Source organism: Pristiophorus japonicus, chromosome 7 (genome assembly GCF_044704955.1).
Source record: "Pristiophorus japonicus isolate sPriJap1 chromosome 7, sPriJap1.hap1, whole genome shotgun sequence".
Classification (NCBI taxonomy): Eukaryota; Metazoa; Chordata; class Chondrichthyes; family Pristiophoridae; genus Pristiophorus; species Pristiophorus japonicus.
Genome location: NC_091983.1, coordinates 1,587,682 through 1,831,474, shown reverse-complemented (window position 1 = coordinate 1,831,474; position 243,793 = coordinate 1,587,682). Strand labels below are relative to the sequence as shown.

The 243,793-nt window shown below is 45.0% G+C and overlaps 2 protein-coding genes across 6 annotated transcripts in view; both read left to right on the top strand.

Annotated features, from left to right (window-relative positions):
* The first annotated feature begins 844 nt into the window (after window positions 1-844).
* On the top strand, window positions 845-172,117 carry egln1a (egl-9 family hypoxia-inducible factor 1a). Of its 2 annotated transcripts, XM_070884671.1 has the most exons (5): window positions 846-1,981; window positions 63,397-63,516; window positions 128,683-128,819; window positions 145,841-145,908; window positions 170,517-172,117. In XM_070884671.1, exons 1-5 carry the CDS (start codon window positions 1,286-1,288, stop codon window positions 170,576-170,578), a joined length of 1,083 nt encoding a protein of 360 aa, XP_070740772.1. In that variant the 5' UTR covers window positions 846-1,285; the 3' UTR covers window positions 170,579-172,117. The 2 variants fall into 2 exon arrangements, with proteins under 2 accessions (XP_070740774.1, XP_070740772.1); XM_070884673.1 differs by lacking the exons at window positions 128,683-128,819; window positions 145,841-145,908; window positions 170,517-172,117 and adding an exon at window positions 71,189-71,287 and having other exon boundaries at window positions 845-1,981.
* Window positions 172,118-187,553: 15,436 nt separating this feature from the next.
* Window positions 187,554-243,793, top strand: part of ero1b (endoplasmic reticulum oxidoreductase 1 beta) — a 112,588-nt gene continuing 56,348 nt past the window's right edge. For 2 of the 4 annotated variants that reach the window (XM_070884668.1, XM_070884667.1), the window contains exons 1-6: window positions 187,554-187,791; window positions 230,007-230,126; window positions 231,118-231,201; window positions 232,311-232,352; window positions 234,889-234,971; window positions 242,367-242,440. In XM_070884668.1, coding sequence (XP_070740769.1) covers window positions 187,630-187,791; window positions 230,007-230,126; window positions 231,118-231,201; window positions 232,311-232,352; window positions 234,889-234,971; window positions 242,367-242,440 — 565 coding nt within the window. In that variant the 5' untranslated portion in view covers window positions 187,554-187,629. Of the gene's footprint in view, window positions 187,792-207,920; window positions 208,390-215,090; window positions 215,278-230,006; window positions 230,127-231,117; window positions 231,202-232,310; window positions 232,353-234,888; window positions 234,972-242,366; window positions 242,441-243,793 lie in introns of those variants that run through there. The other 2 variants (XM_070884669.1, XM_070884670.1) reach the window with 2 other exon arrangements.

The window sequence follows — 243,793 nt, the reverse complement described above, 5'->3', positions numbered from 1 at the left end:
AATATGTAGTTTATTTTCTATTTTTTATTGTGATTTGGGTGTTTGGGTGGGGGGGGTTCACATTCATAGTAATAGGAGTTCCGGACTTATGGAACTCCTATTACTGTGACTGAGAATCTATGCTACACCTGATTGGATGCTGTCTCCAGCTCCCGGCCTGCGCACGTTCTCACGTGCACTCGCTGCAACACGCAGTCACAAGAGGCTTCAGGCTCGGAAGTTCCAACGGACGCAGCAGCAACTGGTAAATGCGCATCTTTTTTCTATTTTTCTGTCGTTTGCCCGCGGGAAGAGCGCGACCGGAATTTCAGGGCCGATGTCTCCGTAAGATCCTATAGATCCCCTGGGAGGACAGGCGCACCAACATCAGTGTCCTCATCCAGGCCAACATCCCCAGCACTGAAGCACTGACCACACTCGATCAGCTCCGCTGGGCAGGGTCACATTGTTCGCATGCCAGACACGAGACTCCCAAAGCAAGCGCTCTACGCGGAGCTCCTTCACGGCAAACGAGCCAAAGGCGGGCAGAGGAAACGTTACAAGGACACCCTCAAAGCCTCCCTGATAAAGTGCAACATCCCCACCGACACCTGGCCAAAGACCGCCCTAAGGAGGGCGCTGAGCACCTCGAGTCTCGTCGCCGAGAGCGTGCAGAAATCAAGCGCAGACAGCGGAAGGAGCATGCGGCAAAACAGTCCCACCCACCCTGCCCCACCTGTGACAGGGACTGTGGCTCTCGTATTGGACTGTTCAGTCACCAAAGAACTCACTTCAGGAGTAGGAGCAAGTCTTCCTCGATTCCGTGGGACTGCCTATGATGACTTGGAGGCTGGCTCCGCCCGCCGGATGTCTTGAGGCGAACGAGGGAAGGCACAAAGGGGAGGGTAGGAGAGCGAGAGAAAGGGAAGGCGCTGCCGTCCTCTTGCTTCCTTCAGCCGATCAGCGGGTGTGGGTTTGAGGTCGCCCCGCAAAAGGCCGGTGGGGGCGTCACACGTTAAAACAAGGGACGGGCGAAGGAGATACAGTATTGCCCTCTGCCCGCCCGGTCGAGCTGGCAAGCACGCACCGTGCGCGCGAGGCGATGGCGGTTAGAATTTGAAAGCTGCTCGCGGCCAAGGCGGGCACAGCACAGCGGCGCGCGACTGGCAGCGCGCTCTAGGCTCGAACCGGCCGTGCGAGCGCGAGCGGGAGAGAGGGGGAAAAGAGCGTCGGGCTTATTCCTGTCAGAGGGGAGGTCCCATCCGTCGGTGCTGCGTTTGCCTTCCCTCCCCTCCCCTCCCCAGACATGGCCAGCGAGAGTAGCCGCACGCCCGAACCTCGGCCGCCGCTGCCGCCACCACCACCCGTCGAGCAGGATCAGAGCTGTGGCCTGTGCGGCAAAATGGAGAAACTGCTGCTGTGCGGGCGATGCAAGCGGTCGTTCTACTGCAGCAAAGAGCATCAGAAACAGGACTGGAAGAAGCACAAGCAGGTCTGCAGCGCTTCGACCACCAGCAACCACCGCCACCCGCCGCCGCCGCCGCCGCCGCCCCCGGCAACCGTCAACGGGCAGCAGGCGGAGAAGAGTGAGGAGACGGCGGCAGCCCATCTGCCACCCGGCGCTGGCATCAGCAGTCGGAGTCACCGGGGGCCGCACGGACTGAGCGGCGGCGGCAGCTCCCAGAAACTGGTGCTGGAGTACATCGTGCCGTGCATGAGCAAGCACGGCATCTGCGTGGTGGACAACTTCCTGGGAGAGGAGACGGGTGACAGCGTGCAGAGGGAGGTGAAGGAACTGTACCGGAGCGGCCGCTTCACCGACGGCCAGGTGGTCAACCAGAAAGGGGACTCGTCCAGAGACATCCGGGGAGACCAGATCACCTGGATGGACGGCAAGGAGCCCGGCTGCACGCAGATCGGCATCTTAATGAACAACATGGACGATCTGATCAGGCATTGCAACGGGAAACTGGGCAACTATAATATTAACGGCAGGACGAAAGTGAGTACATACTTGGATGTTAACTAATGTATCTCACAGTAACGTTCTGATGAAAGATCATTGACCTGAAACGTTAACTCTGTTTCTATCCCCACAGATGCTGCCTGACCTGCTGAGTATTTCCAGCATTTTCTGTTTTTATTTCAGATTTCCAGCCACAGTAACGCGTTTTCCTTCATTTGCTTAAATTTATTTTCAGCATGTGTATATTTTTTTATAAACCAATTCTGCATAAATTTAGCATACGTGGGTTAAGGCAATTTAGACAAATTGATGCATTAGAAGAAATCTGAAATTACAAGTACTAGCCTAATTCCGATGTATCCTGGGCAGAGCCTCCTTAAAAACATTGATTTGCACAGCTATCCCTCCGTGTACTAAATATATTTAAATTCAGAGGTTACTGCCGAAGTACGTTAGAAGCAGGAACATCTAACCTTATTTTTAAAATTTCTGATGAATTTCTTCACTGTAACAAACACAATATTTAGCGTAATTCAACTCTCATCAAAAACGAAATTATGCAGCAGAAATAGGGGTTCAAACAGTTATTGACATGTTTTTGGTGTTGGTATTTTATTAGTTCCATATCCAGACAGCTTTGTGTTGACTGCCTCAAAACACTTAAAATAAATGTAATTACCGCAGAGGTTTGAGGAACAATTTTTTAAGGAGTTTCTGATCCCATACCCTCTCCATCACAAAGACTGCCAACTTCTACCACCTTAACATTGTTCATTTCCGTTTCTGCTGCTGAAGCTGTCATCCATGCCTTTGTTACCTTCAGAGTTGACTATTCCAGTGCTCTCTGGCCAGCTTCCCATTTTCCACCCTCTAGAAACTTCGATGCATCCAAAACTCTGCCCATATCCTATCCTGCACATGTTCTGCTTACCTATCACCTCTCAATGTCTCAATTTTATAATTCTCATCCTTGTGTTTAAATTCCTTAATTCCCTTGCTCCTCCATATCTCAAACACCCTCCAGTCCTACAACCCCTTCCCCCTCTCTGACTCGCCTCATTGTTTATTCACCCCATGTCTCTGTGAAGTGCTTTGGGTGTTTTTCTACTTTAAAAGTTCCATATAAATGCATATTGTTGTCTTTAATAGATATCTGCTGATTTCCATACTGTAATATTTAGGCTTTTTTGTGCTCTTTTCTCCTCTCTCCCTGTAAATCTAGTATTGTGTTGAGACACATGGAAATTAATTGCTGACCCCCAAACTTATGATTTTACATGGGGGCATCTCAAAAATTCTTGCTCTCCCATTGATAATTTTTGATGGTGGGTGATCAACATTTCCTTTAATTTTTTTTGTCTGTTTCCAATTGGATCTTAATTCTACTTTGAAATGAACCACACGTGCTTCCAAAGATTATCACAATAAGTTTGAGAAGAAAGCTTCCATAAGCATTTAGAAAATATGTTGCGCACTGCACCTGCCACAGATCATCATTGGAATTGCTTTCCAGTAACTCCAGCATGTTGTGTCACAAAAAATTGCTGTTTTTTTCTCTCAATTCCTCACATGGTGAATTTCCAATTTCTGCTGCCTCTGGGAGGAAGAGGAGGGTCAGGTGCCCCCCAGATAGGGAAACGAAGCAAGCCATTGGAGCCTATGCTTTGAGCCTCACCAGCTAATAAGAGTGCTGTGTTTTTTTTTCTTTCTTGAATGATTCATGGTTCTTTGGGAGTTGCACAGGGAGGGACCATTTTAAAATGAGGTGGAAGAACACTTGGATTGCCAATTTAGTTCAAGAAACAAACCCATAGGTAGATTAGAATTTTTAAGGGGAGATATATTCTCTGCATTGTAACATAATTGTAAATGCTGGAAAGGAGATATCTGTGTTTGTACCTTTGTCACACTTGTTACCACACTTTGTTAGGCAGCCTGAGAACAAACATTTTGTGCATGGTATGGTGGGTTATGTTCCTTATTTAAGGGGCGACTGAAAAATAACAATTTGTATTTTAGTGCACAACAAAAATGTCTGAAGGGACGATTTTTCTGGTTTAAATCTAAAGTCATCATCATCATAGGCAGTCCCTCGAAATCGAGGAAGATTTTCCTCCACTCTAAAAGTGAGTTCTCGGGTGACTGTCCAATACGGGAATTACAGACTCTGTCACAGGTGGGACAGACAGTGGTTGAAGGAAAAGGTGGGTGGGGCGTCTCGTTTGCCACACGCTCCTTTGTCTGCGCTTGCTTTCTGCATGCTCTCGGCGACGAGACTCGAGGTGCTCAGCGCCCTCCCGTGCTGAGCACCTAAACCTAAAGTGTTATTCTATTGAACACCTTATCTAAGAAATGTATATACTTTATATTACAAGATAACTTGCTCTGGAGGTTGATTCATTTTAATATTCAATATTTAACATCTTTTCAAAGAACTCCAAATTATATGGCATCCTTTCAGTACAAAATGTACTTTTGCAGTATCTGAGGCAGTTGATACATCTAAATAATCCTCTAACTTGTCAGCTGGCCAGCACACATTGACCTGGTCATGCAGATCCTTATTGCATTCCATTGAATGTAGTGTCATGATAAGAATATAAATGTTATTATATTCTTCAGTTCAACTAGCTTGTAAACTGTTACAGATAAATAGTACAAACGCAAAATACTACAGATGCTGGAATCTGAAATCAAAACAGAAAATACTGGAAATCTCAGCGGGTCAGGCAGCATCTGTGGAGAGAAACAGTTAACATTTCAGGTCGATGACCCTTCGTCAGAACTAGCAAAAGTTTGAAACAGATAAATAGTTGATGTTTGCTCATGTTAACACGTGCAAAACTTGGAGCAGATATTTAACTGAGCCAAGTTCCTGCTCATTGACTGTCGGTATGCTGCCTGACATATTTAACTGAGTATAACATTTCTCAGTTAAATATCTGCTCAATGACTGTTGCTCTGCTGTCTGACAACAAGTCACGGACATTCCAGAACTCCCTTCACTTTATCGTTGGCAAAACCAAATCCTATTCAGTTCTTGCCAGATCTTTGCAATGCAGCCCCCTTTACCGGCTGCTCATTCAGACTGAACCCAACAGTGTCTAGCTTTGGTGGCCTGTTTGAGACTAAGCTGAGTTTCAAACCTTCCCTCAATTTCCAGGGTGGAGGACAAAAGAAAAAGCAACAAAAATCCTGGAAGATTGCTAAGGTATTGAAAGCAAAGAAGTTACAGTACAGAAGATGACCATTCAGCCCATTATGTCAATGCTTGCTCGAGGATGACTTGCTTCCACATTAAAAATGAATGTTAAGTCTGATGCGAGAACTACAGTCTCTATCGTAGGTTGGACAGATGGTGGTTGAAAGAACTTTGGTTGAAGTGCCGGTTTGTTGAAGTGCTTGGGTTGTCATGCACTCCTTCCGCCGTTTGCGTTTGGTCTCCGCTTGCTCCCGGCAAAGAGTCTCGGTGTTCGGTGCCTTCCTGAATTATTCTCTTCCACTTTGAGCGATCTTGCACCAGCGATTCCAAGGTGTTGGTGGGGATGTTGAACTTCTTCAAGAGTGTGTCCTTGGAAGCGTTTCCTCTGCCCATCTGGGGCTCATTTGTCATGTCGGGGCTATGAGTAGATCGCTTGCTTTGGGAGTCGTGTATCATCCCAGTCAGTGGATTTAACTGTTCTGGTTTCAGTATAAACAAGTTGTTACAGAATTTTGTGCGTAATCATTTGAGGCAATAATTGGGATGAGACTGATCTGTAGTAGTGCGTCTGTCCTCCCAGGGGATTTGCAGGATCTTGCGGAGTCATCGCTGGTGGTATTTCTCCAGCGACTTGAGGTGTCTACTGTACATGGTCCATGTCTCTGAGCCATACAAGAGGGCGGGTATTACTATGGCCCTGTAGACCATGAGCTTGGTGACAGTTTTGAGGGACTGATCTTCAAACACTCTTTTCCTCAGGCGGCCGAAGGCTGCACTGGCGCACTGGAGGCGGTGTTGGATCTCATCATCAATGCTTGCTTTTGTTGATAGGAGGCTCCCGAGATAGAGGAAGTGGTCCGCGTTGTCCAGGGCCACGCCGTGGATCTTGATGTTTCGGGGGCAGTGCTGTGCGGCGAGGACAGGCTGGTGTAGGACCTTTGTCTTACTAATGTTTAGCGTAAGGCCCATGCTTTCATACGCCTCGGTAAATACGTCGACTATGTCCTGGAGTTCAGCCTCTGTGTGTGCACAGACGCAGGCGTCGTCCGCGTACTGTAGCTCGATGACAGAGGTTGGAGTGGTCTTGGACCTGGCCTGGAGACGGCTATGGTTGAACAGCTTCCCACTGGTTCTGTAGTTTAACTTCACTCCAGCAGGGAGCTTATCAACTGAAGTGGAGCATGGCAGCGAGGAAGACTGAGAAGAGGGTTGGGGCGAAGATGCAGCCTTGCTTGACCCCGGTCCGGTCATGAATTGGGTCTGTGATGGATCTGTTGGTAAGGATCACGGCTTGCATGTCATCGTGGAGCAGGCGGAGTATGGTGACGTACTTTTGGAGGCATCCGAAACGGAGGAGGACGCTCCATAGACCCTCACGGTTGACAGAGTCAAAGGCCTTTGTAAGGTCGAAGAAGGCCATGTTTAAGGGCTGGCGCTGTTCCCTGCATTTTTCCTGCAGCTGTCGCACTGCAAAAATCATGTCCGTTGTGCCCCGGAGGGGCCGAAATCTGTACTGCGACTCTGGGAGGAGCTCCTTGGCCACGGGGAGAAGACGATCCCCAGCATTGAAGCACTGACCACACTTGATCAGCTCCGCTGGGCAGGCCACATAGTTCGCATGCCAGACACGAGACTCCCAAAGCAAGCGCTCTACTCGGAACTCGTCCACGGCAAATGAGCCAAAAGCGGGCAGAGAAAACGTTACAAGGACACCCTCAAAGCCTGCCTGATAAAGTGCGACATCCCCACTGACACCTGGGAGCCCTTGGCCATAGACCGCCCTAGCGGGAGGAAGTGCATTCGGGAGGGCGCTGAGCTCCTCGAGTATCGTCGCCGAGAACATGCAGAAATCAAGCGCAGGCAGCGGAAGGAGCGTGCGGCAAACCAGGCTCCCTGCCCACCCTTTCCCTCAACGACTATCTGTCCCACCTGTGACAGAAACTGTGGTTCTCGTATTGGACTGTACAGCCACCTAAGAACTCATGCTAAGAGTGGAATCAAGTCTTCCTCGATCTCGAGGGACTGCCTATGATGATGATGATGAGTAGTGCACCTGAAGTTCCAACATTCTGGTCTAGTCACTGCAATGTTGATTTTGAGTTTGGCAGTACTATGTGGTGGGGCCTTTGTTTTGCGGATGTTTAGTTTAATGCCCATGCTCTCATATGTTAGGTGAACGTGTTGACGATGGTTTCGAGTTCGTCCTCCGAGTGAGCGCAGGCGCAAGCATCATCAACATATTGTAATTCAATGACAGAGGATGGCACGACCTTGGATCTGGTTGAAGGCGACGGAGGTTGAACAGTTTTCCGTTCTATAGATTATCTCTGCTCCAATGGGAAGCTTTCTGACGGTGAGATGGAGCATTGCAGCAAGGAAGATCGAGAAGAGCGTTGGTGCAATGACACAGCCTTGCTTCATCCCGGTTCATACGTGAATTGGATCTGTGATGGATCCGTTGGTCAGAATCATGACTTGCATGTCATCATGAAGCTAGCAGAGGACGGTGATATTTTTGAGGACAAACTAATTAAGAATTTTAAGAGTACGCTCCATAATCCCTCACCATGTCAAAGGCCTTTGGCAGGTCAAAGAAGGTCATGTACAGAGGTTGGTGGTGTTCCCTGCATTTCTCTTGAATTTGTTGCGCGGTGAAGATCATATCCATTGTACCCCATACTGGGCGGAATCCACATTGAGACTCTGGGAGGAGCACTTCTGCCACGGAGAAGACGGTTGAGGAGGATTCTTGCGATAACTTTCCCTGTGGTAGGCAGCAGGGAAATTCCTCTATAATTACCGCAATCGGACTTATCCCCTTTCTTGAAGATGGTCATGATTACGGCATCTCTGAGATCCTCTGGCCTGCTCTCCTCCTTCCAAATAAGAGAAATGATCTCATGTATTTGCGCCAATAGTGCTTCTCCGCCATGTTTTAGTGCTTCGGCTGGTATTCCATCTGCTCCTGAGGCCTTGTTGTTCTTCAGTTGTCGAATGGCCTTTTCAACCTCATGCAGGGTTGAGGTTCTACTGAGCTGGCGGTGCGTAGCATGCTGTGGGATGGAGTTGAGTACACTTGCGTCGATCTTCAAAATCACATATAGTGCAGATATGGTAATATTTCAATGCTTTGGACTGAAGTCACTTCAGGAGCCAGATTCTTAGCTGGAATGATACAGAGGCACAATAGTGTTAACTGGAATGTCCACTTCCAGGTTAATCTTTCTTTGTCAGCATGCATGAAAGCTTGCAATAATTTGTGAATACACAAACATTTTGCCACTTCAACGCCCTTCGGAGAAAATAGCATAAATAGTGCTCCTCCACTGACAAAATGGTGGGGTTTTCAAATGATTGGGCAGAATATCACAGCTGGTGGGTACATACGTGGACCATCCCAGCCAGTGGATTTAAGTGTTCTGGTTTCAGTATAAACAAGTTGTTATAGAATTTTGTGCATAATCATTTGAGGCATTGAGGTGATGAGACTGATCTGTAATAGTGCACCTGAAGTTCCAACATTCTGGTCTAGTCACTGCAATGTTGTAAAACTACATATTGTTTTAAAGTTGTATTGCTTAATTGGAGATTAGTAACATTTCTGGCATTGGATTCTACCAACAATATACTATGCAAAAATATTTAATTTAAAACCATTTTTGTCCAGCTTTTGCTACTCTTGGAATGTAAATCTTGGAGCGCTGAGCAAACCATAACCAAAATCAATAATATTTTTGCAAAGTATTTGGAAGGTTGATTATTTATTTATTTTGTCTATTTTGGGAGGAGTAAAATATATTTGGTAAAGTGGGTCCTTTTACATGTGTTAATTAAATCAATCTCTTATCTCTGCCACTTGTTAACGTGTTAAGTACAATGAGATTGGCTAGTCTTATTCCAGTTCCCAATTGGCCAGGCCCCACACAATAATAGCAACTAAAATTTGCCACTCCTCCACAGAAGAACAATTGATGTAAAAAAAGGATATGTCACGCTGTGGCAGTTAGGAATACTTTTTGAGGTTGAGGTTAATGCATATTGTTAGGGGCAGAAAGAGCTTTATTGAAAACATTCCGACATTTGACTCATGTTGACCTGAGACTGCTGAATACTGGCAATCACAAAAGCAGAAAATTGCTTAATTCCCCAGAACTGATACAGTTCACCCTGATGAGTGCATGTTCAACAAAAGCACGCTAATTACATCCGTCTGTGTTGTGGGTTTAGTAAGATGGATAACTTTGTGTATTGAACTTCTATTTTGTAGTCAGCAGTTAAACTATGTTTTCTCCATGCATAGTCAATTTTCTGTTTCCTTGAGTCCATTGTAAGAATTACGCACCAATGTGAAAGTAATGATTTTGAGAGAAAGACATGTAGAGTAGATTTCTAGAATTAAAAAAAAAACTTTGGTTGTTCAGAATAGGGGACAAATTTGTGTCTGTAGTTCCCTATTTGATAGAAAGAAGAAAATAACTTGCTTTTATGTAGCAGTTCATGAATTACTTTTGAAGTGTAGTGATTTTTGTGATGTATGCAAATATGGCTGCTGTTTTGCGCACCGAAAGGCTCCACAAACAGCAAAGTAATAATTGACCAGATAGTCAGTTTTTATTGATGTTGGTGTGGGATAAATGTAAACTTCCCAGCTCTTCTTTGAGTAGATGGGATTAATAGCAGATGGGGCTTCAACTGAATCAGTTCCTATGGAGTGAAGGGTAGCCAATGTAACCCCACTTTTTAAAAAAGGAGGGAGAGCGAAAACAGGGTATTACATCGGTAGTGGGTAAAATTATGGAATCAATTATTAAGGATATCATAGCAGCGCATTTGGAAAGAGGTGACATGATAGGTCCAAGTCAGCATGGATTTGTGAAAGGGAAATCATGCTTGACAAATCTTCTGGAATTTTTTGAGGATGTTTCCAGTAGAGTGGGCAAGGGAGAACCAGTTGATGTGGTGTATTTGGACTTTCAGAAGGCTTTCGACAAGGTCCCACGCAAGAGATTAATGTGCAAAGTTAAAGCACATGGGATTGGGGGTAGTGTGCTGACGTGGATTGAGAACTGGTTGGCAGATAGGATGCAAAGAGTAGGAGTAAAATGGGTACTTTTCAGAATGGCAGGCAGTGACTAGTGGGGTACTGCAAGGTTCTGTGCTGGGGCCCCAGCTGTTCACATTGTACATTAATGATTTAGACGAGGGGATTAAATGTAGTATCTCCAAATTTGCGGATGACACTAAGTTGGGTGGCAGTGTGAGCTGCGAGGAAGATGCTATGAGGCTGCAGAGTGACTTGGATGGGTTAGGTGAGTGGGCAAATGCATGGCAGATGAAGTATATTGTGGATAAATGTGAGATTATCCACTTTGGTGGTAAAAACAGAGACAGACAGACTATTATCTGAGTGGTGACAGATTAGGAAAAGGGGAGGTGCAATGAGACCTGGGTGTCATGGTATATCAGTCATTGAAGGTTGGCATGCAGGTACAGCAGGCGGTTAAGAAAGCAAATGGCATGTTGGCCTTCATAGCGAGGGGATTTGAGTACAGGGGCAGGGAGGTGTTACTACAGTTGTACAGGGCCTTGGTGAGGCCACACCTGGAGTATTGTGTACAGTTTTGGTCTCCTAACTTGAGGAAGGACATTCTTGCTATTGAGGGAGTGCAGCGAAGGTTCACCAGACTGATTCCCGGGATGGCGGGACTGACCTATCAAGAAAGACTGGATCAACTGGGCTTGTATTCACTGGAGTTCAAAAGAATGAGAGGGGATCTCAGAGAAACGTTTAAAATTCTGACGGGTTTAGACAGGTTAGATGCAGGAAGAATGTTCCCAACGTTGGGGAAGTCCAGAACCAGGGGTCACAGTCTAGGGATAAGGGGTAAGCCATTTAGGACCGAGATGAGGACCCAGAGAGTGGTGAACCTGTGGAATTCTCTACCACAGAAAGTTGTTGAGGTCAATTCACTAAATATATTCAAAAAGGAGTTAGATGTAGTCCTTACTACTAGGGGGATCAAGGGGTATGGCGAGAAAGCAGGAATGGGGTACTGAAGTTGCATGTTCAGCCATGAACTCATTGAATGGCGGTGCAGGCTCGAAGGGCCGAATGGCCTACTCCTGCACCTATTTTCTATGTTTCTGTGTTTGCGTCTCATTTGAAAGATGAGGTTCTCCATACTGCATTGAAGTGCGAGCCAGATTATGGGTTCCAGTCTCTAAAGTTTGGACTTGAAACTGACCTCTTACTTGAAGGTGGGAGTGCTACCACTGAGCCAATATATCATAGTCCCATGTGACAACTTATGCTTGGAACTCACCAATTTATTTATTACTCTACGTGCATTTGTTATCCAGAGGTAATCCAGAGATTATTACCTTTGCGGTCCTGCTTTTTAATCTCCTCCTGAGCTCCTGAAACTCCGTGACTGCATTCCAAATCGATTTTGGATAGTCTCGTATTTACTCCTTGTCTGATCCTTCCTATTTCTGAATTGTTCTTTACTCTAGTGCTATTTGGATCTCGCAGTCCTCTGTGCACTTTGTTTTCGTCTTCTCTGATGTTTCATCCTGGTACGCAGCCCCCTGCCAAATTATTTTAAACCCTTTCCTACAACACTAATTGTCCTTCCAGTGAGGACATTTGTGCCAGCTCTGTTGAGTTGCAACCAGCCCACCTTGGACAGGCCCCTCCTACCCTAGAACTGGTCTCAATTCCCCAAGAATCTGAAGTTCTCCCTCCTGTACCATGCCTCAAGCCACGTATTTACCCATTTTATCCTACTATTCCTATACTCACCAACGCGTGGCACTGGGAGTTATCCAGAGATTGTTACCTTTGCGGTCCTGCTTTTTAATCTCCTCCTGAGCTCCTGAAACTCCGTGACTGTGGGATCTCAACCCTTTTCCTTCCTATGTCATTGGCTCCCACATGGACCACAACTTCTGGCTGTTTGAGCTATATAATTCAGAATATTATAGGTGAGTAATCATAAAGTTTACAACACAAAAGGAGGCCATTCAGCCCATTGTGTTTGCGCCGGCCGAAAAAGAGCCACCCAGCCTAATCTCACTTTCCAGCTCTCGGTCCGTAGCCTTGTAGGTTATGGTACTTCAAGTTCTTTTTAAATGTAATAAGGATTTCTGCTTTTATCACCCTTTCAGGCAGTGAGGTTCAGACTCCCACCACTCTCTGGGTGATTTTTTTTCCCCCCTCAATTCCCCTCTGACCCTTCTACCAATTACTTTAAATTTATGCCCCCTGGTTATTGGCCTCGCTATTAAGGGAAATAGGTCCTTTCTAACCACCCTATCTAGGCTCCTCAATTTTATTATTTTATTATTTAACATTTCTTTGAATTTTACGTTCCTCTGGGACCACCAGGTACTTTTGTAGATTTTTTTCGGGTTGGAGGCGTTCGTACGATGGAAGCCTTCGACGCAATTTTCCCCCCCATTAAAAAAATCTTGCATCTGTGAGCATTTCCTGTCAACTTCTACCATTTATAAATTCCTGCGTCTACATTAAATTTTTATATTCTGTCTTTACTTATATTCCATTAAAATTTCCACGTCTACATTTATTACTGCAATTACACACTCCTGCTTGTGACTGTGCTGCATTGTCAGCGCTGGTTGGAGAATGTAACTACAGCATGACAAGTTCACATAGGCAATAAGTTCTGACGAAGGGTCATCGACCTGAAATGTTAACTCTGTTTCTCTGTACAGATGCTGCCTGACCTGCTGTGTATTTCCAGCATTTTCTGTTTTTATTTTGGACAATAAGTTATTGCAGGAAGCAAATGTTCCTGTGCCTAGCATGAACTATTTTTATACATCCAAAACCACAACAGGACACTTTTTCTACTGTTTTAATCAGAAAATAAACGTGACTTTTTAAAATAAATGAGAAAGTAAGTCAAAAATGCGAAGAATTTTTGTCTTAGTGCTGCTAATCACGATGCTGAGAATGACGTGAGTATCACGTGTAGTGAGTTGGTCTTACTGCAGGAGAAGGGTCCACAGCCAGCGAGAGAATGGAAGACCAGCAGGAAGAGTAGTGCAAGGAAGGTAGTGCAGGGGTCCCCTGTGGTCATCCCCCTGCAAAACAGATACACCGCTTTGAGTACTGTTGAGGGGGATGACTCATCAGGGGAGGGCAGCAGCAGCCAAGTTCATGGCACCGTGGCTGGCTCTGTTGCACAGGAGGGCAGGAAAAAGAGTGGAAGAGCGATAGTGATAGGGGATTCAATTGTAAGGGGAATAGATAGGCGTTTCTGCGGCCGCAACCGAGACTCCAGGATGGTATGTTGCCTCCCTGGTGCAAGGGTCAAGGATGTCACGGAGCGGGTGGAGGACATTCTAAAAAGGGAGGGAGAACAGCCAGTTGTCGTGGTGCACGTTGGTACCAATGACATAGGTAAAAAAAGGGATGAGTTCCTACGAAATGAATTTAAGGAGCTAGGAGCTAAATTAAAAAGTAGGACCTCAAAAGTAGTAATCTCGGGATTGCTACCAGTGCCACGTGCTAGTCAGAGTAGGAATCGCAGGATAGCTCAGATGAATACGTGGCTTGAGCAATGGTGCAGCAGGGAGGGATTCAAATTCCTGGGGCATTGGAAACCGGTTCTGGGGGAGGTGGGACCAGTACAAACCGGACGGTCTGCACCTGGGCAGAATCGGAACCAATGTCCTCGGGGGAGTGTTTGCTAGTGCTGTTGGGGAGGAGTTAAACTAATATGGCAGGGGGATGGGAACCAATGCAGGGAGATAGAGGGAAACAAAAAGGAGGCAAAAACAAAAGACAGAAAGGAGATGAGGAAAAGTGGAGGGCAGAGAAACCCAAGGCAAAGAACAAAAAGGGCCATTGTACAGCAAAATTCTAAAAGGACAGAGGGTGTTAAAAAAACAAGCCTAAAGGCTTTGTGTCTTAATGCAAGGAGTATCCGCAATAAGGTGGATGAATTAACTGTGCAAATAGATGTTAACAAATATGATGTGATTGGGATTACGGAGACGTGGCTCCAGGATGAGCAGGGCTGGGAACTCAACATCCAGGGGTATTCAACATTCAGGAAGGATAGAATAAAAGGAAAAGGAGGTGGGGTAGCATTGCTGGTTAAGGAGGAGATTAAGGCAATAGTTAGGAAGGACATCAGCTTGGATGATGTGGAATCTATATGGGTAGAGCTGCAGAACACCAAAGGGCAAAAAACGTTAGTGGGAGTTGTGTACAGACCTCCAAACAGTAGTAGTGATGTTGGGGAGGGCATCAAACAGGAAATTAGGGGTGCGTGCAATAAAGGTGCAGCAGTTATAATGGGTGACTTTAATATGCACATAGATTGGGCTAACCAAACTGGAAGCAATACGGTGGAGGAGGATTTTCTGGAGTGCATAAGGAATGGTTTTTTAGACCAATATGTCGAGGAACCAACTAGGGGGGAGGCCATCTTAGACTGGGTGTTATGTAATGAGAAAGGATTAATTAGCAATCTCGTTGTGCGAGGCCCCTTGGGGAAGAGTGACCATAATATGGTGGAATTCTGCATTAGGATGGAGAATGAAACAGTTAATTCAGAGACCATGGTCCAGAACTTAAAGAAGGCTAACTTTGAAGGTATGAGGCGTGAATTGGCTGAGATGGATTGGCGAATGATACTTAAGGGGTTGACTGTGGATGGGCAATGGCAGACATTTAGAGACCGCATGGATGAACTACAACAATTGTACATTCCTGTCTGGCATAGAAATAAAAAAGGGAAGGTGGCTCAACCGTGGCTATCAAGGGAAATCAGGGATAGTATTAAAGCCAAGGAAGTGGCATACAAATTGGCCAGAAATAGCAGCGAACCTGGGGACTGGGAGAAATTTAGAACTCAGCAGAGGAGGACAAAGGGTTTGATTAGGGCAGGGAAAATGGAGTATGAGAAGAAGCTTGCAGGGAACATTAAGACGGATTGCAAAAGTTTCTATAGATATGTAAAGAGAAAAAGGTTAGTAAAGACAAATGTAGGTCCCCTGCAGTCAGAATCAGGGGAAGTCATAACGGGGAACAAAGAAATGGCGGACCAATTGAACAAGTACTTTGGTTCGGTATTCACGAAGGAGGACACGAACAACCTTCCGGTTATAAAAGGGGTCGGGGGGTCTAGTAAGGAGGAGGAACTGAGGGAAATCCTTATTAGCCGGGAAATTGTGTTGGGGAAATTGATGGGATTGAAGGCCGATAAATCCCCAGGGCCTGATGGACTGCATCCCAGAGTACTTAAGGAGGTGGCCTTGGAAATAGTGGATGCGTTGACAGTCATTTTCCAACATTCCATTGACTCTGGATCAGTTCCTATGGAGTGGAGGGTAGCCAATGTAACCCCACTTTTTAAAAAAGGAGGGAGAGAGAAAACAGGGAATTATAGACCGGTCAGCCTGACATCGGTAGTGGGTAAAATGATGGAATCAATTATTAAGGATGTCATAGCAGTGCATTTGGAAAGAGGTGACATGATAGGTCCAAGTCAGCTTGGATTTGTGAAAGGGAAATCATGCTTGACAAATCTTCTGGAATTTTTTGAGGATGTTTCCAGTAGAGTGGACAAGGGAGAACCAGTTGATGTGGTATATTTGGACTTTCAGAAGGCGTTCGACAAGGTCCCACACAAGAGATTGATGTGCAAAGTTAGAGCACATGGGATTGGGGGTAGTGTACTGACATGGATTGAGAACTGGTTGTCAGACAGGAAGCAAAGAGTAGGAGTAAATGGGTACTTTTCAGAATGGCAGGCAGTGACTAGTGGGGTACCGCAAGGTTCTGTGCTGGGGCCCCAGCTGTTTACACTGTACATTAATGATTTAGATGAGGGGATTAAATGTAGTATCTCCAAATTTGCGGATGACACTAAGTTGGGTGGCAGTGTGAGCTGCGAGGAGGATGCTGTGAGGCTGCAGAGCGACTTGGATAGGTTAGGTGAGTGGGCAAATGCATGGCAGATGAAATATAATGTGGATAAATGTGAGGTTATCCACTTTGGTGGTAAAAACAGAGAGACAGACTATTATCTGAATGGTGACAGATTAGGAAAAGGGGAGGTGCAAAGAGACCTGGGTGTCATGGTACATCAGTCATTGAAGGTTGGCATGCAGGTGCAGCAGGCGGTTAAGAAAGCAAATGGCATGTTGGCCTTCATAGCAAGGGGATTTGAGTACAGGGGCAGGGAGGTGTTGCTACAGTTGTACAGGGCATTGGTGAGGCCACACCTGGAGTATTGTGTACAGTTTTGGTCTCCTAACCTGAGGAAGGACATTCTTGCTATTGAGGGAGTGCAGCGAAGGTTCACCAGACTGATTCCCGGGATGGCGGGACTGACCTATCAAGAAAGACTGGATCAACTGGGCTTGTATTCACTGGAGTTCAGAAGAATGAGAGGGGACCTCATAGAAACATATAAAATTCTGACGGGGTTAGACAGGTTAGATGCAGGAAGAATGTTCCCAATGTTGGGGAAGTCCAGAACCAGGGGTCACAGTCTAAGGATAAGGGGTAAGCCATTTAGGACCGAGATGCGGAGGAACTTCTTCACCCAGAGAGTGGTGAACCTGTGGAATTCTCTACCACAGAAAGTTGTTGAGGCCAATTCACTAAATATATTCAAAAAGGAGTTAGATGAGGTCCTTACTGCTAGGGGGATCAAGGGGTATGGCGAGAAAGCAGGAATGGGGTACTGAAGTTGAATGTTCAGCCATGAACTCATTGAATGGCGGTGCAGGCTAGAAGGGCCGAATGGCCTACTCCTGCACCTATTTTCTATGTTTCTATGTTTCTATGTTTAATCTGAGTGTTGATTCCACCAAGGATTTGATTTTGCACATTTTAATAAGTTTGAGAGGCTAGTTTGAACAACTTTATTAATTTATCAAGAAATATGAATATAATCAATCCCAGTGAGCTTACAAGCAGGCAAACTGTAGTATGCCCGAAGTCTTCAATCCAAATTGTTCACAACCCAGGAATGCCCTGACCTTTACCTCAAGAGTAAATACCTCAACAGGTTTTTCTCAGTGTTTTTCCATTACCTCTAAGCTTTCCTATCTCCTGTTAATTGTGTTAGCTTGTTAGAATCATACATTGTTAACTTAAAAAAACCTAGAAAATGCTGGAAACACTCAGCAGGTCAGCCAGCATCTAAGAAGAGAGAAACCATTAACGTTTCAGGTTGTTGACCTTTCGTCAGAGAAACAGAGTTAACTTAATCTAGTCCCTTTTCTATTGTTTTCTATCTATTGTTACTCCATCTAGTGTGTCTCAGAGACTCGAGACTCTCAGATATGCCGAGAGCATGCAGAAATCAAGCGGAAAGAGCATACGACAAATCTGTCCCACCCTCTCTTACACTCAACGACTATCTGTCCCACCTGTGACAGGGACTGTGGCTCTCGTATTGGGCTGTTCAGCCACCTAAGGACTCATTTTAAAAGTGGAAGCAAGTCTTCCTCGATTCCGAGGGACTGCCTATGATGATGATGATGATGATGAGTGCGTCTCAGTGGACTTTACTTCTGCTTCCTATTTTATCTCATCCAGTCTGACTGATTTGTTCAAAGTTGTCTCTCAACAATTCGTTATGTGAATGTATCCGTCTGCACTTAGGCTAACTTCTTTTATCCGTAATGTTTATTGTAAATGTACATCACATAACCCATGCGTTTGGGAGTTATCCAATTTCTTCACCATGCTAGAATGAGTGGAAAAACCTCCAAAAGTTATTTTAAGATCTGTTTAAGGCTAATTATTAGAAACTTGTGCAGAATTACTTGGGGACCGATATAAATAAAAAGCTATTCTTGAACTCTTGATCAGAACTGGTGTTGTTCGAACAAAAAAATCAGTTTATTACCATGCTGAGTGATGAGAGTATGGTATGAAGGATTTTTCACCCACATAACATGTGTGCAGTAGCTACACCACAGAACTGGTGGTTGTTTTAGCTGTCCAGTTTTTGCTAAGAATTGAATATTTTCAATTTGCTTTCATTTTCCTTTTCTGCACAATAAAAGAATGACAGATTGTAAGATATATTTAAAGGGAATGAATTTTGGCTTGCATATACATGTTCAAAGTGTGTGTGTTTATGCTTCATTTATCGCTTTTGAGCCCTACCTCTGTGTGCGCCTCGTGTATGTCACTTCTCTTGAGTATGCTCTTAATTGAGGAAGTAGATGATGACTATCTACTTAACTCACTGATTGAGTTCCAGAGGATACTGTGGCTACGACCTGGCAGAACTTCCAGGCTTTTGTACTCTATGCCTCGCTTTGCAACTTCCTCCAGTGTGCCTGTATCAGTACCACCAGTGTCCTTTGTTCAAATGGCTGGGTGATTATTGTATTCGGAGGCAGTCACTTGGGCACTCCTATATGATGACCGTACTGCTGCTGATATAAGTGGCAGCCACTGCTCTTGTGCTTCACAGTTGCTGCAGTAAACAGTGAAGGAGATAGTAATGCACTTCAAGACATAGACAGGCTAATGGAATGGGTGGACACATGACAGTTTAAATTCAACGCAGGGAAGTGTGAGGTGATAGAAACATAGAAAATAGGTGCAGGAGTAGGCCATTCGGCCCTTCGATCCTGCACCACCATTCGATAAGATTATGGCTGATCATTCCCTCAGTACCCCTTTCCTGCTTTCTCTTCATACCCCTTGATCCCTTTAGCCGTAAGGGCCATATCTAACTCCTTCTTGAATATATTCAATGACCTGGCATCAACAACTCTCTGCGGCAGGGAAATCCACAGGTCAACAACTCTCTGAGTGAAGAAGTTTCTCCCCATCTCAGTCCCAAATTGCCTACCCCTTATCCTAAGACTGTGTCCCTTGGTTCTGGACTCCCCCAACATCGGGAACAATCTACCCGCATCTAAGCTATCCCGTCCTGTCAGAATCTTGTATGTTTCTATGAGATCCCCTCTCATCCTTCTAAACTCCAATGTATAAAGGCCCAGTTGATCCAGTCTCTCCTCATATGTCAGTCCGGCCATCCCAGGAATCAGTCTGGTGAACCTTTGCTGCACTCCCTCAATAGCAAGAACGTCCTTCCTCAGATTAGGAGACCAAAATTGAACACAATATTCCAGGTGAGGCCTCACCAAGGCCCTGTACAACTGCATTAAGACCTCCCTGCTCCGATACTCAAATCCCCGAGCTATGAAGGCCACATACCATTTGCCTTCTTTACTGCCTGCTGCACCTGTATGCCAACTTTCAATGACTGATGAACCATGAACCCAGGTCTCGTTGCATCTCCCCTTTTCGTAATCTGCCACCATTCAGATAATCTGTCTTCGCGTTTTTGCCCCCAAAGTGTATAACCTCACGTTTATCCACATTATACTGCATCTACCATGCATTTGCCCACTCACCTTACCTGTCTTAGTCACCCTGCAGCCTCTTAGCGTCCCCCTCACAGCTCACACCGCCACCCAGTTTAGTGTCATCTGCAAACTTGGAGATATTACACTCAATTCCTTCATCCAAATCATTGATGTAAATTGTAAAGAGCTGGGGTCCCAGCACTGAGCCCTGCGGCACTCCACTAGTCACTGCCTGACATTCTGAAAAGGACCCGTTTATCCCGACTCTCTGCTTTCTGTCTACCAACCAGTTCTCTAACCACGTCAGTATATTACCCCCAATACCATGTGCTTTGATTTTGCACACCAATCTCTTGTGTAGGACCTTGTCAAAATCCTTTTGAAAGTCAAAATACACCACATCCACTGGTTCTCCCTTGTCCACTCTACTAGTTACATCCTCAAAAAATTCCAGAAGATTTGTCGAGCATGATTTCCACTTCATAAATCCATGTTGACTTGGACCGATCTTGTCACTGCTTTCCAAATGCTCTGCTATTTCATCCTTAATAATTGATTCCAACATTTTCCCCACCACTGATGTCAGGTTAACCGGTCTATAATTACCCGCTTTCTCGCTCCCTCATTTTTAAAAAAGTGGTGTTACATTAGCTACCCTCTAGTCCATAGGAACTGATCCCGAGTCGATAGACTATTGGAAAATGATCACCAAGGCATTCACTATTTCTAGGGCCACTTCCTTAAGTACTCTGGGATGCAGACTATCAGGCCCTGGGGATTTATCGGCCTTCAATCCCATCAATTTCCCGAACATAATTTCCCGCCGAATAAGGATATCCTTCAGTTGCTCCTTCTCACTAGACCCTCGGTCCATTAGTACTTTCGGAAGATTATTTGTGTCTTCCTTCGTGAAGACAGAACCAAAGTATTTGTTCAATTGGTCTGCCATTTCTTTGTTCCCCATTATAAATTCACCTGAATCCGACTGCAAGGGACCTACGTTTGTCTTCACTAATCTTTTTCTCTTCGCATATCTATAGAAGCTTTTGCAGTCAGTTTTTATGTTCCCAGCAAGCTCCTCGTACTCTATTTTCCCCCTGTTAATTAAACCCTTTGTCCTCCTCTGCTGAATTCTAAATTTCTCCCAGTCCTCAGGTTTGCTGCTTTTTTCTGGCCAATTTATATGCCTCTTCCTTGGATTTAACACCATCCTTAATTTCCCTTGTTAGCCACGGTTGAGCCACCTTCCCCGTTTTATTTTTACTCCAGACAGGGATGTACAATTGCTGAAGTTCATCTACGTGATCTTTAAATGTTTGCCATTGCCTATCCACCGTCAACCCTTTAAGTATCATTTGCCAGTCTACTCTAGCCAATTCACGCCTCAAATCATCGAAGTTACCTTTCCTTAAGTTCAGGACCCTAGTTTCTGAATTAACTGTGTCACTCTCCATCCTAATAAAGAATTCTACCATGTTATGGTTACTCTTCCCCAAGGGGCCTTAAACAACAAGATTGCTATTAGTCCTTTCTCATTACACATCACCCAGTCTAGGATAGCCAGCTCTCTGATTGGTTCCTCGACATATTGGTCAAGAAAACCATCTCTAATACACTCCAGGAAATCCTCTTCCACTGCATTTCTACCAACTTGATTAGCTCAATCAATATGTAGATTAAAGTCACCCATGATAACTGCTGTACCTTTATTGCATGCATCCCTAATTTCTTGTTTGATGCTATCCCCAACCTTACTACTACTGTTTGGTGGTCTGTACACAACTCCCACTTGCGGTTTCTGCCCCTTGGTATTCTGCAGTGCACCCATACCGATTCCACATCATCCAAGCTAATGTCCTTTCTTACTATTGCATTAATTTCCTCTTTAACCAGCAGTGCCACCCCAACTCCTTTTCCTTTCTGTCTATCCTTCCTAAATGTTGAATACCCCTGGTTGTTGAGTTCCCAGCCTTGGTCACCCTGGAGCCATGTCTCCGTGATGCCAATTACATCATACCCGTTAACTGCTATCTGCGCAGTTAATTCGCCCACCTTATTCCGAATACTCCTCGCATTGAGGCACGGAGCCTTCAGGCTTGTTTTTCTAATACACTTGGCCCCTTTAGAATTTTGCTGTAATGTGGCCCATTTTGCTTTTTGCCTTGGGTTTCACTGACCTCCACTTTTACTTTTCTTCTTTCTATCTTTTGCTTCTGCCCCATTCTACTTCCCTCTGTGTCCCTGCATAGATTCCCATCCCCCTGCTGTATTATTTAACTCCTCCCCAACAGTACTAGCAAACATTCCCCCGAGGACATTGGTTCCGGTCCTGCCCAGGTGCAGACCGTTCGGTTTGTACTGGTCCCACCTCCCCCAGAACCGGTTCCAATGTCCCAGGAATTTGAATCCCTCCCTGCTGCACCACTCCTCAAGCCACGTATTCATCTGAGCTATCCTGTGATTCCTACTCTGACTAGCACGTGGCACTGGTAGCAGTCCTAAGATTACTACTTTTGAGGTCCTACTTTTTAATTTAGCTCCTAGCTCCCTAAATTCATCTTGTAGGACCTCATCCCTTTTTTTAGCTATATCTTTGGTACCTATATGCACAACGACAACTGGCTGTTCACCCTCCCTTTTCAGAATGCCCTGCACCCGCTCCGAGAGATTCTTGACCTTTGCACCAGGGAGGCAACATACCATCCTGGAGTCTCGGTTGCGGCCGAAGAAACGTCTATCTATTCCCCTTACAATTGAATCCCCTATCACTATAGCTCTCCCTCTCTTTTTCCTGCCCTCCTGTGCAGCAGAGCCACCCACAGTGCCATGAACTTGCCTGCTACTGTCCTCCCCTGGTGAGTCATCCTCCTCAACAGTACCCAAAGCGGTGTATCTGTTTTGCAGGGGGATGACCGCAGGGGACCCCTGCACTACCTTCCTTCCACTGCTCTTCCTGTTGGTCATCCATTCCCTATCTGCCTGAGTAACCTTTTCCTGTGGTAAGACCAACTCACTAAACGTTCTATTCACATCATTCTCAGCATCGTGCATGCTCCACACTGAATCCACCCGCAGCTCCAGTGCCGCAATTCGGTCCGTCAGGAGCTGCAGCCAGATACACTTCCCGCACACGTAGTCGTCGGGGACACTGGAAGTGTCCCTGACTTCCCACATAGTACAGGAAACATAGAAAATAGGTGTTGGAGTAGACCATTCGGCCCTTCGAGCCTGCACCGCCATTCAATGAGCTCATGGCTGAACATGTAACTTCAGTACCACATTCCTGCTTTCTCGTCAAACCCCTTGATCCCCCGAGTAGTAAGGACTTCATCTAACTCCTTTTTAAATATATTTAGTGAATTGACCTCAACAACTTCCTGTGGTAGAGAATTCCACAGGTTCACCACTCTCTGGGTAAAGAAGTTTCTCCTCATCTCGGTCCTAAATGGCTTACCCCTTATCATACTTAGACTGTGACCCCTGGTTCTGGACTTCCCCAACATTGGAAACATTCTTCCTGCATCTAACCCGTCTAAACCCCTCAAAATTTTCAACGTTTCTATGAGATCCCCTCTCATTCTTCTGAATTCCAGTGAATACAAGCCCAGTTGATCCAGTCTTTCTTGATATGTCAGTCCCGCCATCCCGGGAATCAGATTGGTGAACCTTCGCTGCACTCCCTTAATAGCAAGAATGTCCTTCCTCATGTTAGGAGACCAAAACTGTATACAGTACTCCAGGTGTGGCCTCACCAAGGCCCTGTACAACTGTAGTAACACCTCCCTGCCCCTGTACTCAAATCCCCTCTGAAGGCCAACATACCATTTGCTTTCTTAACTGCCTGCTGTACCTTCAATGACTGATGTACCATGACACCCAGGTCTCGTTGCACCTCCCCTTTTCCTAATCTGTCACCATTCAGATAATAGTCTGTCTCTCTGTTTTTACCACCAAAGTGGATAACCTCACATTTATCCACATTATACTTCATCTGCCATGCATTTGGCCACTCACCTAACCTATCCAAGTCACTCTGCAGCCTCATAGCATCCTCCTCGCAGCTCACACTGCCACCCAACTTAGTGTCATCCGCAAATTTGGAGATACTACATTTAATCCCCTCGTCTAAATCATTAACGAACAATGTAAACAGCTGGGGCCCCAGCACAGAACCTTGCGGTACCCCACTAGTCACTGCCTGCCACTCTGAAAAGTACCCATTTACTCCTACTCTTTGCACCCTGTCTGCCAACCAGTTCTCAATCCACGTCAGCACACTACCCCCAGTCCCATGTGCTTTAACTTTGCACATTAATCTCTTGTGTGGGACCTTGTCGAAAGCCTTCTGAAAGTCGAAATACACCACATCAACTGGTTCTCCCTTGTCCATTCTACTGGAAACATCCTCAAAAAATTCCAAAAAATTTGTCAAGCATGATTTCCCTTTCACAAATCCGTGCTGACTTGGACCTATCATGTTACCTCTTTCCAAATGCGCTGCTGTGACATCCTTAATAATTGATTCCATCCTTTTACCCACTACTGATGTCAGGCTGACCGGTCTATAATTCCCTGTTTTCTCTCCCTCCTTTTTTAAAAAGTGGGGTTACATTGGCTACCCTCCACTCCATAGGAACTGATCCAGAGTCAAGGGAATGTTGGAAAATGACTGTCAATGCATCCACTATTTCCAAGGCCACTTCCTTAAGTAGATGGGATGCAGACCATCAGGCCCTGGGGATTTATCGGCCTTCAATTCCATCAATTTCCCCAACACAATTTCCCAACTAATAAGGATTTCCCTCAGTTCCTCCATCTTACTGGACCCTCTGACCCCTTTTATATCCGAAGGTTGTTTGTGTCCTCCTTAGTGAAAACCGAACCAAAGTACTTGTTCAATTGGTCTGCCATTTCTTTGTTCCCAGTTATGACTTCCCCTGATTCCGACTGCAGGGGACCTACGTTTGTCTTTACTAACCTTTTTCTCTTTACATATCTATAGAAGCTTTTGCAGTCCATTTTAATGTTCCCTGCAAGCTTCCTTTCGTACTCTATTTTCCCTGCCCTAATCAAACCCTTTGTCCTCCTCTGCTGAGTTCTAAATTTCTCCCAGTCCCCGGGTTCGCTGCTATTTCTGGCCAATTTGTATGCCACTTCTTTGGCTTTAATACTATCCCTGATTTCCCTTGATAGCCACGGTTGAGCCACCTTCCCTTTTTAATTTTTACGCCAGACAGGGATGTACAATTGTTGTAGTTCATCCATGCGGTCTCTAAATGTCTGCCATTGCCCATCCACTGTCAACCCCTTAAGCATCATTCGCCAATCTATCCTAGCCAATTCACGCCTCATACCTTCAAAGTTACCCTTCTTTAAATTCTGGACCATGGTCTCTGCATTAACTGTTTCATTCTCCATCCTAATGTAGAATTCCACCATATTATGGTCACTCTTCCCCAAGGGGCCTCGCACAACGAGGTTGCTAATTAGTCCTCATTACACGACACCCAGTCTAAGATGGCCTCCCCCCAAGTTGGTTCCTCGACATATTGGTCTCGAAAACCATCCCTTATGCACTCCAGGAAATCCTCCTCCACCGTATTGTTTCCAGTTTGGTTAGCCCAATCTAAATGCATATTAAAGTCACCATAACTGCTGCACCTTTATTGCATGCACCCCTAATTTCCTGTTTGATGCCCTCCCCAACATCACTACTACTGTTTGGAGGTATGTACACAACTCCCACTAGCGTTTTCTGCCCCTTGGTATTCCATAGCTCCACCCATACTGATTCCACAGCATCCAAGCTAATGTCTTTCCTGACAATTGCATTAATTTCCTCTTTAACCAGCAACGCCACCCCGCCTCCTTTTCCTTTCTGTCTATCCTTCCTAAATGTTGAATACCCTTGGATGTTGAGCTCCCAGCCTTGGTCACCCTGGAGTCATGTCTCCGTGATGCCAACCATATCGTATCCGTTAACTGCTATCTGCACAGTTAATTCGTCCATCTTATTCCGAATACTCCTCGCATTGAGGCACAGAGCCTTCAGGCTTGCCTTTTTAACACACTTAGACCCTTTAGAATTTTGCTGCAAAGTGGCCCTTTTTGTTTTTTACCTTGGGTTTCTCTGCCCTTCACTTTTACTCATCTCCTTTCTGTCTTTTGCTTCTGTCTCCATTTTGTTTTCCTCTGTCTCCCTGCATTGGTTCCCATCCCCCTTCCATATTAGTGTAACTCCTCCCCAACAGCACTAGCAAACACTCCCCCTAGGACATTGGTTCCGGTCCTGCCCAGGTGCAGACTGTCCGGTTTGTACTGGTCCCACCTCCCCCAGAACCGGTCCAATGCCCCAGGAATTTGAATCCCTCCCTGCTGCACCACTGCTTTAGCCACGTATTCATCTGAGCTATCCTGCGATTCCTACTCTGACTGACTAGCACGTGGCACTGGTAGCAATCCCGAGATTACTACTTTTGAGGTCCTACTTTCTAATTTAGCTCCTAGCTCCTTAAATTTGTCTCGTAGGACCTCATCCCGTTTTTTACCTATATCGCTGGTACCAATGTGCACCATGACAACTGACTGTTCACCCTCCCTTTTCAGAATGTCCTGCACCCGTTCCGAGACATTCTTGACCCTTGCACCAGGGAGGCAACATACAATCCTGGAGTCTCGGTTGTGGCCGCAGAAACGCCTAGCTATTCCCCTTACAATTGAATCCCCTATTACTATCGCTCTCCCACTCTTTTTCCTGCCCTCCTGTGCAGCAGAGCCAGCCATGGTGCCATGAAGTTGGCTGCTGCTGCTCCCCCCTGATAAGTCATCCCCCTCAACAGTACTCAAAGTGGTGTATCTGTTTTGCAGGGGGATGACCGCAGGGGATCCCTGCACTACCTTCCTTGCACTGCTCTTCCTGTTGGTCTTCCATTCCCTATCTGGCTGTGGACCCTTTACCTGCGGTAAGACCAACTCACTAAATGTGCTATTCACGTCATTCTCAGCATCGTGGATGCTCCAGAGTGAATCCACCTTCAGTTCCAATTCCGTAACGCGGTCTGTCAGGAGCTGGAGGCGGACACACATCCCGCACACGTAGTCGTCAGGGACACCAGAGGCGTCCCTGATTTCCCACATAGTACAGGAGGAGCATAAACGTGTCCGAGCTCTCCTGCCATGACTTAACCCTTAGATGAACTTAAATTGGCAACAACAGTGCTAAAAGTTACTCACTGATATAGAAGAGAAAAAAGAAAAACTACTTGCCAATCACTTACCCCCTTGGCTGTGACGTCACCTTTCTATTTCTTTCTACTTCTTTTTTGCCTTCTCCCTGTAGCTGCACAAGCTGGGCCTTTATTGGCCTCTCGCCAATCCCTGGACTCGCGTCTCTCTGATGCACCTCCTGACGCCTCTCGTGGCCTTTATAGGCCTCTCGCCGAACTCACGGACTCCCAACTCAGCGACGCACCTCCCGACCTCGCGGCCTTTATAGGCCTCTCCTGCAGGAGCAGCATAACACGTGTCCGAACTGTCCTGTCATGACTTAACCCCTCGATAAACTTAAATTGGCAACAACAATGCTTAAAGTTACTTACTGATAAAAAAATCTCCAGCCAATCACTTACCCCCTTGGCTGTGATGTCACCTTTCGACTTCTTTTTTGCCTTCTCACCCTGCAGCTGCACCAGCTGGCCTTTATCGGCCTCCCCCACGCTGCTGCTCCGCCTCCCCGACTGCCACCGATTCCTGGACTTCCGCTGGGCCTTTATAGGTCTCACCCACGCTGCTGCTCCGTTCTCCGACTGCCGCCGATCCCCAGACTCCCGCTGGGCCTTTATAGGCCTCACCCACCTATTTTGTAGGATAAATGTGGAAGACCATACAAACTAAATGGTACAATTTTAAAGGGGATGCAATAACAAAGGGTGCTTGTACACAAATCTTTGAAAGTGGCTAGAATGGTTAACAAAGCAGTTAATAAAGCATATGGAATCCGAGGCTTTATACATAGAGGCATAGAGTACAAGAGCCAGGTAGTTATGCTAAATCTATATCAAACACTAGTTTGGCTCCAGCTGGAGCATTGTGACAATTCTGGGGACCACACTTTAGAAAGAACATGAAGGCTTTGGAGAGGTACAGAAGAGATTTGCTAAAATGGTTCTAGGGATCAGAGAATATAGATGCATGGATAGACTAGACAAACTGGGGTTGTTCTCATTGGAACAGAGAAGGCCAAGAGGAGATTTAACAGAGGTGTTTAAAATCATGAAGAATTTAGATAGAGTAAGTAAAGAGAAACTTTTTCCAGTGGCTGAAGGATCGATAACGGGAGAGCACAAATTTAAGGTGATTGGCAAAAGAACCAGAGGCGACATAAAGAAAAACTTTTTTATGCAACGAGTGGTTAAGATTTGGAATAAAATGCCTGATAAGATAAGAACATAAATTGGTGAGCTTCAAGCACAAGTTGCCACATGGGACTTTGATATATTGGCAATAACAGAGACCTAGCTCAAAGATCAAGAGGATTGGGAACTTAATAGTCCTGGCTGCAGGGTATTCAGCAAAGATAGGGGAAAGAAAAATGGAGGGGGGAGTGGCAGTATTGATCAAAGAAACCATTACTGCACTGAAGCGAGACGATGTAGTTGAGGGGTCAAAGACTGAATCTATTTGGTTAGAATTAAGGAACAATAGAGGAACTATTACATTACTGGGTGTATATTATGGACCACCAAATAGTGGGAAGGAGGTAGAGGAGCAAATTTGCAGGCAAATTACAGAATGATGCAAGAACTACAGAGATAAATGGAGGGCTTCAATTATCCTAATTATAGACTGGTATAGTGATAGTGAAAAGGAGGAGGAATTCCTGAAATGTGTACAAAAAAACTTTCTTGATTGTGTTTCCAGCCCAACGAAAAAGGAAAGCAGAGCTAGATCTATTTCTGGGGAATGAAGTGGTGCAAGTGGAGCATGCTTCAGTGGAAAAGCATTTGGGCAACAGTGATCATAATATCAGATTTAGAATAGTTACGGAAAAGAACAAAGAATAATCGAGCGTAAAAATACTTAACTGGAGGGGAGCTAACATCAATGAGTTGAGAAGGGATCTGGCCCAGGTGAATTGGAATCAAAAATTGATGGGCAAAACAGTAATTGAACAATGGGACCTTCAAAGAGAAGATGGTTCAGATAAGAACATAAGAAATAGGAGCAGGAGTAGACCATTTGGTCCCTCGAGCCTGCTCCGCCATTCAATAAGATCATGAATGATCCGTTCCAAGTTTGCGGATGACACTAAGCTGGGTGGCGGACGCGAAGAGGCTGCAGGGTGACTTAGACAGGTTAGGTGAGTGGGCAAATGCATGGCAGATGCAGTATAATGTGGATAAATGTGAGGTTATCCACTTTGGTGGCAAAAACAGGAAGGCAGAATATTATCTGAATGGAGGCAGATTAGGAAAAGGGGAGGTGCAACGAAACCTGGGTGTCATGGTACATCAGTCATTGAAAGTTGGCATGCAGGTACAGCAGGCAGTGAAGAAGGCAAATGGTATGTTGGCTTTCATAGCTAGGGGATTTGAGTGTAGGAGCAGGGAGGTCTTACTGCAGTTGTACAGGGCCTTGATGAGGCCTCACCTGGAATATTGTGTTCAGTTTTGGTCTCCTAATCTGAGGAAGGACATTCTTGCTATTGAGGGAGTACAACGAAAGTTCACCAGACCGATTCCCGGGATGGCAGGACTGACATATGAGGAGAGACTGGATCGAGTGGGCCTGTATTCACTGGAGTTTAGAAGGATGAGAAGGGATCTCATAGAAATATATAAAATTCTGACGGAACTGGACAGGTTAGATGCTGGAAGAATGTTCCCAATGTTGGGGAAGTCCAGAACCAGGGGACACAGTCTAAGGATAAGGGGTAAGCCATTTAGGACTGAGATAAGGAGAAACTTCTTCACTGAGAGTTGTTAACCTGTGGAATTCCCTACCGCAGAGAGTTGCTGATGCCAGTTCATTGGATATATTCAAGAGGGAGTTAGATATGGTCCTTACGGCTAAAGGGATCAAGGGGTATGGAGAGAAAGCAGGAAAGGGGTACTGAGGTGAATGATCAGCCATGATCTTATTTGAATGGTGGTGCAGGCTCGAAGGGCCGAATGGCCTACTTCTGCACCTATTTTCTATGTTTCTATCATGGACTGAGCTCCACTTCCCTGCCCGCTCCCCCATAACCCTTTACTCCCTTATCACTTAAAAATATTCAGTGACCCAGCCGCCACAGCTCTCTGGGGCAGCGAATTCCATAGATTTACAACCCTCTGAGAGAAGAAATTTCTCCTCATTTCAGTTTTAAATGGGCGGCCCCTTATTCTAAGACTATGTCCCCTAGTTTTAGTTTCCCCTGTGAGTGGAAATATTCTCTCTGCGTCCACCTTGTCGAGCACCCTCATTATCTTCTGAGTTTCAATAAGATTGCCTCTCATTCTTCTGAACTCCAATGTGTGTAGGCCCAACCTACTCAACCTGTCTTCATAAGTCAACCCCTTCATCTCTGGGATCAACCTAGTGAACCTTCTCTGAACAGCCTCCAATGCAAGTATATCCTTCCTTAAATACGGAGACAAAACTATACGCAGTACTCTAGGTGTGGCCTCACCAATACCCTGTACAGTTGTAGCAGGACTTCTCTGCTTTTATACTCTCTACCCCTTGCAATAAAGGCCAACATTCCATTGGCCTTCCTGATTACTTGCTGTACCTGCATATTAACTTTTTGTGTTTCGCGCACAAGGACCCCCAAGTCTCTGTACTGTAGCACGTTGCAATTTTTCTCCATTTAAATTATAATTAAAAAAAAATTATTTCTGCCAAAGTGGATAACCTCACATTTCCCACATTATATTCCATCTGCCAAATTTTTGCCCATTCACTTAGCCTGTCTATATCCCTTTGCAGATTTTTTGTGTCCTCATAATTTTCCTCACAAGGATGGTGGATACAGATTCACTATTGGCCTTCAAAAGGGAATTAGGTAAATACTTGAAGGAAACAAAACTGCAAGGATGTGGGGAAAGAGTGGGGGAGTGAGACTAACTGGATTGCTCTTCGAAGGAGCCAGCGCAAACTCGATGGACTGAATGGTCTCCTTCTGTGCTGTACTATTGTATGGTTCTACGTGATCACCAGGCACACCTCTCTCAGCATGTAGCAGTGAACAGTTGTGCTTTGAATCATTCCTTCATAGTTGTCTATATCTATTTTCCAGTTGTCTATATCTATTTTCCAATTGTCTTGAAACCTGTCATCATTGCTTGTTGCAACCTCCTCATACCATCTTCCAAAGGCAAGTCTACCAAGCCAAGTGCCCGCTTGGGTGTCCTCTTACAGGAAAAACAGAAAGTTAGCATGCAGGTACAGCAAGCAATTAGGAAGGCAAAATGCATATTAGCCTTTATTGCAAGGGGGTTGGTGTACAAGAGTAAGGAAGTCTTACTACAATTGTACAGGGCTTTGGTGAAACCATACTTGGAGTATTGTGCACAGTTTTAGTCTCCTTATCTGAAGAAAGAAAGAAAGACTTGCATTTATATAGCGCCTTTCACGACCATCGGAAATCTCAATGCATTTTACAGTCAATTAAGTACTTTTGGAATGTAGTCACTGTTGAAATGTGGGGAGGATATACTTGCCTTGGAGGCGGTGCAATGAAGGTTCACTAGATTAATCCCTGGGATGAAAGGGTTGGTCTATGAGAGATTGAAGTTTAGAAGAATGAGAAATAATTTCTTTAACATATACAAGATTCTAAAGGGGGTTGACAGGATTGATGCTGAGAGATTGTTTCCCCTGGCTGGAGAGTCTAGAACTAGGGCATAGTCTCAAGATAAGTGGTTGGCCATTTAAGACTGAGATGAGGAGGAATTTCTTCACTCAGAGTTGTGAATCTTTGGAATTCTCTACCCCAAAGGAATATGGATGCTGAGTCCTTGAAATCCAAGGCTGAGGTAGATGGATTTTTGGACTCCTGGGGAATTAAGGGATATGGGGATTGGGAGGGAAAGTGGAGCTGAGGTCGAAGATCAGCCATGATCGTATTGAATGGCGGAGCAGGCTCGAAGGACCGTGTTGCCTCGTCCTGCTCCTATTTTTTTATGTTCTTATGCTTGCTCAAGATGGTGTATGTATTGTAACACACTCCACTGGAAAGCAGATCTATTGAGGTCTGTTCCTCTTGATTAAAAGTTGCTTAATTTGAATTATCTGATATATCATTTTTTAGCTGTTATTTCATTCACATTATTGGTTAATTCAAATTTCTTCAGCATTAAAAAATTACATATACAGACTAAGAAAGAAAGAACAACGTGCATTTCTATAGCGCCTTTGACGACCACCGGACGTCTCAAAGCACTTTACAGCCAATTAAGTACTTTTTGGAATGTCGTCACTTGTAATGTGGGAAATGTGGCAGCTAATTTGCACACAGCAAACTCCCACAAACAGCAATGTGATAATGACCAGATAATCTGTTTTAGTGATGATGATTGAGGGATAAATATTGGCTAGGGCACCGGGGAGAACTCCTCTGCTCTTCTTCAAGATAGTACCATGTGATCTTTTACGTCCACCTGAGAGGGCAGACGGGGCCTCGGTTTAATGTCTCATCCGAAAGACGGCACCTCCGACAGTGCAGCGCTCCCTCAGCACTGCACTGGAGTGTTAGCCTAGATTTTAAGTCCCTTGGGTGGGACTTGAACCTACAACCTTCTGATTCAGGCGAGTGTGCTACACACTGAACTATATATATTTGATGACTTGGCTAGCGCAGGTAGCACCCCTTCGCTTTGTCCTACAGCTGTTCCCCATCTCTACTCCCACCTCTTACTAACTCTTCACAGTGCCCTTTGTGCATCCACATCACTGTTAGCTGTGAGGTGTGCGCATTGTTCTGCTCACTGATCCTCTCTGGTTGTGTGCTGCATATCACTTGACCCTCCTTGCTATATGAAGAGATCTGAGCTGGAATGTTAAGTATGTAATCTGACTTGTCCATTTGGGTATTATATTTTCATTGTGTGAATTATTAATCACTTGTGCACATTCACTGTGTACATTGATGTAACATCTAGTTCAGATTGTAGAATATATGATTTAATATGGTACTTATCCAATTGGTCTGTGCATGGATCTAACATCTTCAGGATATTGCCTTAAGAACCTCCCTTCCTATTGAACAGTTCTTATTTCCCATGACGTAATTGGTTTTTCCTGGGAGGGTTCACCACCTGTTCAGCTCCTTGCCTCTTACTACCTATGAGTTTTTGCCTTTGAGTATAAAAGCAGTGTGGATTTAAACCAGGTTATTAGCCACATTGAAAATCATTTGTTTCCCTGTGTGAATGGAAGCCTTTTTTGCTTATTTCCAGCAGCTACTAATATCCTTCCACATATGTTCCTTATCTCCATATTAGGACCAGTTGATTTGGCCCTTGTACATTAATTAAACCAGTGATGCTGGTCAAGCTGCAGCATCTTGTGGCAAATCCTCAATTTTCAAATTACAGTGCAACCTCCCCAGTAACTTTTTGCCTTGCTCGTACTTGGTGTTTTAAATTACCAGTATTATGCTCTTCTCTGCCTACCTAACAATGAAGGAAGTTTCCAACTGGTTACAGTGACTCCTGCATTTAGTCGGCACCCAGTGTCACTGTTTAAAATTAGAGGCCAAATTTAAATACCAGTGAGCAGAGTGGAGCTGCGCGTATGTTTGTCTGTAAGTCCAGCTATTCGAGTTACCAATTCGTCATACAGCCTCAACACATGCTTCGATCTGTTTTGATCAGGACTTCAATTCAGATACTAATATTAAGCCTGTAAGACCAAGTGATTACTATAATTAACTGAAAATTGACTTCACTGTTAAACAGACAAAAAGAGACACAACAGTGGCACTTTAAAAGTGCTCCTGGTAAAAATTAAAGTGCTGTTGACCCCACAAGAAAAACAGCATGTTCCCCCACCATGCATTCAGATCCAGTATGCTCACTGTTACTATTTAAAGTCTGAATTCAAGTGCTGATAAGCTGAGCAGATCTAATCACATGTTGAGCAATTTTTGTCATTGGTTCTGCAACTACCCTGAAAATTTTGATGTGCTAAATCAATTACCCTAACATACTACTTTTCTTTTTTGTGCATATATCTTTAATAGCTACCACTGCATTTCATTGCCATATATATTTTGAATTTCTTTCTGTTCGCTACTTTTACAGCAATTGTTTTGTCTTCAATTCCCTGTCCAGGTCGTGAAACGTCTTCCTGATCTCTTCCCAGATGCTCATAATAATTCAGCTTGTGATTCTCTTTGTCTCTGTCTGGTTCATGCTTGGAGGCTGGTCTGTGATGGCACCATTTTGTCCCACTGATCTAATTATTTCTATGCACTTCTCTGAAGGCATGATTGCTTAATGGGTACAATTCCAAAAATGCCTGTTGCCTTCTGCTATCTTGCCCATGTGAACATCAATGCATATGAGTTTTGGCACGCTATTTGGTTGGTGGGGGCTGGGCGGGTTCTATGGTCTATTCTCATTAGAGGTCTGTCTGCTCGTCAGATGTATGTTCATTCTCCCTCTGCTTGCAGTGTGTATGGGGGCGGGGGGGGGGGGGGGGGTAGGTAGGGGGGCGGGGTTGGGTTATGTGTGTATGTGGGTCCGGGCCATCAAATTCCCAAAAGCAAGCTGGCCACTCATCAACTGGGACTGACAGTTATTTTTTCCAAGATTTACTTTTTTGGCCATTATTACAGGTGGGCTTTAATACCAAACACATTTAGGGTAGTACCTAGATAGGTACTTCAGTAGGCTACATGGGTACTTCAGTGGCCTACATGGTTTTCCTTACCCATGACTTTATCTTCAGTTTTTAATCCAAAATTAGGATATTGTCACCAAAGGGAATCCTTCCTGGGCACCAGTCGAGGGGTCACTGTCAACTGATATTTGTTGTTGGTTTTGGGTGGCTTAAGCATTCTCAGGGACAGATAGTCTTTTAGTCACCCTGTAGTTTGAGAAGCAGTGGTTCTGCACATGGGTCCTCTTCCTCATTATTATTGTGCTTTGTTAGTCACCATGTTGCTGTATACCATTGAACACCGGGGAAGCTTCTCCTGCTGCCATGTTAGCCATGACCTAGTGGTAACACTCTTTCCTCTGAATCAGAAAATTGAGAGTTCAAGCCCCTATCTAGGCTGACACACCAGGGCAGTACTAAGGGAGTGCTGCACTGTCAGAGGTGTTGTCTCTCAGATGAGACGTTGAACTGATGCCCCGTCGCCTCGTCTCCCCGCTCAGGTGGACGTCAAAGATCCCATGGCGATATTGAGAAGTCGAGCAGGGGACTTCTCCTCTTGATATTTATCCCTCAACCAGCATCACTAAAACAGATTATCTAGTCATTTCATCATCATAGGCAGTCCCTCAGAATTGAGGAAGACTTGCTTCCACTCTTAAAATGCGTCCTTAGGTGGCTGAACAGTCCAATACGAGAGTCACAGCCCCTGTGACAGGTGGGACAGATAGTTGTTGAGGGAAGGGGTGGGTGGGACAGATTTGCCACACGCTTTTTCCGCTGCCTGCGCTTGATTTCTGCACGCTCTCAGCGATGAGACTCGAGGTGCTCAGCGCCCTCCCGGATGTACTTCCTCCACCTAGGGCGGTCTTTGGCCAGGGACTCCCAGGTGTCATTTATCACATTGCTGTATGTGGGATCTTGCTGTGCGCAAATTAGCTGTAGCGTTTCATAGAATCATCGAATGGTTGCAGCACGGAAGAAGACCCGTCGAGCCCGTGCCGGCTCTCTGAAAGAGCACTTCAGCTAGTCCCACCCTTTCCCCGTAGGCCTGTAAATTTTTTTCTTTCAAGTACAGTGATTGAGTCTGCCTCCACCACCCTTTCAGGCCGTGCCAATGTGAACAGTTTCTCTCTATCTACCCTGTCCAGACCCCTCATGATTTTGAACACCTCTATCAAATCACCGCTTAATCTTTTCTGCTCCACAGAGAACAACCCCAGCTTCTCCAGTCTATCCACATAACTAAAGTCCCTCATCCCTGGAATAATTCCCGTAAATCTTTTCTGCCCCCTCTCTAAGGACTTCATTTTTCCTAAAGTGCGGTGCCCAGAATTGAACACAGTACTCCAGTTGAGGCAGAACCAGTGATTTATACAAGTACATCATAATTTCTATGCTTTTGCACTTTATACCTCTATTTATGAAGCCCAGGATCCCATAAGCTTTTTTAACTGCTTTCTCAAACTGCCCTGCCATCTTCAACGATTTGTACATATATACCCCCAGGTCGCTCTGTTCATGCACCCCCTTTAGGATTGTACCCGTTAGTTTATATTTCTTCTCTTCATTCTACCAAAATGTATCACTTTTATACTTTTCTGTGTTAGATTTCATCTGCCACGTATCCGCCCATTCCACCAGCCTGTCTATGTCCTCTTGAAGACTTGAGGAGTGGTGCAAGAGGGAGGGATTCAAATTCCTGGGAGATTGGAACCGGTTCTGGGGGAAGTGGGACCAGTTCAAACCAGTCAGTCTGCACTTGGGCAGGACTGGAACCAATGTCCTAGGGGGAGTGTTTGCTAGTGCTGTTGTAAGGGGTTAAACTAATATGGCAGGGGGATGGGAACCTATGCAGGGAGACAGACGGAAATAAAATGGGGGCAGAAGCAAAAGATAGAAAGGAGAATAGTAAAAGTGGAGGGCGGAGAAACCCAAGGCAAAAAGCAAAAAGCAAAAAGGGCCACATTACAGCAAAATTCTAAAGGGGCAAAGTGTATTAAAAAGACAAGCCTGAAGGCTCTGTGCCGCAATTCGAGGAGTATTCGTAATAAGGTGGACGAATTAACTGCTCAGGCAACTATTAACGATTACGATATAATTGGGATTACGGAGACATGGCTCCAGGGTGACCAAGGCTGAGAACTCAACATCCAGGGGTATTCAATATTCAGGAAGGATAGACAGAAAGGAAAAGGAGGTGGGGTAGCGCTGCTGGTTAAAGAGGAAATTAGCACAATAGTAAGAAAGGACATTAGCTTGGATGATGTGGAATCTGTGGGGCCAAGTTTCGGCCTGAGTTGCTCCTGTTTTTTTGGAGCAACTGGTTTAGAATGGAGTATCTTATAAATTGCAATTCTTGGCATTTAGTTCTAGTCAGTTAGAACAGTTTCATTTTGGAACAGAATTTTTTTTTCAAAAGGGGGTCTGTCCGGCCACTTACGCCTGTTTTCAAAGTTTAGGCAGTGAAAACTTACTCCAAACTAACTTAGAATGGAGTAAGTGAAGATTTTTGTACGCTCGAAAAAAACCTTGCCTACACTTAGAAAATGAGGCGTAGGTTACAAATTAGGCATAGGGAACGAGGGGGGGGGATGGGGTGGAGAGAGGGGGGGAAGGGAAGTAATTAAATTCTACAATCATTCAGCAGTCATACTTATACAAATAAAGATCCAACCTGAATAAAAATTTATAAGCAAAGAAGAGATTAAACAATGCATGTTCCTACCTGTGTGAAACAGCAGCAGCCTTCGAGCTGCTGTGCTTCGGTCTGGCCTTCCATGTTGGAGACAGGCAGGGATGATGTCAGTGTCTCTACGGCAGCCCAACAGCGGCAGCAAGCAGCCTTCGAGCTGCGGTGCTTCAGGCAGGCCTTCCTTTCATCAGTGGCTGGCCGGCAACCGAAGAAACAACACGCACGCAACCTTCGAGCTGCGAAGGGGGTTGAGGCCATTTAGCTATGCGATAGGGGCGGCTTCAGTGGCTGGCCGGCAGCCGAAGAAACAACACGCAGCCCTCAAGCTGCGAAGGGGGTTGAGGCCATTCGGCCACGCAATAGGGGCAGCGTCCATGGCTGGCCGGCAGCCGAAGAAACAACACGCAGCCTTCAAGCTGCGAAGGGGGTTGAGGCCATTCGGCCACGCGATAGGGGCGGCGTCAATGGCTGGCCGGCAGCCGAAGATACAGTAAGCAGCCTTCAAGCTGTGAGGGGACTGAGGCCATTTGGCCATGGGATAGGGAGAGGCAGCCACATAGACAGTTCTAAACTTAAATTTGCAGAATGGGTGCTGCATTGTCAACACCACGTATTATGCAATGGTTCGCCATCAATTCACTGCATAGGAGAGAATTGATTAGAGTTCACCGCACCAGGAACGTCATAGCCCGTAGGTTGATGGGCAGGAGATCTTACCCACATCGACAATATCGAGACAGGCGCTCGTACCTGGACATGAGCGAGGCTGATTGTGTCAAAAGGCTGCGTTTCCGCAGAGAAGTTGTCACTGAGATCTGTGATATGCTAAGAGCAGATTTGCAGCCCATAAGCAGAACGCCAACTGCCCTGTCTGTTGCAGTGAAGGTAACAGCTGCACTTTCTTTCTATGCCTCGGGATCGTTTCAGGCTACAACTGGAGATGTGTGTGCCATCTCTCAACGTGCAATACATGGCTGCATTTACCAGGTCATGGCTGCACTGTATGCGCGAAGGAATGACTTCATCAATTTCCCAATGACCGCACAAGCGATCCATGGGAGGGCTGTGGGCTTCTTCAGGATTGCAGGCTTCCCAAAGGTACAGGGCTGCATTGATTGTACCCACATAGCCTTGCGAGCACCTGTGGAAGATTCTGAGCAGTACCGAAATAGGAAAGGTTTCCACTCTATCAATGTGCAGCTCGTGTGTGACGACAAGCAGCGCATCATGTCAGTCGATGCGAGATACCCACGATGCGTTCATCCTACGCGACAGCGTTATATCTGACATGTTTGAGCAGCAGCCACAAGGGCAGACTGGGAGACAAAGGGTACGGCCTGACCACCTGGCTCATGACGCCCCTACGCGTGACATGGACAGAAGCTGACCGTCAATACAACATGGCGCACATTGCGACGCGCAGCATCATTGAGAGGACCATTGGCATATTGAAACAGCGATTCCGATGCCTGGACCATTCTGGAGGACAGTTGCTATACTCTCCTCAGATTGTCGGTCACTTCACTGTTGTGTGCTGCATGCTTCATAACTTGGCCATCATGAGGCAGCAGGAGCTGGTAGTGGAACCAGAAGTCCTATGTGAGGGTCCAGTGCATGATAAGATTATGGAACAGCATGATGTGGATGATGACAACGATCAGGAAAGCATGCAAGTGCCTGATGCCGGAGCACGAGGTCTGAGGAGGGCCGTCCATCGTGCCCCTTTAACGATTGCTCGAACCTTGCGCCAGCAGCTCATCCGTGAACGCTTCAACTACTGATGCCTGAGGGCTCTGCGACCACTGTTGCGCATGGACATGTTTATTCTTTGCAGTTGTTCCTACGTTGTGTTGTGTTAATGGAACATGAAACAGTTTTAATGAAAAAATATTTTATTGAAAAGTTAACGTCACTGGAATAAAATATTTGTTGTATCAAACTATACTTTTTAATATGACTCTTGAAGATCACTTATAAACTTGTAAAGTTACAAAAGTTACAAAACAATCTCAATGTGAAAAATCTTACACTCTTAAACTAAATCTTAAACTTCAAGATCACTTTTTAGATGCAAAATTAAATAAGTTACAGAATGTGAGAGCGTTTACACTATAAGATCACTTGAAAACCCTGAGATCACATAAGTTGTAAAGTTACAAAACTTACAAAACAGTTTCAGTGTGAAAAATCTTACACTCTGAAGAGCACTTAAACTTCAGGATCACTTTTTAGGTGCAAAATTAAATAAGATACAAAATGTGAGAGCATTTACACTATAAGATCACTTAAAAACCATAAGATCACTTATAAGTTGTAAAGTTACAAAACTTACAAAACAATTTCAATTTGAAAAACGCTACTACAGCTACATCAAGAACAAGAACAAAAGCAGCAAAGAAAGGCTGCAACCATGTCTCATCCATATCTCAGTAAATGTTCACTTCTTCATGGGAGTGTCATTTGATTGGCCGGGCTGTGTGCCCTTATTGCAGCAGCTACCTCAACCAGGCCCTCCCTGATGGCCTGTGCCGTCATTTGCATGCCCTCCCTGACGGCCTGTGCCGTCGATTGCACTTCCTCGGACATTCCCTCCCTAAGTTCCCGTGTCATTACTGCTATTTCTCCCGTCAGGACCGTCAACTCTTCACCCACTGCACTGACGCCACCGATGAGTGATCAGGTAAGCTCATTGGTCTCCATACCCAATGCCACAACCTGAGCCGCATCTGTTGCACGCTGCCTGAGTCTGCCTCGTGGCACCACTACACTGGGAGGCGCGGGCTCGGACGCTGGGACGCTCGGTGTTGCAAGCGGCACCACTACACAGGGAGGCGCGAGCTGGGACTGTGAGACGCTCTGTGTTCCAGACGGCAGAACTAGAGGGAGAGGCTCGGATTGGGATGGTGGGACGCTTGGTGTTCTAGACGACAGCACTCGAGTGCGATCCGTGGGCTGGGATAGTGGGTGAATGGGTGTAAACTGCTCCATGATATCAGCAGCAGCACTGGGACCCGCAGCGTCGAATCAAAACCATGGAAGGTAGAACCAAGGGTTGAAACTCTGATGCCCTTTGATGGGGGCTCATAAATATTAATTTGGAAGCTCTCCCCTGCAGACATTTCAGTCATCGCTGCCATCATCCAGTCTGGTATGTCCGCATCTGGTTGTACTGGTTCTTGTTCTGTACCCTCAGGATCCTCAGGGTTGGCAGCAGCAGCATCATCATCATCATCATCATGTTCTGCAAAATACATCAGAACAGTCAAATGTTTAACAGCAAGGGAGGGGGCCGGATGGGTGGCATGAGTACTCTCACACATAGCAGGTTGATTTAAAGGGCCACAATGCATTTTCAGGACTTGCCCTCTTCCTCAGGTGCGGGCCCAGCTTGTGCTGTACTGATTGCTTTTCTCCATGTACGACTCATCATAGCAGATACCCTTTGTTCCAAGGGTGTCAGTGGATGCAGATTGGGCGTGCCTCCTCCTGTCTGAGTTGCCTCCCTTTTGTTGTGGGCCAATTTCTTCTGCAAAGAGTAAAATATAACTTTTTACAGAGTGTGTCAGTCTGCAAGGTGAGACATACAGATAGCCAGGTTACAATTATGATTAAATTAAAAATGGAAAATATTACTTACACTAACTACTTGACCAAGGTTGTGCCATTTCTTTTTACACTGGCTTCCAGATCTCATGGTATGCACCACTGCACAGTAATCTTCTGCAACTTGGTTCCAGCATTTCTTCTTTTCTTTTGGTGGCACTTTTATGCGAGCTCTGTTGCTGGTATCTAGCTCCTGCCATCTCTGCTCAATTACGTTGACTAATATCTCCACTTCCTCATGCAAGAAATTCTTTGTTCTTGGTGGACGTTGATCCATTGCAAAGTTGAATTGGCACTTTTATTTCTCAAAACACACAGTCCTTAATTTGCATGCACCAATGCAGCACCTGTTCTGCAAGTGTGAAAAGCTGCACTCACTGATTTCAGCAGGTGATTTATTCAACAGTGCTGCTAAAAGCACTCCTTCACACACAAAAATATCACTAAAATTAAATCACAAGCCTTTCCAGGGGTCCACGAGACAAATCTTCACTTTTCCTCCAGTCCCTTTAAAAATGGCCGAGTGCCAATGTTTGTTTCACACTGCGCGTGCGCTTACGCTCCAACACGCATGCGCAGGGTTGCCGGCACGACGTTGCCTTATTTGAATTAGGCCCGCCCCCCACTGCTTACAGAATCGGCGCGAGTGTCTGGCTCCGCCCCCCCCGCTGTGATCTGCGCGCCGTGCCAAGCTGGTTTAGAGCTCCGAGGAGCCGGAGAATCTGGCAGTTTTTTTTCCTGCGCATTTTTGAGCGCGAAGAACGGGCATCCAGCTCGGGGCTGCGCCGTTCTAGGCGCGGCCCGAAACTTCGGCCCTGTATGGGTAGAGCTGCGGAATACCAAAGGGCAGAAAAAGCTAGAGGGAGTTGTGTACAGACCACCAAACAGTAGTAGTGAGGTTGGGGATGGCATCAAACAAGAAATTAGGGATGCGTCCAATAAAGGTACAGCAATTATCGTGGGCGACTTTAATCTACATATAGATTGGGCTAACCAAGCTGGTAGCAATGCAGTGCAGGAGGATTTCCTGGAGTGTATTGGGGATGGCTTTCTAGACCAATATTGTCGAAGAACCAACTAGAGAGCTGGCCATCCTAGACTGAGTGTTGTGTATTGAGAGAGGACTAATTAGCAATCTTGTTGTGCGAGGCCCCCTTGGGGAAGAGTGATCATAATATGGTAAAATTCTATATTAAGCTGGAGAATGACAGTGTTAATTCAGAGACTAGGATCCTGAACTTAAGGAATGAGATGTGAATTGGCTAGGATAGACTGGCAAATGATACTTAAAGGGTTGACAGTGGATAGGCAATGGCAGACATTTATAGGTTACATGGATGAACTTCAACAATTGTACATCACTGTCTGGAGTAAAAAATAAAAAGGGGAAGGTAGCACAACCGTGGCTAACAAGGGAAATTAAGGATAGTGTTAAATTCAAGGAATAGGCATATAAATTGGCCGGAAAAAACAGCAAACCCGAGGACTGGGAGAAATTTAGAATTCAGCAGAGGAGGACTAAAGGTCTAATTAGGAGGGGGAAAATAAAGTATGAGAGGAAGCTTGCTGGGAACATACAAACTGACTGCAAAAGCTTCTATAGATATGTGAAGAGAAAAAGACCAACGTAGGTCCTTTGCAGTCAGAATCAGGTAAATTTATAATGGGGAACAAAGAAATAGCAGATTAATTGAACAAATACTTTGGATCTGTCTTCACTAAGGAAGACACAAATAACCTTCCGGAAATACTAGGGGTTCGAGGGTCTAGCGAAAAGGAAGAACTGAAGGAAATCCTTATTAGTGAGGAAATTGTGTTCGGGAAATTGATGGGATTGAAGGCCGATAAATCCCCAGGGCCTGATAGGCTGCATCCCAGAGTACTTAAGGAAGTGGCCCTAGAAATAGTGGATGCATTGGTGATCATTTTCCAACATTCTATTGATTCTGGATCAGTTCCTATGGACTGGAGGGTAGCTAATGTAACACCATTTTTTACAAAGGATGGGGAGAGAAATCACGGAATTATTGACTGGTTAGCCTGACATCGGTGGTGGGGAAAATATTGGAATCAATTATAAAAGATGAAATAGCAGCGCATTTGGAAAGCAGTGACAGGATCGGTCCAAGTCAGCATGGATTTATGAAAGGGAAATCATGCTTGACAAATCTTCTAGAATTTTTTGAGGATATAACTAGTAGAGAGTGGACAGGGGAGAACCAGTGGATGTGGTGTATTTGGACTTTCAAAAGGATTTTGACAAGATCCCACACAAGAGATTTGTGTGCAAATTCAAAGCACATGGTATTGGGGGTAATATACTGATGTGGATAGAGAACTGGTTGGCAGAAATGAAGCAGAGTCGGAATAAACGGATCCTTTTCAGAATGGCAGGCAATGACTGGTGGGGTGCCGCAGGGTTCAGTGCTGGGACCCCAGCTATTTACAATATACATCAATGATTTAGATGAAGGAATTGAATGTAATATCTCCAAATTTGCAGATGACACTAAGCTGGATGGCGGTGTGAATTGTGAGGAGGATGCTAAGAGGCTACAGGGTGACTTGGACAGGTTAGGTGAATGGGCAAATGCATGGCAGATGATAAATAATGTGGATAAATGTGAGGTTATCCACTTTGGTGGCAAAAACAGGAAGACAGAATATTATCTGAATGGTGACAGATGAGTAAAAGCGGAGGTGCAACGAGACCCGAGTGTCATGGTACATCAGTCGTTGATGTTTGGCATGCAGGTACAGCAGGCGGTGAAGAAGGCAAATGGCATGTTGGCCTTCATAGCTAGAGGATTTGAATATAGGAGCAGGGAGGTCTTACTGCAGTTGTACAGAGCCTTGGTGAAGCCACACCTGGAATATTGTTTTCAATTTTGGTCTCCTAATCTGAGGAAGGACGTTCTTGCTATTGAGGGAGTACAGCGAAGGTTCACCAGGTTGATTCCTGGTATGACATATGAGAAGAGACTGGATCAACTGAGCTTGTATCCACTGGAGTTTAGAAGAACGAGAGGGGAGCTCATAAAAACATATAAAATTCTGACGGGATTGGACAGGTTAGTTGCAGGAAGAATGTTCCCATTGTTGGGGAAGTCCAGAACCAGGGGACATAGTCGAAGGATAAGGGGTAAGCCATTTAGGATCGAGATAAGTAGAAACTTCTTCACACTGAGTGGTTAACCTGTGGAATTTTCTACCGCAGAAAGTTGTTGAGGCCAGTTCGTTAGATATATTCAAAAGGGTGCTAGATATTGCCCTTACGGCCAAAGAGATCAAGGGGTATGGAGAGAAAGCAGGAAAGGGGTACTGAGGTTGAATGATCAGCCATTATCTTATTGAATGATGGTGCAGACTCGAAGGGCCGAATGGCCTGCTCCTACACCTAATTTCTATGTTTCTATGTTTCACTATTCTCCTCAGTGTTCACGATACTTCCAAGTTTTGTTTCATCTGCAAAGTTTGAAATTGTGCCCTGTACACCCACATCCAAGTCATTAATATATGTCAAGAAAAGCAGTGGTCCCAGAACCGACCCCTGGAGTTCCTCCTGGTGGGCCTCCAGTCCGAAAAACAACCGTTCACCACTACTCTGTTTCCTATTATTACAACAGTACTTCATTGACGATAAAGTGATTTGGGATGTCCTGAGGTTGTGAAAAGCGATATATAAATGCAAGTCTTTCTTGTACTTGTTATCCTGAATTTAGGCCAATCCCTGTGCAACCTTCTTTCAGTTCAGTCTGAGGAAGTTGCCCCACAGACCACTCCACCTCTGGAAGATAATTGGAAGTCTGAATTTGAACAGGTGGAGGGGAGGATGATGGTAACTTGCAGCCCTTTGCTAACCATCCACAAAATAAGTTGGTACAGCTATTTGATGTGTTCAACATTAGGGTGACTGAGTCTGAACCTCTTAGCTCAGATGTCCCTTTACCAGGAGTTGAATCGTTGCTCAAACGTCACTGGCCTAGATTTTCCTGCAATGGTGAGATCGGCAATAGGCACTGTAAATTTCGCTGTCTAGCGTGCCCGTTTCGCAATTAATAACAAACTAATTCTGCTGTTTTTTAAATTGGCATCTGCTGCAGCGAGCATAGCAGTGAATCAGAAGCAGCACAGCCAATGGCCAGTGAATGATGGCCGCTTTAGTCACTTTCAAATACTGTTTAAAAAGCATATGGGATCCTTGTCTTTTATTAATGGAGGAATAGAGTACAAAAGCAAGGAAGTCATGCTAAACCTTTATAAAACACTGGTTAGGCCCCAGCTGGAGTATTGTGTTCAATTCTGGGCACCACACTTTAGGAAAGATGTCAAGGCCTTGAGAAGCTGCAGAAGACAGTTATAGAATGGTACTAGGGCTGAGGGACTTCAGTTATGTGGAGAGACTGGAGAAGCTGCAGGTTGTTCTCCTTGGAGCAGAGAAGGTTGAGAAGATTTGATAGAGTTGTTCAAAATCATGAATAGTTTTGATAGAGTAAATCACGAGAAAATTAGAAATTATTTCCAGTTTTAGAAGAGTTGGTAACCAAAGAACACAGATTGTCTATCTTGAGCAAACTAGACGCAGAGCAAATCTTGTTCCAATTCGGTGCTGGAGCTGAATAAAAGAAAGTGTTAATCCGTACATTAGCTGGGATAGTGTGTAGTGGTTTATTATACACTCATCATGATTTTAAGAGACTGAAATTAAGTTAATGAAAGGTGAAATTTTCTATAGCTGTTACTGTGTTCATCCACTTACTGACTATATAAAAAACACAGCTTAATGATTAGTTTCTGGCTTCATCTCCTAAGGTGTTAGTCCACCTTTTGTAAGGTTGGTGAAACATGTTTGAGGGCAAGTGAGAGTTTGTGTAACTAGTTACCGAGGGGTTCCATTGTTACGCCCGGAGTAATGCAATCATACAGTTAGATATTGGGCAGTGTAGGCAAACTCCTGATTGTAAGGGATGCAAAGTTTATTTTTATTTTATGGGGTTACAACGTCTAAGGTGACTCCTAAGCTGCACAACCGAACAATGTCTTTTTAAAAAAAAAACTTTTCTCTTCTTACTCCTCCTTTCCTGAAAGCTGTGATTATTGCTGAGATATGGTTCCATCCTCCAGAACTTGCCCTGACGAACTTTCTGCACGCACAACCCTAAATAATGAATGTCAGCAGATTGTTCAAATATTGGGAGTGCCACAGCTTTATTTGATTCTGCATTTACCTGAAGTGCACATGCATGCACTTGCAGCCAACCAAATACTGAAGCCAATTTTAGCAGCTCTCCACTACTGCCCAAAAACTAGCATTTATAGTGTCTCCAACATTAATATGGGTAAATGTTGCAATTAATTTGAACACAGTAAGGTTCCACAGATAATAAATGAGTTGGTCTGTTTTTTTTTAAATGTTGTTAATTGAGTGAGGAATATCGTCCAGGACACCAGGACAGATCCTGCTCTGTAAATTATACATTGAAATCTTTTGTGTACCTTATCTGGGTTTCAGTTTAACGTATTATCTGAAAAATACTTACAGATTCTCCGGCTCCCTGCAGGTCCTCTGGAGCTGGGCGCGGTGCAGCACGAGCTGTGGGGTGCGGAGCCAGGTCCCTGCGCTGAAAACAGTGCCGGGACCTCTGCACAGGCGCGCTACAGTGGGCGCGCATGTGCAGTAGCTCCAGGCGCCCAAAACTGTGTGGGAGCAGCCCAAAGCAAACAGCCCCTAGCCCTGGCCGAATGGCCTCACTGGGGCGGCGTGGATCAGACTGCACCTCCCACGCCCAGCTCCTGCTTCCTCCCTTCAGCTTGCTCTCTCCTCTCTCAAACACCCCCCCCTTCCCCACCCCACCCGAACCGAACCGGACCCGACTCGACTCCCCCTTCCCCCACCCCTGGACTCGACTCCCGCTCCCCCGACCCAACTCCCCCTCCTCCGCCCACCCTCCGACCCGACCCAGCCCAACCCAACCCGACTCCTGCTCCCCCCCCGGACCCGACCCGACTCCTGCTCCCCACCGACCCGACCCGACTCGACTCCCGTTCTCGCACCCAGACCTAACCCGACCCGACTCCCCCCCCTTGCCCCCGGACCCGACCCGACCCGACTCCTGCTCCCTCCCGCCCCCGGACCGGACCCGACTCCCGCTCCCCCCCCTCCCGCCCCGGGACCCAACCCGACCCCGGATCCGATCCGACCCCCGGCCACCTACCTTTAACTCCGGTGCTGGGGCAAGGACCTGCCCGAAGTCTTGGGCCCGCGGCTGGACCCGGCCCGTTCAGCCCCTCCCTCTCCTCTCCCCCTTCCTCCCCCTCCCTCCTTCCTCCCCCTCCCCCTCCCTCCCTCCTTCCTCCCCCTCCCTCCCTCCTTCCTCTTCCTCCCCTCCCTCCTTCCTCCCCCTCCCCTCCCTCCCTCCTTCCGCCCCCTTCCTCCCTCTCCCTCCCTCCTTCCTTCCTCCCCCCTCCTTCCTTCCTCCCCCCTCCCTCCTTCCTCCCCCCTCCCTCCTTCCTCCCCCTCCTTCGTCCCCCCTCCTTCCTCCCCCTCCCTCCCTCCTTCCTCCCCCTCCCTCCCTCCTTCCTCCCCCTCCCTCCCTCCTTCCTCCCCCTCCCTCCCTCCTTCCTCCCTCTCTCTCCCTCCTTCCTCCCCCTCCCTCCTCCCCCTCCCTCCCTCCCATCTCCCTCCCTTCTCCCTCCCCCTCCCCCTCCCTCCCTTCTCCCTCCCCCTCCCTCCCTTCTCCCTCCCCTCCATCCCTTCTCTCTCCCTCCCTTCTCCCTCCCTTCCCTCCCTCCCTTCTCCCTCCCTTCCCTCCCTCCCTTCTCCCTCTTCCCTCCCTCCCTTCTCCCTCTTCCCCCCCACCCTTCTCCCTCTCACCCTCCCTTCTCCCTCTCCCCCTCCCCCCCTCCCTTCTCCCTCTCTCCCCTCCCTTCTCCCCCTACCCCCTCCCTTCTCCCTCTCCCCCGGCTCCCTTCTCCCTCTCCCCCCTCTCCCTTCTCCCTCTCCCCCCCCTCCCTTCTCCCTCTCCCCACCCCTCCCTTCTCCCTCTCCCCACCCCTCCCTTCTCCCTCTCCCCACCCCTCCCTTCTCCCTCTTCCCCCCCTCCCTTCTCCCTCTTCCCCCCCTCCCTTTTCCCTCTCCCCCCATCCCTTCTCCCTCTCCCCCTCTCTTCTCCCTCTCCCCCTCCCCCCTCCCTTCTCCCCCCCCCTCCTTTCTCCCTCTCCCCATCTCCCTCCCTCCTTTCTCTCCCTCCCTCCCTTCTCTCCCTCCCTCCCTTCTCTCCCTCCCTTCTCTCCCTCCCTTATCTCCCTCCCTTCTCTCCCTCCCTTCTCTCCCTCCCTTCTCTCCCTCCCTTCTCTCCCTCCCTTCTCTCCCTCCCTTCTCTCCCTCCCTCCCTTCTCCCTCCCTCCCTCCCTTCTCCCCCCTCTCTCCCTCCCTTCTCCCCCCCTCCCTCCCTCCCTTCCCTCCCTCCTTCCTTCTCCCCCTCCCCCCTCCCTCCCTTCTCTCCCTCCCCCCTCCCTCCCTTCTCTCCCTCCCCCTCCCTCCCTTCTCTCCCTCCCCCCTCCCTCCCTTCTCTCCCTCCCCCCTCCCTCCCTTCTCTCCCTCCCCCCTCCCTCCCTTCTCTCCCTCCCCCCTCCCTCCCTTCTCTCCCTCCCCCCTCCCTCCCTTCTCTCCCTCCCTTCTCTCCCTCCCCCCTCCCTCCCTTCTCTCCCTCGCCACTTCTCTCTCCCCCTCCCTCCCTCCCTTCTCCCCCTCCCTCCCTCCCTCCCTCCCGCCTCCCCCTCCCTCCCTCTTTCCTCCCTCACTCTTTCCTCCCTCCCTTCTCCCCCTCCCTTCTCCCTCCCTCTCTCTCCCCTCGCTGTCAGAAACACGGACACTGACAGACAGAGAGTGAGAGAGACACACACAGACAGACAGAGAGATAGAGACACCGACAGAGACAGGGTGGGGGGGGGGGGGGGGCGTCCCAGCACGCTGTTGGAGGGCTCCTGGTGCTGCAGTCGATAAGTAGAAAATGTTTTATTTATTGATTTTTAAATATTTTTTATTTTTTATTAATTCTTTTTGATTGATTTATTGGTTGATTTATTGATGTATTCATCATTTTTTATTGATGATGGCTCTTTATTTGTAAAACTGAAGTGTTTAATGTTTGTAAACTTCCCTTTAAACCCCCCCCCCACCCCCCATTCCCTACGCCTGATTTGTAACCTACGCCTGATTTTCTAAGTGTAGGCAAGGTTTTTCTGAGTGTACAAAAATCTACACTTACTCCATTCTAAGTTAGTTTGGAGTAAGTTTTCACTGCCTAAACTTTCAAAACAGGCGTAAGTGGCCGGACACGCCCCCTTTTGGGAAAAAAATCTGTTCCAAACTGAAACTGTTCTAACTGACTAGAACTGGAGCAAACTAAATGCCGAGAATAGCAATTTCTAAGATACTCCATTCTAAACCAATTGCTCCAAAAAAACAGGAGCAACTCAGGCTGAAACTTGGCCCCACTGTCTTTGACAATACATGACTCACTCAGAACTCCACTGGAGTGTCAGGCTATATTATGACACTTAGCTTAGGTCGTCTACCTCAGTACAGACTTGGAATCAAACCTGGGACCTTCATAGTCTGCATGGCTAAGTACCACACCAAGCAGTTCATTTTTGACTGAACTACCTGGGGAGGAAGTTAGAACTTTCAAAATGTGAAAATTGCTGCTTTCAAAGAAGATGATCTTCTCGAGTGGAACTAAAGTTGGAGGGTTTTCTTTTACTGTATTAATTATACATTTAAATGGTCAAAATAAATTAGATATTCAAAGAAGGAAACTGCAGAATCCGAAACGGATATTAAAATTGAGTTATTTTCTAAAGACATTCTGTACACTTGCAGAATTTATGGAATTTGGAGGGAGTCATTAATATATTCTCCAATAACCTAAAACGATTTGAGATTTTTCCATAGACTTGTCAAAGAGAGTTTGACTTGAGCATAAGATGGAACATAAGGAATTCCCTTCAGTGTTTCTCTTTTTTAGATTTGTCTGTCATTGCTCACATCTTCATAAAAGCTCAATAATTTTGTAACGTTATGTATACCCTTAGGTTCACTTATTTGTTGAATTATTTGAATTGCCACTTATGTCTGTAAGCAAACCCATCTAGTGCCTTTGTCCCTTTAACTGGGAATCCTTTAACCTCTAATTTTACAGATACGTATTATCAATTCTTCTTTCTTTTTAAAAGGCATGCACAAACCTTTAACTTTTAGTCCTGAGTGTAACTGCTGAGTAGTCATATTGTCTTGTTTCTGCATCATTCAAATTTAGTGGAAATACTGTTTGTGGGCTAATGTGAATATTTCATGTGAAAGTTCTTGGGATACTGCCAGTTAATCATGGGTACATTTTTATAAGTCAACCCTGGCAAAAATCTGCTATACCTTCAAGTGCGTGTTTGGAGTGACCTGTTGTAGAACAAACATCTGTGTATGTTTCATGTGAATTTTAAACAATTTATAGGACATTAACAAATTTTGCAACTGTGAATATTTACCAACAAGGAAAGTGAAGGTTATTGTGGTTCACAATTAAAAAAAGACTTACATCCTTTCATGACCTTGAGCATTCCAAAGCACCTTACAGCTAATGAAATATTTTTAAAGTGTAACTACTGTTGTAATGTAGGAAAGGCAGCCGCCTATTTGTGCACAGCAAGCTCCCACAAACAACAATAAGATAATGACTGGATAATCTGTTTTTAGCAATGTTGGTTGTGAGATAAATATTGGCCAGCACTCCCATGCTCTTCTTTGAAGTAGTACTGTGGGATGTTTTATGCCCACCTGAGAGGGTAGACGGGGCAGGGCCTCTGTTTAACATTTCATCAGAAAGCTTCATTCATGCCGTACTCCCTCGGTACTGTACTGAAGTGACAGCCTAGATTATGTGGTTAAGTCTCTGGTATGGGGCTTGAACCCACAACTTTCTGACTGGGAGGCAAGGGTGCGACCAACTAAGCCACAGCCAATCCCAATGCAAAATACAACAGGTTAGACATTATAGGCATGAGGAAACTTTAGTTTTAACTTAATTCTAACCATTGGATAGCTTATGCCGTCTTCAAGTGGGTTGAATACTTGTGGTTTGTTAGTTTTAGTCGCTGCTGGTACATACTGTATAGATTGAGATAGTTTAATATCCCAGTTACATGTGCTCTGTTTGACATGGTCCAGTCTTTTGCACGACACTACAATGCTGCTGATGTTGCAGAATTGATAGTTTGACATTGATAGCAAGGTTTCCTGGATGGAGAGTATCCTGCTGGTACAGTTTCTGGTGGTCCTGCATCTCCACATTACGTTTTTGGCCAGTCAGAAGTCATGAGAGCTTCTTTTTCCAATGGAGTGTCTTTAGAATACACTGTTTGCTCCCTGTCATTGATATCAGGCAGACTTTTCAGGTGGTATAATAAACAGATTTTGGTAAGCTTATTTTATTTCAGAATAAACTGGGGGAATACTTAGAATAAAAATTACCCCTCACATTCCCCATTAAATGTAAAGTTTGAAAAGAAACACTCAAGCAGTCAATTATACTCCTATTCTAAAATAAATAACTATTCAGTTAGCTCCTTTGATGATGATGTATCCCATGCCAACATGCCAACAATCGACACATCCAAGTTTGGATTGACATGTGGCAAGTAACATTTGCTCCATATAAGTGCTGGGTAATGGCCATATCCAACAAGAAAATAGTCATCTACTTCCCCTGACCTTCAACAGCAGCAAGATCACTGAATTGCCCCACCACCATCATCATTGTGAAGGTTAACTGGACTATCCTGTTACTATCCAATAACTGGACTAAGTCGGTGGAGAAATACCACCAACGATGTCTCCGCAAGATCCTACAAATCCTCTGGGAGGACAGACGCACCAACATTAGCATCCTCGACCAGGCCAACACCCCTAGCATTGAAGCACTGACCACACTTGCTGAGCTCTGCTGGGCAGGCCACATTGTCCACATGCCAGACACGAGATTCCCAAAGCAAGCGCTCTACTTGGAACTCCTACACGGTAAACGAGCCAAAGGTGGGCAGAGGAAACATTACAAGGACACCCTCCAAGCCTTCCTGATAAAGTGTAATATCCCCACCAACACCTGGGAGTCCCTGGCCAAAGACCGCCCTAAGTGGAGGGCGCTGAGCACCTCGAGTCTCATCGCCGAGAGCATGCAGAAATCAAATGCAGGCAGCGGAAACATAAAAACATAGAAAATAGGTGCAGGAGTAGGCCATTCGGCCTTTCGAGCCTGCAACGCCATTCAATAAGATCATGGCTGATCATTCCTTCAGTACCCCTTTCCTGCTTTCTCTTCATACTCCTTGATCCCCTTAACCGTAAGGGCCATATCTAACTCCCTCTTGAATATATCCAGTGAGCTGGCATCATCAACTCTCTGCGGCAGGGAATTCCACAGGTTACCAACTCTCTGAGTGAAGAAATTTCTCCTCATCTCAGTCCTAAATGGCCTACCCCTTATCCTAAGATTATGTCCCTTGGTTCTGGACTTCCCCAACATCGGGAGCATTCTTCCCACATCTATCCTGTCCAGTCCCGTCAGAATCTTATACGTTTCTATGAGATCCCCTCTCATCCTTCTAAACTCCAGTGAATAAAGGCCTAGTTAATCCAGTCTCTCCTCATATGACAGCCCAGCCATCCCTGGAATCAGTCTGGTGAACCTTCGCTGCACTTCCTCAATAGCAAGAACGTCCTTCCTCAGATTAGGAGACCAAAACTGAACACAATATTCCAGGTGAGGTCTCACTAAGGCCCTGTACAGCTGCATTAAGACCTCCCTGCTTCTATATTCAAATCCCCTAGCTATGAAGGCCAACATATCATTTGCCTTCTTTACCGCCTGCTGTACCTGCGTGCCCACTTTCAGTGACTGATGAACCATGACACCCAGGTCTCGTTGCACCTCCCCTTTTTCTAGTCTGCCGCCATTCAGATAATATTCTGCCTTCGTGTTTTTGCCCCCAAAATGGATAATCTCACATTTATCCACATTATACTGCATCTGCCATGTATTTGCCCACTCACCTAACCTGTCCAAGTCACCCTGCAGCCTCTTAACATCCTCCTCATAGCTCACACCGCTACCCAGTTTAGTGTCATCCGCAAACTTGGAGATATTACACTCTATTCCTTCATCTAAATCATTATTGTACATTGTAAAGAGCTGGGGTCCCAGCACTGAGCCCTGTGGCACTCCACTAGCCACTGCCTGCCATTCTGAAAAGGACCCGTTTATTCCCACTCTCTGCTTCCTGTCTGCCAACCAGTTCCCTATCCACGCAGTATATTACCCCCAATACCATGCGCTTTGAGTTTGCACACCAATCTGTCCCACCCTTCCTTACCTCAACGACTATCTGTCCCACCTGTGTCAGGGACTGTGGCTCTCGTATTGGATTGTTCAGCCACCTAAGGACTCATTTTAAGAGTGGAAGCAAGTTTTCCTCGATTCCGAGGGACTGCCAATGATGATGATGAACTGGATTATCCATATCATCATTGCAGCTACAAAAACAGATCAGAGCTGGGATACTTTGCAATGAGTCGATCATTTCTAACCCCATAAAGATTTACATGGCTTAAGTCAGGAGTGTGATGGAAACATCGCCCTTGCCTGGATGGGTACAGCTGCAACAACACTCATGAGCTCGAACCCAATCCAGTACAGAGTCATTCGCTTAATCAGCACTTCTACTACTGAACTCAACATACACTGCTGCTGCACTGTGGCTAACTCTCTGCAGTCATGGCCTTTCTCCTTTCACTCTTCTGCAGGTTTCAGCAAGTATCTCCTCCATATTATTCTGAAGAATAAAATTTACCCCTCAATTCTTGTCATGTTTTCGGATTTTCTCAGCTTCTTTATAATTGGCTACTCCCAGAAGTGAAGCTCTTGTCCCCTACAATCAGGAACATTTTCTACACAATATCTGTGTAAATGATAGCAACATCCAGTGATCATAACAGATACACAGATTACTGGAATGTATACCGGCATCGTCATGTGATTTTTCTCTTCAAAAATGAACTGAATACGCACTCTTCCAGACACCGGCTTTGAACTAACATGTGGCTCTATTTAAATGAAACCGATTAATAAACTGTATGATGAAATATACACTTCTCTACTGTCCTTGATGCGTAAAATAATAAAGACTAAACATAAACTTTAAAATATAGACTGATTCCTTACCCTGTCGAACATGTTACTAGTAGAAAACTAGCTTAGCTGTTCTGCTGGCCTGTAACTTTAGGCTCCTGGCTGCAAGACTGAAAAACTGAAGGCAGACTGTTGAATTGCATGTCACCTGATCTAATCTATAATTCATCAAGTTGTCTTTCAAAATTTACACAGCTATCAATCAAAGCCATTACCCCCAGGTAGGGGACTGATTCTTTGATTTATGCCAAGGTGTTATAAGAACATAAGAAATAGGAACAGGAGTAGGCCATACTCGAGCCTGCTCGCTATTCAATAAGATGATGGCTGATCTGATCATGGACTCATCTCCACTTCCCTGCCCGCTCTCCATAACCCCTTATCCCCTTATTGTTTACGAAACTGTCTACTTCTGTCTTAAATTTATTCAATGTCCCAGCTTCCACAGTTCTCCGAGGCAGCAAATTCCACAGATTTACATGAGAGATGAAATTTCTCCTCATCTCTATTTTAAATCGGCGGCCGCTTATTCTAAGATTGTGCCCTCTAGTTCTAGTCTCCCCCATCAGTGGAAACATCCTCTCTGCATCCACCTTGTAAAGCCCCCTCATAATCTTATACGTTTCAATAAGATCACCTCTCATTCTTCTGAATTCCAATGAGTGGAGGTCCAACTTACTCAATCTTTCCTCATAAGTCAACCCCCTCATCCTCGGAATCAACCTAGTGAACCTTCTCTGAACTGCCTCCAAAGCAAGTATATCCTTTCGGAAATATGGAAACCAAAACTGCACGCATTATTCCAGGTGTGGCCTCACCAATACCTTATATAGCTGTAGTAAGACTTCCCTGCTTTTATACTCCAGCCCCTTTGCAATAAAGGCCAAGATATCATTGGCCTTCCTGATCACTTGCTGTACCTGCATACTATCCTTTTGTGTTTCATGCACAAGTAGCCCCAGGTCCCGTTGTACTGTGGCACTTTGCAATCTTTCACCATTTAAATAATAACTTGCTCTTTGATTTTTTTTCTGCCAAAGTGCATGACCTCCATCTGCCAAATTTTTGCCCACTCACTTAGCCTGTTTATGTCCTTTTGCAGATTTTTTGTGTCTTCACACATTGCTTTTCCTCCCATCTTTGTATCGTCAGCAAACTTAGCTATGTTACACTCAGTTCCTTCTTCCATGTTGTTAATATAGATTGTAAATAGTTGGGGTCCCAGCACTGATCCCTACGGCATCCCACTAGTTACTGGTTGCCAACCAGAGAATGAACCATTTATCCCGACTCTCTGTTTTCTGTTAGTTAGCCAATCCTCTATCCATACCCCAAACCCGTGAACTTTTATCTTGTGCAGTAACCTTTTGGTTCCACTATAGTGAAATAAAAGGCAGTCACCGACTGCACCTCCTAATTATTGCATTAAATTAAACAAACATTCATCAATATTAAGTGTCTAGCCAATTGTTTTAACAGTGGTAAAAATGATTTGTGTTGAATGTAATGGCCCTGGGTTGATTAAATAGTTAACACTTTGAATGAACTTTTGGGTTTGCTGCATAAATGTCCACTTTATGGGGCTCTCTTCAGCCAACTTGTCTGTTCTGAGCTGATGGCATTTCAGTTGAAATACATACAGTTTTCTATATTCTTGGGTATTCAAAATCCAAGTTAACAATTTGACACCAACAAATAATGCATTTTTGTCGCAAGCCCTTTACCCATTAATGCTGTCTCATTTTGCAATGGTGGTGTGATTTCAGTAGACACTTCTCTCTGCCCTTATCTATTTAATACATATTATTATGGTCACTCCTCTGAACTTCACTATCTTGTTCCTTCTATGCTCCAAATATACTGACTTAACTCATTCTTTCCCGGTGCCTCAAAATTCCAGTCGTTTTTGAAACTTGCCATTTCTTAATCGTTGCTCCCTGATAATCTTGATTTTCTTCCTAGTTTGATGCTGTCCTGTACTGTGGGTTTTGGTACTTGCCTTGGCACGTCGTCTTTATTTCTCAATTTTAAAAAAGTGCGACTCTTTTTAATCAACCTGTTTGAGCAGTGCAGGGAAAGACTCAACACATATTTAAAAATTTAGTTCCAGGAATATAGGCGTAGTTGGCAAGGCCAGCATTTATTGCCCATCCCTAATTGTCCTTGAGAAGGTGGGGATGAGTCACCTTTTTGAACCGCTGCAGTCCATGTGGTGAAGATACTCCCACAGTGCTGGGAGGGAGTTCCAGGATTTTGACCCAGCGACGATAAAGGAGAAGTGATATATTTCCAAGTCAGGATAGTGTGTGACTTGGAGGTGGTGATATTCCCATGCGCCTGCTGCCCTTGTAATAGAGTCGTGGGTTTGGGAGGTGATGCCTTGCTGCTACCGTTCTCTTCTGCAAACCTGGAGAAGGATGGCAAAGTTCCATCTCCAGGGGAAATCGAAAAGAAGACACAAAAAGATTAAGAGGGTTTACTATTGTGTGGCTAGCTACATCTTATTTCAAATGTGTTACTTTGCAAGTAAAATCAAAATAGTAATTTACTTATACTTTCAATTCCAAATCCAGCGGTTTTCTGTAATATTTTCCTTCCCAAGCTGTTAAGGTTTTGCATTTTTGCTTAGAATAATTAATGCTGGTAAAACTGAGCATTTTAGCAGGGTAACTTATTAGTGATCCCCAAAATATTTCAACTGTGTATATAGAAGCAAAGAATAAAGTGCAAAATTGTAGTCGGCCATCGGCTTAATTCCCTGGTCATTTTGTGCTTTTTGGAACTGAAGGAAATGGAAAAACAAAAAAAAGTTAATATATTCAGGCTTGACTACAAAACAGACTTTCTTTTAATGTTTTGAGCAAGTTATTTCAAATTTACTTTGTTTTAAAATGGTTAATGGTTGAAAATATTATTTCAATGCACCATTTTGGTTCTTGACACAGTAACTTTGCACGCATGACTTCCTGGACTAAATAATAGTTGTGACTTATCCATACAATATTGTGGGGTTTTTTGTTGCACAGATTGAAAAATGTAGTCGTGAAACATTCCACAATCATTTTCTGAAAAAAGCTAGTGCAGATCCTGATGACTTTAATTCCAACAATTTAGCAGAGTTGTGCTGGCGTTTTTAACCCCACGTTCGTAATACTGAATGACATTCCACTGTTTTTGTTTTGACGCAGAGTGGTATCTCTATCTATATGAAGTCACGGATCTGTCTCGATGAATTGTGGCATTTGTAGTCCAGTGATTTCTTTTGAAGGCAATGAGGGTTTTTCTTTTTTGTGCTATACCTGTACACGTTTGAAGTGATTTCAAAATCATGCATCTTAAATTTAGTATGTTGTTCTGAGACTGTCACATCGAAACCCAGTAAGAATGTAGCTTGCTAAGCTAAACTCTCTCTGACATTGACTGATGTGTTTACTCATCCTTGAGTTTTCCTCTCAGTGCCCGGCATAGTTGTAGATCAGCAGCAAGCTGCCTCACGAACTGCACGTAGCAAGATCATTAAGAACAGTGCCTGTCTGGCACAAATCCAATACCAGGAAGTTCACGGAGTTCATCTTATTCTGGGGTGGCGGCTATATTCATATACAATAGTGTGCGAGAAGAGGAAAACAGAACAACTGTTGCAAAAATAGCATTAATTCAATAAGATACTGCTGATTTTTTGACACAGTTTGAGGTTTTGCAATGCTAACGTCGAGTTTGTGTGCCATATGGGACAGATGTCACTTGCATTTTTCACTGTCATTTCTTTCCCCTCCCTCCATCTCCACCCCACAAAATTGTTTTTATCTGTATTTGCCGACTCTTGCATTTGTCCACTGATAAGGGAAACAGTAAGCTGTGGAAAGCTCGTTTTAGCAGCGCAGAGCTTTACTAGTTTTTAGTCACTCCTGTGACCAATTCCTGTGACCAAGCATTAGTAATTTGTATTTTGTAATAAATTGTGCAGTACACCATTTAATGTTGTTTGATATGTTTTCTAAGGTTTGTTTTCTGGCATGTGTTGTTGTATTGTTTTGCGTTAACTGTAAAGTAAATAATTCATCTCCAGTGTTTTAAGCACAGCGGGATATATTTTTGTCTTCACCGCCTGGTTGGTAATCTGGTGGAGCCTATCATCTGCCTGTTGTCGAGCTGCCCAATTTTTGTACCATTTGAAATTGCACTGAATTTACTGTTTAGCAGAACATAAATGGGGAGTCTTGTATGATTCAAATTGCTTTGAAAAATGGTTAAGAATCAAACTTTGTGCAAAAGTATTCCCTGTGGAATAAACTAAGTGGTGGAGTGTATTTGACCTTTTTGAAGACCTGTCCAAATAAAAATATGTATTTTTATTAATATCCCGTCAGAGGTTTCCCATTGGAATATATATCTTGTCATTGTTGCTAAAGTCACTGTGGCCATCGCACATGTTGCTATTTGTCTCATGATGGGAAGTTATGTGGTATCTCCACAAAGACAGGATATTTCCATCATGTGGGTTGGGGCTTGGCCCATTAATATCATGTACTTTCTCTAAAAGGCTTAATTCTGTATCTTATCAGCAGTAGATCTTTTCCATATCATTGTGCAATAGCCCTCCTACTTGCTGTGAAAACCGAGGACAAAGAGACACAAGGACAGTCTGTTAGCCGGATAGGTCTGCAAATGAAGTTTGGCCTGTGATTGAGAGACTTGCAGGGTCAGAAGGCTGACTAGGAAAAGGGGGCACTGGTTGACTTAACATTAGTGTTCAGCATATTAAACCGTGTGCCTATCTGGATTATCCACTCCTCTGATTATGAATTACTTCTCTATTAAACCATTGATGACCAATTGTTCAGTTCCTATGCCCTTGTTCTCTTATTTCTCCCAGAACCACTTTTGCTTCCCTAACCTTCCTCTTTAAAAGCCAACTTCTTTTCTCTCGGACTGCCTTCAGTCTGTGTGTGCATGTATCTCTCTCTCTCTCTCACTCTCTCTGACTCTCTCCTCCCTTTCTCTTCTGTATCTCTGTCTCTCTCTTAATTCAAATATCTGAATTAATTAGTTTGATATGAGTTTCTGTGTAAGGCTGGATATGCAGCTGTTATAATAATAAAGTTGACTATTAAATCATAAATTTACAACTCCACTGTTCAACTAAGTAAATTTTACATTTGGCTGTCCCCTTTTTGTATATTATGACAGTCCTGTAAAACATATGTTTACTATACATTTTACTCTGAAATCACCTAGTTGACCACCATTGTTGTATTCCTTGTTTCAGTGCACTTCATTCCTATTTGACTTTGCCATCATGAAAACATCATGTGCGTTGCTATATGGGCATTAAACCGTTTCCTCCTCCCTCTCCCTCCTTGAATTTCGCCATCCCTATAAAGTGAAGGTTTTGTTTTTGCTACACCTTTCTCTTGGCTGTTTCTTATTGCTTTTTGAAATGACAAATAAAAACGGGAAAGAAGGTTGGAAATCAAAACAAAAATAAAAGCAAAACACAAACTAGATAGAACAGTGAGACTGAAAATCCATTTTTATAAGGGCACTCCACTTCAAGGGTGGCAAAGTATCTTGAAACACTAAGGTACAGTACTTGAATCTATGCCTGTGATTCCCCCAAAGTGTTTTTCCACTCAGCTATGCAATTGTGGTGAATTAGCAAGTGAAGGTGGGCATTCCCAACAAAGAGGATGAGAAAGCCATAGGGACATGAAATTAACGGGGTGGTTGGACCTTAGACAGCCAGTTAGTGGTATTGGCTCATGTCTGGAAGCTGGTCTTAAACTCATCTGGTCAGTTGAGAAATACGTATGGAAAAAGCAAGATTAAAAAATAACTTCAAAAACTCTTCTCCTTGCTTAGAAAAAGGGGCAGATAGGGAATTCCACTTCATTGACAAAATCTTGAGACCATCTTAAAAGTACAATATAGAAAATTCTTGGAGGTACGCAAAGTTGGATATATTTAGTTACAATTTCTCTCCAATCCTCCCTTCCAGTGAAGGACACCAATTTAACTTAAAAGTCCATTGAACTTGTTCAATATTTTGTTGCATCATTAAAATGAAGTAATACTCACAATTTTCAACAATTTACAATATTTGTGATTTTTGTAGGTGACCTGAACTCCCAAGCCTTATCGCTAGCTAATTTTTGTTTTTAAGATTACAGCACCAATGTGAAGTGCAAGGCTCATAGGGCAAGGTTAAAAAATATATAAGAAAAGACTGGTTAAATCAGGAAGTTATAATTTGGTAATACCGTGGTTGTGGTTTAAAAGCCTGAAGAGGAAGGAAAGCTTTGGAGATATCCAAGGCGATGAGAAATTATTCATCAAAATGTTGAAGTGTACCAGAAGTGTGTAATTGGCAGTAAGCTCACAGTGCTGAAAACACTATCCCCATAGCCCAGCAAAGTTTTCCCCTTCAAATAATTTATTGAATTCCCTTTTGAAAGTTATTATTGAATCTGCTTCCCCCCACTCTTTTTCAGCCAGTGCCTTCCAGATAATAACAACTCACGGCGAAAATTTGTTCCCCCTCATCTGGTTCTTTTGCCAATGACCTTAAATCTGTGTCATAAGAACATAAGAACATAAGAATTAGGAACAGGAGTAGGCCATCTAGCCCCTCGAGCCTGCTCCGCCATTCAATAAGATCATGGCTGATCTGGTCGTGGACTCAGCTCCACTTACCCGCCCTCTCCCTGTAACCCTTAATTCCCTTATTGCTTAAAAATCTATCTATCTTTGACTTGAAAACATTCAATGAGCCAGCCTCAACTGCTTCCATGGGCAGAGAATTCCACAGATTCACAACCCTCTGGGAGAAGAAATTCTTTCTCAACTCGGTTTTAAATTGGCTCCTCCGTATTTTGAGGCTGTGCCCCCTAGTTCTAGTCTTCCCCACCAATGGAAACAACCTCTCTGCCTCTATCTTGTCTATCCCTTTCATGATTTTAAATGTTTCTATAAGATCACCCCTCATCCTTCTGAACTCCAAGGAGTAAAGACCCAGTCTACTCAATCTATCATCATAAGGTAACCCCCTATTTCTCGAATCAGCCTAGTGAATCGTCTCTGTACCCCTTCCAAAGCTAGTATATCCTTCCTTAAGTAAGGTGACCAAAACTGCACGCAGTACTCCAGGTGCGGCCTTACCAATACCTTATACAGTTGCAGCAACACCTCCCTGCTTTTGTACTCTATCCCTTTTGCAATGAAGGCCAACATTCCATTTGCCTTCCTGATTACCTGCTGCACCTGCAAACTAGCCTCCACACTAGTCTGAAAACGCCCGATCTCGTCTGATTTTGGAAGCTAAGCAGAGTCAGGCCTGGTTAGTACTTGGATGGGAGACTGCCTGGAAATACCAGGTGCAGTAGCGGATTAATGTTTTATGTTTTCAGATATCTCCAAAAAGAGTTTCATGCACAAGGATCCCCAGGTCCCTCTGCATCACAGCATGTTGTAATTTCTCCCCATTCAAATAATATTCCCTTTTACTGTTTTTTTTTCCCAAGGTGGATGACCTCACACTTTCCGACATTGTATTCCATCTGCCAAACCTTAGCCCATTCGCTTAACCTATCCAAATCTCCTTGAAGCCTCTCTGAGTCCTCTACACAACCCGCTTTCCCACTAATCTTAGTGTCATCTGCAAATTTTGTTGCACTACACTCTGTCCCCTCTTCTAGGTCATCTATGTATATTGTAAACAGTTGTGGTCCCAGTACTGATCCCTGTGGCACACCACTAACCACTGATTTCCAACCGGAAAAGGACCCATTTATCCCGACTCTCTGCTTTCTGTTCGCCAGCCAATTCTCTATCCATGCTAATACATTTCCTCTGACTCCGCGTACCTTTATCTTCTGCAGTAACCTTTTGTGTGGCACCTTATCGAATGCCTTTTGGAAATCTAAATACACCACATCCATCGGTACACCTCTATCCACCATGCTCGTTATATCCTCAAAGAATTCCAGTAAGTTAGTTAAACATGATTTCCCTTTCATGAATCCATGCTGCGTCTGCTTGATTGCACTATTCCTATCCAGATGTCCCGCTATTTCTTCCTTAATGATAGTTTCAAGCATTTTCCCCACTACAGATGTTAAACTAACCGGTCTACAGTAACCTGCCCCCTTTTTTAAACAGAGGCGTTACATTAGCTGCTCTCCAATCCGCTGGTACCTCCCCAGAGTCCAGAGACTTTTGGTAGATTATAACGAATGCATCTGCTATAACTTCCGCCATCTCTTTTAATACCCTGGGATGCATTTCATCAGGACCAGGGGACTTGTCTACCTTCAGTCCCATTAGTCTGTCTAGCACTGGTGTCCTCTGGTTACTGTACCTTCTGCCACTGGAAACAGTTTCTCTTTATTTACTCTATTTAAACCTTTCATGATTTTGAACGCCATTACTGGAGTTTAGAAGGATGAGAGGGGATATCATAGAAACATATAAAAATCTGACGGGACTTGACAGGTTAGATTCAGGAAGAATGTTCCCGATGTTGGGGAAGTCCAGAACCAGGGGGCACAGTTTAAGCATAAGGGGTAAGCCATTCAGGACTGAGATGAGGAGAAACTTCTTCACTCAGAGTTGTTAACCTGTGGAATTCTCTACCGCAGAGAGTTGTTGATGCCAGTTCATTGGATATATTCAAGAGGGAGTTAGATATGGCCCTTACGGCTAAAGGGATCAAGGGGTATGGAGAGAAAATAGGAAAGGGGTACTGAGGTGAACGATCTTATTGAATGGTGGTGCAGGCTCGAAGGGCCGACTGGCCTACTCCTGCACCTATTTTCTATGTTTCTATTATTAAATCTTCCCTTAACTTTCTCTGCTCTAAGGAGAACAGCCCCAGTTTCTCTAATCTCTTCATGTAACTGAAGTCTTCTAACCCTGGCACAATTCTAGTACATCTCTTCTGCACCCTCTCCAAGGCCTTGAAATCCTTTCTAAAGTGTGTAGTGCATAATTGGCTACATTACTCTAGCTGGGGCCTAACCAGTGTTTAATAAAGGTTTAGTATAACTTCCTTACTTTTGTACTCTTGAGTCCCTATTTAGAAAGTCAATGATCCCATATGCTTTTTAACAGCCATCTCACCTTGTCCTGCACCCCCTTTAAAATTGTACAATTTAGCTTAACTATTCAAAGTTGGGTCATTCTATACCTTCTCAAAACAATTTGAGCTATTATAAGAAGATCACTCTTGTGCTATCGAAGGGTCCAGGTGTTTCATTCACATAACAGAGGGCTTAGTGAAAGCAAACATTGGTAGACCACTGCTCACACATCAAAAGGTAGGCATTCACTACAGGGTGGTAACTGTGATCGATAACTCGATGGACCAAACCCTCATCTCATACACTGACAATAAGAAAGTATGGAACAGGAAAAGTCTTCAGCTCCAGTTCAAAGTGTGACTGTTTTCTTTACATTTTTGTTTACTGATTTACAGGCAATGGTGGCATGTTACCCGGGCAATGGAACAGGATATGTACGTCATGTTGATAACCCTAATGGAGATGGACGATGTGTCACATGTATATATTATCTAAATAAAAACTGGGATGCACAGGTATGTAACATTCATTATTTGCAGAAGTATTGCTGAGATTTTTTTTTAATGGGGCAATAGGGTGGAAATAACACACGCAAATTTAATAGAGGTGCAGTAATAGAAAAATTCTGATGTAGGTTTTGGTTTGCCTTATGAGAATGGAACTAATATTTGTGATTAATTGTAAAAGGAGACTCAGCAGATAACAGGCAAATGATGCATGACACATTTGAGAACCAAGTGACTTGAATTGTAGTAATTTCTCTTGATGGGCTGACCATATCCTTTTTTGGACAGATTTATAGTTAATGAAAGGGATTCTGAAATATAGTGCTGCAGATGTTCTGAACTCCTCGAATGACACAATGGGAATTTCAATCACTGTATGCAACACTAAAACAACTGTGCATGTGCAGGAATCTTGCATGCAGTTAATTCAAAAGTTACATCTTCCATTTTCATTATATCAAACCATGGAACTTTCCTGATTAGGGGAAAGTGTGTATAGGCCAGGAGTGTGAAAAACTGTGTGGGCCATTTGGGGACCTGAATTAACATGGACAAATCAATAGGGGAGTTCCTGTTGTCTGATTCAAAAATATGCTGCTATAATTTCAGTTTAAGGTGCTGGAGGGAATGGGGAAATAGTGCAAGTGCTGTAGATACAGATAGAAAGGAAGTTGATCCCCAAGCATGTTGTCAAAATTCTGATGTGGGTTTTGGTTTGCCTTATGAGAATGGTACTAATATTTGTGATTAATTGTAAAATGTTGTCAAACAGTTTGGGATTATATGCTATAGCCCTACATAGCAACACAGGTGTTGTGCATGCCATTCTGAATTCAGGGAGGATTGACCTGAGTGAATAAAGCAGATAATTGTGAAAAATAAGAGATGGATAAATATATGGTAGCATAAAAGCAGATCTAATGTGCTCGCACATCCTCATTGCATGAAAAGTTTATATGATTGAAAGCACTGTGTTGGGCATGGCAACACCAATACTCCTGCAGGTGATTCATGATGCATTCGCGTGGTTGATGATTGTAGAGAAAAAAGCAGAGAAAGTGTACATTAGTTGTGAGAATGCTGCAATCGTCAGATATTTACAGGAAGAAGTAATTGATAAAGTTGAGAAAATCAACAAGGTATTAAATTAGATACAGACCCCTATCAAATAATGACAGGAATCGGTCAGTGGAACTATGGCGGGAATGAGCAAAGGTTACTATCAAAAGAAAAGCTCTCCAGCACTGGGTGAGTGCACATGAGCCTCGCCTACAGTGAAAGTGCAATGTAGTACCAGAAACAGAAAAGGTATTGTACATTTTGCAGGGTGGACAAAAGAAGGTAATAGCATTTAAATGGATGACACTGCAAAAATTTGAAATAGAAATTACATAAGAAGGAGTGACATTGGGTATAGGCAGAAAAGTATATAAAGTTAGGGAGGATTTTTTTCTGCTCAGAGAACCAAATGTATTGGTAGTGTACAGAATGATTATGGCATCACAATTGCTTGCGCTCGTGAAGCTGAAAATGACAATTAAAACTTGGATGGGATTGAGACGGCGGGGTGGGAAGTGAAGGTGGATATGCCATAAATAAATAAAATAATCGAGTGTGCTTTTTTATCCTATTAACTCTACTTTGAGAGAGATAATTACTATCACTGATCCTGTGGCTTTTAAAGCTGGATAGTTATACAAATTGTATTTGTATAATTGAATGGCTCCATCGCCTCAGCAGTCATGGTGGGTTATTGGTTAGTATTTTTTTTACTGGGCTTGCACTTTTCTTAGTTCCTCTGTGGCAGTCTCGGTTTATATTCTGTATGAAGTGTGCCAGTTGATACTTCCTTTGACAGCATTGTTTCAGTTGAAATGAAACTCTCATCATCATCATAGGCAGCCCCTCGGAATCGAGGAATATTTGCTTCCACTCCTAAAGTGAGTTCTTTGGTGGCTGAACAGTCCAATACGGGAGCCACAGACCCTGTCACAGGTGGGACAGACATTCGTCGGGGGAAGGGGGGGTGGTGGGACTGATTTACCACGCGCTCCTTCCGCTGCCTGCGCCTGACCTCTTCACGCTCGTGGCGTTGAGATTCGGAGAGCTCAACGCCCTCCTGGATGCACTTTCTCCATCTAGGGCGGTTTTCGGCCAGGGACTCCCAGGTGTCAGTGGTAATGTCGCACTTCACCAGGGAGGCTTTGAGGGTGTCCTTGTAACGTTTCCGCTGCCCACCTTTGGCTCATTTGCCATGAAAGAGCTCCGCATAGAGCAATTGCTTAGGGAGTCTCGTGCCTGGCATGCGAACTATGTGGCCTGCCCAGCGAAGCTGATCGAATGTGGTCAGTGCTTCAATGCTGGGGATGTTGGCCTGGGCGTGGACACTGATGTTGGTGTGCCTGTCCTCCCAGGGGATTTGCAGGATCTTGCGGAGGCATCGTTGGTGATATATCTCCAGCGACTTGAGGTGTCTTCTGTATATCGTCCATGCCTCTGATCCATACAGGAGGGCGGGTAATACTACAGCCCTGTAGACCATGAGCTTGGTGGTAGATTTGAGGGCCTGGTCATCGAACACTCTTTTCCTTAGGCGACCGAAGGCTGCACTGGCGCACTGAAGGCGATGTTGAATCTCCGCATCAAGTCTGTCTTCATTGATAAGAGGCTCCCGAGGTATGGGAAGTGGTCCACGTTGCCGAGGGCCGCGCCATGAATCTTGATGACTGGGGGGCAGTGCTGTGCGGCGAGGACAGGCTGGTGGAGGACTTTTGTCTTATGGATGTTAAGCGTAAAGCCCATGTTTTCATATGCCTCGGTGAATACATCGACTATATCCTGGAGTTCAGCCTCAGAATGTGCGCAGACGCAGGCGTCGTCCTCTACCTAGTCACCTTGCAGATGACATCAATTGTAATAGTTGCCAATTCTGCCAATCTGCTTTCCAGCATGATGCCTACCAAAGGTACTTGTGCTGACTTTTCACATCAAGTAACTTAACATTTATTGATTGTTACAAACTCTCTGAGTTCATTATGTGCATTTGACACAATGAAAAGTGATCCTGGAGAAAAGAATGGTGTCCTGGAATCACCACAGGCTCGCGTTGAATCCAGTTAGCATTTGAAGCACAAAGCAGTTCAAGCCAGACGGAGAACTGAATTTAGGTATTTGGTACTTCACATGTACTAACTTGAGATGCATTATAAATTAGCTTGTAGGTAATGGTGTTAGGTCCTCCAAGGCTCTCACAACTTCCTGAAGCTGTCACTAAAATTCTGGCATAGTGTACCTGTTTTTGGCGTTTCTCAGGATTTGTTTCCCACCTTCAATATAGAATGGTTCTGGTCAGTTTTCCTTGACACTGACTAGGGCATACAGACTACACAAAGTATAGGTTACTTGTTCATGGCAAAAAAAACATGATCTGCTGAGACCCCACTTCAGCTCTGTAAGCGGGGCACCTGGTTTGGGAGTCATCTTTTGTTGAGGTCCATTAACTTGCTATATTTTAACGTAGCATTCTAATAATAGCCTGCAGTTCCAAAAAAGCACGTACCTGCTGCTTTGTCGTAATTTTGTGTCTTTGTGTCGTATCTTTGTGAGATGGCATCCACTTTTGCCTGATCAGATTTCTGTTTTGCCCCCTTAAAACACTAAAATGCAGCAGCTCAATGCAACTATTCGTAGCCTTTATTGCTTACCCTGTTGTAACTGGGCCAATAGAATTGTGACATGGATACTGTAGTATTCCCATGTCTGATTTTTCTTTTTAAATGAAAAGGTAACATCGTCTATGCCTTGCCTAATCCCAAGGCTCCAGCAGAACAGAATATGCATTGTCTCTGATTTGTCATTGTCTGAGGTTGAACCAAACTGTTCTGAACCTTGGTGTCCTATTTGACCCTGAGCTGAACTTCCAACTACACATCTGCTCCATCACCAAGACCACCTACTTTCACCTCTGTAACATTACCTGTCTCCGACCCTGCCGTGGCTCATCTGCTGAAACCCTCATCTATGCCGTTGTTACGTTTAGACTATTACAATAGTCCAACAGCTGACTTCCCATCTTCCAGTTGAGGCCATGATCAGATCAGCCATGATCTTATTGAATGACGGAGCAGGCTCGAGGGGCCAAATGGCCTATTCCTGCTCCAATTTCTTATGTTCTTGTGTTTCTCTGTTAACCCTCTGTAAAATTGAATTCATCCAAAACTGTGCTGCCCTAACTCGCACCAGGTTCTCTTCACCCATCCTCCCTGTGCTCATTGACCTACGTTGCTTCCTGTTCTGGCAATGCCTCGATTTTAAAATTCTCATCCTTGTTTTCAAATCCCTCCATGGCCAAGTCCCTCCCTAACTCCAGCCCTACACCCACCCAAGATCTCTGCGCTCCTCCAATTCTGGCCTCTTGCGCATCCCCGATTTTAATTGCTCCACCATTGCCGGCTATACTTTCAGCTGCCTGGGACCTAGGCTCTGGAAATCCCTTCCTAAGCCTCTCCACCTCATTTTTCCTTCTTTAAGACACTCCATAGTTCCTACATCTTCAACCTAGATTTTGGTCATCTGTCCTAATATCTCCTTATGTGGCTCGGTGACATATTTTGTTTGAAAATGCTCTTGTGAAGCGCCTTGGCACTATGTTAAAGGCGCTATATAAATGCAAGTTGTTGTTGTTGTGGCTGAAGCATTTTTCATCCCGAAGGTCATGCTGTTAATTTATAATCACGCACTTAGGGCTGAATAATTTGGAATGTACTTGGATCCTCAAATGTACTGCTCACATCCTTTGGTCAGGTTGAAATATGTTCTCCAGTTTCATAAGGAGCTCCTCTGCCGAATGCATAGTGTACCCAACAATTTCCATTGACTTAGAATTTCCTGTGATCAACGCAAGACAAAAATTAAAGGTGAGCAGTTTCTAAAGTGAGAGTTTTCCCCACAAACACCTCTATCCACCATGCTCGTTATATCCTCAAAGAATTCCAGTAAATTAGTTAAACATGATTTCCCCTTCATGAATCCATGCTGCGTCTGCTTGATTGCACTATTCCTATCTAGATGTCCCGCTATTTCTTCCTTAATGATAGTTTCAAGCATTTTCCCCACTACAGATGTTAAACTAACCGGTCTACAGTAACCTGCCCCCTTTTTTAAACAGAGGCGTTACATTAGCTGCTTTCCAATCCGCTGGTACCTCCCCAGAGTCCAGAGAATTTTGGTAGATTATAACGAATGCATCTGCTATAACTTCCGCCATCTCTTTTAATACCCTGGGATGCATTTCATCAGGACCAGGGGACTTGTCTACCTTGAGTCCCAGTAGCCTGTCCAGCACTACACCCCTAGTGATAGTGATTGTCTCAAGGTCCTCCCTTCCCACATTCCGGTGACCAGCAATTTTTGGCATGGTTTTTGTGTCTTCCACTGTGAAGACCGAAGCAAAATAATTGTTTAAGGTCTCAGCCATGTGGAGGTTGGGAGGCAGGCCAGAAGCACATTGGAATACTTGAGCCTAGAGGTTACAACGGTATGGATGACTGTTTCAGCAGCAGATGGGCTGAGGCAGATGACTACATGGAGGTTGAAGCAGATGGTATTTGTGATGGAGGACCTATGGGGAGGAGTCGAGAGAGGTGGTGGAGAGGTAGAGCAGGGTGCCATCTCCCATGTCTGTAGATAATGTTGTCATGGGATAACATGTCGATGAGGGAGAAGAGTAGGCCAAGGATAGAGTCTTTGGAGGATTTCTGAGTTCATAAGATGGAAAGGGAACCATTCCAAGACTGTTCTGAAGCAATGTTCTGGTTATGATTGGGAAGATGAGAGTGGTGCCAAGCATAGGCAGATGTACGGAGATGAATAACAGTGATGAAAACATTGGCGGAGGATAGTGTGGTCAAATGTGCCAAAAGCTGCAAAGAGATCGAAGAGGGATAATGCACCACAGTCACAGTCACAGAAGATGTAATTTGTGACATTGGCTAGGGCCGTTTCAATGCTTTGATAGGGACAAAAACCAGGTCGTTGAGTTCAAACATGGAGTTGCAACAACATGTTCAAGGATTTTGGAGAGGAAAGGTAGGTTGGAGATAAAAGATTCAGTGGTAGGTTTTGTGAGGAGGGGGGATGGTGACCAGGTACATTAGCGTAGTGGTTATGTTACTAGACTAGTAATCCAGAGGCCTGGACAAGTAATCTAGAGAATATAAATTCAAATCCTACCATGGAAGTTTGAGAATTTGAATTCAGTCTGAAGTAAAAAGCTGGTATCTGTAAACGTGTCCATGAAGCTGTCGGATTGCCATTAAAAACCCAATTGATTCATTAATGTGTCTTTAGGAAACCTGCCGTCATTACCTGATTTGCCCTATGTGTGACTCCAGCCCCACAAAAAAATGGTTGACTCTGAAGTGTCCCAGCAAGCCACTCAGTTGTATCAAATCGCTACAGTTTTGTGGCTGCACCATCACGACTGCAGCAGTTCAACAAGCAGGCCAACCAGGGAGGGGTAAAAAATGTTGGCCTTACCGGCAACACCCACATGAGAATGAAAAAAAATAATGATACATAAACAGAAAATGCTAGAAATACTCAGCAGGTCGGGTAGCATCTGCGGAGAGAGAAACAGAGTTACATTTTGTATTAAAGAAATAATGATGGTGATTTTAAAAGGAAGGAGGTTAGTACCTGAAGAGAGGAAACCATTTGCATTGTTTGCGAGCATGGGGCCCAGGAAGAGAAGTTGGATTGTCAGCTGTTTAATGGGAATTCGGTCAAGGAAGCAGGAGGTGGGTCTCATTGACAGCAAGATCTTGGAGAGAGCATCAAGGAACATGGGAAAGAAACCAGAGAAACGTGGGTTCAGGGTTAGGGCAGTGAAGGGGGGGACGACGGGACTCTGCAAGAGTTTGGCTTGATGAGAGGGAGTGAAGCAACAGAGGCAGCTGAACAAATGGTCTTGAACTTAGTGACTGACAAATCCATGAGCTCCTTCCACTTGTTGGGGCAGGGGGAAAGGGTTTGAGAAGATGGTTGGAATTGGAGAAAAGAAGCCGGGGAGTAGTGGGTGGTTTTGTTATCGGAGAATGAGGCCCGATGGCAAGTGGTCGAGCCAGATGTATGGTTAAAACCAGTGGTACAGTCTGTACCACTTGGACTTGAGAGCAAAGCTGGGGGCTATGCAAGGAGGGATGACCAGCATGAAACAGAGTAAAGTCATTTTTCTACCTTTAAAAATATTGCATTAATAGAATCATTTAATTGTGATTGTGCTTGCAGGGGTCAGAGAATTGAGGCTGCAACATTGTAGTTCGATCTTGGACCTGTACATCTTTACAGCGCAGCTTCCCAGTTTGGATTGTGGAATCTATGTTATCATATCTCTCAAACATCTTAAATACTCTACAACGATTAATTACTTTGAAGTGTAGTGACTTTTATATGAATGACATTGGCAGCCACCTTCTGCAAAGCAAGATCCAACAAACAATGAGGTGAAGGATTAATAGATTTTAATTTGATGGTGGTTTAGAGGGGAATATTGGTCAAGGCATTGGGAGACCTTTCTAATCTATTTCAAATAATGATATGGGATTTCTAACAACAACACAGCTGGACATCTAGGTTCCAAAGGACAGTATCTCTAACAATGTAACACTCCATTATTTTACAGGTTATACCTCTCCAGTCCGGGACTCTGATCTGGTACCACCCATGGTCTGGCATCAGCCCCGTGCCTGGAGCGTGAGCGATGGAGGGTCTGGGGGCGGCAGCGGTGGGTCCAGGGGCGGGGGCGGCGGCGGCGGGAAGACATGACCTTTTTAAAAAAAAAAACAGCAAACCAGCACACAGAGAGAGAGAGAGAGAGAGAGAGAGAGACCCGAGTTTCGCAGCCGGAGCGTGGCGGAGGCGTTCAAGAGCCCGGGTGCCATCTTCAGATACCGGCAAGCCTAGACTCGGCGTCACCTCCCGTGGTTCGGCAAATTCTCTGTTCCGGCATTGGTCAGGTCCCGAGGGTCTAGGACTGGAGAGGTCCAACATGTACTGTCATGTCGTCTTGATTTTGGGAGCTCTAAATTTCTTTTCGTTTTTGATTCTAAAATAAAAACTGAAAAGCATTAAAAAAAAAGCAAGGTTTTAAAATCGACAGCAAAAACTGAATTTAATCATTATTCATATGTGAATCACACAGTTGGCAGTTGTTCAAATATTTTAGATTATTTCTTTTATGCTGAGATTCTGAAGTCACTTGCCATCATCCACACCATCTCTGTTCAATGGCAGTAGCACCATCTGGCACCTACTGTTCTGCATCTTTGTCCATGAATTTAATGCTCTTACCTGTTTTAATGGGAGACTTGCATCACTAAAATACAATAGCCAATGACTGGAAGTTCAAGACATTTTTACTCAATGATACCTATTTGATTGATAAGAATAGCCCATATCTTTTATTTTTGAAAGATTTCTCTGTTTACCTGCATAGTTGAAATCACTGAAGTTTCAATATTGAGTTAAAGTTCAACTATTTTCTTAAATTATTAGTATTAATTTTTGAAGAACTCTTCAAAATCAAGAACATATTTTCCCTTTTTTATGGAAAATAAAACCATCAACATTTAAATGGAGCGAACACTTAAGAAGAGAAAGGAATTTTATTTTTATGGCAGATGACTGAAGAACTTGTAAGTGAATGGTGTGCATTATAAGTGGAAATAAAAACTTGTATACATTATTATCTTACATATGTTGTATGTGTCTAGCAGGTATACAGTTCTTAAAAGTTAATTCGATAGGGAGTGAAACAAAAACTTAACTTATGTAGTCCAGGATACTTCAATAGCAGAGTGTATATTAATCGTGGTTATGCCAATATGAGATGGCTGGAAAATATTTGATACACAGTGGATTGTGTGGGAGATGACGCTTAGTATTCAGAAGAAGGTTTATACAATGTACAGAGCATGATGGAGCATAGGAACATAGAAACAGGAGTAGACCATTTAGCCCCTCGAGCCTGGTTGATCTGCGACCTAACACCATGTATCCACCATTAGCCCATATCCCTTAATATCTTTAATTAACAAAAAGCTATCAATCTCCGACTTAAAATTAACAATTGATATAGAATCAATTGCTGTTTGTGGAAGACAGTTCCAAACTTCTACCACCCTTTGTGTGTAGAAGTGTTTCCTAATTTCACTCCTGAAGGGTCTGACTCTAATTTTTAGACTATGCCCCCAGTCCCAGAAATAGTTTCTATTTCAGTGGAAATAGTTACTCTCTATCTACCTGTCTGTTCCCCTTAATATCTTGAAAACTTCAATCAGATCACCCCTTAACCTTCTAAATTCTAGGGAATACAACCCTAATTTGTGTAATCTTTCCTCATAACTGAACTCTTGAAGTCCGGGTATAATTCTGGTAAATTTACACTGCACTCCCTCTAAGGCCAATATATCCTTCCTAAGGTGTGGTACCCAGAACTGCTCACATTACTCCAGGTGTGGTCTAACCAGGGTTTTGTATAGCGGCAGCATAACTTCTACCCCCTTGTATTTTAGTCCTCTAATTATAAAGGCCAGCATTCCATTAACCGTTTTTGATTATTTTCTGTACCTGTTCGTGATATTTTAATGATTTATATAACTAGACCCCCCCCAAGTCTCTTTGGACCTCCACTGTTTTTAGCTTTTCACCATTTAGAAAGTACCCTGTTCTATCCTTTTTAGATCCAAAGTGGCTGACCTCACATTTGTCTACATTGAAATCCATTTGCCACAGTTTTGTCTATTCACTTAATCTGTTGATATCCCGGTGTAATTTTATGCTTTCAACCACACTGCCTATAATGTCGCCTATCTTTGTGTCATCGTTAAATTTGGATATATGGCTTTCTATACCATTATCTAAGTCGTTAATCGATACTGTGAATAGTTGAGGCCCCAACACACATCCCTGTGAAACACCACTAGTCACGTCCTGCCAATTTGAGTGCCTACTGTCGAAATCTCGACTCTCAATTTAACTGAAAAAAGTGAAACTCAGACATAAACAGCTTGGTAGATGTCCCTTTAATAGATTTACTTGCATACAAGGAAAAGTCCTGTTAAGTCAAAAGCTCCGCAAAGACTTCTACAAAAACACACTATCTTTATACAGAAGAACAAACAAAGAAATTATGGTTCCATCACGTGTATCAGTTCTACCCTTGCGGTCAGCAAATACAGATAAGGAGTTCTTCAATCACTTAATGAATATTACATCCTTAATTTCCTACTTATCTATACAGCTTTTATCTAATACTTCTAAGATTTTGCACAGCGACAGTTATTTAGCAGGGAGTATAATCCTAAAACAAAGGGGCGTTCTTTCTGTTAGGGAGGGTACGCTCAAGGTTCCCTCACTCACACAGATGGCTCCCAAGCTTCTAAATTAATTGGCTATCAGTCAAGGTTAACATGTTTATACAGAGGCAGGCTGTCTGCTGTAGGGACTTCTGGGAGAACTGAGACTCCATTTTGTTTTATTACAAAAGGGTACATTTAACAGAAAATGTAACTTAGAAAGTAAATTTCCACACTACCCATTATCCATATTGCCTGTCTCCTGCCACTCAGCCAATTTCCTAACCAGGTCAATAATTTGCCCTCAATTCTGTGGGCTTCTACCTTAGTTAACAGTCTCTTATGTGGAACTTTATCAAATGCCTTCTAAGAGTCCATAGACATACCCCATCCACTTCTTTATTCAAAAAAATCAATCAGGTTTGTCAGGCATGACCTACTTTTCACACATCCATCTGGCTCTCTGATCAACTGAAAATGTTTGAGGTGTTCAGTCACCCTATACTTAATTAATAGACTCTAGCAATTTCCCGACAACAGATGTTAGGCTAACATAGAAACATAGAAACATAGAAAATAGGTGCAGGAGCAGGCCATTCAGCCCTTCTAGCCTGCACCGCCATTCAATGAGTTCATGGCTGAACATGCAACTTCAGTACCCCCTTCCTGCTTTCTCGCCATAACCCTTGATCCCCCGAGTAGTAAGGACTTCATCTAACTCCCTTTTGAATATATTTAGTGAATTGGCCTCAACTACTTTCTGTGGTAGAGAATTCCACAGGTTCACCACTCTCTGGGTGAAGAAGTTTCTCCTCATCTCGGTCCTAAATGGCTTACCCCTTATCCTCAGACTGTGACCCCTGGTTCTGGACTTCCCCAACATTGGGAACATTCTTTCTGCATCTAACCTGTCTAAACCCGTCAGAATTTTAAACGTTTCTATGAGGTCCCCTCTCATTCTTCTGAACTCCAGTGAATACAATCCCAATTGATCCAATCTTTCTTGATAGGTCAGTCCCGCCATCCCGGGAATCAGTCTGGTGAACCTTCGCTGCACTCCCTCAATAGCAAGAATGTCCTTCCTCAAGTTAGGAGACCAAAACTGTACACAATACTCCAGGTGTGGCCTCACCAAGGCCCTGTACAACTGTAGCAACACCTCCCTGCCCCTGTATTCAAATCCCCTCGCTATGAAGGCCAACATGCCATTTGCTTTCTTAACCGCCTGCTGTACCTGCATGCCAACCTTCAATGACTGATGTACCATGACACCCAGGTCTCGTTGCACCTTCCCTTTTCCTAATCTGTCACCATTCAGATAATAGTCTGTCTCTCTGTTTTTACCACCAAAGTGGATAACCTCACATTTATCCACATTATACTTCATCTGCCATGCATTTGCCCACTCACCTAACCTATCCAAGTCACTCTGCAGCCGAATAGCATCCTCCTCGCAGCTCACACTGCCACCCAACTTAGTATCATCCGCAAATTTGGAGATACTGCATTTAATCCCCTCGTCTAAATCATTAATGTACAATGTAAACAGCTGGGGCCCCAGCACAGAACCTTGCGGCACTCCACTAGTCACTGCCTGCCATTCTGAAAAGTACCCGTTTACTCCTACTCTTTGCTTCCTGTCTGACAACCAGTTCTCAATCCACGTCAGCACACTACCCCCAATCCCATGTGCTTTAACTTTGCACATTAATCTCTTGTGTGGGACCTTGTCGAAAGCCTTCTGAAAGTCCAAATATACCACATCAACTGGTTCTCCCTTGTCCACTTTACTGGAAACATCCTCAAAAAATTCCAGAAGATTTGTCAAGCATGATTTCCCTTTCACAAATCCATGCTGACTTGGACCTATCATGTCACCATTTTCCAGATGCACTGCTATGACATCCTTAATAATTGATTCCATCACTTTACCCACTACTGAGGTCAGGCTGACCGGTCTATAATTCCCTGTTTTCTCTCTCCCTCCTTTTTTAAAAGTGGGGTTACATTGGCTACCCTCCACTCCATAGGAACTGATCCAGAGTCAATGGAATGTTGGAAACTGATCTATAATTCCCGTGTTTCCCTCTCGCCATTCTTAGATAGCGGAGTGACCTGTGCAATTTTCCAATCTAAAATAACGATTCCTGAATCGAGAGAACTTTGGAAGATTATTGTTGGGGCATCTGCAATGTGCTCACCGACTTCCTTTAAGACCCTGGGATGGAAATCATCTGGTCCAGGGAATTTGTCACTCTTTAGTGCCCTTATTTTCTTCATTATTGTTATTTTACTTACATTAATTCTATTAAGTCCCTGTCCCGATTCAATATTAGTTTCTTTGGGATTTCTGGCATGCTATCCTCTTCCTCTGCAGTTCTGGTCACCACATTACAGGAAAGATATGATTGCACTGGAAAGGGTGCAGAGGAGATTTACAAGAATGTTGCCTGGACTGGAGAATTTTGGTTATGAGGAAAGATTGGAGACCCAGGTCTGTTTTCTTTGGAACAGAGGAGACTAAGGGGAGACCAGATTGAGGTGTATAAAATTGAGGGGCCTGGATAGAGTGGATAGGAAGGACCTGTTTCCCTTGGCAGAGGGGTCAACAACCAGGGGGAATAGATCTAAAGTACAGGTAATTGGGGGGAGGTGTAGAGGAGATACGAGGGGAAATTTCTTCACCCAGAGGATGGTGGGGGTCTGGAACTCACTGCCTGAAAGGGTGGTAGAGCCAGAAAGCCTCACCACATTTAAAATACTTGGATGTGCACTTGAAGTGCCGTAACCTACAGGGTTACAGACCAAGAGCTGGAAAGTGGGATTCGGCTGGATAGCCAAATGGCCTCCTTCCGTGCTGTAAATTTCTATGATTCTATGAAGTATTGACATAAAGTAATTATTCAACATGTCTGCCATTTCCTTTATTATCATTATTACCGCTTTCAGTTTTTAAGGAGCCAGCATTGCTCTTGACTACCCTCTTTTTCCCAATATAATTGTAAAAATTCTTTATGTTGATTTTGATATCCCTTACAAATTTCCTTCCATACTACCTTTTGTAGCTCTGTTTTTTGACCCTTTGCTGTTCTTTGTATCTTTCCCATCTGCCAGGATCTATGCTATTTTTTGCATATTTGTATGCTTTTTCTTTTAGTTTTATGCAGTCCCTTCTTTAGTCATCCATGGCTGTTTTCTTTGGCAAGTAGAGTTCTTGCACCTCGGGTATAAACTAGTTCTATATCACCTTAAATTCTTTTTTGGACCTCTCCCACTGATCTACTGTCGTTTTACCTATTAACAGATTTGTCCAGTTTACTGTGGACAGTCTCTGTCTCATCCCGTTGAAGTTGGCCTTGCCCAAATCTAGAATCTTAGCTATTCTCCCTTTCAAATGCTATATTGAACTCGATCATGTTATGATTGCTATTGGATAAATGTTCACGCACAGTTAATTAAATCTGGCTCATTACTCATTCCTAAATCTAAAATGGTATCATCATAGGCAGCCCCTCGGAATCAAGGAAGACTTACTTCCACTCTTAAAATGAGTCCTTAGATGGCTGAACAGTCCAATACGAGAGCCACAGTTCCTGTCACAGGTGGGACAAATAGTCATTGAGGGAGAGGGTGGGTGGAACAGGTTTGCCGCCTGCTCTTTCTGCTGCATGCGCTTGATTTCTGCACGCTCTCGGCGATGAGACTCTAGGTGCTCAGCGCCCTCCCGGATGCACTTCCTCCACTTCGGGCGGTCTTTGGCCAGGGATTCCCAGGTGTCAGTGGGGATGTTGCACTTTTTCAGGGAGGCTTTGAGAGTGTCCCTGTAACATTCCTCTGCCCACCTTTGGCTCGTTTGCCTTGAAGGAGTTCCGAGTAGAGTACTTGCTTTGGGAGTCTCGTGTCTGGCATGCGAACGATGTGGTCTGCCCAGCCGGCCCCCTTGTTGCCTCTACGACATATTGTTGTAGGAAACTATCCCTGATACACGCAAAAAATTCACTACCTTTCTAACAGGTGCTAGTCTGCTTATCCCAATCTATATGAAAGTTAACATCCCCCACTAAAACCACTCTGCCTTTGCTACATGCTTGTCTAATCTCTGCATTTATTCCCACTACAATCTTAAATCCTTTCCTATTTCTCAAGTCTACCTATAAAGTGTCCACTGCCTGTTTACCTCTTGTTATAACCTCACTTATCATTGAAGTGATTTCATCCTTAATCACGAAGGCTACTCTTCCCCCTCTGCCATTTTCCCAATCTTTCCTAAAGACCTTATAACCTGGTATATTTAGTTCCCAGTCCTGACCGTCTTGCAGCAATGTCACAGTAATGGCTACCATGTCATACTCTCCAATTTGAATTTGCACCTGCAGTTCATTCAATTTATTCCTTTTGTATTTGTATAAAGAATGCTTATTTGGACCACACGCCTGTCCCTCAGCTCTAATGTTTTACTCACTTGTTTCTTATTTCTCTCTCCTGATTTTATCAATTTATATCTTAAAGTTTTCCCTTTACATGTAGTGTGTAAAACACAGTTTCTGACTGTTACTCTAGTCTCTTCCCTTTCATTTAATTTTGAGCTACTATTTGTACTACAATTTCCACCTGAGCTCAACCCCACCCCCCCAATTTGGAAATTGTAGCATAAATAGTAGTTCAAAATCTTGAAAGTAGTTCAAATGGATGAATCTTAGCTGGAGAAACCGTCCTGTATAAATGAAGGGGAGTTGATGCTGGATTTCTTCAAAGAAGTAAACATTTCTATTACAAAAGAAAAATACTGCGGATGCTAGAACATGAAATAAAATCAGAAAATAATGGAAATACTCAGCAGGTCAGGCAACATCTGTGGAGAGGCAAAGAGTTAATGTTTCAGTTCGCTGACCCTTCGTCAGAACAGGAAAAATGTTAGAGATCTAACAGGTTTTTAAGCAAGTTTAGGGGCAGGGAAAGGGTGGCGGGGAGGAAAGAAAAAAGAGATGGTCTGTGATAGATTGGAAGGCAGAAGAGATTAAGGGACAAAAGGGATGATGGTGCAAGGCAAAAGAAGATGGGAATGGGACAAGTTAAGAAACAAAAGATGAGTCTAGCTAGGGTGTAAATGGAGATGGCAGAATCATTAACATCTGTCATGGGAAAGAGAAAAAAATAGAAAAAAGAACAATATTGGGGCAGAGGTTATGGTTTGAAATTGTTGAACTCGTGTTGAGTCCTGTAGGCTGTAAAGTACCGAAACGAAAGATGAGGTGCTGTTCCTCGAGCTTGCATTGAGCTTCATTGGAATATGAAGCTGGAGAGATTAGAGTGAAAGTGGAGCGGAGAATTAAAGTGACAGGCGACCGGAAGCTCAGGCACAGGGTTACGGATTGAATGGAGGTGCTCTGCAGAGTGGTCACCCACTCTGCGTTTGGTCTCCCCAATGTAGAGGAGACCACATAGTGAGTAGCGAATACAGTATACTAAATTGAAAGAAGTACAAGTAAATCGCTGTTTCACCTGGAAGGAGTGTTTGGGGCCCTGGATGATGGGAAGGGAGGAGGTAAAAGAGCAGGTGTTGCAATTCCTGTGCTTGCACGGAAAGGTGTCGTGGTAAGACAAGAGGGTGCTGGGGTTGATTGAGGAGTGGACCAGGCTGGGAGGGAGGGGTCCCTTCGGAATGCTGAAAGTGGAGGGGAGGGGAAGATGTATGGGATCAGGCTGGAAGTGGCTGAAATGGTGGAGGATGATCCGTTAAATGTGGAGGCTGATGGGGTGAAAGGTGAGGGTAAGGGGAACCCTATTGTGGTTCTGGGAGAGAGGGGAAGGAGTGAGATCAGAAGTACGGGAATTAGAATGGACATGGTTGAGGGCCATGTCAACCACGGTAAAGGGGAATCCTCGGTTGAGGAAAAAGGAAGACATATCGGAAGTACTAGTATGGAAGGTGGCATTGTCAGAACAGATGCGACGGAGACAGATAAACTGGGAGAATAGAATGGAGTCCTTACAGGAAGCGGGGTGGGAGGAAGTGTTGTCGAGCTAGCTGTGGGAGTCAGTGGACCATGTGAAGGTGAGGGGAGGGTGGAAATTGGAAGCAAATAGCTTTACAGCCTTCTGGATTCAGCATCGAGTTAAACAATTTCAAATCATACCCTCTACCCCTATATTTTTCTTTCTTTTTTTTTCTCTTTCCCGTGGCAGATGTTAATGATTTTGCCATCTCCACTTACACCCTAGCTAGACTCATCTTTTGTTTCTTAACTTGTCCCATTCCCATCTCCTTTTGCCTTCACCATCATCACTTTTATCTCTTAATCTCTTATGCGTCCACCCTATCACAGACCTTCCCTTTTGGTCTTTCCTCCCCTCCATCCATTCCCTAGCCCTACACTTGCTTAAAAACCTGTTACAGCTCTAACTTTTTCCTGTTCTGATGAAGGATCATTGACCTGAAACATTAACTCTTTGGGCCCAAGTTTCCACATGATTTGCGCCTGATTTTTAGGAGCAACTGGTGGAGAACGGACTATCTTAGAATTTGCAATTCTCCACATTTTCTTTTCTGCAGTTCTAGTCAGGTAGAACAGTTCTACTTTGGAACAGAATTTTTTCTTCAAAAGGGGGCGTGTCCGGCCACTGACGCCTGATTTGAAAGTTTCCACAGTGAAAATGTACTCCAAACTAAAGTAGAATGGAGCAAGTGAAGATTTTTGTAGAACTGAAAAAACCTGTTCTACACATTAAAAAATCAGGCGCAGGTTACAAATCAGGCGTCCAGAACGAGGTGGGGGGGAGGGGGGGGAAGGGAACTCATTAAATTCTACAATAAATCCTTATTTATACTTATACAAATAAATCCAACCTGAATAAACATTTATAAGCAAAGAAAAGATTAAATAAACCATCTTCCTACCTGTGTGAAAGTGCTTCAGCCAGGAAGAATGGTACAGCAAGCCTCACAAAACGAGGGAGCCGACCGAACGCGGGCCGGGGGGGAGGATGAGGGAGCTGACCGAACGCGGGCCGGGGGGGAGAGGAGGGAACCGACCGAACGCGGGCCGGGGGGTGGGGGAGGAGGAGGAGGAGGAGGAGGAGGAGGGAGCCGACCGAACGCGGGCCGGGGGGGAGGATGAGGGAGCCGACCGAACGCGGGCCGGGGGGGAGAGGAGGGAACCGACCGAACGCGGGCCGGGGGGTGGGGGAGGAGGAGGAGGAGGAGGAGGGAGCCGACCGAACGCGGGCCGGGGGGGGGGAGGAAGGAGCCGACCGAACGTGGGCCGGGGGGTGGGGGAGGAGGAGGAGGAGGGAGCCGACTGAATGCGGGCCGGGAGGAGGGAGCCGACCGAACGGGGAGGGGAGAGCCGACGAACGCGGGGGGGGGGAGGGAAGGAAGCCGACGAACGCGGGGGGGGGGAGGGAAGGAAGCCGACGAACGCGGGGGGGGGGGGGAGGGAAGGGAGCCGACGAACGCGGGGGGGGGGGGAGGGAAGGGAGCCGACGAACGCGGGAGGGAGAGAGCCGACTGAGCGCGGGCGGGCGGGAGGGGAGGGAAGGGAGCCGACCGAACGCGGGCGGGAGGGAGGGAGCCGACCGAACGCGGGGGTCGGGGGGGAGCCGACCGAACACGGGGGGGGGGGGGGAGAGAGAGGGAGGGAGCCGACCAAACGCGGGAGGGAGGGAGCCGACCGAACGCGGGGGGGTGGGGGAAGGGAATGGAGCCGTTCCAGACGGCTGGCGGGAAAGAGGGGGAGGTCGTCAGCAAACGGCTGCCTCAACTTTCTGAGGCTTCCTGCACCCTTCTCACTGCTACAAGAAGCCTCTGTGCTGATGGCAATGTACTTTTATTAAAAAATTTTCAAAAACTAAACAGCTACAAAGAACTACAAAAATGGCCGAGTGCCAATGTTTTTTTCACACTGAGCATGCGCGAACGCTCCAACGCGCACGTGCAGCGTTGCCGGCAGGAAAAAAACTAATTTAAATAGTACCCGCCCCCTCCCACTTACAAAATCGGCGCGAATGTAGGCTCCGCCCCCCTGGGCGCTGCGCCAAACAGACAAGGAGCTGCAGGGCGCTCCAGAATCGCTCGTTTTTTTTCCGGCGCCGTTTTAGGCGTGAAAAATGGGCGCCCAGCTCGGAGGGGCGCCCGTTTTTTATCATGTGGAAACTTGGGCCCTTTGTCTCTCCACAGATGCTGCCTGACCTGCTGAGTATTGCCAGCATTTTCTGCTTTTATTAAAGATTTCTATTGATAGTTTGAAAAAGAAAAGTCTCCCGTTTTCGATAATATAACTGCCGAGTTGTTGCAGGTGCGTAAAGAACATACTGTTCAAGTAATGCAACAGCTGTTTAACAAAAATCGTGAAGGGGGCAAAAGATGAAAACTGGGGAAAGGCAATAATAACACCGATCTTCAAATAAGGACACCAGAGCGAATGGAGCAATTACAGAGGAATCTGCTCACTGAGTATATCCGGGAAAATATTTTCTAAGGCATTGCAGAGGAGAATGAAAAGATACTAAAAGTGATACTGCATGAAGAACATGATGGTTTTAGAGCAAAGCCAAGCACAATAGATGAAACATATTTTGGAGAAATTTATACAACCGTTGTTACAACAACTTCATAGATTTTATGCAGACCTTTGACAGAGTGTGGCGAGAATCTGGCATGCCGTGAGGATGTATGGTATTCCTGAGAAACTTCAGACTGATAGAAAAACCTGTAACAAGTCCTTGAGCGCTATTAGTGGATAGGAAACTGATAGAATGTTTTAGATCAACATTTGGGGTGAGACAAGGATGCACATTGTCGCTTAATTTATTTAATGGAAGCAGTAATGAATCTTGCACTAAAGTCGATTTGCAGAGGCTAACTTAAAAGGTGTATGTGGAGAACAGATCGTTTGGATTACAGATTAACACAAGGAAAACAAAAATGTCATTTGGGAAGCAGCAAAATGATGTGCATATTACAGGGTGGAAAAATTTACATGCCTTGGTGAGCTAGTGTCAGAAAATGGGAGTTGTGAAGAAGACATCATAAGAAGGATTGAACTGTTTTTGGAAGATTAAGCAGGATATGGAATTTGGTAAAATGCAAGGTTAGAGTTATCCTCCTAGATCGGAGTGCTGGAATGTGAGAAAAGTTGATGGGTAAAACCAAGAGATGAGAGGAATGCTGGGAGTATCAAGGATGATACAAAAAGGAAAAACACATATACAGAAGATCTAAGAAAGATGATTGATGCTTTTAAGAATAGAAACAGCTGGAATAGCTTTCCTGGCCCTCCACACAGGTACATGGAACAAGAGGCTGCGGAAGATGAAGGAAGCTCTGGATAGTCAATGTCAACAGTGACTTGTCACTGAAAAGTATACAGATGACTACAGCGGCCCAGAGCCAAGGGCAACGGAGTGAATTAATTTGGCTCATCGTCACTGCTGAGCTGACTGGGTATTTAGTAGTAGTATTCAGAAGAACAACACGTTTTGTGCTTTTAATTTGAAGATTGGCATTAAACAGTTTATTTTTAAAAAAAGCTCCTGAATTCTGATTCCTAACTCAGTGGAGGTCATTTTAATCTTTGGCGATGATGTAAAATGGTCGATATCAGATTGGCTGACCATTATACATCTCTCTTCAATTCAAATCGGAGAGGTGTGTAAAGGGTGGGCGATCCGACATCAAAAAGCTGTTCAAAAAGCATCCTCACCACAAAACCTTCCCTACCAGCTCAGAGCTATGGAAAAAAGTTGATTAAGAAATATAGGCTTTAATAAAACAATCTCAAAATTCAATTCTTCCATTGCTGAATTATCTGTGATGATTTACTGATAATCTGATAGAAAGCAAATCAGCAGCCTTTTGAGCTGTATAATGTCACACCAAGAATCACAGTATTGAGATATATCCAAATTGAGGCAGATTTACGGGAAGCTGTATAAAGAAGGTTAGAAGGCGCAAACCTTTTAACATCATTAAATTTTTTATACTAATGCTCTTAATTTGCAACTGACAAATGTATAAGTATGGCCATTCAAAAAATTCAGGATAATGTGTTGAATTAATCCATCATATAAAACTGCACAATTTGCAGCGTCTGATAGTTCAGTCATACGGTTTTCATTGGATGAGTGCCTTGGGAATCGGCTTGCATTAGTATTCTTTGTTGTAACAATATTCGGCTTTCAACAACCAATATTTATAGAGGGTTATGCTCGGCACTCCAACTATATCTACCATCTTGAGAATGGTAAGCGGCCTAGAACAATGGATGTGCTTATATTTTTTTAATCTTTTTTATTTTGAAGAGAAGCTTTTCATATCGAATATGAGGGATAATTTTCTTCATCAAGCTAGTGATAGAGTATTGAGACTAAGATTGTAAAACTGAACAGTGCTGTCACAAGACTTGTTTAACATATTCATCCCGCTCATAAGACATATGCATTTTGTGTAATGGTTTAATTAATTACTTCAAATTCTTACAACATGATTGATGGATCTATAACTACTAATGCAGGTTGAACCTCCCTTATCCGGCACCCTCGGGACCTGGCCTGTTCCGAATTAGGGATTTTGCCGGATGAGGGGAGGCCACGTGTTTGGGTGTACTGTGCCTTTAAGCGCTGCTGCTGGGCTGGGCTGGGGTGCTGCTGCAGTCAGTGTGTGTGCGATCCGATCGACTGACTTCCAGCCAATCAGCCAGTCAGTGTGCAGGGGGCTGAGAAGAGTCGATGGGCCCCAAAGAGTAGGCGAGCCGGCGGGCCAAGAAGAGTTGGCCTGGCTCCCCGGAGGGAGCGCTGTGAGGAGAAGCGACCGGCCTGAGGACTGTGGCTGCAGGAGTTCCAGCAGGGCGATTAGGAGGAGGAAACTGATCGAGGAGAAAGATTATATTGGGGAGTAGGATTTTGATCGGCCACGTTCTGCGCATGTGCCACCCGGTGGCCGGGAATGGTGCCGGACGAGGGCTGGTACCGGATAAGGAAGTCCCGGATAAGAGAGGTTCAACCTGTAATACTTTATGCTACTGCCTATGGCTCAAATATATTTGGGCACAGCCAAGCTTGGAAAGACAAAAATAATCTATAATCATACTTTTGAGTACTTTAAGCACATGGATAATCGTTTGAAAATTTCAACCATGCATCATCAAGCTACTGAAATTTTAGAGAGATCATTGCAGAATTGAGTTTCAATGCCACCTGCTGTGCATTGTTGGTACAGATAGATGCACTTAAGTGATATTATCTGTAAATCTTCCAATTCCTTTACTGTTGGTTTCAAATTCTCAATGCATTTCCTATAATTTTGAAATCATTGCCTCCCTAGAAATGGTGAAATAAAATTACATATATGCAATTAGAGACAGTGCAGAGATTTATGAGAATTATACTGAGGGTGCGGGACTTGTGTTATATGGAGAGACTGGAGAAGCTTGGATTGTTCTCCTTCGAGCAGAGAAGATTAAGGGGAGACTTAAGGACGCGTTTATTTATACTGTAAAAATGGCTGCCCTTTGTATCCGGTCCCCTTGGAGCATCAGCCTCACCCTGAAGTTTCTCTAGAATGTGTAACTGAAACCGCCCAGCCCAAGTTCTCACTGACTTCAGAAATTGTAACTCGATCCACTTTGACTTCCAAAAGCCACAGAGGATAGATCTCCCCAGAAGCCACCAAGTGCCAGCCGAAGTCCCTTAACCCAGCGCAAATACTGCCTCCTCCAGCCAAAGTCCCTTGCCCCGCCCCCCAGCGCCAGTGCCTCCTTACCCCAGCGCAAGTGCTGCCTCCTCCAGTTGAACTCCCGTACCCCAGCGCAAGTAGTGTTCCCCCACCACCCACACCATAGATGGGGCGTGGTGTACGGATTGTTAACCGATTTATTGGGTATGAAGTGAATAGTGACAGCGTCGTGGCTTCTGGATTTCATCCACTTCAACAATGTCCCTTGTAGGGATCCCCCCCAGACTTTCTCTCTCTTTCTCCTTCTCCTCCTCCTCCCACCCCCACCCCCACTTCCCCAGGCTCTCTTCCCCCACCCCCACAGGCTCTCGCTTCTCTTCCCCCCCCGGGCCCCTCCCCCCCCCCCCGCCCCCCCGAGGCTCTCTCTCTCTCTCTCTCTCGCTCCCACCCCCCCAGGCTCTCTTCCCCTCCCCTTCCCCCCCCCCCCATCTCTCCTGGCGGGTCAGAGCTGCTCGGTCGGGGGCTCAGTGGGCAACGTGGTCTGAATGATTCCGGTTTGGGCCTGCACTTCCGGTCCAGCCCTTCTGGTTCGGGTGGGAGGCACCAGGGGCAGGGACTCGATCGGGCGGGAGGATCAAGGGCGGGGACTCCACAGCAAAAGCACAGTACAAATAGTCACTTTGGAGATTTAATAGGTGTTCAAAATTATGAAGGGTTTTGATAGAGTAAACGAGAAATGTTTTCCACTCGAGGACACAGATTTAAGATAATTGGCAAGAAAACCCAGAGGCGAGATGAGGAATAATTTATGTAGCGAGTTGTCACAATCTGGAATGCACTGCCTGAAAGGGCGGTGAAAGCAGATTCACTTATAACTTTCAAAAGGAAATTGGATATATACATGAAAAAGGAAAAATTTGCAGTGCTATGGGGAAAGGTCAGGGGATGAGTGGGACAAATTGGATAGCTGTTTCAAAGAGCCAGCACAGACACAATGGGATAAATAGCTTCCTTCTGTGCTGTATGATTCTATGAATTGGTAGATTTGCGTGAAATGAACCTTTTTATCTCGCCCCTCAACTGTCCTCTCATTAGAGCATCTAGCTGTTTCTTAAATGAGTCTGCTCAAGAAAGGAAAAAAGGATAAGCCAGAAAATTACAAGCCAATTAGCATTACTTCAGTAGTGGACATAGAATCATAGAAATCATAAAAATTTACAGCACGTAAAGAGACCATTTCGGCCGATCGTGTCCGCGCCGACAAAGGGCTATCCAGCCTAATCCCACTTTCCAATTCTCGGTCCGTAGCACTGTAGATTACAGCACTTCTAAGTGTACATCGAAGCACTTTTTAAATGTGAAGATTTCTGCCTTACCACTTTTCAGGCAGTGAGTTCCAGACCCCCACCACCCTCTGGGTGAAGAAATTTCCCCTCAAACCTCCTACCAATTACTTTAAATTTATGCCCCCTTTTGTTGACACCCTCTGTTAAGGGAACTAGGTCCTTCCTACCCACTCCATCCAAAGCACCTCATAATTTTATACACATCAATAAGGTCTCGTCTCAGCATCCTCTGTTCCAAAAAAAAGAAACCCAGTCTATACAATCTTTCCTCATAACTAACATTTTCCCGTCCAGGCAACATCCTCGTCAATCTCCTCTGTACCCTCTCTAGTGCAATCACATCTTTCCTGTAATGTGGTGACCACAACTGCACGTGGTACTCTAGCTGTGGCCTAACTAGTGTTTTATACAATTCAAGCATAACCTCCCTGCTCTTGTATTCTATGCCTCGGCTAATCAAGGCAAGTATTCTGTATGCTGCCTTAACCACCTTATCTACCTGGCCTGCTACCTTCAAGGATGTGTGGACATGCACTCCAAGGTCCCTTTGTTCCTCTACATTTCTCAGTGTCCTACCATTTAACGTGTATTCCCTTGCCTTGTTAGCCCTCCCCAAATGCATTACCTCACACTTCTATAGATTGAATTCCATTTGGCACTGCCCATCTAACCAGTTCAGTGATATCTTCCTGCAATGTACAGCTTCTTTCTTCGTAGAAACATAGAAAATAGGTGCAGGAGTAGGCCATTCAGCCCTTCGAACCTGCACCATTCAATATGATCATGGTTGATCATGCAACTTCAATACCCCATTCCTGCTTTCTCTCCATACCCCTTAATCCCTTTAATTGTTAGGGCCACATCAAACTCCCTTTTCAATATATCTAACGAACTGGCCTCAACAACTTTCTGTGGTAGAGAATTCCACAGGTTCACAATTCTCTTGAGTGAAGAAGTTTCTCCTCATCAACCACACAGCCAATTTTAGTATAATCTGCAAGCTTCTTAATCATATCCCCTACACTCAAGTCTAAATCGTTGATATATACCACAAAAAGCAAGGGACCTAGTACTGAGCCCTACGGAATTTCACTGGACACAGCTTTCCAGTCACAAAAACACCCATCGACCATTACCCTTTGGTTCCTGCCTTTGAGCCAATTTTGGATTTAACTTCCCAATTCGCTTTTACTTTCGTGACCAGTCTACCACGTGGGACCTTATAAAAAGCCTTGCTAAAATCCAAACACACTCCTTGTTACCTCCTCGAAAAATTCAATGAAGTTAGTCAGACACAACATTTCCTTAACAAATCCATGCTGACTGTCCTTGATTAATCCGTGTCTTTCTAAACGAAAATTTAACCTGTCCCCCAGAATTTTTTCCAATAATTTTCCCACCACTGAGGTTAGGCTGACTGGCCTGTAACTACTCGGTCTATCCCTTGCTCCCTTTTTAAACAAATGTACAATGCTAGCAATCCTCCAGCACCGCACCTGTAGCCAGAGAGGATTGGAAAATGATGGTCAGAGCCTCTGCTTCTCTTTAACAGCCTGGGATACATTTCATCTGGGCCTGCAGATTTATCTACTTTCAAAGCTGCTAAGCCCCTTAATACTTCCTCTCTCACTATGCTTATTTCATCTAATATTTCACACTCCTCCCCACTGATTGCAATGTCTGCATCGTCCCTCTCTTTTGTGAAAACAGATGCAAATTGAGAACCATACCCATATCTTCCACTTCCACACAAAGATTATCTTTGTGTTCTGTTGATAATACGGATTCTTTTTCCCTCAATATGTTTCAGCGAATATACTGACACGAACGCCTTTGTTGCCTTTTCTGTAAAAGACCTTTATTGAAGATTCTCCGATCGGGACTTGTCAAGATAAAGGAACACACTCCATTAGAGCTTGTTCAACTCCCTCAGGACAAGTCTCGTTACAGCGCGAAACCACAGCAGTTATACATTTTCAAAACAGAACACATTTGATTAGCACTTAGTTCATCCAATCACTTTCTGCTTCCCCCAGAATACATCCAATGGCAGGCCGACAGGTCCCCCAGACAGGGCGGGCACTAGGCCTAGCTTGTTTACAGTTTCGGGGCTTCATATTTCCCTATTTTATGGCTTGTTATAGCAGTCTCTCGTCTGACTCATGCCTGACTTCGCTTTTCGCGTAACTCGTGTTTGACCACACTCTGAGTAACCTCTCTTTGTGTCGACACTGCAAGTATTGCAGATTGACATTTCTTTCAGCTATCTTCCCATGATTCTTTTCACCACTTGACACATTCACAATCCCTCTATTCACATTCTCATTCCCCCCTTTTATCATTCCATGATAACCCTGGTGACTATTCCAGGAGTATCGCATTCAGCCGTTCGCACTCTCTTTCCTGATCCTCCTTGTCGAGTAGGTCTTTAGTTTGCTGGATCATAACCCGGGAGCCCATGGCCACAAGAGGGTTTGCTAACCTTGCCATCATGACTTTACAACAAAGGTTAAAGCAACCAATAATCAAGCAACAGGTAATTATTACTATGATGAGAATAATTGCCCCATGCATTAGATAGGATCCCCAGGATCCACCTAATAGCCAATCAAACCAGCCAGATCCTCCTGCTGGCGTGGATAACTTCTTTACCTCCCTTCTTATGTGATCAGCGAGATTGGTTATGTTTTCTGAACTATCGGGAATGTAAGTGCAACATTCAGATCCTATCAGGGCACATGTCCCCCCTTTCTCAGCTAACAGGTAACCAAGGGCCATTCGGTTTTGTAATGCTACGGTCCGTATTGCTACAATTTCAGGCATGATGTCCTCCAGAGCTTCAGCGGTATAGTTAGCTATCTGTTCCAATATTCTCTCTAGGTTCTGTACTTCATCCATGGTGCGTCCTATCCCGAATGGGAACATCATGACCCCAAAGAACCTCTCGACGGAGGTGAGGGCTCGCCTGTGTCGGCTGGAGGCATGTGCTTCCGCCAGGGTACGTGTTTGCCGCACAAATGGTACCACATATCCCAAATAGCAGGACCCTGTCCATCGCCTAGGTAACCAGGGATACGCCCTATGCCCGCACACAAAATACGTGCCGTTATACGCTGCCTTTTTATATATTGTGTTGGGGTTCCAAGACTGGGCCCACAGACCTCCACCTGTTTTATTCGGAAGGTGAGAGAGGATAGTGACTCGTACACCTGTTGTGATGTTGAGGTTGTGTGGGCAATCGCTGTACCCTATGATATGTCCCTTGCTGCTGGTGTCATTTCGGGTTAAACATATGGTCCCGGTTGGCCTCCCGATCCCCGAGGTATTGGTCAGGACTAAGAATGGGGGTTCCTTTTTATGGTCATAGGGTGGTTGGTACCATTCCTGGAACGTTTGACTAATGGGGTACCCAGCACTCTGCCACTCGGTGACGTCCCCGTGATTGTCCACACGGTAACGGTATGATGCTCCTCCTGCCCTCTGTGATCCCTCTCTTGACCCGCCTTTCATCTTTCGTATTTGCATTGGCCCCCTTCCTCTCATGCTAGTCTGGCTCAGAAGCCACTTGACAGTCTCAGTTAGGGTCAGTGGAACGGGGCGCAAAGGAATTCCCTCTTTGGAATGTATAGGGATATGTAAGCACACCCAGCAACTAGAAAAGTTCCCATTTCGCGCATAAACATAAGACATATACAAAAAGGTGTTTACATGGAGCTCTCGCTTCAGTCTCGCTTCCGACACGCCACACTTGACGTACACCAACGCTACTATACAGACTGTGGCACACAGACACAGTTTCATCTTATCGCTCTAGGTTAACACTTACTCGAGAACAAAATGTTTCTTGTAACGTCTCTATGGACAAGGATAAATAGTCCGAATATTTTGCTGATACAAAGAGTTCGGTTTTCTCGCCTCTCTTCTCAGGTCACCATCGGTGTAGCTGGTTGTCTATCACTACGGGCAGGGGTTCAAACTGTTCTCCTCGGGACCCACTCGGTTAGTCGGGACGCTCCTAGGAATCACCTTATTCAGCTATGGAGAAGAGGAAGTTTGGAACAGAAACGGGGGTTAGGACAACCAGTAAAATAGATTTGTTATGGGGTGATAAGTTTACAGTGGTGCAGGTGAACCCAGGCGCTTCTCCTCTCAACCTTAGCTGCAGTGGGGGTAGTAAGTAACACCTGAAAAGGCCCCTCCTATCGTGGCTCTAGTCCCTTTCGAATCCATTTCTTAATCAGGACATACTTCCCTGGTGCCACGAGAGACGATTCGGGCAAAACTGGGAGGTCGAGGTGAGCATCTCGAACCTGGTTGTGGGCTATTCGCAGAGCCTGAGTCAGGGCAAGAACATAGGTGGTCATTTCCTCAATCATGTGGTGGAATTGGACAGTAGAGGGGACATTCTGATTCCATGGGGTCCTAAGGGGCCTACCATAAATGACCTCAGCGGGGGTCAGTCTAGCCTTACCGGTGGGAGTAGTTCGGATCTGGAATAGGTCTATGGGAAGGAGTTTGAGCCAATTGAGTCCGGTTGATGCTACCAGTTTTGCAAGCTTGGTTTTAAGAGTTTGATTAGCACGTTCAACTAGTCCCGCAGCTTGAGGTCGGTAGGCACAATGCGCATCTGGGAACAGAATTCTTTGTTAACTTGGCCAATAAAGTGAGGGCCATTATCGGAACTCAGTCGAGCTGGGATACCATATCTAGGAACAATTTCCCTCATTAACACCTTAACAACAGTTTGAGCCTTATTGTCCAGGGTAGGGTAAGCTTCGATCCATTTGCTAAACACATCTACTATTACTAACACATATTTGTAACACTGAACTCTTTGCAACTCAATGTAGTCCAACTGCAAGGTCTCAAAGGGACCTTCTGGTAGGGGCGTCTTACCCCAACCACAGGGGACTCCCTTCCCTGGATTATGCTGTTGGCAAACAAGGCAGCGACTACTGATGTTCTGGGCCAGCGCCTGGAGTCTAGGGTGCCACCAAGTGGCCAAAAGCGTGTCACTTGTTGTCCTTGCTCCACAATGAGTAGCAAAGTGCATACATTCAATAACCCATAGGGCCAACTTGTCAGACATGCAAGTCTGTTCCGCGGGAGTGGTCCAGAGTTTAGAAACATTGTCATAAGTACATCCATAATCTTTCCACAACAGTTTATCTTTTTCAGGAGCGTCCTCCTATGCTTTAATGACATCTCGGATGGTTGGCATTGGTTTTTCCGAGGCTAACTTGTTGTCCGCGAGAGGCCTGTTTGGCCTCTCTGTCAGCACAGCGGTTTCCTATGTCAACCGGAGATTTTCCAGTAGTGTGGGCGGTACACTTGACAATGGCAATACGCTTGGGGAGCATGAGGGCCTGCAACAAGTCTGATACTAGTTGCCTATCGGATATCTCATTTCCATTTGAGGTCAAAAATCCCCTGTTTTTCCATAATTGTCCGAAATCATGGGCTACCCCAAAGGCATACCTAGAGTCGGTATAGATATATTGACCTTGAGGTCTTTAGCTAAGATACAGGCTCGAGTGAGGGCGAATAGTTCAGCTTGTTGGGCGGAATAGGTGGTCTCAAAGGCGGCAGATTCCAGGACCTGATTCTCCTAGTTTACTATGGCGTATCCCGAAATTCGTCCGCCTTCTGGGTCAATGGAAGAGCTTCCGTCAACATACATAATACATTCGGGGTCCTCCATTGGTACATCAACTAAATCTTCCCTGACCGAGGTGGCCTCTTGAATTAATGATAGACAGTCGTGACTCGGTTCTTCCTCATCTTGGGGTGGCTCGGTAAGAAAACAGGTCGGATTAATGGCAGTACAGTGCCGAAAGGTCAGCTTAGGATTATTTAGTAGGTAGATCTCATATCTGCTTTGCCTGGCCATGGGAAGATGTTGAGTCTGCAGTTGACCCAGGAGGGCAGCTACGGAGTGAGAGGTATATACAACAATATCCTGCTGGAGAGTAAGGTTGGCGGCGGATTGAAGGCTATTGTAGATGGCGGTTAATATTTGACTACATACAGGGTGTCCCAAGGCAACGGGGTCTATTTTGGAAGAGTAGTAGGCAACAGGCCTATGCTTATCCCCGTGTTTCTGAGTTAAGACAGCGGTAGCACAATCTTTCAAGATCGTACAATACAGTTGAAAGGGCCGGTCATAGAGGGGCCGGCCCAAAGCCGGAGCTTGCAGCAGGGCTGTCTTTAGTTCCTTAAAGGCTTGGACGTCTGCGGTTTCTATTTCAAAGCTGCCTTCCTTGGTTGTGTACAGTGTGAGGTGCTTGGTCATCAGGGCAACATTAGGGAGCCAGTATCTACAGTAGTTGATCATCCTCAACCACTGCCGCATTTGTTTAGCCGTGCTAGGGACTGGAAACTGGCAGATGGGTTCGACTCGGCTAGCCTCCAAGGCTCGGTGGGTGCCTGATAAAATGATCCCAAGAAATTTGACTTGAGACTGGCCAATTTTGACCTTTGATGGTGAAACTATGTATTCCAGGGAGGACAAGTAATTCAGTAACTGATTAGCATCCTCCTGATTACTTGGTTCATCTGCGCTGGCTACCAGTAAATCGTCCACATAATGGGCCCAAGTTTCCACACGATAAAAAACGGGCGCCCCTCCGAGCTGGGCGCCCGTTTTTCACGCCTAAAACGGCGCCGGAAAAAAAACCGCGCGATTCTGGAGCGCCCTGCAGCTCCTTGTCTGTTTGGCGCGGCGCCCAGGGGGGCGGAGCCTACACTCACGCCGATTTTGTAAGTGGGAGGGGGCGGGTACTATTTAAATTAGTTTTTTTCCTGCCGGCAACGCTACGCATGCGCGTTGGAGCGTTCGCGCACGCGCAGTGTGAAGGAAACATTGGCACTCAGCCATTTTTGTAGTTCTTTGTAGCTGTTTAGTTTTTGAACATTTTTTAATAAAAGCACATTGCCATCAACACATCAGCACTGAGAAGGCTGCAGGAAGCCTCAGAAAGTTGAGGCAGCCGTTTCCCAACGACCCCCCCCTTTTGCCGTCGGGAAATGGCTCCTCAATTTCTGAGGCTTCCTGCAGCCTTCTGTCTCCTTCCCTCCCTCCCGCCATCTGGAACGGCTTTCTCCCCCCCCCACCCTCTGCTGCGTTCGGTCGGTCGGGCCCGCACTCCCCCTCCCCCCGCTCGCCCACCCGGAACGGCTCCCCCCCACCCCCCACCCCCCCTGCGTTCGGTCGCTCGCCCGCCGTCTGGAACGGCTTCCTTCCCCCCGTCCCTCCCCCCATGTTCGGTCGGTTCCCTCCCGCCGTCTGGAACGGCTTCCTTCCCCCGCCCCCCCACGTTCGGGAACGGCTGCCTTGTTTTGTGAGGCTTGTTGCAGCATTCTCACAGGTAGGAAGATGGTTTATTTAATCTTTTCTTTGCTTCTAAATGTTTATTCAGGTTGGATTTATTTGTATAATATTTGTAGAAGTATAAATAAGGATTTATTGTAGAATTTAATGACTTCCCTTCCCCCCCCCCCAACCCCCGCACCTCGTTCTGGACGCCTAATTTGTAACCTGCGCCTGATTTTTTAATGTGTAGAACAGGTTTTTTCAGTTCTACAAAAATCTTCACTTGCTCCATTCTAAGTTAGTTTTGAGTACGTTTTCACTGTGGAAACTTTGAAATCAGGCGTCAGTGGCCGGACACGCCCCCTTTTGAAGAAAAAATTCTATTCCAAAGTAGAACTGTTCTACCTGACTAGAACTGAAGAAAAAAAATGTGGAGAATTGCGATTTCTAAGATAGTCCGTTCTCCACCAGTTGCTCCTAAAAATCAGGCGCAAATCATGTGGAAACTTGGGCCCATTGAATTAAAGTGGATCCTTTAGTCAGCGTGAGGGACTGTAACTGTTCCTGCAGGCACCTTGAGAACAAGGTCGGGGAGTGGATGAACCCTTGTTGAAGTCTAGTCCATGTATATTGCTGTCCCTGGTAAGTGAAGGCGAACAGGTATTGACTCGTTTGGGCTAGCGGCAAAGCGAAGAAGGCGTGTTGGAGGTCTATTATTGCGAAGATCTTGGCGTTTGCTGGGATTAACGACAGTATCTGTGCTGGGTTGGGAACCAGAGCGTGTAGGGGCTGGACGATAGCATTGATGGCTCGAAGGTCTTGGACCAAACGGAACTGATTTGTTTTGCCTGGCTTAGGGACTGCCAGTATTGGTGTATTACACGGGGACTGACATTGAACCAAAATCCCCTGTTCCACTAGTCCCTTGATTCCGCATTATAGACTGCGATGGTAGTTCGGAGATAATCTATAAACTTGACAGGTTCTTTTTTTCGATCTGGCATACTGGCCAGAATGGTCATGATTTCATTCGGTTTCCAAGGCACATAAACATCTATGGTGGGGTGTGCTGCAGCCTGTTGTACGTCAGGGTTTGGCATTGGTCGAACTGGGAATTGCTGCTGGGGCTTTGGGGTGGGGACGTCCATCTCGGAGGACGTTTCTTGGTCAGAGGGTGGCTCGGAGCCGTCGGGGCCCTCCTGTTTCAGTCCCCTACACTTCCACCAAGTGTCGTCATGGCCGGGTGAGGGTCGTGATTGGCGAGAGGGTCTGTTTTGCCTTTCGCGGTTGGTATTTTGACTTGCTGATTCGCGAGACTGCCTATTCCTCCGAGTTTTAGATTTGGTCCTCTCGGCTATGTGGCCTGTGAACTGGGGATCTGAGTCGCTATCAGAAGATGAAGGGTCCGCCTGGGCTTGTCGGTTCGTTGGTGTGGGGTTACGGTTATCATTACCTCCTACCGCCGGAGTGTAGGGTGGAGGTTGACGGGAAGGGGGCTGTAGTAAGGGGCCAGGGGCGGCGGGAGGCGCCGTTGGGCGCTGAGTCAGTGACCATTCCTCAATTTCATCATCAGCCTCAGTCAACGTAAAGCCAACCATTTGACTACGTAGTCTGTCGATACCCTTCTCAGAGGTCCCAGTGGAACTCTTAGTACATTTTTCGTGCGCGCACTCTTTCTTTAAGACGTCTACGGTTTTAACATCTCCTTCTTCAGTCAATGAGAGTCCTAATTTAGTGGCGTATTCCTGCCAACTTGACAGAAAGAAGTGATTCATCCGAATAAATCCACACCTGCGTTTCTAACTTAAAATGTAATTCAATAAGGTTCACACTCTTAAACTTCCCACACACAAGACAACACTACGAAGGGTTAAAAAAACTTTTACTCTGTTTGAAAAAGTGGGTGGAGCTAAAACAAACCACAACTCCCCGGTTTCCCAAACAGGCTTTCATTCTGCAGTCAAAATCACACAAGTACTTCTCATTCAAAACAGACGTTCACAAAAGTCTCTCTTCTTTCCTATTAATTGTTTTGGCTGGCTCTATTTTTGGATCCATGATTGCCCATTCCCGCGTCACCCCACGGTAAAGAAATATTTTATCCTTACACAATTCCTTGTGTCGCCCCGCGATTTAGTTTTACACAATCCCTCGCGTCGCCCCGCGATTTAGTTTTACACAATTTCCCTTTCCCTCCGTGTCGCCCCGTGGTGTTCCTATCCTCGCGTCGCCCCGCGTATGATCAATGTCCTAATTAGTCCCGATTGCCCCCGCGTCACTCCATGGTGGAATAGGTTACCTTATCCAGAGCATAGGCGGACCAAGTGATATACAAGATCGACGCCGTACCTGGCATAAGTACAATTTCAAATTTACACAGTCCCGCGTCGCCCCGCGACTTAGTTTTACCTAATTCCCTATCCTCTACGTCGCCGCGCGGTTTTACTACTCGCGTCACCGCGCGATTTCCCTATTTCCCTTTTCTTCTGCGTCGCCGCGCGGTTTTCCTATTCGCGTCGCCGCACGATTCGTTTAAGTCCAATCAGCGCCTAGACGGGCCAAGTGATATACAAGTTCGATGTCGTACCTGACTTGGACACTTATTTCCTAAGTTTAAAAGTTATTCGCCAGATTGACCTGAGAACCAGCGAGTGGCAAAACTTTCCTCAGACTTTTGGAACTGAAGGAAACCGAAGTGGTATTTAAAGTATACTCGCTCCAGTGGCCACTTTCCTCCCGTCTCGTCCGAGGCTAGTTCGACTCTTAGTTCGCAAGTTTTCGGCAGTCGTCTGTTGAGATCCCACTTCTGACACCAAATGATAATACGGATTCTTTTTCCCTCAATCTGTTTCAGCGAATATACTGACACGAAACCTTTGTTGCCTTTTCTGTAAAAGACCTTTATTGAAGATTCTCCGATCGGGACTTGTCAAGATAAAGGAACACACTCCATTAGAGCTTGTTCAACTCCCTCAGGACAAGCCTCGTTACAGCGCGAAACCACAGCAGTTATACATTTTCAAACAGAACACATTTGATTAGCACTTAGTTCATCCAATCACTTTCTGCTTCCCCCAGAATACATCCAATGGCAGGCCAACAGGTCCCCCAGACAGGGCGGGCACTAGGCCTAGCTTGTTTACAGTTTCGGGGCTTCGTATTTCCCTATTTTATGGCTTGTTATAGCAGTCTCTCGTCTGACTCATGCCTGACTTCGCTTTTCGCGTAACTCGTGTTTGACCACACTCTGAGTAACCTCTCTTTGTGTCGACACTGCAAGTATTGCAGATTGACATTTCTTTCAGCTATCTTCCCATGATTCTCTTCACCACTTGACACAATCACAATCCCTCTATTCACATTCTCATTGTAATAGGCCCTACTCTTTCTTTAGTTATCCTCATGCTCTTAATGTATTTATAAACATTTTGGGTTTCTTAGAAACATAGAAACATAGAAAATAGGTGCTGGAGTAGACCATTCGGCCCTTCGAGCCTGCACCACCATTCAATAAGATCATGGCTGATCATTCCCTCAGTACCCCTTTCCTGCTTTCTCTCCATACCCCTTGATCCCCATAGCCGTAAGGGCCATATCTAATTCCCTCTTGAATATATCCAATGAACTGGCATCAACAACTCTCTGCGGCAGGGAATTCCACAGGTTAACAACTCTGAGTGAAGAAGTTTCTCCTCATCTCAGTCGTAAATTATCCTAAGACTGTGCCCCCTGATTCCGGACTTCCCCAACATCGGGAACATTCTACCTGCATCTAACCTGTCCCGTCCCGTCAGAATCTTTTATGTTTCTATGAGATCCCCTCTCATCCTTCTAAACTCCAATGTATAAAGGCCCAGTTGATCCAGTCTCTCCTCATATGTCAGTCCAGCCATCTCGAGAATCAGTGTGGTGAATCTTCGCTGCACTCCCTCAATAGCAAAAACGTCCTTCCTCAGATTAGGAGACCAAAACTGAACACAATATTCCAGACGGGGCCTCACCAAGGCCCTGTACAACTGCAGTAAGACCTCCCTGCTTCTATACTCAAATCCCCTAGCTATGAAGGCCAACATACCATTTGATTTTATTTGCCAACATTTGTTCATGCTCTCTTTGTTTTCCTAATTTACTCTTTAATTGTACCCCTGCACTTTCTGTACTACTCTAGAGATTCTGCAGTATTGAGCCTTCGGTATCTGTTATAAACCTCTCTTTTGTTCTTTATCCGACCTTGTATGTCCCTTGACATCCAGGGGGCTCTAGATTTGTTAGTCACACTCTTTCCTCAAGGGAGCATACTTGCTCTGAACCCTCAGGATCTCCTCCTTGAATGCCTCCCACTGCTCTGATACTGATTTACCTTCAAGTAGCCGTATCCAGTCCACTTTGGCCAAATCCCACCTCAGCTTAGCAAAATTGGCATTCCCCAATTATGAACTTTTATTCCTGGTCTATCTTTGCCCTTTTCTATAACTACCCTAAATCTAACTGAATTATGATCACTAGCACCAAAATGCTCTTCCACTGATTCCCCTTCCACCTGCCGACTAACTTCATTCCCTAAAACTAAGTCCAGAAACGCCCCATCCCTTGTTGGACATGTTACATACTGGCTAAAAAAAGTTCTCCTGAATGCATTTTAGGAATTCCTCTATACCATTCACGCTAATTTTATCCCAGTTAATATTAGTTGAAATCTCCTACTATTACTGCCCTATAGTTTTGCACTTCTCAGAAATATGCCTACATATTCTATCTCTCTTTGACTGTCTACAGTACACTCCCAGCAGTGTGATCGCCCCTTTTTTGTTCTTCAATTCAAGCCATATGGCCTCATTTGATGATCCTTCAAACATATTATTTTAGTTTCTTTAATCAATACTGTGACACTCCTCTCCTTTTTTTACACCCCTCTGTACACTTTTTTTCAGTGCTTTCCAGATAATAACAACTCACGGCAAAAATTAGTTCCCCCTCATCTGGTTCTTTTGTCAATGACCTTAAATCTGTGTCCTCTGGTTACCGTACCTTCTGCCACTGGAAATAGTTTCTCTTTATTTACTCTATTAAAACCTCTCATGATTTTGAATGCCATTACTGGAGTTTAGAAGGATGAGAGGGGATCTCATAGAAACATAAAATTCTGACGGGTCTGGACAGGTTAGATGCAGGAAGAATGTTCCCGATGTTGGGGAAACATAGAAACATGAAGTTCAGAACCAGGGGACACAGTCTAAGGATAAGGGGTAAGCCATTTAGGACTGAGATGAGGAGAAACCTCTTCACTCAGAGAGTTGTTAACCTGTGGAATTCTCTACCGCAGAGAGTTGTTGATGCCAGTTCATTGGATATATTCAAGAGGGAGTTAGATATGGCCCTTATGGCTAAAGGGATCAAGGGGTATGGAGAGAAAGCAGGAAAGGGGTACTGAGGTGAATGATCAGCCATGATCTTATTTGAATGGTGGTACAGGCTCGAAGGCCCGAATGGCCTACTCCTGCACCTATTTTCTATGTTTCTATGTAACCCGTTGAAAACCCTGTAACCAGGAAATGTTGAGCTGCCATATCTGTCCTGATTTCAGCCATGTCTCAGTAATAGCTATAATATCATACTCCCAAGTGTCTGGTCTCTCAGATCAGCTGCCTTATTCCCTATACTCCTTGCATTGAAGTATATTCAGGTTGTACCTCTCCAGTCCGGGACCTTCAAATCCGGAAACATCTGTGGTTCGGCATTAGTTGGACCTGAGGAAGAGGAGGTTTATATATTTTTTTTAAGTTTTGATTGGCTGGGGTGGCTGTCAGTCAGGGTGAGTGTGCGTCGATTGGCTGCAGGGGCTGTCAGTCAGTCAGTGAGTGTGTTCGGCGATCGGCTGAGGGAGCCCTCACACACCACACACACCACACACACAAGCTTTGCTTCTATTCTCAGGTATCCATCCCCCTGCCAAGCTGAGCCATTTGTGGTGCCGTGGACTTGTTCTGGCTGCACTCCCCAGAGGAACCATCGCCCCCACTGGTGTTCAGAACTCGGGGGACTCCTGTACTACCTGCCTGGACCTCCTCTTCTGTCTGGTGGTCACCCATTCCCTCTCTGCCTGCACGCTCTTAAGCTGCGGGGTGACCACCTCCAGATACGTGCTATCCATGAATTTCTCAGCCTCGCGGATGCACCGCAATGACTCCAGTTGTCGCTCAAGCTGGATCTCGAGCTGCTGTAGCTGGTGACACTTTCTGCACATGTGGTCGTCCAGGCCACGAGAAGCATCTAGGACTTCCCACATGACACAGGATATGCACTCCATGGGACTGAGCTGCCCTGCCATGCCTCTATTTAATAGACTAAGAACTAACTTAGCAGAAATAAACTTAAAACTTAAAAAAAAACAGCTACTCACCAATCAGCTCCTTCCCTTGTGCCGGCGTCACTTTTTTTACTCTGACATCAATTCCGAATTCTGCCTTTGTTGAGTTGCTCCCAGCTCAGCTTGCACTCCGCACTCCTTTTATTGCTGTTGCCGCTCTGACTTTGCTCCCGCTCAGATCTCACCCAGGTCCACTGCCTCCTCCAGTCTAGGATAGAAAAGGGTAGAAATCATAGAACCATAGAAATTTATGGCACAGCAGGAGACCATTCAGCCCATTGTGCCTGTGCCGGTTTCTAGAGGTTTATATTATGAAATTAAATGAGTGAACACTTAGAAGGGCATAGGCTAGACAGGAATAGTAGGTGTGGGTTTGTAATGGGCGGGACATACTTGACTGATTTTAATTATTTTTTCAGGAAATCAGAAAACATAAATAAAGTGAACAAAATGGATATTGTAGTATTTAGATTTTTAGAAGGCATTTGACAAAGTGCTGCACAAAGGATTGGTTACGAAAATTAAGGTATATTGTATTAAAATGACAGTGGTCATACGGATAGAAGGAGGACTGGGATAGAAAGATGTGGATATGGATCATGGGATTCATTGAACATAGGTGTAGTAAAGGTGCAGTGTGGTTCCCAGAGAACAACACCTTGCTTATTGGAGTGTTATTTGGCACTGAGCACAAGAAAATTACCTAAATACAAAAACATAAGGGAAATGATGTCCAAGTTTGAGGGCATGGCAAATTGTCAAGATGATGTAGGAGGGATCAGAGTCGGGAAAAATGGTAAAAAAAAAATTAAAAGCTCTCTACCTGAATGCACGCAGCATTCATAACAAGATAGATAAGTTGATGGCACAGATAGAAATAAATGGGTATGATCTGATAGCCATTACAGAGACGTGGTTGCAAGGTGACCACGGCTGGGAATTGAATATTCAGGGGTATTTGCCATTTCGGAAGGATAGGCAGAAAGGAAAAGGAAGTGGAGTAGCTCTGTTAGTAAAGAATGAGATCAGTGCAGTAGTGAGAAATGATATTGGCTCAGAAGATCAAGATGTAGAATCAGTTTGGGTGGAGATAAGAAATAATAAGGGAAAGAAGTCACTGATGGGAGTCGTCTATCGAACCCCTAACAGTAGCTACACTGTAGGACATAGAAACATTGGGCCCAAGTTTCGAGCCGCGCCTAGAACGGCGCAGTCCCAACCTGGATGCCCGTTTTTCGCGCCACAAAGTGCGCCTTAAAAAAAACTTCCAGATTCTCCAGCTCCCTGCAGGTCGTTTGCAGCTCGGCGCAGCGCAGCAGGAGCTGTAGGGGGCGGAGCCAGGTCCCTGCGCTGAAAACAGTGCCGGGACCTCTGCACATGCGCGCTACAGTGGGCGAGCATGTGCAGTAGCTCCAGGCGCCCAAAACTGTGTGGAAGGGGCCGAAGCACGCAGCCCCTAGCCCTGGACGAATGGCCTCACTGGGGCTGCGTGCAAAAGGCTCCTCCCACGGCCAGCTCCTGCTTCCTCCCGACCCGACTCGACTCCCGCCTCCGGACCAGACCCGACACTGACCCGACTCCCGCCCTTGGACCGGACCCGACTCCCGCTCCCCCCCGACCCCGGACCCGACCCCCCGGACTGGACCCGACCCAACTCCCGCTCCCCCGCCTCCGGACCGGCCCTGCCACCAAACCGACCCCCTCCCGGACCCGACACCGACCCGACTCCCGCGCACCCCCCCGCCCCCTCCCCCCCCCGACCTGACCTCCCTCTCCCTCCCTCCCCCCGAACCGACCCGACCCAACGCCACCTACCTGTAAATCTGGTGCTGGGGACGGGCCCTGCCCGAAGTCTCGGTCCCCCCCCATCTCCTTTCCCCCCCCATCTCCTTTCCCCCCCCATCTCCTTTCCCCCCCCATCTCCTTTTCCCCCCCATCACCTTTTTCCCCCCCCTCTCCTTTCCCCCCCTTTTTCTTTCCCCCCTTTCCTCCTCCCCCCTCCCCCTTCTCCCTCTCCCTTCTCCCCCATCCCACCCCCTTCTCCCCCATCCATCTCCCTTCCCTCCCTCTGCTCCCCCCCTCTCTCCCTCTAGCCCCCTCCTCCCTCTCCCCTCGCTGTCAGAAACACTGACAGACAGAGAATGAGAGACACACACAGACAGACAGACAGAGAGATAGAGCCACTGACAGAGACACACTGGGGGAGGCATCCCAGCACGCTGTTGGAGGGCTCCCGGTGCTGCAGTCGGTAAGTAGAAAATGTTTTATTTATTGATTTAAAAAAAAAAAATTCTTATTAATTTTTTTTGATTGATTTATTGGTTGATTTATTGATGTTTTTAACATTTATTATTGATGATGGCTCTTTATTTGTAAAACTGAAGTGTTTAATGTTTGTAAACTTCCCTTTAAACCCCACCCCCCCCATTCCCTACGCCTGATTTGTAACCTACGCCTGATTTTCTAAAGTGTAGACAAGGTTTTTTCGAGCGTACAAAAATCTTCACTTACTCTATTCTAAGTTACTTTGGAGTAAGTTTTCACTGCCGAAACTTTGAAAACAGGCGTAAGTGGCCGGACACGCCCCCTTTTGAAAAAAAAATTCTGTTCCAAAGTGAAACTGTTCTAACTGACTAGAACTGGGGCAAACTAAATGGCGAGAATTCTGATTTCTAAGATACTCCGTTCTACACCAGTTGCTCCTCAAAATCAGGAGCAAATCATGGCGAAACTTGGGGCCATAGAAAATAGGTGCAGGAGTAGGCCATTCGGCCCTTCGAGCTTGCACCGCCATTCAATGAGTTCATGGCTGAACATGCAACTTCAGTACCCCATTCCTGCTTTCTCGCCATACCCCTTGATCCCCCGAGTAGTAAGGACTACATCTAACTCCTTTTTGAATATATTTAGTGAATTGGCCTCAACAACTTTCTGTGGTAGAGAATTCCACAGGTTCACCACTCTCTGGGTGAAGAAGTTTCTCCTCAATGGCTTACCCCTTATCCTTAGACTGTGACCCCTGGTTCTGGACTTCCCCAACATTGGGAATATTCTTCCTGCATCTAACGTGTCTAAAACCGTAAGAATTTTAAACGTTTCTGTGAGATCCCCTCTCATTCTTCTGAACTCCAGTGAATACAAGCCCAGTTGATCCAGTCTTTCTTGATATGTCAGTCCCGCCATCCCGGGAATCAGTTTGGTGAACCTTCGCTGCACTCCCTCAACAGCAAGAATGTCCTTCCTCAAGTTAGGAATCCAAAACCATACACAATACTCCAGGTGTGGCCTCACCAAGGCCCTGTACAACTGTAGTAACACCTCCCTGCCGCTGTACTCAAATCCCCTCGCTATGAAGGCCAACATGCCATTTGCTTTCTTAACTGCCTGCTGTACCTGCATGCCAACCTTCAATGACTGATGTACCATGACACCCAGGTCTCGTTGCACCTCCACTTTTCCTAATCTGTCACCACTCAGATAATAGTCCTACTCTCTGTTTTTACCACCAAAGTGGATAACCTCACATTTATCCACATTACACTTCATCTGCAATGCATTTGCCCACTCACCTAACCTATCCAAGTCGCTCTGCAGCCTCATAGCATCCTCCTCGCAGCTCACACTGCCACCCAACTTAGTGTAATCCGCAAATTTGGAGATACTACATTTAATCCCCTCGTCTAAATCATTAATGTACAACGTAAACAGCTGGGGCTCCAGCACAGAACCTTGCGGTACCCCACTAGTCACTGCCTGCCATTCTGAAAAGTACCCATTTACTCCTACTCTTTGCTTCCTGTCTGCCAACCAGTTCTCAATCCACGTCAGCACACTACCCCCAATCCCATGTGCTTTAACTTTGCACATTAATCTCTTGTGTGGGACCTTGTCGAAAACCTTCTGAAAGTCCAAATACACCACATCAACTGGTTCTCCCTTGCCCACTCTACTGGAAACATCCTCAAAAAATTCCAGAAGGTTTGTCAAGCATGATTTCCCTTTCACAAATCCATGCTGACTTGGACCTATCATGTCACCTCTTTCCAAATGCGCTGCTATGACATCCTTAATAATTGATTCCATCATTTTACCCACGACTGATGTCAGGCTGACCGGCCTATAATTCCCTGTTTTCTCTCTCCCTCCTTTTTTAAAAAGTGGGGTTACATTGGCTACCCTCCACGCCATAAGAACTGATCCAGAGTCTATGGAATGTTGGAAAATGACTGTCAATGCATCTGCTATTTCCAAGGCCACCTCCTTAAGTACTCTGGGATGCAGTCCATCAGGCCCTGGGGATTTATCGGCCTTCAATCCCATCAACTTCCCCAACACAATTTCCCAACTAATAAGGATTTCCCTCAGTTCCTCCTTCTTACTAGACCCTAATGTAAATGTCGATTATTTTCTCTCAATCTGGTTCAGTAAAATTACTGAGTCGAATACCTCTTGTGCTTTGAACAAAGCAGTCTTTATTTTACCGGCCGGCAAGACTTATCAGACAGAGGATATACATTCTCGATCGAGCGTACACACTCCCTACGGATAAGTGACGTTACATTGTCAAGGCACGATGGTTATACATTTTCGGCAAAAGATAACAAGATAGGGCTAGAGTGACATCCCAGCTCAGCCCATCTCTTTTGATCCCTCCTTCCCTTCGTCCACTCATAAGCCGACCCAAGCATGGTCCGATTTTAAACAAAGACCTTCTGTCAATGTTTCAGGTTAATAACATGATTTAATAAGACCTTGAGGTTTTTCTGCAAGCTGTGGGTTTTGTTTCAATATGTGTTAGTGTTGTAACATTTTGCAGTCTCGAGTCTGAGATGTCATGGCTATTCCTCCATGAATTGTTTGTTAGCTTATACTGTCCCTATACAATTCCCACGTTCTCAACTTCAATGTCTATATACATTTTTAAACATTCACATTCCCCCCTTTTATCATTCCATGATAACACTTGGGATCATTCTAGGAGTAAAATGTATAGGGAATGTGAACTTACACCCAACATCTAGAAAAGTTCCCATTTTGCGCATAAACATAAGACATGTAGCTCTCGTCTCTGTCTCCCCTCATGCGCCGAAACTGTCATATATCAACACTATTATACAGACTGTGGCATACAGACAGTTTCATCTTATGGCTCAGGATTCAGATAAATAGTCCAATTATTTTGCTGATTAAAAGAGTTCAGTTTTCCCGTCTCTCTTCTCAGGTCACCGTCGGTGTAGCTGGCGGTCTATCACTACGGGTAAAAGTTCAAACTGGTCCACGTTCCAATTAGGATGCCAACGGCCTTGTTCAGCTATGGAGAAGAGGAAGTCTGGAACAGAAACAGGAATTAGAATAACCAGCAAAATAGGTTCGTTAGAGGGTGGTGAGCTTGCAGTGGTGCAGGTGAACCCAGGCACTTTTCCCCTCAACCTTGGCTGCAGTGGGGGTAGTGAGTAACACCTGAAAAGGCCCCTCCCATTGTGGCTCTAATTCCTTCCGAATCCATACTTCCCTGGTGCCGCGAGGGACAATTCGGGTAAAACTGGGAGGTCGAGGTGAGCATCTTGAACCTGGTTGTGAACTCGTCGCAGAGCCTGAGTCAGAGAAAGAACATAGGTGGTCATATCTAGGAACAATTTCCCTCATTAACACCTTAACAACAGTTTGAGCCTTATTGTCCAGGGTAGGGTAGGCTTCAATCCATCTGCTAAACACATCTACTATTACTAACACATATTTGTAACACTGAACTTTTTGCAACTCAATATCGTCCAACTGAAATGTCTCAAAGGGACCTTCGGGTAGGGGCGTTTTACCCCAATCACAGGGGACTCCCTTCCCTGGATTATGTTGCTGGCAAACCAGGCAACGACTACTGATGTTCTGGGTGAGCGCCTGGAGTCTAGGGTGCCACCAAGTAGCCAAAAGTGTGTCACTCGTGGTCCTTGCTCCACAATGAGTAGCAAAATGCATACATTCAATAACCCATAGAGCCAACTCGTCAGACATACAAGTCTGTTCCGCGGGAGTGGTCCAGAGTTTAGAAACATTGTCATAAGTACATGCATAATATTTCCACAACAGTTTATCTTTTTCAAGAGCGTCCTCCTGTGCTTTTATAACATCATGGATGGTTGGCATTGGTTTTTCCGAGGCTAACTTATCCTTCGCAGGATTTTTAGTCTGACTCATAATTTTGGGCACTACCATCTGTTGGTCACGAGAGGCATGTTTGGCCTCTTGGTCAGCACAACGATTCCCTATATCAACCAGAGAATTTCCGGTAGTGTGGGCGGTACATTTGACAATGGCAATGCGTTTGGGGAACATGAGGGCTTGCAACAAATCAGATACTAGCTGTTTATGAGATATCTCATTCCCCTGTGAGGTTAGGAATCCCCTATTTTTCCATAATTGTCCGAAATAATGAGCCACCCCAAAGGCATACCTCGAGTCGGTATAGATATTGACTTTGAGATCTTTGGCCAAGATACAGGCTCGGGTGAGGGCGAATAGTTCAGCTTGTTGAGCAGAATAGGCAGTTTCAAAAGCGGCAGATTCCAAGACCTGATTCTCCTGGTTTACTATGGCGTATCCTGAGATTCGTGTACCTTCTGGATTAATTCCGTACAGTCTGGATCTTTAATTGGTACATCAACAAAATCTTCCCTGACTGATGTGGCCTCTTAAATTAAAGATAAACAATCATGACTGGGTTCTTCCTCATCTTGAGGTGGCTCAGTAAGAAAACAGGCCGGATTAATTGCAGTACAGTGCCGAAAGGTCAGCTTAGGATTGTTTAATAAGTAGATCTCATATCTGCTTTGCCTGGCCATGGTAAGGTGTTGAGTCTGCAGTTGGCCCAGGAGGGCAGCTACGGAGTGAGATGTGTTAAGACAACGGTAGCACAGTCTTTCAAAATTGTACAATACAGTTGAAAGGGCTGGTCATAGAGGGGCCGGCCCAAAGCCGGAGCTTGCAGCAAGGCTGTCTTTAGTTCCTTAAAGGCTTGGACGTCTACGGTTTCTATTTCAAAGCTGCCTTGTTTATTTGTATACGGGGTGAGGTGCTTAGTCATCAGGGCAACATTAGGGATCCAGGATCTGCAGTAATTGAACATCCCCAAACACTGTCGCATTTGTTTAGCCGTGCTAGGGACTGGAAACTGGCAAATTGGTTCGACTCGGCTAGCCTCCAAAGCTCGGTGGATACTCGGTATTGCCTGTGATAACCCACTTGGGAGGGGTCCTCTGCCCACACATGAGGATCCACATAGTCAGGTATGTCAGAGCCAGTATGATGCTGCAGAGTCGTTAAGACCTTCTCGGGGTCCCCGTGGAATTTGCACATCCCGGCTGGTAGGGTCAGCCTCGTCTATAGCCTGGCGCACCATAACTCCCAAATCTTTAGCGTGGTGGGGAGGTAATACTTCACGAGTAATATGTGGTGCCACCGTTGGGGGCTGTCCATTTCCACAAAATCTGCCTTCCCTTCCGGTCCAGTCACTCTAGCCCTTAATAGAATTTCCTTCACTTCCCCTTCGTGATCCTGATAAAAGTTCTGCAGGTCCTGATTCTTCCCACTGGGATCGTATGCTAGGGTCACGTGATAGGGTGCCTGCGGCAGGTCCAGAGACCACCACTGAGGGGTTCTAGTGGTATAATACTGCCGCTTAAGGGTTCCCTGTTTTACAATAATCCCATCATCTCCACACTCCAAGTGCAGCTGGAATTTGCAGAGCAGGTCTCTAGCCATCAAGTTACAGTCCAGATTGGTTGTGATAACAACTCGATGTTCCACCGATTCTTCCTGGTAACCCATTTTAACCGGTTCTGACACTGGGAATGTCGAGATTTGTCCCAGGAATCCTGAAAGTTCCTGTGTTTCAGTAGAGGCAGGGAGTTTAAGCTTTGATTGTACAGAAGACATGAAGGCTCCCGTATCTATCAAAAAGGGTTGCCACTCATTCAGAATTTTTAACAATATCATTGGTTCGTCGACCGGGGAGGATCCCTGCACAATCAAGCTGCGTAGTCAATCGGGGGACAATTGACCAAAGGGGTTGTTCTGGGAGAAGTTAGTGTAAGATCCTCCTCTCCCCCCTTACCCCCCTCCTCTTCCTCCACTTCCTTTTCCATGCTGACGGTAGGGGCAATTTTTATTCCAATGTCCTTCCTGCCCACAATTAAAACAGTCAATTCCTCTTACCCAGTCCCGACCTCTTCCCATACCATGCCGGGGACAATAGGGAGGTTTATTAGCAGGGCTTGGGCCGTTTGGTTGTTTAGTATAACCGTATCCTTGCTTAGCCATCCAATCCTGTATGCAACACTGCGGTTCTATTGATCCTTCCTCCCGAGATGGCTCTTCCTTTCTAGTCACGTATTCAGTCTTGACCCGGGTTGGGGGCGCACCTCCCCCCTCCCCTTTCTTTTCCTGCCAATAATATCTAACTGCCCTTTCCATTTGTTCGGATAGCGTGAGCAATCAAATAGTTGTTCGAAGATCACATAGACATCTATAGTGGGGTGGTCTGCAGCTTGTTGTGCATCAGGGTTTGGAATTGGTCTGACAGGGAATTGGTGTCAGGATTTTGGGATCTTGGAAATCATTCCTAGGTCGGAGGATGTTTCGGAGCTGTCTGACTGCTTGACAGTTCTGCGTCTCGATCGGCGGGGGTGTTTGCTATGTCTTTCACAACTTGGACTGGTAGATTGACTCGAAGATTTACGGGACCTGTCTGTGATATCGAGATATAGTTCTGCCCTTTCGAGTGTGAGATCTGGTCCTTTCGGCTATATTGCTTGTGAACTGGGGATCCGAATCGCTATCAGAGGATGAGGAGTCAGTTTGGGTTTGTTGCTTTGATGGTATGAGGTTATTTTTAACTCCTCTCGCCGGAATGTAAGGTGGAGGGTGTTGGGAAGAGGACTGGAGCAAGGGGCCAGGGGGTGCGGGAGGCGCCGTTGGGCGCTGAGTCAGTGACCACTCATCAATTTAATCATCAGCCTCGGTTAACACAAAGCCAGCCATTTTACTACGTAGTCGGTCAATACCTTTCTCAGAGGTCCCAGAGGATCTCTTAATAAGTTTCTCGTGCGCACATTCTTTTTTTAAGACGTCTACAGTTTTAACATGTGTTCCCTCTGTCAATGAAAGTCTTAATTTAATAGCATTTGTTTGCCAACTTGACAGAAGTGATGCATCTTTTAATTTTTGACAATAATGTCGCTAGGTTGCAATTAAATTTTTGTCCCCTTTTCCTCGTCCCCTTCTCCAAATTAATCCCTGTGCTTTTTTTGCTACCTCTACGCTTCTAGTGCCACCTAGAGGCCACTGGTCATCTCCTAATAATTTGTTCAGGGCTCCTGATAATTTTCTAAAGTCTTCAGCTTTCTCAGGGAATTCTTCACATAACTTTTGTAGCGGACTACCCGCATCCGTTGTTTTATCCAACTGATTACCCATTACCGTGTTGTTACGCGTTCACGTAGTCGTGCGATTTAAACAAACTTAAAACAAACAGACTTTACTAAAACTAACACAAAGCCACGTCGCCCCGCGGCTCGCGTCGTCACGCGATTCAAACTTGAAGTAAACAGACTTAACAAATAACACAAAGCCGCGTCGCCCCGCGGCTTGCGTCGCCGCGCGATTCCAACTTGAAACAAACTTAACAAACTTACTAAACTAACACAAAGCCGCGGCTCGCGTCGCCGCGCGATTCCAACTTAAAGTAAACAGACTTAACAAACTACAATGAACGGACTTACAAAAATCAGCACTGACTTGATATTTCGTGGTTCGCGTTGCTGCGCATTCGCGTCGGCCCACGTTCACTCGGGCGCGCGCTCGCGCCGCCGCACGTCTCGCGTCACCACGCGTTAGCGCCGCTGTGCGTCTGCGTCACCACGCGTTAGCGTCGCTGCGCGTCTGCGTCAGCCCTCCACTCGGCCGCACGCTCGCGCCGCTGCACGTCTCGCGTCGCTGCGCGTTCGCGTCGGCCCTACCTTCCGGGTTGCTGCGTGATTTTAAATTCAATCAGTGCCTAGACGGGCCAAGTGATATACAAGGTCGACGTCACACCTGATTTGAACACCTATCCTCTATTTAATTCCCCATAAGCCTTACTTAATTCCCTGTGAGCCTAATTTTCTAAATTTGATTTCTTATGAGCCTTATTTAATTTCTTTTAGTCTCCAAATTTCCCTATCCTTTCGCGTCACTGCGCAGTTTAAATTCAATCAGTCAATGAAAGCCCTAATTTAATGGAGTTTTTCTGCCAACTGGACAGGAGTGATTTTTTTTACTGCAGTGGAATTTTTCTCATAATTTAAAATCTCAGAACATTTTATTTTTTAGCACCTATTTAGTACGTTACTTTTTTTTGTCTTTTCCATAACTAGAGAGAAGTCTGGCACGTAGGCTGTGGACTGCTTTTCGTTATCTCAATTGTTCCAGCCTCAAGGTCGTGTTATTTAATATAATATTTTTTTTTGAATCGTTTTTGAATCCATCTCAGTTGTTTTGCTGTGCCTTCTCTGAATGTTTTCTTTCAACAAGTTTTTCTTTTTTTTTTCAACAAACCTATCCTTTGTGCATTTCCTGGCTCCGTAACTTATCATCCGAATATACGTAATTCAATAAGGTTCACACTCTTAAACTTCCCACATACAGGACAACACTACGAAGGGTTAAAAAAAACTTTCATTCTGTTTGAGATAAAACAAACCACAACTCCCCGGCTTTTTTTTTTACAGTAAAAATCACAGAAGCATTTCTCATTTAAACAGACGTTCACAAGAGTCTCTTTTCTTTCCTATTAATTTTTGGATCCATGATTGATCATCTATCCCTATCTAGCTCTAACTATAACCTATCTTTCCAAGTCGCCGCTTGGTTTGTGTCATCGCGCAATTTCCCTATCTCTATTCCTATTCTAAGTTTGAAAGGTATTCACCAGATTGTCCTGGATCTCGTTCAGACACTACCTGAGAACCAGCGAGTGGCTAAACTTTCCTCAGCTTTTGAAATCGGGGGAAACTGGAGCAGTATTGAAATCATACTCACTCCAGTGGCCACTTTCCTCTCGTCCAAGGCTAGTATGGCTCTTAATTCGCAAGTTTTCGGCAGTCGTCTGTTGAGATCCCACTTCTGACACCAAATGTAAATGTAGATTCTTTTCTCTCAATCTGGTTCAGTAAAATTACTGAGTCGAATACCTCTTGTGCTTTGAACAAAGCAGTCTTTATTTTACCGGCCGGCAAGACTTATCAGACAGAGGATATACATTCTCGATCGAGCGTACACACTCCCTACGGATAAGTGACGTTACATTGTCAAGGCACGATGGTTATACATTTTCGGCAAAAGATAACAAGATAGGGCTAGAGTGACATCCCAGCTCAGCCCATCTCTTTTGATCCCTCCTTCCCTTCGTCCACTCATAAGCCGACCCAAGCATGGTCCGATTTTAAACAAAGACCTTCTGTCAATGTTTCAGGTTAATAACATGATTTAATAAGACCTTGAGGTTTTTCTGCAAGCTGTGGGTTTTGTTTCAATATGTGTTAGTGTTGTAACATTTTGCAGTCTCGAGTCTGAGATGTCATGGCTATTCCTCCATGAATTGTTTGTTAGCTTATACTTTCCCCATACAATTCCCACGTTCTCAACTTCAATGTCTCTATATATTTTTAAACATTCACACTCTGACCCCTTTTATATCCGGAAGGTTGTTTGTGTCCTCCTTAGTGAATACCGGACAGAGTATAAATTAAGAATTAATGGTGGCTTATAAGAAAAGTACAGCAATAATTGTGGGCGATTTTAATCTTCACATTGATTAGATAAATCAAATTGACAAAAGTAGCCTTGAGGAAGAGTTCACAGAGTGTATTTGGGATGGTTTCTTAGAACAATACATTGTGGAACCAACCAGGGAGCAGAATATTTTAAATCTGTTAATGTTGTAATGAGACTGGATTAATTCATGATCTCATCGTAAAGGATCCTCTTGGGAAGAGTGATCATAGCATGGTAGAATTCAATTTCAGTTTGATGGTGAGAAAGGTAGGTCTCAAACTAGTATCCTAAACTTAAATAAAGGCAATTACAAAGGTATGAAGGCAGAGTTCGCTAAAGTGGACTGAGAATAGATTAAAGGGTAAGACGGTAGATAAACAGTGGCAAACATTTAACGAGATATTTCATAACTCTCAGCAAAGATATATTCCAGTGAGAAAGAAAGACTAAGAGAAGGATGAACCATCCGTGGCTAACTAAGAAAGTAAAGGATGGTATCAAATTGAAAACAGAGGCATACAATGTTGTGAAGAATAGTGGAAGACCAGAGGATTGGGAAATTTTTTTAAACCAGCAAACAATGACTAAAAAAATGATAGAGAGAAGATAGTTTATAAGAGTAATCTAGCAAGAAATATAAAAAGACAGTGAGAGCTTCTACAGGTATATAAAAAGGAAGAGATTAGCTAAAGTAAACGTTGGTCTCTTAGAGGATGAGACTGGGGAATTAATAACAGAGAAATAGTAGAGACTTTGAACAAATATTTTGTATTGGTCTTCACGGCAGCAAACACTATCAATTTTTGGGATGCTTTTAATCAAGGGGCTATTGGGAGGAGGGAACTTGAAACAATCACTATCACTGGAGAAAAAGTACCAGGCAAACTAATGGGACTAAAGGTGGACAAGTCCCCTGGACCTCATGGCCTGCATCCAAGGATCTTAAAAGAAGTGGCTGCAGAGATAGTGGATTGGTTGTAATCTACCAAAATTCCATGGATTCTGGAGAGGTCTCAGCAGATTGGAAAACCACAAATATAACGCCCCTATTTAAGAAAGGAGGCAGACAAAAAGGAAAATACAGACCAGTGAGCCTAACATCTGTCATTGGGAAAATACTGGAGTCCATTATTAAAGAAGTAGTCGCAGGACATCTAGAAAATCATAATATAGTCCAGCAAAGTCAGCATGGTTTTTTGAAAGGGAAATCATATTTGAATAATTTGCTGGAGTTCTTTGAGGATGCAATGAGCAGGGTGGATAAGGGGGAACCAGTAGATGTCGAGTATGTGGATTTCGAGAAGGCATTCGATAAGGTGCCACACAAAAGGTTACTGCACAAGATAAGGGCTCACGGGGTTGGGGGTAATATATTAGCATGGATAGAGGATTGGCTAAGTAACAGAAAACAGAGTGTCGGGATAAATGGGTAATTTTCAGGTTTGCAAACTGTAACTAGTGGGGTGCCACATGGATCAGTGCTGGGGCCTCAACTATTTACAATCTATATTAATGACCTGTATGAAGGGACCGAGTGTAATGCAGCCAAATTTTCTGCTGATACAAAGATATGTGGGAAAGCAAGTTGTGAGGAGGACGCAAAGATTCTGCAAAGGATATAGATATAATAGGCAAAAATTTGGCAGAGTATAATGTGGGAAAATATAAGGTTATCCACTTTGGTAGGAAAAATAAAAAAGCAAATTATTATTTAAATGGGGAGAGATTACAAAATGCTGCAGTGCAGAGGGATCTGGGGGTTCTTGTACATGAAACACAAAAAGGTACAGCAAGTAATTAGGAAGGCAAATGGAATGTTGGCCTTTATTGTAAGAGGGATGGAGTATTAAAGTAGGGAAGTGCTGCTACAACTGTAGAGACCACACCTGGAATACTGCATACAGTTTTGGTCTCCTTATTTAAGGAAGGATATACTTGCAATGGAGGCAGTTCAGAGAAGGTTCATGAGGCTGATTCCTGAGATGATAGGATTGTCTTACGAAGAAAGGTTGAGCAGGTTGAGCCTATGCTCATTGGAGTTTAGAAGAATGAGAGTTGATCTTATTGAAATCTATAAAATTCTGAGAGGGCTTGACAGGATAGATGCACAGATTATGTTTCCCCTCATGAGGGAATCTAGAACTAAGGGGCATAGTTTCGGAATAAGAGGTCGCCCATTTAAAACGGAAATGAGGAGAAATTTCTTATCAGAGGGTCGTGAATCTTTGGAATTCTCTACCCCAGAGAGCTGTGGAGGCTGGGTCATTGAATATATTTAAGGTGGAGATAGACAGATTTTTGAACGATAAGGGAGTCAAGGGTTATGGGAGCGGGCAGGGAAGTGGAGTTGAAGCCAAGATCAGATCAGCCATGATCTTATTGAATGGCGGAGCAGGCTCGAGGGACCAAATGGCCTACCCCTGCTTCTATTTCTTATGTCCTTAGGAGGACATAGCTAATTAGTGGACAGAGCACATGGGTTATAAATATGAAATAGCACATTTTGCAGAAAACAATACTAAGAGTAGAGGTACAGCAAGTAATTAGGAAGGCAAATGGAAGGTTGGCCTTTATTATAAGGGGTATGGAGTATAAAAGTGGAGGCGCAGATGCATAGATCTTTAACGGTGGGAGTACAGATATAAAGGACCACACAAAGGGCTCAATTTTCCCCAAGCTTGTTTTCTGCCAGAGTTACGCCGTGTTTTCTAGGCCAGAACTGTGCCAGAAATATTTTGCCAAACTTGCCCCGATGTATAATTCGAATTTGGCGCCGCGCAGCGTGTCCAGTCTCCTCGGGAGCCTGCTGTCTGCGCCAAAAAAAATACTGCACATTCTGCGCATGCGCGGGAAAAAAAGATTTGTTTTTGACATTCCATGCTCAGTACAGCTCGGATTTGGCAATCGGACATTTTTCAAGAGCCAGTTGTGTGTGTGAGAGGAATGCTGTGTGAGAGCATTGGAAAAATCATAGCTAGAGCAATGCAAGATGCAACGCCAACCAAGGACCAAGAATTTCTTGCTGGAGAAAATGAAGGCACTAGTTACTGTGATTGAGAACAGCTGGATGCTAGCAGAGGTCACATAAAAGTTCCACCAAAAGAAATGAAGAAACGCTGGAACCAACTTGCAGAAGATTACTGCGCAATGGTGAACACCACGAGATCTGGAAGCCAGTGTAAAAAGAAATGGCAGGACCTTGGTCAAGTAGTTAATGTAAGTAATATTTTCATTTATTCAATGCAATTGTAAATGTGACCAGATGTATATGTCCCACCCAGCAGAAAGACACCCTCTCTAAAAAGTTGCATTTTCATCTTTGCAGAGGAAAGTGGCACACAACAAAAGAGAAAGAACTCGAACAGGAGGAGGCCTGGCAAATCTGCACCCACTGACACCCTTGGAAGAGAGGGTCGCTGCTTTGATGGGTCCTGCCTGGAGAAAAACAATCAATACTGCACAAGCTAGGGCCATACTCGAGGGAAATTCATCGTGGCACTTCAAATCATCCTGCTGCCTGGCCTGCGATGTGTGAGCCTACTCATGCCACCCATCCTGCCCCCTCCTCTGCTACTAACCATTTGTCTGTTCTGTTATATTTTGCAGAACTGGAGGCCAAGAAGAAGATTCAGACGAGGATGAGCCTGACAAGGAGAATATCTTACAATCCAACCCTCCAGGCCAAGAACATGGGGGGGGGGTGGGGAAAGGGGAGTGGGATGCAGCGAGGCACACCCAGGGCCCCACCGTCCGAGGCTGCGGGTCCCAGTGGGATGCAGCGAGCCACACCCAGGGTGAGGAGGGGAAGGAGAGCTCGACCACACTCTCCTGAGATGCAGGATGCAACACATGTGGTTCAGATGATGTCATTGAGTGCGGAGAGCATTGACCTTACCCGATCACTTCTGGACACCATCAGTGGGGTGAGTGATGAGGTAGCACTGTCGGGAGAAGTAACAACACTTGCCGGGACCATCAATGAGGGAATAGTGGCCATGAAGGAGGGAATGTCAGAGGTAGTGCAAACCATGTCACTGGCCACGACACTGGCATTGAGTGAGGGAATGTCAGAGGTAGTACTGGCCATTAGGGAGGGATTGTTGCAGTCCGCTGAGACACTGTCAGGGTGCATGAGGGGGCGGCATGTGTGAGTTAGCTGCTGCAATAAGGGAACACGCCCAGACCTTGCAATGCCACTCCCACTGCAATCCCCACACCAACCTCTGAAGAGGCCCAAGCCGGGCCCTCCAAATTGCAGCTTGACGCCCCTCACCCTCGAGGTGCACAGTACCCGAAATGTTAGAAGGAATAAACTTGGTATCAAGCCGAAAAACACTGCGTCACCGTCTGCAGGCAGGGGTGGTGGAGAGTCCTAGACCAAGTGCAGCTGGCAGTCTTACACTAAGGGGGATGAGAGATAGGTGCAGCCTTTCTTTGCTGCTGCTGTTATTATTGTTACTGTTGTAACTGTTCTCAAATTAAAAGTTTTTTGTAAGTTATGTAAATTTACAAGTTTATAAGTGATCCTAAAGTTTTTAAGTCATATTAAAGTAAAGTTTGATGCAAGAATTTTATTAAAGTTAAATTAAGTACATTGTAAACTTTTGAATAAAATATATTTTACATTAAAACTGAATTATGTTCCATTAACACAACACAACATTGCGGAACAGCTCCAAACAATAATAATGTCCATGCAGAATCGTTGTGGCTGAGCCCTCAGGCATCACTAAAGCATTCACAGATGAACTGCTGGCGCAAGGCTCGAGCAATCATTAAAGTGGCACAATGGCCCGTCTTCCTCCACCATCGTGCTCTGGCCTCAGGCACTTGTATAGCTTCCTCATTCTTGTTGTCATCCTCCTCCTGCTCGTCATCTGCATCTTCCACATCATTATCATCAGCCACTCTCACCACAGGTGGGTCTTCCACTACCAGATGTGGCTGCCTCATGATGGCTAAGTTATGCAGCATGCAGAACACAACAGTGAACTGACCGACAATCTCAGAGAAGTAGAGCAAGTAGCCTCCGGAATGATCAAGGCATCGGAAACGCTGTTTCAATAAGCCAATGGTCCTCTCGATGCTGCTTGTCAAAATGTGCGACATGTTGTATTGATGGTTAGCTTCGATCCGGGTTACACGTAGGGGCGTCATGAGCCAGATGGCGAGGCCGTACCCTTTATCTCCCAGTAGCTAGCTCTGCCCTTCTGGCTGCTACTGCTGCTGAAACATGGCGATAAAACGCTCTCGCATAGGATGAACGTATCATGGGTGCTGCCAGGGTATCTTGCATCGGCTGACATGATGCGATGCATGTCATCACACACGAGCTGCACATTAATGGAGTGGAAGCCTTTTCTATTCCTGTACATCTCGGAATCCTGCAAAAGTGCTCACAAGGCGATGTGGGTACAATCAATGCAGCCCTGTACCTTTGGGAAGCCAGCAATCCTTGCGAACCCCACAGCCCTGTCATGGATTGCTTGGGCGGTCATGGTAAACTTGATGATGTCATTCCTCTCCGCATGCAGTGCAGCCGTGACCTGGCGAATGAATGCTGAGAGATGGCGCACATATCTCCAGTTGTAGCTTGAAACGATCCGGAGGCATAGAATGAAAGTGCAGCTGTAACCTTCACTTCAACTGACAAAGCAGTCCTCCTGACGCTTCTCGGCTGCAGGTCTGCTTTCACCAACTCACAGATCTCAAGGACAACTTCTTTGCGGAAACGTAGCCTTCTTACACAGTCTGCATCACTCGGGTGCAGGTACGATATACCCGAGGTGGGTAAGGCCTCCTGCCCAGCACCCTACGGCTCTGATGTTCCTGATGCGATGAGCTCTAATCAATTGTCTCCTACGTTGCACCATGATGCAGAAGGCTCACACAAGGTTTGCCATTGTCAGTATTGCCCCCATACTTAAAGTTAAACTTTCAAATCAGCTCAAAACGGCAGGAAAACAGGCAGCACAGGTTCGCGGTTCTCTCCCCAAGGTCTGTAAGGATGGTCCACACACAGGTTTTGTGACCTCTCCTCTCTCTCCCTCCGCACCCCCTACCCCCCCTCCCCCGAGTCTTGTTCCCTCTCTCTCCCTCCCCCTCCCCGGGCTACGAGCCGTAAGATCGACTGTGTCTCTCCCTCCCAGGGCTACAAGCCATAAGATCGGCTATCTCTCTCCCTCCCCGGGCTACACGCCATAAGATCGGCTATCTCTCCTCTCCTCTCTTTCCCCTTGCCCCCTGTCCCACCCCACCACCCCCCCCCCACGGCTTGTTTTGTAGCTGAACGCCGAGCCGCTGTGTCCAGACACGAGGCCGATTCTGCCGGCCAAACCTACAACCCTCCAGGCCGCCTTCAAGATGTTCGGTGGTGGCATGTGAGTGAGTTTTAAAAAATGAGAAAACTTGTGAAATCCAACAAATTTACACCTACGTTGACAGGTTTAAAAAAAAGTTGAACTTTATTATTGATTTTGAGTGTTCTTGACTCCCTCCAAAATCTTCTTTTCAGCGCAGATTTGTGAATGCGCTGGTTTCTTAACTCACCAGAAGGTTTTTTGAGAGTGGCCAGATACACCAACGTAATGGAGAAAAATGTTGGCCAAACTGCGAACAATTATAAAAAAACAGCGCAGACATGAGGGAACGCCCTCTGAGGTGAAAAAAAAATTGGCCTAGAAAAATCGTAACTAAGTCCATTACACCGGCGCAGATCGCAGGGGGAAAGTTTGAAGAAAAAAATACGCCGAAAATTTAACTCAATACGCCAAAAAAAGCAGCCTGCTCAAAATAACGGTGCAAATCACTGGGGAAAATTGAGCCCAAAGTCGTATGCGAGTCTGGGTGGTTTAGTGGGGCAAAGGGATCTCTGAGTACAAATACACAAATCACTAAAAGTAGCAATACAGGCCATAAAAAAAAGCAAAGCAGGCACTCGGGTTTATTTGTAGAGGAATATAACTGAAAAGTAATGAAGTTATGCTAAACTTGTATTGAATTCTGGTCGCCATAGTATAAAAAGGACATAGAGGCACTGGAGAGGGTGCAGAGAAGATTTACAAGGATGATACCAGAATTGTGAGGGTATACCTATCAGGAAAGGATGAACAGGCTGGGTCTCTTTTCGCTTGAAAAGAGATGGTTGAGGGTGACATAATAAAGGTCTTTAAAATTATGAAGGGTTTTGACAGAGTGGATGCAGAGAGAGTATTTCCACTTGTGGGAAAGAGCATAACTAGAGGCCATCAATATAAGATAGTCATCAAGAAATCAAGTCGGGAATTCAGGAGAAACTTCTTTACCCAAAGAGAGGTGAGAATGTGGAACTCCCTACCACAGGGAGTAGTTGAGGCAAATAGTATAGATGCATTTAAGGGTAGACTAGACAAGCATATGAGGGAGAAGGGAATCGAGGATTATGCTGATAGACTTAGATGAGGAAAGATGGAAGGAGGCTCGAGTGGTGGCCTGTTTCTGTGCCATATATCCCATGTCATCCTATGTAAATACAATGAAGGATTTTATGTATGGGGGCATAAAAGCAAGAAAATGTTAAATTTGTACACAGCATTAGTTCGGCCATAGTTTGAGTATTGCATGAAGTCCTGGGTTCCCCATTATGGGAAGGATAATTGGAACAAATGAAAGGTTATATGGGTAGGAAGAAAGGCTGTTGAGTTACTGGTGCTTTAAATTGAGTATCGGCGTCTTTCTGTTTCTAGGTTGTGAATTTGGTTGACCTTGTAGAAGCGTGGATTTACCTATGAATAAAATGATGCGCATAAGCAAAATACTAAACACAGCAGCCCAAAAATTGCTGTCAAAATAATGGCAAGGCTAATGGCGCTTGCCGTTAATTATTTGCAAGTGCTACAGAAACTTCAGGTGAGGCCGGATGCATGATTAAACGTGGAAATTAGGAAGGTTACTGCATAAGATAAAAGTTCATGGGGTTGGGGGTAATATATTAGCATGGATAGAGGATTGGCTAACAAACAGAAAACAGAGAGTAGGGATAAATGGTTCATTCTCGGGTTGGCAATCAGTAACCAGTGGTGTACCGCAGAGATCAGTGCTGTTTACAACTATTTACAATCTATATTAACGACTTGGAAGAAGGGACTGAGTGTAACGTAGCCAAGTTTGCTGACGATACAAAGATGGGAGGAAAAGCAATGTGTGAGGAGGACACAAAAAACCTGCAAAAGGACATAGACAGGCTAAGTGAGTGGGCAAAAATTTGGCAGATGGAGTATAATGTTGGAAAGTTTGAGGTCATGGCCGAAAAATCAAAGAGCATGTTCTTATTTAAATGGAGAAAAATTGCAAAGTGCTGCAGTACAGCGGGACCTGGGGGTACTTGTGCATGAAACACAAAAGGTTAGTATGCAGGTACAGCAAATGATCAGGAAAGCCAATGGAATCTTGTCCTTTATTGCAAAGGGGATGGAGTATAACAGCAGGGAAGTCTTGCTACAGTTGTGCAGGGTATTGGTGAGGCCACACCTGGAATACTGCGTGCAGTTTTTGTAAAGTCCTGACCCTGCAGTACAGAGTTACACGAGGCACCTGCTGAAGTCAAGGTCACTCTGGACCTGCACCTTTATTTCACAGCTCTCGAGTGCCGCACTTGCCTGAGACCTGCCTTTATATACCTGTGTGGAACAGGTAAGCAGTGTCTCCTGCAAGTGCACCCCTGGTGGTAAAGTATGCTTGTGGTTACAGGTCATATCTAGTTACAGTCATGTATAGCATGGTAAGATACAGTTATATACAGTAGTTTGAGGTACATGACAATTTTGGTTTCCGTATTTAAGAAAGGATATACTTGCTTTGGAGGCAGTTCAGAGAAGGTTCACTAGGTCGATTCCGGAGATGAGGGGGTTGACTTATGAGGAAAGGTTGAGTAGGTTGGAGCTCTATTCATTGGAATTCAGAAGAATGAGAGGTGATCTTATCGAAAAGTATAAGATGATGAGGGGGCTTGACAAGGTGGATGCCGAGGGGATGTTTCCACTGATAGGGGAGACTAGAACTAGAGGGCAAAATCTTAGAATAAGGGGCCGCCCATTTAAAACTGAGATGAGGAGGACTTTCTTCTCTCAGAAGGTTGTGGATCTGTGGAATTCGCTGCCTCAGAGAGCATACTTTACCACCAGGGGTGCACTTGCATGAGACACTGCATACCTTTTCCACACAGGTATATAAAGGCAGGGAGCTGTGGAAGCTGGGATATTGAATAAATTTAAGATAGAAATAGACAGTTTCTTAAACGATAAGGGAATAAGGGGTTATTGGGAGCTGGAGGGGAAGTGGACCTGAGTCCATGATCGGATCAGTCATCGTTTTAAAAGGCCGTATGGCTTACTCCTGCTCCTATTCCTTATGTTCTTATGTTAAGTTGCTGTCGGAGCTGCGGCGCTTTGTTGTTGGCTTTGCAAGAATGGCATCTCGCTGTCTGCCTCCCCATTCACATGCATTGAGTGGCATGAGGTTCCTGTACTTGGATGGTAGATATAAAGTAAACTCGCTACAAGAAGTTAGGACAAGCTATTTCAATTCTAAGTACCCTTTTATTACAACAACAACTTGTATTTATATAATGCCTTTAACATTGTAAAACATCCCAAGGCACAACACAGAAGCATTGTACAGGTTGAATGTCCAAAATCCGGAGTTCCAAAATTTGGAATGTTCCAGATTCTGGACATCGGGCCGATCCGTGGTGGGGTCATCCGAAATCCAGACTCCCTCGGCTCGGCCCGACCTCCCACCGGTCTTGGGTCGGCCGGCCTCCCCCGGCCGCTCGATTTCCCCCAACCTCCCCCCAACCTTGGCTCGGCCCGACCTCCCCCCGCCAGCCTCTGCCTGGCCCGACCTCCCGCCGGCCTCGGTCCCCGACCTCCCGCCGGTCTCGGGCCCCCAGCCTCTGCCTAGCCCGACCTCCCGCCGGCCTCGGCCCCCCCGACCTCCCCCCAGCCTCGGCCCCCCCGGCCTCGGCCTGGCCCGACCGCCCCCCCCCCCCCCCCCACCACGGCCTGACCCCTCCTCCGGCCTCAGCCTCCCACCCCTTGCCTCAGCTCGGCCCAGCATCCGCCCGGCTCGATCTCCCCACCGGCCTCGGCTCGGCCCGACCTTCCCTCCCCTCCCCTATTTACCTCGGCCTAGGCAAAGCCGTTCCAAAATCCGGAAATACCCGGAATCCAGAACAGCCTCTGTCCCGAGGTTTCTGGATTTTGGACGTCATAAACCTGAAAAAAACAAAATCTGAACCGAGCCATGCAAAAAGATTATAGGGCAGATGAGAGAGAGGTTTTAAGAAGTGTCTTCAAGGAGTAAAGAGAGGTGGAGAGATTTAGGGAAGGAATTCTAGACTTTAGGACCTTGGCACTGAAGGCACAGCCACCAATGGTTGAGCGACTAAAATCAGGGATTCTCAAAAATCCAGCATAAAAGGAGTGCCGATATCGCTGAAGGTTGTAGGGCTGGGGAAGATTACGGAGATGGGAAGGTGTGAGGCCATGGAGGGATTTAAAAGCAGCGATGAGAATTTTAAAATCGAGGCTTGCTTAATTGGAAGCCAGTGCAGGCAGGTAGGAAATGGGCTGCAGAATTTTGGATGACCAAAACTTTACAGAGAGTATAATGTAGGAGGCTAGGTGGGAGTGCATTGGAATAGTCACGTATAGAGGCAACAAAGGCATGGATGAGAGTTTCAGCAGCAGCAGATGAGCTGAGGCAGGAGAGGAGTCGCTGGTGATATTAGAGATGGAAGTAGATGGTCTTGGTGATGGCACGGATATGTGGGCAGAAGCTCATTTCAGAATCAAAAATGACATCAAGGTTGAAAACAGACAAGATAGGGAGAACGATGGAGTCGGTGGCTAGGAACGTAGTTTGTGGCAAGTACTGAAGACAATGGCTTCGATCTTTCCAATATTGGTTTGGAGGAAATTTCTGCTGTTCCAATACTGGATGTTTGGCAATTTTTAGAGACAGTGGAGGGGTCGAAAGAAGTGGTGAGTGAGGTAGAACTGGGTGTTGTTAGCATACATGTGGAAACTGAGAGGCAGCATATACGTGAGAAATAGGAGGGGGCCATGGGTAGGTCCTTGGGGGATACCAGAGGTGACGATGAGGGAGTGGGATGATTCTCTGGCAACGATTGGATAGATAAGAATGAGTGCAGTCCCTCCCAGCTGGATGATGGTGGAGAGGTGTTGGAGGAGGATGGAGAGGCAGAAAGCGTTAGAGGAGGATGGAGATAAGTGCCGTTTCGGTACTGTGGCAGGGGCGGAAATCTGATTGGAGGGATTCACACATGGAGTTCTGGGAACGATGAGCATGGATTCGGGAGACAACAATACGTCCAAAGACTTTGGAGAAGTAAGTGAGGTTGGAGTTGAGGCGGTAGTTTGCAAGGACGGATAGGTCAAGGGTTTTTTTTTTAGAGGGGTGATCGGCAGATTTGAAGGAGAGGGGGACAGTACCTGAGGAGAGAGAACCATTAACAATATCGGCTGACATGGGAGCCAGAAAAGAAGTTGGATTAGCAGTTTAATGGGAATAGGGTCGAGGGAGCAGGAAGTGGGTCTCATGGACAAGATGAGCTTGGCGAGGTCATGAGGGGAGATCGGAGAAAAACTGGAGAAAAATGCGAGTTCATGGCTAGAGCGGGGGTTACATTAGAGGAAGTTTGGCCTGGTGGGCTAAGAGAAGGGAGGGAAGTGGCAGAGGCAGTTGATCGGATGGTATCAATCTTAGTTACAAAGAAGTCCATGAGCTCTTTGCTCTTATTGTTGGAGGAGTCAGGGGAGAGCAGTTTAACAAGACGGTTTGCAGTAGAGAAAAGAAGCCGGGGTTTATCTTTGTATTCTAGGATGATCCTGGAATAGCGAGCAATTTTGGCAGACGAGAGCAGGCCTTCATAGTGCTATATGTGGTCCAGCCAGATCTGGCATTGAATGGCTAAACCAGTTGTCCGCCATACTGTTCAAGGCTGTGTCCCTTGGACTTAAGGGAGCAGAGATGAGGGCCACGCCGGGGGTATGGTCAGGGTGAAAGAGTAATGGTTTTAATGGGGATTGGAGCATCAAACGTTATGGTTATGGTGAGGATGTGGTTGAGCAGATCGGTAGCTGCAGAAATGTCAAGGCGAATGGAGGGCCAAAGGCTGGACAATTGGGAACTTGAAAGTGGAGTTGTAAGTGAGTTGGGAGAGTTTTGTTCCAGGGTGGAAGGTATAGCCAGGCGGGGAGGCTTCATTTAGGGGGAATGTGTCATCAACCCTCAGCCAAGTTTCTGTCAAGGCCATGCTGTTGATGCAGTCAACCACAATAAGCTCATGGATGGCAAGGGCCTTGTTCATAAGTAAACTAACATTCTGGAGGGAGATGCGGAGTGGGACGGCGATAGCTGACCCGCTGCCAGAGTCCACAGGGTCAGCACTGGAGGGGTGAGTTGGATGGGAAGGAGATTGGCAAGATTGGGCTGGAAGGTTGGCGAGAGAGTAGGTTGAGGCAGTTGGGGTTGCTGCCAGTAAGGAGGCAGCAACGAGTGCCTCGATGGGCCCTTTGGTGAATGCCAAGAGAGGCACAGAGAGAAGCTGTAGGCTTATCTAATATTGAGTCAAGCCTGGGATGGTGGCAAAAATGTAGGAAGGTAGAAGAGTAATCAAGGTATGTGGTAGGGATTTGTACCCGAGAGGGAAGAACTTAAAGGAGGCATAATGACAGGAGAGCACTGTGAAGAAGGGGTAGAGAGAAAAGCAAACGGTGGGGGGGTGGAGAAAAAGGTGGAAACAGGAGTGATGGGCTCGCATCTAGAGTGCCAGCCAAGATGCGCACGCGAATGGACACGGAAAAACTCAAGTTATATAGGCCTGGTTACATAGCAATTATTAGGATATCCTGGTAGTAACAGGGAATTGAGAGGAGACCAGAGGGAGTCCAGAGTTAAAGTCAGAGATCCCGTGGTGGATTAAGTTGACATAGGGAGGGTGGAGTCGACATGAAGCATTGACAAACTGTTGTCCAAGTTCGGAGATGGGTGTAGCGGGTGAGTGAAATCCAGAAGCTATTTGAAAGTAGAGTCATCATCATCATAGGCTGTCCCTCGGAATCGAGGAAGACTTGCTTCCACTCTTAGAATGAGTCCTTAGGTGGCTGAACAGTCCGATACGAGAGTCACAGTCCCTGCCACAGTCGTTAAGGGTAAGGGAGGGTGGAACAGGTTTGCCGCAACTTCTATCCACTGACTGCGCTTGTTTTCTGCATGCACTCGGTGATAAGACTCAAGGCGCTCAGCACCCTCCCGGATGCACATCCTCTACTTAGGGCGATCTTTGGCCAGGGACTCCCAGGTGTCGGTGGGGATGTTGCACTTTATCAGGGAGGCTTTGAGGGTGTCCTTGTAATGTTTCCTCTGTCCACCTTTGGCTCGTTTGCCATGGAGGAGTTCCGAGTAGAGCGCTTGCTTTGGGAGTCTCGTGTCTGGCATGCAGACAATGTGGCCTACCCAGCGGAGCTGATCAAATGTGGTCAGTGCTTCAATGCTGGGGATGAAGGTAGAGTAACGCTGTGATAAATGTTAATTACTGCCAGTCAATCTCTCTGGCACTAAAAATTAACTATTACAAGCATGGTGTCTTATTCCTTCAGCTTATCTTTTTTCTCTCAATCTAATCTTTCTTCCCTTTCTTTATTTCTCTTTAAATTGAATTCACTATTCCAACTTACACTTCCTTGTTCAGACTGTGCACTGTTAATTTCATAATCCTTCAATCTGATTGGTTAAGGATATACACAGTTGCTTGTCCTGTTCACTCAGACCCCAGATGCCCTGTAGTGGGTGCTGTGCAGTTTCCATCTTGCACTTTCAGCAACTTGCAGGTAAAATATAATGGAAATTAAACAGGCAAGGACTAACCAACAGTGGTTGCCGTTCATTGGTCTGCCACACCAATGTTTGGGCTAACGTTGGCTCAGAATTTGTTGGAATGGCGCATTTGGCTCCAAATTCCGTTACTTAGACCGTTCAGCCTTCAATGGTGAATTTACGACAAATTTGCCGGAGAATTCATTAGAATGCGCCACAGCGAGTGTAGTGGCTATTCGGAAGTGATGCCATTGAGAAATTTATTCCAATTTTGATCATGTGAACAGTGTCACAGTATTCATCCACTTGTTTCATTGGTTTATAAAAGTGCACATTTGACCTGTTTCGTGAAGTCCTCATGCTATGTTAGTCAGGTTATTTATTTTGTTTTCTAAAGTTGTGGAAATATAATTCCTGGATGTAATAAGGGCAGTATGTGTGGCTCCCAGGTTCCTGAGCTGATTACCATTCAAAAGCATTCAATCATTTTCCATTGTTGGTGGGCTAATTCATTTCAAAGTGTGTGTCATGTGTTTTACAGGGGAAATATATAAAAAAAATGTAAGATCTGTAGGATGTATTTAATTCATTTTTCAGATATTGCTGCCTTTAATTTCAGAGCAGCTGCATGATCTTGAATAGTCATCATAGCTCTTTAAATTGATTGAAATTTAAGGAACCAGAGATCAGTGAATGGGTACAAACTTTAAATGTCTTATCAACAATTCAGTTCCATTTCACAGGAAACATTTAAGCCAGCTAGTATGTCCAAAAGCCAATTATTTTTGTATTAGCCAAATAAATTGGCAAAGCTCAGTAAAAAAAAATCATCTACGTTTAAGGAAAAGCGATTTTGGAGCAATAAATCACCGCTCGCCAGGTCACCAGCACTGTTCTGGTTACACCCTCAAAGCCTCCCTGATAAAGTGCAACATCCCCACTGACACCTGGCCAAAGACCGCTCTAAGTAGAGGAAGTGTATCCGGGAGGACGTTGAGCACCTCGAGTCTCGCCGCCAGAGAATGCAGAAATCAAGCGCAGGCAACGGAAAGAGTGCGCAGCAAACCTGTCCCACCCACCCTTTCCCTCGACGACTATCTGCCCCACCCGTGACAGAGACTGTAATTCTCATATTGGACTGTTCAGCCACCTAAGGACTCATTTTAAGAGTGGTGCAAGTCTTCCTCGATTCTGAGGGACTACCTATGATGATGATGGGTTCAGTCTAAGTGGCAGTGGCAATCAAAGCAGCATTAATGCAACAAATTGGGTGTGGGTATTGTGGTGGAGCTATAAAAATGGAATTCTCTGTTTCGACCAGGTGCATGCAAAGTGTCCCAGGAAATTTTACCATGACGCAATTAATGGCCTGTGTCACTCACACCATAATTTCCTGGAAAATTTGACCCGTAGTAATCACATACACCGTAGATGCACCATTTCTACAGCACAGATTTTCGCAAATTCCGGGCCAACATTTCTGTGAAGAATGATAATTGGTCCACAAGGCATTACTAAATACCCTTTTAGAATGCTGTATTTTTGCAGCTGTTTGGAATGAAACAGTTTCTTTAGATGAATCAACTTAGCCTTCTCTTTTCCTTGTATGCAGTCCACAGTCTTGAAATGTATCTTCCAGGATAAGTTGATACACATGAGCTTCCAGTACACACCGAGACTTCTTAGCAGAAGTGGCAACTAACAGCCAGGACTGGAATATTTATTCTGTCTATAATGTATTTTCCTTTGAAACAGTCAAGCAAATAAAATGTTAAATGTTCACAGTGACATAATTACTGGCTTCCCCATATAATAGCTGCTTACTTTAAGAACTGACAATCAGAAATTACATTTTCATTTGATGGAATACTGCATCATTAACATTTTGAATATTCTGTGCCACCATACAAACAATTTATCTTGACTGATTCCTGATCAAAAGAGATTTCCCCTTTCTCACTCGTGTTTTGTATCCAGTAAAGAGAACAGTTTCCATAGCTCTTTGAAACTACAAAGTTTAAAGGGACAGAAATTCTAATTTTTGTCAGGACTGCTCGATAGATCAATGGAGAAAAAACCTTGAATTAATTTAGAAACAATTAAATGCTGTGATTGAAGACTACAGGTTCTTTGTGAATTGATGAGTTCAGACCTTTCCCATTCATATTTGTTATGATCCTGTGATGAATGGAAATATACAATTGTGATTTTGAAATACCCAATTGGGAAGGAATAATTTTTAGTTCCGACTGTTATCCTGAGAAATTTTAGAATTTTTTTCAAACCTGCAACAGTGGAAAATAAACAGATTAAATGCACTGCATTAATATAACCTAGTACAAACTATTCCCTAGTTTAGTGGTGACCTGCTTTATATCTAGGGTTTTAAAGAAAGTGTACTAATGAGGACTGGTAGCTAAAGATTTCCTTTGCTTTGTTAGGTGAATGGAGGTCTTCTTCGAATTTTTCCAGAAGGCAAATTACAGTTTGCTGATATTGAACCAAAGTTTGATAGGCTGCTGTTTTTTTGGTCTGATCGACGCAATCCTCATGAAGTACAACCAGCTTTTGCCACAAGGTAAGTTCTATGAAGTGCTTTTATTGGGATGGGGGCTGAAGTTGTATGATCACCTTCATAGTCATCATTCTCCATTCACCTCAGGAGTAGGCAGTGTACGATGCATCTGTCAGAAGGAAATTGACGTGAACAATGCCCATTTAAGATGTCGCATGCTCAATTCTCCCTAGGAGGCCTTCAGTGTAGTTAGTATTGGCTCACTTGATGGCTGGAATTCCCATAGCCACCTGGGGCATGTCCGTTTAGGCACCAACCTAAATTATGTAGAAATATCTGCTGCATGCTGCAAAATCATCCTGGCTAGACGAGGTGTACTGACTGTTTCAACCATGTTCATCGAAAACCTGTGAATTCCTTCGTAGTCTTGAGCTACAAACTAATTAGAGCAAGTCCTTCTGTAATGAAATCAGAACACTCGCAGCCTCATGTCTCGAGCATCTATGTACAAGCAATGTCCCTGATACAATGGCATCAACTCAATCCTGCATGGTTAAATAGGAAGGAAAGTGCATGGAAGTACTTTATGTTTAAAGTACTTTCTGTCTTTTCCCACTCCTCCAATCTTCATGGAAGAAATAATAAGCATAAAAATAAATAGTACCATCAAATTGCTGAGCTGACAGAGAACCATCATTTCTGGTCAATTGCAGGGCTGGACCATGTTCCAAAAGTGGTTGTAATCGTTAATTGGGGATGGAACTTTGAAGCCACTGACCCCTGGATAAGAAACAGTACTGGCTGAGACAGTGTTCATGATTTAGATGACACTGATTTCCAGAATGCTCAAAATTAAAATCTTAACATAAATGGAGGTGGGGTGCGTCTTTATTTTTCCCATAAAAAGACAGACATACAGGTGTGGAAAAATAGATTATGGGGTGTACTAGTCGGTGTGAAATTTTATATACTAACCAAGCTAAAGAGACAGCTCGGTGCTTGGTGCTTTTTTTCATTTAAACACATTCTTAAACTAATGTACATGCAGTGAAATTCTGTAACATGATACCTGTACTTCATAAATTGATGCATTAGGCAAGTACACGCAATGTGTTGTTAAGGCTGTACATGCTTGAATGCCCAGGAATCTCTGACTGCAACCAATAGGGTATTTTAGAGGTCTTTATAGTTTTTTTTTTGTGCCCATTGTCAAAGTGCCCTTCCTCACTCCTTCCTCATGAACAGAAATATGACTTGAATTTGGGCTGTGTTTTATTAAGGGAAACAATAAACCCATTTACATTCAATATGTGCTCTATAACCAATAACAAATGTTACTGCACCCTCCTGATCTCCAGCTGGTGGACAACTCTGAAATTATATATCGCAGACGAAAAACTACAAAACAAATTTATTAAGAAGCAAATTTAAACATACAGCAGATTTGGCTAGTTTACTTAACTTGGTATCTCTTTCAGAACAATAGATGTTGTGAATCTTTAGCAATTCTCTGCAGTAACTTTCACAACTTGTGCCCTTGATGAAACACTTCTGACGTGCAAGGCAACTAACGGAGTCGTTTATTATCCTCCGCCCATTTAGCGAGAAGAGAACTGAAAAACAAGTGCTATAATACTGTTATATATTTCTTATTCCCTTTGAAGTTAAGGTAATACACTAGAAGGTCAAAAGGCATCCTATACAATTAAACAAAATTGTCAATCAAAGTATGGTTCAAAAGTAGCATGGCGATCTCCCGGAAAAGTGGCAAGTAGTTCACACACTTTCACATTCTGAGGCAGCTAAAGGCACAGCCGCCAATGGTGCAGCAAAGGGGGGAGAGGGGGAAAGATGCACTAGAGGCTATGATTGGAGCAATTAAGAATTCTGGGGTGTTGTAGAGCTGGAGGAGGTTACAGAAGTAAGGAGGGATTTGAACACCGGGTTAATATTAAATTAGAGGTGTTGGCAAAGACTGACAACCAATGTAGGTCAGTGAAGACCAAGGTAATGGATGATTGCGACTTGGTGCAGTATGTGAAATGGGCAGTAAAATTTTAAATGAGCTGAAGTTTACGGAGGCTGGAGGATGGAAGTAGAGCATTGGAATAGTCGAGTTTAGAGGTGACAATAAGACTGATTAGAGTAGACAGTAGCAGGTGGACAGAGGCAGGGATGTTATAGAGTGGAAGTAGGCAATCATTGTGACAGAGAGGATATGGGGTCGGAAACTCAGCTCTGTGAAATAGGACATTAAAGCTTCAAACAGTCGACTGGAACCTGAGACAGTGGCCGGCATTAGTGATGGAATCAATGGCAAGGATACATTCTGGTTCAGCCTGAGACAGTGGCCAGGGAGGGAAATGAATCGGTGGCAGGGGTGAAGACAATGGCTTTGGTGTTCTGGTGTTTAACTGGAGGAAAATGTGATTCATCCAAGACTAGCTATTGAACAAGCAGTCTGCCAATACATGCAGCGGAGGGGTTGAGAGAAGCAGTGGAGAGATAGAGCGGAGTGTTTTTTGCAGACATGTGGAAACTGACCCCCAAGTCTGATGATGATATCACTAAGGGGCAGCAAGTAGATGAGGAAGAGGACGGGGCCAAGGCTAGATCCTTGTGTTGGAGTTGGGGGGGAGGGGGAAGAGAGGGCCTCCAGGTAATGGTGAAAAAGTAGAAAGAGAAGCCATTGCTGGAGATGCTCTGGTTATTACTTAATAGGTAAGAGTTGAACCAAGCAAGGGAAGTTCTAATGAGCTAGACAGTGAAGGTGAGGTACAGACTGATGACTATTATTTCATTATTTTTATCATGGAATTGCACTGAGTCTTGCACTGGGCCAAGAATAACTTCTTTTGCAGGATTTTTTGCGTCCATCAGCTTGATAATGCTGTGGGATAGAATACTGTTCCATTTTGGGGTTCCAGTATTGGCACCAAGCACTCCCAAGTCGAGGCAGCTGTTTGATGCAAGTAGATCCAGGTTGGATATTTCCTCTGCCTATCCCCCTTTTTGCTTTGATGCCATCATATCCTTTTTTCAGCTCCAGCAAACCAACTGCTCTGAGCCAATTAATAAACAGTTTGAATTCTTAGATTTTAAATACTTGGCACTGCAGGTGACAAAGTAAGCCGAATAAAATGTATACAATTTTTACACTTTTTTATTTTTAAATGGATTTTACTTAAGTTTAATACTACAACAAATAATGTTATTTTTAAGTTTGTAACTTAGCTTTTAATAATTGGTGAATTTTCTCTTTTGTATTATAATTGTCTATACAGTGCTTCAAGGTAAGCAGTTAAGTGGCCCAAATAAGTTTGGATTCTCCTATCAAAGTTTGTTACACCGCAACTGATTTTGCTTTTGGGTTGGATTTTATTCAACATCTTTCATCATGTGTCCCTGGCTGAACAGATTTTAAACATTGCACCAAGTACAGCCACTTTAAAAAGGCTGTAAGTGTCCATAGTGCCTGTTATGCACATGTGGTAGATTGTAAGATCTGCATGGACTGCATTCAAAGGCTTCAGGAAATCATTATTGCAGCCACAGGAAGAGCCAGCACAGCAGGTTATCGGGTCCCACTAGATTGGTTCTGTCAAGAGCCCATTCAGCGAAGTATGGGCTGGTGAGCATTCCAGTGACACGAACAGATGTTTGCTCTTCAATTTAGTTTGGTAGTTTGGTAGAAATCAAAAGACTTGACCTGTTACAGGTGGCCAAAATGCAAGAGCAGGCTGTAGTGGAAGTCATGGACTTCCAAGCTCAGCCTGTCGCTTGGGGATATTGCTATATGTAGTCACACTTGCCTTCATGTTTCGAGCTTCCCACAGGAGCTCTAAGCCGTACTTTTGCAAATGTCCTTTGACAGAAAGAAGCAAATGATAACGAGCAGAACTGTTGGGCTTATTTGGCACAGGCACCTAGAGATAGATCTACACCTTCTAATCATGTTTGCCTATTCTATGGGCCTGTGGAGAATCAACTTTTGTGTCTTCTTTGGCATCCCAGGGCCCGTGACCTTTTTCCCCAGCTTCTAAGCCAAGATTTTGAAAGCATACCCCAGGATGCAGGCCATCAGGTCCAGGGTACTTGTTTGCCTTCAGTCCCATTAGTTTTCCTAGTGATTGTTTTAAGTTCCCCCCTCCCAATAGCCCCTTGATTATCTATTATTGGGATTCATTTAGTGTCTTCTACCCTGAAGACCAATACAAAATATTTGTTCAAAGTCTCTGCCATTTCCTTGTTTCCCATAATAAATTCCCCAGACTCATCCTCTAAGGTACCAATGTTTACTTTAGCTACTCTCTCCCTTTTTACATACTGTAGATGCACTTACTGTCTGTTTTTGTATTTCTTGCTAGTTCTCATAATCTATCTTCTCCCTCTTTATTATTTTTTTTCGTCGTCCTTTGCTGGTTTCTAAAAATATTCCATTTCCCTGGCCTGTCACTAATCTTTGCAACATTGTATGCCTTTGTTTTCAATTTGATACCATCCTTTGCTTCCTTAGTTAGCCATGGATGGTTCATCCTTCTCTTAGAGTCTTTCTCACTGGAATATATCTTTGCTGAGAGTTATGAAATATCTCCTTAAATGTCTGCCACTGCTTATCTACCGTCTTACCCTTTAATCTATTTTCCCAGTCCACTTTAGCCAACTCTGTCTTCATACCTTTGTAATTGCCTTTATTTAAATTCAGGGCACTCGTTTAAGACCCAAGTTTCTCACCCTCAAACTGAATTTGAAATTCTACCATGCCATGATCATTCTTCCCAACAGGATCCTTTTCTATGAGATAATTAATTAATCCTATCTCATGACACATTACTAGATCTAAAATAGCCTGCACCCTGGTTGGTTCCACATCATATTGTTCTAAGAAACCATCCCGGTTATACTCTATGAACTCGTCCTCAAGGCTACCTTTGCCAATTTGATATTTTATGAAGATTAAAATCACCCATAATTATTGCAGTACTTTTCTTACAAGCCCCATTATTTCTTGATTTATATTCCGTCCTACAGTATAGCTACTGTTAGGGGGCCTTTAGACTACTCCCACCAGTGACTTCTTTCCTCTATTATTTCTTATCTCCACACAAACTGTTTCTACATCTTGATCTTCTGAGCCAATATCATTTCTCGCTACTGCACTGATCTCATCCTTTATTAACAGAGCAACCCCAGCTCCCTTTCCTTTCTGCCTATACTTCAGAAATAGCAAATACCCCTGAATATTCAGTTCTCAGCTCTGATCACCTTGCAACCACGTCTCTGTAATGGCTATATTTATTTTTTTATACAGCGAGTTGTTGTGATCGAGAACGCACTGCATGAAGGGGCGGTGGAAGCAGATTCAATAATAACTTCCAAAAGAGAATTGGATAAATACTCCAAGAGAAAAAAAATTACAGGGCTATGGAGAAAGATCTGGAGAGTGGGATTAATTGAATAGCTCTACTAAAGAGCCGGTACAGGCACGATGGACTAAATGGCCTCCTGTGCTGTATGATTCTAGCAGGTCATAGAATCATAGAAATTTACAGCACGGAAGGAGACCATTTGGCCCATCATGTCTGTGCCAGCCAATAAAGAGTTATCCAGCCTAATCCCACTTTCCAGCTCTTGGTCTGTAGCCTTGTTGGTTACGGCACTTCAAGAGCATATCCAAGTACTTTTTAAATGTGGCAAGGGTTTTAGCATCTACCACCCTTTCAGGTAGTGAGTTCCAGACCCCCACCATCCTCTGGGTGAAAAGATTCCCCCTCATATCCCCTCTAAACCTCGTACCAATTACTTCAAATCTATGCCCCCTGTTTGATGATCCCTCTGCTAAGGGAAATAGGTCCTTCCTATTCACTCTTATCTACTTGGTGTGAGTTAGGACACAGGCAGCCAAGTTTTAGATCACCTCTAGTTTACCTAGGGTGGAATGTGGGAGGCCAGCCAGGAGTGTATTGGAATAGTCAAGTCTAGAGGTAACAAAGACATGGATGAAGGTTTCAGCAGCAGATGAGCTGAGGCAAGGGCAGAGATGGGCGAGGCAAGGGCAGAGACGGGCGATGTTACGGAGATGGAAACAGGCGGTCTTGGTTATGCTGCGGATATGTGGTCGAAAGCTCATTTCAAGGTCAAATATGACACCAAGGTTGCGAACAGTGTGGTTCAGCCTCAGACAGAACATAATAAGAACATAAGAATTAGTAACAGGAGTAGGCCATCTAGCCCCTCAAGCCTGCTCCGCCATTCAACAAGATCATGGCTGATCTGGCCGTGGACTCAGCTCCACTTACCCGCCCGCTCCCCAGAACCCTTAATTCACTTATTGGTTAAAAATCTATCTATCTGTGACTTGAATACATTCAATGAGCTAGCCTCAACTGCTTCCTTGGGCAGAGAATTCCACAGATTCACAACCCTCTGGGAGAAGAAATTCCTTCTCAACTCGGTTTTAAATTGGCTCCCCCGTATTTTGAGGCTGTGCCCCCGAGTTCTAGTCTCCCCGACCAGTGGAAACAACTGCTCTGCCTCTATCTTGTCTATCTCTTTCATTATTTTAAATGTTTCTATAAGATCACCCCTCATCCTTCTGAACTCCAACGAGTAAAGACCCAGTCTATCCAATCTATCATCATAAGGTAAGCCCCTCATCTCCAGAATCAGCCTAGTGAATCGTCTCTGTACCCCCTCCAAAGCTAGTATATCCTTCCTTAAGTAAGGTGACCAAAACTGCACACAGTACTCCAGGTGCGGCCTCACCAATACCCTGTACAGTTGCAGCAGGACCTCCCTGCTTTTGTACTCCATCCCTCTCGCAATGAAGGCCAACATTCCATTCGCCTTCCTGATTACCTGCTGCACCTGCAAACTAACTTTTTGGGATTCATGCACAAGGACCCCCAGGTCCCTCTGCACCGCAGCATGTTGTAATTTCTCCCCATTCAAATAATATTCCCTTTTACTGATTTTTTCCCCAAGGTGGATGACCTCACATTTTCCAACATTGTATTCCATCTGCCAAACCTTAGCCCATTCGCTTAACCTATCTAAATCTCTTTGTAGCCTCGCTGTGTCCTCTACACAACCCACTTTCCCACTAATCTTTGTGTCATCTGCAAATTTTGTTACACTACACTCTGTCCTCTCTTCCAGGTCATCTATGTATATTGTAAACAGTTGTGGTCCCAGCACCGATCCCTGTGGCACACCACTAACCACCGATTTCCAACCCGAAAAGGACCCATTTATCCCGACTCTCTGCTTTCTGTTAGCCAGCCAATTCTCTATCCATGCTAATACATTTCCTCTGACTCCGCGTACCTTTATCTTCTGCAGTAACCTTTTGTGTGGCACCTTATCGAATGCCTTTTGGAAATCTAAATACACCACATCCATCGGTACACCTCTATCCACCATGCTCGTTATATCATCAAAGAATTCCAGTAAATTAGTTAAACATGATTTCCCCTTCATGAATCCATGCTGCGTCTGCTTGATTGCACTATTCCTATCTAGATGTCCTGCTATTTCTTCCTTAATGATAGTTTCAAGCATTTTCCCCACTACAGATGTTAAACTAACCGGCCTATAGTTACCTGCCTTTTGTCTGCCCCCTTTTTTAAACAGAGGCGTTACATTAGCTGCTTTCCAATCCGCTGGTACCTCCCCAGAGTCCAGAGAATTTTGGTCGATTATAACGAATGCATCTGCTATAACTTCCACCATCTCTTTTAATACCCTGGGATGCATTTCATCAGGACCAGGGGACTTGTCTACCTTGAGTCCCATTAGCCTGTCCAGCACTGTCTAGTGATAGTGATTGTCTCAAGGTCCTCCCTTCCCACATTCCTGTGACCAGCAATTTTTGGCATGGTTTTTGTGTCTTCCACTGTGAAGACCGAAGAAAAATAATTGTTTACGGTCTCAGCCATTTCCACATTTCCCATTATTAAATCCCCCTTCTCATCTTCTAAGGGACCAACATTTACTTTAGTCACTCTTTTCCGTTTTATATATCTGTAAAAGCTTTTACTATCTGTTTTTATGTTTTGCGCAAGTTTACCTTTGTAATCTATCTTTCCTTTCTTTATTGCTTTCTTAGTCATTCTTTGCAGTTGTTTAAAATTTTCGCAATCTTCTAGTTTCCCACTAACCTTGGCCACCTTATACGCATTGGCTTTTAATTTGATACTCTCCTTTATTTCCTTGGTTATCCACAGCTGGTTATCCCTTCTCTTACCGCCCTTCTTTTTCACTGGAATATATTTTTGTTGAGCACTATGAAAGAGTTCCTTAAAAGTCCTCCACTGTTCCTCAATTGTGCCACCGTTTAGTCTGTGTTTCTAGTCTACTTTTGCTAACTCTGCCCTCATCCCACTGTAGTCCCCTTTGTTTAAGCATAGTACGCTTGTATGAGACACTACTTCCTCACCCTCAATCTGTATTACAAATTCAACCATACTGTGATCACTCATTCAGAGAGGATCTTTTACCAGGAGATCGTTTATTATTCCTGTCTCATTACACAGGACCAGATCTAAGATAGCTTGCTCCCTTGTAGGTTCTGTAACATACTGTTCTAAGAAACAATCCCGTATGCATTCTATGAATTCCTCCTCCAGGCTACCCCGTGCGATTTGATTTGACCAATCGATATGTTGGTTAAAATCCCCCATGATTACTGCCGTTCCTTTTTCACATGCCTCCATTATTCTCTTGATTATTGCCCACCCCACCGTGAAGTTATTATTTGGGGGCCTATAAACTACGCCCACCAGTGACTTTTTCCCCTTACTATCTCTAATCTCCACCCACAATGATTCAACATTTTGTTCATTAGAGCCAATATCGTCTCTCACAACTGCCCTGATATCATCCTTTATTAACAGAGCTACCCCACCTCCTTTCCCTTCTTGTCTATCTTTCCGAATCGTCAGATACCCATGTATGTTTAATTCCCAGTCTTGGCCACCCTGCAACCACGTTTCTGTAATGGCCACCAAATCATACCCATTTATAATGATTTGTGCCGTCAACTCATTTACTTTATTTCGAATGCTGCGTGCGTTTAGGTAGAGTGTTTTAATACTAGTTTTTAAACCATGATTTTTAGTTTTGACCCCTCCTGCAGCCCCTTTATATTCAGTGGCCCTTTTTGTTTTTTGCCTTGGGTTTCTCTGCCCTCCACTTTTACTCATCTCCTTTCTGTCTTTTGCTTTTGTCTCCTTTTTGTTTCCCTCTGTCTCCCTGCATTGGTTCCCATCCCCCTGCCATATTAGTTTAACTCCTCCCCAACAGCACTAGCAAACACTCCCCCTAGGACATTGGTTCCGGTCCTGCCTAGGTGCACACCGTCCGGTTTGTACTGGTCCCACCTCCCCCAGAACCGGTTCCAATGCCCCAGGAATTTGAATCCCTCCCTGCTGCATCACTGCTCAAGCCACGTATTCATCTGAGCTATCCTGCGATTCCTACTCTGACTAGCACGTGGCACTGGTAGAAATCCTGAGATTACTACTTTTGAGGTCCTACGTTTTAATTTAGCTCCTAGCTCCTTAAATTCGTCTCGTTGGACCTCATCCTTTTTTTTTACCTATATCGTTGGTACCAATGTGCACCACAACAGCTGGCTGTTCACCCTCCCTTTTCAGAATGTCCTGCACCGAGCGCCGAGACATCATTGACCCTTGCACCAGGGAGGCAACATACCATCCTGGAGTCTTGGTTGCGGCCGCAGATACGCCTATCTATTCCCCTTACAATCGAATCCCCTATCACTATTGCTCTCCCACTCTTTTTCCTGCCCTCCTGTGCAGCAGAGCCAGCCACGGTGCCATGAACTTGGCTGCTGCTGCCCTCCCCTGATGAGTCATCCCCCTCAACAGTACTCAAAATGGTGTATCTGTTTTGCAGGGGGATGACTGCAGGGGATCCCTGCACTACCTTCCTTGCACTGCTCTTCCTGCTGGTCTTCCATTCCCCAGCTGGCTGTGGACCCTTCACCTGCGGTAAGACCAACTCACTACACGTGCTACTCACATCATTCTCAGCATTGTGGATGCTCCAGAGTGAATCCACTCTCAGCTCCAATTCTGCAACGCGGTCCCTGAGTTCCCACATGGTACAGGAGGAGCATATCACATGACCGAGCTCTCCTGCCATAACTTAACCCTTAGATACACTTAAATTGGCAACAACAATGCTGACGTTTACTCACTGTTATCGAAGAGAAAAAAGAAAAACGACTCACCAATCACCAACCAATCACTTACCCCCTTGGCTGTGACGTCACCTTTCTATTTCTTTCTGCTTTTTTGCCTTCTCTCTGTAGCTGCACAAGCACTCCTTTTGTAGGCCTCTGCACGCACCTCCGACGCTGCTCCCGACTCAGCGACGCACCGCCCGACCTCGCGGCCTTTTGTAGACCTCTCCATGCACCTCCGACGCTGCTCCCGACTCAGCGACGCACCGCCCGACCTCGCAGCCTTTTGTAGGCCTCTCCACGCACCTCCGACGCTGCTGCCGACTCAGCGACGCACCGCCCGACCTTGCGGCCTTTTGTAGGCCTCTCCACGCACCTCCGACGCTGCTCCAGACTCAGCGAAGTTGGGGAGAGGGATGGAGTCGGTGAGTGGGGAATGGAGTTTGTGGTGGGGACCGAAAACAATGGCTTCAGTCTTCCCAATATTCAATTGGAGAACATTTCTACTCATCCAAGAGAAAAAAAATTACAGGGCTATGGAGAAAGAGCTGGAGAGTGGGATTAGTTGAATAGCTCTACTAATGGAGTTAATTGAATAGCTCTACTAATTTACTAATTTGAATAGCAGTCTGACAATTTATAGAGATTGTGGAGAAGTCGAGAGAAGGGATAGTGAGGTAGAGCTGCATGTCATCAGCATACATGTGTAAACTGATGTTGTGCCTTTGGATGATGTTGCCAAGGGAAGATGAGAAATAGATCCTTGGAAGACACCAGAGGTAACGATGAGGGGGCGGGAAGAGAAGCCGTTGCAGGTGATTCTCTGGCTACGATTAGATAAGTAAGAATGGAACCAAACAAGTGCAGTCCCACCCAGCTGGGTGACGGTGGAGAAGCGTTGGAGAAGGATCAAGTGGTCAACCATGTCAAAGGCTGCAGGCAAGCCAAGAAGGACGAGGAGTGATAGTTTGTCACAGTCACAAAGATGACATTTGTGACTTTGATGAGAGCCATTTCAGTACTGTGGCAGGCACGGAAACCGGATTGGAGAGATTCAAACGTGGAATTGCGGGAAAGATGGGTTTGGGAGGCGACGAGGACTTTGGAGAGGAAAGTGATGTTGGAGATGGGGCGGTAGTTTGCAAGGATGGGAGGGGTCGAGGGTTGGTTTTTTGAGGAGAGTGGTGATGATGGCAGATTTGAGGAAGAGGGGGACAGTACCTGAGGAGAGAGAACCGTTAACAATGTCGGCTAACACGGGAGTCAGAAAAGGAAGTTGGGTGGTCAGCAGTTTGGTTGCAATTGGGTCAAGGGAGCAGGAAGTGGGTCTCATAGACAGGATGAGCTTGGAAAGGTCATGAGGGGAGATCGGAGAGAAGCTGGAGAAAGATGTGAGGTCAGGGTTAGGGCAGGAGGGATCCTTAGAGGAAGTTTGGCCCGGTGTGCTAGGGGAAGGAAGAGGCAGAGCCGGCTGAACGGATGGTGTCAATCTTCGAGACAAAGAAGTCTATGAGCTCCTCACACTTGTTGTCGAGGTGAGGATGGAGACGGTTAGCAGTGGAGAATAGAAGTCGGGGTTTTCCTTTACATTCCAGAATGATTCTGGAATAGGGAGTGATTTTCGCAGCCGAGAGCAGGACCCGATAGTGCTTTATGTGGCCCAGCCAGATCTGGCGGTGAATGGCAAAACCAGTTTGTCCGCCATATCCGTTCAAGTCCACGTCTCCTGGACTTGAGAGAGTGAAGATCAGGGCTGTACCAAGGGGAATGGCCAGGGTGCGAATCAGTAATTGTTTTAACAGGGACTAGGGCATCAAAGGTCGTGGTGAGGGTGTGGTTGAGCAGATCGGTAGCTGCAGAAATGTCATGGTGAATGGAGGGCCAAAGGTTGGACAGTTGGGAGTTGATAAGTGCTACTGTCCGCGGCAGACACAGAAGGAGGTAGGGTTGGTGGGGGATGATAAGGTGATGTGGGTGGAGAGCAATTCGAGGAAGTGGTCAGAGATGTCCTTATCTGTGATTGGCACGAAGGGAGTAGCAAGACCATGAGAGATGGCAAGGTCGAGGGGTTGGCCATGAATATGGGTTAGGGAGATTAATGGAGGCTAGTGAACTCCGAAGAGAGAAAGCATGATGAATTGAGAGGGAGGTTGAAATTGTTTGGTGCAGAGGGAGGAAAGTAATGAAGAAATATTGGTAATAACATTTTTATTGAACTTGAGTGGGCGGTAGAGAACGAGAATTTTAATTGAGAGATGAGAGGGGTGGAATATGAGGAGAAAGTGCCGGAGGAATAGTGGGACAGACCATGGTGTGATTTGCTGATGAGAGCCACACTGCCACCACGGCAGTCTGAGTGGGGCAAGTGGTGGAAGGTATTGTATTCAATTATCCACACTTTAGGAAGAATGGCAAGATCTTGGAGTGGGTGCAGTTGGGCAGAAGAGACCTCCCCAGTAGCCTAAGATAGCCTGGTTGCACATTGCAGAGGAGGTCACAAGCACGGATGTCATCAGTGGCGCAAATCTTTCAATGATCTCAGTAGATCAGGAAACATGAGTATGAAGCCACACTCGACTTCATCCTGCTGTGCCTCTCATCACATCCCCATCACTTTGCCTTCCTTATTCTGCATATCCTTACAAACAACAAATTACCTTGCACCTCCACCCATTCCTCTCTATCTACATTATCACATCCCCATCTCACTAGCCACCTTTCATACTCACCCTCATCCTACTGCAATTATACTAACTAACAACTCACAAGGGTAGACATTTGAGTGTTTTCGCTAATATTCAAGTAAAGTTTCTGTTAATGTGCTGTCAAACATTTGAACCTTTATTTTCAACATTTTGCGTTCTTTGACAGATTTGTTTGCACCTTTGGAAGTGGTTTAGTGAGTTGCAGTGAATGGTGAGGCATAACAGTACGCCCGCAATGGTGATGAGTGTGAACGGAATGGCTTTGGCATTGCAGGGATGCTTTATGGTGTTGGTGTCAGGTGGTGCCAACCTGGCGCATCATGTGCAGCCAGGGTCTACAGCGTCAAGTGAAGTAAATCTGGCCATGGTGAGACCATCCCTGGCCAACCGGGCAGCAATGTGCTCGGGTGCTGATGCCCTCTGTCCTATTGCGGAGAAGGTGGGTGCTGCTGGCGTGCCTGGTGTAGGGGCTGATCGTGGTCAGATTCTGAGGACCAAGGTAAAACAGTATAAACGGCACCCAGGCTGATGGACTCGATGGCAGGTGAAGTTGAGATGACCGAAGCGATCTGTCAATGGTGAGAGAGGTTGTTCCAATGAGGTAACATTAGAATGATAGTTTGCTCCAAACAGGTGCAGCCTGCATAAAGCTCAATCTGTGTTCCAAATGGAGTAAGCAACAGCTTCTGTGCATGGAAAGTGAACAGCTGTGAGGTGGGAACTTTTATAGTACATTTCCAGCTGGCAACTAATCAGCTGATTCAATGGCCATTCAACTCCCGCCTCAGGTTAACAGATGTGACCTATGGGCAAGCAGTTAAAGTTAAAAGATAAGGTTAAAACCAATAATAAAGGTCTGCCTACACGCCAATAATTGCTTTCATTGGGTTGCCAGCTCTGCGGGTCAGGTCTGATCCGATCCGATCTAAGATCACAGATGTGCCATTGGGAAAGGCACGTTGCAGCAGGTTCTTGAGGTTGACGATCTTGGGATTGTTTACCTTGGAGAAGAGCAGCTTCTACGGGAATATCATTAAAGATTCTTAAGGAAATTGATAAATTGAATGGAGTAATTATCTGCACGAACATTTTTGTGTCCTTCTGCGCGTGCACGCTGTGGACATCTGCCCCTCTGCTCGATCCGGTTGTACATGCGCAGTACGATATATGAGTAAGTCGGAAGTGGGGTCGAACCATGATGCGTGTAGAGCTCATTGCCTCTCGAGCCTAGAACTGGAGCTGCTACTAGGGCTTTTGGGTTATCTCCAGGATTTTTGTCTAGAATATCGCTGTGATTATCTACAGGAACATTTTCGCGGCCTTCTGAGAGAGAGGAAATCGGAGGAGAGAGAGAGGGCGACGGGCCGAGAGAGAGACAGGGGCCGAGAGAGAGAGAGAGAGAGAGAGAGAGAGACAGGAGCCGAGAGAAAGAGAGAGACAGGGGCAGAGAGAAAGAGAGAGAGAGAGACAGGGGCAGAGAGAGAGAGAGAGAGAGAGAGACAGGGGCAGAGAGAGAGAGAGAGAGAGAGAGAGAGACAGGGGCCGAGAGAGAGAGTGAGAGACAGGGGCAGAGAGAGAGAGAGAGAGAGGGGGGTCGGGCAGAGAGAGAGAGACAGGGGCAGAGAGAGAGAGAGAGAGAGAGAGACAGGGGCAGAGAGAGAGAGACAGTGGCAGGCAGAGAGAGAGAGAGAGAGACGGGGGCAGAGAGAGAGACGGGGAGAGACTGGAGCAGAGAGAGCGAGAGCGAGACTGGAGCAGAGAACGAGAGAGAGACTGGAGCAGAGAACGAGAGAGTCTGGGAGGAGGCAGAAAGAGAGAGAGAGAGCATGGAGAGGACAGTGGACAAACATGATCCAGATGGTAAGACGGATCGCGTTCTTCCAGCCCCACCCACTTTACACCTGCACTACGTTCTCCTCCCCCTACATCTGGTTGATTTCTCAGAAAGCTCGATGCGTATGTGGCGAGTGACATAATTGGACTGGATGAAATCCAGAAGCCACATCACTGTTCAGGTCAGGAATCCCGGGGTGTGGGGGGGGGGGGGGGGGATTTTGGGGCTATAAAGGTGGTCAGGAACTTAGGTGGGGAGAATGTCAAAAACTTGGTTGGGGGATGGAGAAGGTCAGAAACTTGGGCTAGGGGGGAAGGTCAGACACTTGAGCGATGGTGGTTAGGGACAGGAACTTGTTTGGTGGCGGGGGGTGGGGTGAGGAGGAGGAAGAAGGTCTTAACCTGTGAGAGTGAGCCCTGTCTGTTCCAAGTGAGCTCTGTATTCTGTCTAGAGTCAGCAGTCAGAATGGCTCGAATTACACTTTGCAAAGTCACTGATTACGTAAGCTGGGCGGTTCTAATTACACATTCCAGAGAAACTGCTGGGTGTGTCTTATCCTCCAAGGGGACCAATCAGGCTTGTGATCAAGGGGACCCAAACAGAGCTTTAGGTGTTACAAATAAACACGTCCTAAATTGAAGGCTGATCATATGATTTCTACAAACTCTGGTACAGTGTTGTCGAATACATTAGCACGAGCCACATGTGGCTAATTGCATTTCTGATTTAATAAATAAAAATGATTAATAGACACGGTCATTGGGCTTGTGATCTCAATACTCACATTTACATATGGTAAATGCGTGCAAACTTTAATCTTCTTATCCATTTTGTTGGTAAAATGGTAAGATGAAAAGTAGTATCTGGAGTGTTTTTTTGATCATTGTGAGTGCTTTCCTTCCTTGAGTACTGAATGGTGGTAGATGTTTGCTAAGTAAAAATACACATCTGAAGTACATTTATCTGTATGGGTGTTTTCTATAAAAATTAGTGCATATGATTAAACTGTGACCGTAACCACACTTGTGGCTAGTCAGCAGTTCTTGTTGGACAATACTGCTTTAGAACCTGGGACAGGGGTGCAAACTTAGAAAGATGGATAGTTTTGATTTAACTAACTATCCATGTGGAAACAAAACTCTTAGCAAGTTTATCTGTAAAGGTTGACTATGTATTGTTCAGTATTCATTAACCACTTTGATTGCTGACACTCAATCTGGATTGTGTCAAAGCTCATATTTCTGAGCCACACATGGATATTTTCACCATGACGCTCGGCAGATATTTAGAGTAATGCTGAGCTCAATTTCCATTTTGAAGATGCTTCAAGCTAGCTGTGGAGCACTAAAGGTTCTTCCATTCTCTGTGTTAAGCACCCTTCCCCTGGACACACCCTCAATTCAAACTGATGATTTGCTTTTTTTTTAAAAGGCATGTCCTTTGAGAGAATCAATTCCTCAGTAAAATTTTGAAAGGTGGTCTGGTGGAACTTCGTGTGTACCAACATTAAGTGCATTTGCACAAATTATCAGCAGCCTCACAGGCACGATCAGCAAAGTTAGTAACTTGGTTCCTACGCTGGTTCAGCAACACTGTGAACTTATTTCAAGTGATTGTGTTGCAATAATCAATACCTATATTGAAAGAAGAAAGACTTGGATTTTTTTAAAAACCTTTCATGTACTCAGGGCGTCCCAAAGCGCCAATGAAGTACTTTTGAAGTGTAGCCACTATTGTAATGCAGGATGACATGGATCAGCCTGCATACTGCATACAAAATAGCAACTATGCACTAACTGAGCCACATATTTTTCTAATAAGACTGGAAATGGAAGGTGATGTTCTGCCCTGGTAAATTTTTGACAGAAAAATATAACCAAAAATCCTAAAGTAATGTTAGTTAACAAGAAATTTGTGCCTTGCATGTGAATTTTAATATATGGATATATTTGTTGTAGAGGGAGAGAATTTTTTTTTGTTTAAAACAACACTAAACCTTACAAAATCTTAATACCAAATATGGTCAGCTATGAGAAACGACATGTCCAGTTCTGAGACTAAATAGAACCTCGTAGCATTGCCTCTTGAGACATCTAGTCAGATTTACCCATCTTTTCTCTTCCACAGTTAAAGTTTAGCTATTCTTGCTATAAATATAATATAGTACTTCATGAAGCAGAGCTTGGTGTTCAAATTTTGGATTTACAATACATTATTCAGCAGTCATGGTGCTCTGTGTGATTAGTGGGGAAGATGCATATCTGGAGCTCATTTAATTGTGAACAGTTGTACTGAGTTAATATAGAGGAACATTAACCACTTTTTTATTAAACTTTAGGTATGCCATAACAGTCTGGTATTTTGATGCAGATGAGCGAACACGAGCTAAAGACAAATATTCAACAGGTAAAGTGGCCTCATCTGAGTAGTTATCATGTTTTTAAAAAATATTTTCTGGATGATAAAGTTAAGGATGCAACTATTTGTACTAACTGGCAGCCGTTTCTCTAATTGGCTCTCTATTATCACATGACCTATTGCTGATTAGTCCCCTTGGAGGATAAGCCACACCCTGAAGTTTCTCTGGAATGTGTAAATGAAACCGACCAGCCTAACATTGCACATTGTAACATGATCCATTTTGACTTCAGAAGTCAGAGAGGACACATTTCGAACACAGAGGACACATCCCCCAGCCAAAGTCCCTTACCCCAGTGCAAGTGCATCCCTCCCCCAGCCAAAGTCCCTTACCCCAGCGTAAGTGCATCCCTCCCCCAGCCAAAGTCCCTTACCCCAGCGCAAGTGCATGACCTTCCCCCCCCACCCCCAGCCCCCGCCATAGATGGGGCATTGTGTGTGGATTGTTAACAGGTTTATTGGGTATGAAGTGAATAGTGACGGTGTCGTGACTTCTGGATTTCATTGACTCCAACGATGTCCCTTGTAACACACGCTCCGAACTTTCTGAGAAATCGGGTGTGGGTGTAAAGCGGTTGGAAGAACGTGATTCGTCTTCCCTGAGTTCCCTCTCTCCTCTCTGATTTCCCCCCGGCTCTCTCTCTCTCTCCACCCTCCCCCCAGGCTCTCTCGTTCTTCCCCGCCCCCCAGCCAGTCTCTCTCTCTCTCTCTCTCTCTCTTTTTCTCTCCCCCTCTGCTGGGGCCCAGTCGGAGGCTTCGGTCCCGGTCGGAGGCTCAAGGCCCGGTGGTTTGCGGCTCAGCGGGTGGCTCGGGGCCCGGTCCGAAGCTCAGGTTTGGGGACTTGGGAATGAACGTGTTCGGAGTCCCACTTCCGGTTTCAGGCATCAGGAGGACGCATGCGCAGAAAATGGTTAGTGCGAATTTCACTCGGGGGGCAGGGTCGAGAGGACGCATGCGCAGAAGCGGTTAGTACAAATAGTTACTCCGTAAAGTTAAATAGTCAACTCTGATTTTTTAAGTATTATACCAGCCACATCTTAAATTGTAATAAGTATTACCCATTGAAGATGGTACTAACATTTCTCTATTAAATAATAATTTTAATAGTTGTACTTAAAGTCGCTACTTGTCTGAGTTGCCACATTGTTCATGTATATCATCATAATATTTAACAGTCGTTGGTGCCATGGCCCTCCCCTGTTTCTAAAATATGTATTCGATTGATTTTTTAAAAATTAAGAAGCCGGTGAAGAGAAGATAAAATAAATCAAGAAGTAATAATTCTGATGCCGAACTCGAATATTGAAAGCCTTTAGATTGTAGAAGGAAAGGAAGACTGAGTGAGGTTGAGTTTCAAGAATGAGTTGGAATGGGAGACGATGTGATTTTAAAACATTAGGAGGAGCGGGTACTGTGCTGAGAATATAGAGATGAGAAAGGTTGTGATGGGATAGAGCTTGGAAGCGAGAGGAGAAGAACGGATTATCATAGAGTCATAGATTGGTTACAGCGCGGAAGAAGGCCATTCGGCCCATTGAGCCCATGCAGGCTCTCTGTAAGAGCACCTCAGCTGGTCCCACTCCCCCGCCCTTTCCCTGTAGCCCTTCAAATTGTTTTCTTTTAGGTACTTATCCAACTCCCCTTTGAGAGCTGTGATTGAGTCTGCCTCCACCACCCTTTCAGACAGTGCATTCCAGATCCTAACCACTCGCTGTATTAAATGGTTTTTTGTTGTGTTGCCTTTGGTTCTTTTGCCAAATCACCTTAAATCTGTGTCCTCTGGTTCTTGACCCTTCTGCCACTGGGAACAGTTTCTTTCCATCTACTCTTTCCAGACCCCTAATGATTTTGAACACCTCTATCAAATCTCCTCTCAACTCTTCTCTGCTCTAAGGAGAACAACCCCAGCTTCTCCAGTCTATCCACGGAACTGAAGTTCCTCATCCCTGGAATCATTCTTGTAAATCTTTCCTGCACCTTCTCTAAGGCCTTCACATCTTTTATAAAGTGTAGTACCCAGAATTGGACGCACTACTCCAGCTGAGGCCGAATCAGTGGTTTATACAGGTTCATCATAATTTCCACGCATTTGTACTTTATACCTCTATTTATGAAGCCCAGAATCCCGTAAGCTTTTTTAACTGCTTTCTCAACCTGCCCTGCCACCTTCAACGATTTGTGCACACATATCCCTAGGTCTCTCTGTTCATGCACCCCCTTTAGTATTGTACCCTTTAGTTTATATTTCCTCTCTTCATTCTTTCTACCAAAATGTATCATTTCACACTTTTCTGCATTAAATTTCATCTGCCATGTGTCCGCCAATTCCACCAGCCTGCCTATATCCTCTTGAAGTCTATCACTATCCTCCTCACTGTTCACTATACTTCCAAGTTTTGTGTCAAACCTGATAACCTGCTGAATGAATTTCACTCCTCATTTGTGATACTACTGAGGCATTCAGCATAAAATGCCCACTTTGAGGCTGTTTCGCCATCAGTTTTCAAGCATGAAACTCGGAAAAGGAGAAATGTATGTATGCAGACATCTCTGTATGGAGCAACATTTATGTTAATTAAAACTATACTCTCCATTGCAAAATACTATAGATTCCAAAATGCCCTTGTGTTTTTTAAAATTTTAATATAATTCTGATTTCTAATGGTAAAATGGTTAAGGATACATACATGAGAATTAAAGGAATAGAAGATTATGCTGATGGGGTGAGATGAAGGGGTGGAGAAGGCTCGTGTGGAGCATAAACACTGGCAAGGTTGAGTTGAATGGCCCATTTTTGTGCTGTACATTCTGTATATTCCTGTGCACTCTGAGAGAACCGTTTACACGTATTCTAGCAGATATCCTTTGCAAAAGCAATAGTTATGTAAATAAAAACAGAAAATGTTGGAAACGCACAGCAGGTCAATCAGCTTCTGTAAAGAGAAAGATGGGTAATGACATTTCAGATGTATAATCCTCCATCAGAACTCAAGACTGAAAGACTTCATACACCAATGGCAGAGAAAGGCTGGGTTCAATGACATGCAGATGGGGGAAAGCAGGTTCACAATTGGGGTGGAGCTTTGGGGGTTTGGGTCTGTGCCAGTGGTGTGGACCTGTTCCTTTTCTCTTCTTGGGACTGGCGAATTTATCATGTTTTGCTTAAATCCTGTTTTACTTTCAATTCTGCTGCATCCGCAACTTCTTTGATTTATGCTTTATTTATCCTTATTTTCTTGTACCTTACTTTGTGTGGACCTCTACTGTGTCTTTCCACCCATATGTGTGCAAGTTCTTATGTTTTTATGTCTCTACATCATCTCACTGATCCTTTGTATCATCTAACTATTTTCTGTTAAGCAGTTTGCTGTTCAGTTAACACACCTCCTCTCTGGTGTATCTATTGATTCTCTCCCCCACCTCTCTTTTTTAAAAAAAACACTAAAATACCTGTCTAGCTGTCTGTGATAACCTGTCTTTTTTTCTTTTTAAAGATGGTAACTGGCCTGCTGTGTACTTCCAGCATTTTCAGTTTTCATCTCCAAATTCTAGCATTTGCAACTTTTCCTTTTTATAGTTCGGTCACTGCTTTTTAAAAGTAAAGGATTATTTGAAACCTCAAAGTCAGTTTGTTAGTCAGCTCGGGTTTAAATTGCAAGTGTTATAAGTTACTAATTTAGCAGAAAAATAAGCTCCAGAAAATGTGCCAATTTCACAACAACAACTTGGATTTAATGTAGTAAAACTTTATAGGAGAATTATAAGAAAGAAATTTGACACCGAGCCTCACAAGGAGAAATTAAGGCAGGTGAAGTCACAGAGGTAGGTTTTAAGGAGCATCTTAAAGGAGGAAAGAGAAGTACAGAGGTTTAGGGAAGGAATTCCTGAGCTTGGGGCCTAGGCAACAGAAGGCACGACCACGAATGGTTGAGTGATTATAATCAGGGATGCTGAAGAGGGCAGAATTTGAGGAGAGCAAATATCTCAGGGGCAGGGTTGTAGGGATGGAGGAGATTAGAGATATGGAGGGCGAGGCCATGGAGGGATTTGAAAACAAAGATGAAAATGAGAATTTTGAAATCGAGGCGTTGCTTAACCAGGAGCCAATTTCAGGTGATTCTCTGGCTACGATTAGATAGATTAGAATGGAACCAGGCGATTGCAGTCCCACCCAGCTGGACGACGGTGCAGAGGCGTTGAAGAAGGATGGAGTGGTCAACCGTGTCAAAGGCTGCAGACAATTCGGGAAGGACAAGGAGGGATAGTTTACCTTTGTCACACTCACAGAGGATGGCATTTGTGACTTTGATGAGAGCTGTTTCGGTACTGTGGTAGGGTGGAAATCTGATTGGAGGGATTCAAACATGGAGTTGCTGGAAAGATGGGCATGGATTGGGGAGGGGACAACATGTTTGAGGACTTTGGAGAGGAAAGGGAGGTTGGAGATGGGGCGGTAGTTTGCAAAGATGGAGGGGTCGAGGCTTGTTTTTTAGAGAGGGGTGATGACGGCAGATTTGGGGGATAGGAGTACAGTACCTGAGGAGAGAGAACCGTTAACAATGTCAGCTAACATAGAAGCCAGAAAAGAAAGTTGGATGATCAGCAGTTTGATGGGAATAGGGTACAGGGTCGCGGGAGCCGGAAGTGGGTCTCATGGATAAGATAACAGCGGAGAGGTCATAAGGGGAGATAGGAGAGACACTGGAGAAGGTGCGTGTTCAGGGCTTGGGCAGGAAGGTACCTTCGAGGAAGTTCGGCCCGGTGGGCGAGGGGAAGGAAAGGAAGTGGAAGAGGCAGCTGATCGGACGGTCTCAATCTTCGAGACAAAGAAGTCCATGAGCTCCTCACACTTGTTGTCAGAGATTAGGGTTGAGAAGAGAAGAAGATGGTTTGCAGTAGAGAATAGAAGCTGGAGTTTATCTTTGCATTCCAGAATGATTCTGGAATAGTGAGCAGTTTTGGCACAAGAGAGCAGGACCAAATAATGGCCTAGAAATCCTGGTTGGCTGCTTCCCGTGGGCGATCGACTGAAAAAGTAAAAAAAAGATGCGCACTTACCTGTTCCTGCTGCGCCCACAAGAGATCCCGGTTCTGAGGCCTCCTCTCACTGTACGTCGGAGCGCGTGCACGTCAGGATGTCCATAGAGTTGGAGCTGCAGTCACATGGCTCTGGGCAGCCAATCCAGGTACAGTATTTTCTCATTCATAATAATGGGAACTCCGTAAGTTGGAGCTCCCATTATTATGATTGAGAAACAACCCCCCCAAACACAGAAAACACTAATAAAAAAAATACACCACATATTAAACATTAATTTAAATTAAAGTTATTTATGTCCTTAAAAAAATCAGAATTTTTTTTTGTAAGTTTTTTTAAAAGGTTTTTTAATTGTGGTTTAAAATAAACTTACCTTAATGGGCAGGGTTTTTAACAATAACGTGTTTTTAACATTTTATTTTACAATGTTTTTGTGTGTTTTAAAACTCTTACACCTGTAAAAGTAGGCTGCGTGCCTGCTTTTATCAGGCGCGAGAGCTTTCAGGACATCCGCTGGGCAAGATATGGGTAAATCCCGCAATCTTGTCCATGCAAATGTCCTGGCACCCGAGATGTGGAGGATCTGTCAAGCTAGAGCTTGGTAGATCGGAAAAGCCGGTTTTCAGCGCATGAGTATTGTGTGCTGAAAACCGGCTTTTGCGATGCCTTCCTGGCTCTGTACACAGTATGGACCTGGGGAGGCCGGGATTTCCAGGCCATTGTTTCATGTGGTCCAGCCAGATCTAACAGTGAATGGCTAAAACAATTTAAAACCAGTTTAAAACAATTTTTCTAGGCTACTGAAATAGATGAGGAAGTTTGATGCAATACACTAGTGGAATGACTGAATGAATTAAAAATAAATTCTGGACAATTTAATTTTATTACATGTTTATTTTTTCTTCTGCCGTTATCTCCTCTCAGCTGGAGAAAGCAGCTGGTACTGGAGCACCATTCTGTATGTGCCGACAGTTCTTTAGTATTGTGCCGAAGTTATCAGTCTTGTGGAAGCCCCAATACTGAATGCAGATAGGTTATTCACTCGGGATCATGCATAGGGGACAGGGGGCCTGATCCATTAGCAGCATCACTCAGGAAGGGTAAATGGATTGTAGGAATGAGTGAGGAAGTTGGATGGCACTGATCGAGAGTGAGAAAGGGAAGGGAAATGGATGGCAATAGAAACATAGAAAATAGGTGCAGGAGTAGGTCATTCGGCCCTTTGAGCCTGCACCGCCATTCAATGAGTTCATGGCTGAACATGTAACCTCAGTACCCGATTCCTGCTTTCTCGCCATACCCTCCCCGATCCCCCCCAGTAGCAAGGACCACAATGAAAGGAAGTTATGAAAAATTGAGAGATAGGGCAGAAGCTGAGAGTGGTGCTTTGGGGGAGGGGCGGGGGCAGCACTTTGGCTTGGGGGCGTGGCAGCATTAACTGAGCCAGGAGAAAAAGGTGAAATTCTTGCCAAAAGTAATGCCTGCTTATAGTGCCACCATGAACGTGGGAACTTCAACTTGACTGCAAACTTGAACTGGGGGGGTTGGAATAAGAGTGCCACTTGATTGGGTGGTTCGGATAATTGGAAGAGGGGTGTCTCTGCAACAATGTGGAGTTGAATGGAGTAGTGTCTGGAGATGATAGATGTATCTTGGTACTGGGAAGGTCGAGCTAACTTTTGGGTAAGTGATGTTCTCGATGGTTTGTCGAAAATCCAACCTATCCAAAATGTAGCACCTTTGTAAAGATTTTTTTTCCCGAGAGAGCATTCCCCTGGATCCCTCCCCCCCCCCCCCCCACCCGCAGAAACTCACCACAAATTTTATTCCTCCATCATTTGTACTTTTTCCCCCTTTGGCTTTCATTTTCTTCCCTCCAATACAAGTGTAGGAATGTTGGGTGTACCTGCAGTTTAAGTTGGAAAAGTCATGTGGCTACATGTCACAGACTTGTAACAGGGCCTCTCTTCAGATGTCAGCTTTTGCGGTGGGAGGACGGTGGGGGGGGGCGGTTGTGTCCCCTTTCTTGAAACTGTTGGTTAATTTTTGCTAGTTTTCTTGGTTGAAGTATATGCAATTGTGTCATTCCCACTGCTATCCCAGCTAAAATGAGCTAACTTGACCCAGACTGGGGACTAAACCAGGATTTCCCTGGCCTGTATTGCTCAGTTGTGATTTATCCAGTGCTTTTATCCATTGAGCTATACGGGGAACTCAGGATATCCTATGTTTAACCATGATGAGAAAAAATAAATGTTGTCCCTTTGAAACAAATTGCTATGTAGTGTTTAACTTTCTTCAGTATTCTTCCTTTCCCCATCTCTTGAGACAATGATTTGTACAGTATCATTGCCAGCCCTCGGATAGCTCACCTTGGTGGATGTTCCTCTTTTGTGAGCCGACAATGATTGTCAGCAGGGCATCAGCCTAATCCTATCCTCCCTGGCATCTACAGGTTCTTGCAGGGATCACTGTGTGGTAATCAGAAACAAGAACCTTTGATCAAGTCGGTGTTTACTTCTGACATCATAGTGTGTTGGCAGTTCAAGAGCATATCAATCTCTTCTTTTCCTCTGCCTTGCGTCATTGCTGTTCTTCCTGTTCCTCTATCTGGCTCTCCGATCGATCTGCAACATTTCTTCTCCAACCTGTGTTGTTGGATCAGTCTCCAGTTTCAGTACCTCTCACCACACACATTTTCATTGCTTTTTCCTCAGCAACAAATGGGCTAGCTCCATCTCTGCCTTTCTGAGCCCTAATGGACATTTTTAACGTGTTGGCCTGTGAGTTATGATAAAACCCACCTATGCTGACAACACTATTTTTATATATATATATATATATTTTTTTTTAAGGCCGCGTTTATTTTCAACACCATCATCATCATAGGCAGACCCTCGAAATCAGGGAAGACTTGCTTCCACTCAGTGAATTCTCAGGTGACTGTACAGTCTAATATGGGAATTACAGTCTCTGTCACAGGTGGGACAGACAGTCGTTGAAGGAAAGGGTGAGTGGGGAGTCTCGTTTGCCGCACGCTCCTTCCGCTGCCTGCGCTTGTTTTCTGCATGCTCTCGTCGATGAGACTCGAGGTACTCAGCGCCCTCCCGGATGCTCTTCCTCCACTTAGGGCAGTCTTTGCCCAGAGACTCCCAGGTGTCAATGGGGCTGTTGCACTTTATCAAGGAGGCTTTGAGGGTGTCCTTGAAATGTTTCCTCTGCCCACCTGGGGCTCACTTGCCATGTAGGAGTTCCAAGTAGAGTGCTTGCTTTGGGAGTCTTGTGTCGGGCATGAGGACAATGTGGCCTGCCCAACGGAGCTGGTCGAATGTGGTCAGTGCTTCGATGCTGGGGATGTTGGCCTGGTCGAGAACACTGACATTGGTGCGTCTATCCTCCCAGGATCTTGCGGAGACATCGTTGGTGGTATTGTTCCAGCGATTTGGGGTGTCTACTGTATATGTCTCTGAACCATACAGGAGGGCAGGTATCATTACAGCCCTGTAGACCATAAGCTTGGTGCTAGATTTGAGGGCCTGATCTTCGAACATTCTCTTCCTCAGGTGACCGAAGGCTGCACTGGCGCATTGGAGGCAGTGTTGAACCTCGTCATCTTTGTCTGCCCTTGCTGATAGTAGGCTCCCGAGGTATGGAAAGTGGTCCACGTTGTCCAAGGCTGCGCCATGGATTTTGATGACCGGGGGGCAGTGCTGTGTGGCGGGGTCAGGTTGGTGGAGGACCTTTGTCTTACGGATGTTTAGTGTAAGGCCCATGCTTTCGTGCGCCTCGGTGAAGATGTTGATAATGGCTTGGAGTTCAGCCTCTGAATGTGCGCAGACGCAAGCGTCATCCGCGTACTGTAGTTCGACGACAGAGGATGGGACGGTCTTGGATCTGGCCTGGAGGCGATGAAGATTGAACAGGTTCCCACTGGTTCTATAGTTTAGTTCCACTCCAGCGGGGAGCTTGTTGAGCGTGAGGTGGAGCATGGCAACGAGGAAGATCGAGAAGAGGGTTGGCGCGATAACGCAGCCCTGCTTGACCCCAGTCCAGACGTGGATTGGGTCTGTGGTGGATCCGTTGGTCAGGATCACGGCTTGCATGTCATCGTGGAGCAGGCGGAGGATGGTGACAAACTTTTGGGGGCAGCCGAAACTGAGGAGTACGCTCCATAGTCCCTCACGGTTAATAATGTCAAAGACCTTTGTGAGGTCAAAGAAGGACATGTACAAAGGTTGGTGCTGTTCCCTGCATTTCTCTTGCAGTTCATCGTGAAGATCATGTCCGTTGTACCCCGTAGCGGATGGAATCCGCACTGTGTCTCCGGGTGGAGCTCCTCAGCCACAGGGAGAAGACAGTTGAGGAGGATTCTAGCGATGACTTTCCCAGTGGCAGACAACAGAGAGATTCTTCTGTAGTTGTCGCAGTCGGACTTGTCCCCTTTTTTAAAGATTGTCACGATTACGGCATCTCTGAGATCTCCAGGCATGCTCTCCTCCTTCCAGATAAGAGAGATGAGTTCATGCATTCGAGCTAATAGTGCCTCTCCGCCATACTTTCGTGCCTCAGTGGGGATTCCATTTGCTCCTGATGCCTTGTTGTTCTTGAGCTGTCTGATGGCCTTTTCTACCTCGTGCAGGGCTGGGGTTTTGCTGAGATGGTGGCAGGTAGCATGCTGTGGGATGGGGTCGAGGACACTCGTGTAAAGGGAAGAGTCTCGATTAAGGAGATCTTCAAAATACTCCTTCAAGCAGGCGCTGACTGCCTCAGTGTCCTTGATGAGTGTCTCCCCATTCTTGGCCAGCAGTGGGGTGGGGCCTTGGGCTGTACGTGGACTTGACTGCAGTGAAGAACCTTCGCACGTCATGGCTGTCAGCCAGCTACTGAATCTCCTGTGCTTTCTTCACCCATCATCTATTCTTTAGGTCGCAGGTTTTTTGTTGGACCTCAGCCTTCAGCTGTCTGCAGAGCTGCTATGCCACTTCCGAGTTGGTCACATTCTAATTGGTCACATTGGAGGACAAGACACATGAGCAGTTTATCTTGAATGTGTAATTAGATCCTGATGCCCCACTTTTCTAAGTGTAATTCGAGGCATTCAGACTGTCGGACTCCAGACAGAAGAGCTCACATAGAACAGACACAGCTCATCCTCAGGGATTACGACTGTCTCCAACCCCGCAAACAAGTTCCTGCCCCATCCCCAACAAGCTCCTAAACTCTTTGCCCTCCCCTGCCAAAGTTCCTGACCTCCCCCTGCCTTAGTTTCTGACCTTCTGCCCCTGCCCAAGTTCCTGACCTTTCTCTTCCTCCACACCTCCCCACACCCCCGCTCAGTCCCCGAACTTCTCCCAAGCCCAAGTTCCTGCATAGATGGGCCATCATGTGTAGGTCTCAGATTGTTATTGGATATGAAGTAAATAGTGGGTATCATGACTTCAGGATTTCGCGCAGTCACTTGCCACAACCAGGTCGAGGGGGATGAGAGGGAGAACGTGGCGTGGGTGTAAAGGGGGTGGGGTTGCAAGATCGTCATCCATCTTATCATCTGGATCTCATTCTCGCTCTCATTTCCCCACCCACCACCCCAGCTTTACACCTGGATCACATTCTTCCCCCATCCTCACTGTGCCCTTTAGCCCACCCAGCCCCGAGTTCCTGATCTCTCCCCTTCGATCCCCTTTCGGCCCCCTTCAATCCTCTGTCTCCCTTCAATCCTCTGTCACACCTCTCCCTCTCCCCTTCTGATATCCCCCATCCCTCTCATTCCCCCCCTCTGATATCCCCCTCTCTCTCCACACCCCCCTTCAATTCCTCTCTCTCTCTCCGATCCCCCCCTCACTCTCTCGCTCTCTCTCCGATTCCCAACCCCCGCCCCCCCCTCGCTCTCTCCGGTCCCCCCCTCACTTTCTTGCTCTCTCTCCGATTTCCCCCTCCCCCCCACACCCCCTCTCGCTCTCTCCGGTCCCCCCCTCACTCTCTCTCCGATTTCCCCCCCCCACCGCCCCCTCTCGCTCTCTCCGGTCCCCCCTCACCCCCTCACTCACTCTCTCTCCAGGTTCCCCCTCACTCACTCTCTCTCTCCGATCCCCCCTCACACACTCTCTCTCTCTCTCTCTCTCCGGTCCCTCTCTCCGACCCCCCCCGCCCCCTCGCTCTCTCCAATTACCCACCCCCCTCTGATTCCCACCCACTCTCTCTCTCTCTAATTTCTCCCCACTCTCTCTCTCCAATTCCCCCCCCCCCACTCTCCGATTTCCCCCTCTCTCTCTCTCCCCGATGCCCCCCCCGACCTCCCATCTCTCCGATCCCACCCCTACCTCTCTCCGATCCCCCCTCTCTCTCTCTCCGATCCTCCCCTCTCTCTCTCTCCGATCCTCCCTACCTCTTTCTCTCCGAATCCCCCTCCTCTCTCCCTCCGATCCCCTCCCCTCTCTCCTCTCTCTCCCTCCGATCCACTCTCCTCTCTCCCTCCGATCCCCTCCCCTCTCTCCCTCCGATCCCTTCCTCTCTCTCCCTCCGATCCCCTCGCCTCTCTCCCTCCGATCCCCCCCTCCCTCCCTCCGATCTCCCTCTGATCCCCCCCTCTCTCTCTCTGATTCCTCCCGCTCTCTCCAATTTCCCCCCACCTCCGATCCCCCCTCTCTCCCTCCGATCCCCCCCCTCTCTCTCTCTCTCTCTCCGATCCCCCTCTCTCTCTCTCTCTCCGATCCCCTCGCCTCTTTCTCCGATCCCCCCTCTCTCTCTCCGATCCCCCCCCCGTCTCTCCGATACCCCCTCTCTCCCTCCGATCTCCCTCAGACCTCCCCCTGATTCCCCCTCTCTCCCTCCGATCTCCCCCGATCCCCCCTCTCTCTCTCTCCAATTGCCCCCTCTCTCTCTCCGATCCCCCCCTCTCTCTTTCCGATCCCCCCCTCTCTCCCTCCGATCCTCCCCTATCTCCCCCTGATGCCCCCTCTCTCCCTCCGATCTCCCCCTGATCCCCCTCTCTCTCTCTGATCCCCCCTCTCTCTCCGATCCCCCCTCTCTCTTCGATCCCCCCTCTCTCCCTCCGATCCCCCCTCTCTCCCCCTGATCCCCCCCTCTCTCCCTCTGATCTCCCCCTGATTCCCCCCTCTCTCTCCGATCCCCCCCCCCACCCCTCTCTCTCTCTCTCTCCGATCCCACTCTCTCGCTGTCTCTCTCCGGTCCCCCCTCACTCTTCTCTCTCTCCGGTCCCTCATCTCGCTCTCTCTCTCCGGTCCCTCACTCTCGCTCTCTCTCTCCGGTCCCCCCCTCACTCACTCTCTCTCTCCGATCTCCCCTCACTCTCTCTCTCTCTCTCAGATCGCCCCCCCACTTTCTCTCTCTCTATCTCCAGTCCCTCCCTCTCTCTCTCTCCGATCCCACTCTCTCGCTCTCGCTCTCCGATCCCACTCTCTCGCTGTCTCTCTCCGGTCCCCCCTCAATCTCTCTCTCCCCGGTCCCTCACTCTCGCTCGCTCTCTCCGGTCCCCCCTCACTCACTCTCGCTCTCCGATGTCCCTCACTCTCTCTCTCAGATCGCCCCCCCTCTTTTTCTCTCTCTTTCTCCAGTCCCTCCCTCTCTCTCTTTCTCTGATCCCACTCTCTCGCTCTCGCTCTCCGATCCCACTCTCTCGCTCTCCGATCCCACTCTCTCGCTCTCCGATCCCACTCTCTTGCTCTCCGATCCCACTCTCTTGCTCTCCGATTCCACGCTCTCGCTCTCTGATCCCACTCTCTCGCTCTCCGATCCCACTCTCTTGCTCTCCGATCCCACTCTCTCGCTCTCGCTCTCGGATCTCTCTCACTCGCTTTCGCTCTCCGATCCCACTCTCTCGCTCTCTGATCCCACTCTCTCGCTCTCCGACCCCACTCTCTCTCTGATCCCAATCTCTCCGATCCCACTCTCTCTCCGATCCCACCTTCTCTCCAATCCCCCATCACTCACTCTCTCTCCGATCCTCCCTCACTCACTCTCTCTCTCCGATCTCCCCTCACTCGCTCACTCCGATCTCCCCTCACTCACTCTCTCTCTCCGATCTCCCCTCACTCACTCTCTCTCTCCGATCCCCCCCCACCTCCCGTCTCTCCTATCCCACCCCTACCTCTCTCTCTCCAATCCCTCCCTACCTCTTTCTCTCTAAATACCCCCTCTCTCCCTCCGATCCCTTCCCCTCTCTCTCTCCGATCTCCTCCCCTCTCTCTCCCTCCGATCTCCTCCCCTCTCTCCCTCCGATCCCCCCCTCTCTCCCTCCGATCCCCCCCCTCTCTCCCTCCGATCCCCCCCTCTCTCCCTCCAATCCCCCCCTCTCCGATTCCTCCCACTCTCTCACCGATTTCCCCCCTCGCTCTCCCTCCGATCCTCCCCTCTCTCCCTCCGATTTCCCCCCCCTCTCTCCGATTCACCCCTCTCTCCGATTCCCTCCTCTCTCCGATTCCCCCCCTCTCTCTCTCTCCGATTCCCCCCTCTCTCTCTCTCCGATTCCCCCCATCTCTCTCTCTCCGATTCCCCCCTCTCTCTCTCTCCGATTCCCCCCGCTCTCTCTCCGATTCCCCCCTCTCTCTCCGATTCCCACCTCTCTCTCCGATTCCCACCTCTCTCTCTCCGATTCCCCCCTCTCTCTCTCTCTCTCCGATTCCCCCCTCTCTCTCTCTCCGCTTCCCCCGCTCTCTCTCCGATTCCCCTTCTCTCTCTCTCCGATTCCCCCCTCTCTCTCTCCGATTCCCCCTCTCTCCGATTCCCCCCTCTTTCTCTCTCTCTCCGATTCCCCCCCTCTCTCTCTCCGATTCCCCCTCTCTCTCTCTCTCCGATTCCCTCTCTCTCTCTCTCTCCGATTCCCCCCCTCTCTCTCTCCGATCTCCCCCCTCTGTCTCTCTTCGATCCCCCCCCCTCTCCGATGCCCCCACTCTCTCTCTCCGAACCCCCACCCCTCTCCGATTCCCCCCCCCCCCCCCCGGCTCTCTCCGATCACCTCCCGCTCTCTCCGATCCCCTCCACCCCCCACTCTCTCTGATTCTCTCCCCCCCCCCCCCCTCGCTCTCTCCGGTCCCCCCCTCCCCCCTCACTCTCTCCGGTCCCCCCCTCCCCCCTCACTCTCTCTCTCTCTCTCTCCCCGGTCCCCCCTCACTCACTCTCTCTCTCCGATTCCCCCCTCACACTCTCTCTCCTCAGATCGCCCCCCCCCCCTTTTTCTCTTTCTCTCTCTCTCTCTCTCTCATATCCCCCCCGCTCTCTCCGATCAACCCCCCTCGCTCTCTCCGGTCCCCCCCTCACTCTCACTCTCACTCTCTCTCTCCAGTCCCCCCTCACTCTCTCGCTGTCTCTCTCCGGTCCCCCCTCAATCTCTCTCTCTGGTCCCTCACTCTCGCGCTCTCTCTCTCTCCGGTCCCTCACTCTCGCTCTGTCTCTCGGGTCCCTCACTCTCGCTCTCTCTCTCCGGTCCCCCCTCACTCACACTCTCTCTCCGATTCCCCCCTCACACTCTCTCTCCTCAGATCGCTCCCCCCCTTTTTCTCTCTCTCTCATATCCCCCCTCGCTCTTTCCGGTCCCCCCCTCACTCTCACTCTCTCTCCGGTCCCCTCTCACTCTCACTCTCCAGTCCCCCCTTACTCTCGCTCTCTCCGATCCCCCCTCACTCTCTCGCTGTCTCTCTCCGGTCCCCCCTCAATCTCTCTCTCTGGTCCCTCACTCTCGCTCTCTCTCTCTCCGGTCCCTCACTCTCGCTCTGTCTCTCCGGTCCCCCCTCACTCACTCTCTCTCTCCGATCTCCCCTCACTCTCTCTCTCAGATCGCCCCCCTTTCTCTCTCTCTCTCTCTCCAGTCCCTCCCTCTCTCTTGCTCTCCGATCCCGCTCTCTCGCTCTAGCTCTCCGCTCTCTCTCTCTCCTCTCTCCTCTCTCGCTCTCCGATCCCACTCTCTCTCTCCGATCCCACTCTCTCTCTGATCCCAATCTCTCCGATCCCACTCTCTCTCTCTCTCTCTCTCTCTCTCCGATCCCACTCTCTCTCTCCGATCCCACTCTTTCTCTCTCTCCGATCCCACTCTTTCTCTCTCGCCAATCCCACTCTCTCTCTCTCTCCGATCCCACTCTCTCTCCGATCCTACTCTCTCGCTCTCTCTCTCCGATCCCACACGCTCTCTCCGATCCCACTCTTTCTCTCCCAGCCCACTCTTTCTCTCTCTCCCATCCCACACTCTCTCCGATTCCCCTCTCTCTCTCTCTCTCTCTCAATCCCACTCTCTCTCTCTCCGATCCCACTCTCTCTCTCCCCGATCCCACTCTCTCTCTCCCCGATTCCATTCTTTCTCTCCCCGATCCCACTATTTCTCTCTCTCCGATCCCACTCTCTCTCCGATCCCACTCTTTCTCTCTCTCTCTCATCCCGCACTCTCTTCAATCCCACTCTCTCGATCCCATTCTCTTTCTCTCTCTCCAATCCCACTCTTTCTCTCTCTCCGATCCCCCCTCTCTCTCTCCAATCACCCCCCCTTCGATTCCCTCTCTCTCTCTCCAATCCCCCTTCTTTCTCTCCGATCCTCCCTCGCTCTCCGATCCCCCTCTCTGATCCCTCCCCCCCCCTCTTCAATTCCCCCCCTCTCTTTTTCTCTCCGATCCCCTCTCTCATTGACTCCTCTTCTCTCTCTCCGATCCCCCCTCTCTCTCTCTCTCCGATTCCCCCCCTCTCTCTTTGATCACCCCCCCCGATCCCCTCTCTCTCATTCCGATTCCCCCTCCGATTCCTCCCCCTTCGATCCCCCTCTCTCTCTCTCTCCAATCCCCTCTCTCTCTCCGATCCCTCTCTCTGATCACCCCCTCCCTCTCTCTCTCTCTCTCTCTCTCCGATCCCCCTCTCTTTCTTTCTCTCTTGGATCAATCCTCATTCTCTCTCTCCGATCACCCCTTCTCTACGGATATCACGCATATGCGCAAAAGGTAGCGAAGATGTTCGTGCAGATAATTTCAGCATTTTTTTAAACTCTGGATATTTTTGACTTCCATGTTTGAGACTACTCTTGTAGGTGAATCCTAGCTCCCTATGTTCCAGAGTGTTTTCACTAGCCCAAAGTTCTAGGTACATTTATAGTGTAGCCAGAGAATGAATGAAAAACCTTCAGTTTTTCTCAGCTACTGTTTTTTCCTATGCTTTAATATGATCTTGTATTTGGAAGATGGCAGAATAACACTAGACTTGACTTTGGTGATTTTATCCAACATCCCTTTATAAAGTAATTTGTTATATTCACTGGAAATTGCAAAATATGGTAAACATTTTTTTTGTATTGCTCCCTGTATTCTAATAGAAATTCTAGCAGATTCAGTTTCATAAGTGAACTTCCCTTTCACCCAATAGAAGCATCAGCCTTTATGGTCCCTGCGAACCTTTTGTTCTTGGAAATTTACATCAGTGCTATAAATGCAGTGATTCACTATCGATAGCCTCTTATATTGTTTACCTTTGAAAGCAAATCAAAGTATCCAAATGATAAAACAAACATTAATTTGTACTTAAAATATCCATTCAATGTTCAATGTACATTCTCAATAGTGCTTTAATGCTGGAGCTTAATTTTATGAAGAGGACCATCATGCTCAATAACTTGCATTTATCCGTGAACTAATTGTATGCAAGAAATGATTAAAACTGGGTTCTGCTATTGTTTGCCAGAGTGATGGTAATTAAATGCATCATGTGCATTTCCGTTGATACACCTTGTTAGATCTCTTAATTTCCAATGAAATACGAACTCCGATGGTAGTTTTAACTTTTTAACAAGCTGCTGGCTGATTGCCAGTTTCTTTGTCTTACTGAAACCACATGGTCAAAATGGCTGTATTTATACCTGGATCAATTTACAGAAAAGAACTCGCCTTCTTTGATCTTATTGGCTCAATTGAAAGTCTTTTAACGTTTTAATTGGCTCGTTACCCAAGGTCCGAAAATGTCAAGTTGATTGATGACTTAATGCAATGTGGCCTGTGTTTTTTTTCACAGCCTGTCTAAATGCAGCCTGTTTGAATTCTCTATCAATCCCCCCTTTGATTCTTTCACAAACTGAATCATAAAACATCAGGTATCACTGGTTAAACATTCGACAAAATAATTTCATACATGTTAATAGAGTTTCCTTCTCAAATTTGTTGATGTGTTTCGCCACATGTCCGGACTAGTAGCTTCCACACAAATTTACACCAACCCGAGTTCCATCGTGGCCACAATGGAAGTCTGGTTTTAGTAAGTTAATTAACCTTATTCCAATTTAATCCAAATCAATATCTTAATTCAACCAGTAAACCACCTTTCCTTAAGCATAACCTACCCCTGTGCCACGTACAGACGGTCTGCTGGGACCTGCAAGGTGTCTCACCTGCGGGACAGCAGCTACAGCCACCTGGTCGCAACAACATTTAATCAACATAAACAAACAATATAAAAGTAAAAGGTATTTACATGTAATTACCTTGCTACCCTACTATTTCCCTTTGGTGCAGAGGGTCGGCTAGTAAGAAGTAGGCCTATGCCTAGAATACCTACAATCAATACTACAGTAAATTTATACATTTTCGCGAAAAGTAATTGTCCTTATTAGATTTCAGCTTCAGTTACGGGTGCTCGTTTAACGTGTGAAGCGTGGATCCAGGCTTTCTTTCCTTGGACTTTAACAGCTGCCTGGGTGGTCAATAACACTTGATAAGGTCCCTCCCACTTGGCACCCAAAGGTTCTTTATGCAACTTTTTCACATACACCCAGACTCCCAGGATGATGTCGTGTCCTCCTTCGGGTGGATTACCCCAAGCTGCCGATACCTGTCGGGAAACAGAACTAATAGCATTGGTTAAGTTCTGACAGTATGATAACAAAGTGTCACTCATTAAGTGAACATCAGCTTTCCGTAAATCGATAGTTCCTGGCAGCGACATGGGTCTTCCTGTTATAATTTCAAATGGGCTTAGACCTGTAGTTCTGTTCGGGGTTGCCCTAATGCTACATAGCACTATTGGTAGTGCCTGGGGCCATGGTGTTCCTTCTTGGTGATATTTGGCAAGCTGTTGTTTCAGAGTTCGATTCATTCGCTCCACTTGTCCTGATGATTGTGGATGATAAGGACAGTGTAAATCCCACGTAATGTTCAGTAACCTACAGACTTCTTGGCAGACAGCATTTGTGAAGTGTGTTCCCTGATCTGAGTCAATGCTACTCGGGACTCCCCATCGGGGAATGTAATCCTTACACAAGACCTTTGCAGTGTGATTGGCTGTGGCTCTTTTAGTTGGGACAGCTTCTACCCATCTAGAGAATCTGTCGACCATGACAAGAATGTTAGTGTATCCTTGGCATGAAGGAAGAGATATATAATCAACCTGCAGATGCTGGAATGGTCCGACAGGGGCAGGGGGCCTCAGTTGGGGCATTACCGTGATGGGTCCAGAATTATTTTTCTGGCAGACCACACAGTGGTCTGTTACCAGCTGGGCATGTTTTTTAAATCCCCGACCCCACCAGCTTTTCTGGAACCGTGCTGTCATCTGTTGTGAGGCCAAGTGTCCCCACGAGTGGATCTGTTGGGCTAAAAAAGGCATAAGCGCTTGTGGCGCGACTGGCTTGTCGGTAACTCTTTGTCTCCAGACACCATCTTCACATAGCTTAATTCCTGCCTCAATCCATGTCCATTTTTCCTCTCTGGAGCACTCACCTTGCATTGTTTGAAGGTCTCGTGTCAGAGTCCTGAGTGCTTTCAATCTGCACATCTGTGTTGGTTCTTCTGGAGGAACGCCCTGTGAGGCGGCATCTTTAGCTGCCTGGTCGGCTAGGGCATTTCCCTGTGCTTCTGTGGTATTTTCCTTGGTATGGGCCTTACACTTCAGGATGGACACTTCCTGAGGTAGTTGTATGGCCTCCAGTAAGTCTCGGACTTCTTTTCTATTTCGGATAGGTGTACCAGCAGCAGTGAGGAATCCTCTTTTCCGCCATAACATACCAAAGTCGTGAGCGACTCCAAAAGCATAACGCGAATCTGTGTAGACGTTAGCTGTCTGTCCTTCTGCTATTCGACATGCTTCTGACAGGGCCCGTAACTTGGCCCGTTGTGCTGACGTTCCTGAGGGTAAACGTCCTTTTGCCACAACCTCATATAAGGTTGTAACTGCCCATCCTGCTTTTCTGGTACCATTGTCAACAAAGGAGGAACCATCTGTAAACAGGATGAGGTCTGGGTTGTGCAGAGGCTCCTCTGCTGCTAAGCTGCTTCTTCTGTTTCTCTTTAAAATCTCCATGCAGTCATGCTCTTCACATTCTCCCCCCTCTTGCTCCCTCGATTCTGACATCGGGAGCATAGTTGCGGGATTAACCGGGCTGGCCCGGACGATATGGAGATTAGGAGCTTCCAAAACTGCTGTCCAGCAGGTCCATCTTGCTCCTGTCACCTGAGACATTCTATTCATAGACAGCAAAGCGTGTACGGTGTGGGGACACTTGACAATCAGCTTTTGGTCGAGGACTAGACCCGCAGTGATCATTACCGCTCGACATGTAGCTTCCATGGCCCTTAGGCAACTTCCCCATCCGAGGGCTACCGCATCCAGTTTTGCCGAATAATAGCCAATAGGTCTTTGCCGATCCCCATGTTCTTGTGTCAGTATAGCTGTCATATATCCTTCTTTCTCATGAACAAACAGGGTAAATGGCTTACCACTGTCGGGGATTCCCAGAGCCGGTGCCGAACACAAAGCCTTTTTCAAACTCAGGAAGGCCTCTTGCTGTTCTTTAGTGAGGGTGATGGCTTCTTTAGAGGCACGGTTCCCCTTTAAAATATCATTCAATGGCTGAGCAAGCTGTGTGAAGGAGTCAATCCAATTTCTGTTAAAGTTACACAATCCCAAAAAAGACCTTAGTTCCTGAAGTAGTGGGTTTTTTAGCAGCCCGAATGGCTGCAGTTCTATCCTGGGTAAGTTCTCTCTTTCCTTGTGAAATCTTTTGTCCCAGGTATACAACCTCTTCTTGGGATATTTGTGCTTTGTCAATGCTGGCTTTATGTCCTTTCAGCCGAAGGTGATCCAGCAAAGCTCGTCAATCTTGTTCATGCTGTTCTTCCGTGTTTGAAGCTAGCAGGATATCGTCTACATATTGGATGACAGGGGAGGTAATTCTCGCAAATGGCTTTGTAAAGCCATGTGGAATACCGTAGGGCTGTTGTGGAAACCCTGTGGTAACTGGGTCCAAGTATACTGTTGTCCTTGGACCGTGAAAGCAAACCACTGTCAAACCTCCAGTGCCAGAGAAATATTTATGTTCCGGTTTGAGGGCATTAAAAATGGTGGAGGGTTCTGCGACCAAAGGAGCTTTTTGATCAGTACACTGGTTAGCTTTCCTATAATCGACAGTCAAACGCCAAATCTCATTAGATTTCTGTACCGGCCACACGGGACTATTGGAGGAGCTATGCGTTTTAATAAGCACCCCTTGTTTCTTCAATTGCTGAATAACCGGTAAGATTCCCGCGATGGCAGTTGGACTGATGGGATATTGTTTAGTGCATGGAGGCTTGGTCCCTGTAAATGACGCAGGCTCCATCTGGAGTAGGTCACAATCGTTCTTATCTTTAGCCCATATCGGGTGTTCCTTCAATTCTTCTTTCTTCAAAGTTCTAATTGACCATGTCACCCGACCATCCTCGAAATGCAACGATGAATCTATTTGGATTAGAACGTCCATTCCCAAAAGGGGTTGATCTACTGGGCCTATCCAGACCGGCGTGGTTAGTTCATGTGGACCCAGCCCTATAAGTACCGGTGTTGTCCTTTTAATTTCCATTTTATGGCCCCCAACTCCATAGGCTGTACGTGCCCTACCATCCAACGGCAAAAAGTCTCCATATTGTAGGGGTAAGCATGTTAATTCCGCCCGTGTCTAAAAGACAGTCCACATCCTTATCGCCCACCCTCACAGTTATATATAGCCCATCTCCCCTTTGTTGTATTAGTGCGAGGAGGGGGGCCAGGGTGTGCTCTAATCGTTTTTTGCTATCCCAAGTAACTCCTTCTGTTGTTGTATTGTCAGTCGCTTAAATGCTTCTATGAGGTCGTTATCTTGTGACAAGCCTGGCTTGTTGGCTGAATTGTATCCCTGGCTGCGTCCTCTTCCCCAGCCACGACCTTGCTGCACGTCTTGGCCCAGTGACTTTCTTTCCCACAATAATGACATTTTCCGGGTAATTTTCCTAATGACTGTTTATTGGAATCCTGGGATTTTCATCCCATAGCCTGTACAGCTCGGACTTTAGCTCCCATATCCCGATCTAATTGGTTACATCGATCCACCAATGCTGCAAAGGTAGTTCCTCTACCTTCCCAGTCCGGTAACACTACCTTAAACATTTTGGACAGTTCTGGCTTTAGACCTTCCACGAAAGCTGCTTTCAGGGTTCCAAACGCTTGTTCATCCATTTCCTCATCCGTATTATTCATACCCGAATGTTCTAGCCATGTGCATCTAAACCGCTCGTCATACTCCAGGACCTCCTCTGTTCCTTTCTGTTGGCAAGCTGCAATTTTTCCCCAGTCTGTCTTAGCTGGACTGAAGGCTTGCAGCCAGTGTTTAATTGCCTCCCATCCTGCGTCTGATTCTTGCTCATCCTGCCCCAAAGCTTCATCTACCTTGTCATGCAATTTTCTTCCCTGTGTTTTTGGCACCATTATGGTCAAAATTTGCACTCCGTCCCAGGGATGAAGTTGATATATATTTCTTAAGCGGTCCAATTGGTTCCACGTTTTTACTCCCCCTTTCTTTGGATTGGGCAATTCCTTGGACCATTTATCAATTTTCTCTGGGTCTGCCGGAGCATGAACTAAGTATTCTTCGTACACCCTTCTCTTTGTTTTTTTGGTTCCGCCCTCATCCGCAGTCTCTTCTGATTTGACTACAACTCGTCTTTTTTTAAACGGGGCAAAGTGCACCCCTAATTCTTCATCATCCTCCGACACTGTATTGTCGGAGGATTCAGAAACCATATCTATTCCTCGGTCGTGTCTTCGGGTTTGCGCTTTTAATTTATCCAAACATGGATACCCTGGGAATTGATTAATACATTTTCCTTTTCCTATTACTGTTTCTTGACCTAATGATTTTTTCCATTCTTTAATTTCACCTTTAAGATCTTTAACTTCCGCTTCCAGCTTTTCAAGTTCAAGCTTTTTCTGTTGCAGCTGTGCACAAACAGCTTGCAATTGATCCTTTGTACTGGTCAGTTCTCGATCATGTTGGGAACGCATTATAATTTCATTCCAGTTTCGGATCTGGCCCATAACCGCTAGGGACCATCTAGTTTGCTCTTTATTTTTCTTACAGGTCGTTTTTCCCCAGACCCTTTTAATCTCGTCCAAGGACCATTGTCCTTTGGAGGTTCCGTACTTTTGTTCGATCTTAATACAGGTTTTTGATAAGTTGAATTGTTACTCTATGTATTCTTTCAACTGTTCGAGAATTAAATCTAGCGAAACTTCAGGTGGTGCCTGCCCACCCTTAACAGTTGTAGGCAATTCTTTGTTCTTATCTCCTGCTGCCATTATACTGAGTTCTTTACTGGGGTCTCGAGTCGTAGGCTTGCTAGCTGATCAATAGGTCGGTGATTAATTAACTAACACACCGCCGAAGTTTAGACGTCTATGGGACCTCGAGCCGACTACCAACCAGAGGGTTCGCAAACTGGAGGCTTTCGGAATTGCGTAGAAGGAGAGGCGAATTTAGACTTTTGACCGAGGACTTTTTTTTTGAAAAAGAGGTGTCCTTACCTCAATATGTAGGTCCGATGTCCAAAATTCAGTTTCTTTCCTCAGCGATCCTGTTCGCAGCGCCAAAATTGTTAGATCTCTTAATTTCCAATGAAATACGAACTCCGATGGTAGTTTTAACTTTTTAATCTTGGCAGAGAGTAACAAGCTGCTGGCTGATTGCCAGTTTCTTTGTCTTACTGAAACCACATGGTCAAAATGGCTGTATTTATACCTGGATCAATTTACAGAAAAGAACTCGCCTTCTTTGACCTTATTGGCTCAATTGAAAGTCTTTTAACGTTTTAATTGGCTCGCTACCCAAGGTCCGAAAATGTCACGTTGATTGTTGACTTAATGCAATGTGGCCTGTGTTTTTTTTCACAGCCTGTCTAAATGCAGCCTGTTTGAATTCTCTATCACACCTGGAACACGCCGTGTGTGTGTTAATTGCATGACCATTGCTTTACTTCTTTATACATTCTTTCTGTTTCCCTTAAGTGCTTTTAAAACAGAAAATGAAAACCCCATAGGGCAAGTTCTGTGAGGTGAGATTTCTAGTGTGGTGAGAGTGTAATGAAAGAAACGAGTGCAGAGGTTCGAATTCATGGCAGTCCTGATTTTCCACTCATTAAATGACAGGTGCAGGTGCTCTGACCTCCACACCCAATTTTCTGATCTGTGCTCCTGGAAGGTGATGCTGTGCTTTTGCCTCACAAAATTTACCCTCATAGGTTTAAAAAAGAGAAAAGCAGGATTTCCCAACTGCCACGTAGAAGTTAAGTGGTGGTGATACGGGTCTTGTGCATAATGTTCCTTCTGGGATATCCAACTTAAAACAGGCAGTGTAAAATGTTACGCTCATTATAATTGCAATCTTAATTGTAGCCAGTCATGCTTCTGTTAACACAAAAGCAGAATGCTGGAAATCTGAAATTAAAACAGAAAAAGCTAAAATACTCAGTAGGTCAAGCAGCATCTATGGGGAGAGAAATAGAGTTAATGTTTCAGGTCAATGAACTTTCGTCAGAACTAGAAAAGGGTAGAGATGTAACAGGTTTTAAGCAAGTGGAGGGGAGGAAAGAACAAAAGAAAGTCTGGGTGGAACGCAGGAGAGATTAAATGACATGAGAGATGATGGTGCAAGCCGAAAGGAGATGGTAATGTGACAAGTAAAGAAACAAAAGCTGGGTCGAGATGCTTCTGTTAATCTGTCTTGAATTTATTTGGTGCTGATGAGAGAGAGAGAGAGAGAGTGACACACACACACACACACACACAGACACTGCGGGGGGGCGGGGGACAGAAGGAAAGAGAGAGCGTGGATGAAATCCGGAAGTCATGACACTGTCACTATTCACTTCATACTCAATAAACCTGTTAATAATACGTGCCCCACACACACTGCCCCATCTATTTGAGGTCAGGAACTTGGGTTGGAGGGGTGGGGGAGTGGGTAAGGAACTTGGGCTGGGATGGGGGGAGCTCTATCCTCTCTAGGGTCTGAAGTCCGAATGGCTTGAATTACACTTTGCAAAGTCACTCAGAACTTGGGATGGGCAGTTACAATCACATATTCCAGAGAATCTTCTGAGTGTGGCTTATCCTCAAAGGGGACCAATCAGCAATCAGGTCATGTGATAATGGAGAGCCAATCCGAGCATTTTCTATTACCAAGAGCGCCGTCCTTAAGTGAAAGGAGGAAATTTATTTAAATACTGCTTGTGTACTTTGCAACATTCTGCTATGAGTATTAGTTTTATTTTGTTTTACTTTTTTGTGTTTTCAGGCGAAAAGGGAGTAAAAGTTGAATTAAATAAACCTTCAGAACCCAGTTTGAAAGACGTTTGACACTTCCTCCTCCTCTTCCTCGCACTGAGATACAAGGCTTATCTCCTGAATGTCGCTGAGTAAGTGGATGAAGATTACAATATCTGCTGCTCATAATTGAAGATGGAAACTCAGCAACAAAATCTTTTGCAAGAGTGGACCTTGAATGCCGAGGCTTCGCATTGTATTAACTTCTCTTGGATGTACTCATTTTAAGTGAAGAACGCCATGGTTGGAGCAGTAATGGAATTGCCCAAGCTGGAAGGGAGTTGTGGCACAGCGGTGCCTCGAATTGTTCAAATGCTCTTATTTGTCAATTATATTTTATCTGCTAGTCGTAGACTACATTTCCTCTATTTTTGTTGATTGGAATTTGGGATAATTTGATGACTAAAATTCATGGTGAGGTTAGCAAGAAAACTGCAGTATTGATATCCATGAAGTATTGATTTTTCTGCCTGATTTCACCAGTATAACAACCTCATTGACTGGAGAGAAAACACAAGCATTTTAGATTTAAATGCAACATATCTAGTACTCAATTTTAGTGGCAATTTATCACAAGCTGAAAAGAAAATAATGACCATTCCTCCAGTTTTGAGCAGCAAAAACACTTGCTCTCCATTTGACCTATCTAGTACTCAATAATTTTCCCTTGTCTTATTCAATTCATTGACCATCCTCCATATAGTTTTATATTTCTCCTGTCTTACTTTTTAACTACTATTAATTTTGCAACTTTTGCCATCAATAGAGCCCTAACATTTGTTGGAGTGAAACTGCTGCAATTACAGCTTGTGTGTCAATGGAAAGGTTTACTACTGGACCAAAGTTGAGGTTTATGGTAAGGCACCAAGTATTGGAGGGAGGGACTGAACAATATGTTATTCCCCAACCTAGAGTGATAGTTTGAGACATCTGAAAGATAAACTATTTGTGACGTAGACATGGTTCTCCTGAAAAAAATAGTTGTAAAACATTTTTGAACATATTAGCCAGTGACTTGATCATTTACATAATCTTAAACCAAGATGTCAAACACTTGAATTGGTTTGAATGCTGCTTTGTTTTTACGTTGTATACTTTTTAAACTGAATTGTTTTGAAGCTGTGTTTCACTACATCAGTGACGATAGCCTCCTCGATTTCTTCAATCATTCTAAAATTTTTCATTTGAATGAAAAATAAACCATGAATCAATTCTACAGACAGTTGCATTTTTGATTCCAGATATTCCTTCCTGACGATATTCAGTTTGGGTACTTTTTTTCTTTGAAGCTGTATCTACATAATGTTATGTCCCATGTTTCAGCACTTACAGATGAGTCAGTACAGTGGTGCTTTGATGCCTTTTCCACATGATAAGCCTGTTTTCTTTTTCTGATAGGGCATTTTAAAAATGCCCTGTCACGAGAGATGCATAGCAAAGAGTTCAACAGCATGCAGGTAAATAGGATTGCTATTTACTGTTGTTTGAACATTAGAATATAAAACATTGTTAATTATGAAATGAACTGCTAGCTTGTAAAAGTTGCAAAAAATTAAATCTTTTGTTGCTGTTTACTGAAACCAGGTGTGATTTACTTGACTATAATCAACATTTTTTCAAACACAGTTGAGATGGCAATAATGAGATAGAATAATGGCCCGTAATTTACGGCCCCTATGGGCCATGTACACACTCGTAAGGGCCGCGCAGGTGGCGGGTTTCCGCGTGCGACGTGCATGCGTGAAATCCCAGAACTTGCGATGTGTTGAGAATTTTCTTGGCCAATCCAACGCATCCCTGGGAAAAGCGCATTCGCGAGCAGAGAGTTGGGCTATTTACATATCAAATGGCCATGAAATTCTTAGCCTGGCTGCTTTTACCAACGGAAGTGTTGAAAAATTGTATTATGTTTTTTCAAATCATTTTATACATTAAAAAAACCTGTGCAATAAACTGTTTATTTTTAGCCCCTTTAAAACATTTAAATTTACTTTTCAAAAAATTGCATTTTTGTTTTAAATATTTAATTAAATGGCATTTTAATTAATTTTAAATGTGTAATGGTTTTTAAAAAAATGTATTTGATGTGTAGATATATTTTGGGGGATATTCCCATTCTTGCTATAGGTATTCAGTACGTACGGAATAAGCATGAATTGGGTTTCCCTTTTATTGGTTGGGCTGGGCCACCTGATCCCGGGGAGCTTGCGGTCGGCTTGCGCCCCTGACCCGTGGATATCCGGAGAGGCCCTGGACCACAAATCTCCGTACCTCGCGTATCGGAGGCATTTCCCCGCGCGAAGCCTGTGGTCACAAATTCAGGGTCATTGTGACTAGTTATGCTGATGAAAATTCAAGATGACATTTTTGGCAAAGAATCAACACGAGGGAGAGGAAGCATTTATTTTATTCGTTCATGGGATGTGGGCGTCCCGGGCAAGGCCAGCATCTGTTGCCCGTCCCTAATTGCTCTCGAATTAACTGAGTGGCTTGCTCGGCCATTTCAGAAGGCAGTTAAGAGTCAACCAGATTGCTGTGGGTCAGGAGTCACACGTAAGGACGACAGATTTCCTTTTACAACAATCCGGTAGTTTCATGGTCACCGTCACCATTACTGATTCCAGCTTTTTATTCCAGATTTATTTAATTGAATGTAAATTCCCCAGCTGCCGTGGTGGCATTTGAACTCATGCCTACGGATCATTAGGCCAGGCCTCTGGATTACTGGTCCAGTAACATAACCACGATGCTATCGTACCGTGGAGATTGATTAACATGGGCTATTTTATTCTACCTTGTAACATCTAGCTCAGAGGTACCAGTAGAAGTCTTAGCCTATTTTGCCAGCCTTCTCGTAAGACCGAGAAGGGAGAGGTTTTTTAAATTAATTCTCAGGATGTGGGAGTTGTTGGCAAGGCCAGCATTTATTGTCCATCCCTAGTTGCCCTCGAAGGTGGGGGGTGGGGGCTGCCTTCTTGAAACGCTGCAGTCCTTATTGTGAAGGTGCTCCCACAGAGTGCAGAAACATAAAGTTATCTACTTTGGTAGGAAAAATAGAAAAGCAGAATATTTTGTAAATGGTGAGAGGTTGGGAAATGTTGGTGTTCAGAGGGACCTGGGTGTCCTTGTACACGAATCACTGAAAGTTAACATGCAGGTACAGCAAACAATTAGGAAAGCAAATAGTATGTTGGCCTTTATTACAAAGGGATTGGAGTAGAAGAGTAAAGAAGTCTTACTACAATTATATAAGGCCTTGGTGAGATCACACCTGGAGTACTGTGTACAGTTTTGGTCTCCTGACCTAAGGAAGAATATAATTGCCTTTAGATGGAGTGCAGTAAAGGTTCACCAGACTGATTCCTGGGATGGGGGGATTGCCCCAAGAGGAGAGATTGATGAGACACGGCCTACATTCCCTAGAATTTTGAAGAATGAGGGGTGATCTCATTGTGACATAAAATTCTTAAAGGGCTTGATAGAGTAGATGCTGGGAGGATGTTTCCCCTGGCTGGAGAGTCTAGAACTAGAAGTCATATTCTCGGAATAAGGCGTTGTCCATGTAGTACTGAGACGAGGAGAAACTTCTTCACTCAAAGGGTTGTGAATCTTGGAATTCTGTACCCCAGAGGGCTGTGGATGCTCAGTCGTTGAGTATATTCAAGGCAGAGATCGATAGATTTTTTGATATTAAAGGAATCAAGGGATATGGGGATAATGCGAGACAGTGAAGTTGAGGTAGATGATCAGCCATGTTATTGAATGGCGGAGCAGGCTCTAAGGGCCAAATAGCCTACTCTTGCTCCTATTTCTTATGTTCTCACAGTGCTGTTGGGTTGGGAGTTCCAGCATTTTGACCCAGCGACGATGAAGAAATGGGAATACATGTCCAAGTTGGGATATGTGTAGCTTGGAGGTGAACCTGGAGGTGATGGTGTTCCCATGCACATGCTGCCCATGTCCTTCTAGGTGGTGGGAGGTTGGAGTTTTGGAGGTGCTGTCGAAGAAGCCTTAGCAAGTTGCTGCAGTGCATCCTATAGGCAGTACACGCAGCAACCATGGTGCATCAGTGGTGGACGGAGTAAAAGATAATCAGGTGACAATGGATGCTCAGTGAGAATGTTTTGATGAGAACTGAATCAAACAAAAAACAATTATCCATTGGTTATACCTGGAGAAATATAAATTTGAAACACAATCAAATATCACCTCTTGCTACAATTCAAAAATTGGATCCTTGCGTTTAATACCTTTTGTAAAATATTGAGTAATTATATATTGTAAATGCATATTTTTTTTTACTGGCATATATTTAAAATATATTTGTAGTTTGAATTTCCCAAGAATAAATATCCTTCATTAGTATTTATTCTACAATCATTTTAGCATCTGGTATGAACACCTCAACTTTTGTTATACAAGATTTGTATTATCCTTGAATGATAGTGTAACTATTTTATGAAAAATTGATCCATAAAACTAACAATATAAAAATAGATCTGGTGTAATGTCTATTACAATTGTGTTTTAATTTTCAGCAGTTAAATAATTTCCTTGCAACTGTTTGAATGAAAATGTTCATGTGAATAGAAAAATTGGAACTTGGAACAGTGACACACAAAAGCAGGGATCAGCTATTCAATGAGATCTATTTATAAGGGAAGAATTGAATTGAAATTAAAGAACTAGATTGGGATTAAGTCTGAAGTTGTATGTGTTTGATTTGGGGTGGTGTTCTACTTGAACTACTGGCAAGTAGGAGACAGACTAGATATAACGAGAAAGTTCTCTAGTGGGATGTTTCCCAGGAATCCGTTCTGGGATTTGTCTTTTCATATTAAGGACTTGAATGAAAGAATAGAGAGTTCCATATCCAAGTTTGCAGATGCCACTAATTTAGAACACACAGGCAGTAGATGGGGTTAAGAAGTTACAAAGGACTAAGTGAGTTGGAAAAACTTTGGCAGATGGAGTTCAATGCGCGAAAGTATATTTATTCTACAATTCTTTGGATCCATGGAAGAGAAATTGGAAAATCTTTTTAATGGTGAGATATAAGGAGCTGTGGAGGAGCTATTCCTGTTCCGATGACTCCCTTAAAAACCTTTCCCAGCCAGTGAGTAATGTGAGTATAATACAGTTCTGTGAAGAATTACTATTATGTCCCACCACACTTGGAGAAAACCAAAAGGACATGATATAAAACTCGATGTACTACCAACAAATGTTGTTTTTAATTACATCTATAATAATATTACCATTATATAGTTTGATTATCAATGATAGCAAAAATAACTAATATTTAGTACAGTCAACAGAACCTGAATTATACAGTATCTTCCAATTAGTTGGGTTGAACCAAACACCAAAATGTTCTAGTTTATCGCATGTACTTAGCAGAGTTCAATGTATAAATTAGCACAAGTATACTTTCAGGTTATGGCTATAATTTTTTTTTTTAATTATAGAGGACAGGGAGAAATTGGACCTCATTGCGCTCATGCTCCAGGCTGAAATTGAGGGCAAAAGGACCAATTTTGAGACACAATGTCTTGTGCTCCAATATACCGAACCCATATTAGAGCGAGCGATATGCAGGTGTTCCTGGCAGCCGGCTAAAACGAGCATTGGGCACCTAATTGACATATTCAAGGGGGCATGTCGCCTGTTTTACATTAAATGAAATGCCGGCCCTGCTCCACTTAATTTTTTGGTTCATAATGTAACCTAACCAGTGATCCTTAAAGGGACTGCTAGAGGCCACCACCAAAAATAGTAAGTACATCTTTTCAAACTTATTTTTATGCCAGCCTGTGCTAGGCCCCTATCCTTCTCCCAACATCGCCCTCCCCCCCCACCCCCCCACCCATCCTGAGGACTTGCCTTGGGGCCTCTGCCAGCAAGGCAGTTGCCCCAAATGGGTTCCATTGCAGCTGGTGAACTGCCATCTTAAAAGGCGATGGACACCGACAGCTTGCCACAATTTCTATGCTGAGTTCCAAGGCCCAATTTCAGGTGAGCTTCTGGTGTGCTCTGGGAGCTGCTGACCATTTCCGGTCTGAAAGCAGGCAGAAGACTACTTTCTAGCCCATTGCCTTTTATGGAGTAGCAGCATAGCTAGAATGTTGAACAGTTTAGTTGATTTCACTGATGCCTTTTCTTGCCTTCCCGCTTCTCATTCTTCTTAGCCTTCCCAAACTTTACCTGAAAATCGTGTTTAAAAACCTTCTCCCAACTTCATCACTTCAGGTTGGACCAGTCACAGCAAATGAATCTATTGTCGTCAATCATTTTAGAAAAGAATGATTCAGCTGGAAAAGACATTCTTACAAATTCATTTTATTTTTCAAGGATTTTACACTGTTATCAGCCACAAGACTAAAGAGAAAAAATGCATTTTATTTGACATTGATCTACACTCATGCACCAGAAGCAATATCCTATCATATCAATGCTTAAAATTCTCAAATCTTTGATGTTGCTAAGCACAAGACAAGGGATAATAAATAATTTCTTGTTTGTTCCTTATTGACCTAGACAGCTTAAGTATTGTTACAGTTATAGGCCACATTCTCGACATTTCTCCCACCAGAGATCACACCTTTGAGCCGGAATGTGACTTTGCACAATATCTAGTATTGTAGCTTTGCCTGAACGGGCAGGTCGGAAGGCCTCCTCGTGGGCCTGCTCCTGGGCATGGCCAAGGTGGCCATCAACCAGTCCAGGCAGCGGGCAGTCAAGGGGGTCGTTCAGCCCGACTGCCTTGCCTCTCTTCCGCGGTTACATCCGAGGAAGGGTGTCCCTGGAGATGGAGCACGCGGTGTCCACCTGTACGCTCGCGGCCTTCCGCGGGAGGTGGGCACAAGAGGGACTGGAGTGCATCATCACCCCCGGCAACCAAATTTTAATTTGATTTGTTTAAACAAATTAAACTTTGGACGTTAATGTGTCGGTTTTAGTGAGCCTTTAATAAGAGGGCACTTGATTATTGCTTCAACTTAATATAGTTGTAGCTTTGCTTGGGGGACAAGCAAAAACCTTATTTAACTCACTGGACTGCCAATTGAATGGGCATAGTTTTGTGTTTATCGGCCGAGGCCCACTAGGAACTTGGTGGAGACTGTCCAAGCTCAATTTACATAGGACCCTTAAGGGCAGCAAACAGGATATTTTCAACCCATCAGCTGCATTTGAATCCAGGACTCAGATGAATGCCCAATGTCTAAAACAATTCCCTTATTTTTCAAACAAACACTTCCACATTTATAGAAGAAGTATTCAGTCTTCACAAGAGGGAGAAAAGAAAAGATGTGGTTAGGTGAAGAAGGGTGCAAGGAGCACAAAGACCAGCATGGAGATGTTGGCCCAAATGGCCACACACGCATAAGAAATCAGGACACTCTTGTGCTAAAATTCAACCCTCCCTGCCCTTGCAGTAAAAATAACTGGCTGCTACTTAGCTTTTTAGCTGGCTGCCCTCTGAAGATGCTGTTGCTTCTCTTCTCGGCTGCAGTATTTTGAACATACCGGACTGGAGGATGGATCAAGGCTGCTCCTGCAGCGGACAAAATTCCCCAGTGAGAGAGCAGCCTTTTATAATTCTCAAAGTTCAAAACTGCAACCAACAGAAGAAATTTTCATGTGTAAAAGCACACACATAGTTGGTAACCATCCCAAGGTTTCAAGTACCAGATAGTGGTGGTCATTTAAAGTTCATTTTACTGCTAAGTTTGTTTTCCCCAATTCACTCCTCCTTTAGGAATCTTGCTATGTGCAAATTTGTAGCCACCTTTGTCACTCCACTTTAAAGGAATTCATAAGAAATAAGCGCAGGAGAAGGCTATACGGTCCCTTGAGCTTTCTCTGCCATTCGGTAAGATCATGGCTGAACTTCTACATCAACTCCATTTTCCTGCCCTATCCCCTTATACCTTGATTCCCTTAGTACCCAAAAATCTATTGATCTCACTCTTGAATACACTCATCGACTGAGCATCTACAGCCCTCGGGAGTAGAGAATTCTAAAGATTCACAATCCTCAGTGAAGAAAATTCTCCTCATCTCAGTCCTAAATAGCTGACCCCTATGACTACCATTCCTGAGTCTATAACCCCTAGTTCAATACTCTCGAGCTGTGGGAAACAGCCTCGTAGCATCTACTCTGTCAAGACCTCTGAGAATTTTGTACATTTCAATGAGATCACCTCATTCTTCTAAACGCCAGAGAATATAGGCCCATTCTACTCAGTCTCGCTGCCCAGGACAACCATCTCATTCCAGGAATCAATCTAGTGAACCTTCATTGCAACTACTCCAAGGCAACAATTTCCTTCCTGAGGTAAGGAGTCCAAAACTCTTTACAGTACTCCAGGTATGGTCTCACCAAAGCTCTATATAATTACAGCAAGACTTACTCTTAGACTCCAACCCCTCTGCAATAAAAGCTAACATACCATTTGCCTTCCTAATTGCTTGCTGTACCTGCAAAACTTTGTGATTTGTGTACAAGGACACCCAAATCCCTCTGAATATCAGCATTTACTCGTCTCATCTTCTGTTCTTCCATTCTTCCAAAGTAGATAATGTAACACTTCTCCACATTATACTTCATCTGCCACCACCTTACCCAATCATTTAACTGTTGTATACAGGTGTGACATCTGAAATCTGGAAACCTCGGAACCGAGACCGTTCCGGATTACAATATTTCCGTATTTCGGAACATCTTTGCCTGGGCCGAAGTAGGTGGGGGGGTTGGGGGGGGGGGGTTGAGCCGAGGCCCAGTGGGGGGAGTTGTTTGGGCCAGTCGGGCTGGGGGGGGGGGGGGGGTCGGTCGGGCTGAGGCGGGAGGTCGGGCGGCCGGAGATCGGGAGAGATAGGGCGGAGTCGGGAGTGGGGGGGGGGAGGTTGGGAAGCTAGGGCTGAGGCCGGGGTGGGGGAATGTCTAGCCAAGGCGGGGGTAGGTGGGGCCGAGGCGGGTGAGTCCAGATTTCGGAACATATTCCGGTTTCCGGACAACCCCACCACGGATCAGCCCAGTGTCCGGATTCTGGAACATTTCAGATTCAGGAACTCCGGATTTTGGACATCACAACTGTATCCGTTTGCAGCCTCCACATCCTCCTCAGTGTACTTTCGCATCTAGCTTTGTATCAAGGAAACTTGGATATCTTACACTTAGATGAGGGGACCAAGTCATTGATACAGATTGTAAATAGCTGAGGCCCAAGCACTGATCGTATGGCACTCCACTAGTTACACCCAGCCATCCCGAAAATTATCGTTTATTCTTACTCTCTGTTTTATGTTAGCTTGGATTGAGATTGATTAGCTAATATTATCCCTTGAGCTCTAATCTTGTGCAACAACCTCTTGTGCGGCACCTTATTGAATGCCTTCTAAAAATCTAAATGTACTGCATCCACTGGTTCCCCTTATCTACCCTGCAGGTTACACCCTCAATAAACTCAGATATGTCAAACACAATTTCCCTTTCATAAAATTGTGTTGACTCTACCTAATCATATGATTTTCTTCCAAGTGCCCTGTTACTACGTCCTTAATAGATTCTAGCATTTTCCTGCTACTGATGTCAGGTTAACTGGCCTATAGTTCACTGTTTTCTCTCTCCCTCCTTTCATGAACAGCGGAGTTCGATTTGCTACCTTCCAATCTGCGGGGACCGTTCTAAAATCTGGGGAATTCTGGAAGATCAAAAGCAATGCATCCACTATCTCTGCAGCCACCTCGTTTAAAACCCCAGGATGTAGGCCAGCAGGTCCAGGAGATTTGTCAGCTTTTAGTCCCATTAATTTCTTCAGCACTTTTACTTTACTAATATTTGTCACTTTAAGTTCCTTACTCTCATTAGACCCTTGGTTCTCTACAATTTCTGGTATGTTTTTGTGTATTCTACTATGAAGACGGATACAAATTATTTGGTTAATGTCTCTGCCATTTCCATATTCCCATTTTAATTTCTCCTCTCTCTGTCTCTAACGGACCCGCATTTACTTTTCTAATCTCTTTTTACATACTTGTAAAAGCTCTTACAATCTGTTTTTAAAATATTCCCGTGCTAGTTTACTCATTCTATTTTCTCCCTCTTTACCAATTTCTTTGTCATTCTTTGCTGATTTTTAAAACCCTCCCAATTGGTAGGCTTACTATTCTTTTGGGCAACATGATAAATTTATTTTAATCTAATATTATCCTTAACTTCTCTAGTTTCAACTTTTCCAGTGGAGTTTTTATTCTTTGCTTTTCCTTATCTACCATCATCTATTCATTTAATTTCCCAATCTACCTTAGCCAACTTGCCACTCATGCCTCCATAATTGGCTTTTGTTAATTTAAAACCCTAGTTTCGGACTTAACTACTTCACTCTCAGAATTTAATATTACATTGATCATATTATGATCACTCTTCCTCAGAGGATCCTCTATTCTAAGATTACTAATTAACCCTGTCACACATTCATTGTATGTGAAAGGATTTGAGATATTTCTTAAAACGACATGAAGATGCTGATATCAATGCATCTTTCTATTCTCTACATTACAATATAGAGCTTAGTTGTGAGCCATCCACCGGGTTTGACTTAATTTCTAAACTTAATAAGCCCAGATCAATTTACTGATCTCTTAAAGTTCTTTGATCAGGTAATACATATCTTTCTGCTGGAGAATGCAACAGTCAGATTACCCATTTTAGATATACACATCCATGATTTTCCTCTCTTGTCAACAGTGCTAAAGGAAACAAGCCTCCTGAATACTCTTTGATCTTTTACTCAAAAAGGTTAATAATGTCATTCCTACTAAGTCTTTAGCTCCTGATTTTTTTTGGAATCCTTAAGAAGCTACTGGGGAATTAGCTCAAAAGGTAGAGCGCTCGCTTAGCATGTGAGAGGTAGCGGGATCGATGCCTGCATTCTCCACTCTGCTCTATGAGGCTGCAGAGTGACTTGGATAGGTTAGGTGAGTGGGAAAATGCATGGCAGATGAAGTATAATGTGGATAAATGTGAGGTTATCCACTTTGGTGGTAAAAACAGAGACAGACTATTATCTGAATGGTGACAGATTAGGAAAAGGGAAGGTGCAATGAGACCTGGGTGTCATGGTACATCAGTCATTGAAGGTTGGCATGCAGGTACAGCAGGCGGTTAAGAAAGCAAATGGCATGTTGGCCATAGCGAGGGGATTTGAGTACAGGGGCAGGGAGGTGTTGCTACAGTTGTACAGGGCCTTGGTGAGGCCACACCTGGAGTATTGTGTACAGTTTTGGTCTCCTAACTTGAGGAAGGACATTCTTGCTATTGAGGGAGTGCAGCGAAGATTCACCAGACTGATTCCCGGGATGGTGGGACTGACCTATCAAGAAAGACTGGATCAACTGGGCTTATATTCACTGGAGTTCAGAAGAATGAGAGGGGACCTCATAGAAACGTTTAAAATTCTGACGGGTTTAGACAGGTTAGATGCAGGAAGAATGTTCCCAATGTTGGGGAAGTCCAGAACCAGGGGTCACAGTCTAAGGATAAGGGGTATGCCATTTAGGACCGAGATGAGGAGAAACTTCTTCACCCAGAGAGTGGTGAACCTGTGGAATTCTCTACCACAGAAAGTAGTTGAGGCCAATTCACTAAATATATTCAAAAGGGAGTTATATGAAGTCCTTACTACTCGGGGGATCAAGGGGTATGGCGAGAAAGCAGGAAGGGTGTACTGAAGTTGCATGTTCAGCCATGAACTCATTGAATGGTGGTGCAGGCTAGAAGGGCTGAATGGCCTACTCCTGCACCTATTTTCTATGTTTCTATGTAAACCTTTTTCTTAGGCAGTGTCTCAGAGTTGAGGATGACTTGCTTCCACACTATTAGTTCCTAGGTGACTGATGAGTCCAATGCAGGATCTACAGTCTCTGTCACAGGTGGGGCAGACGATGGTTGAAGGGACAGGTGGGTGGGGTGCTTGGATTGTCGTACGCTGCTTTCGCTTGACTTTCGCATGCTCCTGGCGAAAAGACTCGCGGTGTTCGCCGCCTTCTCGGATGCTTCTCCTCCACTTTGAGTGGTCTTGGCCAGGGATTCCCAGGTGTCGGTGGGGATGTTGCATTTTTTCAAGGAGGCTTTGAGGGTGTCCTTGAAGCATTTCCTCTGACCACCTGGGACTCGCTTGCCGTGTCGGAGTTCTGAGTAGAGCGCTTGTTTTGGGAGTCTAGTATCGGGCATGTGGACGATGTGGCCGGTCCATCGGAGCTGATCGAGTGTGGTCAATGCTTCGATGCTGGGATGTTGGCCTGAGCGAGAACACGGACTTTGGTGCGCCTTCCCTGCCAATGGATTTGCAGGATCTTGTGGAGACAGTGTTGATACTTCTCCAGTGCTTTGAGGTGTCTGCTGTACATGGTCCATGTCTCTGAAGCATATAGGAGGGTGAGTATCACTACTGCCCTATAGACCATGAGCTTGGTGCCGGGTTTGAAGTCCTGGTCTTCAAACACACTCTTCCTCAGGTGACCAAATGCTACACTGGCACACTGAAGGCGGTGTTGAACTGAGTCATTGACGTCTGCCCTTGTTGACAGGAGGCTCCTGAGGTATGGAAAATGGTTCACGTTGTTCAAGGCCTCGTCATGGATTTTGATAATCAGGGGGCACTGCTGTGTGACGGGGACAGGTTGGTAGAGAACCTTTATCTTATGGAAGTTTAGTGTAAGGCCCATAGTCTTGTACACTTCAGTGAAGGTGTTGACGATGGTTTGGAGTTTGACCTCGGAGTGTGCGCAAATGCAAGCGCTGTCTGCATACTGTAATTCAGTAACATGGGATGGAATGATCTTGGATCTGGACTGGAGGCGACGGAGGTTGAACAATTTCCCGTTTGTTCTGTAGATTAGCTTCACTCCAGCGGGGAGCTTATTAAGGGTGAGATGGAGCATTGCAGCAAGAAAGATTGAGACGAGCATTGGTTCAATGACACAGCCTTGTTTGACCCCGGTCTGCATATGTATTGGGTCTGTGGTAGACCCATTGGTCAGGATCACGGCTTGCATATCATCATGAAGAAGGTGGAGAATGGTGACAAACTTTTGAGGGCAGCCGAATTTGAGGAGGAAACTCTATAGTTAATATGGATTCTTTTTCCCTCAATCTGTTTCAGCGAATACACTGACGCGAACATCTTCTTGCCTTTTCTGTAAAAGACCTTTATTGAAGATTCTCCGGCCGGGACTTGTCAAGACAAAGGAACACTCTCAATCAGAGCCTGTTTACCTTCCTCTGGACAAGCCCCTTTACAGCGTGAAAAGCACAGTAGTTATACATTTTCAAAACATAACACATTTGATTAGCACTTGGTCTGTCCACTCTCTTTCTTCCTCTCCCCCCCCCCCCCCCGCCGAGTATGTTCAATGGCAGGCGAGGAGGTCTCCTAATTAGAGCTGGCCCCGAGGTCAGCTTGTTTATAGCCTCATTAAATTCTTCTTCCTTATCAGTAAAACCTATTTCCCTCTTATCAGTAAAAAGCATTACGTTACCTTCTCCTATCTGTGATTGCTTTTTCTTTCCCGTGACCCGTGTTTAACCTCAACTCTCAGTAACCCCCTTTTTTTCTGTCGATTCTGCAATGTCTGCATCTTGACATTTCTTTAGCTATTTTCCCATGATTCCCTATCTCCATCCCTCTGCCACTTTTACAATTCTTCTGTATCCATTCTCACTATAATCCCTCATGGTTGACAATGTCGAAGGCCTTTGTGAGGTCAAAGAAGGCCATATCCAGGGGTTGGTGCTGCTCCCTGCATTTTTCTTGAATTTGACGTCCATTGTGCCTCGCATTGCGAATCTGGGAGGAGCTCTTCAGCCACTGGGAGAGGGCAACTGAGGAGGATTCTTGCGATGACTTTCCCTGTGGCAGGCAGCAGGGAAACTCCTCTGTAATTACGGCAATCGGACTTGTCACCTTTCTTGAAGATGGTCACGATTATAGTGTCTCTGAGATGCCCTGGTATGATCTCCTCCTTCCAAAGAAGAGAAATGAGTTAATGGATTCACGCCAATAGTACTTCTCCGCCATGCTTTACTGTTTCGGCAGAGATTCCATTTACTCCTGAGGCCTTGTTGTTCTTCAGTCGTCGGATGGCTTTTTCAATCTCACGCTGGGTTGGGGTTGTGTTGAGGTGGATAGCATGCTGTGGGATGGAGTCGAGGACACTCACATCAAAGACAGAGTCTCGGTTAAGGAGATCATCGAAGTGATCCTTCCAACGGGCACTGACTGCGTCTCTGTCCTTGATGAGTACCTCTCCGTTCTTGGCCCTCAGTGGGGTAGGACCTTGGGTGCTTGGGCCGCAGGTGGTCTTGACTGTGCTAAAGAATCCTCGCACATCGTGGTTGTCGGCTAGTTGCTAGATCTCATACGCTTTTTCCACCCATCATCTGTTCTTTAGGTCGCGGGTTTTATGTTGAACCTCGGTCTTCAGACGTCTATAGAGCTGCTTTCTTGCTCGAGTTGTGTTGCTGTTTCCAGTTCAAAAATGCCTTACACTTGCGGCTTATCAGCTCCTGGATCTTCTGGTCGTTCCCGTCGAACCAGTCTTGATGTTTCCTGTTGGAGTGACCAAGTGTCTCTTCACAGGTGCCTTGAGGGCAGACCCGGCACTGTGGACACTCTGCGTCTCTGGGTCACTGGGAGTCGTCAGGTTGGTTGTGAGGCGCTGGCTGAATAGGGTTTTCATGGCAGGTTCTTTGAGTGCTCCAGCGTTGATTTTCCTGCGGCAGCGTTTCTGTTGCCGCCGCTGGGAACAATGCTGACTACACTTATGAAGACTGAATGCCTGAATGTGTCAACTAGATTCCTTTTAATCTCTTAATACTTTCTCAGCCAGATCGATTGTCCTTCAATGATGAGGAAACTGTGCCTGACTTAATTTAGAGCTGAAAAGGATCCCGAGTTAAGTAAAACTGTTTTTTGCTCAACCAACAGCTGCCTCAGGGGTCAGTGTTACTCTATCTGTAAAGGGATCAGAGGGAAGAATCCTTTGCTAAAGGTTTTTACAGGCCAAGAATTTGAATGCTTTATATTAAAATTAAAACAATCCATATATTATGAAGTCAAAAGGTCTGTGAGCTCTGCAGGGTTAGTGGGGAAGTCACGAAGTTTGTTTTAAAACCAGTTAATCGACCCATCATATTTGCTTCTGCAAGAAAATAAAACAACTGGTCTTCAATGACATCAGGACAACCCAAAGCATTTTACAGCCAATTAAGTACTTTTTGAAGTGTAGTCACTGTTGTAATGTGGGAAAATTTTTTTTTTTTTTACATTTTTCGTAGCCAATCTTTCCAATTCTTTGTCAGATCACAAACGCCAGAGGTCACCTTGCACACATCAAGGATCACCCTGCGCTAATGCTCTTAGCCAAAAGGCCTAGAGCCCAAGCACCGTTCCTGGAAGTACTGCAATACCAGGTTCGTGCCATGGAGGTGGATGGGTCAGCAACCCCACCATGTGTGGGAAATGCAGCACTCCCTTAATACCTCAGTGGAGTGTCAGATGAGATTATGTGCTCAAGTGTCTGGAGTGGGTCTGGAACCCACAACCTCTGACTCTAAGGCAGGAACTGAGACACGGCTGACACCCACAAGAGAAAGAAGGAAACAAAAAATTAGAGGAACTAAAGGGGTGAACTGAATTGTTACATAATCCTGAGTGTCCTATATGTCTTCCCCTGGGTTGATCTATCTGACATGAAGCAGGATGATGGGTAAATTTGCATATAATCTCTGTTCCTAACAGTTCGGATTAGCGACAGTTGACTGTACTACACTTTCCTCTGAGCCTAGAAAGGTGGTTGGGGAAGCATTGAACTGGACCTCCTCTAATCTTTACATAACTCATGCCCTCGACAGTGGGGATCAGTTGTGTAGCCTTTCCCTGAACCCTCACCAATCCATATAATATGTGACAAGGTGACCTACGAAGCCTGACTCACAGCCACCATCTCAGCTGAAAAGAGGGGAAAGGCAAGCAGATAGGAAATATAAAGCAGCCCCCACACACTCATCAAAAAGGATCCGGGCTCAGTTTATGAATGAAAGGTCATCGAGCTGCAGCGTTAACTCTGTCACTCACCACAACAACTTGTATTTATGTAGCGCCTTTAACATAGTAAAACATCCTGAGGCATTTGCAGGAGTTTTATAAGGCTAAAGGTTTGACATTGAGCCATGTAAGGAAAAATTAGGGCAGGTGACCAAAAGCTTGGTTAAAGAGGTAGGTTTTAAGGAGCGTCTTGAAGGAGGAAAGAGAGGCGGAGAGGTTTAGGGCGGGAGTTCCATATCTTGGGGCCTAGGCAACAGAAGGCATGGCCACCAATGGTGGAGCGATTATAATCAGGGATGCTCAAGCGGGCAGAATTCGAGGAGCACAGATATCTTTTGGGGGGGAGGGGGTGGGGTGCTTGTGGGACTGGAGGAGATCACTGAGATAAGGAGGGGCGAGGCGATGTCGGGATTTGAAAACAAGGATGAGAATTTTGAAATCGGGAGCCAATGTAGGTCAGCGAGCACAGGGGTGAGCGTGACTTGGTGCGAGTTTGGACACGGGCAGCCGAGTTTTGGAACAATTCTAGTTTACGTAGGGTAGAATGTGGGAGGCCAGCCAGGAGTGCATTGGAATAGTCAAGTCTAGAGGTAACAAAGGCATGGATGAGGGCTTCAGCAGCGGATGAGCTGAGGGGTGATGTTACAGAGGTGGAAAGACAGTTTTAGTTATGCGGAGGATATGTGGTCGGAAGCTCATTTCAGAGTCAAAGATGCTGCCTAACCTGCTGAGTTGCAGCTTTTTATGTTTCAGTTTATTGATGGCCGATATGGATGATGTATCGAGAGCCCCGATGGCTGCTGCTCCTGCATCCAGAGGGAGAGGGAGGAACCGCTGGCTCCCACAGCCCACCCGGGTTCGCTGTGTCAGTGCCTCCGCCCACTTCCTCTTCCGCACTCCCGGCCTGGTGTTGAGCGATCAGACGGGCGGCCGCGGAGAGGCGAGCGATGAGCTGAAGCTCCGGCCGGAGGGGCGATGCGGAGCAGCACTGCGCTGCTCTCCCTGCTGTTGCTGCTGGGCGGGGTGTCGGGTGGCGGCGCCTGGTCCACCCAGCCCCAGCCCCGGGCCGGCGGCCACACTGGCAAAGGGCGCTCGGCCCCGGACCCGGAGCTCGACTCCGAGGACTGCTTCTGTCACGTACGTTTCCTTCCACTTACCGGGGGCGCGGAGGGGCTCCGAGCCGCTTTTCTTTCACTGCCCCGATGTAGTAGTTTTTGAAATGCTTCCTCACCCGTTTGTATCACAGGGAAAGCCAGCAGCAAGATCCCTCAATGTGATAAATCAGCAGATAATCTGTGCTTTTTAGTGATGTTGGTTGAGGGATATATATTGGCCAGGGTACCGGGGAGAACTTTCCCCGCTCTTCGAAATAGTGGCCATAGGATCTTTTACATCCACCTGAGCAAGCAGATGGGCCCTCCGACAGTGCGGCGCTCCCTCAGTATTGCACTGGAGTGTCAGCCTGGATTATGGGCTCAGGTCTCGAGTGGATTCGTAGTTCTGCTATCTGCGTAACTCCCTTAGCGGAGCAGGCTCGGGGCTGTATGACCTACTCCTGCTCCTATTTCTTACGTTTATATGTACAGAGGATTCATTGCCATGTTATGTTCAACTATTTTCAGCCAGAGAATTGGGAAGGGAGGAGATGTTTCAGGTGTCAACATAAAATCATTACATAGGAATTGTTAGACAAAGAAAGACCAAGGTCCATCTAATTTGCCTTTTACCATCCTGTAGTCACATCATACAAGGATAATAGATTATTGACCAATCATAGCAATCAATCTCGTATCAATGAGTCTACGACAGACTTAGACATTACACAAGGAAAATCTCCATGGTGTCTTGGGAACCACAGGTCCACAGTCACTTTTCCCTCCAAGCAAGGTACACTTACCACACGTCATGTCTCAGATTACTTGTATACTGTATCCCAATTATTGCATAAAAATCTATGTAATTTCTACTTCAACAGAAACAGCCCATCCATCCTTTGTGTTCACTTTTGGTCTCCTAATCTGCGAAAGGATGTTCTTGCTATTGAGGGAGTGCAGCGAAGGTTCATCAGACTGATTCCCAGGATGGCAGGACTGACATATGAGGAGAGACTGGATCGGCTGAGCCTGTATTCACTGGAGTTTAGAAGAATGAGAGGGGATCTCATAGAAACATATAAAATTCTGACGGGACTGGACAGGTTAGATTCAGGAAGAATGTTTCCGATGTTGGGGAAGTCCAGAACCAGGGACACAGTCTAAGGATAAGGGGTAAGCCATTTAGGACCGAGATGAGGAGAAACTTCTTCACTCAGAGTTGTTAACCTGTGGAATTCTCTACCGCAGAGAGTTGTTGAGGCCAGTTCATTAGATATATTCTGGAGCTGTGGGTGGATTCACTCTGGAGCATGCACGATGCTGAGAATGACGTGAATAGCACGTTTAGTGAGTTGGTCTTACCGCAGGAAAAGGATACACAGCCAGTTAGGGAATGGATGACCAACAGGAAAAGCAGTGGAAGGAAGGTAGTGCAGGGGTCCCCTGTGGTCATCCCCCTGCAAAACAGATGCACCGCTTTGGGTACTGTTGAGGGTGATGACTCACCAGGAGAGGGCAGCAGCAGCCAAGTTCATGGCACCGTGGGTGGCTCTGTTGCACAGGAGGGCAGGAAAAAGAGTGGGAGAGCTATAGTGATAGGGGATTCAATTGTAAGGGGAATAGATAGGTGTTTCTGCGGCCACAACCAAGACTCCAGGATGGTATGTTCCCTCCCTGATGCAAGGATCAAGGATGTCTCAGAGCGGGTGCAGGACATTCTGAAAAGGGAGGGTGAACAGCCAGTTGTCGTGGTGCATATAGGTACCAACAATATAGGTAAAAAAACAGGATGAGGTCCTACAAGAAGAATTTAGAGAGTTAGGAGCTAAATTAAAAAATAGGACCTCAAAAGTAGTAATCTCAGGATTGCTACCAGTGCCACGTGCTAGTCAGAGTAGGAATCGCAGGATAGCACAGATGAATACGTGGCTTGAGGAGTGGTGCAGCAGGGAGGGATTCAAATTCCTGGGACATTGGAACCGGTTCTGGGGGAAGTGGGACCAGTACAAACCAGACGGTCTGCAAACCTGGGCAGGACCGGAACCAATGTCCTAGGGGGGAGTATTTGCTAGTGCTGTTGGGGAGGAGTTAAACTAACATGGTAGGGGAATGGGAACGGGAACCTATGCAGGGAGACAGAGGGAAATAAAATGGAGGCAGAAGCAAAAGATAAAAAGGAGAATAGTAAAAGTGGAGGGCAGAGAAACCCAAGGCAAAAAACAAAAAAGGCCACATTACAGCAAAATTCCAAAGGGGAAAAGTGTATTAAAAAGACAAGCCTGAAGGCTCTGTACCTCTATGCGAGGAGTATTCGGAATAAGATGGACGAATTAACTACGCAGACAGCAGTTAACGGATATGATGTCATTGGCATCACGGAGACATGGCTCCAGGGTGACCAAGGCTGGGAACTCAACATCCAGGGGTATTCAACATTTAGGAAGGATAGGCAGAGAGGAAAAGGAGGAGGGGTGGCACTGCTGGTTAAAGAGGAAATTAATGCAATAGTAAGGAGGGACATTAGCTTGGATGATGTGGAATCGGTATGGGTAGAGCTGCGGAATACCAAAGGGCAGAAAACACTAGTGGGAGTTGTGTACAGACCACCAAACAATAGTAGTGAGGTTGGGGACAGCATCAAACAAGAAATAAGGGATGTGTGCAATAAAGGTACAGCAGTAATTATGGGTGATTTTAATCTACATATTGATTGGGCTAACCAAACTGGTAGCAATGCGGTGGAGGAGAATTTCCTTGAGTGTATTAGGGATGGTTTTCTAGATCAATATGTCGAGGAACCAACTAGAGAGCTGGCCATCCTCGACTGGGTAATGAGAAGGGACTAATTAGCAATCTTGTTGTGCGAGGTCCCTTGGGGAAGAGTGACCATAATATGGTAGCATTCTTTATTAAGATGGAGAGTGACACAGTTAATTCAGAAACTAGGGTCCCGAACTTAAGGAAAGGTAACTTCGACGGTATGAGGGGTGAATTGGCTAGAATAGACTGGCAAATGATACTTAAAGGGTTGACGGTGGATAAGCAATGGCAAACATTTAAAGATCACATGGATGAACTTCAGCAATTGTACATCCCTGTCTGGAGTAAAAATAAAACTGGGAAGGTGGCTCAACTGTAGCTAACGAGGAAAATTAGAGATAGTGTTAAAACCAAGGAAGAGGCATATAAATTGGCTAGAAAAAGCAACAAACCTGAGGATTGGGAGAAATTTAGAATTCAACAGAGGAGGACTAAGGGTTGAATTAAGAGGGGGAAAATAGAGTATGAGAGGAAGCTTGTAGGGAACATAAAAACTGACTGCAAAAGCTTCTATTAATATGTGAAGAGAAAAAGATTAGTGAAGACAAACGTAGGTCCCTTGCAGTCGGATTCAAGTGAATTTATAATGGGGAACAAAGAAATGGCAGACCAATTGAACAAATACTTCAATTCTGTCTTCACGAAGGAAGACACAAATAACCTTCCGAATGTACTAGGGGACAGTGGGTCGAGTGAGAAGGAGGAACTGAAGGATATCCTTATTAGGCAGGAAATTATGTTAGGGAAATTGATGGGATTGAAGGCCGATAAATCCCCGGGGCCTGATAGTCTGCATCCCAGAGTACTTAAGGAAGTGGCCCTAGACATAGTGGATGCATTGGTGATCATTTTCCAACAGTCTATCGACTCTGGATCAGTTTCTATGGACTGGAGGGTAGCTAATGTAACACCACTTTTTAAAAAAGGAGGGAGAGAGAAAACAGGTAATTATAGACCGGTTAGTCTGACATCAGTAGTGGGGAAAATGTTGGAAATGTTGGAATCAATCATTAAGGATGAAATAGCAGCGCATTTGGAAAGCAGCGACAGGATCGGTCCAAGTCAGCATTGATTTATGAAAGGGAAATCATGCTTGATAAATCTTCTGGAATTTTTTGAGGATGTAACTAGCAGAGTGGACAAGGGAGAACCAGTGGATGTGGTGTATTTGGACTTTCAAAAGGCTTTTGACAAGGTCCCGCACAAAAGATTGGTGTGCAAAATCAAAGCGCATGGTATTGGGGGTAATGTACTGACGTGGATAGAGAACTGGTTGGCTGACAGGAAGCAGAGAGTCGGGATAAACAGGTCCTTTTCAGAATGGCAGGCAGTGACTAGTGGAGTGCCGCAGGGCTCAGTGCTGGGACCCCAGCTCTTTACAATATACATTAACGATTTAGATGAAGGAATTGAGTGTAATATCTCCAAGTTTGCAGACAATACTAAACTGGGTGGCGGTGTGAGCTGTGAGGAGGACGCCAAGAGGCTGCAGGGTGACTTGGACAGGTTAGGTGAGTGGGCAAATGCATGGCAGATGCAGTATAATGTGGATAAATGTGAGGTTATCCATTTTGGGGGCAAAAACACGTAGGCTGAATATTATCTGAATGGCGGCAGATTAGGAAAAGGGGAGGTGCAACGAGACCCTGGTGTCATGGTTCATCAGTCATTGAAAGAAAGGCGGTGAAGAAGACAAATGGTATTTTGGCCTTCATAGCTAGGGGATTTCAGTATAGGAGCAGGGAGGTCTTACTGCACTGCTATTGAGGAAGTGCAGCGAAGGTTCACCAGACTGATTCCAGGGATGGCTGGACTGTCATATGAGGAGAGACTGGATCAACTGGGCCTTTATTCACTGGAGTTTAGAAGGATGAGAGGGAATCTCATAGAAACGTATAAGATTCTGACAGGACTGGACAGGTTAGATGCGGGAAGAATGTTCCCAATGTTGGGGAAGTCCAGAACCAGGGGACATAGTCTTAGGATAAGGGGTAGGCCATTTAGGACTGAAATGAGGAGAAACTTCTTCACTCAGAGTTGTTAACCTGTGGAATTCCTTGCCGCAAATAATTGTTGATGCCAGTTCATTGGATATATTCAAGAGGGAGATAGATATGGCCCTTAGGGCTAAGGGGATCAAGGGGTATGGAGAGAAAGCAGGAAAGGGGTACTGAGGGACTGATCAGCCAAGATCTTATTGAAGGGCCAAATAGCCTACTCCTGCCATTTTCTATGTTTCTATGTTAGGTTTAGCCATGTGGGATTAAATGCTGCTTCACTGATTGAAGTAGTGAGTTTTATTAGTGGGGATAAAAAAATAAAATTCATCCAAGCTCTGTCTGGGCCACTTGCTCGCTGTAACCTCTCATGTCGTAGCTCGATCACTGAATAAGACAGAACCAAACAAGGGAAAGTAGGAGGTAACAAGAAAGTCAAACAAGAGAGAAGGTATAAATAAAATGCAGCAGAAGAGGAAAAAACAGCTGTAGAGGAAAGCCAGACATGAGTGAAGGAAGAGAGAAATGAGTGAGACGAAATGCAGAGGTGAAGGAAGGCAAGACCAAGGAACTTTTGGTGATGGTTGTGTCTCTGCTCTTCTTGCACTTTCTTTGTAATTACTTATCCTTGTCAAACTTTACTCTAATTTTTTGACATGACAATATCACTGTGCCTCATGACAAGAGGGAAAGAAAAAAACTAGGAATAGTTTGACGTACTGTCGTGCCTACCCATTGAGTTACAAGCGCAAGACGCCCTGTTATGGCCACACATTCCCCTGTTACACTGGCTGCTGCGGGGAGGAGCTGTACGCACTGGATCAGATACACAGTTCCATCTATTGCTGTGACCGTCTGAATTTCATTCTGTACCATCATGCTGAAAGTCCGTAAGTTTCTCACCTTCATTGATCACCAAGATGAAAAACCTTAAATCTAGCGTGAGGAAAATGGCTGCTCGCTTTGAGGAGATGGGGAGTTGATATGCTACAAAGGATGAATTTTTGTGTATTCAGAGGAGGAAATTGCTTATCTGTTTTCAGTGGGAGAAGTTCCTTTCACTATTTGGTGATTGAGAGATGTCTCAAGGCAATATATAGGGTATGAGGCTAGTCTAACCGAGTGCCCATAAACTCACCTCAGTGATCAATCTGTCCTGGTTCAGTTCTTATTTTATCCCCCAAAGGAGAAATCATCACCTGTCCTTCTATGGGGATCAAGAGATTCCCGAGTGTGTTCAGGAGAGTTTTCTGCAACAATATGTCCCAGAGGATAGAAGGCCACATATCCAAGTTTGCTGATGACAGGCGGCATTTTAAGCAGTGTAGATGGAAGCTTAACATTACAGAGCTATTAATCGATTAAGTGGGTAAAATTGTGGCAAATGGTTTCGATGTGAGGTCATCTGCTTTGGACCTAAAAAGGATAGAAGAGTACTTTCTAAATGGTTAAAAGTTAGAAACAGTGGAAGTCCAAGAGTCTTGGGGTTCCACATCCATCGATCATTCAAATGTCATGAACAGGTACAGAAAATAATCAAAAAGGCTAATGGGATGCTGCTCTTTAAATCGAGTGGACTAGAATTCAAGGGGGTAGAAGTTATGCTGCAGCTATTCAAAACCCTAGACCACACCTGGAGCACTGTGAGCAGTTCTGGGTACCACACCTTGTATTGGCCTTGGAGGGAGTGCAGTGTAGGTTTACCAGAATGATACCTGGACTCCAAGGGTTAAGTTACGAGGAGAGATTACACAGATTAGGATAGTATTCCCTGGAATTTAGAAGGTTAAGAGGTGATTTAATCGAAGTTTTCAGGATTTTAAGGGGAACAGATAGGGTAGATAGAGAGACTATTTCCGTTGGTTGGGGAGTCTCGGACTAGGGGCAGAGTCTAAAAATTAGAGCCAGAAATTAAGTTGGGAAACACTTCTACCCACAGAGGGTGATGGAAGTTTGGAACTCTCTTCTGCAAACCGGAATTGATGCTAGATCAGTTGTTAATTTTAAATTGGAGATTGATGGATTTTTGTTAACCAAAGGTGTTAAGGGATATGGGCCAAAGGCGGGTATATGGAGTTAGGTCACAGATCAGCCAGGACCTAATTAAATGGCAGAACAGGCTCGAGGGTCTGAATGATCTACTCTTATTCCTATGTTCTTGAGAAGCTTTAGCTATTTAATAAAATCAAACCAGTTCTGAGCGGGTAAAGGCACCCAATATTTCCTGGTTTAATCTGCATGTTGTGACGGCGGGAGCCTCCTACCTCTGCCAACTGGAGAAAGCATTCACACCGCAAAGCCTTTTGGTGCCTTGGACATCGGGACCTATAGTCTGGTAATGCTCTTCCCTAGTGGCCAAGCCAAACACTCTGGTCTTTATCATCATTGCAATGTGTAGCCGTCTCCAGGCCAGGTCCAAGACCACTCCAACCTCTGTTGACGACACCCGCGTCTGTGCACACACGCAGGCTGAACTCCAGGACATAGTTGACGTATTTACCGAGGCGAAAGAAAGCATGGGTCTTGCGCTAAACATCAGTAAGACAAAGGTCCTCCACCAGCCTGTCCTCGCCGCACAGCACTGCCCCCAGATATCAAGATCCATGGCATGGCCCTGGACAACGTAGACCACTTCCCTTATCTCGGGAGCCTCCTATCACAAGAGCAGGCATTGACGACGAGATCCAACACCACCTCCATTGCGCCAGTGCAGCCTTCGGCCGCCTGAGGAAAAGAGTGTTTGAAGACCAGGCCCTCAAAACTGTCATCAAACTCATGGTCTACAGGGCCGTAGTAATACCCGCCCTCCTGTATGGCTCAGAGATGTGGACCATGTACAGTAGACACCTCAAGTCGCTGGAGAAATACCACCAACGATGTCTCCGCAAGATCCTACAAATCCCCTGGGAGCACAAACATTAGCGTCCTCGTCCAGGCCAACATCCCCAGCATTGAAGCACTGACCACACTCGATCAGCTCCGCTGGGCAGGCCACATAGTTTGCATGCCAGACACGAGACTCCCAAAGCAAGCGCTCTACTTGGAACTCGTCCACGGCAAACGAGCCAAAGGTGGGCAGAGGAAACGTTACAAGGACACCCTAAAAGCCTCCCTGATAAAGTGCAACATCCCCACTGACACCTGGGAGTCCCTGGCCCAAGACCACCCTAGGTGGAGGAAGTGCATCCGGGAGGGCGCTGAGCACCTCGAGTATCGTCGCCGAGAGCATGCAGAAATCAAGCGCAGGCAGCGGAAGGAGGGTGCGGCAAACCAGTCCCACCCACCCTTTCATCAAAGTGCATGCTTGCGAAGGCCAATAGTGCCTTGTTCACTGCCAGCCTGGACCATTGTTTATTTGCATGGCTGGTTTATGCACATCCACATTGGAGTTGGTGTCGATGGAATTCAACACTAAACATCAGATCGCCATGGTTTTTGACTCTTGAATATGGAGGCCAATTGGCACCTTGTGCCTGCTGGACTGACTTGGCTGTAAACAATCACTCTGAATGCTGGCATTTAATAGATCGTACTGAGCCAACTGCATACAATCCCTTGCATCAGTTAACGCCACTGACTGGTGCTGAATTGTTGGCCACAGTTGTCACTGGGGAAATGTTGGCACTGTAGTTTTTTAGCTCAGTTGTGATATATTTCTCAATGAAACACTCAAAAGAAAACTCAAATTATTCAGTTTGACAGCAGCACTTGTGTTATAGTACACTAAAAGCTGGCAGCGTTCTGGCTGAAGTGAAGGGATGATCGTCAATCATGAATTGCCAGTTAATTTGTTTTATTTCAATTTTGATATAACATAAGAACATAAGAAATAGGAGCAGGAGTAGGCCATATGGCCCCTCGAGCCTGCTCCACCATTTAATACGATCATGGCTGATCTGATCATGGACTCGGGTACACTTCCCTGCCTGCTCCCCATAACCCCTTATTCCCTTATCGGTTAGGAAACCGTCTATCTCTGTCTTAAATGAATTGACGTCTCACAAGAATGTTGATTTGTGCTGAGTTGCCAGGATTGGATTGACTAAACCTCTCAGATGGGCTTTTAGTGTGGGGGGGCATGAGAGTTGGTGTTATAAATTCTAGGTGCCCATGATAAGGTTTTGCCAGTGTTCTTTTTATTTGTTCTCAGGATATGAGCAACGTTGGCAAGGCAATAAAATGCAGCCTAACCCTAGTTGCCCACAAAGGTGGTGGTAGACCTTCTCGTTGAACCGCTGCAGTCCTTGTGCTGATGTTGCTACTCCCACAATTGTACTAGGCATGGAATTTCAGAATATTGACCCAGGAACGACGAAGGGATGGCAATATACGTCTAAGTCAGGATACTTGGGAGGAAACCTTGGAGGTGATAGTTGCTACTCCTGTCCTTCTCAGTGTTAAACATCATAGGGTAGGGAGGCACTGTTGATGTAACATTGACGAGTTGTTTCCTGCAGATCATATATACTACAGTCACGGTGCACCGGCGGTGGTGGATATTGAGAGCAGTCGCAGGAGTGAAGTCCTCTGTCCTAAATGGTTTCGTGGCTGCATCCATCCAGGCAAATGGTGATACTCCATCATACTCCTGACTTGACTGTAGTAAATGATGAGGCCATGAGGGGCAGGAACAACGTTCCCTCTAATTTTTTTTGGCTCGAGCGGCCCCTTTAACGGCTTGTGTGGGACATTCAAAATTCCACGTGTGCACGTTTTTTCTATTTAAAAGCCAGCTCACCGACTGTGCAGAACCAGAATGCTGCGCCGCTTGAAGGGAACATTGGTCAGGAGGTGACCCACTCGTTACAGCCTCTGCCCTGTCCTTGGAGCCACAGTGTTGATGTGGCTGGTCCAGTTACTCCTCTGGTCAATGGTGATCCCCAAGATATTGATGGTGGGAAACTTGGCGATGATGGCCCTGTTGAAGATTAAGATGGTATTTATATGACTCACATGTTATCTGCCACTTGTTAGTCTAAGCCTGGATATTATCCATGTCCTGCTGTGGATTGACATGGGCTGATTTACTATTGTAAGAGTTGTGAATGTATCTGAACACTGAAATCATCGGTGAACAGTCCTACCCCTGACCTTATGATAAAGGGAAAGTCACCCATGAAGCAGCTGAAGATGGCTGGGCCTAGAACACTTTCCAGAGGAACTCCTGTATCGATGTCCTGGGGCTCCAACAACCACAACCACCTTCCTTTGTGATAGAAATGACTACAGCCAGTGGAGGGCTTTCCCTTTGAACCCGATTGACCTCAGTTTTGGTAGGGCTCCTTGGGGCCATACTCAGTTGACTGATGCCTTGATATCAAGGGAAGCTACTCTTACCTATCCTTTGGAATTTAGCTCTGGTGCCCATGTTTGGATCAACTCTGTGATGAGGTTTGGAGTGGTTCTGGCAGAACCTGATCTGAGCATTGGTAGGCAGATGTTGCTTGATGGCACTGTGCAAACTCCTATCACTTCCTTGATGGTTGGGAGGCTGATCGGGCGGTAATTGGCCCGGTTAGATTTGTCCTGATTTTTGTGGATGGGACATTGGGCAATATGTCAGGTAGATGGCAGAGTTATACTGGAACAGCTTAGCTAGGGATGCAGCTAGCTCTGCTGCACAGGTCTTCAGCACTACAGGTGGGATGTCAGTGTCAGCCGTGGCTCAGTGGGCAGCACTTTCACCCCTGAGTCAGAAGGTTGTGGGTTCAAGTCCCACTCCAGAGACTTGAGCACAAGAATCTAGGCTGACACTCCAGTGTAGTACTGAGGGAGTGCTGCACTGTTGGAGGTGTGGTCTTTCGGATGAGACGTTAAACTGAGGCCCTGTATGCTGTCTCAGGTGGCCCTATTTTGAAGAAGAGCAGGGGAGTTACCCCGGTGTCTTGGCCAATATTTATCCCTCAATCAACATCTAAAAACAGATTATCTGATCATTATCTCATTGCTGCCTCTGGGAGCTTGCTGTGTGCAAATTGGCATTACAACGGTGACTACACTTCAAAAAGTACTTCATTGAATGTTAAGCACTTTGGGACGTCTGGTTGTCATGAAAGGTGCTATTTTAATGCAAGTCTTTTTTTTTCCTTTTTGAGGCCCATAGTCTTTGCTGTGTCCAGCACACTTGGGTTGCTTCTTAATATCAAGTGGTATCAACCAAATTGGCAGGACACTGCCATCAATGATGGTGTGGCCCACTGGTAGAGGCAGAGTGGGATCATCCATTTTGCACTTTTGGCTGAAGGCACTTGCATACACTTCAGCCTTGTCTCCTGTACTGATGTGCTGGTCTCCACTATGGTTGAAGATGGGGATGGCCATGCTGCCCCCAGCTTCTGTTAGTTGCCTGGCTATACACAACCATTCTTGACTAGATGTGGGATCACTGAGCTTTGTCTATACCATGCTGCTTTGAGTATTGTGTTTTAGATTGTTACGGAGGCCTTTGTATTCTCCTGCTGGAGAGGACAGTGTATGGTTCTGATTTTGTTTTGCCATTACGGCAATGATTTTGGTGGGAGTGGTGTTAGGCCGAGATCTGCTGTGACTCAGTGGGCAGCACTGTCGCCTCTGAGCCCAAAGGTTGTGGGTTCAAGTCCCATTTCAGGGACTTGAGCACAAAAATCTAGGCTGACCCTCCAGTGCAGCGCTGAGGGAGCGCTACACTGTTGGAGGTGTCCTGGCCAATATTTATCTCTCAATCAACATCACAAAAAAAACAGATTATCTGGTCATTATCACATTGCTGTCTGTGGGAGCTTGCTGTGCGCAAATTGGCAAATTTCCCACATTACAACAATGACTGCATGTCAAAAAGTACTTCATTGGCTGTATAGTGCTTTGAGACGTCCAGTGATCATGAAAGATGCTATAGAAATGCAAGTCTTCCTTTCTTCCTTTTTCATAGTTTATGTCACTTCATCACTTTTTTTTGTAGGTCCCACGAAATCAGGCTAATAGTTTGTGATTTACATTTGATTTATTTCAGGGGAAGGGAAAAGATGCAGAGTAAGTTTTTTTAACATAACTGTGGCTCAGTTCGTAGCACCCTTGCCTCTGTGGGTTCAAGTCCCACTCCAGACACTTGAGCATAAATCTAGGTTGACACTCTAGTGCAGTGCTGAGGGAGTGCTGCACTGTCGGAGGTGACGTCTTTCGGATGAGACGTTAAACCGAGGCCCCGTCTGCCCTCTCAAGTGGACCTAAATGATCCCATGATGCTATTTTGAAGAAGAGCAGGGGAGTTATTCCGGTGTCCTAGTCAATATTTATCTCTCAATCAACATCACCAAAAAACAGATTATCTGGTCATTATCACAGTGCTGTTTGTGGAAGCTTGCTGTGCGCACATTTACTGCCGCGTTTCCCACATTACAACAGTGACTGCATGTCAAAAAGTACTTCATTGGCTGTAAAGTGCTTTGAGACATCCGGTGGTCATGAAAGGTGCTATAGAAATGCAAGTTTTTCTTGCATATAGTAAACCCATTTCTTTCCTTGCCAGCATTCATGGGGAGGCATAAAGTGTATGTTTTGTCACTTTTTGGTTGCAAGGTAAGTACCCGAGGCCACACCAGTTTTTGGTTTGGTATTCCTGCACAGATTTCACATGAGGAGCGGATGGTATCTGGGTGATGCCTTGTTTATTTCTGTCATACGTTGTGTTCTGAGAATAGGTCTTGGGTTTATTGTACTTTGAGAGCACGATGGCTGATGCTCACCTTTTACCTTCCGAGGGTGCACAGTCTGCTTTTCCACGTGTTCCCTTTATTACAGCCGACTCAGTTTTGCTGGACATCATGGATTATATTTCTTCATTCCTTTCACTGAATATGATTTATGGTGGATTTGCTACTTTTTAGTTTCTCCCGATACAAAGGGCCCTCATTTCCTAGTCATTGTTACAAAGTAACTTTCTCCCTCATGTCTTTATCTAGCTTCCCCTGAAATGCATCTATATTAGTTGTCTCAACCACTCCCTATGGTAGCGAGTTCCACATTCTCCCCACTCTCTGGGTAAAGAAGTTTCTCCTGAATTCCCTGTTGGATTTATTAGTGGCTATCTTATATTTATGGCCCTTAGTTCTGGTCTCCCCCACAAGTGGAAACATTTCTTTTACGTCTAACCTATCAAACCCATTCATAATCTTAAAGATATTTATCAGCTCACCCCTCAGTCTTTTTTCTAGAGAAAAGATTCCTGTTCAATCGTTCCTGATAGTTATAACTTCTCAGTTCTAGTATTATTCTATTAACACTTGTTTTTGCACCTTCTCCAGCGCCTCAATATCCTTTTTATAATATGGAGACCAGAACTGTTCACAGTACTCCCGAGTATGGTCTAACCAAGTTTCTATATAAGTTTAGCATAGCTTCTCTGCTTCTGAAATGAACCCCAGTGCTTTGATTTTTTTTTAATGGCCTTATTAACCTGCGTTGCTACTTTTAGCGATATGTATACCTGTACTTCCAATTCCTTTGCTTCTCTACCCCATTTAGACACTTATTTTCCAAGGAATATGTGGCTTCCTTATTCTTTCTACCAAAATGCACCATCTCAAACTTATCTATATTGAAGTTAATTTGCTAATTACATGCTCATTCTGCAAGTTTATTAACGCCTAAAGTTTTGTGAGTGGTCTGCACTGCTTCTAAACAATGTGTTAAACTTGGAGATTTGGAGCAAGTGGGAATTTGGAGCGGAGGGGGAGGGAGGTGCTGCTTTTTGCCTCCAATACTTGGAGTGCTTTGTATTACAGGTAAATACTTAAACTAGATCTAATAATTAGCTAAAAATTAAACTATAAGTTAATTAAATACATAAATTTTGATTAACTAAATAAAACAAAGTTATACAGGATGGCAGGGCAGGTGGTGTGCCACAACTGCAGCAAGTGGGAGTTTGTGGAGAGCATTGCGATCCTGGACAACCACGTCTGCAGTAAGTGTCAGCATCTCAAGGAACCTCAGCTCAGAATTGTTGAGCTGGAGTATGAGCTGCAGACACTGTGGAGCATCAGGAAGGGGGAGAGTTACCTGGACACTTTGGTCCAGGAGGCAGTCACCCCTTAGATTAGGTAGTCGTGCAGGTCTGGTTAGTGGTGCAGGGACAGGAGGATGTGACTGTGACTCAGGTAGCGAAGGGGACCCCCGGTGCAGTGTTTGAGGAGCCTCAGCCTTTGCCTTTGTCCAACAGATATGAGGTTCTTGCTGCCTGTGTGGATGAAGGCAAAGTCTGCAGGGTTGATGAGCAACCTGACCATGGTATCATGGTGCAGGTGAGCATTCAAGTGGGGGGAGTGAAAAGGAATGTTCTAGTGGTCGTCGACAGTATAGTCAGGGGGATAGATACTGTTCTCTGCAGCTGTGACTGGGAGTTCCGAAGGCTGTGTTGCCTGCCCGGTGCCAGGGTGAAGGATATCTCCTTGCGGCTGGAGAAGAATTTGGAGTGGGAGGGGGAGGATCCTGTTGTTGTAGTCCACGTAGGAACTAATGACAAAGGTAGAACTAGGAATGAGGTTCTGCTGAGGGAGTTTGAAGAGTTGCGGTCCAAATTAATAAGCAGAAGCTCAGTTACCTGAGCCATGTGCAAATTGGTATAGGGACAAGCGGAGCAGAGAGTTAAATGCGTGGCTCAAAGAGTAGTGATGGAGGGAGGGGTTTCAATTCATGGGGCACTGGCACCAGTACTGGGGAACGAGGGAGCTGTTCCGTTGGGATGGTCTCCACCAGTGTTCTGGCGAATCCAATAACTAGGGCTGTCGATAAGGCTGTAAACTAAAAAGGGGGAAGGGGTCAGATGAGGGGAAATTTAGAAATCTAAAGAGAAACGTCAAGGCAATGGAGCAGTGTAGCGATTTGGGTAAAAAGAAACAGAGTGTGACAGGAAGGGACAGAGAGTGTAACTGTAAAAGTGCATCAACGAATAAGATGAAACCAAGGAATAATGGTAAACGGTTAAAATTTAAGGCTCTTTATCTGAATGCACGAAGCATTTGTAATGATAGACGAATTACTGGCACAAATCACGATAAATGGCTTTGATCTAATAACCAATACAGAGACCTGGTTGCAAGGTGACCAAGATTGGGAACTAAATATTCCAGGGTACTTGACGTTTAGAAAAGAAGGGCAGAATGGAAAGGTATCAGGGATAATAAAGGATGACATAAGGACAGTCATGAGAAAGGATCTTTGTTCGGAAGTTCAGGAAGCAGAATCAGTATTGGTGGAGATAAGAAATAACAAGGGTCTGAAAACACTGGTGGGAGTTGTATATAGGCCCCCTAACAATAGTTATACCAGAGCTATACCAGAGAACAGAGTATTGATCAACAAATAACAGGAGCTTGTAACAAAGGTAACAATATTCATGGGGGACTTTAATCTTCATATAGACTGAGCAAATCAAATTGACAGCGGTAGTCTGGAGGACGAGTTCATGGAATGCATTCGGGACAGTTTCCTAGAACAATATGTCATGGAACCAACCAGGGAACAGACTATTTTAGATTTTTGAGACAGGGTTAATTACTAATGTCATAGTAAAGGATCCTCTGGGGAAGAGTGATCATAATATGATAAAATTTCACATTGAGTTTGAAAGTGAAATACTGCAGTCGGAAATTAGATTCTTAAACTGAAATAAAGCCAATTACATAGGTATGAGGGGCGAGTTAGCTAAAGTAGATTGGGAAATTTGGAAAATCATAATATGATTAGGCAGAGTCAACAAATATGAAAGGGAATCGCGTTTAACAAATGTATTTGTTTTTTGAGGATGTAACGGGGTAGAGAAAAGGGAACCGGTGAACATAGTATATTTGTATTTCCAAAGGACATTTGATAAGGTGCCACATAAAAGGTTGCTACGCAAGATAAGGGCTCATGAGGTTGGGGTAATATATGAGCATGGATAAAGGACAGAAAACAGAGTAGGAATAAACTAGTCATTTTCTGGTTGGCAGGCTGTAACTAGTGGGGTGCCACAAGGATCAGTGCTGGGGCCTCTATATTAATGACTTAGGTGAAGGGACCGAGTGCAATGTATCCAAGTTTGCTGACAATATAAAGCTATGTGGGACAGTAAGCTGTGAGGAGAACACAAAGAGCCTGAAAAGGGATATAGACAGGTTAAGTGAGTGGGTAATGAGGTGGCAGATGGAGTACAATGTGGAAATGTGAGGTTATTCACTTTGTTAGGAAGAATAGAAAAACAGAATCTTTTTTTTTAAATGGTAAGAAACTATTAAATGTTGATGTTCAGAGAGATTTAGATGTCCTCGTGCAGGAAATGCAGAACGTTAGCTTGCAGGTACAGCAAGCAACTAGGAAGGCAAATGGCATGTTGGCCTTTATTGCAAGTGGGCTAGAGTATAAGAGTAAGGAAGTCTTGCTACAATTGTACAGGGCCTTGGTGAGACCACACCTGGAGTACTTTGCACAGTTTTGGTCTCCTTATCTGAGAAAAGACATTCTTCCCTTGGAGGCGGTGCAACGAAGGTTCACTAGATTGATTCCTGGGATGAGAGGATTGTCCTATGAGGAGAGATTGAGCAGACTGGGCCTATGCGCTCTGGAGTTGAGAAGAATGAGAGGTTTCTCTTTGAAACATATAAGATTCTGAGGGGTATTGACAGGGTAGATGCTGAGAAGTTGTTTCCCCTGGCTGGTGTGTCTAGAACTAGGGGGCACAGTCTCAGGATAAGGGGTCGGCCATTTAAGACAGAGATGAGGAGGAATTTCTTCACTCAGAGGGTTGTGAATCTCTGGAATTCTCTACCCCAAAGGGCTGTGGATGCTGAGTTTTTGAGTATATTCAAGGTGGAGATAGGTAGATTTTTGAACTCAAGGGGAATCGAGGGATATGGGAATTGGGAGGGGGGGTGCGGGGGGGAGTTGAGGTTGAAGTTCAGTCATGATCTTATTGACTGGCGAAGAATGCTTGAAGGGCCGTATGGCCTACTCCTGCTCCTAATTCTTATATTCCTTTGTTACAATCTTCCTTTGTATTAACTTCACCCCCGCCCCCGCCAATTTGGTATTGTCTGCAAATTTTGAAATTGTATTTCTGATTCCAGAGTCCAAATAGTTTATGTAAACGGTGAACGAGTGGTCCCAGGCCCCTGTGGAACATCACTTTCTACCTTTTGTCAGTCTGAATAACCTAACTTTTTTTTAAAACCCTTTTTCTGTTTTGTAGCCAGCTTGCTATCCATTCTGCTACTTGCCCCTTGACTTCCACATGTTCTGTCTTTAGTCAATAGTTTACTATGCAGTACTTTATTGAAAGCATTTTGAAAATTCAAATATATTACATCTACTTCACAGTGATGTCAGTAGAAAACAATTAACGCTGAGCCACATAAGGTGAAAATGTGCATGCGAAAAGGAAAATTTAGGTCAACAGTGTCAAACCTTTTTGTATACTTCATTGTTTATCTGATTTGTATATCAGATATAATTTTTTTCGAACTGGTGCCGCTGCCAATGCCTCTAGCTTTAGTATTTGCATTACAAATTACAGATTACATCAAGCTATGGTGCAATAAGGTTTCAACTGAGCCATTAGCCAAAGCACCTGCTTCGTAGCAAAGTTCTGTATTTTTACGCAGAAAAGTATTTGGGTTACTAACTCCAATCTGTAGTTGATCTAGCCCATGGGAACATCTGCAAGAGATGGTGTCCTTTGGAGATGTTTCTAACAAGGTCTTGTGCTTTCACATGGTTTACTTGGTGTAGTCTGCTCCTGCGTAGTCTAAAACCCTGTCCATCGCAGCAGATTTGTCTCCTCTGCCACACCTTGTTTGAGTTACCAACAGTTTATTTTTCAATATGTATCATTTCTATAGCTCAACTTTTGTATTTAATCTTACGATTCTTAAATTATTACTGTTTTTTAAAAATAAGATTCTGTCTTAACAACAATTGTAGCCTTGTTGAGCTCCACCTATTTCATCTCTGATAGGAACAGGAGGAGGTCATTCAGCCTCTCGAGCCTGTTACACAGCAACAGGAGAAGGCCATTCAGCCCCTCGAGCCTGTTACACAGCAACAGGAGGAGGCCATTCAGCCCCTCGAGCCTGTTACACTGCAACAGGAGGAGGCCATTCAGCCCCTTGAGCCTGTTACACAGAAACAGGAGGAGGCCATTCAGCCCCTCGAGCCTGTTACACAGCAACAGGGGAAGGCCATTCAGCCCCTCGAGCCTGTTACACAGGAACAGGAGGAGGCCATTCAGCCCCTCGAGCCTGTTACACAGGAACAGGGGGGCCATTCAGCCCCTCGAGCCTGTTACACAGGAACAGGAGGAGGCCATTCAGCCCCTCGAGCTTGTTCTGCCATCAATGAGATCATGGCTGATCTGTATCTTAACTCCATCTCTGCGCCATTGCTCAGTGTTCCTTGATACCCTTACTGTACAAAAATCTATTGCTCTCAGGTACTTATCCAACTCCCTTTTGAAAGCGGTGATTGAGTCTGCCTCCGCCATTCTTTCAGACAGTGCATTCCAGATCCTAACCACTCGCTGTGTAAAAATGTTTTTCTTATGTCGCCTTTGTTTCTTTTGCCAATCACCTTAAATCTGTGTCCTCTGGTTCTCGACCCTTCTACTCTGTACAGACTCCTCATGATTTTGAACACCTCTATCAAATCTTCTCTGCTCTAAGGAGAACAACCCCAGCTTCTCCAGTCTATCCACGGAACTGAAGTCCCTCATCCCTTGAATGATTCTCGTAAATCTTTTCTGCACCCTCGCTAAGGCCTTCACATCCTTCCTAAAGTGCAGTGCCCAGAATTGGACACAATACTCCACTTCCAGTATGAGCTGACACAGGTGTGCGGCGGCTTCGAGGTGGGAAACTGGGTGACGCCACCAGGACCCAGATCGCATTTTGGAGCGTGGGCAGGAACATCAACTGGGCCCTGGTAAGGCAGAGGAGCGTGGAAGGTCGTGGTGGGCTTGTGACAAATGATCGGAGCGGAGGAGTGATGAGGGATCGTGACGGAGGTTCAGCGAATGTTTGGTGCAGAGATGCGGCGGGAGACCGTGGCGGAGATTCGGCGAATGTTTGTGGCGTAGGAGCGCCGAGAGATAGTGGCGGAGGTGCAGCAAATGAGGATTCGGGGCCCAGAAGAGGCGAGGGCCTAGGGGCAGCACGGGCCAGCCCACACTGCGATATGTGTGCACTCGGTCCGTGCAGCAGAGCAGGTCTCCAGTCGTCTTGGTTAATTCTTACCACTGGATAAAGGCCTAGCTCTGTCAAGCCCGTGTGGTGACTGGTGTGCAACGATCACCACACGTTAAAAAAAATCCACGCACAGACATCTTCTGCACTGGAACATCGGGTCCTTCATTGAAACATCTGTAAACTCATGTGGAAGCAAGTCATCCTCATTCAAGGGACTGAATTACTATTACTGTACTATATAAATGCAAGTTGTTGCTTGTGCTGTGTGTGGCAGTCGCACTCCTTTATAAGACAAAGGCCCTCCACCAGTCTGTCCCCGCCGTACAGCATTGCCCTCCAATCATCAAGATTTACGGCACAGCCCTCGAAAATGTGGACCATTTCCCATATCTCGGGAGCCTCTTATCAACAAAGGCAGACATTGATGCGGAGATTCACCATCGCCTCCAGTGCGCCAGTGCAGCCTTCAAACACTCTATTCCTCAGGCAGCCGAAGACCAGGCCCTCAAATCTACCACCAAGCTCATGGTCTACAGGGCTGTAGTAATACCCGCCCTCCTGTATGGATCTGAGGCATGGACGATGTATAGAAGGCACCTCAAGTCGCTGGAGATATATCACCAACGATGTCTCCGAAAGATCTTGCCAATCCCCTGGGAGGACAGGCGCACCAACATCAGTGTCCTCGACCAGAATGTGAAGAGGCCAAGCGCAGGCAGCGGAAGGAGCGCGCAGCAAACCAGCCCTACCGACCCCTTCCCTCGAAGAATGTGACAGGGTCTGTGGCTCTCGTATCGGACTGTTCAGCCACCGAGGGATTGCCTATGATGATGACTCCCCTGATCTTTCCCCAGAATGTTGTGTTTATATTGAAGATTTACCTGTGTTTTCTGCAAGTCACTGGGTTGTTTGTAACTGTGCCATTCATGCCCCAGCTGGCTGCGTGAAATTGCAACATCTGGGGCGGCAGGCTGGGCTCACGTGCTCGCGCCTTGTATATCCCCCGGAGGGGGGGCGGGGTCTCGCTCGTGTCTCCGCCGCGTGGTACATGTGGCCAACGTTTATTGGCTGGCCGCGTTAGCCAATCATGTGGGTGGCCGTGCGCTGGGTGATCGAGGCGCGCGCGCGCGCGAGAGAGAGAGAGAAGGGAGGGAGGCTCGCGCCAAGGACGCCGGGAACTGTAGTTCCCTTTCCCGGGGCCGGCGGGGGTTTGGAGAAACGCACTACAGTTCCCGTGAGGCCGAGCGCGGCACGGCGCGCGCGCGCGCGCACTGGCGCTGACTCTGGAGAGCGGAGAGTGCTGAAATGGGCGAGCAGCCGAGCGTGCGCAGCACCACCACCACCACCACCACGACCTGCACCACTCCTCCTCCTCCTCCTCCTCCGCCCCCGCGATAGCGGGTGGGCGTGTGTGAGAGGGAGAGGGCAAGGTGTCGAGCGTTTCACCGGGCGCTGACGCTTCGATAGCAAGTCAGTCAGTCAGTCAGAGTCCGTCCATCGCCGGGTTGACGGTTGGGCTCGCGCCGCTGGCTGACGGTAGCGGCGGCGATGAGCGCGGTCCGAGCGGCGCTGGCCGCCCTCCTCAGCGTGTGCCTGCTCTGGGATGCCGGCAGCACCAGCATCAGCCGCCAGGTACAGCCGGAGCCGGGTCCCGCGAATGGGGGGGGGGTGCCCGCGCCCGCGGCAGGGTCGCGCTTCTCTCAGCTCAGCAGCTTTTTGTAAATGACGTTTTTGTCTCCATTGGGGAGGGGGGGGGGGGGGGGAATTATTTTCATATATCGTTGTGAATTCAATTTTTAATTTACATTTTAAAAAAAAAAGATCTAATTCATGGAAATGAAGACAAATTTTCGCGTTAGTTTCCCCCCCCCCCCCCCACCCTGAAGTAAACTTGTGTGAATTTTATCCAATGTCATTGCACGCATCTCGTCAAAATGATCCAGAATTAGTCACAGGAGGATCTTGCATTTTTTTTAAACAAATAATAGTTGAAGCAATAAATAAATAAAACGGGGTGATTTTAAGTACTGTGTAGACTTGTCAAGAAGTGCTTTGCATTTTATATATAATTTAGCATCCTGAGGAACATCTTGTGAGTTGTGTCGATGGATGGGGACGTTTCTTTAGCAGCATTGTTGATATTCAGTTTGGTCATTTATGCATATTGACGATTTTGAATTAGATGTGTTTTAATTCTTGATGTAAGGCGTGTGGACTATCCAGCAAGCGTTAATGTGGATACCTATTGAATTAGTCGAAAATGTATGGACTATGTAGGGACCAAAATATTAAATAACAGGTGTTAATGCTATTCAGGGTGACTTTATACGAATGTTTGTAAAAGTCTATATATAGTAAGTACATATATTGTACCAAGCTTGACTAATGACTTGGAAGAAGGGACTGAGTGTAACGTAGCCAAGTTTGCTGACGATGCAAAGATGGGAGGAAAAGCAATGTGTGAGGAGGACACAAAAAAAACTGCAAAAGGACATAGACAGGCTAAGTGACTGGGCAAAAATTTGGCAGATGGAGTATAATGTTGGAAAGTGTGAGGTTATGTACTTTGGCAGAAAAAATCAAAGAGCAACTTATTATTTAAATAGAGAAAGATTGCAAAGTGCCGCAGTACAGCAGGACCTGGGGTTACTTGTGCATGAAACACAAAAGGATAGTGTGCAGGTACAGCAAGTGATCAGGAAGGCCAATTATATTGTGGCCTTTATTGCAAAGGGGATAGAGTATGAAAGCAGGGAAGTCTTGCTACAGTTATACAGGATATTGGTGAGGCCACACCTGGAATACTGCGTGCAGTTTTGGTTTCCATATTTAAGAAAGGATATTCTTGCTTTGGAGGCTCTTCAGAGAAGGTTCACTTGGTTGATTCCGGAGTTGACTTATGAGGAAAGGTTGAGTAGGTTGGGACTTTACTCATTGGAATTCAGAAGAATGAGAGGTGATCTTATCGAAATGTAAATGATTATGAGGGGGCTTGACAAAGTGGATGCAGAGAGGATGTTTCCACTGATAGGGGAGACTAGAACTATGAGGCATAATCTTAGAATAAGGGGCTGCCCATTTAAAACAGAGATGAGGAGAAATTTCTTATCTGAGGGTTGTAAATGTGTGGAATTTGCTGCCTCAGAGAGCTGTGGAAGCTGGGTCATTGAATAAATTTAAGTCAGAGATAGACAGTTTCTTAACCGATAAGGGAATAAAGGGTTATAGGGAGCGGGCAGGGAAGTGGAGCTGAGTCCATGATCAGATCAGTCATGATCGTAGTAAATGGTGGAGCATGGCCTACTCCTGCTCCTATCTCTTATGTTCTTGTGTAAGCCACCATATGTGTGCTGCATGGTTGTTGCATTGGACTGAGCAATGCTGTAACATATGTTGAAAGGTGAATCTGTATTTTCAGCATAGATATTCCACAAAGAACAAAAGGCTCTGCCCGATTTTCAACTTGCGTTTGAAAAGTCCTTTTTGTCTTGTACATATTTTAGTAAAATGCTTTCTAATAAGATTTTAAGATTTTCCCACATTACAATAGTGACTACACTTCAAAAGTACTTCATTGACTGTAAAGTGCTTTGGGATGTTTTGAGGTCGTGAAAGGTGCTATATAAATGCAAGTTTTTCTTTTTAAAGCTGAATGCTGTGAATTTGACAAATGCAAGGTACATAGAGAACGTTACATTCACTGCATTTTTTTCAAAGTTAATCGATCACTTGTAAAGATTTTGTATTTAAAATTCTCATCCTCATGTTTAAATCTCTTTGTGGTCTTTACATTCCCTATTTCTGTAACCTTCTCCAGCCTTACAAACCCCTTGCCTCACAAACTCTCTGCACCTGATTCGTCTCCCCTTCCTTCACCTTACCCTACCATTGACGGCTGTCTCGGCCCCATACTCTCTCAAACCCATCTGCCTCTCCATCTCCCAATTGCATTTTAAGACGCTCCTTAAATCTCACCTCTGACCAAGCTTTTGGCTACTCCCCCTAATATCTTCTCATTTGGCTTGCCGTCCATTTTTTTATGGTACCTCTTGTGAAGCACTTGGAGCATTTTTCTATGTTAAAGACACTATTAAAATACATGTTGGTGCTCCTTCCACCTTACCCATTTGATCCCTGCACTTTTCTTTATCTCAGGAGTTTGAGATCACCTCCCAGGTTCCTGACAATACCACTTGCTGATTTCAAGGATTCTGAATGATTGCACCTTTTGACTTAATTTCAAACTTGGTGCATTTCAACAAAGGTTAACTTATACAAGAGTTAACTTGTATAAGGATTATTCAGCCCACAGCAACTGTAATGGAAATAATGGTTATTTAACAATTTATTTCGATAATATTTTGGGAATATTTCTTGTCAGCTTAATCATATTGAATTTTTCTACAAATTTAAAAATGTTTTGTACATATTAGTGCTTTTTCAGTTGCATTATAATTTTTATAGCCCCACTTGTCTTCCAGTATGAATCTCTTCCTACATGTTCAATCACCATTTCATAATTGTTGTGCAGCTAAGTATACAATAACCTGTATGTTAGCCTAATATAATGAAATTGTTGAATACTTTGTGAGTCTAGCAGATATCAAAGCCAATTTATATAGTAGAAATTGTATATAAGAACATAAGAATTAGGAACAGGAGTAGGCCATCTAGCCCCTCAAGCCTGCTCCGCCATTCAACAAGATCATGGCTGATCTGGCCATGGACTCAGCTCCACTTGCCCGCCCGCTCCCTGTAACCCTTAATTCCCTATTGGTTAAAAATCTATCTATTTGTGATTTGAATACATTCAATGAGCTAGCCTCAACTGCTTCCTTGGGCAGAGAATTCCACAGATTCACAACTCTCGGAGAAGAAATTCCTTCTCAACTCGGTTTTAAATTGGCTCCCCCGTATTTTGAGGCTGTGCTCCCTAGTTCTAGTCTCCCTGACCAGTGGAAACAACCTCTCTGCCTCTATCTTGTCTATCCCTTTCATTATTTTAAATGTTTCTATAAGATCACCCCTCATCCTTCTGAACTCCAATGAGTAAAGACCCAGTCTACTCAATCTATCATCATAAGGTAACCCTCTCATCTCCAGAATCAGCCTGGTGAATCATCTCTGTACCCCCTCCAAAGCTAGTATATCCTTCCTTAAGTAAGGTGACCAAAACTGCACGCAGTACTCCATGTGCGGCCTCACCAATACTCTGTACAGTTGCAGCAGGACCTCCTGCTTTTGTACTCCATCCCTCTCGCAATGAAGGCCAACATTCCATTCGCCTTCCTGATTACCTGCTGCACCTGCAAACTAACTTAGGGGGCACTGGAGAAAAAAAAAAATGTGATTTTAGTGCCCAAAAAAAAACCAAAAAAAAGAAAAACACAAAAAAAAACCACAAAAAAGAAAAAAAAAGGGACCTTGTAAATGTCTGGTGTGTCATCCAGGTCGGGTGGCACCGATTAATGTTTTATGTTTTTCAGATAAACTCCAAAAAGAGTTTCATGCACAAGGACCCCCAGGTCCCTCTGCACCGCAGCATGTTGTAATTTCTCTCCATTCAAATAATATTCCCTTTTACTGTTTTTTTCCAAGGTGGATGACCTCACATTTTCTGACATTGTATTCCATCTGCCAAACCTTAGCCCATTCGCATAACCTATCTAAATCTCTTTGCAGCCTCTCTGTGTCCTCTACACAACCCGCTTTTCGCATGAGAAAAACGGATCATTGAGGGATGATGAGACAATCTTTGAAGATTCAAGTGACAAAGCACTCTATAAGGTGCATGAAGTTTGAGGGATTCTGTTTGGTATTTACATATGAATGTGGCCTTGTTTTAATCTCCATATTTCCACATTTCATTTAGGGCTTCAAAGTTTCTCAACTGTGAATAATTTTAAACTTCCAACAACTTTCATTTATATAGCACTTTTTAACGTAGAAAATCGTCCCACAGTATTTCAGTAAACAGTAAACAGACAAAAATGTATGCCAAGCCAAAGGAGGAGATACTAGCTTGGTCAAAGAGGTGGGTTACAAGGAAAGTCTTAGAGGAGGGTGGATGGAATTTGAGAGAATGAACCGAAACAGCTGAAGGCTAAATGGTGGTGCAAAGGGCATAGGGGATACACAAGAAACTGGAGTCGGGAATGGGCTTCACAACAAATGGATTACATTTTGAAGTGCATTCATTGTCATATAGGCAAATATAATTGTCAAATTGATACAGAAAGGTCTCGTAAACAGAAACAAAAGTACTCAATATTCTGTTTTTGGTGATGTTAGTTGAGTGATAAATGTTCGCATGGGGCTTTTGTTTGAATAGTGCCATGGATCTTTTCCTCCATCCACCCGAGCAGGCAGGTGGGGTCTTGGTTTAATGTCTCATCTGAAAGGTGGCACCTCTGACTATGCAGCACTTTCCCTTAGTGCTGCACAGGACTCTCAGCCTAGATTACTAGAAGTCCATAATGGAGCTTGAACCCACAACCTTCTGACTGAGACGAGTATGCAATCAACTGAACAGTGCTGATTTAGTGATTTTTTTTCCCCCTTGAATCATATAATTTGATGGCTGTCATTCTAGCTACTACAGTATAAATTCTGTGTGTCTCTATGTAAATGTGCTTTGACATAAAGTGGAGGATTATCCACATTTTATTTGAAAAGGCCAGTCTTGGGGGAGGAATACCTGTAGACTGGTTGTAAAAGGATTATTCCACTTTGGAAGATTACATTTCCTGCTCGATTTGGATTGTTTCTTTCCAGTGCTATATTTCTAAACTAGCTCAGTAGGTCGGAAATGGGGCTGCTGCACTCTTGAGTTAGTTTTAAAATGGTCCTATACGGACATGGTTATTTCCCCAACTTTCTCTTCACTCCAGTAGTTGCTGACTCCTGCTTGGAATATGTTTGTGACTGCTGGGCATCCTCCAGTACCTTGCTGAAACAGAAAATAGGTGCAGGAGTAGGCTATTCGGCCCTTCGAGCCTGCACCACCCTTCAATAAGATCATGGCTGATCATTCCCTCAGTACCCCTTTCCTGCTTTCTCTCCATATCCCTTCATCCCTTTAGCCGTAAGGGCCATATCTAACTCCCTCTTGAATATATCCAATGAACTGGCATCAGCAACTCTCTGCGGTAGGGAATTCCACAGGTTAACAACTCTGAGTGAAGAAGTTTCTCCTCATCTCAGTCCTAAATGGCCTACCTCCTAAGACTGTGTCCCCTGGTTCTGGACCTCCCCAACATTGGGAACAATCTACCCGCATCTAACATGTCCCATCACGTCAGAATCTTATATGTTTCTATGAGAACCCCTCTCATTCTTCAAAACGCCAATGTATAAAGGCCCAGTTGATCCAGTCTCTCCTCATATGTCAGTCCAGCCATTTCGGTAATCAGTCTGGTGAACCTTCGCTACACTCCCTCAATAGCAAGAATGTCCTTCCTCCAGATTCGGAGACCAAAACTGAACACACTTCCAGGTGGGGCCTCACCAAGGCCCTGTACAACTGCAGTAAGACCTCCCTGCTCCTATACTCAAATCCCCTAGCTATGAAGGCCAACATACCATTTGCTGTCTTTACCGCCTACTGCACCTGCATGCCCACTTTCAATGACTGATGAACCATGACACCCAGGTCTCGTTGCACCTCCTCTTTTCCTAATCTGTCACCATTCAGATAATCTGTCTTTGCGTTTTTGCCCCCAAAGTGGATAACCTCACATTTATCCACATTATACTGCATCTGCCATGCATTTGCCCACTCACCTAACCTGTCTAAGTCACCCTGCAGCCTCTTAGCGTCACCCTCACACCGCCACCCACTCAATTCCTTCATCCAATGTCAGTATTTGTGTGTGTGGGGTGGGGGGGGAGGGGAGAGGCAACACAGTCCAGGCCACTTCTGTTGTTACCCAATGTCCATAAGTGTACTTTCCAGTAGGAGTTACTGGACAGTGGTTAGAAGCAGAAACGTTGAATAACAATTTTCCCCTCCCCCAGTTGAGTCATTGTAATATGCACCTCGCTTGCTACCCTGGCAGAGATCAGATAACTCGGCACAGACCACAAATCAAATCTGAGACCTTAGTACCGCACCATACACTGCCTTTACTTGAGGGCTGCCTTACTGTGTTTCAATGTGTCTTGTGCTGGGGTAGCCAGTTGCCCATACATTGATTCATCAGTAAGTTGTTTTTTCACCAGGTGCATGAGGGTTTCGTTATCTATCGAGATGGGCCGAAATGTTTCCAGAGGAAGTGGAGCAGGCAATGCTGCAAGTTTGTTCTATCACTGGCACAACTGACTGCTTTGGAGGATAATGTTGGATGTCTGTAATTGCCTCTCAAAAACAGCAGAAGGTGAAGGAGAGGTGCACTGCTGTGTGTGTGGCAAGGAGCCTAGATAATTCCCAAGGCCTCGTCCTATAAATTGCTGATGAGTGTTTGCTGTATCCCATGGTGTAGTAATGCACTGGGACTCTCACTACAGTCACCACCTGGAGACGTAAGCGTTACTGCCAAATAGTAAATAGGTACATTTTTAAACTGGCCTTGGGGATTTCAAGCTGAAGAAAGGAGACACAAATATTCTACAGTATTTGTTGCGACTGTAACAAAAACAATTAGATTTGTGTGTTGTTAGAAGAGTTCCTCAGCATTGACTGTATGCGGCAGACACATATGGAAACACTACCACACCGTAATCCATTTTACAATTAATGAAGTGTGGAAACCTAAATGCATTAGTTATTCCTGGAATCTATAGTAACCAATTTATGCATAGTATTATGTTGGGAAAGACATTTGTTTTTTTACAAAATCCTGTTGTTTCCTTTACATTGGTGTATGGAGGCTTCAAGATTAACAGTAGATAAATTTCTCAATCTTGCACACTGACTGCAGGTAGTGTGACTAAATTGCGAGTGTAAACAAAATGTGAATGTTTTGTTGTATCAAACTATCTATCAGTAGGTATTTTATCCTAGTGTGTATGGAAGGAGGTGTTTTTGTCATTAGTGAAGTGTTAAAGGCAAAATGAACTCTGAAGTATACTATATAATGCAATCTTGTTGGAGAATACAATTCTTCAGTCAATAATTTCCATAAAGCAAGATTGTTACATTGTATTGGAAGCCCAGAAGCTGTGTTCCATGTTCTAGCTAATGTAACACCACTTTTTTTAAAAAGGAGGGAGAGAAAATGGGGAATTATTTTTGGGGTTAACCTGACATCGGTGGTGGGGAAAATGTTGGAATCAATCATTAAGGATGAAATAGCAGCACATTTGGAAAGCAGTGACAGGATTGATCCAAGTCGGCATGGATTTATGAAAGGGAAATCATACTTGACAAATCTTCTGGAATTTTTTGAGGATGTAACTAGCAGAGTGGACAAGGGAGAACCAGTGGATGTGGTGTATTTGGACTTTCAAAAGGCCTTTGACAAGGTCCCACACAAGAGATTGGTGTGCAAAATTAAAGCACGTGGTATTGGGGGTAATGTATTGACATGGATGGAGAACTGGTTGGCAGACAGGAAGCAGAGAGTCGGAATAAACGGGTCCTTTTCAGAATGGCAGGCAGTGACTAGTCGAGTGCTGCAAGGTTCAGTGCTGGGACCTCAGCTATTTACAATATACATCAATGATTTAGATGAAGGAATTGAATGTAATATCTCCAAGTTTGCAGATGACACTAAGCTGAGTGACAGTGTGAGCTGTGAGGAGGATGCTAAGAGACTGCAGGGTGACTTGGACAGGTTAGATGAGTGGGCAAATACATGGCAGATGCAGTATAATGTGGATAAATGTGAGGTTATCCACTTTGGTGGCAAAAACAGGTAGACAGAATATTATCTGAATGGTGACAGATTAGGAAAAGGGGAGGTGCAATAAGACCTGGGTGTCATGATACATCAGTCATTGAAGTTTGGCATGCAGGTACAGCAGGTAGTGAAGAAGACAAATGGCATGTTGGCCTTCATAGCTAGAGGATTTGAGTATAGGAGCAGGGAGGTCTTACTGCAGTTGTACAGAGCCTTGGTGAGGCCACATGTGGAATATTGTGTTCAGTTTTGGTCCTCTAATCTGAGGAAGGACATTCTTGCTATTGAGGGAGTACAGTGAAGGTTCACCAGATTGATTCCCGGGATGGCAGCACTGACATGAGGAGACACTGGATCAACTGGAGTTTAGAAGAATGAGGGGATCTCCTAGAAACATATCAAATTCTGACAGGATTGGACAGGTTAGAGGCAGGAAGAATGTTCCTGTTGCTGGGAGTTCCAGAACCAGGGATCACAGTCTAAGAATAAGGAGTAAGCCATTTAGGACTGAGATGAGGAGAAACTGAGTGGTTAACCTGTGGAATTCTCTACCGCAGAAAGTTGTTAAGGCCAGTTCGTTAGATATATTCCAAAGGTAGTTAGATATGGCCCTTACGGCCAAAGGGATCAAGGGGTATGGAGAGAAAGTAGGAAAGGGGTACTGAGTTGAATGATCAGCCATGATCTTATTGAATGGTGGTGCAGGCTCGAAGAGTTGAATTGCCTACTCCTGCACCTATTTTCTATGTTTCTATGTTACCCAACCACCATCATGGTGGCATTCATCTCTGCGTCTCACCTTAATCTTTCCTCTTGACTTTTTCCTCTGCATTTGAATGCATCAAGACTCTACCCGCTCCTTGTACTTTCCTGTTTTATTTCCTCCCTCAGTCTCTGCACTGAATGAGTCCTTATCCTGCAATTTCACCCCAAATTATCCCTCCTCTCCTCCATCACTTTCCATCCACTCCCCACTCATATACATGGTAGCGTAATTGATCTCATCAGCACCTTGTAACTTCACAACCTTCGAGATGTCTGGCTGATGGGGCACTCTCCATTCATTTACTCTTTGCCTTTCTCCTCCATGTCCTTCTTGCCAATCCTACACCTCATTTCATCCCTAGAAGACATAATCAATACTTCCTTACTAGCTCCAACTTGCCCCTTGTTCTGAGTCCCCCCATAATACCTCCATTAATTGCTGTAAACAACTGTCTTCCTTACATTTTCAGCAGCACCATCTTCACCAGATCCTGCTGGTCTCCCATTTCCACATGCCTCCATGGTCTTAAACCCATGGGCAGTAAGGTTGAATGTACGTGGTACACCACTGACTAGGCTTCCCACTGCCAATTTGCACTTGACCACCTCAAGGTCTAATGTTGCTCTCTATATACAGGGCAATTCTACTATTGCAGAATCATCCTGGAACCTTTTCTTTACCATCTCTTCTGTTTAGTTTTCATCCTCCTCTAACTGCGAGGAGCTCATGACCAGAATTGAGATCATCTATAATAGATGCCTCTTCAGATGTTTCCGTACTGTTTCTCTCCTCTGCCAAACTTCTTTCCATCATGTAAACATTCAAAGATGTTTCCCTAATGTAGAAATGGTGGTTCACACATTCATTTCTTTTGTACATGGTACAGTTAAATATTTGTAATAAGGATTATAATGCACAAATTAAATTCTACCAAATTAGAAAAGAGGTCATTTCTTCATACCTCTATTAATTGCTGTAAACAAGTTAGCATTAGATTTGTAGATTGAACAAGGTGTTTTTCTCTCAATGTTTTAATGAGGTTTTTGTTTGTTCTGATGAACCCTTTCTCCAATTATCTTCCAATCCGTGTCATTTTAACACCAGCCTTAACCCAGTTATTTTAAAGTGGTTAATGCCAGTATAGCATTTATATTAATCAGAAAATCTAGGCTTACTTGTTAAAACACAGCTCCAAAATAAAAGGTCATTAAATTCTGACTTCTGAAAAATATTTTCCGAATTTGAATTTAAAAAAGATTCAACAGTCAACACGCATTGTGCAGATTATCATAGTCTGTGTGGACAGAAACATTAATGTGAGTAATGTTAAATTGTGCTCCTTTTTAGGTGTGTGTTCTTCAAGTATTCTCCAGCTAGATCTGCCTAAAGTTATAAAAGCTTTTAAAAAGTAACTTATCTTTAATTTTGTGTTTGGTTGATTTTAAATATTATCTGATTATATGCAAAGTCCACAGTCTTTTGGAAAAAGTGGCTGTTAAAACGTGTGCAGATTTCTTTGAGTAAAAATACTAATGTCACTGATGCTTTTTAAACTGGTGGTCTTGTATTATAATGTGTAACTAACTTCCAGTCGGGTTATCCAACCTATTGCAGCAGGTGCCAGATCCAATGGCCTAGCCATTGAGTGAGTCACTAAAAATCTATGCCTGTCAAATATTAAACATCAAGACTCCGTTTCTCCCTAGCCTGGTGAGTTCTACTCATCTATGTCCTACTCTTATTACCTGGTCTGGTCTAGTCTACCACTGTGCTTGTTGACTCACACCGTCTATCTCCTAGTTATTCTTGGCCTTTTTAAACCTCCTGGGCCATGGGTGCCTCTTCTGGGCCACAGCTGTCAGCTGTGAGTAAATACATTTTTCAGGCCAACAGTAAAACGGTATCCATAATCAATAAGCTTCAGGTTCTAACCAGAGAAATTTTGATCAAACAAAGTACCTTTTTTTAAAAAGAAAGACTTGCATTTCTATAGCGCCTTTCACGACACCCGGATGACTCGAAGTGCTTTAGAGCCAAGTAAGTACTTTTGGAGTGTAGACCCTTGTAATATGGGAAACACATTCATTATAAATGATTTAAGAATAGTAAGTACTTGTATTTATCTTAACATTTAATGAAATGAGATAGTGGATCAGCGGCTGGATCTTTAGCACTTCCTGCCCTTGTGGAACTTGGTTCAGCTGTCTGTGACACAGATGAGTGAAGGTGCGTGGTCTTCTGAATCTACAGAGAAAGTCAAGTACTTTGTATAGCTAGCAAACAAACAATGTGGCAGCCAACAGAACTGTGGTCTACCCACGGTACTACTTTCTGAGTTCTAGCAGGTTTAACACTAATTTTGAAATAGTGTCTTTAACCCTAAAATCAGACTGTTCTATATTTAGACTTAATAGTGGAAGGGGTTAGACTGATTTAGGTTTTTTCTGGTGCTTTGGAAGCTTATGCCTCTACTGTCGAGGACCAGTTAGTATATGTTATGATTTCTTTATTTTTCATGCTTTTAGGAACACAGGAACAGAAGTAGGCCAATTAGCCCCTCGAGCATGTTTCACAAGGGATGGGATATCCATGCTGGGGAATGGAATATAGTTTCACATTTTACACTATCTTGGTATGTTGATGACACGTAACTCTATCTTTCTGCCACTACTTTTGACTCCAACTGCTTAGCCAACATTGGCCCAGAAATCCCGGTCGGCTGCTTCCCACGGGCAATCGGGTGAAAAACTTTTTAAAAAATGCTCACATACCTTATCCTGCTGCACCCACGCGAGTTCCCGATCCTGAGGCCTCTTCTGACTGTGAATCGCAATGCATGCACGTCAGGACATGCGCAGGCCTGGAGCTGGAGACACATGGCTCTGGGCAGCCAATCAGGTATAGTATGCTCTCATTTATAATAATGGGAACTCCGTAAGTTGGAGTTCCCATTATTATGATAGAAATAATCCCCAAAACACACGCAACCAATAATAAAAAAAATAGAAAAAAAGCACATTTTTATTAATTTTAGTTATTCATGTATTTAAAAAAAACATATATTCCAATTTAAAAAAAAAAGGTTTTTTTTTATTATGGTTTAAAATAAACTTACTGTGGTGGGGAGGGTTTTTAACAATAAAATTGTTTTTATAATTTTATTAAAATATTTTTGTGTATTTTAAAACTTTTACGCCTGTAAATGTAAGCTACGTGCCTGCTTTTATCAGGCACAATAGTATTGAGGACATTTGCTTGGCAAGATACAGGTAAATCCCGCAAACTTGCCTATACAAATGTTCTCGCTCCTGAGATGCGGATCATCTGTCGAGTTCCAGCTTGACAGATCGGAAAAGCCAGTTTTCAGCGTATGCGCATTGTGCGCTGAATACCAGCTTTTGCGATGTCTTCCCGGGGCCATGCACATTCAGTACGGACCCAGGCCGGAATTTCTGCCCCATTAATCCTGAATGAGAGAAACTTCCTTCAATTTAACTTCAGCAAATCTAAAGCAATTTTGTTTAATTCCTGCCAAAAACTCCACATCTTGCCCCCCCCAAATTCCATTCCTGTCCCTGGCGGCGCACTCATAGACAGCGCACATTCTCGGTATCCTGCTTAACTTTGAATTGAGCTTCAAGCACCACTATTGGCCTCCACCCTTACCTTTTCCAAAATTGTGCCATCTACATCCTTGACTGCTCACCCACCATTCTTGTTTTCGCCAACCTTCCTTGGCTGCCTATCACCCATTTACATCAATTTCAATATCTTTGTAATCCTCAACCTGTCCCTCCAGCCGCTCCTTATCTCTGCAATAGATATATATTTTGGTGCAGACACTGCATTCTTCCGACTCTGACCACTTCCATTTCATGTCCCTTTGGCTGCAGAACCTTTAACAATCTCTGTCCGACACTCTGGAAAGTTTCTTTAAACTCCTCCAACTTGCTACGTCTCCTTCCACTTTCAGCAGCCTCCTCAAAACCTATACTTTGTGCCATGGTGACTACCCTAAATCCATCTCCCACCCCTATGCAGTTTCTAGTTGTTATGCAGTGGGGAGAGAAATAAGTGATCACTGCAAAGCAATCCATTTAAAACTACTGAATATAACTTTGAGTGAACTCTCTGAAGAATAAGCACTTTCTCAACATGTGGGCAGGGCTATTTATTGAGCAAGGCTTGTTGAGTTCAGTCAGTTGCACAACAGAACCAGCTATTTCATCAGTTGTCTGTTCCAGTTTTACACTTTGTGCCAGTTTATGGTAACTAGTGGAAGGGGGGGTGGGGGGGATGGGTCCTGTGAAGAATTACCAGTACCTTGTACTACCAATGCTGTAACTATAAAATTATGTAAGTTTAAAAAGATGAAAAATAATTATTTACATCTTCTACAGTCATAGAATCATAAATATTTACAGCACAGAAGGCGGCCATTCGGCCCGTTATGTCTATCATCTAAAGTCCAGGATCTTGAAATTTCAGAACTCTAGACAAATTACCTCATTTGTGGTACAGTACTGTATTGTCTAGATAAATAGTTCTGCAGGCACCAGCAACCTTCAGTAATTAACCCACATGGTGAATATCCGAAGACTATTCTACCATGTAGGGCAGTGGAGCCACTGGATAACAGTCGAGCTATAATTCTGTCTGATTATCCTTTTTTCTCTGCTCGCTCTTCAATCCAGGGCTGCTAAGGCCAATTGTACAACATGCAATTAAAGTGAGTCAGTTGAAATCAGATAACCCTACCCACACCCGCATTTGAACCTGGACCTGTCGTGTCCGTCTGGTCTGGACTTGCCTTTACATGCAAACATAGGAACAGGAGTAGGCCATTCAGTCCCATGAGCCTGTCTGACATTCAATTAGGTTATGGCTATTCAGTACCTCAGCTCCACCTACCCTCCTTTGCTCCATATCCCTTGGTACCCTTACTGTGCTAAAATCTATCGATTTCAGTCTCAAATGTCAATTTATACAGCATCTGCAGTCTTTTTGGTGGTTGGGGTGGGGGGAGGGGAGTGGTGTGAGTTCCAGATTTCCACTACCTGTTGTGTGGAAAAAGTGCAAGCTGATTTTTCACTCTTGAATGGCCGACCTCTAAATTGAAGATAATGCCCTCTTGTTCTAGATTTCCCAGCCAGTGGAAGTAGTTTCTCTGTACCTAGCCTGTCTACTCCTAATCATTTTTAATACCTCAATTCTATTACACCTCAATTGTCTAAACTCGAGGGAATACATCACATTTAAGCAACTTGACCTCAAAATTAACTCATTAAGGCCTGATGGTGTTGTGGTGAATATGCGCTGTGCCCACTCCAAGGCCAGTATATCTTTCCTGAGGTTCGGTGCCCAAAACTGGACGTGACAATTCGGATGAGGTCTGACCCAAATTCTGTACAACTAAAGCATAATTTCCTCACTTGGAATTCCAACCCCCTTGAGATAAAGGCCAACTTTCCATTAAAAAGATTATGTACACTGATGGCGTGCCTGAAGGCATTTGATAAATGTAGTTAGATTTTCAGCTAAAGAGTGGATAGGGTTAAATGATAGCAGGCTTACTATAGTAAGTAGCAGGACATTTGGAAAAGCAGAGTCAGCATGGTTTATGAAGGGGAAATCATGTTTGACAAATTTGCTGGAGTTCTTTGAGGATGTAATGAGCAGGGTAGATAAAGGGGAACCAGTGGATGTGGTGTATTTGGATTTCCAGAAGGCATTCGATAAGGTGCCACATAAAAGGTTACTGCACAAGATAAAAATTCACTGGGTTGGGGGTAATATATTAGTTAGCCAATCCTCTCTCCATTCTAACAGAAAACAAAGAGTCGGGATAAATGGGTCATTTTCCAGTGTGGAGCCACAGGGATCGGTGCTGGGGCCTCAACTATTTACAATCTGTATTAATGATTTGGATGAAGGGACCGAGTGTAATCTAGCCAAGTTTGCTGATGATACAAAGATGGGTGGGAAAGCAAGTTGTGAGGAGGACACAAAATCTGCAAAGGGATATAGATAGGCTAAGTGAGTGGGCAAAAATTTGGTAGATGGAGTATAATGTGGGCAAGTGTGAGGTTATCCACTTTGGCAGAAAAAATAAAAAAACAGATAATTATTTTGGGGGGCCTTGTGCATGAAACACACAGTTAGTATGCAAGTACAGCAAGTAATCAGGAAGGCAAATGGAATGTTGGCCTTGATTGCAAGGGGGATAGAGTATAAAAGCAGAGAAGTCCTGCTACAACTGTACAGGGTATTAGTAAGGCCACACCTAGAGTACTGTGTACAGTTTTGGTCTCCTTATTTAAAGAGGGATATACTTGCACTGGAGGCGGTTCAGAGAGGATTCACTAGGTTGATTCCTGAGATGAAGGGTTTGACTTGTGAAGAAAGGTTGAATAGGTTGGGCCTATACTCATTGGAGATTAGAAGAATAAGAGATGATCTTATTAAAACATATAAGATAATGAAGAGGCTCAACCAAGTAGATGCAGAGAGGATGTTTCCCCTCATGGGGCAATCTACAACTAGGGTCATTGTTTCAGAATAAGGGGTCGCCCATTTAAACCTGAGTTGAGGAGGAATTTCTTCTGAGGGTTGTAAATCTATGGAATTCCCTGCCCCAGAGAGCTGTGGAAGCTGTGTCCAGATTTTTGAGCGCTAAGGGAATAAAGGGTTATGAGGAGCGGGCAGGGAAGTGGAGCTGAGTCCACGATCAGATCAGCCAAGATCTTATTGAATGGCGGAGCAGGCCTACTCTTGTTCCTATTTCTTATGTTCTTATGATGCAGACAAGCAACAGTGGGAGCAAGAACCAGGCCCTTTTGTTTAACTTGTTCTTAGGATGTTGGCGACTGTTTTTATTGCCCATCCCTAGTTAGCCGGAGGAGAAGGTGGTGGGCCCTGGGTATCCTAATGATTTTTGAAAGAGGGTCGGAGGAGAACTTGTCGAAGCTTACGTCAACTTTGACACAGAGGGTAATTTGAGTAGCAAGCAAGGCATGAAGGGAGGTATCGTGTTAAACCACATGATGGCACCAATTTTGAAATGCACAATGCCATATTCTGGAGATGATCTAGATAATGACAAATTGAAGAGTGCAGTTTAACACACGGAGTTGAATATCATAGTGGTGATTATGCCAGAACTTTCAAGGCAGATACTTGAGTTAACAGCAGCTTCTGTAACTTTAGAAAGTACAGATGTAAGGGTAGCACATGCAAGGACAGTGCTAGCAAGTGCCACTTACCAATAACTGCTCACCAATGCTCACTTTGGGTTCTGCCAGAACCACTCGGCTCCAGACCTCATTACAGCCTTCGTGGACAAAAAGAGCTGAATTCCAGAAGTGAGAGTGACTGCCCTTGCCATGAAGGTAATATTTGACAGAGTAAGGCATGAAGGAGCCCTTGTAACATTGAAGTCAAGGGGTAAACTCTCCACTGGCTGGAGTCATACGTAACACAAAGGAAGGTGGCTGTTGGAGGTCAATGATCTCAGCCCTAGGACATCGTTGCAGGATTTCTTCAGGGCAGTGTCCAAGGCCTAACCATCTTTAGCTGATTCATCAGTGACCTTCCCTCCATCATAAGGTCAGAAGTGGGGATGTTTGCTGATGATTGCAGTGTTCAGTTTCATTTGCAACTCCTCAGATAATGAAGCAGTCTATGCCCACCTGCAGTAAGACCTGGACAATGTTTAGTCTTGGGCTGATAAGTGGCAAGTAACATTCACTCCACGCAAGTGCCAGATAATGACCACCTCCAACAAGAGAGAGTCTAATCACTGCCCCTTGCCATTCAACGGCATTACCATCGCTGAATCCCCTACCATCAACATCCTGGGGGTCACCATTGACCAGAGACTTCATGGGACCAGCCACATAAATGCCGTGGCTACAAGAGCAGGTGAAAGATTGGGTATTCTGCAGCGAGTGTCTCACCACCTGACTCCCCAAAGCCTTTCCGCTATCTACATGGCACAAGTCAGGAGTGTGATGTAATACTCTAAACTTGTCTGGATGAGTGCAACTCCCAACAACACTGAAGAAGCTCAACACCATCCAGGACAGAGCAGCCCGCTTGATTAGCACCCCATCCACCATCTTAAATATTCACTCCCTCCACCACCGGCACACTAGCTGCAGTGTGTCCCATCTACAAGATGCACTACAGCAACTCACCAAGGCTTCTTCAACATCACCTTCCAAATCCGTGACCTCTACTACCTAGAAGGACAAAGGCAAAATCCTGGAACTCCCTCCCTAACCTTCACCTCACTGACTGCACGGTTCAAGAAGGCAGCTCATCGCCACCTTCTTGAGGGCAATTAGGGATGGGCAATAAATCATGGCCTTGCCAGTGACTCCCACATCTCATGACTGAATCAAAAAATAGTACGGTGGTAGTGGAATGGTAAAAGGGAGCACCCTTCTTGGGGAGAGGATGAACAAGGACATTTCCAAGGGTTTGGAAACTGAATACTGCTGACTTAGTTGCCCCTAATGCTTTAGTGCTTTTATAATGGACCTGTGTGCAGTTTTTACCTCTCTGGTTTGTGCAGAATACTCTTGATTTCAAAATAACTGCAGTTTTAATAACATTGAAAATAGGCACTCTTTGGACTGTCCAGGGTTTTACTAAATTTCACCTTATCTTGAATTAGTTTTGCTATCTTCAGTTGCTTTCCATTTAACTGACTCAATTCAAAGTGCAGGATCTGTCTTGATTAAAATGTCTGGTGTTGAGAGCAGGTGAAGATGCTCGTCATGCATTAGTTATCACTTTTTGAGTTGTTGCATTATAAGGTAGTACAAAGCTTCCAGTTTAATTTATAATACAGTATTAATGAAGTGGTACATCGTCTGGAAGTTTCTTTTGTATTTTTCATACCGTAAGGTTGATAACTTCAAAAACAAATGTAGCTTTGATAATTTATCAGAGGAGCCATTGCTGATCACTGAAAAATATATTTTGGGATTTGCCAAAAGAACTCTTTAAGTTATGCATCAAGCTTGTATAGATGGAATGTGAGCAGGAGGGGACAGTAGATTTGACATGCATTGCTTTTGGTAGCTTGCTGTCTTTGGGAAAAAAACATGTATTTTAAATACATGGCCTGTATATCATCCATAAGGGTAATTAAAAAGAAAGACATGCATTTATATAGTGCCTTTCATGACCACCGGATGTCCCAAAGCGTTTTACAGCCAATTAAGTACTTTTTGAAGTGTAGACACTGTTAATGTTGGAAACACCGCAGCCCATTTGCTCACAGCAAGCTCCTACATACATCAATAAGATAATGACCAGATAAACTGTGATGTTGATTGAGGGATAAATATTGGTCAGGCCACCAGAGAGAATCATAGTATTGGACTTCTGACAAGATTATATCATCCTCTTATATTGCTAAATTTTGGAGCGTAGAAATATTAAGTATGTACAAGGTAAAAATGTATAGACTACAGTAAATGAATAGTGCACTGCATTATTGTATTAACAGAGTTCTAGTAAAGATCTGGTAGCTGTCTGGCCTGAAGTGGAATTCAAGAGTTTCTATTTTTGTCTGGTACAGATTTTTAGCTTGAGTATTTGTGCCTGTAATTCCATGATTAGAGAGATGGTGAATTCTATTTCAACACTTCTTTAAAAAGGACCTGACTTTTTTTTAAATACAGGTAATATCGTTTGCAGCTAAACCACTTTTTTTCACCCTTTCTTACCTTGCAGGTTAGTCACCTCACACATCCTCCCTATAGTGGGATGAGCTTGAATGTGAAGTTATTTGATAGGATGCATGATTCTAGTGATATGAAGAGCATGTCTGTTTTTCTATCGATTGTCTTCCTTCCCCTGACCGCCCCCCCCCCCACCTCCAAACATTAAGTTGGTCTACCTGTGGACCTGGCTGAAATCTGCCTTCCACAAGCGATCTCATGAACACTCCGCTACCTCTAATATGGTCCTAGAAATTTAATTTGTTGCTGCAGCAAATTTATGATTTTTCAGTATGCTAGGCAATCAGAGATGAGTTTCATCTGAACTGTGCATCTAAGTTCTGATTCATTGGCCCTGAATTTGTGGTCGGTATGACGGCGTACCCAAGAGTATGCTATCATACCACCTTTGAAATTGACCGCAGGTTTGAGATTTCCGCATGCGCTAGATCGGAAACTTGAGATGTCAGGTTAGGATTGCACATTGGCTTTGCTGTGTCTTTCACCTCCTACAAATGAAGGTGCTGGCGAAACGTTGGGCTAATTGCCTACCTACTGCGAGGTAATTACCGAGAATTTAAAAGTCTGATGCAAACAGGTACAGGCACAAGGGCATTGGATGATAAAATTGTATTGCAAAAAACTCTTCACAGGACAATGCTACAAATGGGAGATATTTTTTTAAAGTTTATCATAATGAAGTGCTTGTAAGCACACTGAATAAAGCATTAAATGGGTGGTTTGTAACTTTTTTTAAAAAAAGAGAAGTGAATAATCAAAGTGTAAAGTAATGAGACTTGTATTGCCAGTACATGTTATAAGAGGATTGTAACAACTAATGCTTGTGAATTTTAAATAAACATGCTTTGTTCTAATGAGATTTACAATGACCAATTGTTACCATGAAAAGATTGCAGTTAGAGAATTTATTATAATGGCAGCCTTTTATGGATTCCACTTTGAAGTCCAATATGTATAAAGAAGAGACAAAGGAAGGTGCACGGTATTGCGTTTACCCAGAATTTCACTTCAGGAGTATTAAGTAAATAAACTGTGACGTTCCCAACACACAGATAAATACTTCGATTTCCACAACTTTTGTCAACATGTTAAAAATAAATATTGCCCCATTATATTTTGATTTGCTGCCAAGCTTATGCACTTAGCTGCAGCTGATACTGTAACTGTAAATGTGATGTACTCCTGTCAGCTTGTATCTCCATGAAGCTGAGGTCTGTTTTCTTTAATGAATGCTTGATACTGCCTTGTCTTCTATAAATAATACAAATCAGCAATCTCCTCTGTTTCCTGATTGGCTAAGAGTTAGGAAGTGAAAGGAGCACCACCCCATGTGATCCCAGGTTTGGATACGCACAACGGTGTGTTCCTGGGCTCTGTGGCGCACAACATCGCAGCTTTTATAAAAATACAAGAAATAGGAGCAGGAGTAGGCCATCTGGCCCCTTGAGCCTGCTCCGCCATTGGCCTCAATTCCACTTCCCTGCTCTCTTCTCTTCCCATAATACATATATTTATCTATCTATCTATCTATATCCCATCCCATCCCATCCACGAGGGCAGATTTCCTTCAGATGTCGGCATGCTCCTTAGTCACGTCGCTGACCACAAATTCAGGGCCATTAACGTCTTTTGTCAGAAATTTCAGATAGAGATCTTTTGTAGCCTAGCCTGATCTAATTTAGTCAATTATTAATCCATGAATCAGTTTGAACAAAATACTACTTTAATCTTCTGCCATTCTGTGACATTTCAGTGTGATCAACTGTTGGCACAGACAGTTATAAATTGATAACTGGTGAACCTTTTATGCATGGGACCGTGTTTTGTGTTTTTTGTGAATAGATTAACAATTCTATATAGAATGCAAAAGTTTGAAGTGGCTTGGCAGCAGCAAGTGAGAGTAAATGGAGAAAAGTGTCATAGAGGCAATCACACCAGGGAGATTAAGATATGCTTGTTGCTGGAGTTACACAAAAGGTGCAAGACAATCTGGCAGATGCAGCAGCTAGTGGGATTGAATACGAGTCACTATAGAAAGAAGGGTAGGAAGAAACATTGTGACCGTATTGTGGTATCTCTACCCTTCCAGCGGCAAAAGGATCCCTACTGTTCTCATCCTCCATCTCATTAGTCTTTATAGCCTTTTGGTCATCCTCTGTCACCTACAGCATCTTGCAACCAAATCCCTCTTTTCCCCTTCTGTTCTCTCTCTTTTCCAGAGAGATCATCACCATCATAATCACAGTTTGGTGGCTGCTTTGCTGAACATCTCCACTCTGTCTGCAACCAGAGTCCCTATTTCCCTGTGGCTCGTCACTTCAGATTCACCTCCCTTCCATTTCTGTCTTTAACTTCCTAGACTGCTGCAACCAAGCTCAGCATTAACTCATCTTCCTCCTGGCCACCGTGCACTGAAAATTTACTGTAGCAACTTTATTTCTTTCCTGCCAGTTTCTTTGCTTCACATGCCATTTTGTTGCCTTTCATTTTGGAGTTTTATTTGCTTTTTGTGTTTCACAATGTCTTTCGCAACCAGATTGAGGTCATGTTTTTATACCGTCCAGCACTTCCTCAGCCTTTTTTTTAAGTAGCTGATCACTGTATCATGCTGGATGATCTACTGTATGCAACCTCAGGATGTGAATTAAACCCAATAACTTCTTTGTAGTAGCTTATCTGACTCTACTTTCTCTCCTTCCCCATTGTTTTGGTTGACTGTTTTTCAGTCTCTTTCAAAGTCTGCACTTGAAATGTTTTTTTTCAGATGCTGACCGACCTGTTGCGTGTTTCCGGCATTTCCAATTTTTATCTATAAATTAATGATTTATTAAAAGCATTACAGATAAATGTCTTCAATTTATATGCATGAAAATAAAATGTGATCTTTTATAGTTGACCGGTGTCTTGGATGACTGCTTCTGTGACATAGAAAGTATTGATGACTTCAACAGCTTCAAGATCTTCCCTAAATTACAAAAATTGCTAGAAAGAGACTACTTCAGATATTACAAAGTAAGATCCTAACTTGCTTCAAACTTTTAACTGTATACAATAATTTTCATAAGGTACTTCGAAATGCATGTTTGTTTTGTATATTTCAAATTAAACTCAAGTTTAATGGTAGCTGAGTTCTCTGTTAGTTCTCATGACAGCTGATCCAAGATGAGTATATTTTTTTGAGGGTGGGGGAATTATTTTACTCTGCTTACTACTTGGGGTAAACCTGACTGCTGGTTCATCGTCCTGATATGTGAACTTGATAAAATAAGGATTCTTTTTCATTCGGAATTAAATGTATTTCATGTAAGGTTTGAAGCAGTATTCCTCTCATTCTGTGTCTACAAGATGTCATGTGTGCATTGATCCGAATGATTTCTTCATGAATGACTAGTGCTGGGAATAGGCTACCACTATCAGCATGTTTTCAGATTATTGATGGGTGGCCACTAGGTTGGAATAAATTACGATCTGTCTGATGGAAGTATGCCTGAGATGGCTGATGGCTATTCTGCCAGTGGCATAGATAACTTTTTCAGGCTACAACTAAAATATGAACAGAAATTTCTGTCCTACATGTGGTGCACATATGCCTCCGACTTCCACATGCTTTTTCTGCATCTGTCTGTATTGAACATCATTTGCCACTGGTCAGCTCAAGTGTAAACCCTGTCAAGTTCCCAGTAGTAGATTATAGTTACCGATGCATTCAGTCTAAATCTGGTTTTGTTTTGCCTTGAAAATCCATGAATGAATAGGTGAGTCATGATGTATTCTGTCTATAATAAAGCAGAGGTGGGTTAAAATCAAACCTATGATTTGCATACTTAGTCTCGGGACATAGATGCATACAGCATAGAAGGCCACTGGACCCTTTGAAAGAGTTCAATTAATCACTCTCCCCTGCTCTTTACTCGTAGCCCTATAAATTTTCCTTCATTGTCCAATATATTTAAATGTTCAAATGTAGGCTGATTAAATTACTATGTATACCTTTTTTTAATAGGTTAATTTGAAGAGACCCTGTCCCTTCTGGTTTGACGATGGGCACTGCTCGATTAAGGACTGTCATGTAGAGCCTTGTTCTGAGGTAAAGTGTCTGGACGTGTTTTACAGATGCAGTTTGTTGACTATCAATGTTTTCATATTAAATAGAAATTATTGAGAATTTTGATGAGGGAAATCTTAAGTAATATCTACCTCTCTATCCGAAGCGCTCAGAACATTTATCAAACGTTACATGACAGCCACTTGCTCAACCCTCCAAAATCCCATTGTAATCTGTTAATCACAGTCTGAGCGCCCAAGAAAAATGGAAGCGAGCAGAAAAAAAGATTTGAAATAGTGATATGGTCAGGTGGCATATTAATGAAATGGCGCTCCCAAATACGAATCATGGTCTGAGCCAAGGCAGCAAGAGTAGGTGCCAGAGGTACGTGGACCTGAAGGGGCTGGGCAGAAGCCTGTGGTGAGCAGGCAAGCTGAAGAAGAGACTGCAACAGGGCAACCTAGCGGGCATCCCAGAAATAAATCCTCAATTAAATTCAATTGAATAACATGAACTAGAGTAAATGTGAGGTAACATTATTTTGCTGTCCAGCAAGTTAAGTTTAAACCTTTCACCAGTTTTTTGTTGTTGAAAAATTTCATAATTTCCTTCTTCTTTCAGCGAGCATTCAGGAAACGGTTTCACATTACAGGTTGGACCTCTTTGTTCCGGCACCCTTGAGACCTGACCAGTGCCGGAACAGAGAATTTTCCGAACAACGGGAGGTCACGCTTACCGGTACCTGTCGACCGTGCACAGGCTCATGTGTGTGCGTGCTGGCAGCCTGTGGGTGGCTCCCTCAGCACCCACGCACACACTCACTGACTGACAGCCGCTCCAGTCAATCTAAACTTTTTTTATTTTAACCCTGCTCTCCCTTGGGCCCAGCTAATGCCGAACCACGGATGTTTCCAGACCAGAGAGTCCCGGACTGGAGAGGTGTATTCTAAATAGTCGGGTGTATTCTAATAGTCAGGTGTTCTGCTTTATGGTGTGAATACTCTTAAGTTTATTTAAAATGATTTGTCATAGATGGATGAAAATTATATGCAGTTAATCCAGTAATTTGCTGGCCGTGTACTGAGGAGACTTATTGAAGTAATGATTTCAATTTGAGCAGCTATTTTAACACAATTTGTCTTCATTTTCAGAGTGAGATTCCAATTGGAATTAAAGCAGCTAATTACAATAAAGTAAGTCAAAAGCTGATGTTATATGTAAATATATTTGAATTAACTTGTGTCTGATCACTTATACAATGGACTAGTTATGGTACGTTAAGCAGAAAGCAACGTAGGTCATGATTAAAGCCTTTAAAGTGACAAAATATCTAATTACAAACACAACTTAAGGAAAAGTAACTTCGACGGTATGAGGTGTGAATTGGCTAGAATAGACTGGACAAGGATACTTAAAGGGTTGACGGTGAATAAGCAATGGCAAACATTTAAAGATCACATGGATGAACTTCAGCAATTGTACATCCCTGTCTGGAGTAAAAATAAAACTGGGAAGATGGCTCAAACATGGCTAACAAGGGAAATTAAGGATAGTGTTAAAGCCAAGGAAGAGGCATATATAAATTGGCTGAAAAAAGCAACAAACCTGAGGACTGGGAGAAATTTAGAATTCAACAGAGGAGGACTAAGGGTTTAATTAAGAGGGGGAAAATCGAGTACGAGAGGAAGCTAGCTGGGAACATAAAAACTGACTGCAAAAGCTTCTATAAATATGTGAAGAGAAAAAAATTAGTGAAGACAAACGTAGGTCCCTTGCTGTCAGATTCAAGTGAATTTATAATGGGGAACAAATAAATGGCAGACCAATTGAACCAATGCTTCTGTTCTGTCTTCACGAAGGAGGAACTGAAGGATATCCTTAGGCGGAAAATTGTGTTGGGGAAATTGATGGGATTGAAGGCCGATAAATCCCCAGGGCCTGATAGTCTGCATCCCAGAGTACTTAAGGAAGTGGCCCTAGAAATAGTGGATGCATTGGTGATCATTTTCCAACAGTCTATTGACTCTGGGTCAGTTCCTATGGACTGGAGGGTAGCTAATGTAACACCACTTTTTAAAAAGGGAGGGAGAGAGAAAACAGGTAATTATAGACCGGTTAGCCTGACATCAGTAGTGGGGAAAATGTTGGAATCAATCATTAAGGATGAAATAGCAGCACATTTGGAAAACAGTGACAGGATTGGACCAAGTCAGCATGGATTTATGAAAGGGAAATCATGCTTGACGAATCTTCTGGATTTTTTTTGAGGATGTAACTAGCAGAGTGGACAAGGGAGAACCAGTGGATGTGGTGTATTTGGACTTTCAAAAGGCTTTTGACAAGGTCCCGCACAAGAGATTTGTGTGCAAAATCAAAGCGCATGGTATTGGGGGTAATATACTGACGTGGATAGAGAACTGGTTGGCAGACAGGAAGCAGAGAGTCGGGATAAACGGGTCCTTTTCTGAATGGCAGGCAGTGACTAGTGGAGTGCCGCAGGGCTCAGTGCTGGGATCCCAGCTCTTTACAATATACATTAACGATTTAGATGAAGGAATTGAGTGTAATATCTCCAAGTTTGCAGATGACATTAAACTGGGTGGCGGTGTGAGCTGTGGGGAGGACGCTGAGAGGCTGCAGGGTGACTTGGATAGGTTAGGTGAGTGGGCAAATGCATGGCCGATGCAGTATAATGTGGATTTTGGGGGCAAAAACACGAAGGCAGAATATTATCTGAATGGCGGTAGATTAGGAAAAGGGGAGGTGCAACGAGACCTGGGTGTCATGGTTCATCAGTCATTGAAAGTTGGCATGCAGGTACAGCAGGCGATGAAGAAGGCAAACGGTATTTTGGCCTTCATAGCTAGGGGATTTCAGTATAGGAGCAGGGAGGTCTTAGTGAGGCCTCACCTGGAATATTGTGTTCCGTTTTGGTCTCCTAATCTGAGGAAGAACGTTCTTGTTATTGAAGGAGTGCAGCGAAGGTTCACCAGACTGATTCCAGGGATGGCTGGACTGTCATATGAGGAGAGACTGGATTAACTGGGCCTTTATTCACTGGAGTTTAGAAGGATGAGAGGGAATCTCATAGAAACTTATAAGATTCTGACGGGACTGGACAAGTTAGATGCGGGAAGAATGTTCCTGATGTTGGGGAAGTCCAGAACCAGGGGACATAGTCTTAGGATAAGGGGTAGGCCATTTAGGACTGAGATGAGGAGAAACTTCTTCACTCAGAGTTGTTAACCTGTGGAATTCCCTGCCGCAGAGAGTTGTTGATGCCAGTTCATTGTATATATTTAAGAGGGAGTTAGATATGGCCCTTACGGCTAAGGGGATCAAGGGGTATGGAGAAAAAGCAGGAAAGGGGTACTGAAAGAATGATCAGCCATGATCTTATTGAATGGCGATGCAGGCTCGAAGGGCCCAATGGCCTACTCCTGCACCTATTTTCTATGTTTCTACAAGCTTTTGCAAAAGTGCCAAAATAGCACACAATACCCTGATCCCTATATTTGTACATTGAATGTTCTTGACCTATAGGCATTTTTCATAGTATATATTTTTTTACTGAATTTCTTGATTAAAAGAGTATATGGTTCAAGTCTGGTGAACCTGATATATTAAACTGATTTCAGAGTTATGTTTTCAGTTGTTGCAGTAAATATAGTGGATTTATAATTCCTTCCAGACACATTGTTGATTTGCTAATTTTTTGTTGTGTGTTAGTATTCTGAGGAAGTAAATGCAGTGGAAGAGTTGCAAGACTGCGAGGAAGCGAATATGCTTGGAGCTGTCAACAGCACATTGAGGTGAGACTAAATAGTCAATGATTTAGCCTGCTGCAGTTTTATTTGTGCTAACTTTTGGTATCTGAGATTAGCTTTCTTGGCTCTGATTCTAGTAGAGGTCTCATCGTTTCCAACCATCCCTGCCTAATGCCATTGCTCCACCCCCACCTCCTAAGAAATAGGAGCAGGAGTAGGCCATTTGGCCCCTCGAGCCTGCTCTGCCATTTAATACGATCATGGCTGATTTGATCATGGACTTGGCTCCACTTCCCTCGAGTATTCTCTACATGCAGCATTAATCAAGACAACTTAGTGAATTGTGTGCTTTTTGAGCATATGTAGCCCACTTTTTACTATAAAAGGATGCAACAGTATTGATGCATGTATTAGGATGTAAATAGTTTGTATACTTTGAATATGTAGAATTTTTTACTTGTGAATTAATCAATTTTTTAATTTCAAAATATACATTATTCATATAAAAATGTGCACAATACATTGGAAGGCAGTTCAGTACATTTGGATGCGGTCAGCAATTCCATACAATACATTTGGATGCTAATAGCAGTTGCTTTACATTTCGAGGTACATTTCAGTACAATCCAGGATATATTGTAATACAGTCATCATATTGCTTTACTAATAGCACTATACGGTACACGGAATGGGTGAGGGTACAGTTACATTTCTTTGCAACATACATTACTAAACAGAACTTGCATTATACATGACACTGCATAGGTGTCTTCAGATCATGATGTTTAATGTATACAAAAAGTTTACAAGTACAGCCCAAGGGAAGTTTTATACTGATTCCAGCCCCTGGGTTTATCGTGACAGAAGGGCTTTAAACTGTGGCCCTTCCCCACCGTGCCTTCGCGGCGACTGCACCAATTTTTAGTGCGTCCCTCAGCACGTAATCCTGGATCTTGGATTGTGCCAGTCTGCAACATGCAGACGTGGACATCTCCTTGCTCTGGAAGACCAGCAAGTTTCGGCAAGACCAAAGTGCGTCTTTCACCGAATTGATGGCCCTCCAGCAGCAGATGATGTCTGTCTCAATGTGTGTCCCTGGGAACAGCCCGTAGAGCACAGAGTCCTGTGTTACGGAGCTGCTTGGGATGAACCTCGACAGCAACCACTGTATCTCCATTCAGACCTGCCTTGCAAAGGGGCAATCCCAAAGGAGATGGATGACTGTCTCGTCCGCACCACAGCCAACTCGGGGGCAGAGTGCCGTGTCTCTGAAACCCCAGCTGTGCATGAATGATCTGACGGGTAGGGCCCTCCTCACCGCCAACCAAGCTACGTCTTGGTGCTTGTGTGAAAGCTCTGGCGATGAGACGTTCTGCCAGACGAGTTCGACAGTCTGCTCGGGAAACCACCCGACAGGGTCCACCCTCCTTTCGTAGGGCATCCAGGACCTTGCGTGCCGACCACTGCTTTATGGTCTTGTCAAAGGGGTTTTTTCTGAAAACCTTTTCCACGAAGGACAGGTGGACAGGCATGGTCCAACTAGTGGGGCTGTTTCACGGCAGCGTGGCCAGACCCATCCTTCGCAACACCGGGCACAGGTAGAACCTCAGCACGTAGTGACACTTGGTGTTTGCGTACCGGGAGTCGGTTCACAGCTTGATGCAGCCGCACACATCCTGATGGCCACGTTCGGAACATCCTTTCCTCTACTGTCCAGAGATTTGTACATTGTGTCTCTGTGGACACGGTCCATTTTGGACCTCCAGACAAAGTGGAAGACGGCCCGGGTGACTGCCGCGGCGCAGGAGCCTGAGATGGGCCAGACCTGCGTCACGTACAACACCGAGAGCACCTCACTCCTGATGACCAGGTTCTTTCCTGTCATGGAGAGGGAGCGCAGCTTCCACCATCCCAGTTTTTGTTTCACTTTGACGGCACGCTCTTCCCAGTTTTTGGCGCACGCCCTGTCCGCTCCGAACCATATTCCCAGCACCTTCAGGTAATCTGGCTTAACGGTGAAGGGAATAAAGGATCGGTCGGCCCAGTTGCCAAAGAACATGGCCTCGCTTTTGCTGCGATTAACCTTCGCTCCCGAGGCCAGTTCAAACTGGTCGCAGATTGTGAGCAATCTGCGGACCGACTGCGGATCCGTGCAAAAGACGCTGACGTCGTCCATGTACAGGGAGGTCTTGACTTGAGCGCCTCCGCTGCCTGGGATCGTCACCCCTTTAATGCCCGCATCCTTCCTGATGGACTCGGCAAAGGGCTCGATACAGCACACAAACAAGACCGAGGAGAGGGGACAGCCTTGCCTGACTCCCGACCTGATCGGAAAGCTTTCAGTTTCCCACCCGTTGATTAGAACTGTGCTACTGATGTCTGTGTAGAGCAGTTGGATCCAATTGTGGATACCCTCCCCAAACCCCATCTTGGAGAGCACGTCCATCAGGTACTTGTGCGATATCCTGTCAAAGGCCTTCTCCTGATCCAAGCTGATTAAACAGGTGTCCACCCTCCTGTCCCTCACGTAGGCGATCGTATCCCTGAGTAGCGTGAGGCTATCAGAGATCTTCCTGCTGGGGACAGCGCAGGTCTGGTCCGGGTGGATCACCAGCTCCAGAGCAGACTTGACCCTGTTTGCAATGACCTTTGACAGGATCTTGTAGTCCACATTGAGCAGCGAGATGGGCCGCCAGTTTTTGATTTCCTCCCTATCCCCCTTCTGCTTGTAGATGAGGGTGATGATGCCTTTTCTCATTGATTCTGACATACTGCAGCCAGAAGCATACCTCCGTACACTTCCAGCAGGTCTGGGCCCATCCAGTCCCACAGAGCCGAATACAACTCAACCGGTAAGCCGTCGCTTCTGGAGTTTTACTCGTCGCAAGGGACCGGACGGCCTTTGTCATCTCGTCCAGAGTTAGCGGGTGGTCCAGACTCTCCCGCTCGCTGTCGTCTAAGACTTCTGAGATAGACGACAGGAAAGACAGGGACGCCGCGCGGCCTGTGGACGTCGTACAGCCCGGCATAGAAGGATTTGCTGATCGTCAGCATGTCGGGCTGTGAAGATGTCACAGAACCACTTTCTTCCTTTCGGCTACTGATCACAGAGCAACCCCTGTGAAAATTTTGGAAGAAAAAACGCGAACACGTCTCATCCTGCTCGACGGAGCAGACTTTGGAGCGGAAAATGATTTTGGAGGACTCTGAGGCAGAGCGAGGCTTGCTGGCCCTTCACCTCTTCGAGTTCCTCCACGTCATCGACCCCCATCGACTGCAGCACAAGCAGGTTTTGCATACTCTTCTGGAGTTGGGATAATTCCCTCTGTCTCCCTCTCTCCTCCTGAACACCTTTTGAGGATGAAGAACCTCTTGATGTTTGTCTTGATTGTTTCCCACCAGTGCATCGGGGAATCACAAGGGTTTTAAGGTCCTCCAATCTTTGTAATCCCTCTTGAGTTCCTCAGCATTTTCCAGGGTCAACAGTTTCACATTGAGCTTCCATATCCCCTGCCAACTTTCTGGTCTTCCTGTGGGAGGCAGTCGGCCAGTAGGAGGCAGTGGTCAGAGAAGAACACCGGCATAACGTCAGTGGATCTGACCGTGAGCATGTGGGACACAAACAGGAAGTCTATTCTGGAATGGGCAGACCCGTCTGGTCTCGACCAGGTGTATCTGCGCGGTGCTCCATCTGCAGGGTTGCTGAAGACGTCGCACAGCTTGGCATCTTTTACCGCGTCCATCAGGAGTCTGGACGTGGTGCCCAGCTTGCTGTCGGCTCTGCTGGATCGTCCAGCCGCATCGATGATGCAGTTGAAATCACCGCCCAGAACGACCGATCTGGATGTCGCCAGCAGCAGTGGGAGCTGCTGGAGGAGGGCCAGCCGCTCGCTTCTGAGAGGCGAGGCATACACGTTAATTAGCCTTAGAGGAACATTTTTATACAATTAATCAATACAATGAGGAAGAAAGAAACTTGCATTTATATAGTGCCTTTCAGACCACCAGACATCCTTTTTAAAGTGTAGTCACTGTTGTAATGTAGGAAATGCGGCAGTCAATTTGCGCACAGCAAGCTCCCACAAACAGCAATGTGATAATGATCAGAGAATCTTTTTGTTTTTTAGTGGTGTTGATTGAGGGATTAATATTGGCCAGGGCACTGGGGAGAACTCCCCTGCTCTTCTTTGAAATAGTGCCATGTGATCTTTTACATCCAGCTGAGAGATTAGACAGGGCCTCGGTTTAATGTCTCGTCCGAAAAATGGTACCCTGACCATGCAGACTCCCTCAATGCTGCACTAGGATCTCAGCCTAGATTTTGGTGCTCAAGTCCCTGGAGTGGGACTTGAACCCACAACGTTCTGATCTTGGAGGCGAGAGTGCTACTCACTGAGCCACAGCTGACACTATTTTGGTTTAGTTTCTTAAACAAAGCAAATTTCTAATAAATAGAACAAAACATTAATTTTCAATTTATCAATGGAAAGCACGATGCTACCAATGAAACACATGATGCTGGCTAATAAACTAGCTTCGGGTTCAAATTCTGTACTATTTTTACTGTTCTATTTTACTGCTGAACAACCCCAAGCTTTTACTGGCATTTAGAAAACCTTAAGTTTATTTTGACATTAATATGGTATTGAAATGAACAGTCTGGCAAATTGTACTGTCATGTCCACATTGGGACTTCAGAAACCTGCTTTATCTCAGCACAAATATGGTAGCAGAAAGCAAGACCGTATTGTGTCTATATAATGCTTTAAAATTATATAGCTCTATTTACAAAGTTCACTGATTTTAAAGTCTTAAATATCAATGTTAGAATCGATGGAAAGCTTTTCTTCAGGCAACATCTTCCACACATTGAGGGGGCCTGGGAAACGCATGATGGGCACTGCCCACTATGATTTGGTATTGGTAAACTAGCTAAATGACATTGAACATGTAGAAAGTGGATTGGAGCATTCAGAAAAATGTCGTCTCTGCAGAATGTGCTCATGCTTATTTATTAAAAAGAAATCTAAAAGCATCATCAGGTTCTCTTTCTCCCCCTCTCTCCACCTTCGCTCTCGCTCTCGCTCTCGCTCTCGCTCTCGCTCTCGCTCTCGCTCTCGCTCTCGCTCTCGCTCTCGCTCTCGCTCTCGCTCTCTGACTTCACGCTCACGCTCTTTCCACTCTTTCCTCCACTCAATTCTCACTTCAGCTCTCTCTCCCACCCTCTCACCACCTCCCCCTCTCCTCTCTCTCTCTGGGCCCTCTCTCTCTCTGGGCCCTCTCTCTCTCTGGGCCCCCTCTCTCTCTCTGGGCTCTCTCTGGGCCCTCTCTCTCTCGCTCTCTCTCTGGGCCCCCTCTGCCTTTCTCTCTCTCTCTCTCTCTCTCTCTCTCTCTCTGGGCCCCCTCTCCGCCCCCATATCGAATGATTAATGAGGGTGTGTTGGTGTTTAATAACTTCCTGTTCTGTCCATTAATTGTATTTGTTTAACTTTACATTAAAATTTTACTACAGGAGCTGAATTGTATTTATTCAACCCTGAATCTCAATACCTCATGTGTTGTAACTTGTATCAATCTATGTTATTAAAAATCTTGCACAAGATGTGCACTTCCTGCCCACAAACCATACTTTATCAAGATATTCAGTCATGCTTTTGTGTCAATATTCTCTATTCACTTCCTGTCCAAAAACCATACTTTATCAAGATTTTTGGCAAGGTTTTTGTGTCGATGGGCCCAATCTTCCCCAACCCCTTTTTTCGGCGCACTTACCTTAAATGCGTCAACTTTGCGCGCTGGAAACGGCGCCGAAAAAAAGTGGCCCCATCCTGCCCGCTCTGCCGACTCTCCGGTGTCCCAGTGTGGGGTAGCTAGTGAAGTGGGGGGTGGAGCAACAGGTCCATGCAGAAAGCACTGCCGGCAGCTGCGCGCATGCTCCTGCCCTCCCGGGGGCTGTGAGCAGGATCTGACGCTCGCAGCCCCTATCCCCGGCCGAAGGGACTCCCCGATCTTCGCTGCACCCTATCCCTGGCCGAGTGGCCTCCCGCGCCGATCTGCTGAGTTCTCGGGCCGAGGTAGGACTTCAGTTTTATTTTTTATTTCTTGATGGTTGTGCGTGAGAGTTTTGATTTGGGTGGGGGCGGAGGAGGAGAGTTATTTTTTTTGGGGGGGGGGGGACGGAAGGGGGATGAGAGTTTTTTTTGAGGAGGGTGGGGGACTTGGAAAAAAAAAACTTGATTCTGGCATAAAGGTAGGACTTCTACTTTTTATTTGTTGTTGATTGCTTATTACTTTTTGTGCTTTGTTTTGTGCTATGTAAGTCTTGGTGCAGGTCCCCTCAGCTTCCTTGTATTTTTTATTATTGAATGCTTATTTTTGTGCTTTGTAAGTGTTGGTGCTTTAAATGTACTAACCTGCGCCAAATTCTTAACTGCCCGCAATGTTTTACAGAGCTGGCCACATATGCTGACTAAGTTGATTTGGAGTAAGTTTTTGCTAGCCAAAGTGGCCAAAACTGGCGTAAGTGTCTGGGACGCCTCCGTTTGGAACAAAAAAAACTGAACTAAAAAAAAATCGTACCTAACTGACTTACTCTGGAGCAAATCTTTTGGGGAAAATGGCATTTTTTTACTTAAACCAGAAAATGCAACTTATTCCAAAAAAAATTGATGCAAGTCATGGTCAAAATTGGGGCCTATATTTCCCATTCAATTATTCTGTCACCTATCACAGAATAGATGCATACTTTGGCTGTTAGGGGGCTCTATGGCGTGAAGTTCTATTGTTTACTTTTCCAACTGTGCTGTGCCAGCCATGGCTCAGTGGATAGCACTCTGGCCTTTGAGTCAGAAGGTTGTGGGTTCATGTTGCATTTCAGAAACTTAAGGAAACTTAAGTGCCTAGGTCGGCACTTCAGTGCGGTGCTGAGGGAGTGCTGCACTATCAGAGGTGCTCTGTCTTTCGGATGAGATGTTAAAACCGCGGCCCCGTCTGCCCCCTCGGGTGGATGCAAAAGATCCTATGGCACTATTTCAAAGAAGTACAAGGGTGCCCTGACCAATATTTATCACTCAATCAACAACACTAAAACAGATAATATGGCCATTATCACTTTGCTGTTTGTGGGATCTTGCTGTGTGCAAATTGGCTACTGTGTTTCCTACATTACAACAATGCTTACACTTCAAACTTACTTCATTGGCAGTAAAGCGCTTTGGGACGTCCTGAGGTCGTGAAGGGTGCTATAGAAATGCAAGACTTTAAAATTTTTCTTTTTCCTGTCTAATATTTTAAAAAGAAAACTTGTATTTATTCAACTGACTCGGCAACATCATAGGCAACTTGCTAGTATTTGTTATATATAACAGTATGATTTGTAATGTAGTACTTCGTTGATGTGTTTGTATTCCTATATCACAACACTCTTCTTTTTGTCTTTAGTAACCAAACAAAAGAAGCTTTCATTGATTGGGCAAGATATGATGATTCACAAGACCATTTTTGTGAACTTGATGGTAAGGATCTTGTGAACTTCTGGTGCAGTGTTTGTGCCTAACAATTCCACAATATTTTTCTTAAAATGTTTAACAATTAAATTTAAGCAAAAACACGACAAATGCTCAATAATAATCAGTGGTGAAAAAACTATCCCTGATTGTCTGGAAACTAGCCAATTGCAGAGATCAATGTTGACCACCGGCAGGACAGTGTGATTCCAGTGTGACAGGAATAGGCAGTTTCCATTCTACATGTGGATGTAGGAATATATAATACCAATGCATAAAAAATAAAGATATAATGTATGATTTTAAACTGGGCACGGAATTACATCTGCACGCTCTGGTCCAATTATTCCTCTCCCTCTCAGCCCACTTCGCCTGAAGATCACACTATGCCTTGATTCCCCATGAGTAATGCTACAAGAGACTGACTAGCAATTATTTAAAATATGTGTGTGTTTTGAGTGTTTTTCAATTTGTAAACAGTCTATTAAATGCCTAAGTGTTTTGTTTAAATTAGATTCTTTTCTCGATGTGAATAACTTTGTTTGAACAGGGGATGCTCTTTGTGTCAGAAGGAACCTGACATGGGGGAATTAGTTAGCATCTGTAGTTGAAGATAGCTGAATTAGCATTGGTAGAGATTGACATTAATCCAGATGCTTCATTTCAACAGCATACATGTTAAGTCAGTTCTCTCTCAGGCTCATTATCTTATCCATGCCAATTATTCCTACAGTTTTTAAAAGGGTACGTGGTAAGAATTTGCCGCCTCTTTTTTTTTTTGTTCACTTGACTTTTACAGAAGTATGTCATATCAACAGCTAAATACTGTAGAATCTCTGGAGGAATATAGAAAGTTAAGAGGTAAAATTAACAAGGATATTAGGAATGCTAGGAGAGAGCATGAACAATTCTTGGCTAGTAAAATCAAGGATTTTTTCCCCCAATTGGCCTGGGTTTTTATCTTTTTTGCCTCTCCCAGGCGATCGCATGGCTCCGGGTGAGTTAGAGTGTAAAATGTTGTGTGGGGCGGGCTGGGTGCTCTTTACCTGTCCGCCATTGTTCATGGGTTTATATGTAAGCTTCAGGGCTGCTGACTGAGTGGCTCTATGTCGGCCGGCATGGACACGATGGGCCGAAATAGCCTCCTTCTGCGCTGTAAGTTTCTATGTTTCTAAGATCAAAACTTTAACGTTGGGAGTGCAGATAGAAAGGCATAAACGGTCAAATGAGATTGTGGATGTTTTCTATACAAGGGTGTTGAATACAAAAGCAAGGGAAATGTGTTGAATTTGTTTCATTGGTTATGCCAGTGTTGGTATACTGTGTGCAGTTCTGGGCACTCCATTATAGGAGGATGTTAGA

Bases quoted from the DNA above. Each gene is read 5' to 3' on its own strand.
- egln1a (XM_070884671.1), top strand. From the start codon at position 1,286: ATGGCCAGCGAGAGTAGCCGCACGCCCGAACCTCGGCCGCCGCTGCCG. The intron at 128,820-145,840 runs GTAAGTTCTATG...ATTAAACTTTAG, and splicing joins CAACCAGCTTTTGCCACAAG to GTATGCCATAACAGTCTGGT. The intron at 145,909-170,516 runs GTAAAGTGGCCT...TTGTGTTTTCAG, and splicing joins TAAAGACAAATATTCAACAG to GCGAAAAGGGAGTAAAAGTT.